We start from the raw sequence: 251410 nt of genomic DNA, 5'->3' as shown, positions 1-251410 counted from the left end.
TTAAGTTACTAGAGTCCACAGATATCTACAATGTAAATGCGCCACCCACCTTGAGATATAAGTTCTAAGGTCTCAAGTATAGTTACAACGGCTGCCCCACCCTTAAAACCAAACGCATTACTGCTTCACGGCAGAAATAGACAGGGTGATGGTACCTACCCGTGCGGACTCACAAGAGAACCTACCACCAGTAATAAAATTACTATTACTACTACGTACTACTGTATTCTATTGAAGTTCAAGAGGAATCCACAGCAGTTGACAAGGGCTTGACTATGTCCCTGTTATAGCTGACGTCCATGACCAATAGAAATTGAGCTAATAGAAGATTTTTAATAATAACACTAATTATGTTTGTGTTCCATTAACTCCCGAAATAATAAACCCTAATTAGTTTGACATGCATAGCGCGCGAATTTAGTTTTCACCTAAGATGTTTTCCCAATTATCGGCTTGTTTGCGGTACAACCCAATCAATTTGGTTTATAATTATGCATCTACAACCAATATACTCTTCAGCTTTGCACGCTTATTAAAACAGATACTATGATTGGCACTGTTATTAACGTATTTACGAAGCTTGAATGTCAAAAGCCAAGAATAATTATAATTGGACGTTGTTATATCATCGGAAAATATTTTTAATAAGTCACGCTAGGCACGATTATGTAAATAACACGCACGGACACAATTTTATTCTGTGCGCGGAGACCAGCACAAAAACAAACGCTAAAATCAGTCGTCGCAAGAGAAGGCACGATTATATTGAAATTACGGCATAGATAAAAATTCTGCCAACCAAAAATACATCCACTCAACCATATTATAATTCTCATAGCAATATCTCTTAACAGCATCACTTGTATTTGACCTTATAAATTTTGTCATTTGCGCCTTCCTGATTGTAATGGCGCTTGTGTTAAAAGCATTTACGAATGGTCACGACCATTTGACTATACGATTAAGCATCTCAGTCGTGGCCTTTTCGTGAATCGGGCTGGCGTCTTTAGTTTTCAGAAAACGGTGGATCTATTAAAAGGAATAATGTAGCGCTTTTATCTCCCTACCTTCTGCTAGTAACCTCAAGGAGTCATACTAGCTAGACCGACCGTGTGTGGAGCTTATGGGCTCAGCCTGGGAGACCCATAGACACAGCCCACTGAGTTTATTGCCGGATTTTCTCAGTGGGTCGCGATTCCGATCCTGTGGTAGATTCTGCGAAGCACTGCTCTTTCTAGGGCTAGTGTCAGCAAATTCAGGTTGAGTCCGTGAGCTCACCTACCCGATCGGGCGTAGCTGAAATAGCCTTTTAGGCTACCAGCGAATTAGTGGGGAAAAAATAGAATTAAAAAAAACCTGGGAGATTTTACTCGCATTGGCCTTAACAAGAGCAGTGCTTCGTTGAATCTACCACCGAATCAGAATCGTGACTCGCTGAGAAGTTCCGACGAGGAACTCTGTGGGCTTTTGTAGTGCTCTGAATACCAGACTTTTTATATTAGCATATTTAGCTACTGCGTAAGGATATCGTGAGCCTGATTAAAATTAACTATATTTTGGTTTCCGGTATGCAATACCTGGTATCAGTTCAGATCTGAATTCTGATTTATGGTTTATTCGATGGTTTCTATTGGCTAGTATTGACGAGCTCATGGTGTTGTTTTTATTTGACGGATACTGGCGCTAATGGACATTACCGCCGCTGTCCAGTTTCATCTATGTTATTGTCGTAGGTTGTAAGAAGATTCTAATTAATATTCAAGTGCAAGGAATTCGCTTCGCAGTAAAAATATTGCCATTGCCAAATTCGTTTACATTGTTTTTTTTGTCTTTTTTTTTTGCTTAGATGGTTGGATGATCTTACAGCCCACCGTAGATATCTACAACGTAAATGCGCCACCCACCTTCAGATATAAGTTCTAAGGTCTCAAGTATAGTTACAACGGCTGCCCTAGCCTTCAAACCGAAACGCATTACTGCTTCACGGTAGAAATAGGCAGGGTGGTGGTACCACACCCGCGCGGACACATAAGAGGTCCTACCACCAGTTAGTTAACATAAACGGTGTCCAATAAAATATCTTGCCTAATATCAACTATGACAGTGGTCAAAACGTTCCAACGGCGATCATTATCAGTTTTTGTCTTCAGTCAAATGACCCGTTTCATCACGGTAACTGAATATTCGCCATTTTTATCCGTAGCTTATATTTTTTTATTAGTACGTCTAATTAGATACAAACTATATTCTTTAATTAGCTTTAGGTCTGAATAATCTTGCAACCTTCATGCTTCTTTTTTTTCGGTTATAATATTCCGTACTGAGGTTCAGTGTATTGTGACTTATCTGGTTTTTCTTTGCGTGACGTTCTTCACAATACGATTAGTAATATTGTGGTTGTATTGTTTAAAGTAAAGCTATAATATTTATGTCTATTTTAACATTGCAACTTTGCCCACTAGAGCAGATTTAATTCTGAGACTTTTTGGCGGGAACACGAGGAGTGAAGTTGTGTGATTTGTTTTATTTTGTCTATTTAGTGTTTCTTCAGGTTTAAATGTGTAATAACGGTGGTTTATTAATTTCTGATTTGATTTGATTTCTCGGAATCCTCCAAAATGTCCACTGAAAAAATCTCAGTAAATGACCACCATTTTACTGAGATTATAATATATCATCCCATATCATCTCATCTCATTTCATTTCATTTCGTCCCAGTTGATTAATGTCTCAAATAAATCATGTTTATTTTATTTCACTCCATATTATCATTTTTCATAAAAATAAGAATATAAATTAAAATAAGACATGACTTAAAGGCTTTAATTTTACAGTACAACGGCTACCGCATCTTTTGAAACGAATCGCATTATTGCTTCACGGCAGAAATAGGCAGGGTGGTGCTACCTACCCGCGCGAGCTCACAAGGCTCCAAGTGCTACCATCAATAAAGCTGTTCATATTTATTTATTTATTTATTTGGGAAACAAACAGTACAATACAAACATATAATATTTAAAAAAATATAGCTAAAACAATAACCAAAAATGTTTCCACAATCAAAATCACATATAAGTAGAGAGTGAACAAGAAGAGAAATTTAGAAAATTACAAAAAAACAAAAGCAACACAATACGCACATATTATTTTATACATCAACTATACTACTTATCGGGCAAATCACCTTATAAAAGTTTTAAAATAGCTTTTCTATATGCTACAAGTGACAAGCAAAAAGAGTTAGAAGCATATTTCGTTCGAGCTGTGGACATGTGGAAAGTCTGTTTAGAACGCGCGGAAATACGACTACATTTAAATGAAATTTTGGAAAGAAGATAGCTAGAATCAATCTCGTTATTTATTATTTTATATAAAAACATTTGATCCCTCAGTAGCCTACGATCGACTAGAGAGACAAATTCTGTCGGTTCTGGAGAGTTAAAGCGACGACAATGGTATAAAAGATGCTTAAAAAACTTTTTTTGGACTCTTTCTAGTCGCTGAATATAAATATTATATTGGGGGTTCCATGTGACGGAGCCATATTCCAATATAGACCGTACAAAACTGTTGTACAACAGAATCAAAGTAGATGGTCTTTTAAAGTCTTTACCAACTCTAAGTATGAAGCCTAACATTCGAAAAGCCTTATTTACTATTTCATTAACATGAACATCAAAACTCAGACTGGAATCCAAATAAATACCCAAATCACGAACAACTGTGGTGCGTACCAAAGTTTGACCATTAATAGAATAGTCATACAAGATATTCGATCTTCCACGTGAGAATGTTATAATAGTACACTTGTTAGTATTCACTGTGAGTAAGTTATTTTGACAGTAAACAAACAAGTTGTTCAAATCATCCTGTAATTCCAAACCGTCATTTAAGGACTTTATAACTTTATATACTTTTTTGTCATCGGCGTATATAATGAATTTGGATTTCTTGAAAACATTTGAAACGTCATTGACATATATATTAAATAACATAGGACCGAGATGAGAGCCCTGAGGAACTCCCGAGGGAACCGGTGCAAATGAAGAACAAAAACCATTGAAAGTCACAGCCTGACTGCGATCTCTAACATAAGACTCAAGCCATCGCAGCAAATCACCGTGGACCCCAAGTCCATGCAATTTCTCAATCAAAATGTCAAAATTTATTCGATCGAACGCTTTGGAATAATCCGTGTACACCACATCAACCTGATGACCATCCTCCATGGAGTTCAATACATAATCCAAAAACTCACATAGGTTTGTCTCAGTAGATCTATGGCTTATAAAACCATGTTGTTGCTCTATAATATGAGGCCTAATCAATGGAAATAAAAAATCATAAACTATACGTTCAAACATCTTAGGGATGGCACAAATTTTAGAAATTGGTCTGTAGTTAGCTATATTATGTTTATCACCGCTCTTAAAGACTGGCACCACGAACGACCGCTTCCAAATACGGGGCATAACACCAGTTGATAATGAGAGATTAAAAAGAAGATGCAAAGGGTAACACGGCTGAGCGTAACATTGTCGCAAAAAAAACAGACGGAATACCATCCGGACCAGCACCCTTGGAAATATCAAGATTTTTCAAATATTGTTTGACTTTACCCACCGAAATAAAAAATGAAAAAATATCTACACAGTTAAGGTCGTAAGAGGCAGGGGTATAACTTAACGATGATGCTGACGGTGTATTGTTAGTTAAAAAGGCAGAACCAAAATGAACATTAAATAAATTACATATTTCAGAACCATCAGATGAGCACCTATCATTTAAGAACAATTCGTTAGGAAAATCCCCAGCCCTCCTCTTGGATTTAACAAATCTTCAAAATTGCTTACTGCACTTTAAGATATCATCCTCATACTTTGTTATGTGTCCATTGTAACAGCAATTTTTTAAGGCTTTTTGTCTTTCACGAAGAACAGAAAAACTTGAATAGTCGGCCAATACATTACCATTTCCTATAAAATTTTCTCTTTTCTTTAATCAACTTGATTAAAGCAGAGGAGTACCGGTAAGGGAAATTGGAGTTACCTTTTACGACCTTCACAGCCACATTATCAAAAATAATTTTGTCTAAGATTTAATGAAACTTGCCCACGGCCATGTCGACATCTAAATTCATAAAATATTGTTTCTAATCTATTTTAGAAAGTTCCTCGTTAATAATAGAGTAGTCAGTTTTATGGAATAGCAATATGGACCGGCTGGGAGAACGAAGGGGTCTCACGTCTAACCCCTGAATCTGAATGTCTAAAGCTGGATGATGATCATCCTCAGATACAAGAGGAAGGGACGAACGAATAACCTTATAAGCACAATTACTTATTACTAAATCTAAGCATCTTTTATTTATATTAGAAATCGAATTAAATTGTTTAAAAGTATTAAAAGCTAAAAAATTAGAAAGACCAAAGACAAGTGAGTCCCACCGATTACCATTCAAGAGTCTAGCAGGTCCACCAACACCGATCAGCTCCCAAGAAGCATTCCTTATATTGAAATCGCCGACGCACAAAAATTCGTCACCGGAATTGGTAATAATTGTGTCAGAAATATCCTCAAAAAAACTAATTTCATCTTCAAACTGAGAGGAACATTGAGGAAAATAGCAACAGTAAAGATGGAGTAGTTTACTAACATTATTATAACATTATAACATAACAATATCTGGAGATTAATTTCGCCACAAACTTCCAAAGTCCAAAATATTCACCACCATCCCTGACTTAGACATAGATTGAAGTTTAAAGGCTAGATGAGCGGGGATTTTTAAAATTGAGCGTAAAACTGTTTCGTGCTAGGAATGGAATTGTGGGGCCTACCTTTTGAGACCTATTTATTGGCTTTCTAGAAAATCGTGGAAATCATTCTCGGATTAAGCTAAGCACGTGTGGCGGGTAGCCATCACACAACACAAGATATTTGACAGATGCCTGAATCTCGCTTACGACGTTTTCAAGATGAGCTTGTATATACACAAGTTTTTTTTTATTGCCCTTGTAGGCAGACGAGCATACGGCCCACCTGATGGTAAGTGGTTACCGTCGCCCATGGACTTCAGCAATGCCAAGGGCAGAGCCAAGCCGCTGTCTACCAGTTCACAGTTCCAAACAACAACATTTGGAGCGTCGATCTATTGCGCAATATCACCCGCTCGGTGGAAGATCTCTGATTTAGTTTAAAACAATTAGCGTGACGGCTTGAATAGGCAAATCAATAAAACGTTCCGGTTGAAGTATAGGTCGTAAATAATTGAGACTTCCGTAATGTCTCAAGGTATTAGGAGGCCCTTGTAATTGTGCCAATAAGGGTGTTAGTATAATCGATACAAATTTCAGGTTCTCACTAACGTGAGTATCAGTGGTAATGTGAGGAAGTCTGGTCATTGTCCTCGTCGAACTCGTCGATTGCAACGAGCGAACTAACCCATAGACCCAGCCCACTGAGTTACTCGCCGGATCTTCCAAGTGGGTCCTGATTCCGATCCGGTGGTAGGTTCGGCGAGCACTGTTCTTGCTAGTTCTAGTGTTAGCAAATTCTCTCAGGTCGAGCCCGTGAGCTCACCTACCCGTCCGGGCGTAACTGGAATAGTCACGAAGGTACCAGCGAATATGTAGGGGAAACAAAATGTATGAAGAGGGGGTGTCCTAAAAGAGGATGCAACATGTGTAAGAGGAGATGAACGAGGGAAGGGTGTGAGTGCAGAGACATATGATAGGTCTGAATGGAAAAAGAGACTGCGACACCCCCAGATCCTGTGGGATAAGGAATAAGACCAAGGTGGGTCTCCCATAAAATAGTGTTCTTAAATTATCAGGTAATAACACGGGAATTTTGTCATGTGTTCCGGCTTCATGGGTGGCATGTTATACAATTGAGAAACTGACCTTACAGGGCAAGGAAGGTGGTGGCCATCACGTTGTGATAATTATAGATTGCGGCAGTTCCTTGATACAAGGTTCACAAATTGATGCTGCAAGTTATGCTTGATATCTTACCTCAATCTACTCCAAATTCGCAAATAAAACAAAACCTTTTCTTTATCTTTTTCATACAAATTTCCGTAACCTTCTTTCTTTTTGAGCTAATGTTTGGTTTCAGAGATAATCAACTCGCGTGGGGTGGCTATGGAGTTTGAAATATTTCATTAAAACGTGTGTAACAAATTTCAAGTTCCGACATCTTGTAACAGATTTATCTGATTATCATGTTGCGTAATCTTGTAATTTAACATTGATAGAATTAAACATGTGTTCATAAACACGTCACATTTCGGAAGTAAACTAAATCATTGGGTAAATAAAACGTATAGCATTGACAAGTTTTAATCAGGAAACAAAAATAGGCTTCTATATTATTATTTTTTTTTTTTGTCGTTACGAATATATTACGTTAAAGGAAGTGTAATATTTGATGAACTTCGATTTTTGTTGAATATAAGACCGTAGAGGATTGTCTGTTTGGGGTCACGGACAGCGAAATAAATCGAACCTGCAAGTTAGTTGTAGGTCGGATCTGTGAGAGAACTGTGTCTATAGTAGTGTGGTACAGGACTAGAGGCTAGATGTAGGTCGGATCTGTGTCTGTTTGTGTACGAGAAGTGCTCGGGATCAGTACAGAGCTGCAGAGGACTGTGTCTATAGTAGTGTAGTATAGGACTAGAGGCTAGATGTAGGCCGGATCTATGTCTGTTTGTGTACGAGAAGTGCTCGGGATCAGTACAGAGCTGCAGAGGACTGTGTCTGTAGTAGTGTAGTATAGAACTAGCGGCTAGATATAGGTCGGATCTGTGTCTGTTTGTGTACGAGAAGAGCTCGGGATCAGTACAGAGCTGCATAGGATTGTGTCTATAGTAGTTTAGTATAGGACTAGAGGCTAGATTTAGATCGGATCTGTGTCTGTTTGTGTACGAGAAGAGTTCGGGATCAGTACAGAGCTGCAGAGGTCTGTGTTTATAGTAGTGTAGTATAGGACTAGAGGTTAGATGTAGGCCGGATCTATGTCTGTTTGTGTACGAGAAGTGCTCGGGATCAGTACAGAGCTGCAGAGGACTGTGTCTATAGTAGTGTAGTATAGGACTAGAGGCTAGATGTAGGCCGGATCTATGTCTGTTTGTGTACGAGAAGTGCTCGGGATCAGTACAGAGCTGCAGAGGACTGTGTCTGTAGTAGTGTAGTATAGAACTAGAGGCTAGATGTAGGTCGGATCTATGTCAATTTGTGTACGAGAAGAGCTCGGGATCAGTACAGAGCTGCATAGGACTGTGTCTATAGTAGTTTAGTATAGGACTAGAGGCTAGATTTAGATCGGATCTGTGTCTGTTTGTGTACGAGAAGAGTTCGGGATCAGTACAGAGCTGCAGAGGTCTGTGTTTATAGTAGTGTAGTATAGGACTAGAGGTTAGATGTAGGCCGGATCTATGTCTGTTTGTGTACGAGAAGTGCTCGGGATCAGTACAGAGCTGCAGAGGACTGTGTCTATAGTAGTGTAGTATAGGACTAGAGGCTAGATGTAGGCCGGATCTATGTCTGTTTGTGTACGAGAAGTGCTCAGGATCAGTACAGAGCTGCAGAGGACTGTGTCTGTAGTAGTGTAATATAGAACTAGAGGCTAGATGTAGGACGGATCTATGTCAATTTGTGTACGAGAAGAGCTCGGGATCAGTACAGAGCTGCATAGGATTGTGTCTATAGTAGTTTAGTATAGGACTAGAGGCTAGATTTAGATCGGATCTGTGTCTGTTTGTGTACGAGAAGAGTTCGGGATCAGTACAGAGCTGCAGAGGTCTGTGTTTATAGTAGTGTAGTATAGGACTAGAGGTTAGATGTAGGCCGGATCTATGTCTGTTTGTGTACGAGAAGTGCTCGGGATCAGTACAGAGCTGCAGAGGACTGTGTCTATAGTAGTGTAGTATAGGACTAGAGGCTAGATGTAGGTCGGATCTGTGTCTGTTTGTGTACGAGAAGAGCTCGGGATCAGTACAGAGCTGCAGAGGTCTGTGTTTATAGTAGTGTAGTATAGGACTAGAGGCTAGATTTAGGCCGGATCTGTGTCTGTTTGTGTACGAGAAGTGCTCGGGATCAGTACAGAGCTGCAGAGGACTGTGTCTATAGTAGTGTAGTATAGGACTAGAGGCTAGATGTAGGTCGGATCTGTGTCTGTTTGTGTACGAGAAGAGCTCGGGATCAGTACAGAGCTGCAGAAGACTGTGTCTATAGTAGTGTAGTATAGGACTAGAGGCTAGATGCAGGTCGGATCTGTGTCTGTTTGTGTACGAGAAGAGCTCGGGATCAGTACAGAGCTGCAGAAGACTGTGTCTATAGTAGTGTAGTATAGGACTAGAGGCTAGATGTAGGCCGGATCTATGTCTGTTTGTGTACGAGAAGTGCTCGGGATCAGCGCAGAGCTGCAGAGGACTGTGTCTATAGTAGTGTAGTATAGGACTAGAGGCTAGATGTAGGTCGGATCTATGTCTGTTTGTGTACGAGAAGTGCTCGGGATCAGCGCAGAGCTGCAGAGGACTGTGTCTATAGTAGTGTAGTATAGGACTAGAGGCTAGATGTAGGCCGGATCTATGTCTGTTTGTGTACGAGAAGTGCTCGGGATCAGCGCAGAGCTGCAGAGGACTGTGTCTATAGTAGTGTAGTATAGGACTAGAGGCTAGATGTAGGTCGGATCTGTGTCTGTTTGTGTACGAGAAGTGCTCGGGATCAGCGCAGAGCTACAGAGGACTGTGTCTATAGTAGTGTAGTATAGGACTAGAGGCTAGATGTAGGTCGGATCTGTGTCTGTTTGTGTACGAGAAGAGCTCGGGATCAGTACAGAGCTGCAGAGGACTGTGTCTATAGTAGTGTAGTATAGGACTAGAGGCTAGATGTAGGTCGGATCTGTGTCTGTTTGTGTACGAGAAGTGCTCGGGATCAGCGCAGAGCTGCAGAGGACTGTGTCTATAGTAGTGTAGTATAGGACTAGAGGCTAGACGTAGGTCGGATCTGTGTCTGTTTGTGTACGAGAAGAGCTCGGGATCAGTACAGAGCTGCAGAGGACTGTGTCTGTAGTAGTGTAGTAATATATAATACTTTTATATACGAGTATATATTGGGGTTAAATAAATAAACGCAGAATCAATTTATTTATCCAATATCTCTAATAACAAAATTAAAATTACATAGTGCGTCTTTGAATTTTTAAATCATGTCACTATATATGTATATATAAATGATTAAAAAAAACTGGTTAATGTTAATGTAATTTATCGACGAGAATAAATACCGAAACACAACTGACATGCAAATGATTTTTTTTTCTTTATGAGAAGTGAACGTAAGATTGCAATAGCGATTGAGGTCAAATAATCTTACTTATTATTTGTCGTAATCTTTAATAAGACAATTAAGGACTATATTGTTGTTACAAATGTACATTTTTACAAAATAATACATGTAGTTTCAAACCGAATTAAGAATTTTGTCGTGATAACGTCTGATAAGTCGATGAACGTTGCCTGCACGCACGAAAAAGTGTCACGTTCCGCCTGAGCTTGAGCTTGCGAGCGAGAGCGCGGAACAAGCGATAGAGAGGCACGATCGGCCCAAGCGTTGCCTTGTGACATATTTATCTTTCTTCTCGCGTGACGTCAGAGCTAGCAGTTCGAATAGTCCTGCTACTGACGTTATCACGTAAAACTATCGTCCGTAAACCGACTTTAGAGACAACCGGCTGTTTTTTTATTCATTTATTTATTTGCCTTGGTACCACCGCTCAGGATATCAGAGCGAAGTTACAAAATTATTGTTTTGTCATCGGTTCTTGACGCGCGTGCGAATTGTTAAGTTAATTGGACGTCTTATAGTCGATAAAAATGACATTCAAAGACATCGTAACATAAATAAACATACATGTCAAGCTAATTCCAATAAAATGCCTACGAATATAGACGGAGCAAACGGTTCGTTTGACGACAAGTGGTCATCGTTGCTTATGGAAGCTAGTAAAGGGTGGTGAGGACTTCTTTTAAATCTTCCCTGAAGAAGGGCATGCGGCAGTGCTCTGTGTGCTTAGTGCGAGTTTTTTAACGTTCCCGATAGCGTAAAAGTTAGCTCATAGGTATTTGTATGGAATGGGATCGTTTACCTACTGCTTGTTGCCTTTAGGGGCGCTGTTCCAACTGCATAAAAAATTGAGTTGACTTTTACGCTATCGAAAACGTTAAAAAACTCTCACTAAGCACACTGATCGGAAATGTGGATGCCCTTACCTCAGCTTGGCGGACGAGAGGATCTCCAACCAAATAGACCTATGGCTAGATGTTATTCTGAACTCGTCATGTACCAGCCTATCTGTTGAATGACACTAATAGGTACTGCGACAATGTTCTGGTTTTCCATTAGCGAATGTTCTTTTTCCTTTAGGAGGTACATGGGATCTCATTTTGAGACACGAGCTTTAAACTCTCGTCTCGTCTGAATTTTTGAAGTGAGCTTCTTTAGGCGCGTTGGGAGCAAAATTTAACTCGCGACAGATTCGTTACGGATAGAGAGAAAAGATACAGTTTAGGAAGAGCGAGAGTGAGAAAATAGAGCGTCTCGCGAATCACTGGACCGTGGAGTGAGGGAGTGAACAAAACGAGCTAGGTCCTTTCTTTTACACACAGCGTACCCTATTATAAAAGAGAAATTTGATTTAAGGATTACGTTTGTTTAAGGAATCACTTACTTTTTTTTATTTTTTTATTCTTTATTACAGCCATACAAAAGATAGATTTATAAATACCATATAAATATATTTATATATTACATAGACAACTTGTGAGGGCCCTATCTACCAGCGGGGTACCCTTTTTTTTCCACAGGAGAAAATCGCCGGATCCCCACCCGCACGGCAGGTGGGTATGTGGGAGTCGAACCTCACTAAAAACTCCTGCCGCTCACAGACGGCGCCCTACCCCGGACCGGGCGGGGAACCCAGCCGGGTACCCTAGGACTACAACAACAACAACAACAACAGCAGCCATACATTAAGCATTAGGTTAAGTCGGCTCATTGTTACTTTAAGGAATCACAAATCAGCGAACCTCATAATTATCAAATCGACTCACGAACTTAATATCTCCATAAATATTTAATGAAATCGTTTTCTAATCTATCATGAAATACTTTACCAACTAGGAAGAGCTATTTGACTTAAATTTAAAAATAATATTACATTTAAATGAACATATCGTCTCGCTTCCGGGAATAAAATAAGCAAAAACAAGTTTCTGTTTTATAGTCTAGATATTTTGTTATTAAAGATAAGTATTTTTAAATACTAATTATATTTTATAATAATTTTAATACAATTTTTCGCGTTAATGTATAAATCTACAGTGGTTTTTATGGATGTTCCGTTATAAATACTGAACCGTGCATACAATTGACTTGAAACTTGGTATCCATGTAGAAAATACATGTTCTTAATGGATAGACCAATATTTATATGAGTGTTAGACTCTCTATACTAGTTGCGGAGGCGTTAATGATGAGAATCTTTGTGGGGGTGAGAAATAACAATGTTAATTTTAAATGCACACCGAAGCGGACGAGTACAGCTAGTTATATTATATTACTACAGTGTCTGAAGTTGTCTTTGTACAGTATGTGTTGCCAATGGTGGCATATGGCAGTGAAATATGGTCGTTCACAATGAGTCTTATCAAATGATTCAACGTCACCCAAAGAGAACCAAAAAAAAATTTATTTTTTATTGCTTAGTTGGGTGGACAAGTTCACGGCCCACCTGGTGTTAAGTGGTTACCGGAGCTCATAGACATCTCCAACATAAAATGTCGCCATCCACCTTGAGACATGAGTTCTAAGGTCTCAGTATAGTTACAACGGCTGCATCACCCTTCAAACCGAAACGCACTACTGCTTCGCGGTAAAAATAGGCAGGACTGTGGTACCTACTCGTGTGGATTCACAAGAGGTCCTACCACCAGTAATTACGGAAATTATAATTTTGCGGGTTTGGTTTTTATTACACAATGTTATTCCTTCACCGTCGAAGTAAATCGTGGACATTTGTTAAGTACCTACATATTTGGTACCTGTCGGCGGGATTCGAAATCCGATGCCTCGTTACTTATGCACCGGACGTCTTATGTTTAGACCACGACGACTTCGTTTTGTCGCAATAAAAACAAAATAAAAAAAGCAATAAAAAAAAATACTACTTATATTTGTATGTATTTAATGCACAGATGAGTAAATGGCGCTATCCACCTTCAGACGTAAGGTTGAACTATCAATTGTTTTTCCCAGCGGTTGTCCCACCCTTTAAACCGTTAACACGTAACTTGGTACGCAGCAAAAATGGCCAATTATTTTTCGGAGCCCTTGCATTAGACACCTTTAGCTCTAACACTAGGAGTAGGGACCCCGGTAACCGTATTCGTCGTACTCGGCAAAGAGGTTGACGTGCAACCTAACCTAAACATCAGTCCGGTGAATTTCTCGCCGGATCTTCACAGCGGGTCGCGATTCCGATCCGGCGGTAGACTCATTCGCGAAGCAGCTACTCTTGAGTTGTTAGGGCTCCTTTGGATGCGCTCGGGTAGCTGTTAGCAAATCCCACCCCTCTAGGCTGAGCCCTTGCTCGCCCACCTGCCCTGGTAAAACTGGAAAGTCCTCCGGGCCACCAGTGATCTCTAAAACCTGAAAAAAATATATTTTTCGGGGCGTTAATTTATTTTTATTACACGTATAATAATACCATATTGATTTTAATTAGTCTGTCTTAAAAGTGGTTGCTTATTGCATGAACCCACGCGAATAAGCACGGGAAGTTCAGTCAGCAAGCTACTGTACTGCGTAGCTGGAAACCTTCTAAAAATAACTTATCGGAACGAATTCAGGGTCAATTCCTGATGTTAAACAGTGGTCCAGCTTCAGAGGGTGATTGGGAGTAATCAATGAAATACCAGTTGTTCTATCCCATGCCATTAAATTACGTTCATCTGTGGTTTTCCGACACCAGACTTTTTTATTGCTTAGTAGGGTGGACGAGCTCACGGCCCACTTGATGTTAAGCGGTTACCGAAGCCAGTAGACATCTACAACGTAAATTCCGCCACCTACCTTGAGATAATAATTCTAAGGCCTGAGACTATAGGCAACGGCCTGGCAACGGTAGGCATCGGCTTGGCTCTGTCCCTGGCGTTGCTGACGTCCATGGGCGACTGTATCCACTCACCATCAGGTGGGCCGCATGCTAGTCCGCTTAGAAGGGCAATAAAAAAGAAGATCTAGAATGTTTCTAATACTAACACCAATAGATTAGCTCGAAGAAAATCTTCAAATAAAAAATATCATTACAAAAAAAAAAATTCTTCAGCTATTTGAATGGAGCGAACTTAATTAATTAAGGTTATATTTTGTATGCTTATATTTTGTAAAATAGCTAAAATTATTATGTAAATATTTCTATTTTTATTTAGGTTTGTTTATTATATTATAGTAAGTTGTATTATATTATGTCCTGTATCTGATGGTTAAATTCAATAAAGATACATAATTAATTGATGTTCAATTAAAAACATCGTATTGTTGATGCTGATACCAAATAAAACGGACCTTTAATTACAACGATAAATGTCGCTAAACCAAATAGCCTTACACTCCTTGATATATAGATAATAAATACCCGGACTCAGAGCAGGCAGACCTATTCATTTGCCCGATATGGGAATCGAACCCACGACCCTCGGTTCCCTAGTCGAGACCGTTAATACCACTGCACCACCGAATCAGTCTGAATCAGTTCTCTGTTTAATTAATTCTCATTTTTTCCTAATGAAGTGCGCTATTAATTATATTTTTCTAAATATTTCTGTCCTCTTATGCTAATATATAATTTGTTCTCATATATGTTTATTTCCGTGTTGATTTTTAAATGATATTATAATTAGATTTGTATTGTCGGAAAATTTTAATTTTTACAACATTCTCTTCAGCTGTGCACCTTATATTACTCCATATAATAACTCAATAAAACCCTACCAAATTGCACATTAGCTTATAACTAGTAAAATCTACTTACATCGCTACAATTTGCAAGTTGGCTTACAAGACTGCATTGTAACTAATTAAACCAGACCTCCTCAACTCATTTGGGTCCTTTGGAAGTAAAGGTCCGCCGCAGTTGGATAATAGTTACAAGTACGATTGTGTTCAATGATATAACGTGTAAAGATTGTGCACAGTACCGATGCTATGCGATGCTAAGCTTCGTTTTTTTTTTGTGAGCTATTGAAGCGAATTTTGTTGTCGTTACGTTTTTAAACTCGAAAACGAAACTAGAAAGAGACAAACATATATAATGAGTTCCCATCTACGTTCTTTCCCGAGGCCTGTTCGAGTATTTAACTGGGAAGTGGCTTGGCTCTGCCCCTGGCATTGCTGAGGTCCATGGGCGACGGTTACCACTCACAGTCAAATGGGCCATATGTTGATCTGCTAACAAGGATAATAAAAAAGAAAGGAAAATGATTGGTATTTATATGGTGGTATTCGGGTATTTGTGGATTATGGCAGATTTTCAGTTGCTTTCCCTATCCATTCATGGCAATAGCGTAATATATTATGTGTTTCATGGTGGATTTCAATATACTGTATGTCACAAAATGGGCCGATTTCGTCATTATTTCTTGACATAGTGGGCCTATAGTGAGTAATCGTGCAAAAAGATTGCACAGCACGAAACAATGACAGTTCCAAGATGTCTTCACTCTTCCTAAGTCAGTCAACCACCCATGTAAGCAATAAAAAAAAAAAAATGTGTTTCGATTCCACTGGAGCAACACTTCATGACAGGGCCCTGAAACTGCGATACTTTAAGACAAATATTCTTTTGTATGGAAACTAGGGACATCTTGTAGTGGATGCCCCTAAACTTATAAGCTGTGAAAGTTAAGGCATTTAATTATTGTACAACTAAACACAGAAAATAATAAAATAATAAAGCAAATAAAGCAAGCAAAGGCTCATTCAGGAGGGGTGGGATTTGCTAACCGCTGCCCGAGCCCCTCTAAAGGAAATCTGATAACTCAAGAGCAGCTGCTTCGAGAATAAATCTCTACATTACACTTTACACTAAAATAAAATCCAGTCTAAGCATGATGGTCACGATCCACAGCAGTGAGGAAACGACGCGATCAGGAGACTTACCCATTTATTTACCCGCTACCCATTACTTATGATGTCGCTAGGATTCATTGTTTTGTTTTTCGAGGATTTCGCGAAAATCTTCCTTTGCGCGACCCGATGCGCAGCTTAGCTTAGCTTAGCCGAGCCGCTGTGCTACAGTCCTAGGGGTAAGCGTTGTTTAAAAAGCAAGGTTATTGGTTCCGCTGTTCAGTCGGGTAGGCGCACGCGGCGCGTTTGCCGTTAACATTAGATTAATAAACAAGTATTTTAATTCATTTATAGTACTTGTGTGCTGATTCGATTTTTTTAAATCTAAATAGCGAATCAAATGTGAATTAGTGACAGCTTCAGTTTTCGTACATAGAATTCGACGAAAAGGAAATTGCAGTGAGTATTCCAGTATATTTTAAACACGCGAACAAAGATTGCGGTTAAAAATAATCCGATTATTATATTATGACTATCTGTACCCGTCCGCTTCGATGGGCATTTAAAATTAACATCATTATATCTCACCCCCACAAAGATTCACATCATTAACGCCCCCGCAACTGGTGTAGGGTGTCCAACACTCATATAAATATTAGCCTATCCATTCAGTACATGTATTTTCTACATGGATACCAAGTTTCAAGTCAATCGGACGCACGGTTCAATAGTTATAACGGAACATCCGTAAAAACCACTGTAGATTTATATATTAGTATAGATTTAATTAAAGTCTGTCTATCTATCTATTCATTAACGCGGGACCACATCTTGTGTGGTTTCCCAAGAAAGCCTCATGAGGCTTCGACTAGCATTGAGGATTATCGACTCAAGGAAAAGGAGCATCTATTCAGGATTAAGGACTCGATTAGTTAAATTAATTCAAGGCGACATTGACTAATCCGTTTGTTTATATACAAAATAAATAAAGCATTTCAATCGGTGGAATGGAAGCAAGAATCAACTGTGTGGACGAGACTATTGTCTTAAACAATTACACGTTTATATCTAAGCCCTTGATGGTTTTAATAAGGCGATTACGAAATTAATTAGCCGGCATTGCCTAATGTCATACCGTATATTATACGTAAGAATTATGTATGTACTAAAATTGTCTAAAATAGATATCTTCTTCTTAGTCGCGTACTTCTTTGCTGAAGGTCGTGTCCCTGAAAGCCCTTCGTGGCTCTTTGTACCATCAGCTTCCATTTCCTTCGGTTTTCGGCTTCTCTCAGGGGCGGTCGCAACACAATCCAGTGAGCGCAGTTACTTTTTTTTTTGCGCCACCCACCTTAAGATATAAGTTCTAAGGTCTCAGGTATAGTTGCAACGGCTACCCCACCCTTCAAACCGAAACACATGACTGCTTCACGGCAGAAATAGGCAGGGTGATGGTACCTACCCGCGCGGACTCTCAAGAGGTCCTACCACCAGTGATTACGCAAATTATAATTTTGCGGGTTTGATTTTTATTACACGATGCTATTCCTTCACCGTGGAAGTCAATCGGATGTTTCGCGGCAGATTTAGTTTTTGGAGACTACCCGCGTGGGTACTCATAATAGCGAGCGCCACTGAATCCCACTACGTCAGTATAACATTCAGAGTATATTGGTATATTGCCGCCAGTACTCTGATCAATTTCTTAATCAAGAGAAGAAGATATGAATGTCATGCTAATAGATAGCCTCATCTTTGATATATGACCAGTGGCGGAAGGAAGTTTACAAGTCCTCACATGCTGATATCACTATCGACATCGGGGCCGTCACAATTTCTGAGTTTCCGAAATCGGCCTGAAACTTCAATTTTCAATCTTTATATCACACTAGCGGCCCGCTCGGGTCTTTAACAAAATTTTCAACGATATTTGACGTTTTATTTTTTAAAATAAAAGAACACTTATTGCGGCACAACTATAATAGTCAGACATATGCTGTCATATCATTTTTTGTAAATAATAATGTGTTCTACAAAGTCGTAGTACATTATTTTATTCTGTCATCAACAGTTTTCGCAGGGCATGCGATGTAAAGAGATTTTAGGTAATTTTTTTACACCTTGGGTTACATTATTGGAGTTTTAGTAAGAATCCCTAATTTAAAAAAAAAAGATTATATAGCCTATGTCACTCGGGAATAGTGTAGCTTCCAAACAGTGAAAGAATTTTTCAAATCGGTTCAGTAGTTTCGGAGCCTATCCAATACAAAAAAAAAAGTATAGACAATACAGGAGATCTGTTTCTACAACAAAAAACAAATATCGAACTGTGACAAATCATCTTTAAAATTATACGTATTACGGTATGCAGCGGCTTAGCTCTGCCCCTTTCATTGTTGAAATCTATGGGCGACGGTAACCACTCGCCATGAAGTGGGCCGTCTGCCTACAAGGTCAATAAAAACAATATTAATACGGACGTTTAAGAACTCTATAGTTTCTCTTAGATTTTTTTTTGTTGTTTTAATTAAATGATAATTATTAATGAAATTACCGTGAATAAAACTCGTGCAGACATTCGAGTGACGAATACGTTTCTTTGCTCTCTGCGAGTGTTTAATATACTTTAATTAATATGTTGTTTATTAAAACAAATAAAAATAAAACAATTTATTGCTCTGTAAAGAATTAATTATTTTATCAAACGAATGATTTGCAAACACAACTTGTAGAAGCTATTGTTTTTAAAACCACGTTGTTGTTTTGAATGTACATGCAGTTTTTCTAATAATAGAATGAACATAGTGTTTTTTAAGGGATTTTATGACCTGGTAACTAAGACCTTTAGGTCATGTCTTATTTTAATTTATATTCTTATTTTTATGAAAAATGATAATATGGAGTGAAATGAAATGAAATGAGATGATATGGGATGAAAATCTGCGTAAAATGGTGGTCATTTACTGAGATATTTTCAGTGGACTTTTAGGAGGATACCGAGAAGTTACGTCCAACGGCTTTGTTTCATTTTCCCACATTTGTGCACTTTCACAGATAATAAACAGTTAATAAACCACCGTGGTAGGACCTCTTGTGAGTCCGCGCGGGTAGGTACCACCATCCTTCCTATTTCTCCCGTGAAGCAGTAATGCGTTTCGGTTTAAAGGATGGGGCAGCCGTTGTAACTATACTTGAGACCTTAGAACTTATAACTCATTTACATTGTAGATGGCAATAGATTTGTTGGGCATGTCATTTTTTACACGACGCTATTCCTTGATCATGTCGGTCTCTAAAGAAATGTTCACTTTCTTACTGGTGCCAGGACCTCTTGTGAGTCCGCACGGGTAGGTACCACCGCCCTGCGTATTTCTGCCGTGAAGCTGTTGTAGCTATACGAGACCTTAGAACTCATATCTCAATATACGTGGCGGCATTTACGTTGTAGATGTCTATGGGCTCCGGTAACCACTTAACACTGGTTGGGCCGTGAGCTCGTCCACCCACTTAGGCAATAAAAATAAAATAATAAATAAAACCTGACCTACCCTGGAGCCATTTTTTGAAGAGATTTACGCCATATGCGATTCGTTAAAATGGTTTTCTGTTTTTGGCATTGCAATGATCAGTGTTGGACTTAGAACGCATATACATTGAAGGTAATCTTGTCTACCGCAAAATGATCGTGCGTTGAAGTTTGATGGTCATAGATCTTGTTTAATCTGACCACATATTTCAAGGTGCTTGTATTTATAATGTATCTAAACATGACGCGTACGTACCTTTGATTTATCTGGACAATATCTTCGGTAAGGCTAAACTTAATACCAACATTTTAAAAAAGAAAACTAAGTTCTTCTAGCGATGGTAGGACCTACCCGTGCGTGCTTACGATGTGGCTTACTACCAGTAATTCTCACAGATCGTTTGGAAACTCTGGGTCTGAGGAGGGACTTCGCTTCTCTCTGCATTTTGTACCGTATGTTCCATGGGGAGTGCTCTGAGGAATTATTTGAGATGATTCCATCATCTCGTTTTCACTATCGCACCGCCCGCCACCGGAGTAGATTTTATCCATACTACCTGGAGCCATCATCCACAGGGCGTTTCCAGAGATATTTTTTGCCACGTACCATCCGGCTTTGGAATGAGTTCCCCTTCACCGTGTTTCCCGAGCGCCATGACTTGTCCTTCTTCAAACGAGGCTTGTGAGGGTACTCAACGGTATGCAGCGGCTCGGCTCTGCCCCTAGCATTGTTGGAGTCCATGGGCGTCGGCAACCACTCACCATCAGGTGGGCCGTATGCTCGTTTGCCTACAAGGACAATAAAAATAAAATAAAGAACCAACCATTCGCGGTAGATATGTTGCCTACATGGTGTTTTGCATCCATTGTCAAATCAGGTCCTACGCTTCGCTGGTATAATATTCGCAAAAATCTGTAACCCGTTCTCAACCATATCACCGTTTAAGGCTCACAACCACACAGCGATATCCATTAATGAATGTTGAATTAACATTACTGGATTATTTTATCGCGCCCCAACCTGTGTGCTTAGTGCGAGTTTTTAACTTCTCGATCGCGTTAAAGTTAACTCAAATTTGTATGAAGTTGGAACAGCGCCCCTATCGACAAACGAAGGGAAGCTATTTCAACTCTGTGTGTCTCGGCAAAAAGCCAACTTTTTGTTGAGAATAAATCACATCTGATGATCATTGCCCTCCAGCTAGCTTTTGTTACATTAGCAAGCATCATTAAACTGCTGGTCAATGCACCAATGACATGTGTATGTAACATAGTTTTTTCGTCCTGTCATTTTTTTTATTTTTTATTTTTATTGCTTAGATGTGTGGACGAGCTCACAGCCCACCTGGTGTTAAGTGGTTACTGGAGCCCATAGACATCTACAACGTAAATGCGCCACACATCTTGAGATATAGTTCTAAGGTCTCAGTATAGTCAAAACGGCTGTCCCACCCTTCAAACCGAAACGCATTACTGCTTCACGGCAGAAATAGGCGGGGCGGTGGTACCTACCCGTGCGGACTCACAAGAGGTCCTACCACCAGTAATTACGCAAATTATAATTTTGCGGGTTTAATTTTTATTGCACGATGTTATTCCTTCACCGTGGAAGTCAATCGTGAACATTTGTTAAGTACGTATTTCATTAGAAAAATTGGTACCTGCCTGCGGGATTCGAACACCGGTGCATCGCTCGATACGAATGCACCGGACGTCTTATCCTTTAGGCCACGACGACTTACGACTTACTTGTCACCTTAAGTGTGTGTAAAAGGCAATAACTAAGGGATTTAATGTAGTGTGTAATCTGCAGCTGAGATTTTTTATAGCATTAAGTAATATAATTAAGTAATGACACGGCTTAAAATATATTTGTAAATCAACAATTATTTTGTGCAGTTGCAATTTTGTAAATGCAGTTTTGATAATTAAATATTTCATCATTTTCGTTGTTTTCGATTTGAAAGTTCTTTAATTACCTAATTAATGTATCCTTAATGTCGAAAAACTTAAGCGTGTACTCAATCAAAGGTAGCTTCCAAATGAGATTTTTTATTTTTTTTTATTTTTAGAAAATGGATTGACCTTATTTATGGAAATTATTTTAAATATAGACTATGATGTGATATGATGCGTAAAGGGGAGATGCATTTGACTAGGAGATGTATGGAAATGGTAGTGCAAGGTAGGGCGGGAAGAGGTCAATCGAAGAAGACATGGATGAAGTTTGTGAATGACGATATGAGAGAGAGAGGAGTAAGTGTTGAGATGATGGCTGATAGAAGAGAATGGAATAGAAAAAATCGCTGTGCAGACCCCACCAAGAATGTTTTTTATTTTAATCTATTAGATTAGGTACTAGCTTCGGTCGCGTGGTCAAGGGAAAATATCAGTACAGTTTCCCGAAGGAATGAGATGTTTTTTTCGGATCTCTCTTGACCTTATAAATAAAAAAAAGCGTTTCTTCAGCTGTACGATTCCGATCCCGTGTTAGATTCAGCGAAGCACTGTTCTTGCTAGGGCTAGTGTTAGCAAATTCTCTCCGATTAAGCCCGCGAGCTCACCTATCCGTCCGGGTGTATCTGGAATAAGCTCTTAGGTCCACCAATAACTGCTGTTGTTCTTAGGGTACCCCGCCGATACAAAGAGCCCTCACAAATTGTCTCCAATTCAATACTTAGGAAGGAAAAAATTATCAAAAGAATCAAAAGTATTTTATTTATTTATTGGTTAAATGGGTGGACGAGTGCACGGCCCACTTGGTTTTAAGTGGTTACTGGGGCTCATAACATTTACAACGTAAATGCGCCAACCACCTTGAGATATAAGTTCTAAGGTCTCAAGTATAGTTACAACGGCTGCCCCGCCCTTCAAACCGAAACGCATTACTGCTTCACGGCAGAAATAGGCGGGCTCATGATACCTACCCGCGCGGACTCACAAGAGGTCCTTCCACCAGTAAATAAGAGGTCCTACCACCATCCATTTTACCATCATTTTACTTAGGCTTAAAATGACCTTAGAATCACACCAGTCCTGTCTATTAAATCACGACTCTGTGTTTTTGTTATTCTAGAATTAAATATGAATTGCATTAATTTCGCAACGCCAACCTTGTATTACTGTGTACATAAAACTCGATCAAACAGTTCATTCATGCAATTAATCAAATTATTTAGACCGACGCGGTTAAGGTGACCACAAGTTTTGGTATGTAAAGATTTTTATTTGAAGTTTCATTCTTTGTAGTGATTTGATCATTGGGGTTGATGAGCGTAGGAAGTACACAAGGTGGACTTGTCTAACCAATTCTCCGGTTGCAATCAGGACAGGAGCGGTCGTGGTGGCGAGGCTTAGGGAAGGTCTACCTCCAGTAATGGGTTCTGTGGGTTGAAAGACAGAATAAGACAATTTTTTTTTAATTCACCGAAAATAGCTTTGAAAATGAATACATTAGAAATCTGTATATCATGTATAACGAAAAGTAATATAATGTTTTATGACGTCACCGCGTGCGAAAGAGATAGCTAGATGTCCTTCCTACGCACTCGTTCTTTAATACGTCATTCTCTAATTAATTCATAGTATGGGTAATCTTCTTTTTCTTCTTACCTTTCATATTATGTGGAGTTGGCTCGGCATGTCCACTTATCTTTGTGATGTCCACGGACTCTGGAAACAAGCTTTGAGCGCTCCGACCAGCTCCCCATATTTCATTGTTATTTCAAACGTACTAACTAACGGTTTTAACGGTAGGCAGCGGCTTGGCTCTGCCTCTAGCATTGCTGAAGTCCATGGGTGACGGTAACCACTCACCATCAGGTGGGCCGTATGCTCGTCTGCGTACAAGGGTAATAAAAAAAAACCCTGAAACTACTCAAACTTCATGGATTTATAAACGCATTAATAAAATATTGTGGTCACAGTAATCAAAAACCTGAGACAAATTTGCGCGATTATCGCTTCAAAGATCAGAGCGTTTAGTGTTACTTTTGTAGAGCCAAACAAAAACTGGCTGACCCTCGGGAATCGAGCGATATTCGCACACTCACAATTAGTCCATATCACATTGAAAACTGGAGTCCTTTCCCAATGCCATTGAACTCGACTCTCAGCCCTTCACACTGACTGGTCATTGTTCTCTGCAAGGCAATCGAGGTTGTTTTCCGTCCTATAGAAAGCTGCCTTCGCTCAGGCCCTTGGTAATACCAGGAGCGGTAGCGAAGGGCTTTTGTAGGCAAAGCTTTGTTCGTGTAACGTTATCCCTTCTTCCCTTCCCCTTCTTCCCTATCCCTTATCCCTTCATTATGGCAAGGTGATGGAAGATCCAAACTGGAACTGATCCAACAGTGTTCAGCAATGCCCTTAAGCACTTTCGTCCTGTTAACGAACTCATTTGAGATATAGTTAAATTTTTTATTTTTTATTTTTATTGCCTATATGTGTGGACAAGCTCACAGCCCAACTGTTTTTAAATGGTTACTGGAGCCCATAAACATATACAACTTAATGCGCCACCCATCTTGAGATATGAGTTCTAAGGTCTTAGTATAGTTACAACGGCTGCCCCACCCTTCAAGCCGAAACGCATTACTGCTTTACGGTAGAATAGGCAGTGTGGTGGTACCTACCCGTGCGGACTCACAAGAAGTCTTACCACCAGTAATTACGCGAATTATAATTTGGCGAGTTTGATTTTTATTACACGATGTTATTCCTTTACCGTGGAAGTCAAGCATGAACATTTGTTGAGTACGTATTTCATTAGAAAAATTGGTACCCGCCTGCGGGATTCGAACACCGGTGCATCGCTCAACACGAATGCACCGGACGTCTTATCCTTTAGGCCACGACGACTTCAGATTGTATTTGTGCTTAAGGTCGACGCGTGCAGGTTCCTTATTGGTTCTGAAACAAGTGGACCGACTTTGATAAGATTCCTAAGTAAAATTACTAGACGATGACCGACCGTCCGACCGATGACCGTATTTCAGCCATCTGCTGAAATAGCTTTTTTTTTCCTACCTAAGCTGACAACCTTGAGAGGCTATATCAGCGGAACCTTATCTAGTAGGTGATCTCACGGGGCTCAAACCTAACGACGTTGCTAACACGAACCCTAGCAAAAGCCGTGCTTCGCAGAATCTACCACCGGATCGGAAACGCGACCCACTGAGAAGATCCGGCGAGAAACTCATGTGTCTGAGGGTTAATTTACTCGTCGAGCTCTTCGTCGCAAGCGACGGGTTTCACGAGAACGGTGACCGAAAATAGCTTTAGTGTTATTTTGTCTTTAAGGCAGTTAGTTGAAATTATGAAAAATATTATTATTCTTCGCCAATAGATGTCGGGAAGAGTCAGAGTTGATTATCAATAAATTTGATTATTGAAAACACGAATAAAACAACATTTTCTGAAAATAAATCGTAGCTAGATCGATTTATCGCCCCCGGAATCCCCTGTATACTAAATTTTATGAAAATCGTTGGAGCGGTTTCCGAGATTCAGATTAGATATATATAAATATACAAGAATTGCTCGATTAAAGGTATAAGATATAAGATAAGATATTAATCTAGCGTGTGTCCAGATTGGTAGCGATTTGATCTAAGTAAGGCCAAAAAGGCGAGCTGAATCTGACTAGTCTGATTTAAACCACATGCCTTAAATTTCAAACAACCGTAGTAGGTACCTATATTTGTTAGAGACTAAAGACACGCCCTCGCTTCGTTTCGGAAACATTAAATTTTATTATTGATTATTTACGACATCACATTAAAAACCTCAAAAATAACAGTATTTCACCACTATTTAATGGATGTTATTATACATATTATTATAATCAGGAGGACAGGAGTGAATGGAAGAACATAGTCCTAACAAAAGTGCTCCGTAAAGGTCACGACCCTCAGCACTGAGGAATACGACTCAGACAGGTGTTTGGTAAAAGTTAATTGTTTTTCAATATACTAACCTTGAAAGTTGGCATAAAATTTTCTTGAATAGCTTTTGTAGCTCCAAATGACGTCATTTGAAAGCGTAAATGCGCCACCCACGAGGAAATCGCCGGACTTCCGCCCTTTTCTGGGGATACTGGGCGGGGTATGTCAGAGTCGAACTGACTAAAACCTCCTGTCGCTCAACAACCAACGTCCAAACCTCGCATGACACAGAACTCATGACAAGGCAAAGGGGGGAAAGTGAAGCGTTTAGTGCGGAGCACATCTCTCCCATCACCCTCCCCCTCGGGACGTCGGACGTCGCGCCACGACCACCAGTCCTCTCGGTCGGCAGACTGTCCGAAGCTCGCCTAGATATAATTAAATAACCCACCTTAAGATATAAGTTCTAAGGTCTAAGTATAGTTACAACGGCTGCCCCACCCTTCAAACTGACACGCATTACTGTTACACGGCAGAAATAGGTGCGGCGGGGGTACCTACCCGCGCGGACACATAACACGTCCTAACACGAGTAAGTCATGATAAGGTCAATATGATAATAATGGTTAAAACGAAGACAGCAAGGTAAAAAAAATCTCATTACAACATCACGTTACATTCTAATGCGGTGTATGAATACTAAGTACATTACGAAATGAATGTTAGAACAAGATCAAGGAACGCGGTTAGATCGGTTGAACAACGACTAACAGAGAACCTATTGATTCTGTTATAAAGGAAAACCGGCTGATGAAATAATACGCGAGACTTTGGATTGACTCGATAAAAGGATTTAGTACAATATTATTTATAGCTTTTGCCCGCGACTTCGTCCGCCTGGAATAATTCACAAATAATGCTTTATTTTAGAACAAATTTGGTTAGCATAAAAAACGTTATAGTGAGCTAACCTTAACATATAGACATATAGACCAAAACCAGCCAGATACAAATAGTATAGCCAAAGAGATTTTAATATAAGTTCATACATACTATAATGCGAAAAGACTTTTTCCCCAACCTATTAAATATTTACGTATACTAGCTGACCCGGCAAACTTTGTTTTGCCATATAAATTATTTCTAGGAAAAATAAATAACCTAGATATCGCCTGCAGCGCGATCTGCCGGGCTGATTTGTGAATCTAAACCATCCAGGGCGCCACCCAAACGCATATAAAAAAAATCATTCAAATCGGTCCAGCCGTTTAGGAGAAGTTCAGTGACAAACACACGCACAGAACAAATCTATACTAGCTGACCCAGCAGACTTCGTAGCGCCTCAATCGATAAATAAAAGACCTAAACTTTTGTGTAAAATAAACTTAAAACAAACAAAAGGAATCCATCCGACAGGGGACACATTAAAGGAAAAACAAAATTGTTATTTTTATTTAATTCTGAGTATTTTCATATTTATCTACCTTTTAAACCAGAAGGTTTAAAATTAACCGAATCGTTCCAGCCGCTCTCGAGTTTTAGCGAGACTAACGAACAGCAATTAATTTTTATATATAAAGATATAGATATAAATCTACAGTGTTTTTATTTATTTATTGGGCACACAAATACACAATACAAGCTAAAAATATACATAAAAATACAAGTAAAAAGAAATTTGGCTTGCAACATAAGCTATTATTATTTTACGGATGTTCCGTTATAACTACTGAACCACGCATCCACGATTGGCTTGAAACTTGGTATCCATGTAGAAAATACATGTACTTAATGGATAGGCTAATATTTATATGAGTGTTGGACTCCCTAATAATAGTGGCAATAAATAATAATGTTAATTTTAAATGCCCAGCGAAGCGGGTGAGTACAGCTAATATATATATATATATAAAGATAGATAATGAATGATCAGGCGAAGAGTAAGCAAACCTGTTCATCAGAGAATGTTGACTCGATGTGAAAATCGAACCCGCGACTCATGGCGCAACAGTAAGGGCCGCTAACTACTCCACCGAGTCAGTTAAAGAGATAGGGATTGTGCATTAGGATATTACAAGTTTGGTTAGTCCATTTGTTAAATTCTTTCTAGTTCCATAATTATTTGATAACGTTCCTTCTAAAAATATTTTTCGTTTGTTTCAGATAAATTTATCATTCGAAAAGATTATGCACAGATTTTTTTAGAAATGGCACCCCAAGAACGTACCCCTTATGTGGCCGAAGAAGAGAGCCATCCGGACTCATCGAAGGACTTGCAAAACGTCAATTTGGGCGGGAGTTACGTTAACAGCGCCTATCAAAATGACAGTTCCGATAATGTTGCCATGCCGAAAAACGCAGAGAGTGTTGCCAACAATAACAACAACGAAAAACCGAAGAAGGAAACGGATTTCGATGACCTATTGCCGCACGTCGGAGAATTTGGACTGTACCAGAAGATTCTGTTCCTGCTCATGATCCCTTTTGCGTTTTTCGTTGCCTTCGTTTATTTCTCGCAAATATTCATGACCCTAACGCCGGAGCAACACTGGTGCTGGGTACCTGAGCTGGCAAACCTAACAGCGGAAGAACGGTATGTATTTAACATAACGAGGGATGAAATGCTATTCGGCTTAAGCGACATTTTTGCAACTTTACAGGAGAGCCATTTAAAGTCGTGGCCTAAAGGATAAGACGTCCGGTGCATTCGTATCTAGCGATGTACCGGTGTTCGAATCCCGCAGGCGGGTACCAATTTTTCTAATGAAATACGTACTTATCAAATGTTCACGACTGACTTCCACGGTGAAGGAATAACATCGTGTAATAAAAATCAAACTCGCAAAAATTATAATTTGCGTAATTACTGGTGGTAGGACCTCTTGTAAGTCCGCATGGGTAGGCACCACCACCCTGCCTATTTCTGCCGTGAAGCAGTAATGCGTTTCGGTTTGAAGGGCGGGGCAGCCGTTGTAACTATACTGAGACCTTAGAACTTATATCTCAAGGTGGGTGGCGCATTTACGCTGTAGATGTCTATGGGCTCCAGTAAGAGCCTGTGCGCTCGTCCACCCATCTAAGCAATAAAAAAAAAAATTTACATATCGAGGGGTGCTTTTCGGCTTGAGCGACATTTTTGCAACTTTACAGCAGAGCCATTTAAAATTTAAAATTTGTAAACAAAATCTTAACAGCAAATAACTCTTTCAGCTATTCGAATGGAGTAAGCTTAATTGAAGTTCAATTAAAAACATTGAACTGTTGATGATAAGACCAAATAAAACGAACTTTTAATTAATAAAGATAAATGTCGCGTAAACCAAATAGGCTTTCATCTTCTTCCCAATATAATTCTGGATGTTTTTTTGTGAGCAGGAATTTTAAATGCGGAACAATTCTAGATGCGCAACTTAAGCCGTCATGAAAAAAAAACCCACCTTTTTTGTTAATGCTTGTTAAAAATAGCGGGCCAAGATCGCGCGGTCTAGCAATCCTAAAATTAAATACCTTTATACATTATGTTAGAAGCACGCATGCATACGACGAAAATTTAAAATAGACCAAACGAACAACAAAGAATTAAGAACTTTTAAATAACAAGGTCGAAATAATATTATGTTGTAATTTATGTAATTACCGCAAAAAATCTTTTAGTTTCGATTAGGAATGCTTCCGTGATCGCGATCTGCGTATAAATTAATTCCATGTTAATATACTCGAGGGGAGACCACGTATTGGCAAGCGCGGTGTGGGACGACCACCCATCATCCGATGGATAGACGACCTGCTGAAAATCGCTGGGTCGCGTCAAATGCAGGACGGATCGGCCGCACTAAATATCAGTTAGAGAGGCCTATGTTCAACAGTGGACAGGCTGATATGATGATGATGATAATGCTATTAGGGTTGTGGCGCGAGTGTAAAAATTTTAAAATAGGTAACGAATTTTTTTTATTTTTTTTTTTATTGCTTGGTTGGACGAGCTCACAAGTCGTCCTACCACCAGTAATTACGCAAATTATAATTTTGCGGGTTTCATATTTATTATACGATGTTATTTCTTCACAGTGCAAGTTAGTCGTGAACATTTGTTATGTACGTATTTTATTAGAAAATATTATGGGATTCGGACACCGTTGCATCGCTTGATACGAATGCACCGGACGTCTTATCCTTTAGGCCACGACGATTTCAAAAGTCTTTAAAGATTTCAAAAGTACTTCTTGTGTGTGTGTTTTTTTTGCCTATGCTGATAGCCTTGAAAGGCTAGTTCAGCTTCGCCCTAACATGTGGGTGAGCTCACGGGGTTCATACCGGAAGTGTAGCTAACGCCTAGCAAGAGCAGTGCTTCGCAGAATCTACCACCGGATCGGAAACGCGACCCACTGAGAAGAACCGGCGAGAAACTCAGTGGGCTGCGTCGATGGGTTAATTCACTCGTCGAGCCCTTGCAAGCGTCGGGTTCGGCAAGGACGGTGACCGGTGCTTGTGGTACCTAAAAGCACCGTTAATGGATCGGGAGTATCCGTAATGACGTGTTTTGGGCGACGTCGACTATTTACCATTCGGTCTACAGGATCGGGTATTTAATTTTCAGCGGCCACGACAAGAGGGTTCTCATGTCGTGCCGCCTTCTCAAAGTGGCGCAATGATGCCGACTGTAGATACTTACTGACTAAGTAACATTCAAAACTAATCTAGGTCTAATTTGTTGATTTTCGTGTAATTAACTCCCTTCGACTTCATATATTCCATTCACGTTATAATTAGCCAGATTTAATTTTCTAATATCTTGTCCTATGACAGGCGTGTTTTAAGCATTTTTTTTTTTGTAGCTACACGGTCGCCGTGCGTTGCAGTTAAAAAGATCATATCTCTGGTGTTGTTTCCGCGTTCCTTACACTGTTTTGACTGTTATGCACGTGTTTGATTCTTAATTATTGTCTGATGCGTGTAACATGTTCCACGGGAAGGTTTCCGAAGAATTATGTATGATTCTTTTTTTTTTGGAACGAAGTTCCTTATGGGACGATGCGGAGGGGTACCCTAACTGGGAAAAAACGTCCGTAACATAAGATTTTTATTAGTAATGCACACAGTGTACGACTTAACTTTGTAATAACGTACAAAAAATAACATATTTTTTATCATTCATTGACCATTGACATTTTTTTTTTATTGAAGGATTACTGGTGGCCCGGAGGCCTTTCCAATTTCACCAGGACAGGTGGGCGAGCAAAGGCAAATGCTACCCGAGCGCCTCCGAAGGAGACCTAACAGCTCAAGAGTAGCTGCTTCGCGAATGAATCTACTACCGGATCGGAATCGCGACCCGCTAAGAAGATCCGGCGAGAAACTCAGCGAGCTAATTCATGGGTTAGGTTGCACGGCGAACTCTTTGTCGAGTTCGACGAGTACGGTTACCGAGGTCCCTAAGCCTGCTCCTAGTGTTAGAGTCTAATGCAAAGGTTATTGGATCTGATGGATCCGTAAGGACGTGTCTAGGGTGTCGACGGTGACTGGCTCCTTCGTGATCAGGATTCGGGGAGTAGTCAGCGGCGGCAACGATAAGGCGATTATTATGACGCATAGCCTTATCGAAGTACCGTTCCGACGCTGACTTCATGTATTTCTGTATAGATTCGAGGCCCAGGTCGTCGTGTAGGTCAACGTTCCTCACGAACCACGGAGCTCCGACGGCTAACCTGCAAAAGCGGGATTGTAGAGATTGGAGGGTGTCTATGTGTGTGCGGGCCGCATGAGCGAACACCACACTCGCGTAAGTCATGACGGGCCTTATGCAAGTTTTGTAAAGTGTCACCTTGTTCCGAAGGGACATTTTACTCCGCTTACAGATCATGGGGTAGAGTCTACCGAGAATAAACGCGGCACGATCACGGACTGATTTTATATGCGGGCGGAATGTCATCGATGCATCCAGGGTAACGCCCAGGTACTTCCTGGCCCAGGGTATGGATTGTCTAAAGAGAGTAATCGGGGGTGTGAGATTCCTCCTCCTAATACTTCGAACTTCGTTCCTACCCGGTGTCCCACGACACCACACATCTTTTTTATTGCTTACATGGGTAGACGAGCCCACAGCGCACCTGGTGTTAAGTGGTTACTGGAGCCCATAGACATCTACAACGTAAATGCGCCACCCGCCTTGAGATATAAGTTCTAAGGTCTCAGTATAGTTACACCAGCTGCACCGCCCTTCAAACCGAAACGCATTGCTTCACGGCAGAAATAGGCGGGGCGGTGGTACCTACCCGTGCGGACTCACAAGAGGTCCCACCACCAGATCCTGTCACGTATTTCTACCATAGCATCGTTTAATTGAATATTCCTAATGTTTATTCCCGAGCGTGTTCAAGAGATAACTTTTAGGTTCCTTTTGTGTTTTAAAAGTCTCGGCTCAAAGGATAACCGAAGGGTTAGATGGGTTTTTTTAATTGCCTCTGTAGGCAGACGAACATACGGCCCACCTGATGGTGAGTGGTTAGCGTCGCCTATGGACACCAGCAATGCCATGGGCAAAGCCAAGCCGCTGTCTAAGTAAATTATTTACGAAGTTTCTATGTATGTTTCACATATTTTGTTTGTTTCGTTGTTTTTAAAATATTTTTAAACTTTACTGTTATCAAAATGATACTAAAGCGATATAAGAAATAAAAGCGCGTTCTTGTTGATCAATCATTATTTTTGTTGGACGGGATAGCGTAAAATGAAATAATAATTGTAAATAGACAGAATAATAGAGATAAACCAATGAATATACACTAAAAACAATAATCATCGAAATCTGTTAGCGTGATATTGAGTTATTGAGTTATTCATCTATATTTTGTCGCGCACGTACTTAATGCAAATTTAAGATTTATATGGTTTTCTTATGGATACCATTATTAGAACTGGATATTATTAGAAATGGGACCGCACGGGAATCCTCAGCTTTCTATTAAAAAAAATGAATCATCAAAATCGATTCACCCAATCAAAAGCTATGAGGTAACAAAAAAAAAAAATACAGTCGAATTGAACTCCTCCTCCTTTTTTGAATTCGGTTAAAAAAACTGCCGCGGTAAAGCTATTGCATAGCATTTTTTATCAACTTATGCAATTATAATCAAACAATGATAATTTAATATTATAACAATAATAAAACAAGACCACGCTATATTAAACATTAATAAAAGCAAAACTTTAACTGTCCCCTTCACACTCATAAGCTAGACCGCGCGAGAGAGAGATAGGCAGACTTTTCATGATGCGTATGCAGTGTGACGTCACGCCACGCGCTAATTCACAAACACTACACAAGCGCAACGTGTGAATGTGTTGAACGCGAGCTACATGGTAGGCGGAGTGAGGGGTGTAAGGTTTTTTTCGTTACGGAATTTCATGATTCGGTCGCCGCGCTCAAGGCCCGCGATAAAATCTATGCAATAACTTAATAATACAATGGCGTATGTACATCTTCTTAATGCTGACGTAATGGGATTAACCGATCGGTTTTTGCAGCATCCGAATTCTGCATAACCTTTTTTATCAATTGACCGTATCTATACAGCACGATTCTTTCGTGACAGTTTTGAGAAATAACATCGGTCGTACGATTCGAAATGCGGTTAGGGAAATTCCGGCTAAGAAAACTTCTTGGATGATGATTATAGAAAAAGTGGGGTTTCACGGACACCCGATCAGAATGAAGTTCATTCTGCTATATACCTTCTTTTGTGTTCGTGATTTAGTAGAAAAATAATGACTCAGTGTAAAATAATTAAACGAATCATCTTTTTAAATTAATACGTGAAGCAAAAACTTTGTACCCCTTTTTACGAAAATTGCGCCGTCGTAGGAGTATAAAATTTCCCACACTTATAGAGAATATAGAGAAGGAGTGCAGAAAGTAAATATTTTTTTTAAAAATTAAGCATTTAAAATACATCACTACATAGTATAAAATAAAGTCGCTTTCTCTGTCCCTATATCTATCTGTCCCTATGTATGCTTAAATCTTTAAAACTACGCAACGGATTTTGATGAGGTTTTTTTTAATAGATAGAGTGATTGAAGAGGAAGGTTTATATGTATAATAACATCCATGAAATAGTAGAGAAATCAACAATAAATTACAGTTTCCGAAGTGAAGCGAGGGCGGGTCGCTAGTTAAATCAATAAAATAAAAAAACATTACACACACTACTTACCATGTATTTGAAACAAACGCACAGATTTATAAACTTAAGCCAAAAAACGCTTAAACCAAATAGCTTTTCACCACTCGACGGGCTATTCTAGATTCACCGAGCTAGTAGGTGAGCTCACGTGGCTCAAACCGGGAGTGTTATTAACACTGGCCCTAGCAAGAGCAGCGCTTCGCAGAATCTACCGCCGGATCGGAAACGCGACTCACTGAGAAGATCCGGCGAGAAACTCAGTGGACTGTGTCTATGGGTTAATTTACTCGTCGAGCCTTTCGTCGCAAGTGACGGGTTCGACGAGAACCATGACCAGTGCTTGAAGTACCTAAAAGCACCGTTAATGGATCGGGAGGATCCGTAATGACGTGCTTAGGGCGAGGTCGACTGTTTACCATTCGGTCCACAGGATCGGGTAAGAAGACCGCCTTGAGAAATGAGTTAGGCATTAGTTTTTAAAATTAAACGGCTGCCCCACCCTTCAATGCCTCACAGTAGAATTAGGCAAATTAACTCAAACTCCCTTACTTAATATATACAATAAACACCAGATAAAGCAGTGTTCACACAAAAACTAAGGTTAACACACTCTCCGACCTTTGCACTTAAGGTCGGTTTACAATGCAGAGGTCAAATAATTCGTGCTCAACTAGATACCAAGGTCATTCCGGCGAGTTACAATTAAAAAAAAAAGTATTTCCGGTTATTTTTCTACACGAGATCTTGGCTTGGCGCGTTATTGGCGTTAGATAAGGGCTTAGTCTGGTAATTCACCAGAAAAGGATCCGAAGTAAGGTTTAATGGCTTAAAGGAGAGCAATATGTGCCATTCGACATTTGTGGATAATATATTACTGCTTTCAAGTATATTGACAAAATTTTATCTATTGCTTTGGAAGGCAGTTAAAACGCCCATTTAATGAGTGATCACTGTGGCTCATGGACATCAGCAATACCAAGGGCAAGTCTTTGTATGTCTAAGTACTCTAAACAAACTGTGTTTGAAGAATGGCATAAGCCTTTAAAAAAACAAAAAGAGATAGGTACTTCCAAAATCGTGTGGTAGGTGGAAGTAATGTCGGCAGATGCACAGCCGCCCAATCTTAGCCCCAATGGGGGCTAAAGCAATTCCTCAGCGCATATAGATCGAAATCGCGATCGAATTTTAGTGGGTGAACGCATTTCTGAACGCCGCCATGTAAAGCAAACTCCGTACTCCACTGAGGCCGTTGACCCTCCGCGACAGCCGATTTATAATTGTGTTCCATTGCGTGTAATACAAACATCGAGATGTTATCATATCACGTTTTTTTTTTTTTTATTGTTTACATTGGTGGACGAGCTCACAGCCCACCTGGTGTTAAGTGGTTACGAACCTCTTGAGTCCGCACGGATAGGTATCACCGCCCTGCCTATTTCTGCCGTGAAGCAGTAACGGCGCATTTACGTTGTAGATGTCCATGGGCTCCAGTAACCACTTAACACCAGGTGGGCTGTAAGCTCGTTCACCCATCTAAGCAATAAAAAAATTTATAATATATAAACTTAACAGTACATAGACCTGGTACATTCACCCGCCTATTCATTAATGTTTCTAATGCTACATCAGTGTGAAACGGCCCTAAGATTGGTACGTGCCAATCCTTGCCCTGACCCCGTGGTAACGAGCCGTGCGAACAGACTTAAATGCTATTAGAATTTCGGTTAAGTAAGACAGTTGTATTCTGAATAATGCGACACTGACGCGGCGCGGAATCAGCGCCTACGATTACAAATTCTCGACCTTAGAACTCATATTTCAAGGTGGGTGGCGGAATTTACGTTGTAGATGTCTATGGACTCCGGTAACCATTTAACACCAGGTGGCCTGTGAGCTCGTCCACCCATCTATGCAATAAAAATAAAATAAAATAAACTAGGTTTAAAATGAGAAAATAACCAACAAATTTGGTTGCCCTGGAAATAAATATTAAAGTAACACACACATCGAGGGGTGAAAGGTTATTTTGTTTAAGCGACACTAGCGACTCGCCCTCGCTTCGCTTCGGAAACTGTAATTTATTATTGATTTCTCCACTATTTAATGGATGTTATTATACTTAAAAACCTTTCTCTTCAATCACTCTATCTATTAAAAAAAACCGCATCAAAATCCGTTGCGTAGTTTTAAAGATTTAAGCATACATTGGGACAAACAGATATAGGGATAGAGAATATGTAGTGATTTATGCGACTTTACAGGAGAGCCATTTAGAATTAAAAAAATTGGAAAAAATATTCGAAAACAAGAAAACTTCTTCAGCTATTTCAATGCTTAATTTAAGCTCCTTTCTAAAAAGAACCGAAACCAGAAGGAAATGAATAGATTTTTATTTGGAAGCCTGGTCTTTCTCATGTGGTCCCATTAAATTTTTATCAGGATCTGACCAGTTATTTTTGCGAATACCTTAGCTCCTTTCGTTAACAAAATGAAATGTACGAAAAAAAAAACAATTCAATACTCAATCGTCGCCTCGTGAGCGAAGAAAAAAATACAAAAAATAACACAATAATCATTTGTGTACAACAATGAGTTTTTAAGATGTCGTGACAAACGAACTAAAGTGGTTATAGCTCTCTGCGCAGTTCCGAGTCCATGAAAAAGCAATAAAGAATTACTACAATATATTTTTTACTGGTGGTTTGACCTCATGTGAGTCCGCACGGGTAGGTACCACCACCCCGCCTATTTCTGTCGTGAAGCAGTAATATGTTTCGGCATTGAAGGGTGGGGCAGCTGTTGTAGCTATATTGAGACCTTAGAACTTACATCTCAAGGTGGATGGCGCATTTGCGTTGTAAATGTCTATGGGCTCCAGTAACCACTTAACACCAGGTGGGCTGTGAGCTCGACCACCCATCTAACCAATAAATTAAAAAAAAACGATTTGATTTAAGAAAGAGATCAATGTATATCTTGATGTATGTACGTGTACAATGTCTGATGTTGAGATGGAATATCTTTAGAGGATTCTGTTGTATAATTGTTGAGGGTATATTTACAGTAATTAATAAACAGTTGTCAACGGTACTCTGAAGTTTCAATACACAATAATAATGGCCCAGAATTACACAAGTATATCTTTTTCCGTGATCATTTTTAAAGATTTTAGGTTGTATTAGAAACAATTCCATTCCTAGTTTCGTATTCTTTCTGCCTCAATGCCTATGGGACCGAAGGGTTGCGATTCCCAAAGGCCCAGCTCCGCCTTCGATATTCTGAGCTATAATTCAAAAGAATCTTCTTTTGAATCCATAAGTCCCAAAATAATTCTCCTTGTTTCAGGCGAGCGTTGGCGATACCGCCCAAAACGGACGGCCCATTCGCCCATGACAGGTGCCACATGTTCTCAACCGACTGGGCTAAAGCTTTGGCTGAAGGCAGAACGACACCAGATGATGAATGGCAAATAGTTCCATGCGATAAAGGCTGGGAGTACAACAAGAGCGATGTTCCTTACGACACAATCGCTTCACAGGTGAGATTTTATGGTGGCAACATAACTTGCTATAAATTAATAGACGGGCTCTCGGCTCAGTTGATGTGTCATCGGTGCCCATAGGCATCAACAATCTAAATGTCGCAACCAACCTTGAGACAAGAGCTCTAAGTCTCAGTTCTACTGAACAATAGCTGCCCTACCCTTTAAACCGAAACGCATTATTGTTTCACTGCAGATTTAGACACCACTGTGGCCTCGCAAGGCAGTTCACCACTGGTATATAGTCCCATATAATATGGGACATGGAAATCCTGCCCCGGCGTTCGAACCAAAGCGCATAACAGCTTAGGGGCAGAAGAATAAGCAGGGTCATAGTACACACTCGTGTGTTCTCACAATACTAGACACCAGTATCTAAATTGTTATGCTAGGATCCGTGACTCAGGAAGCAGCCGTTTTAATTATTATTGGTGTACCGGAACATCTGACTTCAGGAACTACTTGATGAAATTATGATGCTGGAGTGAACGAATACCTCCTACTCCTCGCGTCATTTTCCTCATTACTGAGGGTCGTGACTCCCCCGCTGCATCAGTTTCTCCCGTACGATTTCCCTCCATCTGCTGCGATCCTTAGCTTCATGAAGGGCAGAATACGAATACCAGTGCTCCAATATAGCTAGCCACTTCAGGACATTCGGCATAGCTTGGTATTTGTGGAACAGCTGTATTGAAAGTTTAAAGTGGTCTAAATTCTCTTTCTCCCCTTTCAGCTGGACTGGGTGTGCGAGAAAGACAATCTGGCGGCCACTGCCCAGGCTATCTTCTTCTGTGGTGCCATCGTGGGCGGACTTGTGTTCGGGTGGATTGCGGATAAATATGGAAGAATACCAGCTTTAGTTGGTAAGCGATTGGCTAGTTGGCACATCAGACACGAATTTACTTCAATTGAAATATGAAATGGTTGGTAAAATGATTATTGACTGACATGTCGATGCTAAATGTAATAAGTCATTTAGTAATGAACATTAATCGACACGTATAGTAAAATAGTTGAGTAGGGTGTGTCTGTGTATTGAAGAAGAGTAATAAAAATAGGAATAGATATCTAAAGAATAATGGACAAAATATATCGGAAATTTGAAACTTATTTCTGTTTGTTTGCGCCCGTCTCCAGAACTATGCCTAACGAATTATCGTGTTTACAAAGGTTTACAAAGGTAGACAGGGACTTTTACTGGTGGTAGGACCACTTGTGAGTCCACACGGGTAGGTTGGTGGCGCATTTACGTCATAGATGTCTATGGGCTCCAGTAACAATTTAACAACCAGGTGGGCTGTGAGCTCGTCCACCCTTCTAAGCAATAAAAATAAAAATAATAATAGTAATAAACCAATTATCATTACAGGCACGAATTTGATTGGGTTCGTCGCCGGCGTTGCGACTGCCTTCTGCAACAGCTTCTGGTCGTTCGCGCTGTGCCGGTTCCTGGTGGGGCTGGCCTTCGACAACTGCTTCACCATGATGTACATCTTAGGTATGTGTTTAATTGGCACTAGTCTTTATTTCCATTACGTCACCGACCCAAGAAAGAATAGACGCTTCTCAAAATCGCTTCCTGAGTTCGGAGGGTAATATAACTTTATTAATAGGTTAATGGCGTTATGCGGCTTAAAAAGTATCGTGCCCAATTATTCTGGTGTCGCAGTTAAAACCACATTCTTTCTCTCGATTTAGGAGATCACTGTTTCTACTGGTATGTGTTTATTCAAAGACGGACTTTTGTGAGGTTTATCAGGTATCATGCGTACTGTAAAGAAGTCCCAATATTGTTACAAAAAGACCTGGTACTAGCTGAGAGTCCCTCAAAAAATTATCCCGCAGTCAACTTGCTAAACATCGTGGACAGAACCGAATCTTAACTAGTATTTGCCTCAGTCATCCGTGAACATCCGTGACCATGAAAACTTTATTTGAAGCGTCGGAAGTAATGTAATGAAAATAATAAACGCGAAACTATTACCGTTTCCTCTGAGACGCTTTTTATCACATCTATTATATTGACTGACTCGATGGTGCGGTAGTTAGCGGCTCTAACTGTTGTGCCGAGGGTTGTGGGTTCGATTCCCACATCGGACAAACATTCGTGTGATGTACAGGTTTTTTTACTCTCTATCTGGATAATTATCTTCTTTATATTTAAAACTAGCTTTTGCTCGCGACTCCGTCCGCGTGGAATAGTTAGTATTTAAACCCCTATTTTGAAACATTCTTTATTGGTGCTCCGCTTGTATTGGACTTAGCGTGATGTTATATATATAGCCTGTATACTTTCTCAATAAATGGGCTATCTAACACTAAAAGAATTTTTCAAATCGGACCAGTAATTCCTGAGATTAGCGCGTTCAAACAAACAAACTCTTCAGCTTTATAATATTAGTATAGATTGTATAGTACGTGCGTATGTATGTCACTGAACTCCTCCTAAATGGCTGGACCGGTTTGAATTATTTTTTTGGTATGCATTCGGGTGGCAATCTGGATAGTCTAGATTCACAAATCAGCATGGCAGATGGCGCTGTAGTCGGTATCTGGGCTATTTATCTATACTGCAACTAAACAGCTATAGACATCAACCCAGCGAAAAGTACTGCGGTGCTATTTCAGAGGGGAAGCTCCACACGGATTTCCTCCCGTATTAGAAGGAGGAATCTCACACCCCCGATTACTCTCTTTAGTCAATCCATACCCTGGGCCAGGAAGGTCAAGTACCTGGGCGTTACCCTGGATGCATCGATGACATTCCGCCCGCATATAAAATCAGTCCGTGACCGTGCCGCGTTTATTCTCGGTAGACTCTACCCCATGATCTGTAAGCGGAGTAAAATGTCCCTTCGGAACAAGGTGACACTTTACAAAACTTGCATAAGGCCCGTCATGACTTACGCGAGTGTGGTGTTCGCTCACGCGGCCCGCACACACATAGACACCCTTCAATCTCTACAATCCCGCTTTTGCAGGTTAGCCGTCGGAGCTCCGTGGTTCGTGAGGAACGTTGACCTACACGACGACCTGGGCCTCGAATCTATCCAGAAATACATGAAGTCAGCGTCGGAACGGTACTTCGATAAGGCTATGCGTCATGATAATCGCCTTATCGTAGCCGCCGCTGACTACTCCCCGAATCCTGATCATGTAGGAGCCAGTCACGGTCGACGCCCTAGACACGTCCTTACGGATCCCTCAGATCCAATAACCTTTGCACTAGACGCCTTCAGCTCTAGGAGCAGGCTTAGGGACCTCGGTAACCGTACTCGTCGAACTCGACAAAGAGTTCGCCGTGCAACCTAACCCATGAATCAGCTCGCTGAGTTTCTCGCCGGATCTTCTCAGCGGGTCGCGATTCCGATCCGGTAGTAGATTCATTCGCGAAGCAGCTGCTCTTGAGCTGTTAGGTCTCCTTCGGAGGCGCTCGGGTAGCTGTTAGCAAATCCCACCCCTCCTGGCTGAGCCTTTGCTCGCCCACCTGTCCTGGTGAAACTGGAAAGGCCTCCGGGCCACCAGTAATCCTTCAATCATAAAAAAAAAAAAAAAACAAAAAACTAAACAGCTGGATCGACTTGAATAAATTTTTGCAGGACAACGTTTGGTGGGTCATCTAGTTATCTATCTATACTAATATACCTAGTCAGGTCATAAGTATTGTCACACAGTAAAAACTTTTCTTTTAGAATGCTGCCCATAAAAAAGTTTATTGAATTCGAATTTCGAATTGTTCATGAAAATAAAAATATATACTTTTAGAATTTTTACTCATTTTTAAATATGGAGTGGACGCTTAAAGAAGACCGTGTTGCAGTTTTTGCGTTGCATCGTTGCGGTTACGCGCCAATTCAAATTTTTAACATACTGAAAAATTTGAATATAACCAAAAGATTCGTTTATCGTACCATCAAACGATATAATGAAGACTCTAGTGTAGATGACAGGTCAAGAAGTGGTCGCCCTCGGTCTGTTAGGACTCCAGCAGTGATAAAAGCTGTGAAGGCGCGAATTCAAAGAAATCCCAAACGTAAGCAGAAACTGTTGGCCCTTCAGATGGGGTTAAGCAGAACCACGGTGAAAAGGGTGTTAAATGAAGACTTAGGGCTTCGGGCATATCGAAGAAAAACAGGACATCGTTTGAATGCTCGTCTAATGGACCTGAGACTGAAGAGATGCCGCGCTTTGTTGAAGCGGTACGCGGGAAAAAAAAATCGGGAAATTCTTTTTTCGGATGAAAAAATTTTTACTGTAGAAGAGAGCTACAACAAACAAAATGATAAGGTGTACGCACACAGTAGTGAAGAAGCGAGCAACCGTATTCCGCGTGTCCAACGAGGTCATTTTCCATCCTCGCTCATGGTATGGTTGGGAGTTTCTTATTGGGGCTTAACAGAGGTACATTTTTGTGAGAAAGGTGTAAAAACGAATGCAGTTGTGTATCAAAATACAGTCCTGACGAACCTTGTGGAGCCTGTTTCTCATACCATGTTCAATAACAGGCACTGGGTATTCCAATAAGATTCAGCGCCAACTCATAGAGCGAAGAGCACACAAGACTGGCTGGCGGCGCGTGAAATCGACTTCATCCGGCACGAAGACTGGCCCTCCTCCAGTCCAGATTTGAATCCGTTAGATTACAGGATATGGCAACACTTAGAGGAAAAGGCGTGCTCAAAGCCTCATCCCAATTTGGAGTCACTCAAGACATCCTTGATTAAGGCAGCCGCCGATATTGACATGGACCTCGTTCGTGCTGCGATAGACGGCTGGCCGCGCAGATTGAAGGCCTGTATTCAAAATCACGGAAGTCATTTTGAATAAACTTTAGTGTCATAAGAATCTATATTTTGTTAAGTTCATTTTGGTATATGAATGGTTACATAATGAATTAACTTGTTTCAATTATTTTACATTAAACATGTGACAGAATTTATGACCTGACTAGGTATAAATGTACCGTGGTTTTTACGGATGTTCCGTTATAACTACTGAACAATGCATCCGATTGACTTGAAACATGGTATCCATGTCGAAAATATATGTACTTAATGGATAGGCTAATATTTCTATGAGTGTTGGACTCCCTACACCAGTTGCGGGGGCGTTAATAATGAGAATCTTTGTGGGGGTGAGAAATAATAATGTTAATTTTAAATGCCCAGCGAAGCGGACGGGTACAGCTAGTATATATATATATTTAAGCGTATATTATTATAAGTATGTTTATGAGTCTCCGGCACACAGGGAATCGTGAATTGGGGCCCTATAACTGTGCGTTTTTTCCCAGTTTAGTTTAGTATTACTGGTGGTAGGACCTCTTGTGAGTCCCCGCGGGTAGGTACCACCGCCCTGCCTATTTCTGCCGTGAAGCAGTAATGCGTTTCGGTTTGAAAGGTGAAGCAGCCGTTGTAACTATACTTAAGACCTTGGAACTTATATCTCAAGGTGGGTGGCGCATTGACGTTGTAGATGTTTATGGGCTTCAGTAACCACTTAATACCAGGTGGGCTGTGAGCTCGTCTAATCATCTAAGCAATAAAAAAAATCACATTGAAATTTGACGAACCCTGTTCTCTTTGATTTCGTTTTTTTTTTTTTTTTTTTTTTTTTTTTCAGAAAAAATCCATAAAATAATAATAATACAATAGTCAGCACACAAACAGTTCAACAATACAAATAGAAAATGAACAATATACTAATTCAATTAATTAAATATACAAAGGAAATGAATTAGAAACACATAATTATATCAATACAGTAGTAACCACTCTATGTCAATATTAGCTATTAGCTATCATTATGTCAATCAGTCAATTAATTTGGAGAAAAAATAAAATAAAAAGCAAATCATACACATTTCATAATGAAGAGTAAAATAATAATAAGGATATGTCAGTCTTGTCCGGTAATTATACACATCCATTTATGTTGGATCGGACAATCAGCGCGAGAAGCAATCATCCCGAGGATGCCATTACTACTGTCATGCATTGCTTCAGAAGATATAAGCTTTGTTTTATTTGTAATGTAACTTGTATTGTAGCAAGTGCTATTAACCTTCGGACTAAGAGGTCGGAGTTTCATTTGTGTCATGATGAAGTCTGTCATAGCAGCCTAATGTTTCAGGCAAAAGGTCATTGGTCATTCTCACGCTTACGAATTAGTGATAAAGGTTTTAGATTAGCTGCTATTGTTACGTGAGAGATCCGCGGCGGCTTCGGTCAAGGCGTCTTGCTCTTTATTATAAATCATGGAAAAAAATCTGTTCATTGATGATGCACGAATTCGTTACAAATTACGTTTTGTGGAGAGCACCTAAAGGTGGACAGCAGGTTGGCTCTGTCCATGACGTTGCTGATGTCCATGGGCGACGGTAACCACTCCCTATCAGGTGGGTGCTCGTCTGCCTATAAAGCAATATAAAAGATACACAGTCTGTAGTGAAAGACATCAATTACGCACGAACGATTTGTGTTGTTATTATTTTCATTGCTTAGATGACTGGACAACGGCCCACCTGGTATTAAGTGGCTATTGGAGCCCATAGACATCCACAACATAAATGCCACCACCCACCTTGAGATGTAAGTTCCAAGCTCTCAGTATAGTTACAACGGCTGCCCCGCCCTTCAAACCGAAACGCATTGTTGCTTCACGGCTGAAATAGGCGGGGTGGTGGTACCTACCCGCGTGGTCTCACAAGAGGTCTTACCACCAGTAAATTACTGTACAGAGGCTAAAATCCCGAATATCCGGGTCGGATCGGTACGTAAGGTACTCGTGAATGTGGCTTAAGAATGTTTTTCCCCGGAAATATTTGAAGCTGTCCACCAACTTCGAACCCTGTATTGAAGATTGACACTCTTCTTGTAAATTTACCTAAATCAGAAGAAGTACAACTTATCAATAAAAACAATCTCTTTCAGATTTTCATCGAAATAGCCATTGATTTACCAGAGCTCATAGACATCACATGTTAATGGGGCTATCTTGAGACGCCGAGCTTTTTTACTGGTGATAGGACGTCTTGTGAGCCCGCACGGGTAATTACCACCGCTCTGCCTATTTTTGCCGGGAAGCAGTCATGCCAATTATTTCTCTAAGCGAGTGACCCGTTAACCACTTAACACCACGTGGGCTCTGAGCTTATCCACCGTCTAAAAAACCAGGTGTCGGCTCTTATTGGACCTGTATAATTGTGAAATGGCTGTTCTATCCATCAAACATGGTGGAATGGCGACAACCTTGTGAACCTACTATACGTTACACCACAATCCAAACTTCTGAATTCAGTTCTAGAGTACGTCGGCCCAAAATGGAGGACGTTTGTGGCCAACATGTCCATAGCGTTGTTCTTCACTTTGGCTGCTTCTCTGCTACCCTGGATCGCGCTGTGGGCAGACGACTGGCGGACATTTGCACTGGTCACATCTGCACCTTTCATCATTGCTATTGCAACACCCTGGCTCGTCCCGGAAAGCGCAAGGTAAATTTTCCTGCCATTGGCTGATCTCAGCCGGGAATAAATGGTAATCCGTATGCACGAGTGGGTGCTATAGACATTGATAATCACGTCTTTACGAATCCGTCAAATCCAATAACCCTTGCATTAGACGCCTTTAGCTCTAACACTAGAAGCAGGGTTAGGGATTCCGGTAACCGTATTTTTTGAACTTGGCAAAGAGCAGAGAAGACGTGCAACTTAACTTAATCTTCAGCCTGCTGAGTTTCTCGTCGGATCTTCTCAGCGGGTCGCGATTCCTATCCGGTAGGAGATGAATTCGCAAAGCACTTACTCTTGAGTTGTAAGGTCTCCTTTGGAAGCGCTCGGGTAGATGTTTGAAAATCTCATTCCTTCTGGCTGAGCCCTTACTCGCCCACTTGTCCTTTTGAAACTGGAAAGGCCTCCGGGTCATCAGTAACGCCTCAATCATAAAAAAAACATTGATAAATCGCGGGTTGTAACTATCGCTGTATTTCTCGATATTATCCTCTGACTCTGTAACCCTGAAGATCGCCAAATATACATTTATTGGCCTGAAAGCACATCTTTCCAAGGAAAGAAGAAGGCGTTCTGGTTTTGGGTCTAGACAAGTGTTTCGTGTGGATAGTTGCTGGGAGCCTTATAGCCAATTCCGAACAATAGCTATAACGTTCTTTGAAATACGCATTGAGCCAGTTTCGATTCCAAACAGAGCATTTTGATTAACATTCACATCGATGGGTTACCACCTCCCTTTCTATTCCTTTTTCGAAGCCTCAATACGTTCCAATTTAAAGGCTTTCAGTCTTCAAAATTTCACAAACATCGAGTTTAAAAAATGGCAATCCAGTGTTGTTCTCCACGGAATCTGTTGCCACTTGGTTTATTAAATGCCTATAAACGCGATTTTTCAGATGGCTGGTCTCACAAGGAAAAATAAACAAAGCCTTGTTTATAATGAAGAAATTCGAAAGGATCAACAAGACTAAAATACCTGAGAAGGTCCTAAGTGAATTCACGGTAGGTAGACAAATTTGTACTATGTGTATGTATCCTGATGGCATTTTGCAATAGTTCATTAATATTGTTTCGGGAATGTCGCCACTTACTTTGGAATATGAGGTCCAACTCCCCCATCCCCTTCTCATAGTGTCGATAATCTACTACGACTATCTTAAGCTAATTGAATCTATTATCGGCTTCGTAGATAGCATCATAACCTTGAGGTGTTGGGGTTAGAATGCATCTGGTCCGACCAGCACATTGTACTTCTGTCTCTGGGCCTTCTTCCGCATTCCTCGCCTGTGTCCTGTTCTGAATTGATCTACATTGATCTGATTTCTAAATTGATCGTATCTAGATTTCTAAATTGATCGTACCTGTTCTAAATTGTCGCCTAACTTTGGCAAGGTGCTTAAAAACTCGAACCTCCTTCGCGTGCATTTGGTGCTAAGGTATAGATCCTAAATATGTATAGATATTAGCTTTTAGGGATAGGGGAATGTACAGAAAAATGCTACTAGGATTACGATCAATGGTGGAAAAGTAATTTATATAGCCTTCGAAAAAATTTCATGACTCACCTCATGTAAGTAGTTATCGCCATGAGTAATGCGTTGGCCTTTTTTAGTGCTTTGGATACTGATGAAACTTTGAAGAAGGGCACGTCATATTTCTCAAGAAAATACTGTTGAAAATTCTAGTAGACTTGTGACTAGTGAAATCTTTGGAAACATGCTAAGCCCAATATTTCCCGTCAATTATGATGACCTCTGCTCTGGTGGCAGATAGAGTGATGGTACCTTAGAATCTTCCCCAGTAGTTCAGAGTCAGATCAGCCACACCCGCTAACCTATGTCTTACTTAAGCATCGCCATAAAAGTGCATTGACACAACCATCTCCTTCTAGGAATCATCAATAAAAGCCATCAAGGAATCAGAATCTCAGTCAAAGACCTATTCCGTCTTGGACCTGTTCAGGACGCCGCGATTGCGAAGGAACTCGATCTTGCTCATCGTTATATGGATGGCCATTTCCTTGGTCTTCGACGGTCACGTGAGGAACGTAGGTTCTCTGGGCTTGGACATATTTCTGACGTTCACAATAGCTTCGGCCACCGAACTACCGGCTGATACGTTTTTGACGGCGGTGCTTGACAGGTGAGCAACTAATTTGTTCGCAACCCTAGAAACGATGACCATAAATAATAAATGCGACATTAATTCATGAAAGTAGCTTTAATTACGAAAGAAATAAAGTAGAAGAAGAAAGCTACGAATGGAGAGGAGGAAATCGAATGCTGTATATTTTTTTATTGCTTAGATGGGTGGACGAGTTCATAGCCCACCTAGTGTTAAGTGGTTACTGAAACCCATAGAAATCTACAACGTAAATGCGATCTAAGCTCTAAGGTCTCAAGTATAGTAACAACGGCTGCCCCACCCTTCAAACCGAAACGCATTACTGCTTCACGGCAGAAATAGGCGGGTTGGTGATACTTACCCGTGCGGTCTCACAAGAGATCCTAGCACCATAAATAAGATTATTATTAAAGCAATTGGAGATATGAGTGGATGAAGGGGTTTTAAGTACTAATTTTAAGATTTTTTAGTTTTTACATTGAATTAAGGTGCTATGTGCCTATAAACCATGTTAGACCTTAAAACCCCGGGCTTAAAGGATATTTCTAGAAATTTCATGTAATAAAGGAGTTATGTACGAAGAAAATGTATAAGTAACAAAAGTTTGTTGCCGGTTTTCTCAAAATTAACAAATTGTATCATATCCTCTTCATCCACTCACCTTTTCAATTCACATGGTCTCTTATAAATTCCTCTCCACCATATCCTTTCAGATGGGGCAGGAGATGGTTGGCATGTGGTTCTATGGTGGTCAGCGGAGTTTTCAGTCTCCTCGCCACAGCAGTTCCCGTTGGTGAGTGAAAGATTCTATTCTAAAAAGGATCAAGCTCTCTAAGCTCGCTTGTATTAAACATAACACTAGGGCTTCCTATTTATTAATTATTATTATTATTTATATATTGCTTAAATGGGTGGACGAGCTCACAGCCCACCTGATGTTAAGTGGTTACTGGAGCCCATAGACGTCTACAACGTAAATCCCACCACCCATCTTGAGATATGTGTTCTAAGGTCTCAGTATAGTTACAACGGCTGCCCCACCCTTCAAACCGAAACGCATTACTGCTTCACGGCCTAAATAGGCAGGGCGGTGGTACCTATCCGTGCGGACTCACAAGAGGTTCTACTAACAGTTATTTAGCAAATTATAATTTTTCGGGTTTGATTTCCTTATCACAATAATGCGAATTTATTTATTCCCTGATACAAGATTCAAGGAACGTCAAGCTAAACAATCACAACTCATCATGTATCAGCTGATATCATGATGTATTTGGGTTAAATAACGCGTGATGAAGGATACAGGCGATTGGTCAAATTAAGACGGCAGTTCTAATATTAAGGACTTTTCCGATCCATGTAGTGTCTTTTAATAGCTTAGAGCTTAGAAAAATACGTAAAACTATAATAGTAATAATAATATAGAAAACTAGAAATATTAATTACTAGCGACCCGCCCTCGCTTCGCTTCGGAAACATTAAAACACACATGAATCCAAAAAAATAAAATAAAAAATAAAATAAAAAAAGTAGCCTATGTTCATCAGAGACAATATCGGCTTCTAATGGAAAAAGAATTTTTCAAATCGGTCCAGTAGTTCGGAGCCTATTCGAAACAAACAAACAAAGAAATCTTTCCTCTTTATAATATTAGTATAGAAAAATGTTTTTTAACGTAGTGATCCTGATATAAGCATTAGATCATAGTATTATAGTAATTGTAAATAGACATGCTTTAACAAAAACCGACTTCAAATAGAAAAAGAATGATATTCAAAAACAAATAATATACACTAAAAACAATAATCATCGAAATCGGTTGGCGTGATATTGAGTTATTGAGTTATTCATCTATATTTTGTCGCGCACGTACTTAATGCAAATTTAAGACTTATATGTTTTTTTCATGGATACCATTATCAGAACTGGACTGGGATCACACGGGAAGCGTCAGCTTTCTAATAAAAAAAAGAATGATCAAAATCGATTCACCCAGTCAAAAGCTATGAGGTAACAAACATAAAAAAACATACAGTCGAATTGAGAACCTCCTCCGTTTTGAGGTCGGTAAAAAATTAATTGTTATGTCGTCATAGGTCCTTGAAGTGTGCGAATTTTCTAGTTGATTGGACTTGTTGGAGTATGTCCAAATTACGTTTAAAAATCTGGCACATAGATATATAGATATAGGACGAGCTAATAAAAGCGGGTTAAAAATCAAATCACCTTTCATTCTGTATTCCTTTGATAGGAGGTCCATCGGCATCTCTGGCCATCTTGGGCCGATTCGCCGTGAACATCTCATACAATATTGGCCTTCAGTACGCGGCTGAGCTGCTGCCCACGGTCGTTAGAGCCCAGGGCGTCGCTCTCATCCACATCATGGGCTACGTTGCGTCAATTCTGGCCCCGTTTGTGGTTTATTTGGTGAGTTTTAATCAAGAAGTCTTTCAAAATAACAGACCTTAATCAATCTTCCGAATTTAATTATCTTGGTTACCGCCATGATAATTACCTTATCGTTGCCGCCGCTGTATACTCCCCAACTCCTGATTACGGAGGAGCTACTGGTGGTTCTACTGGTGGTAGGACGTCTTGTGAGTCCGCACGGGTAGGTACCATCACCCTGCCTATTTCTGCCGTGAAGCAGTAATGTAAGCGTTTCGGTTTGAATGGGAGGGCAGCCGTTGTAACTATACTGAGAACTTAGAACTTATATCTCAAGGTTGGTGGCGGCATTTACGTTGTAGATCTCTATGGGCTCTGGTAACCATTTAACACCAGGTGGGCTGTGAGCTCGTCCACTCATCAAAGCAATAAAAAATAAAAAAGGAGCCAATCACCGTTGTCTCAACACGTCCTTACGGATCCATCAGATCCAATAATCTTTGCATTAGACGCCTTCAGTTCTAATACTAGGAGCAGGCTTAGGGATCCCGGTAGCCGTACTCGTCGAACTTGACAAAGAGTTCTTACTACGGTCCACCGGGTTAAAAATTATCCCGAATTGAATTAGGTACCGATTCTTTAAATTATCATTTATAACTAGTCAGGTCATAAATTCTGTCACATGTTTAATGTAAAATAATTGAAACAAGTTTATTCATTATGTAACCATTCATATATCAAAATGAACTTAACAAAACATAGATTCTTATGACACTAAAGCTTATTCAAAATGACCTCCGTGATTTTGAATACAGGCCTTCAATCTGCGCGGCCAGTCGTCTATCGTAGCACGAACGAGGTCCATGTCAATATCGGCGGCTGCCTTAATCAAGGATGTCTTGAGTGACTCCAAATTGGGATGAGGCTTTGAGCACGCCTTTTCCTCCAAGTGTTGCCATATCTTGTAATCTAACGGATTCAAATCTGGACTGGAGAAGGGCCTGTCTTCGTGCCGGATGAAGTCGATTTCACGCGCCGCCAGCCAGTCTTGTGTGCTCTTCGCTCTATGAGCTGGCGCCGAATCTTGTTGGAATACCCAGTGCCTGTTATTGAACATGGTATGAGAAACAGGTTCCACAAGGTTCGTCAGGACTGTATTTTGATATACAACTGCATTCGTTTTTACACCTTTCTCACAAAAATGTACCTCTGTTAAGCCCCAATAAGAAACTCCCAACCATACCATGAGCGAGGATGGAAAATGACCTCGTTGGACACGCGGAATACGGTTGCTTGCTTCTTCACTACTGTGTGCGTACACCTTATCATTTTGTTTGTTGTAGCTCTCTTCTACGGTAAAATTTTTTTCATCCGAAAAAAGAATTTCCCGATATTTTTTTCCCGCGTACCGCTTCAACAAAGCGCGGCATCTCTTCAATCTCAGGTCTATTAGACGAGCATTCAAACGATGTCCTGTTTTTCTTTGATATGCCCGAAGCCCTAGTCTTCATTTAACACTCTTTTCACCGTGGTTCTGCTTAACCCCATCTGAAGGGCCAACAGTTTCTGCTTACGTTTGGGATTTCTTTGAATTCGCGCCTTCACAGCTTTTATCACTGCTGGAGTCCTAACAGACCGAGGGCGTCCACTTCTTGATCTGTCATCTACACTAGAGTCTTCATTGTATCGTTTGATGGTACGATAAACGAATCTTTTGCTTATGTTCAAATTTTTCAGTATGTTAAAAATTTGAATTGGCGCGTAACCGCAACGATGCAACGCAATAACTGCAACACGGTCTTCTTTAAGCGTCCACTCCATATTTAAAAATGAGTAAAATTCTAAAAGTATACATCTTTATTTTCATGAACAATTCGAAATTCGAATTCAATAAACTTTTTTGTGGCCAGCATTCTAAAAGAAAAGTTTTTACTGTGTGACAATACTTATGACCTGACTGGGTATTTTGATTCTGATTTTTAGTTGATTCCTCTCCTAGATTTCGGTGAAACAACAGCAACAGATAAAATTATAAACAAATGACATGACAATTTAACGAATAAAGCCATTAAGAATGGCCTTAAATTAATCATTTTTGTTTTAAAATTACAGGCTAACATCTCACCGGATTTACCGCTGTTGATCTTGGGTGCCCTCGGCGTGGTGGGCGGCATGTTGTGCCTTTTCCTACCGGAGACTATGGACACGGAGATGCCCCAGACCCTGCAAGACGGAGAAGACTTCGGCAAGGACCAGCAGTTCTGGGACAATCCTTGCTTCCCTAGGTATGAGCGTTTGACTATAAGATATACCTAATCATGATAATTAGCAAAGCATGTTTAATTATTTATTTATTACGTATATAATAGACAAACTTGACCTTGTCCTTCTTCAAACGAGGCTTGTCGAGAGTATTAAGCGGTAGGCAGCGGCTTGGCTCTGCCCCTGGCATTGCTGAAGTCCATGGGCGACGGTAAACACTCACCATCAGGTGGGCCATGTGCTCGTCTGCATACAAGGGCAATAAAAAAATTGTATTGAGTGGCTACCAGGGTCTATTGAATTTCGCCACCAAACTTGAGACTTGAGTTGGAAATCTCAATTAAATTGCATAATAGCTGTCACAAACCTTCAAACCAAAACGTATGACTATTGCACGGTAGAAATTGGTAAGATTTTGGTATCTACCTGTGCGGACTTACAATACTCCATATCTCTATAAATAAATAATAACTTCGTTAAAAACATGTGAAATTCTTCAGAAAATCAAAATCCGACGACCTGCAGGAGCAATATCGGAAGAGACCTTCAGTTTCTCCGATTCGAGAGGAAACAAAGGACTTCATCAGGGCGATGCCGAGTGCTATAAGCTCTAGAGCTTCAATACGAGCTTCCGTCAGAGCTTCGACCAGAGGATCGACGAGAAGACGTAACGAAAGTCAAAACGTAGTCTGATGCATTTGTCAAAGAGCAGCGTGGATAAAAATTCTCAATTCGTAGCTGAATATTTAAAAAAATCTTCAGTTCAGTAGTGTCTCCGAAGAAAAGCCATTAAGCAATGCACGGCCATGTTCCAAGTCCAAGATGTCACGGGTAGACTGAACCAGAGACCCGTCTATATGTCAAGATCTATGGCTTGCAAGCTTGCAAGACTCTTAAGATACTAACGTTCGTTTGAATAATATTAAGTTCACCGCAAATCGAAAAAAGGGAAACGCTAATGGCTAAAACTGAATTCAGTTGTAAACAGTAAAATTCCATGTGATACTTTATACGCAACATTTTTGGCTTATCATAAATATTGGCGTAATAATGAACTCCAGTTACAGATTGGGATAAATGCTCTAAAGCGTGCGTTATCTGTGATTTTAAAGTTACCATTGCGGATGTGAAGCCGGCTTTATCTGGGGAATTCTTGTAGGATTTGTAGAATATAGAGACATTTATAGAATTAACCATTTTGCTTAAACGTTTGTGCATCACTGCGTAGCTAGAATGTTACGGAATGATGCTGTATAAATCCAATTGTAAACTCTTCAAGTTTAAGGGCGCTTTTACCTCCAAATTCAGTATAACACGTTTGTGCATCACTGCGTAGCTAGAATGTCGCGAAATGCTGCATAGGCGCAACTGCAAACTCTTGAAGCTTGAGGTCACTTTAACTTCAAATTGAAAATGTAATTGGATTTCTTCAATTCATAGCATCAGGTGTATTTCAGAAACATCCTGACCAGAGCCAAACATCGATCCGGTCTTAATTAACTAAAATCAGAACTGTATATAGTCGGTGTAGCTCTGTAGTAATGATAGAACACAAATTGAACAAAGGAATATATAAGGCATATGAATGTATTCCCGCTTTGACTTTCTAAATAGTTTAATGACACAATTTTTAAATAACTCTCATTCTGTATATCAATTTCTCTTTCTGTCCTAAATTCCATAGCATTAGAACTCGTGTTTGAAATATCCCGAATCAGCGCGCCAAGAGTGCTTCTAGAAGGTTCGCTTGTTCGAAGCTTTAGGCAACTTAACAAGCTGCCCGTTTGCCTGAAGCTAAACAACGCGATTCACTATTTATTTCTTCGTTAACTTCTTTGTCTTCTTCATTTACATCTTCCGTCTTTGTTATAAGGTTCAAATTTATTTCAATATTGCTACTTAAAGTCTCGCGTGTTACCTACTTCGCTTTTCGTGGGTCATCTGCCCATTTAACCCTTTGACTGCCATATAGGTATATGTCATATAGGATCAGAGCCCTACGCGGTGCCCTGAAGAGTTTATTTTAATTTCTGCGTAATATCTATTAGATTCTGGGAAAGATGATTCCGAAGGTACTGAGAATCAATCTATATATAGATCTAAAACATACATTAACAAACAAAAGAAGGTAAAATTAGGCAATAGCATAGGAACAGATATCGCGTAGTCACTTCAGTGCGCCGCGTGGGGCATCGGTGACCTAAATGGCAGTTGATGTGTTAAAACTCCTCTTACAGATTATTCTAGATTATCATGACACCTTAGTCGTCCGTGGCGACCAAAAATGTGTTTATAACATCTGGAATATTAACTTAAATCTACTAAAGGCTAGATTAAGTCGTAAAAATAGTATTTACGTCTTCAACTCGCTGAGAACGAACTAAATACTATCGAGGAGTGAAAGGATATTCGGTTTGAGCGACAATTTTGAAACTTTACAGAAGAGCTATTTAGACTTTCAAATTTGGAAAAAATATCATAACAAAAACAAACTACTTCAGCCATTAGAATGGGGTAAACTTAATCAAATTCAATTAAAAACATCGAATCGTTGATGCTGATACCATACCCATAGGCACAGCCCACTGAATTCCTCGCCAGATCTTCTCAGTGGGTCGCGTTTCCGATCCGGTGATAGATTCTGGAAAGCACTGCTCTTGCTAGGGCCAGTTTAAGCAACACTCCGGTTTGAGCCCCGTGAGCTCACCTACACGTTAGCGTGAAACTGAAATAGCCTTTCAAGGCTATCAGCATAGCTAGGGAAAAAAGCGATACCAAATAAAACGCAACTTTAATTACAAAGAAACATTTCGCGTATTAATCGAAATATCGCTTAAATCAAATGTCTTTTCACTCTTCGATTATAACTAGAGGTCCCGCAGTAGTCGAAATTCGACTATAATAATTAATTGGAATTATAAGTTTGTACACTATTGTGATTGTATTTTATACTTCTATAATCACAAATTTCGCAAGGCTACACTATAAAAAATATTAACAAAGACAAACAATATTTAATCTATTCTCAATTTGACGACAGACGTCAAGAACAAAAGTTTGACAATAAATAGTATGCATGCGTGTGTTCGTCAAATACATGGTATGTAGTGTGTGTAATGTTTTCTTTATTGATTTAATGTATGTTTTATGCATTATTTAAAAAAAAAATTAGCATTGTGCACTTCTTCTCTATATTCTCTATAAGTGTGGAAAATTTCATACTCCTCCGTCCGCGCAATTTTCGTAAAAAGGGATACAAAGTTTTTGCTTCACGTATTAATATATAGATTCTCGTATTTGATATAGTAACATTGTATTATTTCTGATGTTACGATGTCCCTGTTAGCGTGGCACGCTTAATGCTTCGTTCGTATTCATCTATCTCCCGTCTGTGATTCGTTTATTTCTTTTCCCCTTTAGCTTAATATGTATGTAGTTCATAACTTTTTGTTTTTTTTCGTGATTTCTTAACAGTATTGTGTTTTTGTTTTGTGTTTTTTTTTTGTAAATGATTGTGTTGCCATTTTGATTTTAACGTGCAAATGTTTTGAATGTTGTCCCCTGAAGAGAAAAAGTTCTGTGATATATTATTTAATTATGAAATAAATGTGATTATTTAATTGTATTGATGTTTTTTTATTTTATCTTAAAAGCATTTTCTGTCGGTATTTATGTGTTCGTTGCTCGCTTTTGTATATATTACTGAAGCGGTATGTCAGCGGTGTATCTTATGGTAGCATCAGAACGCTACTTCGACAAAGCGGCGCGAGACGATAGTGCTGTTATCGTGGCCATCGCCAATTACCTAACCGGCCCAAACAGGGCAACGCAAAGGCGCTCTCGCCCGAAACATGTCTACGGTACTTTTAGGCTCTTCATCTTGAGATTTGAAGTCTCAAATTGTGTTGAGGCCGGCAATTATATGGCGGCCGGCTCACGAAAAACCCAACCATGTCTCGTTTTTATTACACGATGTTATTATTATATCGTACTTGTTTAATTAGGAAAAATGTTACCAGCCTCCATCGTTTGAATTTCGGCATATTTCTCGCGAATACAGCGGGCTTGTTGTCGCTTATGCCACGGGCACTTTCAAAGCGCCTTCATTGGCGCTCTTCAAAAAATATTTATCACCGTTGACGATCCTAATTAAATCGGTTTTGATAACATTTATTATACATATACGTGTGTTTTAAAGTAAATATTTGGGGGTATTTATATCGTACCGCTGCTAAGGCCAAACAAACATTATAAAAACTGGTTGAAGCCAGTTATCATCATTTTATTGTTCAAATAGAGCATAATGCGATAATTTATAACAATTATATTATTCAAATCTCCGTTTTAAGTGCTTGAAGGTTAACCATATTTTATTAATATTTATTTAAAACGAAGTGATGTAATGTGTCTAGCTTTTGCATCATTTAATATATTTTTTTATTTGTAAACCCATTAAAACCGGAATCAAAATATCACCATAATAGAATTAATATTTGTGTTATATATAGATGATGCTATTATCATTTTTTTATTGCTTACATGGGTGTACGAGCTCACAGCTCACCTCATGTTAAATGGTTACTGGAGCCCACGGACATCTGCAACGTAAATGCGCAACCCACCTTGAGATATAAGTTCTAATACCGATCACTCACATTCGCACGAATACGCAAGCCCGCAAGTGTAGGACGACATTTGCAAATGATTATTCAAAGTTTCCGCTGCATTCGCGGTTTTCCAAGCTGTGTCGGTTTTTTAATGAAAATCAAAGCGCGCGAACCGCGATCATTTGTGTAGTCTCCCACATATTCGTGTAACCAGTTGCGCCCACGATTGCGAAGGTAACGAACGTTTCGCCATTTGCATAGTTCGTGACGTCTACTGTGTAGCGTACCTTCATCATGGATTGGAACAACACCAAGGTGATGGAGTTCATTGAACTCCTGCAAAATGAATCGACCATATGAGACCTTCAAAAGAAATCCCATAAAAACAGAATGGACGTTAATGACGCCTGGGAAAGAATTAAAAACTCTCTTTCTCTTCAATGTTCTGTTGGCGAATTCAAAAAGAAGAGAAATTCGTGAAACATTCGTAAACTGAGTACCGAACCCATTTGCACAGCCGCTAAATTTGCGAATGAATGTCTGACGGCCCTTCTGAGTGGCCGGCATAAGATCTCAGTATAGCTACGATTGACGCCTTCAGCTCTAACACTAGGAGCAGGCTTAAGGACCTCGGTAACCGTACTCGTCGAACTCGACAAAGAGTTCGCCGTGCAACCTAACCCATGAATCAGCTCGCTGAGTTTCTCGCCGGATCTTCTCTGCGGGTCGCGATTCCGATCCGGTAGTAGATTCATTCGCGAAGCAGCTACTCTTGAGCTGTTAGTTCTCCTTCGGAGGCGCTCGTGTAGCTGTTAGCAAATCCCACCCCTCCTGGCTGAGCCTTTGCTCGCCCACCTGTCCTGGTGAAACTGGAAAGACCTCCGGGCCACCAGTAATCCTTCAATCATAAAAAAAAGTATAGTCACAAGCGATTTTATTACCATTATTTAGGCATATACATATTTTAAAACAAAACCAGTGTACTGTGAACCACAAATTTGTGACAAATTATTATGATTTTCTATCAACAGACTATAACGATTTGGGCAAATGTGCTAATGGATTCTTGTTATTGGGGGCTTGGAAGAAATGACTAGGCGAAGATCTTTCCCCGGGCGGTTCTAGCAGCTCGATTCCAATACTTTTTTTGACGTCCAAATGTTACAGGCCGATTTTTTCATTCAAGCTAATGCCTTTAGGGCGATGGAGATATTTGTCAGATATCTTCTAGTCATTGTATCCGTTGCAGAAGTTGCGGCAAGACTGCGGGGATCTCCCGGGGGTCCGATCCGCGCCCGCAAGAGGTCCTTACCATCAGATGGCAACAATAAATTCCAAATTACTCCTTATCTAACATAGACATACGGTATAATCAGTTAATGACAATATAAACAATCGCTATAAGTGGAACTTGGTATTCTGATAAGATTCTTTATAACAAAGTTTGGATTAAATCCACTTAAATTATGCCTTATTACAATTTAGATTTAACGCGCTCCTATTTTTTTCTTAGTCCTTACAGCCAAAGGCCTTACTTAATCTTAGCCTGGTCTGCGGTGTCTCTCCAGACTAGGGAGTCTCCATAAAGGTATCCACGGCTTTATCTTTCCAGTTTTTGACACCAATTCCTTTGAAGTTCTACTCTACGCCATTTAACACGCTTCTTGCGTGTAACTAACAATAAACTTGAATTAAAAATAGTGTAAGAAACAATGATTTTATTGTAAAAAAGCGTGCCACGCCCACTCGCGTCACCCGCCCTGGTGAAACTGGAAAGGCTTCCGGGCCACAAGTAGTCCTTCTAACATAAACAAAAAAAACTAGATTCATCGGGCGAGTAAGTTAACTCACGGGGCTCTAACCTGGGTTGTTGCTAACACGAGCCCTAGCAAGAGCAGTGCTTCGCAGAATCTACCACCGGATCGGAAACGCGACTCGCTGAAAATAACCGGCGAGAAACTCAGTGGGCTGTGTCTGAGGGCGACAATCAATTGGCGATCATTTTCAATGAGGTGTTTAAGCTGCCGGTCCCAAGCCTGGATGAAATCTTTAAATCCCCTGGTCCCAAGACTTTAAATCACGCTGAATGTCGGGTGGCGGTTAATTGGCCGGACGCAAATAAAACTTCAGCGGCCTCGAAGAACTAAATCTCTTCCAAAAGCACTGCCGTGGAAAGACGCGGGATCCCACCATGTGTATTTTCCCAAGAAAGCCTCATGAAGCCACGACCCTCAGTATTAAGGATTATCGACAGACAACGAAGATGCACATCTCTTTCGAATAGTAGTGTAGAAGGCAATCTATGCTAAATATAAATAAAAAAACAACAGAGCAATATGTAAGCAATCTGAGCGACCAGTTAAAGTCGGTCTCTTTCAACTATAATGACTTCGATGAGTCTGTATTGTGAAGAATTTCAGTTGACTCGGATCGTAGACCATAGAACTATTAGAGGCGGTAACGATTTTTTTTTAAAACGACCATGTTTAGGTACATCGTAAATGCGCCACCAACCTTGAAATATAAGTTCTAAGGTCTCAGTATAGTTACAACGGCCGCCCCACCCTTCAAACCGAAACGCATTACTGCTTCACGGCAGAAATAGGCAGGGCGGTGGTACCTACCCGTGCGGACTCACAACAGGTCCTACCACCAGTAAAAAAACGCTTTAACTTTAACTGTCGCTTTAACTAACTAGCCTTTCTCGTGTCGATAAAATGATTGGCACCTCTAAACGCTCCTAAGCCACTGAATTATGTGAAGTCAGAACCGATGACGGCATCCCATTAACTCTGACAGACAGGCCTTGTTATTAGACCCTTATAAATTGAATTGCATCTATATTAGACCGTCGCTTACCGATACTATTGTTCGATCAATTTCAATCTACTAACGTTAGGACCTCTTGGGAGTCCGCACGGGTAGGTACCACCACCCTGCCTATTTCCGCCGTGAAGCAGTAACGCGTTTCGGTTTGAAGGGTGGGGTAGCCGTTGTAACTATACTGAGACCTTAGAACTCATATCTCAAGGTGGGTGGCGCATTTACGTTGTAGATGTCTATGGGCTCCAGTAACCACTTAACACCAGGTGGGCTGTGAGCTCGTCCATCCATCTAAGCAATAAAAAATAAATAAATAAAAGTTAGACCTTTAGGTGTTGGTTTGGTAATGGTCAATAATGGGCGTTATCGGACGTGAGATAATTAAATAACGCCACTTGTTAATCGGAGCGTTTATTCGCGGCTGAACTTTTTTTTTTATTGCTTAGATAGGTGGACGAGGTCACAGCCCACCTGGTGTTAAGTGGTTACTGAAACCCATAAATAGAAATCTACAACGTAAATGCGCCACCCACCTTGAGATATTAGTTTTAAGGTCTCAGTATAATTACAACGGTTGCCACACCCTTCAAACCGAAAGACATTACTGCTTCACGGCAGAACTAGACAGGGTGGTGGTACTTAGGTAACCGTGCAGACCCATAAGACGTCTTACCGCCAGTAATTACATAATCATAATTTTGTGGATTTGATTTTTTTAATTTTTTTATTGCTTAGATGTGTGGACGAGCTCACAGCCCACCTGGTGTTAAGTGGTTACTGGAGCCCATAGACATCTACAACGTAAATGCGCCACCCACATTGAGATATTAGTTTTAGGGTCTCAGTATAATTACAACGGTTGCCACACCCTTCAAACCGAAACGCATTACTGCTTCACGGCAGAACTAGGCAGGGTGGTGGCACTTAACCGTCCGTGCAGACCCATAAGACGTCTTACCGCCAGTAATTACATATCATAATTTTGTGGGTTTGATTTTTATTACAGGTTGTTACAACATAAAAATAATAATATCAGTCAACAAGTAGATTTAAATAGGCAGTCGTATCGCTAGAAGCGATCCCTCCAGATAACCGATACTTCCGCGAAGGGGTATTTAAACGGATAACTTCATAAAACTTTTTTATAAAAAACACATACAGAGATATCTGTGTTTACAGACCGACGCTTGTGTGTTCTTGTTACGCACTTGTTACGTCATGATGCTGAAAATTATATTAATTACCGCGTTTACAGTTCATTCGATGACACAAGCCTTCGGAAAATCGTGTTTGAAGCACGTTGCAGCGCTGACAGAGATAATAAAATTTTACTTTCGTCTATCATTTTGAAGTATAGTGTTTTGTAAAAGAAGAAAAAAAAGCGGAGATAGTCGGTGAGTTTTATGTGAGAATTAAAAGGGAATGCCCACTCTGCATAGTATGCTGGGCCCAAAAATGGACAGCAAATATTACTATAAAAATGGACTGTTTCAAATTCTTAAATGTATTGGATATTTAAAATATATATTGAAATTGACGCCACTGTTATAAAAATAAAATAAAAACAAAAAAATCGTTTTGATTGATCGGTATCCATAATCGAATGTAGCTGTGATCCTTAACTCCTGAGCCAAAGTCGTCGTTGAAGGGAGGATAAAATCCAGAAAACAAAGCCAGTAAAATAAATCGAAGAAAAATCAAAAACAAAAAAAGCATACCTAACGAAAAATAAATTACATTAAAATGATATATCGATTGTTTTTTTAAATAACCAATAATTGATTTATTTTTCTTAATCTTTTTTTACGAGTACACAATATTTTTGTTTTTTTTTTTTGTTTTTGTTGTATTTAAATAACAATACCAGTAGAGTCTAATAGGTATGGCTTTGATGCTATTTTATGTGCTTATAATCGATTAAAACCGATTGATTAAAGATAATACTTGAAATTTTGTATTTATATACTTAAAATATTTACTTAATACTTAAAATATTTTGATGTTGGCAATATTTTACCCGCAAAAATCAAAAACCTTGTTTTTTCAATAGAGTTACTTTTTCTAAACTACTTATTGTAAACTGTAGTGGCGCTCATGTTGAAAGAAGTAAATGCATATTTATTTATGCCAAAATTAATGCATTGAGTATTTTTTCTATAATCTATTGTTCACTTTGGGCTTGAAATGGGCATTCCCCTTTGTGCGTTTGCCGTTGATTGGCTGGTCTGCTGGGGTCACGAGGTCATGAACCAGCTGTCATAATTGAGAATTAGGCCTCTTGAAGCCGGCGGCTTATCGTCAATATCCTCATTGTAATCAGCTACACCGCTAATTTGACGGTAAGTAGTCGCGTTACCCGTGGACTTCACCAATACCAAGTGAAGCGAAGCTGTCGTAAGCCGAGCCGTCGTTTACTGGATATCTTGTGAGTCCGCACGGGTAGGTACCACAACCCTGCCTATTTCTGCCGTGAAGCAGTAATACGTTTCGGTTTGAAGGGTGGGGTAGCCGTTGTAACTACACTGAGACCTTAGAACTATTGTCTATTGGCTCCAGTAACCACTTAATACCGGATGGGCTGTGAGCTCGTCCACACATTTAAGCTATAAAAAAAAACTTAGTTTAAACAGAAAAAAAGATTTGATGTGTGTTTCTAATTTAAAAAAAATAAAATTGTAAAAAAGTGTGGGGTGTTTTTCAGGATATCAAAATAACCCTTCTACTCATATCTGTTCATAAAATATTTATAACTACTGATCCTATGCACCCCATGCTTTTTTTACAATAAAATAATTTTTCTTACACTATTTTTAATTTAAATTTATTAAAATTTATTTTATATTTTTTAGTTGGCTTTTCTATAAAAGCGTATTTTGTTAGTTTTTTAAACAATTATTTATTTTAAATTTTTTAGTTTTTTTTTTTATTTCTTTTTTCTTTTTTTTTTTTTGGAGACATACTTCTCACGGCAATTATTAATATTGTTTTTAACATATTCAGTTAATTAACAAAAAGTCAAATCAAATTTTTTAGTTCAATTTCAATTCTCTAAAAAAATGTTTTTTATCAATTTTTTTTTAAATATTGAATTGTCATTGGTCCTTAATAAGTATACCAAATTTCGAGTTAATCCGACGTTTTGAAGGGGTTCAAAATCATGTTCAAAGATTCCGTTACTAACATACGTACGTCTGTATCTAATAAAAGCGTATTAAAACAGTTAAAATATTTAATGTATAATAATATATACTTCATGCTGAGCATATGTGTAATGTAAGCCGGGAATGTCCCTACGATTCAATGTATTAGGATTATTTAAATATTTTCTTCGATTTTCGTTAGCCACAATTAAAGCTGCTTTTTTTTTTTTTATTACACTTCATGTAAAATTTACATTGGCGGACTTAATACCTAAGGCATTCTCTGCCAGTCAACCAAAGATAGTGCCGAGTAAATAATGGTAGGTGCATTGAAATTTATATAAAGCTAGCCGTACTCGCCCGATTCGCTGGGCATTTTAAATTAACATTATTATCAGGGAGTCCCACACTCATAAATTTTTATTTTATTTCTTAGGTGGGTGGACGAGCTCACAGCCCACCTGGTGTTAAGTGGTTACCGGAGCCCATAGACATCTACAACGTAAATGCGCCACCCACCTTAAGATATAAGTTATAAGGTCTCAGTATAGTAACAACGACTGCCCCACCCTTCAAAGCGAAATACATTACTGCTTCACGGTGGAAATGGGCAGGGTGGTGGTAACTACCCGCGCGGACTCTCAAGAGGTCCTACCACCAGTAATTACGCAAATTATAATTTTGCGGGTTTAATTTTTATTACACGATGTTATTCCTTCACCGTGAAAGTCAATCGTGAGAATGTGTTATTCCTTACCTATGCAGATAGCCTTGAGAGGCTATTTCAGCTTCGCCTTGACGTGTAGGTGAGCTCATGCGGCTCAAACCGGGAGTGTTGCTAACATTGGCTCTACCGAGAGCAGCGCTTCGCAGAATCTACCACCGGATCGGAAACGCGACCCACTGAGAAGATCCGGCGAGAAACTCAGTGTGTTACAAATAAAACAATACAGTCACTTTGTCTTTTGTACGTTTTCAACCAATTATCATGAACGTGTTCACGATCCAAATTGTTTAGCAGTTAGCGGAAAACTTAACAACACGAATATCGCCACTTGCCTTGAGTTTTGTTGTCTTTGTCTCAGGATAAATTATCACGCATATTATTATTATTAATTAAATTTAAAATTTAAATATAAAAAAACATTTTTTTATTATCTAATATAAAAAACAGTTTGTTTACACATACACGTTACAATAGACGTAATTATAAAACCCCGTTTAATTAGCTTAACGTCGTGAATTACGTCACTAGTAAGTAAATGAATATTTGGCGCCCAACTGAGTCACTGTCTAAAATAGAGATGAAATTTTTGGAAAACGAGTCACTTGATAATTATATTAGTGTTTTTGTAGATGACTAGAGATCCCGCAGTAGTCGAAATTCGACTATAATTAATTGGAATTGTAAGTTTGTACACTATTATGATTGTATTTTATACTTCTTTAATCACAAATTTTGCCAACACACTATAAAAAACTACACTATAAACACAAAAAAAATTATTAACAAAGACAAACAATATTTAATCTATTCTCAATTTGACAACAGACGTCAAGAACAAAAGTTTGACAATAAATAGTATGCATGCGTGTGTGCGTAAAATACATGGTATGTAGTGTGCTTAATGTTTTCTTTATTGATTTAATGTATCTTTTATGCATTATTTTAAAAAAATATTAGCATTTTGCAATTCTTCTCTATATTTTCTATAAGTGTGGAAAATGTCATACTTCTCCGTCCGCGCAATTTTCGTAAAAAGGGATAAAAAGTTTTTGCTTCACGTATTAATATATAGATACTACCATGTAACGTCACGTTTACAAGTTCCGAGAAATAACGTTGATGAAGCCTATTTTTTACCGCCTCATCACCTTTCTATTTTTTATATTAATTAATGAATCTATGCTCATTATTGAAATGCTTATATCTTACTGGTGGCAGTACCTTTTGTGAGTCCGCGCGGGTAGGTACCACCGGCCTGCCTATTTCTGCCGTGAAACAGTAATGCGTTTCGGTTTGAGGGATGGGGCAGCCGTCGTAACTATACTTGAGACCTTAGAACTTATATCTCAAGGTGGGTGGCGCATTTACGTTGTAGATGTCTATGGGCTTCAGTAACCATTTAACACCAGTTGGGCTGTGAGCTCGTCTACCCATCTAAGCAATAAAAAAAGAAACAATCTCACATCCCCGCGAGCCCATTTAAAGGAAGGTCCACCTTCAATGTAAATCATTTGTAAACCCATTAAGTTTCTCGCCGGATCTTCTCAGTGGATCGCGATTCGGATCCGGTGGTAGATTCTGCGAAGCACTGCTCTTGCTAGGGCTGGCATTAGCAAATTCGCTAAGTTTGTGCCCGTGAGCACACCTATACGTCCGGACGTAGCTGGAATCGCCCCTTAAGTTCCGGCGAATAGGCAGGGAAAAATAATCTATTGTACACTGTTGTCTTCTAACTAATAATGCTTAACATACACAATACAGACTGTAATTGCTTTGAGATTCTTGACCATAGAATCATTACCCGTGGCCTAATAGGCAAGTAGCGAACACCAATTAAATATTCAAGTAATTGCCTTACAAACAACTTCCGTGTGTTCTGACTGCATCGTCTAATGCCGGCCACTCACATGCACGCAGCATGTGAAGGGCCGTCATACAATCATTCGCAAACTTAGCGGCTGTGCAAATGGGTTCGGAACTCAATTTGCGAACCCGTTTGCGCTTCCTCCTACACTTGTTTACGAATGTCTCACGAATTTCTCCTCTTTTTTAATTCGTCAATAGAACATTGAAGAGAAAAAGAGTTTTGAATTCTTTCCCAGACACAGCCATGCTGTTTTTATGGGATTTCTTTTGATGAAGATACGCTACACAGTAGACGTCACGATCTATAAAATTAGCGAAACGTCCGTTGCCTTCGCAATCCTGGGCGCAACTGGTCACACGAATGTGTGGGAGACTACGCGAAGGATCGCGGTTCGCGCGCTTTGATGTCTGTTAAAAAACTGAGACAGCTTGGAAAACCACGAATGCAGCGAAAACTTTGCATAATCATTTGCAAATGTTGTCCTACACTTGCGGGTTTGCGTATTCTTGCGAATGTGAGTGACCGGGGTAATAATATGAAAGACTAGCCACCCGCCCTCGCTTCGCTTCGGAAACATTAAATTCTATTATTGATAGGCGAAGCCCGCCATGCTGCGCGCAGTACGACAATAGCTGCGGGTGACACTGCGGGGCTAAGCTAGTCTAAAAAAGTAGCCCAAGTTACTCCTTATATCATCAGCTACCTATTAGTGAAAGTCTCATCAAAATCGGTTTATCCGTTGTAGAGATTAGCCGGAACAAACAGACAGACAGAGTAAAATTGTAAAAAATGTTATTTTAGTGTATGTACTGTATATACTTAGTCTGGCCGATATGCACGCTAAAATTCACGAAAATCGGTCGAGCCGTTTCGGAGGAGTTAAATCACGCACACTGTGAGACGAGAATTTTATATATTAGATAAACTTAGACATGAAATCAGTATACTTAGTCTGGTCATAAATACTGCTACAAAGGAAAACAAAAAAAATTATATGGCAAATGACATTTATTACTTTTACAGTGTGTTAGTTTAATACATAAATATAAAACAGTTTAAAGTATAAAAAACTTATTCGAAGTAGTCTCCATTGGCTGCAATACAGTCCTTTAAACGTTGAGGCCAGTTATCAATAGAAGCACGCACTCTTTCCATGAGAAAAATTTCCACTGCCAATCGTACGGATTGTTTTAGGGACTCCAAATTATCATTGCGCTTAGAGCAAGCCGTACTCTCTAAAACTGACAATAAATCATAATCTAGCGGATTAAGATCGGGACTAGACGACGGCCAGTCTTCAGCTCTGATGAAGTCCGAAACGTTCGTTTCCAACCAAGACTGCGGATACCGAGCTTTATGACCTGGCGCCGAGTCTTGCTGGAAGGACCATTCTTGATTATAGAACATGGTGTTGTTAAGGGGCTTCACTACCTTCTCAAGAATGGTATCTTGATACACTTTTGCCGATGTTTTGATACCTTTTTCACAAAAGTATGGCTCAGTCACTCCTTCATAGCTAATACCCCACCAAACCATCACTGAAGTCGGATAGTGCCCACGTTGCACTCTGTCGACTAATTGGGAAGCTTCCTTAGAGCTTTGAGCATAAATACGGTCATTTTGTTTGTTAAAATGTTGCTCAATTGTAAAAATTTTCTCATCCGTAAACAAAATTTTTCTATGACCTCCCTTTGCGTATCGCTTCAGTAGTTGTTTCAGTAGATAAAATCTTTTGCTTTCGGACAGGATTTCTTCGAATTCTTTCCCTTACTGCTTTTCGTACGAACACTACGTGGACGGCCAGATCTTTTTCTGTCACAAACGGAGGAGGTCTCATTGCACCTATAATTAGCCCGGTACACAAACATTTTACTAATACCAAGCGTATGGAGAGTTTTAAAAATTGCATTTGGCTCCATACCTACTTTGTGTAATGCAATCACATACAGTGATTCGGTTCTCTTTAACACCCCACTCCATTTTAATATCGCAAAATATTGTACAATGTATTGGCGCCAAAATGAGAAACCTCAATGAGCAATCATATAAAAATGACAGATTCCAAATTCAAATGTAATATTTTGTTTATTTTTAATTGTAACAGTATTTATGGCCAGACTAAGTATATTCATATGCATGTAGTAAAAAGCGTTTATTTCAATACTACAAACAGACACTAATTTTATTTATATGTATATATGTATAGATGAATTATTAATTCTTACGATTTTGCATCGTCATTTGGAATTCAATAATAGTGAAGGGTTATTATTACATTGACGTCCGTAAACTCCGAACTTTATATCTGATAGGTGACTTATTATAATTAATTTACGTAAATAAAAGGTAATGCCTGGGGTCGGCACAACATGTTTTCTCCTTCCATACTCTTCTACCATATACCATTTCTTCGCTCACTCCCCTCTTACCCATATCTGACTGGGAGAAGGGCAGGATAATGATGATGAATGATGAAAAGGTAATGCCTGGACGATAAAACTATTTCCTACGATTTTTGCGAATCGTAGATATGATCTAAACTGTGACCTCTCGTGAGTCCGCACGGGTAGGTACACCCAACCTATTTCTGCCGTGAAGCAGTAATGCGTTTCGGTTTGAAGGCTGGGGCAGCCGTTGTAGCTATACTGAGACCTTACAACTCATATCTCAACGTGGGAGGCGGCATTTACGTTGTAGATGTCCATGGGCTCCGGTAACCACTTAACACAAGGTGGGCTGTGAGCTCGTCCATCCGTCTATGCAATAAATAAAAAGGTACCTATAATTAAATGAAAATGCCATCGCAGAGATAAAAATAATGGTGTCAATATAAACAGTTCATATCAACAAATATAAATCAAAACGTTATACTCTGCTCTTAAAATATTACCGTAACCTTATTTATTCGTAGACCGTAACTAAGACAATTGTTGTCAATGCCAAAATAAGAACGAAGAAAATCGGGCGTGTAAAATCAATAGAATCTAATTTTGTTTTGTAAATTCCTTTCAACTGTACATCTATGAGTGAATTTAAAAAATTCATTGAATTATACAATGGACGCTGAGACCGTATCAAATCTATTTGGTCATACCAAACAACGCTGACCAGACTATGATTAGGCTATCGACACATAACCGCCACAAGACGTGGGGATATTTATATTAAATGGCAGCTACCTTGGACAAAGAATTAGTGTAGCTATTCAAAGGGGGAACGCTGCCAGTCTCTGCGGAACCTTGTCTAAAGGGACTCCTTTTAATAATATATTTTAGTTATTAAATTATTATTATTATGGATTTTTTTTTCTCAGCTAATGCTGGTAAATGTGAACCTAGCACGGGCTTACGCCAAGTGAGTTGGTTCATTGTGTAGTGTTGTAGGGGTTTGAGTAGTGGATTTAAGGGAATTGTCGCACTATGGAACAGGTGTCGACTGTTACAGATTTTTGTAAAGCGATGTAGGAATATTTATTAAGATCAAGTTCTGAGAGCGATGTGTGTAATGATTTTGGAATGAGCCCGATGCGGTGGATGAAATTATTATGGGTATAATTTTAACGGTGCGTTGATTTTTGTGTGTTGACATTTGTAGTTTTAGGTTCATTCTTAGTGTTGATTACATAATTGTATAATTTATATAATATAATGAAATGGATATTGTTTCAGACTTCATCTTAGAAATTTGTGTGGCGAGAAATCAAAACGGAAAAAGTGTCTTATAAGGCAAGAGCCCTTTTCGAGAATGGGATCACGTGAGAGGAACGTCGAGGGCACGGAGCAGCCGCCCCGTGACCCTGCCAACGACTTGGAAATGGTCGAGCGAAAAGGTAAGTTGACCTTAACCTATAAAATACCGATTTTTTCGGCTTCGCGAATAGTAGACGCAATTAATATAAAGACCGCCGAGGACACGAAGATGTGGAGAAGAATAGAGCATCGAGCGATCAACACTTCAAGCTAGACACGGCCTTCAGCAATGAGGAGACCCATTAAGGAGAGAGAGAGACGCAATTACAGCTACTTTTACGGCCTAATGTCGCGTTTTATGTAATTTAGGGACTAAAATTTAATTTTCATTGGCTTGACACGCTTTCTGCGACACTGATGAATGAAATAAGCATAACAGTGACATAGTATTAAATATTGGCATAAATATGGCATATTAAATATTGATAATAAAATTCGCGTTTGCACTGGAAAAGTAGCTTTAATTATTAATGCCAGTATGGCATTGTCTGTATAGATAGATAGAGATACACGAAGAGACATATCAGGCGATGAGAGAAGAGTCATTAAACCAGAGACGATCTTCAGAAGTCAAGATGCCGATTCGTAAGAATATTACCCATACAATCGCTATTGTAACATTTGACTAGATGATCAGGTTCCTACCCCATCAATAGATATGGCCTTCCTCAGTATGGTCGAAACTTAATTGAAAATTCATTTAAGCTTTGATATCGAAGTAAGATACACCTTGAAAGTTAAGATAAACTTAACTACTGGTTTCAAAAGTAGACACAATCTGGAGATGAATAAGAACTACATTATATTGAACGAAGTATCGTCTAGTACACAGTGATTGGTTTTGTAATACACCTTGTTGTGGGCGGTCAACCTCTAAGGTTTTATATCCAACCAAATACGTCAGACTTCACAGACGTCGGAACTTTTGGAAGTCGTCGTGGCCTAAAGGATAAGACGTCCGGTGTATTCGTATGTAGGGATGCACCAGTGCTCGAATCCCGCAGGCGGGTACCAATTTTTCTAATGAAATACGTACTTAACAAACGTTCACGATTGACTTCCACGGTGAAGGAATAACATCATGTAATAAAAATCGAACCCGCAAAATTATAATTAGCGTAATCACTGGTGGTAGGACCTCTTGTGAGTTCGCACGGGTAGGTACCACCACCCTGCCTATATCTGCCGTGAAGCAGTAATGCGTTTCGGTTTGAAGGGTGGGGTAGCCGCTGTAACTACACTGAGACCTTAGAACTTATATCTCAAGGTAGGTGGCGCATTTACAGTGTAGATGTCTATGGGCTCCAGTAACCACTTAACACCAGGTGAGCTGTGAGCTCGTCCACCCATCTAAGCAATAAAAAAAAAACGCCGGTAGCTTTCAACTTTACTTGTGGCAGAGCGTCTTGTGAGTCCTCACGGGTAGATAGATACCACTGCTTAACATCCGGTTGGCCATGGACTCTTATCTAAGCAATTAACCCCATGTCTCAGAACGCCAGTAACGAACAGACCAGTGTCTTGCCACTGTTGACTAGTCCATGACTTCTATTTCCTCATACATCAACGTCTAATCGGTCTTATCTACCTAAATTTGATATATATATATATATATATGTTACGGTTAAAGTAGCGACAGGAGGTTTTAGTCGGTTCGACTCCGACATGCCCCGCCCTCCATCCCCAGTGGAGGGTGGGAGTCCGGTGATTTCCTCCTGAGCAAAAAAAAAAGCGGTAAAAGTAGATATTGCGGCAAATGTACACATTTTCCGGTAAATGTGCACATTTGCCACCTCGCTTGGGAAACGTCCATTCAACTGACATTAACAATTTCAAAGAAGGGAAATTGTACATTGAATTCACAATGACCATATTGTTTTGGTAAATGTGAGCATGGCATACAAAATACGAAATCACAAATGCTAGTAATGTGGTGCGCATGCGCCCCTACCTAACCTAACCTAACCTAACCTACGACATATTACATAATATGCAAAGAAAAGTATATTTTGTTTGTCATTTACATTTTTTAATTAAAACAATTATCGTTATTAAAAACTTTTGTATTTTGTTTATTTAAATAAATATTTTTTTTAACTGCATCAACATTATTAATTTATTTCTATTTACTGTAGCTTTTCTTAAAACCTGAAGGTAAAAGTACACATTTACCAAAACGTGAAGACATGAGTACACATTGGCCGGAAAATATATATTATAAACTATATTATTATACAATATAAATCATATTCAGTACACATATACCTAACTTTTTGACAAATGTGCATATTTACGGTAAAAATGTACATTTCCCAAGAGTGTACATTTACCGTAACATATACTTAAACAGCCTATTCGTCCCTCCATTGTGTAAACAACATTACTTAAATGATGAATGTGTGACTTCCTAGAAAAGCTCACCCCATTACTGTCCTTGCGTCGTATGACTTCTACGGGATTCACTAAAAAACAAACTGCAACTATCTTTGAGTATTATACCAGTATTTTATAATCGATATCTGGCGATACTTGTGTAATTAGGTGGCATTACGTGATGATAAGACCAAGCTACCTATTTGTGCCGTAAAGATATCGTACCGAGCTTTAAGGGTGGGGCCCTAAGCTATTGTGCAATCGAATAAGTTACTTAAACTTTACGCCTCAAATGGGCACTACATGTGCGGTGGCATTTAGATCTTATATGTGCTTTGGAAAGTGGTCCAGAGCTTGCCTAATTCTGTACAGCAATAAGTGAGTAAAATAGAGGTATCTTCCAGAAAACGGTGTTAATCGCCACAGATTGAAGGACCTTGATGACCTTCTGCCGTACATGGGAGAGTTTGGCTGGTACCAGCGCATGCTGTTCTTGTTGATGATACCTTACGCGTTCTTCTTCGCGTTCGTCTACTTCGGGCAGATATTCATGGCCATTGCTCCGGAGGAGCACTGGTGCTCTGTGCCGGAATTAGCGAACTTGAGCGTGATTGAACGGTAAGCTGTTTGAACCTTTAAGTTATGATTTGGTTGAACAATGGGTATCATGTAACGCTTGATGGATTTTGATGATTACCCTTGTAGGCAGACGAGCATACGGCCCACCTGATGGTAGGTGGTTATCGTCGCCCATGGACTTATGCAATGCTAGGTTCAGAGCCAAACCTCTGCAACCATTAATTACTCTCCACAAGTATTGTTTGAAGAAGGACATGTCATGGCCGTCAAGAAAAACCGTAGAGAGGAGCTCCTACCAAAGCCGGATGGCACGTGGCAAAAACGATATCTGGAAACGCATTGTGGATGAACGCAGTGATTCTAGATAGTATGGATGAACTTTACTCCGGTGGCGGGCGCTGCGATAGTAAAAAAGGAGATGATGGGATCATCTCAAACAATTCTAGTTTTGTTTTCTATATAAGATTAGTTTCCTGATTCGGGGATACGTTTTATTCGTGTTATGAATTGTTAAAACGATCGTTGACTAGGAAGGATTACTAACTAGCTCAGTTTGACGACAAGCACAAGGCCCACGTGTTGGTGAGTAATTACTATAACTCATGGATGTTAAGCATCGCAATGAGCACTTCCCGTAAAACTCGTTTTTTTTTTAATTTATTGCTTAGATGGGTGGACGAGATTACAGCTTACCTGGTGTTAAGTGGTTACTGAAGCCCATAGCCATCTGCAACGTCAATGCCGCCACCCACCTTGAAATATGAGGTCTAAGGTCTTAGTATAGTTATAACGGCTGCCCCACTCTTCAAACCGAAACGCATTTCTGCTTCACGGCAGAAATAGGCAGGTTGGTGGTACCTACCCGTGCGGACTCACAAAAGGTCACACCACCAGTAATGAAAATGAATATGTCGTAAGATGGGTGGCGCATTTACGTCGTAGATGTCTATGGACTCCAGTAACCACTTACACCAGGTGGTTTGTGAGCTCATCCACTCATCTAAGCAATAAAAAAAAGGATGTAAGTGCTATACTGACTGACTGAGTTTTGAAATGTGCTGAATTCAATTAAACACTTTTTTCAGTCGTCATCTGTCAATACCGATGTTAAACAATAAATATTCAAAATGCGAAGTGTACGATGTAGACTGGTCGAAGTTGTTACAAGATGGCGTCCTTGAGCCGAACCCAAAATGGCCGACCAAGAAATGTCAAAATAAATGGGAGTTTAATTACACTGATGTTCCTTATGAAACAATTGCAACGCAGGTAGATATATTTAAAAAAAAATTGAGTCTAATCTATATATTAATACGTAAAGCAAAAACTTTGTACCTCTTTTTAAGAAAACTACGCGGACGAAGGACTATGAAATTTCCCCACACCTATAGAGAATATAGAGAAGGAGTACAGAATGCTATTTTTTTTAAAATAATGCATAGAAAAATCATTAAACCATTAAAAAAAATCAATACACTCACTATCATGTAATTGACAAACGCACGCGTGCATACTATTTGTTTATTGTCAAACTTTTCTTATTGCTTATAGTCTGGTCAAATTGAGAATAGATTAACTATAGTTTGTCTTTATAAATATTTGTCTAAAGTGTAGTCTTGGCGTAATCTGTGACTATAGAAGTATAATCGTTTTTTTAAGACTTTTTGGCGGGAACGCGAGGAGTGAAGTTGTGTGATTTGTTTTATTTTGTCTATTTAGTGTTTCTTCAGGTTTAAATGTGTAATAACGGTGGTTTATTAACTGTTTAATATCTGTGAAAGTGCACAAATGTGGGAAAATGAAACAAAGCCGCTGGGCGCAACTTCTCGGGATCCTCCAAAAAGTCCACTGAAAAAAATCTTAGTAAATGACCACCATTTTACTAAGATTATATTTCATTCCATATCATCTCATTTCATTTAATTTCATCCCAGTTGATTGGCGTCTCAAATTAATCATTTTCATTTCATTTCACTCCATATTATCATTTTTCATAAAAATAAGAATATAAATTAAAATAAGACAAGACTTAAAGGTCTTAGTTACCAGGTCATAAAATCACTTAAAAAAAAAAAACATTTTTTAAAATAGAATCATAACAGTGTAGAAACTTATAATTTCAATTAATTCGAATTTCGACTACCGGGGGACCACTAGTTATATTAAATGTACCGTAAAATGGGGCGATTAGGGACAAATTCCAACTTTATGAGCAATTTTAAGGTAGTTGTTGATGTATATAATGCTATATCAGGATCAAAATGATTGAGTCTTGGGGGCATCTTTGTTATCTAATTTAAAATTATGCAACTAGCATTCCAGTTTAAGCAAAAAATGCAAAAATAGGTATAATCCCTATTTACCCGAAAATTGCGGTTAATTGGGACGAAATGAGAAATTTCCTAGGGTTGGCACTACTATTATTTTTATATATAGTTTTAATTTATTTATTTATTTAGTTGCACCAACAAAGTGATCATCAATAAAAAAAATTGAAAAACTGACAAAAGTACATGGCAGACATCACCTCAATTATAGGTGCAATCGACAGTGCTGATATTTCTATCTGGGTTAAGAGATTAGGTGTGTCGGTTATTCCATGGATTAATCAGATGAATACCCCCACTCTGAACAAATATTAAATATTTTATTATGTATTACTTAGACATTTTTGTCCACCTTGAGATTTTATTGATCTTGTTACATGTCTCTGCAAAATCGACTTACTTATATTAAATTGCTTATCTATTTCAAATAAAGACTTATTCCCAATTTCGCTTCGAATAAAACAGATTTTTACCAACAAATTTAAAAAATATTGTTATAACTACATAGACAACCCTACAAACCTGTACCTATTTATACTTAGGTCGTTTCCATTTCACGTATTTTCATCCCAATTGACCCCTTTTTCGTTGTTATTTGTACCTAAGACGTCCCCAATATCCCCAAAAACAACAGATTTTTACATGTATTTTTATTTAATCAAATACATTAAAACCAATAACAACTGAGACTTACCTTTAATATATATGCTGGTTCAAACACTAAATAACGGTTATAAATCATAGTCGTCTTCTATTATTATCAAATAAATAAAAGAGAGCAAAGTTTCTAGCACTAAAATAATGACCACCACAGGAAGTTAATTTGAAACGCGATTTTTTATAAGTTAGCAGCTATTTTCATGCATATTCAGAGTTGTTTTGTGAACTTTCAACATTCTACTATTAAACTACAAAAAATGGAAGATTTTGCAACGAATATAAAACTTATATTGAGCGTCGAAAGATTTTCCCGGTTTTTTCCCGATTCGCCTGTCAATCCCTAATCGCCCCATTTTACCGGTATGCATTATTACTTATAATCTATTTAATATTATATAGAATGTCATCGTTATGATCCTGCCCTTCTCCCAGTCACCTGGGGTCGGCGCAACGTGGTTTCTCCTCCATACTCCTCTATCATATACCATTTGTCGAAAACGGCGTTCCAAGGTACCTACCTAGCTTTGATGAAAAAACAGTATAAAAATAATATTTTACCAAAGTTATGGTATTTCAAATATATTATGTTTAAAGTATAATTTGGACATTTATATCTACAAATATGCAAATTGTATGTTATTATTAGAAATATATATACCTATATAAACATAACGCATATGTAAGAAAATTAATTACAGTATATGGCACAGAAGATACTAATGCATTAAATTTCAAGCATAGTTGAAATGAACATAGAAAAAATGTTTCTGGCATTCGTTCGGAAAAAGATGCCGAAGCTTTATTTTGAAAGCTAGGCGGTTAGTGGCCATTCTAATTATAAGAAGAAATGAAATTCAAAGCTGAATAGAATAAGCTAGAAAATATTAACGGAAAAAAACTAGAGTCGTGCGCACCACATTGAAGGATGAAATAATGTAATTAATAATTGAATAAAAGATAAATATGTATATCTCTTTCCTTTCTTACAGCAAGGGTGGGTGTGTGAAAAGGACAACTATGCCGCCACAGCTCAGTCGGTGTTTTTCTGTGGGGCCATACTCGGTGGATTTATCTTTGGTTGGATTGCTGATAAATATGGTCGCGTACCTGCTCTAGTGGGTAAGTTTCAGAGGAAATGTAGGTTGCGTTTACTCAAGTTTCCTTATTTCACCATCGGGTGGGCCGTATGCTCGTCTGAATACAAGGGTAATAAAAAAAATAATTTCACTGCACGAGCCCCTCCCAAGGAGACCTCTTAGCTCCAAGGCAGCTGCTTCTCGAATGCATTTACTACCGCATCAAAATCGCTACCCGCTAAGAAGATCAAGCCAGAAACTTAACGAGCTAATGCATAGATTAGGTTTAACGTCGAACCCGTCAAAGCGGTACCATTGTGCTCAGTGCTAGTTTTTTAACGTTCTCGATAGAGTAAAAGTTAACTCAAATTTATGTGCAGTTGGAACAGCGCCCCTAGCGGCAAACGTAGGCAAACGTTCCAACTCCATATAAATTTGTGTTAACTTTTACGCTATCGAGTACGTTAAAAAACTCTCACTAAGCACATAGGTGAGGGTTTGACACCTGGCGGGTTCCTATGCCCGCTTCTAGTGTCCGAGCTACAAGCTATTAGTTGTACTAATGGATCAGGTGGATCTTTAAGGCACAGTCGTCATTTAAGGCCTTAGTGGTATGAGACAAGAGGTAATACGAGCGATGAATCGTTCATTGGACGTGGTATCGTCGATTACGGCCACCGCCGCCATATTTATTTCTCGATTGTGACGCGAATTCTATCTCCAGATCTATGAATAGAGTTTGGTGCTAGCTATACTTTGCTTTGCTGATGACTTGAAATGCATGGTAACTGGTCTTAGCACTATTTGCAGTCAGATAAACGCAGAATCGCGATACTAACTTAGCGAATTAGCGAACTCTAAATACACCTTATCGCTAATATAACTTAAGCATAATTCACTGATAATCACTTTTCAGGTACTAATGTAGCCGGATTTATTGGCGGAATCGGAACTGTATTTTCAAATAGTTTTTTATCATTCTGCCTCTGCCGATTCATTGTGGGCTTGGCCTATGACAATTGCTTTATTATCATGTATATCGTTGGTGAGTTTTTACTGTATTTCCCTAATCCATAATCAAAGAGCTTAAATGTCATTGTTTGCAATGAAAGAGTGAATTAAATGACACAAATTCTTTTAACGGCTGTAGCATAGAGTAGGAACACTGAAGTTCTCCCCTTGAGTATCACCGTAGACGTATAAAGAAATGGTCGGAGAATGGGCACAGCCTTCTTTTAGAATAATACCAGCATCTTGTATCATTTAAATTCTGGCAGATTACATAAACGTTGACCGCCTTATGCGGCTTAAAAAGTCCCATGCGCGACTGTACCCTGATGCGGGAATCAAAATGTTATGGACATATTCATAAACGGATTTTCGTGAGACCTATCAGATCTCACACGCACTGTGAATAAGTGCTATTTTCGATTCGGTCTTTTCGAGTCCAATTGCCTCGTACGGACTAGCTGAATGTCCCACAGAAATGGTACGATAATCAACGTGTTAACTGGCATTCTACCTGGGTACTCTTGCAGCTAAATAGTCATGACTTACCGTTTGAAAGGTGGAACAACATCATTAAACAATCCAATCAAGACTATGAGCTCATTTGAAAAGGCAATTAAGTTGTATAATGCGCTGTGGACCCACTTTACATCAGGCGTCTAAGTTCCTCCACCATCTACGAATCCAAAATGCCATACTTCGATAATCCAAGTCAGAAAAAGGCATTACTGTTCCGATATCTCACGTATGATATATCAGGAATCTCCAACTTATTTAACAATAAGGTCTCGTTTTTTTCAGTACTGGAGTATGTTGGCCTCAAATGGAGGACCTTCGTGGCGAATATGTCCATAGGAATATACTTCACGTTTGCAGCGTGCCTCCTACCCTGGATAGCTTTAGCGGTCGCGGACTGGAAGATTTATACGTTGATCATTAGCGTGCCTTTGGCTTTAGCCGTATTCACTGGCTGCGTCGTACCAGAGAGCGCTAGGTAAATCTACTTTTTATACTATGTAGTATACTGTAGTATATTGTAGTGTACTTTACGCTATGTCGTGACGTTAATTTAATAATTTCAATTCGGGGCAAGTAAACCGGCGGTTCCATTTTGAGGTTCGAGCCGCTTCGTGTATTTTCAAAAAGTGTGTATGTGTGTATGTAAGTGTGAGTGTGTGTGTGTGTGTGTGTGTGTGTGTGTGTGAGAGAGAGAGAGAGAGAGACTCTAGTCGGTTCCGATACGAAACATCACCGTTGTCCCTACAAACAATACCGCTTTCATTCGCGAAGCAACTATCCTTGATTCGTTGGGTCTTCTTCGGAGGCGCTCGGGTAACTGTTAGCAAATCCCTTCCTTTCTGGCAGGGCCTATGCTCGCCCGCTTGTTCTGGTGAAGCTGGGCCACCATTTATCCTTCATTCCACAACAAAAAACAATTCCACTAATGTGACTCGTCGCTACGTCAAGGCGTTTCTTTAACCATAAAAATCAATTGTTTCTCTTATAGCACTACAATTTCGGCTACGCCTCCTCTCCTAATTGCCTCGATAATCCTCAATGCTGAGAGTCGTGGCTTTATAAGGCTTTCTTGGGAAAATACACACGGTGAGGTCCCGCGGTCGTCATCTAAAGCAGTGCTTTTCAAAGACATTTAGTTCTTAGAGGCCGCTGAAGCTTTATTTGGGTCCGGCTAATTAACCGCCGCCATACATTCGGGTTTGACTGTTTTACGGTGAAAAAATCGAAATTCAACTCAACCCACCTGTTTTCTAATCCAGGCTTGGAACCGGCGTCGGCATTGTTATATGCCCATATCACTTAAAGACCAAACCTGTTTCAGGTGGTTGATATCGCAAGGGCGGATCGATGAAGCTCTGAAAATAATGATGAGGTGCGCGAAGGTCAACGGTAATGCACTACCAGAGGACATTATCAGAGAATTTCACGTACGTATTGTGTTCTTGAAGAGAAGGGAGGCTGGTCATGTGGTCAAAAGACCTGGGGTATGAAAGCAGAGGGTGGTGTGAGGAGGGACCGTCGTTATTCTTGCTACAGCACGATATTTTTGAACCGTGGATATCACGTTTTCCTCACAAAACAATTAGTAATTTCCTACAGGATCCGACTCTCAGCATTCTCATTTTGCTCGATACGAGCACACGCGTCCTATTCTTGAAGACGGGAACACAAATAGTACAACTTAGTATAGTATAGCTTCAAAACAAAAAAGGAATCATCGAAATCGCTTCACGATAAGCAACAGATTGACTCTGTCCCTAGCATTGCTTATGTCCATGGGCGACGGCTACTATTCAGCATCAGGCGGGCCGTATACTCATCTAAGCAATAAAAAAAAGCAGAAAAAGGCACAAAATCGAAAATTCATTCTAAATTCTCACCTTTTTTTTTTGAATTTTTCTAATGAAATACGTGCTCAACAAATGTTCACGATTGACTTCCACGCTGAATATATAACATCGTGTAATAAAAACCAAACCCGCAAAATTATAATTTGCGTAATCACTGGTGGTAGGACCTCTTGGGAGTCCATACGGGTAGGTACCACCACCCCGCCTATTTCCGCCGTGAAGCAGTAATGCGTTTCGGTTCGAAGGGTGGGGTAGCCGTTGATATTGAGACCTTAGAACTTATATCTCAAGGTGGGTGGCGCATTTACGTTGTAAATGTCTATGGGCTCCAGTAACCACTTAACACCAGGTGGGCTGTGAGCTCGTCCACCCATGTAAGCAATAAAAAAAATAAAAAGAAGTCGGTCGAAAAGTAACACGGTGAAGGCGGTACAGCGCCGACACCACGATGTCGTAGTGTGAATTTATTCGAATAACATTGCGTGTCCGTTTGCTGAACGGAATTCACAGGAAACCGCAACAGAAATAGCAAAAGCCGAACAAGAATGCAAGAACTACAGCGTGATAGATCTATTCAAGACTCCTCGATTACGAAAGCACAGCATTCTTCTAGTGTTCATATGGATTCTAATAGCCATGACATTTGATGGACACGTCAGGAATGTGGGGGCTCTGGGCCTGGATATGTTCCTGACCTTCACTGTGGCTACGGCGACCGAGTTCCCTGCCGATGCTTTGCTTACCCTGATCTTGGATGTGTGAGTATACGAATCGCTTGAGTAGGCAATCTCATAACCAGCCCAATTTTGACCGAAGAAAATGTTTTATAACAACCACAATGGCTTCATCACGTGTTAAATTGGAAACCTCTATAGCTCTGCGGTATAAATAGACAGGGTCGTTGAAGTCCCCCGTGCGGGACAGTCTGCCTTTTCAACTAAAACGTCCTTTGGGTCTATCAAAATCGTCATCATATTAGGCCTTACAGCCCATGGTGGGCTTTAGCCTGGTCTAGTATGTCACTTCAGACTGCTCTGTTCAGGCTGCTTTGAGGTTCTGCTCAACGCCATTTAACTATTGAAGCTTGGACCTGCCACGACTTCTGTGGCCCTCTGGTTTGACATTCTGGTCTCCTCCATTCGATCTACTACTCATCGTAGGCGTCCATTTTTTATAGTTTTTATGATATTAAGATCTTTGTAAGCTGTAAACAACTCGTGGTTAAAGTTCGTCCTCTACATATCGTTTTCCTGCAAAGCATCGAATACCCGTCTTAGGACCTTACGCTTGAACACAAGTAGACGGTTCTCATCCTTTTTGCTTAGTACCCATCTCTCTGAGCCCTAAGTAAGAATGGGTCTCAGTAAGGTTTTATAAAGAAGAACTTTGATATTTCGTGAGAGAATTTTGGAACAGAAACATTTAGCCAGGCCTGAGTAGCATGTATTCGCCGACAATATTCTTTTAACTATTTCTGCTGTTATGTCATTATTATTTGTTAACAGAGAACCAGTCTATGTCAATCGAAAAATTACTTTACCTACTAAAAAGTTACTTTTTTTGTTGCATAAATGGGTGGACGAGCTCAAGTCGCCCCTGGTGTTAAGTGGTTACCGGAGTCCATAGATATCTGCAACGCAAATACCGTCACCCACCTCGAGACTTGAGTTTTAAGGTCTCGGTTTTGAAAATACAACGACTGACCCATCCTTTAAGCCGAAAGACAGTACTGCTTCACGGCAGAAATAGGCAAGGCTGTGGTACCTATCCGTGCGAGCTCACAAGACGTCCTACTATCAGTAAGCTGCTTGTTTAGTTGTTAGACTAATTAACATTTTGAAATACCTTTCCAGCTTGGGACGACGGTGGCTGGCCTTTAGTACAATGGTTTCCGGCGGAATATTCAGCTTACTAGCCACAGCCGTTCCAATAGGTACAATTATATTATTATAATCCAATTAACATGTATGTGTAATTAAGGGCTTATTATGGGTTTGTGGATTCTGCACTCGACACAATTTGTGTTCCGGATTCCGCTGGCGAGGTTCATTCCTTAGAAGCCAGCTGGATAATTATTGACTCCCAACATAAAAATAACATTTGTACGCACATGGCTTATGCTGCAAGTCAGATTTTGTTTGTTATCACTTGTGTTTGTGCTATGTATTTTTTAGCTCGTGATGTGTGGTGTGTGCCTAATAAATAAAATAAATTAATAAAAATAAATAAATAGCATTGCATCATACTTATTGTTGTATGCCAAAACATATTATTATCCCAATATTGCTTACGAAAAGATTGCCCTGAAAAATTGCAACCCGCAAAACAAAATCTGCAAGCAAATCGTGTTGGTTAATCTCAATTACAATATGAATTCGTTAATGGCTTCTGCACGTGTTTGTCCTCAGGAATCGGCGCGGTAAATAGTGGAGACATACCACTTAGGTTTTTTTTTCCTACCTAAGCTGATAGCCTTGAGAGGCTATTTCAGCGTAACCTTAACCAGTAGGTGAGCTCACGGGGCTCAAACCGGAGTGTTGCTAACACTGGCCCTAGCAAGAGCAGTGCTTCGCAGAATCTACCACCGGAAACGCGACCCACTGAGAAGATAACATACATAATATTTATAGATACAAATACTCGTACTCAAATAAATACATGTACATAAATATATAGATATACATTTATGACCGATTCGTTCCCTTAAAATTTTTGATTTCGGAAAACGTATCGCTACCTTATAATATTTAATGTTAATGAATGATGAATGAATGATTGATTTTATTTCAGACAACAACAAGTCCATAAGTATACATAGCATCATTAAAACACACCTAAAATTACCAAGAAAAATAAAATAAAAAATAATTATTAATTACTATCAGTTGAATAAATTTAAATATTCCATTCAACTGATACTTACTTCGAATCAACCATTAATATTATTATATTATTTTTATTTAATAATAATTATGAATTGCATTTGATAACTCGACACACTTGTCTTCGACATATAGGTATATTCGGTTATCTATTGTATCTTCTTTGGCCGCGCACACCAGAAGTGCTCACATGTACAAATTTACAATATTTAAAATATTTTTTATAACCTTTTTATCTGGATCTTGTGGTCCCCCGGTAATCGAAATTCGACTATAATTAATTGAAATTATAAGTCTGTACACTATTATTATACAATTTTCAGACTATTTATTATACTTATATAATCACAGATTTCGCCAGGATTGCACTTTAGACAAATATTTATAAATACAAACAATATTCAATCTAGTCTCAATCTGACCACAGACTAAGCAATAAGAAAAATTGGACAATAAACAAATAGCTTAGATTCGTGAGTGTGTCTCCAATACATAGTAGTGTATTTAATGTTTTTTTTTTATTAATTCAATGTATTTTTTATGCATAATTTAAAAATATATTAACATTCTGCACTCCTTCTCCATATTTCGGTAGGCAGCGGCTTGGCTCTGCTCCTGGCATTGTCCATGGGCGACGGTAACCACTCACCATCAGGTGGGCCGTATGCTCGTCTGTCTACAAGGGCAATAGAAAATATATATATATATATTCTCTATAAGTGTGGGAAATTTCATACTCCTCCGTCCGCGCGATTTTTGTAAAAAGGGTACAATAATTTTGCTTCACGTATTAATCTATAGATACCTTTATGTCTCCAGGAATACAATCAGCCTCGCTAGCCATCGTCGGACGATTTGCGGTCAACATATCCTACAATATAGGGATGCAGTATGCAGCCGAGATTCTGCCCACCGTCGTGAGAGCTCAAGGTTTAGCTATGATACACACCACTGGATATTTTGCAACAATACTGGTGCCGTACATCGTATATTTGGTGAGACTATTTGTTCGTAGACAAGCTGTTCAATCGCGTCAACGTATTTTCATATCGGCATACAAACGCGAAGAATTCGCGCCATTAAAATTGTTACGCGCTAGGGTTCATAGCCAAAGCGACATCCCTAGATTTATCGAGAGCATTCTAGGCAAGTCGTGTAGCTTCCGATATCTGACAATAGATGGCGTTATACTTCACGAGCGTTCTATTCTTTAACGGCCGTCTGGTGTAGTGGTAAGTGACATGGTCACTACACAAGGGGGTCGCGGGTTCGAATCCCGCCAAGGGAAGATATTTGTATGATAAATATAAATGTCTTTTCCAGGGTTATGGATGTCTATTAAATATATGTATGTGTATAATAAAAATCTTACATTTATATCCGCTATCTGGTACCTGTAACACAAGTTCTTTACGAACTTATCACGGGACCAGTTAACGTGGCGTGATTGTTTTAAAAAAAAAATATAATAAAATAATAATAAATAATATATAATAAATTCTATTCCCTTTGATATTAGTGTCTGCTATTCGACGATAGATGGCGTTACTCTTACCGGCGTAACAAAATTTTCTTTATAATAATTATTATTAAAGATGCATTTTATTTGGTATCAGCATCCACAACTCTTTTTTTTTTTATTGTGGAAGCTTGTTTCGTTTTGTTCTAACAATTTTTTTTAAATATTATTACCTATATATTTTTGGTTTGTACCGTTGGTTTCCCAAATAAATAAATGAATAATTTAGATTACTTTTACGGTTTTATCTCCGGTTTATTATTGTCATTATATTTATACGGTATTCGAAATGTCCATACCAATAGGTTTGAAGGGTGGGGCAGCCGTTGTAACTATACTTGAGACCTTGGAACTTATATCTCAAGGTGGGCGGCTTTAAGTCGTAGATGTCTATGGGCTCCAGTAACCACTTAACACCAAGTGGGCTGTGAGCTCGTCCACCCATCTAAGCAATAGCAAAAATCTAAGCAAAAAAAAGGCTAATGTTAACAATAAAACAAGTTTGAATTACTTCTCTCACTTGCTATTGATATGTGATAATTAAAAATAATTAACGTCGCTTTCAGGCAACTATTGCGACCGAAATACCCCTTCTTATATTAGGCGCTCTGGGTATAATTGGTGGAATTTTATGCCTCTTTCTACCGGAATCGATGGGCAAAGAAATGCCTCAAACTCTTCAGGATGGAGAGGAGTACGGGTTGGATCAGAAGTTCTGGGATTTTCCTTGCTGCACCAGGTGGGTTTCCTAAGACTCGGGTCTGCTATCATAGCTTTCATTTGGCTCGCCAAGCGATCACAAAGACGCAAAAGAAACTTATGAAATTATGCCCACAAAAGCCCTCCACGAGTTAACTTTATCGAAGATCCTTAGCTTAAAGTCAAGCTTTAAAAAAATATGATATTATTTACTATTAACTTATGCATGTGATGTGTGGAGATATAAGTGTTTTTCTTTTCTTTCAGGATCAAAACCCACTTTTAAATAGAAATTCTTAACGACGTTTTATTCTCAACTGAAGCAAATTTTGGACATATTTTCCAAAAATGTTATTTTATACCGAAATATACGAAAATATTGTTATTTAGATCGTTAAAACAGCAATTTTATATCAATGTAATCTGATCTTAAGCAATTTTCGCATTAAAACAATAAACTTTGAAATGTTTTTTTCTTTAATACTGTTTAATACTTTCTTTAATACCTTCTGTCGTAATTTAAGAGTATTCAATTAGTCCGTAAATAATCTGGAATCCAAGTGATAATATAATATTGTATTATAATTAAGGCCGTCAGCGCAAAAGTGGCCTATGCTTACCATAGTTATTATGGAGCAATGAGGTTTAAGTTTTCATGAATTTGAATTTTAAAAAACAATACGCGCAAAAATAATGTTTACAAAGCCATCTGCTATCTATGGGTGAAACTATGGATATACCGGTTTTGCATCAAAATTGAATGAGGCTATTTCAGCTTCTTCTTGACATATAAGTGAGCTCACGGGGCTCAAACTGGGAGTTTTGCTAACACTGGCCCCCGAAAGAGCAGTGGTTCGCAGAATCTACCACCGGATCGGAAACGTGACCCACTGAGAAGATCCGGCGAGAAACTCAGTGGGCTGTGTGTATTGGTTAATTTACTCGTCGAGCCCTTCGTCGCAAGCGATGGGTTCGGCGAGGACGGTGATCGGTGCTTGTGGTACCGAAAGCACCGTTAATGGATCGGGGTAGGACGTCTTGTGAGTCCACACAGGTAGGTACCACCACCGCGCCTATTTCTGCCTTGAAGTTTCGTGTTTCGTTTTGATTTCGGTTTGAAGGGTGGGGAAAATTATTATTTTTTTTATTTTCTTAAATTGGAACATGTAATACTTTGTTATGAAAACTAAATTTAAACAAACACAAGTACACAATAATACAAAATAGAAACAAAAAAAGAATCATTAAAAAAAAGTTACGAAAATCAAATATTTTTTATTTTTTTTATTTTACACATTTATTTATTTAGCAACTTAGAATGTTCACTGTGTCATTGAACAGACTCATAGAGCACACGCGATTTTAAAACTAGATTAAAACACTAATAATAATTTAATTTACTTTATTTCATACTTAAATTATACTTTTAAATAATTACATAATAATATTTAGTTCAGATTACTTTTACGATTTTTATTTCGCCTTTCAATATTGTCATTATATTCCTTCGAATACGGCTTGAGTGGTCGCTGACGACAAAGATTTTACGTATTTGTCGACATTTTAATTATTGTTGTAACTGCTACCACAAACTAAGTTAGCACTCATCTCTTATTGCTGTAAGGGACCTAAATAATACAAATTTAATTTAATTAATACAAGTCCCACAGAACATAACACATTATTACACATAATTATTGATTTCTTTGTTATAACTGTAATGTTTTAGTTTTTATTTAATCGTAATTCAAATTCCAATTTTCAGTCTCTTCAATAAATTATTATGAAATCTGAAAAAAAAAAAAATTGATTATAAAATATGGTTACACAATTAACTGTTTCAAGATTTATAATTTTATTATCCGTTTATTATAATATTTTTATCTTGTTCGTTTATTGGGTCAAACAAATGTATTATAATAATAATAATAATAAATACCTTACAAAAAACTTTAAACTTAAATAAAAATACAAAAATCAATGTTAAATTCCTAGCAAAATAATTTAAAATGGTTATTTATTTATAAATTGTTTTGATTTATTAAAAACTTTATAAGTGCGCAAGCTAAGATGTGTCAGTTCAGATTGATACCAAATACCTATAATCAAACTTCACTATAGTCGGTATTCCGACGCTCCGCACTTTATACGCCATTAATGGCGAGTCGATCTATCGACGGTTTGCGCTCAACCCTATACATACCTTTTCACATATTGCCTCCTATTAGCTTGAATGCCAAAAGTCACGGGATCCATTTCGACTCTTGAATTACTTTCAAGTCCTGGCATTATATCTGAAAACCCCTCACTTTCCTTCGAAGACACTGAAAAAGTTTCAACAATAGATACTCAACATTTCAATACAGCACCGTAGAAGAAGTTAAACGCTGCCGCCTTCAGATCATACCGCTCTTGTGACGTTAAGTGGTTATCGTAAACCCAACTTGAGACGTAAGTTCTAAGTCGTAGTTCAAACAGTCATACCACATCTATACTAATGTTATAAAGCTGATGAGTTTGTTTGTTTGTTTGTTTGAATGCCCTAACCTCAGGAACTACTGTTCCGATTTGAAAAATTCTTTCAGTGTTAGATAGTCCGTTTATTGAGGAAGGCTATAGACTATTTAACATCACGGTAAGACCAATACAAGTGGAGTACCAATAAAGAATGTTTCAAAATAGGGGTTTAACTAGCTCTTTAACATTCTATAATTCAAAAATATTTCACTTTCTATATAAAGGAAGTGGGGGGGGGTAAATTTTAGCGTTATGCCCAAGATACTATTCCACGCGGATGGAGTCGCAGGCAAAAGCTAGTTGTCTAATATAATAATTGTAACGATGCTCTTAAAACACTGAATATGTGGATATTATATTATATATCCTCAGTCCATGGTCTTCTGCTGGGCAGACCACTGTCCTCTAGGCCTCTCGCCTCACCCAAGTCATTGCTCCATCTGGCCTCCATTGAAGACCTTTTCTGCTCCAGCAGTGTCTGCTATTATAAGCGATACAATAATCAGGATATGCTATTGTTAAATACCTATTTGACTGGTGTGAACACTGCCATCGAAGTAGACGTTTCCTTCGAGATCCGGCTTCAGATCTACAAAATGAATATGTTTTTTTTATTGCTTAGATGGGTGGACGAGCTCACAGCCCAGCTGGTGTTGAGTTATTACTGGAACCCATAGACATCTACAACGTAAATGCGCCACCCACTTTGAGATATGAGTTCTAAGGTCTCAGTATAGTTACAACCACGGAATAGATAAATAACCTTATTTATCTGTTCCGTGGTTACAACGGCTGCCCCGCCCTTCAAACCGAAACGCATTACTGCTTCACGGCAGAAATAGGCAGGGCGGTGGTACCTACCCGTGCGGAATCACAAGACGTCCTACCACCAGTAATCACGCAAATTATAATTATGCAGATTTGTTTTTTTATTACACGATGTTATTCCTTCACCGTGGAAGTCAATCGTAAACATTTGTTGAGTACGTATTTCATTAGAAAGATCGGTACCCGCCTGCGGGATTCGAACACCGGTGCATCGCTACATATGAATACACCGGAGGTCTCATCCTTTAGGCCACGACGACTTCAAACAACGACTGAGAAGAGCTACATATTCCGGCGCCCTAATAACAGAAATCGACATAATTACTTCAGTGCGCCGCGTAGGTCACCGGTGACCTACATAGTATTCACAGAGTTAAACTACAATTTAAAGAATTTTAAAAACATTATCCCGCGAAACACCCTACCGGTTAGTTATAAGAAAACACGCTGTGACGTGTAACGGACGTGACGTCAGCTGTCATGCCCTGCCGCCAGCCAAGCCGCCAAGCCATATTAACACGCCCCCTTCCGCCACAGCCAACGCCACCGCCGCCAGCCAAAGCCAACGAAGGGGGGACAGTGTTAATAAAACAAGCCGTGCCAGCCATTTCTACCTGCTTTCTGCATTCTCGCACAAATAAAAGAACTTGTCGTTACGCTGCTGGTTTTTATTGTCACATCATTTGCAACAATCAGAAGTGGGATAAAGAAATGAAACAACGTCATATACACGCTCAGATCTCTCGGTCTTCTGACAAGTTTGAAGAAGATGAAGCTCCTATTCCACTGGCGAGGAACGTGTTGAAAAATTGCTTCAGAAGGAGGTCCACAAGGCGATACTTGAGCTACAGGATGAAGAACCTGAAACAATCAAATCAAAGGTACTTCGACGTCGTCGAACCAAGAGCGCCTGCTGCCCTGTCCTTCCATCATTCTGGTTCACGTAGAGGGAAACTAAAAGAGCAGCAACGTGGTTACTCCACTGCGGCACTACGAGCTTCACGGCGCTTCACGAGATTCACGGCTACGAGCTTCCTTCTCCCTGCCTGCGACGCTGCTGAACGGCGAAGACAGCTACATCAAAGACATCAACATGGGCTCGGAGACCATCCTGTGGCCGCCGGGCGAGGTCCTGCCGAGGGCCAACAGCTGCGAGGAGCCACAGCCAAACAGCCAGGTGTGTTGCATTTCTACTTGCCCTAGCCATGCCATTACAAATATTTCGAGATTTGTGGGTAGAAATAAAAAAAATTAAAAGGAGCCATTAAATATTAGGAGTCATTCAGATTTAAAAAAATACAGTATAAGCATTGCTTTGCTACGAATACACATGATTTAGGTATTGCCAATTTAGTTCAAATGCAAATTAAGCTTACTAGTGATCAGCCCGTGTATCGCCACTTTTAGACATCGGCATTATAAAATAATCTGAATCTAGTCATGCTTCACCAGTGGTCTTATTAAGAAAAAGAACGGCGACAGTAGGCTATGCGTTGAATATCGTGCGTTAAACGCTATGGTAAAATATAAAAGTATCCACCGAACAGTACTGCACGAGTTTAGATTTAGCCCAGGGCTACCATCAATTGAGCATTGTGCCAGACACACAACTGCTTTCATTACACCGCAAGGTCATTATTTCTAGTACACTAGAATTCCTTTTGGTTTAGCAAATGCGCCATCTGTATTCATGCGTTTCTTCTTTATCTCCACCTTATTCCACTAGGTGGGGTGGTTAAATGCGTTTAATTAATAAAATAATTGAGTCTGTGGGTAGAAAAGAAATGAGTAAAAATAAATGTAGGTCAAATCGAGATACTAGCAATTTTAAACGATTTACCTCTACCCTCGGTTGATATAAAATCAGGTTCAATAGTTATTGAGAAAGTACTTGGGAAATTTTATGGTGGAGACTTCAAATTAAATATGAGTAAATGCTCATTCTTGGAGAAACAAGTCACTTGTTTAGGTCATAAAATATCTTCAGACGGTATACAGCCGGGTGCAACAAAAATTGACGGCCGTTTCGCAGTTTCCTGTGCCAAATAATGCTCATAGTGTGCGACAGTTTATTGGTTATATGTTACTTGCGCGTCCATTAACTGAGTTAAGAAAAAAAAAAAAAGATAAATCATGGGTGTGGGGCCGTGAACATAACGCGAATTTCGAACAACTGAAAAACAGTTTATGTTCCAAACCTATGCTAGCTCTGTATAATCCTATGCTTCTTACAGAAATACAAACCGATGCGTGTAACTTAGGAATTTCTTGTATACTATTACAAAAACAAACTGACAACTCACTGCGGCCTGTTATGTATTTTAGCCGGGTTACTAGGAAGGAAGAGTGTGTATCATAGTTAAGAGCTCAAAACCTGGCGGTCGTACAATCGCTACGTAGGTTCCGTGTTTATGAAGTAGGTAAGCATGATATAATAGAAACTGATTGTACTGTGGTTTGTGCTACGCTTACCAAACGCGGCATTATACCACGCATGGCGCGATGGTGAGTTTTGAAAGAAGATTATGACATTAGTGTTGAGTATAGACCTGGTGAACGTATGGAACATTTGTAGACGCGCTTAATAGGCATCCTGTTGACATGATGAACGTAAATTATCTTAAAGTTACTAATTGATTCTGTACTGTGCAATGTCAGGACGAAAAGCTTAGTTCGATTATAAAGCAATCTATACTAGCATTATAAAGCTGAAGAGTTTGTTTGAACGCGCTAATCTCAAGAACTGCTGGTCCGATTTGAAAAATTCTTTCAGTGTTAAATAACCCATTTATTGAAAGGTTATAGGCTATATAAAAGGCTATAGGCTATATAACGCTAAGACCGCTAAGACCATCATTGTGTCACGCTAAGGCCAATACAAGCGAAGTACCAGTAAATAATGTTTCAAAATCGGGTTATTTTCCCTTTTAAGAGCTTCCGGTGCCTGCGCTGCAGAAGCGGTTAAAGTTTCGCTAAAATAATGTGACAGAATTGTTCCCCTTTAAAAAAAAATGTCCGCGATAGCATATATCTATATGTTAAGGTTGGCTCACTATAACGTTTTTTTATGCTAACCAAATTTGTTCTAAAATAAAGCATTATTTGTGAACTATATTCCACGCGGACGAAGTCGCGCTGATGTTAAAGATAATTATGAACTAGTTCGAAATTTTTTTAAGGGAAATAGACTCGCAGTCCCTTCGGCTAAATGGAAAATTGTACAAATGCACTATGACGACATTTGTCACGTGGATCTAAATCATCGTTTAGCTTTGATTAAAAGCCAATATTGGTTTCTTAAAATGACACGCTTTATTAGGAAATACGTGGCAGCATGTCTTTATTGTACACATGAGAAGGATAACTATGTTAAAAAAAAGAAGACTGTCTATATCCGATCTCTAAACCATCTGATACTATGCGCATGGTACAAAAAGATAACATGATGCCCTTCTGTAGGACATCTAAAGGGCACCAACCAGTACATGATCGTAATGAAAGATGCGTTGTCTAAATTTGTGATAGCTGAACTAACGCGTACTGTAAATTCAATCGGGACCATTCGTGCATTGAAAAATATATTAATAGGGTTTGTCCAGATATCCGAATTACGTGGTGACAGACTACGGGAAAGCTTTTACGAGTAGGTACTTTAAAAAAAATATATCAGAAGATAAACAGTTTAGGCATACGTTAAACGGTATTGCTTGTCCGCGCGCTAATTGGCCAGGTTGAACAAACTAAACATATAATTTTATGTGTTGCGGGCAACTGATCCTAGTGAAACTTCAAATAATTTAAACTCCGTCATTTGAGGCACAAATAACACAATTAAAAGTAACAGCGGCTACAAGCCTTGTGATTTAATCTTTACGCGCTCTGGTAGGTCAATATGTGATGTTTTCTTGGTCGCGAACCAGAAACTGTTGACGCACGGCGTAAGATAGCTGCAGCTAGGATAAAACAAGCGAGTACAATAATGACACACAACATTAATATAAAAAAAGCTCATGTTTATAAGAAAAGGCATATTTGTATCGTAGAGACAGGCGCCAACTGGTTAGTAGCGCCGCTAGGATTAATACCAAATTAGACGATTTGTACTCAGGTCCGTATGTAGTAACTAAAGTAGTAGGTAACAATTGGTATCGAATTAGAAGTATATCTAAAAGGTTTACGAAGTTATAAAAACTTCACTGGCCTGGTATCAACAGATTCATTAAGGCCCTATAAAAGTATAACCCATGTGTCTGATAGCGCTAGTAGTTCCGATGAGCAGGTCGAAACTGAAGACCTTATTGATTTATTTGAGAACTAAATGTTTTTGTGTGTTCCCCATTGCGGGAGCAATTGTTGCAGGATGGCCGAATGTAACGGACGTGACGTCAGCTGTCATGCCCTGCCGCCAGCCAAGCCGCCAAGCCATATTAACACGCCCCCTTCCGCCACAGCCAACGCCACCGCCGCCAGCCAAAGCCAACGAAGGGGGGATAGTGTTAATAAAACAAGCCGTGCCAGCCATTTCTACCTGCTTTCTGCATTCTCGCACAAATAAAAGAACTTGTCGTTACGCTGCTGGTTTTTATTGTCACATCATTTGCAACAGACGGGAAGATTCCGACATGAGAACAATAAAAATATAAAGGTCAGCTCACCGTATTTCTTTAAATTCGATTCCAATTCTTCGTTATCTGAAAAAATATTAAAATGATAACTTTAAATACGTAATATAAATAGCCTTCACCCTTCGATTTATTGCAGAATGCTTTCCATGATTCTCAAAAATCACAAATCCATGTAAATTGCCGTCGTTAGCAGATTTTTTGTGATTGGACAAAAAACTCTGGTAAACACTTAGCACCAGATGAGCCGTGAGCCCGTTCAGCCAACTGAACGAGCAATGAATGTAGTTTAAACGGGCCTTAACACCAAACCGAAGTAATAACTTCATACTACCCCTTTAATCTAAGGTAGATATCATTCTACCTTAACTGATGTTCATACCTGTCGGAATAAGGGTGAATCTTAATGAAATTTTTGTCAGAGCCATGAAACTTGTATGGAAACTGTCGACATCTTGTAGTGGATGCCCCTAAACTTATATATTGTTAAAGTTAAAGCATTTAATTATTGTGTAACTAAACACAGAAAATACCAAAATTAATAAATCTTACAAGTTTTTATTTGTTATAGACAAATTGATTAAATTTTATCAATTTGTGGTTTCTGAAAATTTACAAAATCCTTCATTAAAAATAAAATATAGGTTAGTTAGGTAATATGTCACTGCCATCTACAGGAGCAATGAGAAACTAATCGAAGCGAAGCCATCTAGTGGCCGATGCCCGTAAACATTTTTGTCGAGTGCTTGAGTTGCTTATCTATAACTAATTTATGTGTATTATTTATTTATTTATTACACTTCATGCAAAATTTACATTGGCGGACTTAATGCCTAAGGCATTCTCTACCAGTCAACCAAATTTATCGATGATGTATCGTAATCGCTCCTTGACGCGTGCGCGAATTGTCAAGTTAATCAGATATCTCGGTCGTTGATAAAGACCGGTTGGTCGGTGATAAAGACCATCAAAGATTCCATTACATACAAACAAACATACATACACCGATCTAATAGAGGTGTCTTAAAAAGCAATTGGCTTGCGTAGCTCTGGTACTAAAACAGCCTACATATGCATATTATTAGATCCTTTGACGCTAGTGCTGTCACCGTCTTCCGAAATGGTTTCTCCTTAAATATTTGATATGTGATTGAACCCTAAAAGAGTTTCTTGGGCCACTCATAGGAGAAGCATCGCGAGAACTCACCTACTGGTGGTAGGACCTCTTGTGAGTCCGCGCGGGTATGTACCACCACCCTGTCTATTTCTGCCGTGAAGCAGTAATGCGTTTCGGTTTGAAGGGTGGGGCAGCCGTTGTAACTAGGTATACTGAGATCTTAGAACTTATATCTCAAGGTGGGTGGCGCATTTACGGTTGTAGATGTCTATGGGCTCCAGTAACCACTTAACACCAGTTGGACTGTGAGCTCGTCCAACCTTCTAAGCAATAAAAAAAAGGAATTCGTATAAGGAATTTGTTTTTGGTGCCGCTCAAAATAGCTGGTAGGAACTGGTTGCGAAAGTTAAGAGATCGAAAGGAATGGAGGGCATCTGAAGAGATCATCATTGAGAGGACACGGGTTGAAGAAGATAACATAAGAAGACTTACCTGGAAAATTTTGCATTTGCGTAGGAGGCGTCTGGGTGGTTTCCATCAAGCGTTTTGTAGTGGAAGTCGTCTCTGTGCGAATTAAATGCGAATTTTAAAATTTTCATACGTCGGTTGACGCGAGAATGAGACGGTTATAGGTATAAAAAATTAGATAGCGAACCCTAGAGCACAATTAAATAAAAAAATATATAATAGTTTAAAAAAAACTAACAAAATACGCTTTTATACAGTATCCAACTAAAAAATAGAAAATTAATTTTAATAAATTTGAATTAAAAATAGTGTAAGAAAAATTGATTTTACTGTAAAAAAAAGCGGGGGGTGCATGGCATCAGTAGTTAAGTTAAGGCATAAATGTTTTATGAACAGATATGAAGAGAAGAGTTATTTTGATAATATCCTGAAAAGCATATGTCGCATATTAAGCAGACATTTCGCTTATACCAAATAGCTTTTCACCTCTCCATAATTATGTATAGGTATATTAATACGTGAAGCAAAAACTTTGTACCCCTTTTTACAAAAATTGCCCAGACGGAGAACCATGAAATTTCCCACACTTATAGAAAATATAGAGAAGGTGTGCAGAATGTTATTTTTTGTATAATTATAGTCGAATTTCGACTACTGGGTGACCTCTAGTATATAATAACTAAATAAATAAACAAAAATTGGTATGTGCCGGCGGGATTCGAACACTGGGAGATTCGCACAGTTAGACAAGCACAGCGTCTAAGCCTTTAGGCCACGCCGACTTCAAGCACATGACAAACAAACTAACCTGCAACTGTGCTTGGGAAATCCTTTGCAACGCGACCAGATTTATCATTACTTCTATCGATTTTAATGGCATTTTCTTTCGCGGTCGACTTAACGGGCCCGATCAGGACTTTCGTATCTGCAATGAAGTTTATTTTAAAGCTCTAGTTTGATAAACAAGCCATTTCATCTATAGTCCATTCAGCGTCCGTATGCAATCATTACACTAGCGTCCTCCAGTAAGCGTCCTCACAAATGTAATAGTGTGCTTAGTGCGAGTTTTTTATTTTCTCGATCGCGTAAAAGCTAACTCAAATATGTATGTAGTTGGAACAGCGTCCTTAGCGGCAAACGAAGGGAAGCTTTACGTGACCGAGCCGTTAAAGAACTCGCACTAAGCTATTGGCAATTTCAATGAGAAATTGCCAAGACCTGCGCCTTCTAAGATCCACTGCGCCCACACCCTGCGTCATAGGAAAAGGCGCCTCTGCAGTCGAGTACTCTTGATGGTGGTGGTATTCGTAGTTTATGGATATCAATAATACCAGGAGAACAGTCAAGTGGCTATGGATTCTATTAACTTTTCAAAGATCTAAACAAGAATATGTCGTGGGGTAGGAAAAATTTTTGTCCGCTGAAGTAACTGACTTAGAGTGATAAATGTTAAAGAATCCAGAATTTTACACATCGTGACATCATCACCATTGATGTCCGAGAGAGAGATTCTCTTTTCCTCTTTATTTTACTGAAGACAAATCTTTGGAAAATGAATTTCCATTATCCAATTTCCATTATCGGATGCATTTTCAATAGGTCTGTGGTAGGACCTTTGTAATAGTATCCAATGTGGATTTTATTTGTCTTTGATTTGTTTGTATATTAAATTATTTGATTGTATTAAACTAATTAAAAAAGAGTGCTTACGTTGCAGTCTCAATCTATTAACAAACTCGAGATAAATCTCAATTTACAACTTATGCAAATGTTTCGAAAAAAAAAGGTTTACCGATATGCTGAAGTCTCCTTAATACTTTTTCTATGCACCATTTCAGGCTAATTTCATCACCGTTCTGTCCAATTTTATTACAGAATTCCGTTGCCAAATTAACGAATGGAGCTTTTGCGAGCTTCGCCATTTTAATGACACCGTTTTTAGGTCCCTGAATCCACCTCTTATCGCGTACGACTTCACTTTGCTTTACGGGCAGTAAGATTGTTGATAAATCATTATTCCTTTTAGTTTTGTTCTGCCTTACATCTCTATCTAGTGTCGCAGCTAGAATTTTTGTCTTCATGATATTATCTATGAAAGTATTGTTGAAGTAGTATTTGTATACAAGTTCGTCTATTGGGTTGTGTTTTTCTTTTATTAGGAAATCGTCTGTGTTAATTATCTTACGAAACGCTGGTATGTTTAGTAAATTGATTTTTACTATATCGACTTTTGCGGTTGTCGATTCGTTAGTGGTATTTGCATTATTTGTATTGATCGGAGTTATAGTTGGCTTCTTGCTGTCCACGATCAATTGTTTAGCTTTCAGTAATATTCTAGCAAAGTTGTTTTGCCTCTGTGATATTTCTGCTTGGGTTTTAGCTATGTTATTCTGTTTCGTGGTAATTTTTTCGTTTTGCGCTAATATTAACTTTTGTAACGAATAGAACTGTTTTTGTTGGGTTAAAAACTTCGTTTGGTGTTCGGCGAATTCGACTAGCTTATTTTTTATTTCTCGGGCTCTGGTTTCGTGATCGGCATCCTTCTTCGATTGATTCGTTTCGAAATTCTTTAATTTTTCATTGAATTTCGTCAAATAAGTGAACTTTGTATCGAATTCACGAAACTTATTGGTTATATCTTCGACGTTTTTCAAAAAATCATCGTTCAAGTTGTTCAGTTTTTGGTGAATAATTTTGATATCGTTGTGCTGTTTCATAATCTTTTTGAAAGTCTTAGTCAACATTGATATGACTTTAACCAGACCCTTTTCGGTAAATTTGGGTTTTTCCTTCGGAATAACACTGTATCTATCATTTTTAGTTATAGGTGCATTTTGTATCCAACTCCCATCTGTTTCGTAAGCGTACTTATTGTACTCACCTCTGGGATTCACGTCACCATTATTCTCGAACAAATCATTACTGCTCTTAATTACATAATCATTATCTTCGCGTTTTTTAGGACTTTTATTATCAACATCAACTTTAGCATCACTATTCTCCTTTTTATTATCAGATTGATTATTATTAGTGCTGTTCAATGTTTTTATATTAAGATCTCCTAGTTTATTGTTATCGTTGAGTAACAAAGCCACTTCATGTGGATATTCTTTAAATATAGAGTTAGGTTTCAGGTCGGAAATGAACATGGATTCTACAACAACAGATTTGTCTTCAGAGTTTTTCTTTGTGCGACAATCTTTTTTATTAACGCAATCTTTTAAACTCTTTCTAGGATGTCGTTTTCGTAAATCTGTAAAGTTAAAATGAATTTATAAAAGTTAGTTCTAAATTATCAACTCTTCTTCTTTTTCTCCGCCTTATCCCACTAGGTGGGGTCAGCACAGGTAATTTTATCTTCCATTCTCTTCTAACAGACGCCATTTCAACACTCACTCCTCTCTCTCTCATATCGTCATTCACAAAATCCATCCATGTCTTCTTCGGTCGACCCCCCTCTACCTTACACTACCATTTCCATACATCTCCTAGTCATAAAAATTCTAAATTATCAACTGTGACTCCTAATAAATCTCCCAGGCTGTTTGCCGTTGCTCATTTGTGAAAATAAACTAGTCTACATAGCTCCACTTCCAAAATGACTCCAATTTAATTTTAATTGATCATTGGCAACAAATTTCGTCATTGGTTCTGTTAGAAAATGTTCTGAAGAAGAACGACTAGACATATAGAAAATAAGTACATTCTGGATACGCTCCACTTTAGGCAATTAAAGTTTTTTTAATGTTGAAAAAGCGCATATTATGAAAGTTGTTGTCTTAAGCAGTTGATGAAAGTCTGTTCAAAAAAGTAGACGAACTAGCTGAATTTGGGGCTTAAAATAGATGATGAATCATTTAGGATCGTGACAATATATTACAGATAATATGGATAGGGTTTAACGTGCTTATAATTTCACCCCAACAAAACGGAAAATCAATTTCCATTAAAAAAAATTACATTTTAATTTCTATGGAATAATGACTACATATCAAGGGTTAGATATAAAGGCTATTTGGTTTAAGCGACATTTTGCAACTTTGCAGGAGAGCCATTTCAAGATGAAGCATTTGGAAATTAATATGGATTTGGAATTTGGATATTAATACCAAATAAAACGGACCTTTAATTACGAATAGAAGTGTCTCTTAAACAAAATAGCCTTTCACCTATAGATTTAAAGACGCTTGTAGTATTTTCTTCAACATTAGTGAGTCCTAGACATAATCAAAACTATTTTTACGGCTTAATCTCGTTTTTTTTACCGTCATCCTATTGTTTCCGATATTTCGAAGAATACTTTACACTGTTATATTTACTAGTGGTAGGACCTATTTACTAGTGAAGCAGTAATGGGTTTCGGTTTGAAGGGTGGGGCAGCCGTTGTACCTTAGAACTCATATCTCAAGGTGGATGGCGACATTTACGCTTTAGACGTCTATGGGCTCCGATGACCACTCAACACCGGGTGGGCTGTGAGCTCATCCACCCATCAAAGCCAAAAAAAAAGGATTTATCGTCCAATTCCACTTACATTCTGGCGATCGCTTTGTCCTTTCAATGTAAGTCGTGAAGAACGGTATATCCTGCATAGAATTCTGATTAAACGCGTCAAAATCGAGGTGCTCCGCGTCATTCTCCAACGAATTCGGTCGAAAAATGAAGTCGGTCAGGCTCGCTTTACCGTACAGATTTCGGTCAAAGTCCTTCCTCATCCAGACTCCTTTGTTCACTACGTTATTCCTCTCCAGTTTCGGTTTCAAATAATTCGGTTCGGCTTGGAGGTAATGCGCCGTAACTTTGTCGATTACCAACAACGCTGTCAATAGTAAAACCCGTGCGGACATCACTAAAGCTGTGACATTTCAATCGTGAACGCGAATCGAGAAATGAATGGAATCCAGCGGTTTCCGTCTTTTAGTGTTGTGCTTTATTTGTAAACAAAAAGTTGATTGCTTTAGTGCTGTTGTTAATGATTTTTGTTATTTTATCGATTCATTTATTTGGAGAGTATTTCTCATTCTATGAATGTGTTTGTTCACCACTGAAGTCAAACTTCGATTATACATAACTAACTAGAACAATGCATTGAAAAAAAAAACGGTGCGCGTGCAACTTGATACACGTGAATGAAGTGAAACTTCTTTTTCGATGTGTTGTAGTATTTTGATTTTCTTCATTTTTCATCCTTAAATCAGATTGCTTTTTTAATAGGGAATGCTGTGTATAAGAGATGCGACATCTTCAACAATTATATTGTATATATTTTAAATTATAAATAGGAAAATAAACATATCGATGCTTGAAAGGCAAACGTGACTAAGCGACAATAACTGCTTTGTACATAAATGATAAGCAATAACCATCTTCGATGCGCAAAAACAATATATTTCTAGGTTTATTAAAATCATTTCAATCCTACAGCTAGATTCGTTAAAATAGAATTTTTTTCAGGTATTTCTCAGGTATATTTTAAATCGATTTCAACTTTAAATTAGTCTACTGTAAAGTTCACGCATTGTCGCTTAGTCACGTTTGCCTTTCAAGCAACGATATACATATTTTTAAATACTTCATTAAAGTATTGGACTCTACTCGTTGCTAAAGCTCGCGCTGGCCTGTAACAGGTATAATACGCACATGCGTTCGAGTGCCACGCATTAACTCTCGCTACGCTCTTGCTATTCCATGGTAGCGGTAAACGTTTAACGCAACCTTGTTGGAAGTCGCATTAGAAGTTTCACTTCAGTAATGCGCATGTAGATTTTGAAGTCTTGCTGTGGAAAAAGGAAATTTACTTTGTTGGGTACATGGAGCGGGAGAATACAGGATCGGGCTGAAGAAGATAAGGCTTAGAGACTGCCTGAGTGCTTTTGAAAGAGGTCTGAAAGCTCAAGTACTGCTGCGTCGCGAGTACACCTCTAAATGGATTTGCGAGCACCTGAGAAAATCAAGTTGTAACTGATACTGAGACCTTAGAACTCATATCTCAAAGTTGGTGGTGGATTTTACGTTCTAGATGTCTATGGGTTCCAGTAACCATTGTAGAAAACTCAGCGGGCAGCTATTGTACGTCGCCTGTCGTATGTTGATGGTCATCATAGTCCGTTACTCTTGGCAGAACAGTGGTGGTCATGTGGAATCCTGGTTCTTTATAGCCTTGAAAGCTGCTCTCCGTAGCTATCGAACTGAGGCTGGGCGCACGCACTCGTTAAATGGGGTTTTGGTAAAGATTTTCAATTGATCAGTCCAGCGCATGGGGCCTGTTAATATTTTTTTTTATTGTGTAGGGCGAACGAGCTCACAGCCCACCTGTGTTACCTAACACCTGATGTTAAGCGGCTACCGGAGCCCATTAATATCTACAACGCAAATGCGCCACTCACCATGAGATATAAGTTCTAAGGTCTCAAATATAGTTACAACGGCTGCCCCACCCTTCAAACCGAAATGCATTACTGCTTCACAGCAGGAATAGGCAGGGTGGTGGTACCTACCCGTGCGGACTCGCAAGAGGTCCTACCACCAGTAATTACGCAAATTATAATTTTGCGGGTTTGATTTTATTACATGATGTTATTCCTTCACCGTGGAAGTCAATCGTGAACAACTGTTAAGTACGTATTCGATTAGAAAAATTGGTACCCGCCGCGGGATTCGAACACCGTTGCATCGCTAGATAAGATTGCACCGGACGTCTTATCCTTTAGGCCACGACGACTTCAAAAATTATATTTATGAAAATTACACATAATATAGACTGGTGAGTTCCTAATAAAAAAAGTGTATTGTATCGATAATTACAGTTAAAGCGATTCGCATCACTACATTGTTTACGTTGGGCGTCGCGTCGTGTCGATAGAAATGTTGTTTTTAAAATTTGTTTTTTATCCGTTTTGCTATTTTTATTTATCGACAGAGTTTTTTTTTTGAGTGCTTCCAAAAAGAAGCGTTGTTTAGAAAATATGGATTTTTTTCGAGTTTTATCACGATTTAGAGACTGGCTGAGGTGAGCGTGTTACTTCAATTTTAATTTAACGAAGTTTGATATAGTTTGTTAATTAATTATTAAATAATATAATTCTATTAAATGACGAGTCGTCATGTCCTAATAATAAATACACCGGGTACATATCGACGCGAGAAAGCGCAAACGTCGTAACTTGCATATTGGGCAATATCACTCTTGACGTGACAACGTCTTAAAAACCGATGAACATCGGCTGCACGCACGAAAAAGTGTCACGTTCCGTCTGAGCCCGAGCGTGCGAGCGAGAGCACGGAACAAGCGATAGAGAGGCACGATCGGCCCAAGCGTTGGCTTGTGACACATTTATCTCTCTTCTCGCGTAACGTCAGAGCTAGCATTCGAATAATTCTGCTATTGAGGTTAACACTTATACTACTTATATCTACTGGTGGAAGGACCTCTTGTGAGTCTGCACGGATAGGTACCGCCACACTGTCTATTTCTGCCATGAAGCAGTAATGCGTTTGGGTTTGAAGGGTGGGGCAGCCGTTGTAACTATACTGAGGCCTTAGAACTTGTTCTCAAAGTGGGTGGCGCATTTACGTTGTAGATGTCTATGGGCTCCAGTAACCACTTAACACCATGTGAGCTGTGAGCTCGTCCACCCATCTAAGCAATAAAAAAAATAAAGCTATTGTCCGTAAATCGACTTTACAGACAACCAATTAGTTTTGACCACATTCACAAGAATGTGATAAAAAGTAATTACAAATCTACAAATAACTACTAAAAAATATCGCTTCGAATGTTCTCGATTCGTGTGCTATGCATGCGTAACACATAAATAATAAATAAATAAATAATAAATAAATATTTACTAACAATCACGCCACGTTAACTGGTCCCGTGCTAAGTTCGTAAAGAACTTGTGTTACAGGTACCAGATAACGGAAATAAATGTAAGATTTTTATTATACACATACATATATTTAATATACATCCATAACCTTGGAAAAGACATATTTATATTTATCATACAAATATCTTCCCTTGGCGGGATTCGAACCCGCGACCCCCTTGTGTAGTGACCATGTCACTTACCACTATACCAGACCGACGTAAATGTAATATTTATCTGAGGCTAACACTCCTGGAATCAAACACGGATTCCATGGCTCCACACAAGCACCTACATAATTCATTAAAACTATTCGATTTTAGACAAAAACATCCTCCTGTATATAACACCGATGGCACGATGCGACCAAGACAGCTTATTCTACAGGGTGCTCTGCGTGAGTTTGTTGCTGTTGACTTTGACGTTTGTTGTCATTTTGACAAATGTCTTCGTCGATATCGACGGACTGGTGGGAAGGAAAAAAGGTCAGTCGATTTTTGGTAAGGCGTTATATAAACAATCACGGGTAGGTAGGTACCATCTTGAGACGAACCAGTCTTGGGTTTCGCTTTAAAGAATAACACTAGCCGTTAAAGTATATTGTTCCGTGCTGTGGTTCGGGATAAATAAATGTTCCACCAAAGTACAACTAAAAACCGTATTCAACACTTAAAACACTCAACAAACACTAAAATTCTCAATTCACTTTTTCCGCTTCGCTTCAGGTGATCCGTTCGCTGTTTCGCTTCGAGTAGTTCCGATTACTAACTGACTGCATGCCATCTCTGCAACGCTTTTATAGTCGAGACGAAATCCCTTCTTTTTTTTTTTTTTCCTACCTATGCTGATAGCCTTGAGAGGCTATTTCAGCGTACCCTAGCTTGTGTAGGTGAGCTCGCGGGGCTCAAACCGGAGAATTGCTAACACCGCCCTAGCAAGAGCAGTGCTTCGCAGAATCTACCACCGGATCGGAAGCGCGACCCACTGAGAAGATCCGGCGAGAAACTCAGTGGGCTGTGTCTGTGGGTTAATTCGCTCGTCGAGCCCTTCGTCGCAAGCGACGGGTTCGGCGAGGACGGTGACCGGTGCTTGTATTGCCTAAAAGCACCGTTAATGGATCAGGAGGATCCGTGATGACGTGCTTTGGGCGACGTCGACGGTTTACCAAACGGTCTACAGGATCGGGTATGTAGTTTCCGGCGGCCACGACAAGAGGGTTCTCATGTCGTGCCGCCTTCTCAAAGTGGCGCAGCGATGCCGACTGTAGATACTTACTGACGGGGTCGAGCTCCAGATCATCGTGGAGGTCCACGTTCCTCTGGAACCATGGTGCTCCGACGGCTATCCTGCAGAATCGGGATTGTATAACCTGAAGGGGTTTCAAGTTGGTGCGGGCCGCGTGAGCGAACACTACGCTTGCATACGTCATGACGGGGCGTATGCAAGTTTTGTAGAGGGTTACCTTGTTACGGAGGGACAGTTTGCTTCGTCTACAAAGCATTGGGTAGAGTCGTCCTAGTATAAACGCGGCGCGATCGCGTACCGTTTTTACGTGGGGACGGAATGTCATCCCTCTGTCGAGGGTGACGCCTAGGTATTTGACCTTCGGGGCCCACGGTATGGGCTGGTCAAAGAGAGTGATGGGGCTAACGGCGGAGGTGTTTACGCGCCTATTGGGGAGTGGGGTGCTCGAAGTGGTATTCGGAGGGCGACCCCTTTTGAATAGCACCGCTGTGCTTTTCGTGGGGTTAATTTCTATTCGCCACTTCCGGAACCACTGTCCCATGGTGGTTACTGCGGTCTGGAGTCGCCGATGAAGCAACGACATCTTCCTACACGAGTAGTAGATAGCCGTGTCATCGGCGAAGAGCGCTAGATGGGTCTCCGGAGACCGGGGTATATCGTTGATATACAAACTAAATAGTAACGGGGAGAGTGCGGAGCCTTGCGGGACTCCGGCAGTCAGATGACGGGGACGAGAACGAGTTCCCTCTACTCGATATCGAAACGAACGGTTCGACAAGAAGTCTCGTATGATGAGCACGAGTCTGTCTGGCACTCCCATGTTGTACAGTTTGTAGATCAAACCGTTGTGCCAGACTTTGTCGAACGCCTTCGCTACATCGAAGAAGAGGGCGCCGGTCGGGATTTGTTTACGCCTATTTAGCCCTATTAAGATGTGCTCCGTGAGGCGGTGCACTTGTTGTACGCACGAGTGTTTGGCGCGGAATCCAAACTGCTCGTCTGTTAGAATTTTATTCGCGGTAACGAAGTCACGAAATCCCTAGAATCGTCGAGAATATTTCACAAAAGTCGAGTATTGTGTGTTTCCGCTATCTGACAATAGATGGCATTGTACTTCTCGAGCGTTCTAGATGTTACTAGATCCTTTGATATTCGTTTGACTATTCGACGACAGATGGCGTTACTCTTACCGGTGTAACAATACTAATGACAACGGCCTCAGCTTTAAATACGGAGCAATAGCGATATTGCCGTCTATATTATAGGCAAAAAAAGGGGGAAAAAATGTGCGTCTAAGAACGCCCAACAGAAGCGATAATTTAAACTAATCTAACTAACTAATATGAACTAAGTTGAACTATTTAATATTGAAATTGTTTAACTTGAGAAAAGGCAGGAATTAAAATGTAATGGGAATTGTAATTGTAACATAAATTTTAAAAATATATATAAATATGTAATTAGGCGTTACAAATGCTTAAAGTATCGCTGCCGTGTGCGAGAGAGAAAGGGAAGCCAGACAGACTGGCGCCGTAACGCGTTACGTAACGAAACGGTTCACCCTCCCGTTAGAAGTTAGATAAACGTAACAGGTATACTACGCGCATGCGTTTGAGTGTCACGCATTCACTCTCGCTCTGTCTCTTTCTATTCCATGGAGCGTTCAACGTTTAACCCAACTTTGTTGAAAGTCGCATTAGAAGGTTCACTTCAAGAAACCTTCATTAACAACCTTAATTTATATTATTTAGGTGCATATTAATAATGTAATTTTTTTAAACATTTGACATCGGCAAAGATTGTTTTGCTTTCGCATAGGCCTCCAATCCAGTCTATAAGAAGCTATCACTTCAAAAATTGTGTTTTTTGTTCACTTTTGTAGTTATAAATCATAGTACATAAATAAGTTAAAAAATAAATTAAGATAACAATACTACAATTTATACTAATATACTTTTCAATACATAATCTCTCTTTTTTACTAAAACTTTATTCGATCTTTTCCAAAAATACACTTTTTTTTTTCGTTAGGTCTCTTTAAAATTCTAGAGGTGCAATTAAGCTCTGTCAAACATATGAAGTTTTCAAATGTTTTCAGAAAATGAAAGAGTCAGCAGTATTGTTCAGGATTACGATGATACTAAGTCAATTTCTACCACGACCAGTCCTGCTGAAGATATAGACTACAATATGTATGATGATATCGACAGAACCAAGAGGTCTCTAGGTGAGATTTTTTTTTAATTGCCCTTGTAGGCAGACGAGCATATGGCCCACCTGATGGCAAGTGGTTAGTTTATGGACGTCAGCAATGCCAGGGACAGAGCTAAGCCCCTGCCTACCATTAAGTAATATTTTCCGCAAAGCTCGTATGAAGAAGGACATGTTATTTTTTTCCCTATGCTGATAGCCTTGAGAGGCTATTTCGGCGTTACGTTAACGTGTAAGTGAGCTCTCGGGGCTCAGACCTGCGACGTTGCTAACACTGGCCCTAGCAAGAGCAGTGCTTCGCAGAATCTACCACCGGTTCGTAAACGCGACCCACTGAGAAGATCCGGCGAGAAACTCAGTGGGCTGTGTCTGAGGGTTAATTTACTCGCCGAGCCCTTCGTTGCAAGCAACGGGTTCGACGAGGACGGTGACCGGTGCTTGAGGTACCTAAAAGCACCGTTAATGGATCGGGAGGATCCGTAATGACGTGTTTGGGGAGGACATGTCATAGTGCTCAGGAAACTCCGTGTAGGGGAGCTCATTCCAAAGCCGGATGGTACGTGGCAGAAAAGATCTTTGTAAACGCACTATCGATAAATACAGCGGTTCCAGATAATATGGATGAACTCTGCTCCGGTGGCGGGAAGTGTATACTCCAAAATCTTATCTCTTTGACTAGAAACAGTAAATTTTATGCGGGATTGGCCTGAAACAACACATTTGAAGTCAATTTGAATATTGAAAGTGAATATTGCGCACATTGCTTATGTTGCAAGCCAGTTTTTTTTACTTGTTATTATTTTTTGTGAATCTTTTTAGTTTGTAATGTATATTGTGTGCCTAATATATAAATAAAATAAAATTAAAATTAAAATAAAATACTAGGATTTTTATTTTTTTCGGTCTGTTGAACACAATTATTACAATCATAGATTATACACTTAATATATTTGAGAATTACAATCATTTCACTGAAATTTTTCCTATCGACTCTTTGAGAATCACAGATAACGCATCGTTGCGAGTAGCGACAGAAAATAGAAACTGCTAACGAGGTTTAAGCTAAAACAATCTAAAAATAAAAATATATAAACTATTCCGTATAATATTATAGAAATATTTTTCGAGTCTCTGAAATAGTAAGAATCACAAACTTCTTTTTCTTCCTACGTTTAAAAAAATATACATAAACCTATAATAGTTGATGTAAAGACATGCTATGTAGATATAATTATTCGCTCGCTTTCGGTATTACTACTGTCCATGGACATCAGCAATGCCAGGAGCAGAGTCATTTACCATCTCGCATATACTCGTGAGAATTAAAATTAAAATGCTTGAATTTATCACCTGCCAGTTTCAGAAACGGAAAATCTACGATTTCAAATAAGGAATCCTAAAATGAAGGACGCTATTACAAGAAGATTGGCGGCTTTGTTGAATGAATTAGACCCTGAAGATGTTACTGAACGTACCAAAGAGAGAGTCAATGAAACCGACGCTATTGAGACAATTAGAGGTAACCCGAAACAAATCAAATCAAATCAAATCACGTCACAATTTTGTATTAAGCGATAGGCAGCGGCCTGACTCTGCCCCTGGCATTGCTGAAGGCCACGGGCGACGGTAACCATCAGGTGGGTTGTATGCTCCGCTGCCTACAAGGGCAATAAAAAACAAAACAATCAAACGTCAAAATTCGAATAACAATTAATCTTAAATTGGAAGATTTTTATTGCCCTTGTAGCGACAAGCGTAGGGCCCATCTGACGTTTAGCGGATACCGTCGCCCATTAACGTCAGCAATGCCAGGGGCAGAGCCAATCCTCTGCCTACCGTTAGCCCTCTCTGATAATCTTATCTTATATCTTATCATAATTTATCTATATATATAAAAATAAATGAATTGCTGTTCGTTAGTCTCACTAAAACTCGAGAACGGCTGGACCGATTTGGCTAATTTTGGTCTTGAATTATTTGTGGAAGTCCAGAGAAGGTTTAAAAGGTAGATAAATATGAAAATGCTCGGAATGAAATAAAAATAACAATTTTGTTTTTCCTTTGATGTGTCCCCCTGTCAGACGGATTCCTTTTGTTTGTTTTAAGTTTATTTTATACAAAAGTTTAGGTCTTTTATTTATCGATTGAGGCACTACAAAGTCTACCGGGTTAGCTAGTTGTTAATAGATAATATTCTTTCAGAAAATCAACGCAAGGAACAGGTCGAGATTCAAAACAAATTTGAGATTGACAAAGAGAATATGCTACACTTAGCCGTACATAATGTCCTACTGAACGGGTTTCTGAAGCACAAGGATCTGAATGAAGTGTTTCAGGAAATACGTGACGTGATGAGTAAAATGGCACAAGTCGGCGTTTATGGTAATTTATTATTATTATTATTTTTATTGCTTAGATGGCTGGACGAGCTCACAGTCCACCTGGTGTTAAGTGGTTACTGGAGCCCATAGAAATTTACAACTTAAATGCGCCACCCACCTTGAGACATGAGTTCTAAGGTCTCAGTATAGTTACAACGGCTGCCTACCCTTCAAACCGAAACGCATTACTGCTTCACCGCAGAAATAGGCAGGGCGGTGGTACCTACCCGCGCGGCCTCACAAGAGGTCCTACCACCAGTAAATTTATTAATGATCGCTTAAAGTTTCAGTATTTTTGAAAGCTCATACAAATAAATATAATGGTATCTGTCATCAAACAGCAGAAACGAATATCAAAAGAACTAGTAATATCGAGAACGCTCGAGAAGTGTAACGCCATCTATTATCAAATAACGGAAACACATATCGAAACGACTAGTACTGCCGGGAATGTTCTCGATAATTGTAGACTTGTCGTGTCGACTGTAAAAGGGTTGCAGAGATGATATGAAGGCAGGCCCTAAGCACGTTATTACGGATCCTCCCGATCCATTAATGGTGCTTTAGGTACCTCAAGCACTGGTCACCGTCCTCGCCGAACCCGTCGCTTGCGACGAAGGGTTCGACGAGTAAATTAACCCATAGACACGGCCCACTGAGTTTCTCGCCGGATCTTCTCAGTGGGTCGCGTTTCCGATCCGGTGGTAGATTCTGCGAAGCACTGCTCTCGCTAAGGCTAGTGTTAGCAAATTCTCTCAGGTTGAGCTCGTGAGCTCACTTACCCGTACGGGTGTAGCTGGACTAGCCCCCTAGGCTACCAGCGAATAAGTAGCAAAAACAAATTTGCACACCCAACTATTATGTCTAACTAAGAAAAGAGACATTAAACCTTGAAACTATTTTTAATTGGATAGCCGACCTGCGAAATTCGAAGGAGAAGAATACAAAAAGATTTTTGTTACAGATAGAGACGGCACAAAATCGCGTAACCCGAATGATAATTTTAATGTGTCGCCTATACAAGACGTTTCAAGGTATGAAGAGAAAGAAATCCTAAATGAAATGATGAACTGTAAAGATTTGAAAAAGGACGTATCTGATCAACTGGAGTTTGACGGTAGACGTAAAACTGAGAAAGGTAATAAGTTTTTTTGATATTTTTAGGGCGCTGACGGTTCGAAGTCCAGAACTACTTACTTGATGTTATTTATGCCAATTACCAGAGCTCATAGACATCAGGTCGTCTCCACCTTCAGATATGTGGTCGAAGTCTACTTCTATAGATGCATGCTTAATGATCTCATTTGATCAATCCCACTGCGAGGCTCCCAGTGCTTTTGTCTCAATCTATTTTAGGTGATGTCTCGACCTATAAAAAGTACGGGATAAAAGTACACTTAGGTCCTCAAATGTGGTTTTGGAATTTCTAGAATTATTCAATTTTCTTTTTGGAGTCATATTCCTTGGGATGACGGTGATTAACTTGGCGGAGTGGTCAGGGATGTTATGTTTTTAGTGACTAGTATTTGGATAACAAAATATCAACAGAGAACGTCTTGTGATTTTCATAATATCTTCTCATGTTTCCAGAGATCTTTTTTGCCACGTACCATTTGGCTTTGGTATAAGCTCACCTAAGCGGTATTTCCCGAGCACTATGACATGTTCTTCTTCAAACGAGGCTTATGGAGAGTACTTAACGGTAGGCAGCAGTTTGGCTCTACCCCTGGCATTGCTGAAGTCCATGGGCGACGGTAACCACTCACCATCAGGTGGGCTACTAGGGCAATAAAAAAAAGATCTCCTTGGTACAGGGTCTTTTTCGGCCACCAAACTACAAGGCTAGGAAGGTCTGCTTTTCTGTAGGTAACTCGTTTGAATTCTCATCCACTTCCTTCGATACAAGACTGCACTAAGTGTAGAGGGCACTGAGAAATCTTACTTATTTCAAACCCTCGTAAAATTTATCAATCAAGGAAAAACTTGAATGAAATACGTCAAATTAGAAATAAGTTCGCAATTGAATATTTAATTAACAGCAATGGTGCAAGCTTTAAATATAAGTCGTTAAAGCAACATAACGTATTGGAGGAAGAGTGTAATAACGAATTTATTAATCGACTCAAAAAAGGTGGAGGTTCTCAATTCGACTGTATGTTTTTTTATGTGTTTGTTACCTCATAACTTATGACTGGGTAAATCGATTTTGATGATTCTTTTTTATTAGAAAGCTGACGCTTCCCGTGTGGTCCCATTTCCCATTTAGTACAGTTCTAATAATGGTATCCATGAGAAATCATATAAGTCTTAAATTTGCATTAAGTACGTACGCGACAAATAGAGGAATAACTCAATATCACGCCAACCGATTTCGATGATTATTGAATTTAGTGTGTATATCTTCTACTCTCTATCTATTTGAAGTCTGTTTCTATTAAAGCATGTCTATTTACAATTATAATCGTTTTCAGACCCCAAGATGCTGATAAAGACAGTTATAGACATAACGTCCTTAGGAAACAATAAATTGAAGAATCACAGCGATGCGTAAGTGTATTGTTTCTTTTTTTATTTTGAGGGATGCATGATCTCACGTGCCACCCGGTGTCGAGTGTTTTTAGGAGACCACAGACAACAACCTCGGAAATGCTGTCATCCACCTCGCAACGCGTTACTGCTTCGTGACAGAAATAGCAGAGTGGTGGTACCAATCCGTGCAGGCTGACAAGACGCTTTTGAAGTCGTCGTGGCCTAAAGGATAATAAGATGTCCGATACGATTGGTATGTAGCGTTGCAACTGTGTTCGAATCTCGCAGGCGGGTACCAATGTTTCTAATGAAATACATACTTAAGATATCTTCACTATTGACTTCCACGGTGAAGGAATAATATCGTATAATGAAAATCAAACCCGCAAAATTATAATTTGCGTAATTACTGGTGGTAGGACCTCTTGTGAGTCCGCACGGGTAGGTACCACCACTCCGCCTATTTCTGCCGTGAAGCAGTAATGCGTTTCGATTTGAAGGATGGGGCAGCCGTTGTACCTTAAAACTCATATCTCAAGGTGGATAACGGCATTTACGCTGTAGATCTCTATGGGCTCCAGTAGCCACTTAACACCAGGTGGGCTGTGAGCTCGTCCACACATCTAAACAATAAAAATACATAGAAAGACGCTTTCAGTAATTACGCATTTATGAAACAACTTTATTTCTTTATTGTGGAAGGTATTAGTGAAATAGAAAAATTGGTGACTGCCCGCGGGATTCGAACACCGGTACAGTCGCATCGCTTGATATGAATGCAACGTCCGTCTTATCCTTTAGGCCGCGAAGGCTACAACAATAAATTGTTAGGTCAATACTATTCCGTGGTCTTTAGGTGTGAAGCTTAATTCTCTTATTGATGATACCTTTGATGCCGAACACCGTTATAAATATTATAATATGACGGAGAGACGCTGGTGCCATCAGAGGTCCGCTTTGTTCGAGCAGTCGACTGTTTTGTTCGTCGTTGAGTTGGTCTTCGTGTCCCTTACGGGGGCACAGATCGGGCCTCGGCGCAATCCCTCTGCCCGGGCTTAGACTCCCTGCCTAACGAGACAGGGGTGCAGAATGTTTCAAATAGGGGCTTAAATAGCTCCTTAACCTTCTATAATTCAAAAATATTATCACTTTCTACGTAAATGTAGTGGGGGGGTAAAATTTAGCGTTATGCCCAAGTAACTATTCCACGCAGACGGAGTCACGGGAAAAAGCTAGTTACATATATGTATGCGCGCGATATTTTTAATCTTAATCCATTTCAAATAATAAAAACAATATTGGTATTTAAAAGACAACAAAATTAAAGGAATATTTTCATCCCTGTTTTTTTCACTCTTACAGAAATTCCAGAGAAAACATCAAAGGCTCAGTTAAAATGATTTATAACGGAAAATCGGTTCGATTCATTAACTCTGACAGCAACAATGACAGCAAAGAGCGGACAACGGCTAATCCGATAAACGAACATCTGAGATTACGCGAGTTTGACGTGAAATCAAAAGACGTGAACATGGCTAGGCTTTTGAATGAATATTTAGAGGAGCGATTAAGAAACAAAGACGATAAAATTACACTCAATAGCAACAGAAGATCGAAAAGAAGCATCAGAATTAGGTACACCGACAATTCCAAAAGTAAACCGAGTAATCATTCGTCAATGGACGACAGCAACAACGACTTATACGTCGAAATAGAAACTGATTTAAATAGCAATGACGTTAAAGGCAAGCGGAAACGGAAATTGATTAAAGACTTGATAAAAAGAATACAGATGGCGATACATTCGAACTCGATAGATTCGGATGACAATGAAAAGAAAAATCGAAACATTTGAACGTTAAAAAGCGCGTCCAAAATCCTTTGGTACACAAAAACAAAGTGACGCGTAGTAAACCGGACCCTAAGAAGGCTGTGCACAGAAAACTGGATCCGCTTAATAAAGCTATTCCGAATAATGAGGAATCTCCGTACATTCACGACAGATCGGGCGAATCATGGAAAAATAAATATACAGGCCCGAGATTTTTAACCGGATCCAAAGCTATAAATTCGCAGAGTTAAACGAAGTCGAAATAGATTATAATAAAGTATTAAACTTTAACGGGATCCCGCAAAGATTGCAGAAGCCTCTAACGACAGGATCTAGCGCTGAATTTGCCGGTTCCTTCTTTGATGTCGGCAAACTCAAGTTCATAATCAAAGAATTAGACGGAAGCGGCCTGGCCGTTGGTTTTAACCAGTATGTTGATGAAGCACCAGATCCCGAAACCATGAAGGTTTTCACTGGTATGGAGAGCATGCTGGAAAGCTATCACGAAAACGAAGGCGACCCACAAGAAAAAAATGATGAAGGGCATTTGGAAGAGGAGGTAAAAGACCACGCTATACAACGTAGATCTGTCAAGAGTAAAACTTTAAAAAGCGATTATCATTCAAACGAATACAAAGTGATTTTCGAGCCAAATTTCTTGCAGTTTAATACGTATCACGACGTTTACAACCAGGGCAACAGAGAAATTAAAGAGACAAAACAAAAACCTCGGCTCTTGGACGAAAGTATTTTCGAGAGAAATTTGAATCCAGCCCAGATATTCGGCCTGTCCAGATTATTCGACAGAAGGAAGCGATCGGTGAACGTTAAAAAAATATCTAATCTAAAAAATAAAGTCAAACTGAGCAGATTTTTGAATACAAGATCTAATAAAAAAAAGATTTACATTAACAAGAAAAGGAATAAGAGAGATGTCAGCAAAATAAGAGTCATAGCTGGCGATCCATTCGCTTCTTCTAGATATTCGGATGAAAATATATTTGTGGTTTCCGATGAGAATCTTTTTGCTGACAGAGCACTGATAAGAGATTCCGAGAGACGTAACAACGACCAGCTAATTCAAGAGCATTATGATCTACTGACTCCACTCGCATACGAAGCATCTTCGAATCCCTACGTTAAGCTATTCGAAGGGATATCAAGACAGAACGCCTTAATGTCTAAATACCCCCACATTTTTCTTGAAGACAACAACAAATCTAAAGAGAGAAAAGACATTATTGTCAATCCGTTCCTAAACAAATTCTTTAGCCGGAGATCTGATAGAGAAAGTGATGCTACTACAAAACCAGTGCATAATGTTAATTTGAATACCCAAGACACGGATAAGCAGAATTACAAAGTTAGCGTTAAGATAATGCCGAAAAACGCGACAGATCTCAACCCTGGATTCAAGGAAATCCACACTAGCATCAATAAAAGCTTTCACAAGAACGGCCTCTTATTTTCATCGTTGGTTAACGTGACGGAAATCTCCAAAGTTATTGCGATAAACAATACAAAAAACAACTCTTTCGTAGATCAACATTCCGCTCAAAATGATGCATCGAGACGTAGCTTCAAAGGCGTAAAAGAAGAAGGAACTAAAGATGATTTCATTGATTTAACATTACCTTTTGATTCTCGGAAAACAATGAGAGTGCGTAAAGACGAGTTCGCGAAGCTAATGGCAGCGTCTCTGGTTAAATTGCAGGAGGAGAAAAGTCTTGTGACGTCAGAAGCGACAACTACTGTAACATCTACACGCAGGCCATCAAAATAAGCAACGCTCCAAAGAAAGGGAACAGCGAATTTTTGACAGGGGAAATTATTAAGAAGATCGATAGAAACACAGGTTTATTACAGACGTTCCTAGAAAAGTATTGGATAAATTCGAAAACCTGCCCAAAGTATTGCGAACAGACGTCAACCCTAGACGATATGAATTGGAAGAGTTCCAGAGAGCTCCCGAATTATTTACTAGAGAATTACCGAAGATCGAAGTGAGCATAACAGTCATGTCCTGCCATTCGTTTATGCCTACCAACAGCCTTACTTCGCATCCAATAAAGCTCAAATAATGTGGCAAATGTCCTTTACCATGGTCACATACACACTAACACCATTAATGGAAGGCAGACCGTCTTCTGTAATGGCAGAGAAGTCAACGCTAAAAACACTGGCAATAACAGCGTCAAGAGACAAATAAACCAACCAAATTCTTTATAGACGATCTAGAAAATGATGGTATGAAGTATAAAGTTTCCGAGCAGAAAACAACACAGTTTCCTATTTCGCTTAATGCGACTAACGTTTCGTAATGACGTTCACGAATAACTAACTCTGTAATTAAAATGGCGTTCAATTAAAAAATGATATTTTACTTACATTGTAATTTTAATTGATGAAACACTAGTGGGAAGACACGTTGACTCCCAAACAAAGCTCAAAGTTACCCTGAATTATTACTGGATACATTATTAAAAAAAAGCCCTTTATCCCATGCAATTACTTTTTTTTGGGTAATTATGTTATATGTATGAACCCCTCTCAGGTAAAGGCCTCTTCCACAGATTTCCAGTTTGTTTGTCTCTGGCGACATAAATACAGTGTGGTCCAGCAACTTTTCTAATGTCGTCCTCCCAACGCGGGTCTACCGACACGCCGCTTGCCCTGTGGACCGTCCCATGCAGTTACTTTAGATGTCCATCTCCCATCCCCGAGTCGTGCCACTGGCCAGCCCACTTAAATTTCAATCTTTGAGCATATTTGATAACGTCCACTGTTTTGGTTAAGCTTCTTAGCTTCGTATGAAGGATTCTGTGTGATTTTCCGGATACATTAATCCTATTATTTTTTTTTCGTTATATTCACTACTACTTTCCACTAGATGGAGTTATTGAGCTATGAACTAATACCGTAATCGAACGAGAGGTGGCTCTCTCAGCAACTAAGCGCGGCCGTCACAATATCATGAGACATTCCATAATTTACTCATTCGAGGAAACGTTTGAAACTGGTATTTCCTCGCCATATTTCCTGTACATGTCGTCAGAGAGCTGCTAAGTGGTTTTATTTTAAATGGCGAACATTTGGTTGCTTAGTCACGACTCGAACTGCCAACGACCTTGGCCCTTAACTTAAAGTTTGAAGTCGTCGTAGCTTAAAAGACGCCCTGTGCTCCAATCCTGAATATAGGCACTAATTTTTGGGGGAGCGTCAAAGAGGAACTAACAGTATCTTCAGGTCTGGCATTTTTGTGACTAGGGTTTTCATTTCACGCTAAGAGGATTCTATGTGTTACCCCCGGGTAGGGGTTCCCACCAGGCCGGGGGACCTATGGCGTATTGCTAGCCCTGTTACCCTATAAATTATGACACTAGTCAGCATATTCCTTGATACGAATAAGCCATGGCTTCATTTAATTACCGAAATTCGGTTTGTGGGAAAGGGACTGTGAATGGTTCCTATTCAATGCAGTCCCCACTCGAAATCTTTCAAAGCCACAAAAATTCACATAAAGTATTCCGTAATTCATCGTTATCGTCTAGACCAAGCAATTTTGTGTTATCATTGCATATTGCTTCGTAAAGTAAGCTAACCGCAATTTAAGTCATCCTAGTTTTGACCGCAACAACAAAAGCCACTGTCGATCATTTATGACATCAGAGTGACGATTCAACTACGCGTCATCTGTAGTTAATTCGCAATTCATCAAATTTGAACCAACAATTTGCGCACTTAATATTGAAATTACTTTTTTTTGGGAAGTGATAATGCTGTATTCCTGTTGGCCCTAAGACCTATCCAGCTTCATCAGAGGCGAACACGGGCTCAGCTAGAAGGGTGTGATTCGCTAAAATTCATGACCAAATGCCGGTTAAGAATCGCGACCATTGAGGAGAGCTGGCTAGGAACTCAGCGGGTGAAATAAGAAGTAATTACTGATGGTAGGACCTCTTGTGAGTCCACACGGACCGGCACCACCACCCTGTCTATTTCTGCCGTGAAGCAGTAATGCGTTTCGGTTTGGAGGGTGGGGCAGCCGTTGTTACTATATTGAGACCTAAAACTTAAATTTCAAGATGGGTGACGCATTTACGTTGTAGATGTCTATGGGCTCCAGTAACCACTTAACACCAGGTGGGCTGAAGCAATAAGGTAATCCCACAGACTTTTGGCAATTCTTCTCAATACCATAGTTCACAATTCCAATTTGGTGTTACAGCAACGATGACCAGTGGGTCCGATGATCCGGGAAATGAGAAGATTCGGCGAGAAACTCCACTGAGTGTTACGGATCCCCCCGACCCATTAACGGTGCTTTTAGGTACCACAAGCACGGTCAATAATCGTCGTCGAACCCGTCGCTTGCGACGAAAGGCTCGACGAGCGAATTAACCCACAGACACAGCCCACTGAGTTTCTCGCCGGATTTTCTCAGTGGGTCACGATTCCGATCCGGTAGTAGATTCAGCGAAACACTACTCTTGGTAGGGCTAGTGTTAGCAAATTATCTTAGGTTGAGCCCCTGATCTCACCTACTGGTCCGCGCTAATTGGAATAGCCCTTAGGCTACCAACGATTAAGTAGGAAAATAAGAATAAATTTAGAAGGAACATTATTTATTTGTCCATGCATACATGTTTAATTTTTTGCTAACTGTTGGCTTATTATACTTTTAAGTAAGTATATTTGTATGTAACTAAATGATATGGTGATTTAGTATTACATGTTTATAGTAGGTAATACTTCATGTATTTATTAATTTTATTCATTAGTTAACGATAGGCTTTAAGTATTGTTATTGATAGAACTATTTGATTATTGTTGATATTGTATTAACGCAACATAGCAGCTGTCTCTTTTTCTGATCTTCCCTGATGAAAATGAAAAAAGTGCTCATTGAGTTTTCTCATTTCGGCGCCAATACATTGTACAATATTTTGCGATATTAAATGGAGTGGGGTGATAAAGAGAACCGAATCGCTGTGATTGCATTACACAAAGTAGGTATGGAGCCAAACGCCAATTTTTAAAACTCTCCATACGCTTGGTATTAGTAAAATGTTTGTGTACCGGGCTATTAATAGGCGCAATGAGACCTCCTCTGTTTGTGATAGAAAAAGATCTGGCCGTCCACGTAGTGTTCGTAAGAAAAAAGTGGTCAAAGCAGTAAGGGAAAGAATTCGAAGAAATCCTGTCCGAAAGCAAAAGATTTTATCTCGGGAGATGAAGATAGAACCTAGAACATGTCGCGTATTTTAAAGATGACTTAGGACTTGCAGTCTATAAGAGACGTATGATAATTTCTTAACTGATAATTTAAAGAGAATAGGGTGGGTAAAATCGAAAAAACTACTGAAGCGGTACGCAAAGGGAGGTCATAGAAATTTTTGTTTACGGATGAGAATTTTTTTACAATTGAGCAACATTTTAACAAACAAAATGACCGTATTTATGCTCAAAGCTCTAAGGAACTGCCAATTAGTCGACAGAGTGCAACGTGGGGACTATCCGACTTCAGTGATGGTTTTGGTGGGGTATTAGCTATGAAGGAGTGACTGAGCCATACTTTTGTGAAAAGGTATCAAAACATCGGCACAAGTGTATCAAGATACCATTCTTGAGGAGGTAGTGAAGCCCTTAACAACACCATGTTCAATAATCAAGAATGGTCCTTCCAGCGAGACTCGGCGCCAGGTCATAAGCTCGGTCTACGCGTCTTGGTTGGAAACGAATGTTTCGGACTTCATCAGAGCTGAAGACTGGCCGTCGTCTAGTCCCGATCTTAATCCGCTGGATTATGATTTATGGTCAGTTTTAGAGAGTACGGCTTGCTCTAAACGCCATAATATTTGGAGTCCCTAAAACGATCCGTACGATTGGCCAGTGAAAATTTCCCATGGAAGAGTGCGTGCTTCTATTGATAACTGGCCTCAACGTTTAAAGGACTGTATTACAGCCAATGGAGACCACTTCGAATAGCCTTTTTATACTTTAAATTGTTTTATATTTATGTATTAAACTAACACACTGTAAAAGTAATAAATGTTATTTATCAATAGATTTTTTTTTTCTTTTGTCTCCGTATTTATGGCAAGACTAGGTAATTAAAATCTATACATATAAATAAAATTAGAGTGTCTGTTTGTAATATTGAAATAACCACTTTTTACTACATGCATATTATATACGGTACATACACCAAAATAACATTTTTTACAATTTTTCTCTGTCTGTCTGTTTGTTCCGGCTAATCTCTGGAACGGCTGGACCGATTTTGATGAGACTTTCACTAATAGATAGCTGATGATATAAGAAGTAACTTAGGCTACGCCCGCGGCCTCACCGCAGTTATTGTCGTACCGCGCGCAACATGGCGGGCTTCGCCTATCAATAATGAATTTAATGTTTCCGAAGCGAAGCGAGGGCGGGTCGCTAGTATTAATATATATTATTATACATGAGCACACGTAAACGTTCCACTACGAATCCGTTTATATAATGTAAACTCAACGCCCACTACACGTACTAAACCGGAAAAGCCAGTTTCGCGACATAAATAGATTTAAAAAAAAAACGAAAAACCAAAAAAATACAACGGAAATTTATTGACGTCATAAAAAATACGCAGAACCGTTTGTTTAACAGCTTAGACGAAATCGCGGTTTATTAATTCATATTTATGTAGATATGAGTGAAAACCGGTCGCTTCTTGGCGGCACGACTTGACAACCCTTTTGTCGTAGCCGCTGGAAGTTACATACCCGATCCTGTAGACCGAATGGTAAATAGTCGACGTCGTCCAAAGCACGTCTTACGGATCCTCCCGACCCATTAACGGTGCTTTTAGGTACCACAAGCACCGGTCAATAATCGTCGTCAAACCTGTCGCTTGCGACGAAGGGCTCGACGAGCGAATTAACTCACAGTCACAGCCCACTGAGTTTCTCGCCGGATTTTCTCAGTGGGTCGCGTTTCCGATCTGGTGGTAGATCCTGCGAATCACGGCTCTTGCTAGGGCCAGTGCTAGCATCACTCCGGTTTGAGCCCCGTGAGCTCACCTACACGTTAGGATGAAGCTGAAACAGCCTCTCAAGGCTATCAGCATAGGTAGAAAAAAAAAGGAGTTTGCTCTTGCGCCGGAGGTCGTGACTTTGATTCCCGCGTAGACAAACATTCGTGTGACGACCAATTTTGTTTTGACTCTGTCTGGGTGTTCATTATCTATATATGTACATATATATAAGTATCTATGTATGTATGTCAGTCTCTGGTACCCATAACGCTGGAAATCCTAATTTCGGGCCGGATAACCGAGCGCGATTTGTTCTCAGCTAATATTATAAAAAGGACGCTAATTATCCGTTAAGGATATCACAGAACGGACATAAAAAAAAACTATGTACATATAAAACCAGTTCCTGCGATTTTATGACTCGAATAACTTTGACAAACACTGTTAAAACGTCATACTTAAGGTCTAGTTTGAAGCGTAGTAGAATTGCGAAGAGTATTAACCTATATATTAATACGTGAAGCAAAAACTTTGTATCCCTTTTACGAAAATTGCGCGGACGGAGGAGTATGAAATTTTCCACACTTATAGAGAATATAGAGAAGGAATGCACAATGCTAATATTTTTTTAAATAATGCATAAAAGATACATTAAATCAATAAAGAAAACATTACACACACTACATACCATGTATTTGACGCACACACGCATGCATACTATTCATTGTCAAACTTTTGTTCTTGACGTCTGTTGTCAAATTGAGAATAGATTAAATATTGTTTGTCTTTGTTAATATTTTTATAGTGTAGTCTTGGCGAAAATTTTAATTATAGAAGTATAAAATACAATCATAATAGTGTACAAACTTACAATTCCATTAATTATAGTCGAATTTCGACTACTACGGGACCTCTAGTTTTATTAATACCATGAGAACTTAGGACGTGTTCAGGAACAACTTCAACGATAAAAGGAAGAAGATCACGGTTTGTTGTTCTATTGGTTAGATGGGAGAGGGAGAAACTTAGTGGGCATTGTCCATGGGTTAATTTACTCGTCGGGCCCTTCGTCGCAAGCGACGGGTTCGGCGAGGACGGTGGCCGGTGGTTGAGGTACCTAAGAGCAACGTTAATGGATCGAGAGGATCCGCAATGACGTGTTGCTAGCTACTACGCCATCGAGTCAATCTAAGTCTAACGCAAGGTTACATAAACTTTTCGATACTATTTCTGGTGGCATTAAGCCGCGGTCTGTGGGCTCAGGAAAAGGTTTGAGCCCCCTGAGCTCACCTACTCGTCCGCAGAATCTAGCATGAGCCCACGAGGTTACTAGAATAGGTAGGGAAAAAAAGCATCTCCAGATAAACCAAGAACCCTTCTGGCGGTTGAATGACTGTAAAAAACCTTATACCATTACGATTTAAGATAAGATCTTCTTAATATACGAAGTCGGAGCGTCAATTATATTTTACGTCTCTTAATTCTTACGAATCTATTAATAAAACAGTAATTTTTTTTTATATGATTCACTAACACATCAAAAGCTTGTTACCTATGTGCATGATATTAATTTACGTGTAGTTCATATATAAAAATGAAACTGTAATAAGCAAACAAAGCGTTATATCGAGGGGTGAAAGGCTGTTTGCCTTAAACGACACTTCGTTTAATACGCGACGTTTATATTTGTAACTAGCGACTCGCCCTCGCTTCGCTTCGGAAACATTAAATTTTATTATTGATAGCTGAGTCCCGCGATGTTACCTGCGATCATTGTTGTACCGCGGGTGACGCCGCGGGCGAAGCTAGTCTAAAAAAAGTAGCCAAAGTAGCTATCAGTGAGTCTCGTCAAAATCGGTCCAGCCGTTCCAGAGATTAGCCGGAACAAACAGACAGACAGACAGATAGACAGACAGACAAAAATTGTAAAAAATTCTATTTTGGTGTATGTACCGTATATATATTCATATGCATGTAGTAAAAAGCGGTTATTTCAATATTACAAACAGACACTCCAATTTTATTTATATGTATAAATTAGCACCAACAGTTCGATGTTTGCAATTGAACTTCAATTAAGTTTACTCCATTCAAATAACTGATGATAACAATGGTATGGTAATTAGTGTTAATAACTTTAAATTTTAAAATATGGGAAATACGAACTATACCGAAGGGTGAAAGGCGATTTGGTATAAGCGACATTTTTGGAACTCTACAGGAGAGAAATTTAATGTTTAAACTTTTGGAAAAATATTTCATAACAAAAAAACTCCTTCAGCTTTGAATGGAGCTTAATTAAAACCATCAAATTGTTGACGCTAATACCAAATAAAACGGACCTTTAATTACGCGCGATAAATGTCTTGTATTTGAACTGGTGGTAGGACTTCTTGTGAGTCCGCGATATAAGATATAAGTTCTAAGGTCTCAAGTATAGTTACAACAGCTGCCCACCCTTCAAACCGAAATGAATGACTGCTTCACGGCAGACTTACAAGAGGTCCTACCACCAGTAAAAACTTCTTCGTTTTCTACTAATTTCCTTGTTGTAGCTTAGCAAAATGAAGTCTCTTGAATTGGCGAATAGAAATAAGCGTGATGGTCCCGGTCAAAGGTTTATATTCTCGTCGTGGACAGGTGATTGGATGGTAGCGTGTGTGGATGTAGCGTTCATCAGAGAACAGCCAGGTCATGATGATGCGAGCTTCGTACAACATGCCTTCAATAAATTTAATCAGAAAAGCGTTATCTAATCGAAGTTTCCGAATCTATTTTATAATGAGTGAAACGGTTGTAAAACAATCAGCGCGCTCGAATAAATATAATTACAGAGGATGCTCTATTATACCTTACCGGTGGTAGGACGGCTTGTGAGTCCGCACGGGTAGGTACCACCGCCCTGCCTATTTCTGCCGTGAAGCAGTAATGCGTTTCGGTCTGAAGGGCCGGGCAGCCGTTGTAACTATACTGAGATCTTAGAACTTATATCTCAAGGTGGGTGGCGCATTTACATAGTAGATGTCTATGGGCTCCAGTAACCACTTAACATCAGGTGGGCTGTGAGCTCGGCCAACCATATAAGCAATAAAAAAAAAAGTCACGTATTAAGAGAAAAGTCACTTAAACCAAATAGATTTGCACCCCTCGGATATATATTTGAAGAATCAAAGATGTAAAAACATTCTTAACTAAAAACGTGCGTATTATTGACTAGCGCCCCGTTCCGGCTCCGCTCGGGTCTTTAACAAAAATTTCAACGATATTTAACGTTGTTTTATTTTTTTAAATAAAAGAACACTTATTGCGGCATAAATATAAAAATTAGACATATGCTGTCGCGACACTTTTTGTAAATAATAATGTGCTCTACAAAGTCATAGTACATTATTTTATTTTATCATCAATAGTTTTCGCCGGGCACGCGATGTAAAGTATATTTTAGGTAATTTTTTTACACCTTGGATTACATTATTGGTGTTTTAGTAAGGATCCCAAATTTTTTTTTTTTTCTCGGGCGGGCGGGCCGGCCGAACCTCCTACGAGGTCCCCGCGCTAGGGGCGCGCGGGGTATGTGAGACTCAACGATCTGCAGGTGTTGAGAGCAGATCGCGGGCCCAAGGATTTTAGGGCCCACCCACTAAACGACTCCCCTGCACTCTTACACCCGACGTCCGATCTCCGTCCGGGGTCAGAACCCGTTCAGAGTAGGGGGTTCCCGCGGTCAACACTACAACCAGACACGCGGCGCCACCCCGAGGACGCCCGACCGACGGGTCGTCGAGGCGATAGTCGACGACCAACGACGTCGGTCTCCGCGGTACGGCGGCCCTACCAGGCCGCCCGGGCGGTGCCGCTGGTGTTCCGGGATACCCCGCTGGGCCAGAACCAGCCTGCCGGGTCGGAACGCGATACACCGCCGACCGGGTTGCTCTTCAACAGTATGTTCGGCGACGACAGCGACGACGAAAATGCGGACCGCATCGCAGTCCGCAGCCGCCGACGCGCCGTCCCGTCCTCCTGGTGCCAGCGCGCTAGAGTGACGGTAGCGTGCGGCGCAGCCTCAACCCCCTTAGGTCGCCCCGTGACCATCACCGGGAGGAGACTGCCTCCTCATAGGGGCTGGAGCTGGACAAACGCCCTCCTCCGACCCCGGCTCGACGGCGGCGGCACGGCGCCGAGAGGGAAGAAGAGCTCTCCCTCTCCCGTTCCGCCGCCTCCTTCTGCGAGATGGTGGACTCGCAGAAGTCGAGCATCGCCTGCCAGGACTCGTCGCTGCCGAGCATCGTAGCCACGACGGTCGGAAGCGACAAGTCCGGTCCTATTTTTGCAACGAGGACGCGGCGCTGCTCCGCGAAAGCGGGCAGTACGCGAGCGTGTGCTCCGCCGTGTCCTCGTTGCAGCCACTGCAGTGGTGGCACTTCGGCGTCGGCTCCCTCCGGGCGACGAGGTGCAGGTAGCGACCGAAACAGCCGTGTCCCGTGAGCACCTGCGTCGCTCGGAAGGTGAGACGTCCTCGGTCGCGATTCACCCAGTCCGAGAGGACCGGGCGGATCGCCTCGACGGTCCGTCGCCCGTAGGCGGGGTCCGCCAGGCGGCGAGACCACGCCTCGAGCACGGCACGCCGAGATTGAAGCTTCCGCGCTCGAACTTCCGCCGCGCCGGACGCGGCTCCCCCCTGGAGCGGAGATCGCATCGCCACGCGTAATCCGCAGCGAGCGCCTCCGCTTCCAGGTCCCAGGGAGGCGTCCCAGCTAGCACGCACGCCGCCTCGAACGAGACGGTGCGGTATCCACGAACCGCCCTGACCGCAATCGCGCGCTGCGGACGTCGCAACGCCGCAACGTTGTCGCGGGTCAGGGCGTGACACCACACGGGAGCCCCGTACAGTGCCATCGACCGCACCACCCCCGTGTAGAGGCGGCGCACCACCACGTCAGGCCCCCCGACGTTCGGCAACAGCCGACTCAGCGAGCCGGCGGCCGCCATCAGTCGGGGACCTAATCTCTCAAAGTGAGCGCGGAAGCTCCAACGAAAGTCCAGTACGAGACCGAGGTACCGCAACCCGGTCGCCTCGATCTCGACGCGAACGCCTCCGATCACGAGGTGGGCCCCCTGAGGCGGAACAAGCTAACAACCTAACCTAACCTAACAGTGAAATAATTTTTCAAATCAATTCAGTAGTTTCGGAGCCTATTCGATACAAACAAACAAACAAATCTTTCCTCTTTATAATATTAGATATATATAAATAATATAATAATAAAATAATAAAAATCATTTATTGCCTTTCACAACAAATAAAATTAAATGAAATACAAATAAAAGAAAAGAAAAAAAAAGAGAAAAAGGCAAAAGGAGGTGACTCGGCTATTGCTGTTCAAGGTTGATAAATCGAACAGCGCTGATTTTCAATCACCCCCGTTTCCTTTGGTTCTTTGCGGGAATTAAGGCTAGGTATGTGTGTCCAGACTTAGAATATGGTATAAATTAGTAAAATTAGTAAATTATAAAAATTTAAGAAAAAAACAAAACAAAAATCAAATTAATCAAATTAAATGGTGAACCAAATACAAAACTTAATAAGCACACAGTAATAACAACCTATGGGCAGCCTACAACGAAACAACAAATAAAATAAAATAAAATAAAGCCCGATAATACTATTACTAATACTGGCAAGCAGCATAACATTTACACTTGTACATTAAAAAAAAAAACTTTAATAAAAGGAAATTTTCACAAGCAAGGATTAAACTAATTACTATAAATACTATAAATTAAATTATTTTTTGTAGTCCAAAAGAAATGATTTTAAACGATTCATAAAGCCATGCTTTGTTACAATGTGACGAATAGGTGGTGGGAGATCATTCCAGCAATGCGTAGCTGCGTATTTAAACGCTCCCCGAAAAGCAGCTGTTCTATGTGTGTCTAAATGTGATACCCAATCGGCCGAAGTAGCGTGTCCTCCCGACAATCAATGAAGTGGTTTATTAAAATGCTTACTTGCCTACAACACGTATTTTTTACAGGAAAAACTTCAAAAAATCGAAACAAATTTATAGGGAAAAAAAACCCGTGTGGCGCTCGGGGACTGCCGCGGTAAAGCTATTGCATAGCATTTTTTATCAACCTATGCAATTATAATCAGGCAATAATAATTTAATATTAAAACATAATGAAATAAGACCACGCTATATATAAAACATTAACAAAAGCAAAACCATAACTGTCCCCTTCACACTCATAAGCTAGACCGCGCGAGGGAGAGATGGGCAGACTTTTCATGATGCGCATGCAGTGCGACGTCACGCTGCGCGCTTATTCACAAACACTACACAAGCGCAACGTGTGAATGTGTTTGAACGCGAGCTACATGGTAGGCGGAGTGGGGGTGTTAGGTTTTATTTTCGTTACGGAATTTTCTTGATTCGGGTCGCCGCGCTCAAAGCCCGCAATAAAAGCTATGCAATAGCTTAAAATTTTGATACACATTTTGAGAGCTCCGACATCCTCGAATGTTCGAACGTAAAAGCTTAAGACGGATATGATAAGGATATGAAATAATGGAAAACGCTATAACTACGGGTTTGTATGATATTTACAAGGATCTTAATATCACAAAAACTATAAAATTTTCACGCCCACGATGGGCAGGACATGCAGTTCGAATGGAGAACGCCAAGAAAACTGCTCTGTGGCAAACCAGAGGGCCGCAGATGCTGTGGCAGGCCAAATCCAGTTAGATGGCGTAGAGCACGACCTCAAAGTTATCGGTATCAAGAACTGGAAGGAGAAAGCCCTAAACAGAGCAAGCAGTCTGGAGAGACATACCTGGCCAAGGTCCACCCTGGGCTGTAAGGCCTAAGATGATAATAATGAATGAATGATTGAATGAATGAATGATTTATTTTATTTCCAACAGCAATAATGCATTATGTGTATATAGTATCATTGAACATACTTTAAAATTACTAAAACAAATGACAGCCACAAAACCGGGGAAGACAGTGATAGTGATGCATTGTGATATTGTAATATCGAGACGTGAAAGCTTATTTGGCTTAACAGAAATTTTTGCAACTACACAGGAGATCCATTTAAAGTTTAAATAAGCATTTGGAAAAATTATCACAACAAAAAACTTCTTTAACTATTCAAAGAATACGGTAAACTTAATTGAAGATCAATTAAAAACATCGAACTATTGATGCTGATACCAAATAAAACGGACCTTTAATTACAAAGATAAATGTCGAAATGTCGCTTAAGCCAAATAACATTTCACGCCTCGACACATATTTTAAGCAAACACATTTAAAAATTCCACTAGGGTTGAACAGGGAGGACAGAAGTTTAGTTTTACACGTCATTTCGGATCCTCCCAATCCACTAACAGTGCTTTTAGGTACCCCAAGCACCGGTCATCGTCCTCGTCGAACCCGTCGCTCGCGACGAAGGGTTAGGCGAGCAAATTAACCCATAGACACAGTCCACTGAGTTTCTCGCCAGATCTTCTCAGTGGATCGCGTTTCCGATCCGGTGGTAGATTCTGTGAAGCGCTGCTCTTGCTAGGGCCAGTGTTAGCAACGCCTCTGGGTTTGAACCCCGTGAGCTCACCTATTCGTTAGAGATGATATATATACATCTGATATATATACATATGATGATATATATATATATATACATAGAAATCGTCGTGGCCTAAAGGATAAGACGTGCGGTGCATTCGTATCTAGCGATGCACCGGTGTTCGAATCCCGCAGGCGGGTACCAATTTTTCTAATGAAATACGTACTTAACAAATGTTCACGATTGATTTCCACGGTGAAGGAAATAACATCGTGTAATAAAAATCAAACCCGCAAAATTATAATTTGCGTAATTACTGGTGGTAGGACCTCTTGGGAGTCCGCACGGGTAGGTACCACCGCCCCGCCTATTTCTGCCGTGAAGCAGTAATGCGTTTCGGTTTGAAGGGTGGGGCAGCCGTTGTAACTATACTGAGACCTTAGAACTTATATCTCAAGGTGTGTGGCGCATTTTACGCTGTATATGTCTATGGGCTCCAGTAACCACTTAACACCAGGTGGGCTGTGAGCTCGTCCACAAATCTAAGCAATAAATAAAAAAAAAATATACCCTGTTATATAGCCTCTCAAGGTGCCTTAGGTAGGAAAAAAAGAAGTTGAACTGTTTCTCCATAGCTAATATCCAATGCAGACAGCAGCTATCACCCCCCAACCCTCCTTCGTGTCCCCCGACAAGATTACCTAGTCTCAATACTTCCGACTTGAATGACGCTGGCGAATCAGTGAAAAGATATATTAGAAAGCCCGATGAGGGATTTCCCACCGCGATCATTGAAGAGGTAAAATTTTAGTAAACAATAAATGTAGGTCTACACTTTACCGGACGGTTAGTCAGTTGCGCGTCTTGCAACGGAGAGGACGCGTTTAGCTGCACTAAATACTATTATAAATAATTAAATAAATAGTAACAATTTAAATTAAAAGTAACGTTAAAATCGAATAGAATTATCTAGTAATTCAAAAATTTTATAGCGTTCTTTTATTGAAATTCGATATTTGAAAGCCGACGCTTTAGTTACCTTTTTTTTTTTCTTCGAAATCGCGTGTTCGGATTCGATTTTTGAAAAGTGCAGTTCTTTTTTTTTTCTCGTCAGTGATGAAGGGTCAAAGCAAACGTTTCGTTAGCCATAAAGGCAAGGCTTACGATATAGGCGTTAAGAAGAAACAGGATGTGGGAATCGGGTTCTTGGATCTGGTGAGTACCTACTAATACTGCTATTATTATTATTAATGCTACTATTATTATTACTTGTAATTATTAAAAAAAAACTATTAGGGCATCTTATGAGTCCGCACGGGTAGGTTTTTTTATTGCTTTGATGGGTGGTCGAGCTCACAGCCCAGCTGGTGTTAGTGGTTATTGGAGCCTATAGACATCTACAACGTAAATGCGCCACCCACCTTGAGATTTAAGTTCTAAGGTCTCAGTATAGTTACAACGGCTGCCCCACCCTTCAAGCCGAAACGCATTACTGCTTCACGGCAGAAATAGGCAGGGTGGTGGTACCTACCCGTGCGGACTCACAAGACATCCTACCACCAGTAACAGATATCATAACAAAAAAAACTTCTTCAGCTATTCGAATGGAATAAACTTAATTGAAGTTCAATTAGTAACATCTAACTGTTGATGCTAATACCAAAATAAAACGGAACTTAAATTACAAAGATAAATGTCGCGTGACAAGCGAAATGTCGCTGAACCAAATAGCATTTCACCCTTCGTTAAACAACATTAATACAGCGTGCTTATTTTGAGTTTTTTAACGTTCTCGATCGCGTAAAAGTTAACTCAAATCTGTATGGACTTGGAACAGCGCCCCTAGCGGTATACGTAGGCGAACGTTCGAACTCCATCCAAGTTTGAGTTAACTTTTACGCGATCGAGAACGTTAAAAACTCGCACTAAGCACACTAAAAGATTTACGTGTAATACATTTCGCATACATACATGCCTAAATTCTAATTGCTATATGGTCTATGACGAGTGGAGAGAGACCCATGCTACATATTAAAATGCCCAATTTCATTAAAATCAATAAAACAGAATGTCGAATATAAAAAGCTCAGTATAGTTAAAATCAATCATATAATCTCTATTCTGATATTATTATTTATTTATTTTTCCCTACCTCTGCTGACAGCCTTGACAGGCTATTTCAGCTTCGCCCTAACATGTAGGTCGCGGGGCTCAAACCGGGAGTGTTGCTAAGACTGGCCCTAGCTAGAGCAGTGCTTCGCAGAATATACCACCGGATCGGAAACGCGACCCACTGAGAAGATCCGGCGAGAAACTCAGTGGGCTGTGTCTATGGATTAATTCGCTCGTCAAGCCCTTCGTCGCAAGCGACGGGTTCGGCGAGGACGACGACCGGTGCTTGAGGTACCTAAAAGCACCGTTAGTGGATCGAGAGGATCCGTAATGACGTGTTTTGGGCGACGTCAACCTGATATTATGATGATTAAGAGACGCTATTTCAGTGCCGCTGTCATGATATCCGTGGAATCTTGAATCGCATAGCGCGAGTCGTAAACTAATCATTTATTTCGATCGAAAATTTCAAAACAAACACACCCAGACTTCGAGCAAATATTTGATTAGAAACTAACCGAACGGAATTCGGACATTGGTATCACAGTCATCACTAGCCTCAAATGGGGCCAATCTCAATTGCCTCACACCTCATCTGATCTACCTCGTTGGTTGGCTGTGATAGCCGAAACAGCGGTACGACCTCGCGAGGTCCTTATTAGGCCTCTTTCAATGTAAATTTCAATGAATCCACACTTTTATCCTCACGATAAAACCGCGGAGCATATTTCCAATATTTATTGACATAAATCAGCATATTATGTCAAATTTTATAACTGATTTTGATACAAGGAAAATCTTTAAGATACTACGTTAGGAACCTGCTGTATACCTAAATGTATAATCATTTCGTATTTTTTATTATTCTAGTTTACATTTACGAAAGAGATTAATTACATAATGTCTTCAAATATTGAAAAAAAAATTGCCCCTCATAAGGAATGTCGATAAAACTAAAAACTTATAACTCAGAATTCTAGTATTCAAATTTGACTTTTGAAAGAAAGAACGTTTTTGAAAGAGCGATTTTGGTATCGACATGTGATGGGTAGAGAGAAGATGCATGTGACTAGGAGATGTATGGAAATGGTAGTACAAGGTAGAAGAAGACATGTATGGAGTGTGTGAATAACGATATGAAAAAAAGAGAGGAGTGAGTGTTGAGATGACGGCTGATAGAAGAGAATGGAAGAGATAAATTAGCTGTGCCGACCCCACCTAGTGAGATAAGGTGGAGAAAACAAGAAGAAATTTGAATTTTGCAATTTTTTCAAATTAAAAATATTAGTAGTAAAATTATTAAAAAATATTTAAAATATTATCTTTATTACTACTCACTATTGTGACTATATACTCATTATACAATTGAACAATTAAGATAATTATCAAACTCAAACACTATTTGAACAATCTACAGTAAATACACAATTAAAGTTCTTACTGATTCCATTCAATTTTATTTGTAAAGATAAATATAACAGTAATGTTGCAGAATACGTCACCTGTATAGGTATGTATATCCAAGGTATTACGCATGTCGGTGACGCGAACTCACAAGATTTCACCCATCCAAAAAGTGATTAACACGGCTACAGAAGTTTCCACTTCAAAAATATGATATAGCTTTAAAATATCCTACACGATGGCGGACTGTAAGTTCGAATTACAATATAAGCTCTTGATTTGACACTTTGACACTTTATTTGACTTTGTACCAAAGAGAGTCCACACTAAAACCTTTCGAAGTGTATGTATAAGCTTACGTCGACTTTTATGTATATAGAATTTTTGAATTGCACGCCAGCCGCTAAATAGTTTTGTTGAAACAGAGCAATAGATTATTAATAATATTTTCTTAGGCTTTCGCGAGATGTAGACATAATTAAAGCTATTTATTTATACGCTAAAGTCCATCGCTTTTTTGTCATCAGTAAACCGCTTAGTATTCAAATTTTCGGAAATAATATGATGAGATCAAAGAAATACAAGATTAAGCCACAACAGTACTTTTAATTCAAGCAATAGATTACTTAAACGTTTTGCTAACATCTTGATTGCGTTATGCAGCTTAAAAGCCCCATGCGCGACTATTACCTGCTATGTTATGGGTATATTCATAAACGGACTTTTGTGAAGCCTATCACGTATTTTGCGCATCACATAGAAGTCCAATCTTGCCTCAAAAAAGTTCATACGCGCTGGCTAAAAGTTCCTCAAAAATTATCCCGCAGTCAGCGTGTTAAAATTAAATTACCAAGAAACTGGCAACGACAATATGGCCAATAGTCAAGTTAACCCGAAAACTAGGGGTACGCTCCAATAAATTCCAAAGCTCCTGAATCTTTAACCTGAACATTAAGAATATCATTACCATTATAATGAAATTTCAAAAAGACCCCATTGATTGAACACATCCAATGTCGAAGTTCGCTAAAATGGATTTTTTTAGCGAAACGGTTAATATTGTGATAAATATAGTTGAGACAAAAAATGTAGATCATGAATCGTCTACGAAAAACGTTCTTACACTTTTTCCTCTAAGATTCACAATTTTTGAGAAAAAAATAGATTGAGAAAAAATGAGAATTAAAGTTGTATTCCTTTTAATTTGAACAGGTTTCCACGTCGCTCTCAATGTGTTTTAGAGTATATATATATATATATTTATTGTTAACATTTGAAATCTCGCTATGAAAGTAAAATCAACATATTATTAGTTATAGAGAAAATAGTATTGATAGTCAGTTATCATTTGAAGAAAGAAAAAATGCTTTAAAAAATTCATTTAAATGTAGATAACGGAACAATTAAACTGCGATTAAATTTGAATTATGGTGGTAATGTAATTGTCAATTCCAAAAAACCGACACAGTTAACATTTATTTGTTTTGTTAAAAGTAAACACGAGTGCATGCGAATGTTGAGATGGACGTGTGGAGTGACAAGAATGGAAAGGTAAAGAATGAGTATATCAGAAGAAGTGTGAAAGTAGCCCCGGTAATCTACAAATTAAAGAGCGGAGGGTTAGCGTGGTATGGACATGTGATGCGTAGAGAGGAGATGCATGTGACTAGGAGATGTATGGAAATGGTAATGCAAGATAGAGGGGGAAAAGGTCGACCGAAGAAGACATGGATGAAGTGTGTGAATGACGACATGAGAGAGGGGGGAGTGAGTGTTGAGATGACGGCTGATAGAAGAGAATGAAAGAGAAAAATTAGCTGTGCCGACCCCACCTAGTGGGATAAGGTGGAGAAGAAGAAGAGGAGAAGAGTAAACACGAGGTTTTGAATCAAGCTGCAGTGAAGAAACATCTGGAAGCCACGAATCGGAGCCTGGAAGCTGGGGTAGCGATCAGTCAGATTGATCCATTAGTGTATGTTTGAAGATATAAATTGTAATATTCTGGAATCACTGACTTATTTCGAAGAAGAAGTGATCAGACCGTGGTTAGGCCTACTGGAGAGAGAGAGAGAGCTCATAAATGACGTGGAAACATGTAAATTTTACATGGAACGCACAACTTTAGTAAATTTTAATATTCGCTTTTTTTTCCAAAAACGATCATTCTTAGTGGAAAATCTGCAAGAATATTATTTGTGGATTGAAAAAAATTTTAATGTTAATTTTTGTGAATATAACGTAATGTTAATTTGTATTTGTTTATTGAGAAAATTCTAGCACGAACTACAATTTTTTGTCTAATCTAATTTTTGTCTGTCTGTTTTTCTTTCTGTCATTAAGTTTTATTTTATTTGATAATTATGTATTTCTTATCTATACATTTTGTATGTATGTATAGGTACATACATACAAAATGTATTTAGTTTCGGCAATGAAATTATAAATTAGTGTTTATTTTTACTCATGTCTACTATAGTTCTTTAAATTATCGCCATGTATTAACTTTATCACAGATACGCACTTCTTGAACCTTTGACTTCATCAACTGAGGGTGAACTGGAAGAGAATGTCTGCATGGCGTTAAGTTCGCATTTGTACAAAATTTTTGGGCAATAAACAATTTTCAATCAATCAATCAAGTTTTGAAGTCGTTAGAAATAGACAGGGGTTGTGCTCCTTAAATTACTGCCATCCATGATCCTATATAGGTAATTTACCTAGCTGCGCGGACTCACATGAGGTCCTGCCACCAGTAATTACGCAAATTATAATTTTGCGGGTTTGACTTTTATAACACGATGTCCTTCACCGTGGAAGTCAATCGTGAACATTTGTTGAGTACGTATTTCATTAGAAAAATTGGTACCCGCCTGGGATTCGAACACCGGTGCATCACTCAACACGAATGCACCGGACGTCTTATCTTTTAGGCCACGGCGACTTCAAAATAGCTATGTACCTAAATATATTTTTTTCAAAATTAATTTCATTTTGATATCGATTTTCGATACTCGACTCGACTCGACGACTATACAGTCGTTAAGTGGACGATACCGATCAATGAAGTGGGGACTTTTTCTTCTTGGGAAACTTCATGGGTTTGACCTGTCAAGTTTATCTATATATTAATACGTGAAGCAAAAACTTTGTATCCCTTTTTACAAAAATTGCGCGGACGCAGGAGTATGAAATTTTCCACTCTTATAGAGAATATAGAGAAGAAGTGCACAATACTAATAATATATTTTTTTAAATAATGCATAAAAGATACATTAAATCAATAAAGAAAACATTACACACACTACATACCATGTATTTGACGCACACACGCATGCATACTACTTATTGTCAAACTTTTGTTCTTGACGTCTGTTGTCAAATTGAGATTAAATATTGTTTGTGTTAGTATTTTTTATAGTGTAGTCTTAGCGAAATTTGTGATTATAGAAGTATAAAATACAATCATAATAGTGTACAAACTTACAATTCCAATTGATTATAGTCGAATTTCGACTACTGCTGGTCCCCTAGTCATTCTAAATTCGACAGTGCGTAATCAGAGTGCCTTAAAATATCGTGATCTGTTTCGCAGCAAGGAGAAGGCCGGATCGAGTGACAGCGTGGCCTTCGAACAAAACTTCACCAAAAAAAAATAACCAATCGTTTGACAAAACTCAAACACGTCCGGGTTAGAGAACTACAATAGTATCATGAAACGTATCAGATTGTGTCTCGCAAACCTTGCATGCTTTCGAATTAATAGAAGAATTCACTTCCGAATTCGGCCTTTTTAGAGGTTAAGAAAAAGGAAATGCGGGTTGGTTTCGTGAAAATTATTTGCGAAACATTAATTTGTAATCGATTCTGCCCGATAATGTAATTTTAAATTAATATTTCCTGTCGCGCTCCACGTGACAGTGCACTAGTCTAGGGCACCCTTTTCCTTATGTTTTCCCGAACGTGATTCTTTCTGCTTTTTATTTATTTATTGTTTAGATGGGTAGTCGAGCTCACAGCCCAGCTGATGTTAAGTGGTTACTGGATATGTCTCCCACGAGGTAGGCCGACGATCTACTAAAAGTCGCGGGAACTAGCTTAATTTAGGCTACGCAGGACTGCTTATTGTGATGAACCTTGAGGGAATCACCCATAGGCACAGCCCACTGAGTTTCTCGTCGGATCTTCTCAGTGGATCGCGTTTCCGATCCGGTGGTAGATCCTACGAATCACTGCTCTTGCAAGGGCCAGTGCTAGCAACACTCCGGCTTGAGCCCCGTGAGCGAAGCTGAAATAGCCTCTCAAGGCTATCAGCATAGGTAGGAAAAAAAAAAGAAAAAAAAAGAGGAAAGCCCTTTTCCAGCAGGGACATACGGGGCTGAAATATATATTATATATATATATATATAGCTAAAATAATTATTTATCTGAATTTATGACAAATAGGAAGTTCATTAAGAATGATTGAATTTATAACGACATCATTTTCACAGCATTTTCACACAGTAAAAAATAAATTCTTTGTAAGTTCTTTAGTTAATTGATCTTCCTTATTGTTTGACAAGAGAAACATCTTAAGAGACCGTTTCAAGGAGTTACAAAAATAAATGAATGTATGTTATAAATAGTACGTTTATAAGTAGAAAAATAACAAACAAACTTAATTGGCAAATTGTAAAATTAGCAATTATTTTTCTGGGAGGTTAGCGACAAAGGAAAGATCTTCCACCGAACGAGTGATATTGCTCGGTAGACCGACGCTCCGAATGTTGTTCGAAACTTGTATGTAAAGAAATACCTATAAAATAATGTCTAGGTTTCCTTTATGTTTGAATTATGGAGCGGTTTTTCAAATGTCATTGTATGTTGACTTGATTAAGTCAAAAGGCGGCAGCAGCTATAAAAGATTGGCAAAACAACATTATATTTTTTACGGAATTCAAGTGGTCAAAATATTAAATAAATAATTTAGTTTGGTTATATAAAGAATGATCGACAAATAAACTTTTTTTTTAATGTCGTTTATTTGTTTTACAGACCAACACATATTATAGTTTAATTTGTCATCAGTAAAACTACTAGAGATTATTTTTTTCCCATCTATGCTGACGGTCTAGAGAGACTATATCAGCGTAACCCTAGTGGGTGAGCTTACGGGGTTCAAACCTGACGATGTTGCTAACACGAACCCTAGCAATAGCCGTGCTTCGCAGAATCTACCACCGGATCGGAAACGCGACCCACTGAGGATATCCGACGAGAAACTCAGTTGGCTCTAGAGAAGAAATAGACTTATTGTCTTTTAAGTATATATGCAAGCTCATCTTGAAAATATCGTTAGCGAGATTCAGGCATCTATCAAATATCTTATGTAGTATGATAGCTACCGCCCACAATTTTTATATATTTTTATCTTATCTAATGTCTTGTTTTTGTCTTCTTCTTGTTCAATGAAGTCGTCGTGGCCTAAAGGATAAAACGTCGGATGCATTCATATCTAGTGATGCACCGGTGTTCGAATCCCGCAAGCGGGTACCAATCGTTCTGATGAAATACGTACTTAACAATTGTTCACGATTGACTTCCGCGGCGAGGGAATAACATCGTGTAATAAAAATCAAACCCGCATAATTTTAATTTGCGTAATTACTGGTGGTAGCACGTCTTGTGAGTCCACCCGGGTAGATACCACCACCCTGCCTACCCGTGTGGTGTGGACCCACAAGGCACTAACATCCGTACTTTTGTTTATATAAGTTTATCTTTATCATGTCAATAGAAGAAATAAGAGTCTACATCAAATTTGCAAAAACGTGTTTTCGATTGTAGATTTTAATATTTTAATAGTCACGTGTTGAACCATGATTAGTTTTACCACATTAAAAACCTGTATCGGGTGTATTAGATACAAGCTGATAGTAAGTTAATAATGGTGTTTCATTGAGAAAAAAATAAATTTGTTTGAACTTCGTTTGAGCGGGAAAAAAAATTAACGTTGCGTATCAAAAAAAAAAAAGCGTGAATTTATAAAGTTTTGTTAGTATATTCCTTTGAATACTGTATAAACAATATATTTATGTAAGCATATGTATATGTGTCTGTGTATATGTTACTGGCAATCTGTATAGTACGGTATTCTATACAATATCTAGGCAATGTATAGAATACCTAAAACTTTAAGGTAATATATGAAATATTTTTCATTTTATACTTTGCCTAGGCATTCTATACAATACCGAATGCGCTGACGGCAATCTGTGTAAAAGACGATAGCAAGGAATGTATGTATGTATGTATTTATGTATGTACCTCCCGCCATCGGAGCAGAGTTCATCCATATTATCTGGAACCGCTGCGTTCATCGACAGTGCGTTTCCAAAGATCTTTTTTGCCACGTACCATCCGGCTTTGGAATGAACTCCCCTCCACGGTGTTTTCCGAGCGCTATGACATGTCCTTCTTCAAACGAGGCTTGCGGAGAGTACTTTATGGTAGGCAGTGGTTTGGCTCTGCCCCTGGCATTGCTGACGTCCATGAGCGACGGTGACCACTTACCATCAGGTGGGCCGTATGCTCGTCTGCCTACAAAGGCAATAAAAAAATAAAAAATGTATTACATTTATTCATAAAAAGTTACACTAAAAGTAAACTTTAAAAAACTTTAACTTTAAAACATTTTTAAACTTTAAACTTTACTGGCAGTAAACGCGTTGCGACTTGTTTGCATATCCATATTATAATTGCGTTGCGTGCAATATCTACAACTTTGCGAACTGTTCCAGCAAAAACAAAAAGAAATAAAAAAGGGATTGTCGTCAAACCTATTATTTCATCTGACTTTAATTCTCGCTGTCAAGTAGATTTGGTTGACTATCAGTCTCATCCAGACCGAGAATATAAATTTGTAATGGTCTATCAGAATCACCTCACGAATTTTGAGATATTATGGGCACTAGATGATGACCGGTTTTTTTTTGATAACGCCATATTGTTGTTTTCTTAAAACGGTTAGTTGCCCTCAATTAAGAAAAATAGTATTATTATTCGCCAATAGATGTCGGGAAGAGTTGATTATTGAAAACACAAATAAAACAACATTTTCTGAAAATAAATCGTAGCTAGATCGATTTATTGCCCCCGAAATCCCCTGTATACTAAATTTTATGAAAATCGTTGGAGCCGTTTCCGAGAGTCAGATTATATAAGTATATATTAATATACAAGAATTGTTCGTTTAAAGATATAAGATTGAAAACGAAACGCGCAAAGGAAGTAGCTTAATAGTGAATCTTAATAAAGTTGATTTGAAGCAAATCTAATGTTATTTTTGTCTCTCATTTTATACCCATCTACTTACTTACATAACATTGATAAATACAGGCCCAAATATAAGTTATTTTACACATAGCCGGTGGACCAGTAGGTACTCTGGTGGTAGGACGTCTTGTGGGTCCGCACAGGTAGGTTCCACCACCCTGCTTATTTCTGCCGTGAAGAAGTAATGCATTTCGGTTTAAAGGGTGGGGCAGCCGTTATAACTATACTGAGACCTTAGAACTTATATCTCAAGGTGGGTGGCGCACTTACGTTGTAGATGTCTATGGGCTCCAGTAAGCACTTAATATCAGGCTGTGAGCTCGTCCACCCATCTATGCAATAAAATAAAATTAAAAAATGACCAGCAGGACAATTGTGTTAGAGTTCAAATTAATACTACAACTTCATATTTGAACTTAGTACAGACTTCAGCTTTTTCAAAGGCTAACAAAATGTGGTGGTAGCCATCACAGAACACAAGAAGATATTTGACAGATACATGAATCTCACTTACGACATTTTCAATATGAGCTTAATTAAGGTTAATCTCTATTTGTAATCGTCCTATACCTCTAAGAAAGAAATAGTTCAATAATATTATAATTTTTTAATATTCTTATATTATATCACAAATTGGTTGACAGCTGACGTTCTCAATTGGCAATCGTCGACGGAAAATAAAACAATAAAAAAAAACATGTTACCCAACAAACAAAAAGTTTCGTCTGCAAGTCGGAGTTGCGACATCGTGTATATAGCCTAGAGATGGGTCGTGCTAGGTAAATCAGATACTAGGTCCACCTGTTCCTAATCTGAAGAAATACCTAATCCAAATACCTAATCCAAATACCTAATCCACATAATCTTCCTAATTTCATTCACAAACAATATCTTACTTAGCAAGCAATCTCAATCTGCCTATTCCTATTCTCGAGTTCTGAGTTCGTTATTAGGATTTGATTAATGTCATCGTTGGATAACTATTTGAATGATTAGGATTAGGCATTTAGGGATTGTGAGAAACGTTGCAACGTGTAAATTAGTGAGATAGCGAACGAACAGGTGGGAGCCTATGCTGAACATTCGATTTTATGTTTTAAGAATACGAAGATTAGGTGGATGGATATACACATTGAGAAAATGGGATTAGGTGCAGCCTAGTAATCTCAATACCTAATACTCGGGCGGTTCTGATAAATCTGACTCATCTCCAATACAGCTATCCCACGGCGTTCGATCATTCGCAAAGTGACTCAACCAGTCTGGAGCCCTGAACTTGGACGCTTAGAACCGGTCCGGCCAGTTCAATGTTAAAACGACTTATCGACGTACGTACGAAGCACGCATTCTGCTTACCAGATTTTCCGTGCGTGAACACGAAAACTGTATAGTATTGTTTATTTCTTTACTCATCCATTGGTCTCGGTGCTTTTAGGCCCCTCAAGCACCAGAGTTCGACGAGCGAACTAGCCCATAGACACAGCCCACTGAGTTTATCACCGGATCTTCTCAGCGTGGTCTTCTCTCTCGGTCGCGATTCCACTGGTAAATTCTGCGAAGCACTGCTATTGCTAGGGCTAGTGTTAGGAAATTCTCTCAGGTTGAGTACGTGAGCTCACCTACCGAGAACGGCTGGACCGATTTGGCTAATTTTGGTCTTGAATTATTTCTGGAAGTCCAGAGAAGGTTTAAAAGGTAGATAAATATGAAAACGCTCGGAATTAATTTAAAATTACAATTTTGTTTTTCCTTTGATGTGTCCCCCGTCGGACGGATTCCTTTTGTTTCTTTTCAGTTCATTTTATACAAAAGTTTAGGTATATTATTTATCGATTGAGGCACTACGAAGTCTGCCGGGTCAGCTAGTTTATAATATTTTTTTATAAAACACCGTTGCATCGCAAGAGACGAATGCGCCGGACGTCTTATCCTTTAGGCCACGACGACGACAAGCTGTTAGCCATATAATTCCCAACAAAACAACTTAGTAGCTTACGATGCAATTTATTAATACCATTATATTGCTTTTGACGTTTTGAACACTGAGTTTCTCGCCGAATCTTCTCAGCGGGTCGCGATTCGGCTGGTAGATTCTGCGAAGCAATGCTCTTGCTAGGGCTAGTGTTAGCAAATTCTCTCAGGTTGAGCCCGTGAGCACACTTATATATATTATTATAAACCACCGGGTGATTTGTATATATGTTTGTACGTAAATACACGGACCAGCAAACACAATGTCGTATTTATTACAGCATAATATATTATCTGAAGTATTGATATTACATATTTGAATTGTAGACAGCTCGAAGCAGTCGAATTGTGAGCTCGCACAGATAGGTACCACCACTCTGCCTAAATCTGCCATGAAGCAGTAATTCGTTTCGGTTTGAAGGGTAGGGCAGCCGTTGTAACTATAATTGAGACCTTAGAACTTATATCTCAAGGTGGGTGGCGCATTTACGTTGTAGATGTCTATGGGCTCCAGTAACCACTTAACACAAGGTAGGCTGTGAGTTCGTCCATCCATTTAAGCAATAAAAAAAAAGAATAATGCGTCGGTTTGAAGGGTGTTTTATAAAGCAGATATGTCTCAATGTAGGTCACGGTATTTACTTCATGCACGTCTCCTAGCTCCGGTAATCACTTAATACCAGAAACCCATGAGGTCGTTGTCATATAGGCAATAAATAAATTAAAAAATCTGAATTAAATATTTCAATCTTGATTCATTAATCAATAGACGGACATACAAGAAACTCGCATTTAAATTATACCGATTGTATTTTACCGTATTTATAGTATATGTATATATGTATAAGTAGTTATATATTCAGAATTACTTTGAATGTTAAAGTACATGATGTAACCTTTTGCGAATTTACGTCTTCGCGAATTTGTCTGATGCGTTTGGTTATTTTTTCGCAAAAAAAAAAAACAGGTTTGGTTTTTGTATCAGGACAAAGACTGCCGTTTAGGAATCCTTTATAACTGTTTGAGAGTTCGGCCAACCCGGTTTGAAGAAAGATATCTTCCACCGAGCGAGTGAAATTGCTTGGTAGACCAACAGTCCAGATGTTGTTATTACTAACTTGTATTTAAGCAAGTTTCCCGCCGACACAGCCCACTGAGTATCTCGCCGGATCTTCTCAGTGGGTTGCGATCGGGTGGTAGATTCAGCGAAGCACTGCTCTTGCTAGGGCCAGTGTTAACGAATTCCCTCTAGGTTAGTGTTAGTTCGGCCAACCCGGTTTGAAGGTTAACGAGAAAGAGAAGATCTTCCACCGAACGAGTGAAATTGCTCGGTAGACCGACAGTCCAAATGTTATTACTAACTTGTATTTAAGCAAGTTTCCCGCCGACACTGCCCACTGAGTTTCCCGCCGGATCTTCTCAGTGGGTCGCGATTCGGTGGTAGATTCAGCGAAGCACTGCTCTTGCTAGGGCCAGTGCTAGCGAATTCTCTCTAGGCTAGTGTTAGTAGGCAGGTAGGATAGTAGATAGCGGCTTGGCTCTGCTCCTGGCATTGCTGACGTTCATGAGCGACGGTGATCACTTTCTATCAAGTAGGCAGTATGCTCGTCTGCCTACAAAGGCAATAATAAAAAAATAGCAACGTCTTGCAGGCTAACCCCGTGAGCTCACGGCGAAGTCAGTACCGGGTATATCTCTTTTAGCGATAAGACCGCCAATGTACTGTACCTGTCTGCTGACTGTTTTTGAACGTGAATTGTGTTTTGGTGTGCAATAAAATGTATTCTCTCTTTCTTTCTAAGTATACAGCTATCTTGAAAGTCTTAAGAAGCCATTCCAATGAGGAAACCTTTAAGTTGCAAACATTGTATTATTCTCCAAGTCCACGTCAACAATAAGATTGTTTAATTTGTTTAAAATTAAATGATCTAATTAGTTTTAAATGATATTTTTACACGAGAAAGTACACTATACAAGGTGTTGCGTCGGAGATATATATTGGAAATGAAATCACCGAGAGTCCGAATAATACTACCCTATATTTGATAGACACTTAGTTTGTATATGTTTACAGTAAGCAGGTTAACATAGAATATAAGGAATGTTTCATACATCACAGGATTTTAACTTTTGCATCTCCGCTAGAGTTTTCTAAGAAGAGAAATACGTACACGATTTATATAGTTGTCCTGTTTGTTTGACACGTGATCGAAGCAGCTTCGAAAGCAAGCATTGTTAATGTGTTACAATAAGCATTTAAAAAGTACGTATTTCATTAGAAAAATTGGAACCCGTCTGCGGGATTCGAACACCGTTGCATCGCTATATACAAATGCACCGGACGTCTTATCCTTTAGGCCATGACGACTTCAAAATTCTATTTGAGTAGCTCTATTTTCTGAATTCTCCTGAAATCCACATACGGAGACGAATGCCTTAAATGTTTTAAGACGCGTCTAGTTTAACTGTATCTAAGTAATCTTGTTAAAGTAACGCTAACCGACTATAAGACATTAAGATTAAAATAATTAGCATACGTATCGACGACCGATGATGATACAATAATTTAATTTTGCTTAAACTTTAAGATCTTCGAAGTAATCTTGGCTTAAAGGATAAAACGTTCGGTGCATTCGTATCTAGCGATGCACCAGTGTTCAAATCCCGCTGGCAGGTACTAATTTTTCTAATGAAATATGTACTTAACAAATGTGAACATTGACTTCCACGGTGAAGGAATAACATCGTGTAATAAAAATCAAATTTGCAAAACTATAATTTGCGTAATTACTGGTCGTAGGACCTCTTGTGAGTCCGCACGGGTAGGTACCACCACCCTGCCTATTTCTGCCGTGAAGCAACAATGCGTTTCGGTTTTAAGGGCGGGACAGCAGTTGTACTGTAAAAACTGAAACCTTAAAACTCGCGTCTGAAGATGGGTGGCGACATTTACGTTGTAGATGTCTATGTGGGTCCACCATCTAAGCAAATCCTGACCAAGAGTTAACACGGCTTATTATTAAATCGTATTTTTTTAGACACCAAAGTATATTTTACACCGAAAACTGTGTCAAACGTGCGTGTCGGGTCGCGTTAACGCCAAATAAAATTAATCTATATTCTATAGCAATTGAATAATGCAAAACGATTCTTAGTTAGATACGCACAACGACTATTTTAATATGTGCCATAGGCCTCTATTATTTATCGCGTGTGGAAAATCAATTATTTAATATTCAAATAAGCAATCACTAAGATTTTTACGGCTCATTATCTTGATAAATAAACTTGAATCATATACATATTTTTAGTAAACTTTTTTTTATTGCTTAGATGGGTGAACGAGCTCAGAGTCCACCAGGTGTTAAGTGGTCACTGGAACCCAGAGGCTTCTACAACGTAAATGCGCCATCCACCTTGAGATATGAGTTCTAAGGTCTCAGTATAGTTACAACGGCTGCCCCGCCCTTCAAACCGAAACCCATTGCTGCTTCATGGCAGAAATAGGCAGGGTGGCGGTACTTACCCGTGCGGACTCACTAGAGAACCTACCATCAGTGAGAACTATATCATTTGAAAAATTTTCCTGAGTCATGAGCCGTCCGCTGTTTCATTTACAGCACGTGTGATGATAAGTCGCCGCTGCTATGCTTTGATAACGTCAATGGCAGGATACTTTGAGAATACACCTAAGAGACCACCGCAATCATTGGACTTTTCTGCATCTTACCTCAAAATAGTTGCAAGAAAGTAGCCCCGGTAATTAACGAACTAAAGAGCGGACAGGTAGCGTGGTATGGACATGTGATGCGTAGAGAGAAGATGTATGTGACTAGGAGATGTATGGAAATGGTAGTGCAAGGTAGAGGGGGAAGAGGTCGACCGAAGATGACATGGATGGTGTGAATGACGATATGAGAGAGAGAGGAGTGGTGAGTGTTAAGATGACGCCTGATAGAAGAGAATGGAATAGAAAAATTCGCTGTGCCGACCACACCTAGTGGGATAAGGTGGAGACAAAGAAGACAGTTGCTCTCACGTTGCTCTGTAAATGTCCTACTGTGACCGCATGCTACCATACTCATGAGTTTATCTATCCTAGTTGTAACGCGATGTTTTTCACTCGTGATCTTTTATCAGATTGCCGATGCTGCATTGGAGGTTTCTCCATCAGTCACGCGTGACGTTTTACAACAAATTGACGGTTTTCCTGAGTCAAACTGGCTGGGTTTTTCAAACGATGCTTTAATTAATATCACATCAATACGTAATTTGATTTGATACCTAAAAACCTAATTAACAGTTTATAACGCTAGGAATGTTTTTTTTTTATTGCTTAGATGGGTGGACGAGCTCATAGCCCACCTGTTGTTAAGTGGTTACTGGAGTTCATAGACATCTATGACGTAAATGTGCCATACACCTTGAGATATAAGTTATAAGGCCTCAATATAATTGCCCCATATAAGTTCTAAGGTCTCAGTATAGTTACAGCGGCTGCCCCATCCTTCAAACCGAAACGCATTACTGCTTCACGGCAGAAATAGACAGGGTGTGGTACCTACCTGTGTGGACTCACAAGACGTCCTACCACCCGTAATTACGCAAATTAATGTTATGCGGGTTTGATTTTTATTACACGATGTTATTCCTTTACCGCGGAAGTCAATCGTGAACAATTGTTAGGTACGTATTTCATTAGAAAAATTGGTACCCGCCTGCGGGATTTGAACACCGTTACATCGCTAGATACGAATGCACCGGACGTCTTATCCTTTAAGCCACGACGACTACAGAATTCATATTTCAGACCGAGCCAGTTTTAGTCCGAGCATCACTATTTTCTTGTCAATTATCATACTATACAAATTTAATTTACGATAATTAACTGATAACAAATAAAATAACTATTGTTCTCTTCTTAACACATTTCCTTGTTTGTTTAAAATACTATTATTATCTCACACTAATCACAAAGCGCGAATATTTAATTAAAATAACAAATCTTGTAAAATACTAGAAGAGGCTGACGTTAATTTGTTATTCAGAATCATATACGATAAATTTTCGCGGGATAAGAGTTGCTTGTCTCTTTTTTTCGCTACCTATTTGCTGGTAGCCTAAGGGGCCATTCTAGCGTCGTGTAGACATTTTTGCTGGTGGTAGGACCTCTTGTGAGTACGCACGGGTAGGTACCACCACCCCGCCTATTTCTGCCGAGAAGCAGTAATGCGTTTCGGTTTGAACGGTGGGGCAGCCGTTGTAACTGAGACCTTAGAACTCATATCTCAAGGTGGGTGGCGCATTCACGTTGTTGATGTGTATGGGCTCCAGTAACCACTTAACACCAACTGGGCTGTGAGCTCGTCCACCCATCTAAGCAATAAATAAAAAATAAAAAAGGTAGGTGAGCTCACAGGCTCTACCTGAGAGAATTTGCTAACACTAGCACTAGCAAGAGCAGTGCTTCGCTGAATCTACCACCGGATCGGAATCGCGACCCACTGAGAAGATCCGGCGAGAAACTCAGTAGACTGTGTCTATGAGTTCGCATGTCGAACTCTCCATCATAGTCGGCAATTTCGACGAGGAAAACTAAATAACGTAATATAACTAAACGCTAAGAATATAATACGTAGTTGTAGAAGAAATATTACGTATGATACGAAAATAATTGCAGAAAGTATTCTGCGCTTGAGCGAATAAATGCGCTTTCAAAAACTAGCCAAGCTGAAAGTGGCACCTGTGACAGAGAAGTTGAGAAGTGCACGCTTGGGATGGTATGGACATGTGATGAGACGAAAGGAAAATGAGATTGGTAAGAGAGTTTTAACTTTTTTTTTATGATTGAAGGATTACTGGTGGCCCGGAGGCCTTTCCAGTTTCACCAGGACAGGTGGGCGAGCAAAGGCTCAGCCAGGAGGGGTGGGATTTGCTAACAGCTACCCGAGCGCCTCCGAAGGAGACCTAACAGCTCAAGAGCAGCTGCTTCGCGAATTAATCTATTACCGGATCGGAATCGCGACCCGCTGAGAAGATCCGGCGAGAAACTCAGCGAGCTGATTCATGGGTTAGGTTGCACGGCGAACTCTTTGTCGAGTTCGACGAGTAGGTACGGTTACCGGGGTCCCTAAGCCTGCTCCTAGTGTTAGAGCTGAAGGCGTCTAATGCAAAGGTTATTGGATATGATGGATCCGTAAGGACGTGTCTAGGGCGTCGACGGTGACTGGCTCTTGCGTGATCAGGATTCGGGGAGTAGTCAGCGGCGGCAACGATAAGGCGATTATCATGACGCATAGCCCTATCGAAGTACCGTTCCGACGCTGACTTCATGTATTTCTAGATAGATTCGAGGCCCAGGTCGTCGTGTACCGCATTCGACTTCGCCGACTTCGGCGATGCGAGACTTTACGTCGCGTTGTAGGGCACGCATTCGAATACGATTTTCCGCGGTAGGATACCTGTCGTAGGCGCGTATCGAGGCGTTCTTAGCTCTAAGGAGTTCCCTAATATCATCGGACAATTTTAAGCGGTGAAGGAAGTCCTCCGCTACAACTTGTTTCGAGAGTTTTAACTATGAATGTGGAAGGATAAGAAGAAATGGATGGATTGCGTGAAAGACGATATGGGTAAGAGGGGAGTGAGCGAAGTAATGGTATATGATAGAGGAGTATGGAAGGAGAAAACATGTCGCGCCGACCCCAGGCGACTGGAAGGAGAGCAGGAGAATGATGATAATTTCAGCCATGCTATACTTAGAACTGAATCCACGAATTAAACCGATCATCGTTCTCGTCGAACCCGTAAATTAATCCACAGACACAGTCCACTGAGTTTCTCGCCGGGTCATCTCAGTGGGTCGGGTTTCCGATCCAACGGTAGATTCTGCGAAGCACGGCTCTTGCTAGGGTTTGTGTTAGCAACATCGTCAGGTTTGAGCCCCGTGAGCTCACCTACTAGCCCGACGACGCTGACATGGTCTTTCTAGACCATCAGCTTAGGTAGAAAAAAAACGAACTTAGTGAAATTAAAAACTTAAAAATTCTTAATATTTCTTAAAAATTCCTAAAAAAATTAAAAATTCTTAATATTTTCATCGTTTCTCACGCCTTGCGGGCGTTATAAAAATAGCTCTGGGGGTTTGTCGACGTACCACTTACTACGACGGTGCAGTAGCTACCGGCTCTAACTCATGCACCAAGGGTCGTTGGTTCGATACCCACACCGTGCAAACATTCGTGTGACAAACAAACTTGTTTGCTCCTTATTTACATTTAAGCGTATAAGTATGTATGTCAGTCTCTGATACCCATAACAAAGGGGAATCCTAATTTGGGGCTGGATGACCATGCGTGATTTGTTCCCAGCTATTACTTAAAAGTAATAAGATGTGAGAAATAAGAGTAACAGTTTTTTGAATTTGACGTAAAAAAAAACCAGGAAAATTAAACACTTTTAGACACAACATCAATCTGATTTAATAACGATTGCATATTTTAGTTGATTTCAAATTCTTCGGTAGGTATTTTCCTGATTCCATAAAAACGAATACCAATTTTTATTTCAAACAAAATCTCGATAGAAGCCAAGCGATGTCGTCTGTGATTCATAAATGTATATCACACAAACAGGAAAATTCTCGTTTGGCCCGTGTTTTTCCTTGTATGTACATAAGGCAAGATTCCGAGTGCAGATCAGCGTCAGCAATGTCTAATATTGTCCATTTGCTGACGTATAAGCGAATTCCAATTCGAAGGAGCGAATGTGTCAACAATGAAATGTCTTCTAAACCATAGATATACTGAATAACGCCATCCAATTTGTAATGTGGCTTCGTAATGTCACATTTTTAATTACAATTTATTAGAAGAAGAAAAAAGACCGCAAAATATTTGAATACCTTTGTATTTTATTCAATCTTTTTGTTTTTTTTTTGTTTTTTATTGCTTACCGCTATTGCTACCGGGTTCTGGACATCGGAATCCGTATGCATGATGCAAGCTCAACCGAACATAAACCAAAGATTAATAGATAAAATTTTTGTGACGGGAAATGTCGTTGCAAGAACCATAAACCAATTAACACTGTAGATACAAACCTACACGTGGTTTTTGTCGTTAGTTGACTCATTCATATTAAATTGATTTTAAAACCGCATTCACAAGGTATTCAATTTTGAATGACAATCTAAAAAAAATAATTGTTTTGCCCTCGTTGACATACGAGCATGCGGCCCACCTGATGGTGAATAGTTACCGTCGCCCATGGATTTCAGCAATGTTAGGGGCCGAGCCAAGCCGCTGCCTACCGTTAATTACTCTCCACAAGCCTCGTTTGAAGAAGGATATGTCATAGTCTTCGGAAAACACCGTGGCGGGAAGCTCATTCCAAAGCGGGATGGTACGTGGCAAAAATTACCTCTGGAAACTGTGGAAACACTGGATGAACGCAGTGGCTCCCGGTAGTGTGGATGAGCTCCGCTCCGATGACGGGTGGTGCGTTGGTAAAAACGAGATGATGGAATCATCTCAAATAATTCATCATCTTTTTTTTCTTTTTCCTATGCTGATAGCCTTGAGAGGCTATCTCAGCTTACCCTAGCGTGTGTAGGTGAGCTCACGGGGCTCAAGCCGGAGAGTTGCTAACACTGACCCTAGCAAGAGCAGTGCTTCGCAGAATCTACCACCGGATCGGAAACGCAACCCACTGAGAAGATCCGGCGAGAAACTCAGTGGGTTGTGTCTGTGGGTTAATTCGCTCGTCGAGCCCTTCGTCGCAAGCGACGGGTTCGACGAGGACGGTGACCGGTGCTTGTGGTATCTAAAAGCACCGTTAATGGATCGATTCATCATCACAATGCACTGTCGAACTTTAATTGTCACAGTGGTGCGAAAACTTGGGTAAAACCAACAACCCATGTACCAGCGGAGCTCGCTGCTACTACTACTACTTCTACTACTCACACTCGTCAGAAGTTAAGTAAAATTATTGTACCGTTATGGGTCTTTGACGCGTGAGCGAATTGTCAAGTTAATAGGACGTCTTGAAGTCCAGGAAAATGACATTCAAAGATCCCTTTACACGTACCAAATTTCTCCTCCTTGCATCGATAATCCTCAATACTGTGCGTCGTGGCTTTATGAGGCTTTCTTGGGAAAATACACATGGTGGGATCCCGCGTCCCCGCTAGCAGTGTTAGTGAGAAAGAGATTTAGTTCTTCGAGATCGCTGAAGCCTAATATTAAAAAAAAAGACAAACAATATTTATTCTATTCTCAATTTAACCGCAGACTATAAGCAATAAGAAAAATTTGACAATAAACAAATAGTATGCATGCGTGTGCGTGTCAAATCCTTGGTATTATGTGTAATGTTTTTTTTTAATTTATTTAATATATTTTTCATGCATAATTAAAAAAAAATATTAACATTCTGCACTCCTTCTCTATATTCTCTATAACCGTGGAAATTGCCGTCTGCGCAATTATCGTCAAAAGGGGAAAAAAAAATTGCTTCACGTATTAATATATAGATATTACCAGTGCAATCCGTTTCGCCATTTACTCGCATATCTGTCAACCACTTTATACTCCACAATAAGCTCTGCGAAGCGCACGGTCAGTGCCCTTAGGTTCCAACAAAGCGGTCAAACTTGTTCATCACTTAGGGCCGCCATGCATGCGCGATTTTATTAACATCACCTTCACGAAACACCTAGGTGTATTCCTGAACCAATGATCATATTTTTCATAACGATAGTAAGTCGTGGAGGTTTCCGGAAATCTTATTGTCCTAGATAGTGCCTTTTTTTTACTTAGATGGATGGAAGAGCTCACAGCTCACCTGGAATTAAATGGTTACTGGAGTCCATAGACATCTACGACGTAAATGCGCCACCCACCTTGAGATATAAGTTCTAAGGTCTCAAGTATAGTTACAACGGCTGCCCCAGCCTTCAAACCGATATGCATTACTGCTTCGCGGCAGAAATAGGCAGGGTAGTAGTACCTACTCGCGCGGACTCACAAGAGGTCCTACCACCAGTAAAAAACTCAGGCAGAATAATTAGTCAGCGACAGAATAATTAAACGTCCCATATTAAACTCAGGTTAAGAATTCAAGCTCTTCATCTGCTGTATATCTAGATATTTTTCTGGATACGCTGGAATACGCTGGATATTTTTCCAATAACACTCATAAAAAAATCCAAAAAGATTGCCTTATGCACTAATGCCCTTATCTTTAAATACTGACAACCTACCTTGAAACTAGCGGAAAATAACATTCGCAAAAAAAGCAACGTTTTAATTATTTATTCAAACAAGCAATGTAATGTTTACATCGCTCGCAGACGTGCCCTGCTACACGAGGTTATTGAACCCGACTATCCGTTCAATAATACATTGCCTGCAGAAAGATAGATATTTTTATTTCTTATTTCAATCCCCGTTTTAGGAGTTTTCCCAACACCGTATTACTTAGCACATTATAAATTTAAATATAAATCAACTTAAAAACGTATGTATTTTTGTTTGTCCTATACGCGATCCTAAGCCGTTCATCCAATTGTGATGAAACGTCTTTGGTAGTCCAGTTGGTACTCCAGAGATGGTTTCTGCCATAGTACCATCAGTCTCCAACAGTTAGAGTACGGAGTTTTACCAAACAGCTGTTTCCCGTATCCTTACTCTCACTAATGGTAAGGACGTCGTGTGAGTACCACCATGAAGTTGAGAGTCGCTAATTTGTTTGAATGTACAAAAAAAAAACCGCAGTAAAACTTCCGTCGCCCGCTTATGTAAGATCAATCTTGTTCAACCTTAACATAGGTGATATTTGCGAAACAAGGAAAGAACGATTTAAAACAGGGGAAAGTCCTTACAGTATTTCTGATGCGAACATATTATTACGTACGTATGTGCGTCCGTTAACCTATGAATTGTGGTAAAAAACTTCCAGTTATGGCTTCAGATATGTTACGGTAAATTTCGACGTCACCCAAAACACGTCATTACGGATCCTCCCGATCCCGATACCACAAGCACCGGTGACTGTCCTCGTCGCGAATTAACCCATAGACACAGCCCACTGAGTTTCTCGCGAATCTGCTCAGGGGGTCGCGTTTCCGATCCGTCGGTAAGTTCCGCGAAGCTCTGCTCTTGCTAGGGCTAGTATTAGCAAATTCTCTCAGGTTGAGCCCGTAGCTGGAATAGCCCATTAGGCTACCAGCGAATAGGTAAGGACAAAAGGGGTGCATCAGCGACGACGAACGCTCGCAATCAGACGAGCCGTATGCCGTACTAATATAGACAACTAGCCGTACTCGCCCGCTTCGCTGGGCATTCAAAATTAACATTATTATTTATTGTCATTATTATTAGGGAGTCCAACACTCGTATAAATATTAGCCTATCCATTAAGCACATGTATTTTCTACATGGATACCAAGTTTCAAGTCAACCGGATGCATGGTTCATCAGTAGTTATAACGGAACATCCGTAAAAACCACTGCAGATTTTAATATTAGTATAGATAAAAGTGCAACGCAGAACTCAACGCTGACAAATCTGACGAATTCAAACTATTTTCAAGAAAATTGACGGATATCATAAAGTTCGCCTGTATGACAATTATATGTGAATATTAGTAGACTTAGAATGGTGTGTACACGTGAATGTCTTCTTGAGAAGTTAAATGCTTTGACTCCTCAAGTCTTTGTCTTCAAGAAGAATATGTTACAGCACAGCGAAAACAACAAGAAAACAAAGTTTAAATGCATGTTGGTACGTCACAATTGAGAATCGATTCCATAAAACACATCAATTATACCCGGTAAAAGAGAAAAAAACACGCAACCTCATTAACTCAAAGACATATTAATTAGACAATTAAAACTATTTTTAGCATTAAGTACAATATAAATAACAAACTGTGAAGTATTCTGAACGTCCGAAACAATGTAATTACAAAAAAAAGAACGCGATATTAAAGCATAGTATTAGTTTTTATTATATCTCTAACTCGAAGCCAACTGCGAAGAAAATACTACCAGAGGCGAAAGGCTATTGGATTTGGTTTAAGTGTCATTTTTGCAACTTTACATGAGAGCCATTTATAATTTAAAATTTAGAAGAAAATATCATATAAAAAAACTTCTACAGCTAATCAATTGACATAAACTTAATAGAAGTTCAATTAAAAACATCGAACTGTTGATGCCAATACAAATAAAACGCGCCATTAATTAAAAAGATAAATATCGCTAAGTGAAACGTCTTTCATACCAAATAGCCCCCTCGACTAGATTTCTCAACCTATATTTACAATCATACTAGTCTGAAAGTACGTATCAAACAAACATAAAAGAAAGAATTTTCCAAATCGGCTTGTCTATCTATCTATTTATCTATATATATAAAAATGAATTGCTCTTCGTTAGTCTCGCTAAAACTCGAAAACGGCTGGACTGATTTGGCTAATTTTGGTCTTGAATTATTTGTGGAAGTCCAGAGAAGGTTTAAAAGGTAGATAAATATGAAAATGCTCAGAATTAAATAAAAATAACAATTTTGTTTTTGCTTTGATGTGTCCCCCGTCGGACGGATTCCTTTTGATTGTTTTAAGTTTATCAAAAGTTTAGGTCTTTTATTTATAGATTGAGGCACCACGAAGTTTGCCGGGTCAGCTAGTAAACTATAAAAATCAGATGCGACAAACATAGACCAAATTCAATCGAGCTAACGACTAAAATACTTTGTTTTTTATAAATGGCCTAATCAAAAGACCTAGATCAAACGGTATATCGCTGGTTCCAAGAGACCCGGACTCCATTCTGACAAAAATCGGTCCAAACTTGATCCAAAGCAGTCAAAGGCAAATTTCCGAAAACACGGCTGGTTCTGTGGCGTGCCAAACTGGATTGATTAGCTTTAGAGAAACTTCGGAAGGCTTAGCATCCGATAGGCCGTAAACCAAAATTCTCGATCACGGCTATTATAATCTAAGACGATTCCATTAAAACAATTAAACAAGAACTAAAGAAATCATTGCTATTGTCTGGAAAGATATTTCTCGGTACTGTGTCGTGATCAACCTTATTTCCTTTATTCAAGGATTATATCAATGCTATTACAGAATTCATTACTCGAATATTACCGATCAATGCCTTTTTGAGTCTCACGAAGAGGTGCCTTAAGCGAAGAATGTTTTAAAGGTTTATTGTTTCTATTGTCTACCAAGCAATGTCACCCGCTCGGTGGAAGATCTTCCCTCCGTCGTTAAACCTTCCAAACTTTAATATACCTAAATAAAATTATATTATACATTAATTACAATAACAATTACAAATAACAAGTCGGTTTCTGGAAGGGATGTTACATATTATATTTTTAGTCCGACAATAATATTTAGATGCAATATTTGAAAATTTAAAAAAAAAGACGCCAAAGTCGTGTTTCAGTGAAAAATGCACAGATAATATAAAAAATTTGGATATGCGTTTCATTTCACGCTGTGAAGAGCATTAACGTCACAGTTAACATTCTGTGCACAATTTCGTATTTACCCCACACGTACCACAAACATACTCCCTGGTCGTCTTCAATAAAAAAAGGTTAAATTTCACGATACTTTGCATCGTAATGCATTAGAGCCGCGCCGATCTAAGCATTAAGAACATGTATATATTATTTAAAACCTATTTACTTCCTACATGGTTGATGCGTAAAACTGCATTTTAAATCACATCTAAGATTCATATTGGCGTAAGGAAGTTATCGAGCCACTGTCTATTTCAATATCTATTGACAAACGATATACCTATAAAATCCACGAATTCTAACGCAAATCCAAGAATAATAAAAGTTTAAATATAACCTCTCTGTTCATTTCGCTTAAGTTTATATTTCTATGAACACGTTAGGCGCATACAGCTGTTTCAATATTAGCAACTCGCACAATAAGTTTCCTATAGACAGAACAGTTTAGCAGTAATTATTTATAGGAACAATATTAGTTGGCATTTAGCAAGGGCGTGGGAGAAATACTCCTAAGACGACTGTCTAACTGTAAACTATGCTATGTCGGAGTTTGTGTAGCCGGGCGATTTCGCTAACTGAAATCTCTTCTATCTCTCTCTCTCGACAGCAGAATTTCATCACCAAATCGATTGGTATGTTTGGACGAATGGTGCTTTGAAAGGAAATTTGGATCGCCGCAATGCTCATAGGAAGAAACTCAAATCTAGAAGCATTATGGTTCTCAATATTCATCTACTTAGATTATCTCTCACATACTGGCGTCTTGTTACCCCCGCTCTGGAAGGTACCACCACTCTGCCTATTTCTGCCATGAAGCAGTAATGCGTTTCCGTTTGAAAGGTGGAACAGCCGTTGTACTGTTAAAAGAGACCTTAGAACTTATGTCTCAAGCTTCTCTCAAGGTGGTCGTAATAGAGAATCCGGTGAGCGCGGTTACCTGATTCGACCAACGGCTTGGCGGCCCGCCAGGGGTCTTTTCCTTTCTACCACGCTCTCTAGATGGCTGGAATTCTATCTGTGAAACCAGCCTTCGGGGCCATTGGAAATCAAAAAAGCTCACAGCAAGCACTAGAGCAGCATGAAAAACAAGCTAAAGCCAGCGACATTGACAGATCAGTCGAACCGATCGTGTGAACTCACCTTGTTCAATCTAGTCTTTGTTTTACAATTAGCCAATTAATTGCAAGTCTGAATTCTTAATGTAGTTTTTTTTTAAACGGTACCTCGTGCGGTAACTCTGTAGATACGGCAGCGAAAACCCTGAACAATGTTAATATACTGTTAATCAAAGCAAATTACCTAGCCTAGGAAACGGGAATTTCTTAGAATGTTCGCTATTAGTGCAAAATGATTATAAAGAGCCAATAGATATCAGAAATAGGCAGGGTCGTATGAACTAAATATCTTTGGGCCTGTGGTTTTCTTCAAATATCTACCACCACTAAGACCCCACGGCCGTAGACGCGGACACCCCGTATGAGGTTCGGCTCCCTGCCCAAAAATAAATAGTGGTAACAACTGATAAGGCGACCTGCCTTGTGAGTTCTTCCTGGTGGGCATCTTACATCGGTACACGTAATCTGGTGGACTTGTTCTTATCCCTTATTTTACCGGCATACAAGACTATTCCTAGCAAAAGGCTACTCAATGTTGAACTTGATTCTATCACAGCTCTGCCTATTAACGCGTAGCTTCAATCAAAATGTGTCCGTTTAAGTAGGCATACGAGCGCTTTAAGTGGTCATGATATTACTGACTCGCAGTTTCACGCACTGAAAAGAATCGGCTAGTTATTATATTGTGTTTTAGCGACACGTAGACATGACTTAAACGTTTAAAATACTGTACACTTTTCATTGTCACACACAACTGAGGCGTTTATTCATAGACCTTGAATATTGCGCTAATAAATAAAGAATCACCCGCGATTTTTTTAAATCGGTACCTACTATTAATATGACTTGGACAAAAAGAAACGGGTCTGTATTACGGAGAATTGGCAAAACGATCTGTCGGCACTATCGCCACGCTTTTGTCATCGCATGGTCTTTGACTGTATAATAATAAGCCTTTATTGCCGATTTACTTACTAATTACTAACTTAATAAAATCAAGTATTCCGTTCGGCGTTCGGTGTGGTTTTCAAAACACCTTGTCTCTCGACAAAGGCCTCCTCTAAAGATTGCCAATATTCTCTATTTTTGGCCATTCGACTCCAATGCGGACCGGCTACACTCTTTATTTCATCTTCCCAACGTTTTGGCTGCCTTCTTTTTCTTTGACCGTACACACTGATATTTATCTATTGGCATGTTAATAACCGTCTAATTTCGGTTTTCCACAGTGGCGCTACGCGACAACAACCGAACGACTGGTCACGTTCCTTGGGGTGCTTCTGTCTTTCTGCTGCTCGTGTGGCCTAGTGGCGGCCGTCGTCATCTATGGCGAGCTGACATCGCTGTTCGTTCAGAGGAACAATGCTGCTCCTACCACTCCTCACGGTCACATCCTTGGTTTGTTCGGCGGAGGCAGAGTATTGTAAGTTTTTTTTTTATTGCTTAGTTTTGGTGGGCACGTTCTCAGCCCACCTGGTGTTAAGTGGTTACTAGAACCCATAGACGTATACAACGTAAATGCTGCCGCCCACCTTGAGCCATGAGTTCTAAGGTCTCAGTATAGTTACAACGGCTGCCCTACCCTTCGAACCGAAACGCATTACTTCTTCATGGCAGGGTGAAGGCAGGACGGTGGTACCTACCCGTGCGGACTCACAAGAGGTCCTACCACCAGTATTAGTTAAGGTATTGCTTCGGTGAAGAATTTCGCCCCTTTACCGCACCATTAAGTTTGATGCACGATATTGTATTCACGATTCAAATCGAACTTTATTACAGGCCTGGCGGGAATCGTTCCCTTCATATGGACGCTTTAGTGGAAGACTCCAGGGCGTTTGGATTGGCCAGCGTGGTGATCATGATAATGCAGATGACGACTGCCGCGTTTGCCGTCATCACTGCGAACTGGGCTGCTACTAGAATGGTAATGCATATTGACAAATGGAGAATTTGGACAACGAAATTAGAGCGTTTGGGTTTCCAGATAAAATATGGCAGAGATTTCCGTAACAATTGAACAGTTAAAAACGTTTCTGTCTTAGGTTTCATCTAGAAATAGTTTAATTAAACCGATTCTTTTTGGTACCTATCAATAATGATAAAGAAATATAAATTTACTATTAAATAGAACAAAAGAATTTTATTAATAAGCAGGGCAATTAAGGGATCTAAATGCAGTTGAACAATAATTTTAATAAATTATGTTACACTGTGCAATTAAGGAAAGAAAATACTTGGTGATTCTTTGACTTTTCCTCGCCGCTTGATTTTATAGATCACCACTGAAATAGAACTTAACATTACCTCAGGATTTAAGCTATTCCAAAGACTTATTAGAAGACGATGAAAAAACTGTCACCGGATCTGAAAATAAAGACGTAAATTCATTACACCCTTCTCCCGTTTCGGGTACTTCATGCCTTATCTATTAAACAGCTTTTTATTTATCTATATATTAATACGTGAAGAAAAAACTTTGTATCCCTTTTTACGAAAATTGCGCTGACGGAGGAGTATGAAATTTTCCACACTTATAGAGAATATAGAGAAGAAGTGCACAATGCTAATATTTTTTTTAAATAATGCATAAAAGATACATTAAATCAATAAAGAAAACATTACACACACTACATACCATGTATTTGACGCACACACGCATGCATACTATTTATTGTCAAACTTTTGTTCTTGACGTCTGTGGTCAAATTGAGAATAGATTAAATATTGTTTGTCTTTATTAATATTTTTTTATAGTGTAGCCTTGGCGAAATTTGTGATTATAGAAGTATAAAATACAATCATGATAGTGTACAAACTTACAATTCCAATTAATTATAGTCGAATTTCGACTACTGCGGGACCTCTAGTTTATTTAGTTACACCAAAAAAGTGATTATCAATATTAAACATTGACAGATTCACAATAAAGTATATGACAGATGTCACCTCAATTATACATGCATTCGACAGTGCAATAGTTGACGACATCTTGAATTAGGTCACTAAGTAACAATTTTTTTTATATCTATTAGAAAAAAAAACATGACTAGTCCAACCATAAGTTCTGTTACAAATAAAAATGCATTTTTTTGAAATTAAGTAACGTTTTATTAAAATTTATATCTACATATTTCTTAAAGTCTCAATAAAAAAATAACAAAAATTCGGTTCAAAATGGCCACCTTTGGTTTTTATACAGGCCTTTAATCTGCTTGGCCGCGAATCTATGGATTTTCGCACTGTTTCCAAAGGAAATTTCGCCACTGCTTGCTCTAAATATATTTTAAAAGACTCAATGTAGCCGTGTCACTTAGAGCAAGCCATGTCCTCTAAAGCTGATTATAATTTGAAGTAAATAATTATAACTTGATCATATTAACTAAACTATCGATTGGTTTGTAGGTAACAAGATTACGTCTTCGGATCCTGCGGTCGGTATTAAGTCAAGAGATAGCATTTTTCGATACAAACACTACAATGAATTTCGCGTCGACGTTGACAGAGTGAGTACAGTCATACATTCAGTACGATATTGTGTATTGTTTTATTGCTTAGATCGATAGAGGAGCTCACAGCGAAGATGGCTACCGGAGTCCATGACAATCAACGACCTAAAAACCGCATTCCACCTTGAGATATGAGTTCTAAGTCTCAGTTTTACAGTACAGCGGCTGTCGCGCCTTTCAAACCGAAACGCATTACTGCTTCGTGGCAGAAATAGGCAGGGTGGTACCTATCAGTGCGGACTCACAAAACCTCCTACCACTAGTACCTACACTGAAATTGATCAAGCACTAGTCTCCTTACGCGACGGTCTCCTATAAATGCAATTCGATTTGTAACAGTCTAATAATACGGGCTCTAAGAGTGCTGTCAAACGTGGATCAATGAAACACCAATGCTGTCAGTACTAGACATTCGACTCCTGGATTTTTTGGTGGTGTTCTCATCCTCTTTATCTCCAAACAGTGTTCGTACTGATTGTGTAATAGCGTTAAAGGACCTTGCAAAAGTCTGGGTCACACGCGACAGACTTGTGTGCTTAATGCGAGTTTTTTTAACATTCTCGATAGCGTAAAAGTTAACTCAAATGTGTATGGAGTTGGAATGTTCGCCTACGTTTGCCGCTAGGGGCGCTGTTCCAACCGTTAACTTCTACGCTATCGAGAGCGTTAAACTCGCACTAAGCACACTGGATGTCCATTCTTGTCTTTCCGATCGCATTTAAGTACGTTTTTTCCAGTACCGAAATGCCCGGTACCAGAATACCATGATTAACACCGACGTTGTTTTTCACAATAAACAATACAATGAACCAGTATATTATGCAACTAGCGACCCGCTCTCGCTTCGCTTCGGAAACATTAAAACACACTTGAAACCAAAAAAATAAAATAAAAAAAAGTAGCCTATGTTCATCAGGGACAACGTCGGCTTCTAATGGCAAAAGAATTTTTCAAATCGGTCCAGTAGTTTCGGAGCCTATTCGAAACAAACAAACAAACAAATCTTTCCTCGTTATAATATTATATATTATTATTTCTAGCGACCCGCCCTCGCTTCGCTTCGGAAACATTAAAACACACATGACACCAAAAAAAAAAAAAATTAAAAAAAGTAGCTTAAGTTCATCAGGGACAATGTCGGCTTCTAATGGAAAAAGAATTTTTCAAATCGGTCCAGTAGTTTCGGAGCCTATTCGAAACAAACAAACAAACAAATCTTTCCTCTTTATAATATTAGTATAGATAGTATAGATATCATTATGAGGATTAAAAACTGCCTAATCACAGCTGGTTTGGTTAGCAAAAAAATGCATTATGTAATTTTGTTTGACTCTAAAATAATTGTGTATTATAATATTGTTTTGTTTGGGGTTTTTTTTCTCATACGGTTACGTGCGAATTTAAGTGAAAACAATTTGCTGACCGCAATTCATGTGGTCGACGTGTTAATTTATTTAGTGAGTTTAAAGGTATGTTTTTTGTGTTGATGGATGAACAGAAAGAGACCAGTTGTTTCGGAATCCAGCTCATTGGCTTTTCAATGGCAATGCGTCGCTTTTTTACCAGACTCTGCTAAATATTAACGAAATGACCCAAATTTCTGGATACTTCCGGCTTGGACTGTTTGCTTAATGCGAGTTTTTTAACGTTCTCGATAGCGTAAAAGTTAACTCAAATATGTATGGAATTAGACGTTTGCGTACGTTTCCCGCTAGGAACACTATTGACAAAAGCCTAGAAATTTCAGCAATGTCGAAATCGGTTCATGACTTGCCCAGTCATGACTACAGTTAAGCTTTTTTGGAGATAAACAGAAGGTTGCCTGTTCAAATCACGTTGGGCATCATCAGTTTTCCTCCATCGGGTAGATGAGATTGCTTGGTACACCAACTTCCGGAATTTTATTCTTCGGTACTTGTATATATGCAAACATATTGTTACGCTGCTGGGGCTCGGAATAAATAAAACTTTCAACTTTCACCGTAGTACAAATTAAAACTGTATTTAACACTTAACGAACACTTTACAATAATTCGCAATTCACTTCTCCCGCTTCTCCCGTTTTGCTTCGAGTAGAACCGATTACTAACTGCCTTCACGTCATCTCTGCAACGCTTTTATTGTCGAGACGACAAGTCTACAATTGCCGAGAATATTCTCGTCAGGACCAGTCGTTTCGATGTGTGTTTCCGCTATTTGATAATAGATGGCGTTACACTTTTCGAGCGCTCTCGATATTACTAGTTATTTTGATATCCGTTCCTGCTATTTGACGACAGATGGCTCTTACTGGCGTAACAATATCTTGACAATATCGTTGGAGCTTTTCGGGTATTTGTCAAATATCTTGTATTCTACGATAGATATGCTCAGGATAGGAATTAAAGGTTTGATTTCTCACAGGGACATGGAGAAGCTACAAGCGGGAGTGGGGGAGCATGTCGTGATGACGACATACTTAGCCGGGACGGTTGTGTGTGGCTCAGCTCTATCTCTATCATACGGCTGGGAGCTGACATTAGCTGGCCTCTCTGTGGTTCCTGTTGCTATCCTTGTCGCAACAGTTGTTGCTAAGGTAATGAGTTTATAGTATACTGCCTTAATAAAAAATACCACTTTACAATTATATACCTTGATTTAATAGGCATAAGATCGGATACTGCTTCAAAGCCAAAAAATTATAAGTTAAATATCGTTCTAATTTAGCCCTTTTTTAATTAAATCATCCTGTTCCATTATTTTGTGAACTTCTTAGCTGATTTAGGGTTGATAGAACGTGTTATTATAATGCGTGTAATCAAATGCAAATCTACTAAAAAATAAATTTAAGAGACTTATTCAAATAATCTGACTACAAAAACCTACAAACCTTACACAATATATGTAGTTGGGACTTCCACTTTCCTTCTTAAAATGCGTGGCGGAAATTTACGTAATTATGTCTATGTATATTTTTCCACAGTACCAAACTAAATGTTCGACCAATGAGGTGGTGGCGTACGGAGTTGCCGGAAGAATAGTCGAGGAGGTATTGTCTGCTATTAGGACAGTAAGGGCTTATGGTGGAGAGGAACTTGAAGTTAAAAGGTATGAATTTGACAGTTACAGCGTCACTTTTGTTGGCCATTAACGAAGCATCAATGAATTTGGTTGCAAATTAAACGCTTGGAAGTTGGATTAAACTTGTTTTCGTAACGATTTGAAACAATAATAATAACTGGGAACGAATCACGCACGGTCATCTGGCCCTAATTAAGGATTTTCTTTGTTATGTACCAGCGGCTGACAAACATACTTAAATGCGTTTGAATATATATATATATAGATAGCAAACACCCAGCCAAAGAGCAAACATATCTATTTATCACACAATGCTTGCCCGATGTGGGAATCGAACCCACGACCCTCGACGTGACAGTCAGGTCCGCTAACCGCACTACCGAGTCAGTGACATCTATACTAATATGTAAATCTACAGTGGTTTTTACGGGTGCTCTGTTATAACTACTGAACCGTGCATCCGATTGACTTGAAACTTGTATCCATGTAGAAAATACATGTACTTAATAGATAGGCAAATATTGTATGAGTGTTGAACTCCCTAAACCAGTTGCGGGGGCGTTAATGATGAGAATCTTTGTGGGAGTGAGAAATAATAATGTTAATTTTAAATGCCCAGCGAAGCGGACGGGTACAGTTAGTACACAATAAAAATGTTACTTGATTATGTAAAGCTTATTGAGAGCTCACAGGGCTTTAAATCTTGAAGATCTTCAAACTTTCATCGCAGGTACTCGGAAGCTCTAAAGCCAGCGGCCTCACACGCTCGTCGTCGTGGTCTCTGGGCTGGGGCGGGTTCAGGTCTGGGCTGGCTGCTCACCTACAGTCTAAACGCTATAGTCCTGGCTTACGGAACAGCTTTATGCGTCAGAGACTCGGATCTACCCCCAGAAGAACAGGATTACCATCCTGGCATCATGGTTACTGTAAGTAGACTTCATTTTACCACCGACAAAGTTCGTAGATTAAGATAACCAGTGTACTCGTATCGAGCGATGCTGCTGTGCCAATTTTTGAATCCTGCAGGCAAGTTGGAATCTTTCTGCAAGTCGGGATGTTTCTAATTTACTTATGTTCACAAAAGACTGGTTTTAAAAAACTGATGTTACGCTACTGACGTTATCACGTAAAACTATCGTCCCTAAACCGACTTCAATTAATTTTCTAATTTTTTTTTTCTTCAGATTCTGTTCTGCACTTTCGTGGCGGCGCAGAACATAGCGATGTGCAACCCTCATCTGGAGATATTCGCGACGGCGCGTGGAGCTGCCAAATCTCTATTCAAGCTAATCGAGAGGAAGTCCAATATCGACGCACTGGAGAACGTAGGAGTTAAGCCGGAGAGCTTCAGAGGCGATATCCAGTTCGAGAATCTGTACTTCAATTACCCTTCGAGACCCGACGTGAAGGTAAATTCGATGGCAAATGAAGCACCTTTTCTATTATTGATGGTTGAACCGGGTTACTTTTCTGAAATGTCTTCATATACAGCGTCAAAAGAGATAAATTCACATATAACGGAAATACAATCACTTTGATAAAACGAGGTCTCAATTAACCTAAGTCGTAATATTAACATTATAGACGATTCATCTCTGTATTTTGTACCATATGTTCCATGGGGAGTGCTCTGAGGAATTGTTTGAGATGATACCGTCATCTCGTTTTTACCATCGCACCGCCCGCCACCGGAGTATAGTTCATCCACACTACCTGGAGCCACTGTGTTCATCCACAGTGCGCTCCCTGAGATCTTTTTTGCCACGTACCATCCGGCTTTGGAATTAGCTCCCCTCCACGGTGTTCCGAGCGCTTGTCCATGTCCTGTCCTTCTTCAAACGAGGCTTGTAGAGAGTACTTAACGGTTAACGGTACGCAGTGGCTTGGCTCTGCCTCTGGCATTGCTGAAGTCCATGGGCGACGATAACTACCATCAGCTGGGCCGTATGCTCGTCTGCCTACACGGGCCAATAAAAAAAGGTTCATAAGACACCCACCCTACCAAAATAATCAGCACGTAGTAAAAATTACAACTAAAACAGGTCCTAAGGGGGCTGACCCTCAAGATATCAGCGGGGGAGACAGTGGCCCTGGTCGGATCCTCGGGCTGCGGCAAGTCGACGCTGCTGCAACTCCTGCAGAGGATGTACGAGCCTGAAACTGGACGAGTAGTTGTTGATGGCCATCCCCTAAACAGACTTCATCTGCACCATTTCAGGAAGAGCATAGGTAAGTCAGATTTGGTTAACTATTGATACTGTTCCAATCTATCTTAGATTGCAAGACAAGTAGACCTGGCGTCAGATGGTTACAGTCATTCATCTTATAGCAACATGTTTAAGATAACGAATAAAATATTGTTTCTATAATTTTTTCGCGATAGAGCCTTTTTGCAACGTAATTATTTCCAAACTGAATTAAAATGAGAAATGGCAGCCTGAAACTGATAATTAACTTGTAAAAACTTGTTCTGATGTATCGAAATGATGATGTTGAAACGTATTTCATGCTAACTCACAACTGCCATCAATAACTGGACAAATCTATAAAGTTTTAGTGCATTGCATGAGAGAATGTTTTTTTTTTTTGAACCTATAAAGTCTAGAAACGCAAATCACTATGATAAATAATATCCACAAAACCTTTGCTTGATTGGGCATTAGTCATTTAAATTCTCAAATTTGCTTTCTGCTATCAGGCGTGGTCGGCCAAGAACCGGTGCTCTTCTGCGGAACGATCAGAGAGAACATCACTTTCGGGATGGACGACGTCACAGAGGAACAGATGATCGAGGCAGCCAAAACTGCGCACGCGCATCAATTCATCACCAAACTCGCCAATGTAAGTACGAATGTGCTTATAAGCTCTAAGAGTTCTCGGTATAACATGATCGCATCTAATTCCGTGTCATGCAAGCTGATTTAGAGGTATTGACTAGGGAATGGGTTCCCCCAGTACTCCAGCATAAAGCTGTATCGTAAGGTCGTTGGGATTGAGCTTCAGTATGCTTCAATTACACCAGCATAATGCGGTAAGCTGTATAGTAAGTCCGGCTCTGTACCAGATTCTTGCCCATGGACGGCCGCGAACCCTGTTCAAAAGGTGGAACAGGGCACAGTGGGCGACGGAATCAACATTGTGATGTCTTGTCTTTAAGCTGCGATAATAACTCACCACCAGGATCCTGTTCACCTACATACGCAAATAAATACACCAATCTATGCACTAGCTGAGCTAGTTGTTTTTTTTATCTGCTTTTTTATGAAAATGTCTTGTATTATTGGCAATTTGGTTTCGAATCGTTTTAAACTTTTGCGATTATCTGCATTATACTATTATTTGACGGGTTCTTACCACGATTTTTACATTTCACGAGTTCCAGTGACTGTTAGGCATCGAATTCCAGTGGGAATACACCAATAAACTGACTAGAATAAGGCCAAATAAATGTGTCCACTCCAATATCCCTCAGTATTCAGTCTACCTGTGCTTGTAATAGGCCCAAACAAAGTATGACCATGGCACTTACAACACGCCCAAGTTCAGAAAATTCGTCAGCATCATCATCATCAGCCCGTATCTCTCCACTGCTGGACGTAGGCCTCTCCCATTATGGTGATAGGAGAGATGTGCTCTGCACTGAACGCTTCACTTTCCCCCCTTTGCCTTTTCATGAGTTCTGTCTCATGCGAGGTTTGGAGGTTGGTTGTTGAGCGACCGGAGGTTTGAATCGGTTCGACTCTGACATGCTCCGCCCGCCATCCCCAGTGAAGGGTGGAAGTCCGGCGATTTCCTCCTAACCAAAAAAAATGGCTTCTCCCATAATCCGCCACAATGAACGGTCCCCGCCTTCCAAATCCAATATTCTCCAGCATATCGCCGCAAGTCCTCGGTCCACCGGTCAGGAGGATCAGGCGAGGAATTCGTGTAAGGTGATAATAATGATACCAACCCGGTCATCGTTCTCGCCGAACCCGTCGCTTGTGACGAAGGGCTCGGCGAGTAAATTAACCCACAGACACAGCCCACTGAGTTTCTCGCCGGATCTTCTCAGTGAGTCGCGTTTCCGATCCATTGGTAGATTCTGCGAAACACGGCTCTTGCTAGGGTTCGTGTTAGCAACGTCTTCAGGTTTGAGCCCCGTGAGCTCACCTACTAGCTCTGTGAATCTAGGATAACTCCTCGAGGTTACTATAAAAGGTAGGAAAAAAAAAGTTACCAACTTCTTAAATAATAATGTATTTAAGGTTCTCCTAAGTAACGGATCGATTTTGCATCAATAACCAAATCCTTTACTCCAGGGCTATGACACCATGCTGGGAGAGCGTGGCGCTGCCCTATCTGGTGGACAGAAGCAGAGAATCGCGATAGCACGTGCCATAGTCAGACGTCCCGCTGTCTTGCTATTGGACGAGCCGACTTCTGCGCTAGACCCTGCTGCTGAGAAACAGGTAGGAACACGATCAGGGAGATTGATGGCGAATGTGATTTGATGTTGCTATTGGAGGATTGGAATATTGCAATAATTGTTACGTTATAAAACTCATTGTAAAAATTAATATTAAAAAAAAATCTAATATTAAAAAAAAATTAGAAAAAAAAATGCCCGCTGAGTTTCTTGCCAGTTCTTCTCAGGACGGAGGCTAGTTTTTGTGAATTGGCGGTAGTTCTTTTTGACGTTCAACAAGTATGTACTTTCATTTATGTTGAATTTTTTTTTTATTTGATTTGATTTGATTTGGAGCCATTTTGACTAAATAACCACCCTAACTGGGCTGCCAGTAATAGACATTCACTTTAACCATCAAAAAGTTTGCGTGTAAGCACTGTTACGCGCTGGGGTTCGGGATAAATAAATGTTCCACCAAAGTACAACTTAAAACTGTATTCAACACTTAGAACACTTAAAACACTTAACAAACAATTCTCAATTCACTTCTTACGCTTCGCTTCAGGTGATCCGTTCGCTGTTTCGCTTCGAGTAGTTCCGATTACTAACTGACTGCGTGCCATCTCTAGATGGCGTTACTCTTACCGGCATTACAGTACGTGTAGGGACACGTAAGCGCTTACGCATGCAGTTATTGCATTACACTGCACCAGTTGCCCGGCGCCGGTCTTTATGTAAACACATGTACCATCTTACGGAATAAACGGTGTTTTCATTACTGTGTATTAGTTCTTTATTACTGAAGTCACAATTGGTAACAACATTTACAGTAGTGATCCAAAACTTACGCTTAAGCGCTTACGTGTCCCTACAGTACGTTAGCGCATCGCCGAACCGAAAGGGTTGAGAACCACTGTATTAGCCACTTGTATTCTGATTGGTTGTTGTTTTTTGCAGGTCCAAGCAGCCCTGGACGCAGCTAGTAAAGGACGCACCACCCTCGTAGTCTCGCACAGGTACAGATGAATTCATTTTTAACAACAACAATAAACCGGCTTAGGTGAAATCAGGCCACGATTAGCCTAAAAGATAACAATGTGTACTTATAACAAGCGATACAACTGTACCGGTGTTCGAATCCCGCAGGCACCTACAATTTTTTTTTTTGTTTTTCCAAGAAATATCAAAATTAGCATAAACGTGTACAAAACTGCCTAATATGTAAGAATTGGTATTAAAAATCAAACTGCTAACGCTTATAAGTTATTTGTTTAGGGCACTGACGATTCTTGATTACAAAAGTTCACAAATTACAGACTATCGACCATTGCAAATGCTTCAAAGATCGTCTACATCGAACAAGGGTCCGTGTTGGAGCAGGGAACTCACGCGGAACTGCTAGAGAAAAAAGGGAATTACTGGAAATTGCTCAACGAAGATCTGACTAGCAAGTACGTTAACTTTTTCAAGCTAATTTACAAAATGAGGAGGTTCACAATTCGATTTTTTTTTATTGTCGTGTACCTTAAAACTTCTCTTTAGGTTAAACGATTTGGATAGGTACCGCCACCCCGCCTATTTCTGCCGTGAAGCAGTAATGCGTTTCGTTTTGAAGGGTGGGGTAGCCGTTGTAACGATACTTGAGACCTTAGAACTTATATCTCAAGATCTCGTCCATCCATCTAAGCCATAAAAAAGCTCTGTCTCTAATATGTTCGCAGAAAGAGCTTGAACCTTGGAACTTGATTACAAAAGACTAACAATATCGTAACTTAGGGGTTTGATCTAAACCATTTACTGGTTTCCAGGAGCATAGCAGCCACGCTATCAGCGGCCGGAAACGATGATGACGACGAGGTGCTAGAGACTGTTGAAGAATGTCGTTTCCGAAGGTCCTTCAGCAGACAATCGATGCATCGAGGTAATATTTATTATTTAACGTCATCTTTTATTTCTATAAATGGATGGATGGTGTGAGTCCATAGCCTAGCTATTGCTAATTGTTTGCTCACACCACTCCATACAACTTTGAAGCATGAGGTTGATGTCTCATCCGGAGTAATCAAAGAAAATATAAATTTTTAGAACACGCTATACATAGTTCATCACCTATAATAAGTATATGATCATAATTGAATATTTATAGAATCTATGAATCGGAACCACTTCGTGCGGGGCAGTCGCCGATTGAGGTCTGTCTCATCGGCTCATCTGCCGGTCAACGCTGTGCCCGATCTCCTCAACTACGTGGTAAGCAAGTTCACGGGCTTAATTTAATAAATCTTGCAAATATCGTGAGGGTTTTCTTTTAACTAGATTAAGCTTTATGCTCAGCTTTTCCAAGGGAGCAGATGAGCTCACAGCCCAACTCCTGGTATTAAGGTATTACAGCCTATACGTCGCAACTCGCTTTGACAAGGGATCCAAGTCCTAATGACACAACAGCTGAACCACTCTTCAAATTAGAACATGTTTGTGGCTGATGGTACTCACCATCCAATCGTGGTAGACTGGTACAATACTAAGAGAACGTTGCTGCGTATTCTTTGGTAATTCCTTTAATCGCCTCATGGAACCATTGAGACTATATTGGGTGGAGATACTCTAGACGCCACAGCATATAATCAATTAAAACTTGCAAGTTTTGTTAATCTTCTTTTTCATTCGCAACACTGAACATTCTCGATAGACATCTTCATTCGTCATCATCATCATTCTCCTGCCCTTCTCCCAGTCACCTGCGGTCGGCGCAACATGTTTTCTCCTTCCATACTCCTCTATCATATTTCATTTCTTCGCTCACTCCCCTCTTAGCCATATCGTCTTTCACGCAATCCATCAATTTCTTCTTAGGTCTACCTCTTCTTCTATATCTTTCCACATTTATAGTTAACATTCTCTTACCAACCTCATTTTCATTTCGTTTCATCACATGTCCATACCACCCCAAACGCGCACTTCTCAGCATCTCTGTCACAGTTGCCACTTTCAGACTTCCCCTAACATATTAATTCCGTATTCTATCCATTCTCATTACTCCACACATCCGTCGCAACATTCGCATCTCTGCTGCATGCGATCGTCAATCGACAGGTATCCTTCATTAGCTTTCTGTATTCAAGGAACCGGAAGAGACGGAAGACGAATCAGTCCCAGAGGTGTCCAGCTTGGCGCTGATGAAGCTGAACGCTCCGGAGTGGCCGCTGCTGATGGGCGGTGGCGTCGCCTCATTCTTGGTCGGTTCAACGATGCCGATATTCGCTTTGCTCTTCTCCAAATTATACGGGGTGAGTATTTTGCATTAGTACCTAACTAATTCGAAGCATAGAGGTTCTATCTCTTCTCGTTGATTTTTAGTATGGACACCTTCTTCATGCGACATCATTATTGCCATCGTTAAATTTATATCTTGAATCATTGTATTTTATGTATTTTAATATACTCAATTACTCACGGCCCACCTGGTGTTAAGTGGTTACTGGAGCCCATAGACATCGACGTAAATGTGCCACCCACCTCGAGATATAAGTTCTAAGGTCTCAAGTATAGTTACAACGGCTACCCCACCCTTTAAACCGAAACGCATTACTGCTTCACGCTAGAAATAGGCAGGGCGATGGTGCCTACCCGCGCGGACTCACAAGAGGTCCTCTCTTCTTCGTCGCTTTCTTCATTGCTAAAGGTCGTGTCCCTGAAACTTGACCGTTGCCTGTCTCGTGAGCTGTTTCCATCTCGTCCGGTCCTCAGCTGCTCGAATGACGGTTGCGACTGGCAACCCAGTTAGAGCGGTTACTTGATCACACCAACGGCTAGGTAATCGGCCGCGGGGTCTCTTTCCTTCTACTTTACCCGTCACAATCACTTTGTCCAAGTTATCTGACTGTCGGCGGGCAATATGACCGAAGTAGCTGAGGATCCTCTGGTAACCGATTGTTGAGGGCCTGACTCGGATGCGAAGCTAATCCAGGATAGATTTATTTGTCCTCTTGGCCGTCCACGGTATTGGGAGCATTCGTCTCCAGCACCAAGAGGTCCTACCACCAGTAATATGTCCATATGGATTCGTACCCTGTCTATATTGTGGGTTAGGATGGGATTTTATTGCAAATTGGATCTAATTTTCTTTTGAGAGTTTGGAACTTAACATGACGTGTTGGTGTGTGACGCATGACGGACCAATCCGACCGCGCTTTTCGCACATTAGGACATTCGTTTTCGCTTCGAGAACGTTCTCTTTGCACATGCGCGTCTGACTGTAACCCTTCTCCCGTAGATGTTCGCCTCTGATGACACGGACGCGATCCTCGAGCAGTCGCAGCTGTATGCGGGACTCTTCGCCGGAGTCGCGGCCGCCTGCGGGATCGTCAACTTCCTCCAGGCGTGGCTCCTGAGCAAGGCCGGCTCCAAGCTCACCGACAGACTGAGAGAGCACAGTTTCAGGAACTATTTGAAACAGGTACTTTAGATGTTAGATGTTTCCCTAAGAGAAGTTGGTATTGATGGACCTTTTCTATTGTTTAGATGGGTGACAAGCTCACAGCTTACCTGGTGTTAAGTGGTTGATGAAGCCCATATACATCTACAACGTAAATGCCGACATCCACCTTGAGATATAAGTTCTAAGGTCCCAGTATAGTTACAACAAACCGAAACGCATTACTGCTTCACGGCAGAAATAGACAGGGTGGTGGTACCTACCCATGCGGACTCACAAGAGGTTATACCACCAGTAATAAACTTTCTGGCACGTAAACAGTGATGATGTAGGATCCTCTGAGAGATGTTGCTTCGTTTTCAGGAGCAAGGCTGGTTTGACGAGCAAGCTAACGCTGTCGGGGCTCTCTGCGCTAGACTCTCCTCCGACTGCGCCGCTGTGCAAGGAGCCACAGGTAATGCCGACATCACCACTTCAGCTGCGAATCATCTTTTTTTTTATTGCTTAGATGGGTGGACGAGCTCACAGCCCACCTGGTGTTAAGTGGTTACTGGAGCCCATAGACATTTACAACTTAAATGCGCCACCCACCATGAGATATAAGTTGTAAGGTCTCAGTATAGTTACAACAGCTGCCCCCACCCTTCAAGCCGAAACGCATTACTGCTTCACGGCAGAAATAGGCGCGGTGGTGGTACCTACCCGTGTGGACTCACATGAGGTCCTACCACCAGTAAACAAGTGTTCACAAACTTCTTTTCCAGGTACCAAATTGGGGACGGTGCTCCAAGGCGTGAGCACGATGGTGATCGGTGTCGGACTGGCAATGGCATATTCGTGGAAGATGACTTTAGTTAGCCTGACAAGCGTTCCTTGTGTGAGTACTCATTACAAACTGGAATTGAGAGTCTTCGGCATACAGCGGCTTGGCCCACGACATTGCCGATGATAATAAGCAGCAATGACAAATAATCCTCCTTCTCCTCCTTACGTCGATAATCCTCAATACTAAGGATCATGGCCTCGAAGGGCGTCCACGCTGGTACTCATCAACTTGGCTTTGCTCTCGGCATTCCCATTGACAAATAATCCTCCTTATCCACCTTGCGTGGGTAATCATCTATACTGAGGGTTGTGACCACATTTAATTACTTACTCCTGGATTATCCTGCGCCACTCCTGCTTATCCTCGGCTGTGTGGATAGCAACGTGGACAGAAGTGTCGATATTATTAGCGTATCTGATCCGACCAGCGGTTTAGGCTTCTGCCTTTGGGCCTTCTTCCGTATACCTCGCTTGTTACCAGCAGCTTCTCGAATACAACAAATAACAAATGGCGACACTTTCCAAAATAATTCCATAGGTCCTAATTTGTTTTTAAGCAATCGCAGTTCTAATATGTTGACAAGGAGATGTATGGAAATGGTAGTGCAAGGTAGAGGGGGAAGAGGTCGACCGAAGGAGACATGGATAGAGTGTGTGAATGACGATATGAGAGAGAGAGAGGAGTGAGTGTTGAGATGACGGCTGATAGAAGTACTATTTCAGCGTAACCTTAATTAGTAGGTGAGCTCACGGGGCTCAAATCTGACGACGTTGCTAACACGAACCCTAGCAAGAGCCGTGCTTCGCAGAATCACCGTTAGTGGATCGGGAGGATCCGAAATGACATGGAGCGATCACGACGAATGCGGCTCCTTAAATAGACAGTATTGCTACTGGGTATTTTAATTTAGTTCTACTAATAATCAAACAATGTCGTCTATTAAACACAATACAGGTCATGGGCGCCATCTATCTCGAAGGCTACGTGAACAAACGCACCGAAGAGAAACAGAAGAAAGCGATAGAGCACGCTTCACGCGTAGCCACTGAAGCAGTACTGAACGTGCGCACCGTACAGAGCCTGGGTGAGTACTGATTAATTTTAACATTAGACTCGGTGTTGCCGTAGTAAATAATTAAAAAGTTACCGAATTTTGAGAAGTATGATTTCGAGAATATTCCACAGTTGAATAACTTTTTTTCTTATTTGTTACAAACGGGTTTAATGCCTCGCATCCCATCTAGTGTTGTGTGGTTTTTATTCTGAGTGTCAATTTAATCGGGTCAAAGTGAGTATTTGGCTTAGTCTCTTGCAGGCAACGGTCGTAAATATGCATAATATTATATCGAATGATGAAAGGCTATTTGGTTTAAGCGACATTTCGCTTATTCGCTTAATACGCGATATTTACCTTTGTAATTAAAGGTCCATTTGATTTGGTATTAGTTTCAACGGTTCGATTTTTTTTATTTTTTTTTTTTTTAATTTTTTTTTTATTATTTATTTATTTATTCAATTACGTTCACCCCATTGAAATAGCTGAAGAAGTTATTTCTTATAATATGTTTTTTCAAATGTTTAAATGTTTTAATTGGCCCTCCTGTAAAGTTGCAAAAAGTCGCGTAAAGCCTTTCACCCCTCGAACTATACTAGTTTCCGACTACTACACATCAATCATATCATCTAGTATTTAATCATTAATAGTCTACGTTTGTTCTTGTGCAATGAAGCAATGTGTTTCGGGCTATTGACTTAAAGCATTGCATATATTGATTGATATGACACGGTGAAGGAATAACATCGTGTAGTTAATAAAAATCAAACCCGCAAAATTATAATTTGCGTAATTACTGGCGGTAGAACCTCTTGTGAGTCCGCACGGGTAGGAAGCAGTAATGTGTTTCGGTTTGAAGGGCGGGGCAGCCGTTGTAACCATACTAGGTCTATCTCAAGGTGGATGGTGGCATTTACGTTGTAGATGTCCATGGGTTCCAGTAACCACTTAACAGGTGGGCTGCGAGCTCGTCCACCCATAATTCAAGTTAATTAAGATTAGTTTTTAGTTTTCTTAATGGAGTCCGTTTGTCTGGTAGGTGTGGAGCTGACAGTCTTGGAGAAGTACGAACGCGCGCTGATGGGGGGTGGCAGTAGAGGGGGGAGTGGCGCAATGCGGGGCGCGGTGTACGGGGCGTGTCTGTGCGCACCTACGCTCGGTTACGCCGTGTCGTTAGCCTACGGAGGCTATCTCATCGCAACCGAAGGCCTGCACTATGAATACGCTATTCTGTGAGACTTATTCTTTAGTGTTACCAATTAAAAACCTTTTAATATCGTGTAGTGGAGTAGGACGACTTGTGAGTCCGCGCGAGTAGGTACCACCAACCTGCCTATTTCTGCCGTGAAGCGGTAATGCTTTTCGGTTTGAAGGAAGCCGTTGTAACTATACTGAGACCTTAGAACTTATATCTCAAGATGGCGGCATCCACGATGTTGTTGTCCATGTACTATGGTTTATTTTTTCCTACCCATTCTAGTGACCTTGACGTGTCATGCTAGATTCATCAAACGAGTAGGTAAGCTCACGGGGCTCAAACCTGACGTCGTTGCTAACACGGACCCTACCAAGAGCAGTGCTTCGCGGAATCTACCACCGGATCGGAAACGCGATCCACTCAGACGACCCGACGAGAAAATCCGTGGGCTGTGTCTGAAAGAAAACCGTGCCTAAATAGTTAAATTAATAACCATTTAATTCTTAGGGTGTCCGAGGCGCTGATCTACGGAGCGTGGATGCTGGCTGAAGCGCTCTCATTCGCGCCAAACTTCGCCGCCGCCAAGCGCTCTGGGGCCAGGATCATTAATGCCCTAGCGAGGGAACCGAAGATCGTAACTGAACCAACAGCGAAGGATGAACCGGCATGGGTAAGTTACGTGGGATCAGTGTGCTTAGTGCAAGCTTTTTAACGTTCTCGATAGCGTAAAAGTTAACTCAAATTTGTATGGAGTTGGAACGTTTGTCTACGTTTGCCGCTAGGGGCGCTGTTTCAAATGCATACTAGTTAACTTTTACGCTATCGAGAACGTTAGAAAGCACACAGATCGGCTCATCTAATGGTCAGTGACCCGGATCAGAGTTAGTAGCTTGAATGGCAAATTTGATATTTCGTTTTTCTCGAAAATGAGGAAGGGACGATTGCCTCGATATAGTTGACTTGGATATAATTTTTAGGAGACTTTATTTTCTAAGGGACTTTATTTTCTAAAATCCTTTGTTAACTGAAAAAAAAATTAAAATAAATTCAGCGTTAAAAGGGTTAAAAGAGCAAAACGAATTACGAAACGACTTTTTTCTTGCCGAACGCCCGCCCTTGTAATACACGTTATAAGTATAAAAAAAAAAAAAAAAATGGCTTGGATTGGTGGACGAGCTCACAGCCTACCTGGTGTTGTGTTAAGTGATTACTGGAGCCCATAGACATCTACAACGTAAATGCCGCCACCCATCTTGAGATATGAGTTCTGAGGTCTCAGTTTAGTTACAACGGCTGCCCCACCCTTCAAACCGAAACGCATTACTGCTTCACGGCAAAAATAGGCAGGTTGGTGATACCTACCCGTGCGGACTCACAAGAGGTCCTACCACCAGTAAGATACCATTAACAATACCAACCTTACCATTAACAAACTTGTTCCAGACCGCGAAGGGAGAGGTTAACTTCTCAGATTTACACTTCAACTATCCAACTCGACCTTCAGTGCCGGTCCTGCGAGGCCTGAACCTTCAGCTCAAGGCCGGGCGCACTGTAGCGCTCGTCGGGGCCAGCGGCTGCGGGAAATCCACTCTGATGCACCTTATCATGAGGAGCTATGACCCTACTAAAGGCAAAGTTGTGAGTACAAGCCGTTACGTTACGTTATTTAAACCTGCCTTCGTTTTCTATCCCGCTCGCACGCAATTGTTTGCTGTGACGTTGGAAAGAGAGGGAAGTCGGATTAACGACTACCCGCGCTTTTTGCTTTTTTTCTATCAAGCAATTTTCGCTCCAGATTCTTGCGTTTTGTTATTGCACTTGTATTTGTTTTTTGTAGCTGATAAGAAGATTAATTAGTATGTAATTTTTACTGTAAAGCAAATAGGTATGTCAGCTTAATATAGAATCATAGGAAATAAACCTTTGTTTGTTCGTTTACAAAAAATCAGATTGGTGACAGTGCATACAGAATGCGTTAGAGAATTAAACAGTATTGCGCGAACTTGCTTACCACGTAGTTAAGGAGATCGGGAACAGCGGTGACCGGCAGATGGGCTGAAGCGACAATTAACTCGAGGTGGGCCGTAAACACGTCCGCCCATTTAAGCTAAAAAAAATATCTATATATCGGCAGGTGAAAGGATATTTAGATTAAGCGAAGCATTTGCAACTTTGCAGGAGAGCAATAGAAAGTTTAAAATTTGAACTAATTAATACAACATAAAAAAACTTCTTCGGCTATTTGAATGGAGTAAACATAATTGAAGCTCAATTAAAAACATCGAATTCTTGATGCTAATACAAAATAAAACGGACCTTTCATTACAAAAATAAATGTAGCTTATTAAACGAAATGACGCTTAAAGCAAAGTAAATAAAAGCAAATTATTAAATTAAAATAATTAAAGCAAATAAATAGGCCTTTCACCCCTCGATATGCAATCCGGAATCCGAAATGGCTAAGTCAGTTTATAAAATAGTTTAGGTGGGCCTTTAAAGGCGATAACAGTCTCCTTTGTTTCTTTATATATAATTATTTTGTTACTCTCTTTTGTTGCACAATGGAGTGGCATATTCACTAGGTGAATAATCTCCTTAAATAAAGAAAAAACAAAAACCTCTCGATATAACGGAATCTTTGAGTGTCATTTTAGCCGACTTTAAGACATTCGATTAACTTGAAAATGTGTACACCCATCAAGAGCTGATGACGGTACAATTATTTCATTGATTTATCTTTACATATATTGACGAGATAAACGATTGAAGGTAGGATTAAAAAAATCACACATAGGTTTTTATATTTTCGACTTAAACACCTGGTGCTTAGATTGTGTATTTGTTGACAGGAACTAGACGGGAGAGATATAAAGCGCGATCTTTCGCTGCCCAGTCTAAGATCGAACCTGGGACTCGTGCAACAAGAACCAGCGCTTTTCGAACGATCAATCAGGTAATTAATTCATTAAGCAGACGCGACCTTCCTAAGGGTTCTGTCCCAGCGTTCAATAAGGTAATTGACTCAATAAACAACTCCAAATTCGCAAGGTTTTTTTGCTTTGATAGGTGGACGAGCTCACGGCCCACCTGGTGTTAAGTGGTTACCGGAGCCCATCGACATCCACAACGTAAATGCGGCCACTCACCTTGAGATATGAGTTCGAAGGTCTCAGTATAGTTACGACGGCTGGCCCGCCCTTCAAACCGAAACGCATTACTGCTTCACGGCAGAAATAGGCAGGGCGGTGCTACCTACCCGTGGGGACTCACAAGACGGCCTACCACCAGTATAGATGGCAAACAGTTAAATGACATTCTCCGGGTTTTGGAACGTATGTTCTTAACTTAGACAACTAAGCGATGTATATATGACCCGTAATCGAATTGTGTTTTTTTTAACACATGCTTTAATTACCTTAGTATATTTTTTTGTACGTAACAGAATCTTTGAACCTCATTCTCACTGAATTGAAGACATCCTATCAACTTGAAAATTTGTAACAACTAGATAACTAAAAATATATGAAAGTAATTGTTTGAAGGAACAATCTCTATATATAAAAATGAATTGCTGTTCGTTAGTCTCGCTAAAACTCGAGAACGGCTGAACCGATTTGGCTAATTTTGGTCTTGAATTATTTGTGGAAGTCCAGAGAAGGTTTAAAAGGTAGATAAACATGAAAATGCTCGGAATTAAATAAAAATAACAATTTTGTTTTTCCTTTGATGTGTCCCCCGTCGGTCTTTTATTTATCGATTGAGGCACTACGAAGTCTGCCGGGTCAGCTAGTAAATTATAAAAAAAAAAACAACCAATACACATAGCTTCGCCCCCATTTTCGAACTCGTCATCTCCAACGAAGAGTTCGACGTGCGAACTACCCTATAGACATAACCCACTGAGTTGTCGCCAGATCTTCGCTCAGTGGGTCGCGTTTCCGATCCGTTAGTAAATTCAACGAAGCACTGCTTTTGCTAGGGCCAGTGTTAGCAATTCTCTCAGGTTGAGCCCGTGAGGTCACCTACCGGTCCGCGTGAAGTTGGAATAGCACCTTAGGCTACCAAAGATTAGGTAGGATAAAAAAAAACAAAATTGTTTCGCCCCTCGCGCTCTCGTCAAAAAGATCAAATTAACCTTTATTAACTTGTTTTTTTTTTAAGGGAAAATATTGCATATGGAGACAATTCACGGGATGTGACCTTGGAAGAGATTATAGATGCTGCGAAACAAGCGAACGTACACGGCTTTGTGGCGGGCTTACCTTTGGTGAGCATAAGCATATTTTCTAATAAATTTAACGTGGTGCATCTTCGACATCAAAATTGCCGGATTGAAATTTAGCGAACCAGTTCTGGTGCTGGCGTACTGTCAACACACCTTTTCCATATACATCGATCAATTTCTTTTTGGCTTGAACAGCATTTTTACCCTTTCTGTAGTAAAACAGTAAGATATGTTGAAAATGCTGCTTATCACTCTCCATATTTAAAAGGGCACCAACCAAAAACTACTAGCGTAGAATTAACTGGATTTTTTCACACGCAAGCCTTGCTATATGAGCTCTCAAAGCATATAAAAATTATACGGCTTAAATGTCAAGTTGGGTGCAAAAAAATTCAAATCCTCTGTCGGGAAACAATGAAATTACTTTCCGAACAACCTATTATTTATACATATATAAAAATACATGTGGGTGAAATGAAAAAGTTTCATGTCAGTTGGGCGATCTAATAAACACGCGCTTTTTAATTTAGGGCTACGAAACGAAGCTGGGACAAGGCGGAGCTGCTCTGTCCGGGGGACAGAAGCAGAGGATCGCAATCGCAAGGGCCTTGGTACGAAACCCGAGGGTTCTGCTACTGGACGAAGCCACATCAGCCTTGGATGCTTCCAGTGAAAAGGTCGGTAAAAGTAATTACTTACATTTTTTTTTATTGCTTAGATGGGGGGACGAGCTCACAGCCCACCTGGTGTTAAGTGGTTACTGGAGCCCATGGACATCTACAACGTGAATGCGCCACCCACTTTGAGATACAAGTTCTAAGATCTCAGTATAGTTACAACGGCTGCCCCACCCTTCAAACCGAAACGCATTACTGCTACACGGCAGAAATAGGCAGGGCGGTGGTACCTACCCGTGCGGACTCACAAGACGCCCTACCACCAGTAATTACGCAAATTATAATTTTGCGGATTTCGATTTTCATTACACGATGTTATTCTTTCGCTGTGAAAGTCAATCGTGATTCGAACGCCGATGCATCGCTACATACGAATGCACCGGACTTCTTATCCTTTAGGCCACGAAGACTTCATTTGCCGTACCGTCATTCGGGCATTCCCGGTTTTATTAGGGGGGATGACGGCTGTACAGTTGTTCAGTTTTGCTAAAATTGTGACTTCAATCTCACGTGCGTAGTGTATCGACTAACCAAAAATTGATGATTTTAAAGCCGAAGTTATAGTTTTGTGGCTGGAAACACGATTATATGTATTAAATGATATTAGTTATGTCTGTGATCTATACAAGATGCTCTGTTCTTCTCAAACAAAACGAGTTACTCTATATCATTACCCGCTACACTTCGTTCCACAAAAGTTGCCGGATATTGTTTCTGAAATATTCTAATTTAATGAGCATGTTGAGCACTGTGAATCCAAACCAGCCTTTAAGTTTGGTAGTTTTAACATAATTTTTTTTTATTTTATAATAATTATTATTTTTATTTTATTCCGAAATTGTAGTTATTGCTATTATGAAGTTATTATTTATATTTAATTTTGATATTCTATATGAAATTTTATTGTTAATGAATGTAATATGGATGCAAATCTGAAGTAAATGAAAAAAAATATTAAAAAAATATATTAGTAATGGGATAATTCAGATTGTATTATTTGTTACAGGTGGTGCAAAGCGCTCTGGAAGTCGCCGCTAAAGATCGAACCACAATTATAATAGCTCATCGACTAGCTACGATCAGACATGCACACACGATATGCGTGGTCGAGAACGGTGAGTAAACTAAAGAGCGAGATGGATTACTCACTGAGTTTGTCACCGGATCTTCTCAGTGGGTCGCAAATTCGATCCGGTGGTAAATTCAGCGAAGCACTGCTCTTGCTACCCTAGCAGTGTTAGCGAATTATCTCAGGTTGAGCCCGTGAGCTCACCTACTCGTGCGAAACTGGAGTAGCTCTTTATGCTACCAGCGAATAAGTAGGGAAATAAAAGAGAAAGAGTTGGGTAGAGATTCTTTGAGTACCGCATGGTGTGAGTTCGCGGCTCATCTGTGGTTTTTTTATGGTCGGCCATTGTTCAGGCAAAGAGAACGAAACTTATTCAACGTACCCATACAGCCGAAACTTATTCAACGAAATGAACTGGTATTCGATGAAGTGAGACAAAATAGCACACCTTAGGTGTTAGATGAGATTAAGTCAAATCTCTAAGGAAATGTTTTAAAGGACAATGCCCAAAAGTGGGCCAACTTTATGTCAAACTATTTGTACTTGAAAAACTATGCCTTATTTTTTCACGTTGTTTAGTTTATGTATCAAAATTTCTTTCAACCTGGCATTGTTTTCCAAAAAAATAAATTACTTAATTGATAACATCCCAAAACTATCCATGCCATAGTTTTTAAATTCGCCAATAGGCAAAGGGCTTAGCCCATACAGCCTTATAGCAAACATATATGCTGTCAAACGAAAGAGTTGTTTGTGACTTGAACAACAAATTAAAAAAAATAGCCAATGCTTATAATTCACAGGCTTCTTAGTTTATTTTTGTTCAATTCAATATTTATTGTAATAATAATTATTACTTAAAACCATGAATTATTTAATATTTTTAGATATTGATGATTCCATTAGTAAAAATATCAATGGCCTACCATTACTCTATTCTTATTATATATGATCAGAGAGTTTTGGCAGCAACCCGAGTGAAGCGTCACTTGAATTTTTATTTTAATGTTTTTTTAACAGTTTATTGTGTAATTTGTATTATTTGTATTTGTAATATTGTGTATAAAAGGTCTGTGTAAGCTCATGCTCAGTCAATGTGGTATTCGTCGAGTTGACGTCAAAACTCCCAAAAAGCAATAAAAAGAGATACACCGGCTTTTTATTGACATAAAAAATATATAACTTCGACAGACTAGGCTGTATAGGCTACGCTCTTTGCCTGCTTATTGGTGAATTTAAAAACAACAACAACAATATCGTTGCCGGCTTCCGGATTTTCATTTCATTTTATTATTATTATGAGGATATAATAATAATAAAATGTACGTAAAGGCTTATTTCTAGCAACATTAACCACAATTAACTTATTTAATACTGTAAATAATTATGAGAGCGATTATTGATTTCGAAGAAAACAATTAACAACTTAATTTTAGCTGCAGAAAAAAACAGATTTCTCTTAAACCTGGGTGAGAATATAAAAATCGTTTTCTGAATATGAAACGATATTTCTTTGTCTATCAAATTAAGTTAAAACCATCATGACAGGACAACTTTTTTTAGGGGCCCAAACGCCCATATAAAATGGGCATTGTCCTTTACGGAGAGTCTATAGGATTGATTTGATTTACCCCAGAAGCCACGTCTATCGATATTGTTTTTATTTAACTACACTTGTGCACATTCACAGATGCTAAGCCTTAAAAAGCATTAAAATCTAAAAAACACTGAATTAAAATATTAAAATAACTCACAAAGTTGACACTTCACGTTCCCGCCAAAAAGTCTGTCACCACAGATCCTGTTACGTAAAACCCGTTGCTTCAGACATAAAGTTAATCTTACTTATTTTAATTGGCTACTACAACACTTATTAAACTTCAACCTCGTATCAAGTTCCTATAGTATAAACATTCAAGTATGTGGGCTTTGATAAATAACACAACTACACAATGAAAAAAAAAAAAAAAAAAAAATGTCGACTCATTATTTTATTTTTTATAGGATTTTATGACCTGGTAACGAAGACCTTTAGGTCATGTCTTATTTTAATTTATGTTCTTATTTTTATGAAAAATGATAATATGGAGTGAAATAAAATGAAATGAAAATGGTTCATTTAAGACATTAATCAACTGGGATGAAATTAAATGAAATGAGATGAGATGATATGGAACGAAATATAATCTCAGTAAAATGGTGGTCATTTACTGAGATTTTTTCAGTGGATTTTTTGGAGGATCCCGTGAAGCTACTTTCAGCAGCTTTGTTTCATTTTCCGACATTTGTGCACTTTCACAGATATTAAACAGTAATAAACCACCGTTATTACACATTTAAACCTGAAGAAACACTAAATCGACAAAATAAAACAAATCACACAATTTTACTCCTCGCGTTCCCGCCAAAAAGTCCGTCAACTTATTACTAACATAGCTACCATAGAGCATAAAGATATTTAAATACACGCGTATGCTAAACTACTTACACGTGAGACTAGTCGATATTTAAACATATTATTTTGTTCTACACAGGAGTCATAGCCGAAAGCGGATCACATGACGAGCTGGTCCGAAAACGTGGACTTTACTGGGAATTATTGCAGCAGCAAGGACCCTCGGAAGCGAAAGCGTGACATTGACTGTCATAAATAGATTTAAATAGAATATTGTTGTAATAACAATGCTGTTATAGTTGAATCTACATTTGGAAAAGTATATAGCAGTAACACATCAATTTATTAAATCCGATATCCTTAAAACTTGCTCATCATAATATTGTTTTCACTGCACTTTCACAGATATTAAACAGTTAATAAACCACCGTTATTACACATTTAAACTTGAAGAAACACTAAATAGTCAAAATAAAACAAATCACACAACTTCACTCCTCGCGTTCCCGCCAAAAAGTCGGTATTATTAAAAAGAAAAAATTTAACCTAAAAACGAATTTAAAAGTCATCAAGTTTTTTTCTATTTGGCTACGAAAATATTGTGATATCTATAACTTATAACGCTAACAATGAGAATCAAAGTGACTTCGCTACTGTCTCATAGTTTTATTAACTCTATTTTTTTTAATGAGACATTTTAGGTTATATTCATTCTATTCTTGCCATAGTTTAAATTTTTAATGAATAATTTTAAACTGTAACCTTAAAAATTTATAAATTTATTACTTTCATACTTATCCTTAGGATCCTATTTAGCTTTAAAATTAGTATTAAATTCGGAAATTAATTAACTGTACACTAGTAATTTTAATATAAGTACATCGACAACTGTGATTTTTTTTCTAGATAAATTAAGTACATTTAAGTTATAGGTTAAATACTAGGTTAATATGGTCGGTATTATGCGCATCAGAATTAGTCTGATATCGTATCTTGCTTGAGTCTATTCTCGAGTGTTAATATTTCGCATCTTAATATTATTTTAATGGCATTGTTAAAAACACTGACGAATTTTTAATGGCGGCGTTTGGATCACTTGCTGATCTAAAACGCTAATATGGATAAATATTAGGTTGTGACATTAATGAATTGAGACATTTGACATTTGATATTGAGACATGAGACATTCATTTTCTATAAACTATTTTAATAAATCTCAAAAATCTTATCGCCTTTGTAATTTATCACTGCGTAGCAGGAAATGTTTTAATTCAATTTTATTAATAAAAATGGACATAAAAAAAACACTTATTTTATTTTAGATACGTTCTACAATCCTTCTCGGCTCATAAGTTACGAACTTTAAATAGGCTTTGGTATTATTCGTGCTGGATCGGTACAAGAGTCAACTTCGGACCTTACTTCCGGCAGCGTAGTTTAAAGTGTGCACTTGTGCTTAGTGCGAGTTCTTTAACGTTCTCGATAGCGTAAAAGTTAACTGAAATTTGTACGCAGTTGGAACAGCGCTTCTAGCGGCAAACGTAGGCAAACTTTCCAACTCCATACAAATTTGGGTTAACTTTTACGCTATCGAGAACGTTAAAAAACTCGCATTCATATCGAGGTGATACAGGTCACATATCGAGTGTAGAAGTGAGGGAAAACTCCCTTACACAGGGGTACAAATTAAAACTGTCTAAAAACTATGAGCAGCAAACTAGGAACTCAAAAGCTCAAGTGGTGTGATATTAGTTTAGCAGTTATTTTTTATATATTTTTTTTATTGCTTAGATGGGTGGACTAGCTCACGGCCCACCTGGTTTTAAGTGGTTACCGAAGCCCATAGACATCTACAACGAAAACGGACCTCGAGACATGCGTACTTAGGTCTCAGTTTTTACAGTACAACGGCTGTCCCGCCCTTCAAACTAGGAGTGGGTAATATCGGTTTTGCCGCGTATCGAATCGTATCTATATATCGAGGATCAATATCGGATATTGAATCTATATATTTTCTGAATCTATATATTGATGGATGCTAGTAGATTTTCTCGATTCATGATATTTGAGATTTGAAACGATACGCTGATATAATATCGTAGTAGATATAGATTTAAGTCAACGTTATACGGTTGGTTTTCTGATATCAATTTATAATATGATCTTAAAGTAATAAAAAGAACATGAAAATAAAAATATCAAAAAAACTTTCCTTCATGCTTTTACCAGGCTTAGGACTGGCTACATTATTTTCAGTTTTTAGTATTTTGTGTCTTAATTTAAAATTACAAAATATACCAAAAGAGTGTAGATTTCAAAAGTTTAATACGAACACAATAAATAAACTCAATTATTTGGATTCAACTAAAAATAGAAAAATGTGTACTTTAAAAAGCAAACACAAAAAACTTTTAAGTATTTATAAACACTTGTCCAAAAATTCAAATTCAAGGTCAAAGCGCGTGAAATTAAATTCAACGATGCAAATAGGCTATACTGCATTCAAGTTAGGGTCGAAAGTTGAAACTTCTTTCCTTAATTGTATCCTGCTGATACGCTAAGAATAATCTACAGACATATGGACTTAAATATAAGGTTTACAATTGTATGGATAATGCCTGTTTCTGTTTCATTCATCACATGATATCCCTATCGTGCGCTCACTCACTCTGGCCGATTCGATACGAACCAAACGAATATTGTTGATATTAACGAATCGGTACGATATGCCGATGCGCATCACATCGAGCAATATCGTGTATCGGCTGATATCGAAATATAGATTTCGATTCACGAATCGGTCCGATATGGCGATGCGCATCACATCGAGCAATATCGTGTATCGGCTGATATCGATATATAGATTTCGTGCGGGGCGATATCGGATTCAACGGTATTGCTGCAATATATAGATATTGAATCTATATACGATTTATATCACCCACTCCTACTTCAAACCGAAACGCATTACTGCTTCACGGCAGTATTCTATCAGCCCGCAGACGCCCACTGCTGGACATAGGCCTCCCCCAAGCCTCGCCACAAAGACCGGTCCTGCGCTGCTTGCATCCTGGTTGTTAGTTCATCTTGTGGGAAACCTACCCACGCTACGGCTTTCAGTACGCGGTCGTCACTCAAGAACTTTTCGGCCCCAATGGCCATCCGTTTTACGAGCAATTTACCACAATATGTACAACAATGGCAGTTGTAAACGCAATTAACTGCAGGCGGTTTAAAGAAAAAAAAAAAAACGGCGCCATCTTTGAAAATGTTACACGCGCTACAATGGCGCCGCTCTAATTGAAGTGTCCTATATACGTGTGACGAAAATGTGACGAACATCCGTGATGGAAAAAGCCGTATTAATGCAAATCAGACTTCAATCTCGTTTTACGGGGAGGACTAATAAGGATTAAATGGTGGAACCTGTTGGAAATTATTATAAATTTAATAAATAAAATGAAATAATTATGTTTTAAAATATTTTAATATCTTATCTAAATAATTAACTCGCTAAAAACGATGGAATGAATCTTGGCTTGAGACATATTCAGATATACAATACCGGATTCCTTCGTCAGTGCTGCAGTGACGTCATTTGTAGCTAAAACTGTTATAGGAATACTTAGTATTACCTCTTTGGTTGTAAAACTATTTTTGTATTTTATGATAAGGTTACAATAAGTCAAAATATAGCATTTTTAGAAAAGAATAGTTCTTTTTTTAGAATGGTAAAAAGAAATATGCTTTTCATTTCAATTTGATAGGAACATCGCAAACTTGTAACAAAAACATAAGAGTTGATTGTAGAACATAAGCGGAGGCAACGATTAGCCACTAATGACGTCACGCATTACGTAATCAAACACCAGCACGTTCCGTTTGTCGTGGATAAAAAGTTACAACTATTAGGTTTCGAAGTTATTATTATTATATTATTTGTATCTTATGATTTATATTTCACAAAAATAGTTCAAATTAAAAGCTACTTCAGTTTATGGGACGGTTTTTATTTATTTATTACATAAAAATAAAGTATTTTACAGTCCGTTCGACTTTATAACGAGTAATACGAAGTAAGGTAAGGCATTTTCTTTCGTTGTCTGTTTTAAAAAAAAAAAATTAAAACATATTTTGTTCTACACTTTGAAATTAGATTAGATTTAACGAAGTCGTCACGTAACGAAAAAGCGTTATGCTCAGGGCTTTCGACTTAATAATAGCACAAATGTAACCTTTTTATTAAAAACAAGAATACACATACTGTTACCCCGATAAGAATAAGGCCATCTATCGCCGAATAGCCGAACGAATTTCGAAGGATCTATTAACATCTAGAGCGCTCGAGGAGTACACCGCTATCTATTGTCAGATAGCTGAAACACACGTCGAAGGTACTCGACTTGTTATGAATGTTGGCAAGTTAGAATGTGGAATTCGGTTCGAGATGTCGTCCTTAACTAATAATTTACTTGTTATAAAATCGAGATTATTACAAATGTTAACCTATATGAATAGCGCATGTATTGTTACGCGCTGGGGTTCGAAATAAATAAATATTCCAGCAAAGTACAACTTGAAACTGTATTTATCACTTAGAACTCTCACAGAACACTTTAAAATCCTTAATTCACTTCTTCCGCTTCGCTTCAAGTGATCCGTGCGCTGTTTTGCTTCGAGTAGTTCCGATTACTGAGTATCTCGTGCCACCTCTGCATCGCTTTTATAGTCGAGACGACATCCCTTGATTTATCAAGAACATTCTGGGCAAGTCGAGTAGTTTCGTGTTTCCGCTGACAATAGATGGCATTGTACTTCTCGAGTTTTCTCAAAGTTACGAGTTTCTTTGATATTCGTTTCGGCTATTCGGCAATAGATGGCGTTAGTCTTAGCTGCGTAACATTATTACTTCATGGCAGCGTGCTAGAGTGCTGATAGCGCGCTTCGCAGCCTCAACCCCCTCAAGTCGCCCCATGACCTTCGGGACCTTCGGAACCTTCGGGTTCGGTAATCGTGCTAATCAATAAAACCTTTTTTTTTTAAACGTGTACTAAAAAAAATGTAACACACAATTGAATCTAAATCTTGAGGTAATAGTGTTTAAGGCCATTTTTCAATCATCAGCATTTAAAATAAAATTACATGCACTATATTATTATTATTTTTATTTCTATTACTTAAATATTCGTGGTCATGTTCGCAACGAGTTATCAGAGCTTTATAAGCTCGTTATAAGAATGTCAAAAAGTGTTACACATTGTTAAAACGCGCCTTAACGATCCGATAAAGTTAAAACCCCTTTACAAACGTTCTATAGACTTATTTTTGTGACATTTTTAAATATTGCATTGGACCATTAGTCAATAAAAAGCTAATGAAGGCCTCTTTATTTGTTTTAATACAATTTTGTAATATTCTTGTAACCGACTCACTTACTATGCCATGAGATTGTCTGAAAGAATTTCTTTCAAATTAACCTAGATAATTTGTACTACCAATCTTATAGTATCTAACATATTATATCTTTATATATAGGTTTTTAATATTAAAATTCAATTTTATAAATTTCAAATTCAAAAATAGGTATTGATTTATTAATATTTTAAAATTAACTAAGCTGACACAAAAAAAATATGACTCGAAGTTATTAAATTATTGACATGTATTCTTTGTGTTTTGTTCTTTTTAATTTTAAAAGAATTATTAATAAAAAATCTAACCTTCGGATACAAATTGAATCAGTTAATAAAATTGAATTTCCAGTGAAAAACCTATATATTTTAAGTTTATATATATTATGTACCATGTATGTGGGAAAATCGGTATTTGTTTTATTTGGTTTACACTGGTAAACCAGATTTGTTTTTCAATAAATGTCAATGTCAGTCATCGATTGAGAATAAGATGTAACAAGTGCTTTTCTTTTTTAATTAAAATTTTAAAGTTAAAATCCACTAGGTTTCGCCCTACAATCCCACATATATTTATTATATACTAGCTGTACCCGTCCGCTTCGCTGGGCATTTAAAATTAACATTATTATTTCTCACTCCCACAAAGATTCTCATCATTAACGCCCCCGCAACTGGTATAGGGAGTCCAACACTCATATAAATATTAGCCTATCCATTAAGTACATGTATTTTCTACATGGATACCAAGTTTCGAGTCTATCGGAAGCATGGTTCAGTAGTTATAATGGAACATCCGTAGAAACCACTGTAGATTTATTATATATTAGTATAGATATACTTGTTATTCCGGCGCTGGTGAAGACGCCCTTTCGCCATCTGATATGACAGCAAGTACGAGGGCTCGCGCGGGTAACGCAGCTAACATCATCGAAGCCCCGGATATCGCGCACTGCGATCTCCACGAAGCTGACAGGAAACAAAACGTTACTGTCAAACAACTGGACTTTTTAAAGTGACATCTTCAGCATCGTTGTGATTTGGAAGTCGATGAAACAAAAAAACGACAGTATAAAGAGACAGACACATAAATTCATAGGATATAACGTGGAAGAAAATGAGATGGGAAGTGTTATACCGTGTTTTTTTTAATACAGCGCCATCTATGAGATTTTTTTATTACTAACGTGTATGAAACCATTTGTATGTAATGAATCTTAATTTAGGATAATACGTGAAGTTAAGATATCAATTCACAGAGTCTAGCGCACTCTTCATACTATAAAACATGATGATTTTCAATTTTAAAATAACGACGACAAATTTTTACTTATTCTTAGGGTGGATTCGACCAAACTTAAATTTATACTCGAGTAACTATACGAGGAATAACCTATTCCATGATTTTAATCTCGAGTAAATCCATAGTTGTTTTTCCACGTATACTTGCGCTAGGAATAACAATACGCGAATAGCAGAGTGAATGGTGAACAAAAATAAAATCCGGCAAATAAATGTTGTTGTTCAACGGCATAGTGTAAGAGCATACAAATCGTCAACTCGATTTTGCCGTATTTTAGTGTGAAAAAGTAGCTGTTGTGTAAGATATCCAGCTGTCAAACGTATTATTTTTATTTGTTGTTTGTTTGAGGCAATTATCAAGTTTTGTCGTGTGGTTTTATCTTTTTTCGTTTAAACGTTGCATTATACAATGCCAGACCATTAATAATAATTTAGTGCATTGTGGTGACTTGAAATTAAAACAGAATAAATATTTATGAAATGACAGAAATCAGATGTTGGACTGACTGACGCCATTACTTTATTCTAGGAATAGCTCCGTTATTCCGTGCGAAACGGCGGTATAGTAACAATTCCCGAATAGGCCCACTATTCTTAGAATTGTAGATGGTAAAACGTAAAATTGATTTACTCTCGATTAACTGACGAGTTATTCTAAGAATAAGATTTACTCTTGTTTGGTCGAATCGACCCTTAGACATATAAGTTACTTGAATTTTAATTTTTGAAGGCTTCATTTGTGCCACGTGTGAATTGCACACATGTATTTTATCTAAATATAGATAGATATATGGAATGATAGTGAATTTTTATTTATTTTTAAATACTGGTTTTTTAAATACGGCAACATTTTACTTGACATTTGCTTAAAGCTGTCAGTGTTATGTAAAAGTCGAACCAATGTATGAATGCTGTAGGGATCTGAATTTTGGGTGACTTAAGTTAAGCATGAAAGAGAAGTGAATGTGGCAGAGATGCAAATGTTGAGATGGATGTGTGGAGTGACAAGAATGGACAAGATAAAGAATGAATATATCAAAGGAAGTGTCAAAGACCCGGTGATTGAAAAATTAAGGAGTGGACGTTATGCCATGCGCATTACTAATATTCGCTCACCAAACTCAATTGACTTAGACATCGAACACAAAGCGATCGTACGCGAATGCTCGCTGTCAATCAGTCCGCAGCGAGCGTACGCCCAGCAAGCTGTCGTACTTGTTAGCAGACATGTGAACACTAAAATTGAAAAGGTTTTTTTTATTGCTTAAAAATAAATCAATTGCGCGAAAATCACAGCCAAACATGGCCGAATTATACAAATTAATCATGAAATCAATTCGCATCGAACTCACCGAGCAGAATGATGGCGAATAAGTCGAAGACCTTCATGACGCCGCCCGCATTGTCGAAGTACTGACAGCACTCCACATATAAGAGAACGAGAGCATAGGTCCTCGCTTCGGTCACGCTGCGCTTCGTGGAACCGTGTCTTTTCGCGTGGTACAGACCTATAGCGTACGGCGCTACTGCCGATACGACCGTTACAAGCACCTTCGTTTCTGGCTTCGATGGGTGACCACACTGTAATGAAACTTAGTTGGACGTTTCGACATATTCCATAAGTATCGTAGAGTGTAATGGCTTCAGGTAATTGATACGGTTTGTCACTACAAATGCACCAGTTGAGTTCGATCTATTTTTATTGCCCATTTACGCAGATGCAAATACGATCCACCGGATGGATTGTAGTTACTATCGCTCATGGACCACAACAAAGTCGCTGCCTACCCCTTCGGGGTTTAGAAACGAACCGTTTTTTGTAAGGGATTTTATGACCTGGTAGCTAAGGCCTTTAGGCCATGTCTTATTTAAATTTATATTCTTATTTTTATGAAAAATGATAACATGAAGTGAAACGAAATCAAATGAAAATGATTAATTTGCGACATTAATCAACTGGGATGAAATTAAATGAAATGAGATGAGATGAGATGAGATGATATGGGATGAAATATAATCTCAGTAAAATGGTGGTCATTTACTGAGATTTTTTCAGTGGACTTTTTGGAAGATCCCGAGAAGCTACGTTCAGCGGCTTTGTTTCATTTTCCCACATTCGTGCACTTTCACAGATACTAAACAGTTAATAAACCACCGTTATTACACATTTAAACCTGAAGAAACACTAAATAGACAAAATAAAACCAATCACACAACTTCACTCCTCACGATCTCGCCAAAAAGTCCAGACGCGAACCGTTGAGCGAATCGATGTTGCCAACTCGTAGACCAGAGATTCCCTCCTAAGCGAAACAGGAAACGCTATAAGCTGAAAACGACGAGGCTTAACTCAACTCACCAGTATAAACAAAGACAGCGGTATCGCTACAAGCGACGCGACGTAGTTGAAAGCCACCACCGCGGCCGCAGCGTCGCTGTCGCTCAACGTGATCGACAACCACATGGTCGGAGCACCAACTGAGGAATACAACGCCCTGGAAGCCAACCAAAAACATCAAACTTTCCCACCCCTCGTGAGATATACGGGCGCTTGGAGAGCGATATTTCTTAGTTAATGCGAACGTTGGTGCAAATTACTAACCGATGTATTAAGGTCTGTTAGTAAAACATATATCTATATCAATTAGTACTACTTATATCTGCTCCGAAGTAGATGGCTTGTCACAACCGCTGCACATTGCAATGATTGACCTCTTGTCGTAGTCGTGTCTTGTCGTGGCGTTAACGTTTTCTTCATTCATAATTACCATAAAAAAAGTCTAGTATAAGCCGCGCCAATAAAGAAACGAATCTAAAATGGCGGCGGCGATCATGCGCTCTCACTCTAAACTATTGCTGTCTTTAGCCGCACACGACGCGTACTGCATGCAAAACAAATATCAGTTCCGACTTTGTTCTCACACTGTTTCGACGCGCTCTATTTTCTCTCAAATTCTGTTGTTATTTGTTGCATTTGTTCTTATTTCGTTGCTATTTTGTTGTTTTTCTTAAGTTATTGTTAAAGTACATTCTCATTTGTTTTTTTATATTTTTTTTAAAATGAACAACTTTTTCTTTCTATCTTTCTTTTTATTTGTTGACCCTACCATCAGTCAGTGCAGGTACATAGACGCCATTTTCGATTCGCTTCTTCATTGGCGCGGCTTATACCTTAGGTCGAAACTCACCCTTTAACTATACCGATGTCGGTCAGGTCTCTGATAGCCGACACGATGACCACATGTATACAAGGTATAACAATATGAGTGTGCACGCACGTTATTAGAATGACGGTGGTCGGTAATTTTATAGGTAGAACAGTCTGCCTTCCCGCCAAATAGTAGATGTATGAAAGGAGTAGATACGACGTATATTCCGTGTGGATAATACCTGTGAATAGATTTTATTTGGTTATATTATCAAAACATCTTACTGCTGCAGTGATGGATGTGACGTGCCTATTCTAATGATTTAATTTACAATGTGCAAAAGAATAACACTCAAAATATCCGGGTCTAAGACCTATCCTTTGATGTTTAACATCATAGCAAGTACTTTGGGGAATCAATTGAAATAATCTAGTCATCTCTTTTTTCCATTGTACCACCGGTACCCCGAGTAAAGTTCATCATTTCTACCCCCATAATGCGTTTCCAGATATAATTTTGGCATTTTCCAGACACATCGTCGCACCAGTTGGCTGTGTGGTGTTGGCTAGAGTAGCAAAAACCGATTCTATCGCGTGTATCGAATAAGGAGGCTAAGGAATTCCCTGGATAATTAACCTCCCCTTGGAGTACTTAACATCCCTGGAGAAGACCCCTGGTAGTAATGGAACATATTACAAGCCCACGCGGATAGGTAACGTTATCCTGCCAATTGCTGCCACATAGCAGTTTTGAGGATTGGACAATTGTTATACCCAAAGTTCCCCCTACTCAAGGTGCGTGACCACTTTCACTTCAGAAGTATGGTCCTGCATTAACCACTTTATACCAGTGTAAGCTCATATTTGTATGGAATGGGATCGTTTGCCTACGTTTGCCGCTAGGGGCGCTGTTCCAACTGCATACAAAATTGGGTTAACTTTTACGCTATCGAGAACGTTAAAAAACTCACACTAAGCACACGGGTCAGTTGTGTGCTCGTTCGTCCATATACGAAATCAAAAATAGTTTTAGCAAGTTCCCCGCATGAGCGCGCAATCGTAAGCAAAGACGGCTAACGCGATCGCAAAATGCATTCCATTGCGTGCGGTGCAAATAACATACCGAGGGGTGAAAGGCTATCTTTGTAATTAAAGGTCCGTTTTATTCGATATCAGTATCACAGCAATTCCTTTTTTTTTCTTTTTTTTTATAATTTGCATAATTACTGGTGGTAGAACCTCTTGTGAGTCTGCACGGGTAGGTACCACCACCCTGCCTATTTCTGCATTTCGGTTTGGGTTTGAAGGGTGGGGCAGCCGTTATAAGTATACTGAGACCTTAGAACTCATATTTCAATGTGGGTGGCAGCATTTGTAGATATCTACGTAACCAACAATCTATATAATAATAAAAAAATAATACTTTATATATGCCGAGAAAGAACTAGAAGCACATAATCTCAAGTCTAATTGACAAAGTTACTTGGTTATTGCCAGCAATTTTAGATGACAGCACACAGATCATCTGGTGATTAATGGTCACAGATTCCCACAGGCACTGGACATAACTGCCCACTAACTGGGCTTAGTGAATTAATTAATGATAATTTGAGTAAATTTCAGGACATGTTCCTGATAGATTTTCTCCATAGATTCCCGCCCAAAACTATTTCTATATCACATATTCTGGTTTCTGTTTAATATTGTAGGAATCTAGATGAGAGTTAAGCGGAGGCTAATTAAAATCTAAGTTCAGATAGTAAAGAATGACAGTAGCTTTGTAACAATATGATAATCAAAATTCAGACAAGCTTTTAATTTAACATGTGAATGAGATATGTATGCAATTTTCGTGTTTTATTTTCAATATTTTAAAAAACATTCAAAATCTATTTTTAATAAACCTTTTGTATTAATATAAAAATTTATTAAAATAAGCTTTATATAATACATGTAGAGTATTAATATAAAAATAAATGTAAAATTTCTTTAAAAGCATGTTCTACCTAGAATAGGTTAAACTGAATTGTAAAGATTCAATTACGTGATTTCATGGGGTGCACTGCGTTCTAGAATGATCTATAAGTGAACATGCGGTTTTGTTTGCCTCCTGATGCGCCTATCCCAGGTGTTAGAACCGCCAATGTTATCACAATAAATACGCCGATAACGAGCCATTTTTTCGTCAATTCTTTCCACAAATCCACACTGTATTCACTATTTTTCGATATAATAAACTTCTTTGGACTTCGGACGAGCTCTTTTGATACACTAACACCGGTAACAAAAGTCATTGTTTTTAAAATGCAGTTAGATTTTTTAAATGTAGTAAAATAAAATATTCGTTTTAGTTTTTTTTTATTACTTTAACATTATAACTTTGTATTTTAATAATAATTACATATAATGTGTGGTGGGCTTATTTTTTACTTTGTAATAATGTGGACGTGACGACAATCAATATATTTTGGTAAAGTTTCAAATAGAGCCGCGCATCTGCATTGCCGTAAAGCATTCTCATTATTTCTCATTGATTGTTGACATTTGACAGTTCAGTTTTTTTAAAAGATTTTATGACCTGGTAACTAAGACTCATAGGTCAACGCCTATTTTAATTTATATTCATATTTTTATGAAAAATGTTCATACGCAGTGAAATGGAATGAAGATGATTCATCTAAGACATTAATCAACTGAGATGAAATGAAATGAAATGAGATATGATGATATGGGATGAAATATAAGCTCAGTACAATGGTGGTTATTTACTGAGGCTTTTTCAGTGGACTTTTTGGAAGATCCCGAGAAGCAACGTCCAGCGGCTTTGATTCATTTTCCCACATTTCTGCACTTTCACAGATATTAAACAGTTAATAAGCCACCGTTATTACACATTTAAATCTGAAGAAACACTAAATAAACAAAATAAAACAAATCACACAACTTCAATCCTCGGATTCTCACCAAAAAGTCTAGAAACTGTCGTCGATTGGTACCTCAAAATATTAAATAACACTGAAATTTTTTTTTTATTTTTTATTGCTTAGCTGGGTGGACGAGCTCACAGCCCACCTGGTGTTAAGTGGTTACTTAAGCCAACTTAACTAAAAGCACGAAATATTTTCATAAAATGTGATTTAGAAAAAATAAATAGGGATATTACTTTTGTAAGGGCAACAATTCGTAAATAAATAAAGGGAGAAAACAATCAGCTTTTCATTACAAACACAAAATTCTCTACAATTTTACACAATGTAAATGTCTGGGAAACGCTATCCCTTTGCATGTCCGATAAAAAAAAACAAAATTTGACAATCAGCTGCAAATATTGTGTTTAATCTATGATCAGCTGAGTGGAAAAAAGCGAATAACAATTAGAATTTCTCTTATTTTCATTGAACTAACAAGTAGAAACGTCATCCTTATAATAGGCTGAAAAATGTTTCAAAATACAATAAGGCATATCAACGTTTTATCAAAAAGAAAACTTCCTATTTTGAGGTTAGTGCCTTGTAAATAACATCTTTTTTCATGCAATACTATAAATTGTTGTACTTGTTCATTCCATAAATGAAATACCTGCAGGATTGAACTTACTTGTGTTATCATAAAAATTAAATAATTTAAGCTCACCAACCAAAATTTTCAAATTTTCAATGTTGCCCAAAAACCACCAATTTTTACCAATATTCGTCCTATATAGCTCTCAATTTGGCACTCACAATAAACAAAAAAATATATATCTTAATTCGTATTTTAACTTAAACAAGACTCAAGTAGCAATGAGTAGCAAAATATATTATAAGTTATCCATATTAAAGTTGCAAGTCTCCGCTTACCTATTACACTTACAAATTATAACTAATCCACTGATCATCATAATTTTCTCGATTCACATTCCAAATGACACAAAAAGGACAATCACCACAACACTTCACTTCACTTTCATTCACTTCTTGTGAGTCCGCGCGGGTGGATAGCACCACCCTGCCCAGTTCTGCCGTGAAGCAGTAACGCGTTTCGGTTTGAAGGGTGGGGCAGCCGTTGTATCTATACTTGAGACCTTAGAACTTATATCTCAAGGTGGGTGGCGCATTTACGTTGTAGATGTCTATGGGCTCCAGTAACCACTTAACACCAGGTGGGCTGTGAGCTCGTCCACCCATCTAAGCAATAAAATAAAATAAAAAGGCAGCGGCTTGGCTCTGCCCTTGGCATTGCTGAAGTCCATGGGCGACGGTAACAACTCACCGTCGGGTGATTCGTCTGCCTACACGGGCAATAAAAAAATAAAATAAAAATAACATTACACCATGCCTAAAAGATAGAAAAAACAAACTGTCAGAGATAGCCCTCCTGACAAAAACGAAGGCAACCATGAAAAAAGACAAGTAGTGTATCGAAAAATTGTCATCAGTCAAGTTTTTCAATGGCCATTGTTACAAAGAATGCTTGCAATGGCCGACTTTTTACATATTTTACTTATTAAAAGACATGCATAGTACATAGCAGCACTAACATCCAAAACATCTGAATTGATAGGCAAAGTCTACGAAGCACAATTTCACGTAATATTACTTATAGGTTTGATGAATTTGCGAAAACTATTTTAGAAACAGGAAAGAAGCACAAATGTTCACAGCAGGTAAAGTCTGCTGCATTGAAATTTTTTCAAACACAATGTACCTTTTAATGGTTGTGCCATTGCTGTGATCCATTAACAATAGTGAGCAAAAGCAAAATTAGTAGTAGGAGCAAAATTATAAAAAATATATATAGCAATATATTATATTGCTGTGAATTAATATTGATATTGATAATAAATGTATACAGTTTTACACGTACCAAAGCAGCGTACGAAGGAGAGGGCAAGACAACTGTGAGAGTTCTGAACAACGAATATGACCTCGGACTAATGATTGACTCTTTTGCTACTGTAAGTTATTTTTAATATTTTAGACAACCGATCTTTGCGCCTGTTTAGATCTTTATAGTAACTTTTAAATAGAGATACAAATAAATTTTGAGAAATCAATTAAGATAGGAAGAGACTGAGATCACTCGAGAGAAATCTCAATCGTATTTATGTATCGATTAACCAAGCTGCTGCCTACTTGTGTAGCCGCACAATATGTCCTACCACGAGCTCATATAGTTTATATATATAAATATACCATATACAATTACAATAGCCAGCGGCTTTGCTCTGTCCCTGGCATAGCTGATGTCCATGAGCGACGGTAACCACTTTTTTTTCTACCTTAGCTGATAGCCTTGAGAGGCTATTTCAGCGTAACCGTAACTAGTAGGTGAGCTCACGGTGCTCAAACCTAACGACGTTGCTAACACGAACCCTAGCAAGAGCCGGGCTTCGCAGAATGTACCACCGGATCGGAAACGCGACCAACTGAGAAGATCCGGCGAGAAGCTCAGTGGGCTGTGTCTGTGGGTTAATTTACTCGTCGAGCCCTTCGTCGCAAGCGACGGATTCGACGAGAACGATGACTGGGGTAACCACTCACCATCAGTTGAACCGTATGCTTGTCTGCCAACAAAAGAAAAAAAGAAAAGAAAGAAATGCAAATTTATTTAAGCGTTTTATTTTCAGTATGGCTTCAAGTTAAACAACGGCATCACAGTTTTAGGACCTATGGCCATATTTCCAAGGTAAATTTTATTTAACATTATTGCAACATGTTTGACATACTATGATGATCTACCCTGCAAGAAAAACACTTAACTTAAATGTATGATGAGACTTTTACTACAATAATTGATTTATAAACGACACAAATTGCTTATAATTATTTAACATTTATTTATTTAATTAATTAGTTGTACCAACGAGATAACTAATTAAATGGCAGAATTTGTAGGTGGTAATATGGTAATGTCACCTCACCTATAGATACAAACTATGGTACAGTAGTTGACAATGTCTTGATATTAACAATGATGATATTTAGAATTTTACAATTAACGATACACACACACGAACACATGATACGGTTAACCTCAATAATAGAGCAGAGCATATTTTTACATACTTAATTCCCAGTAGGATCGAGGGTCTATTCCATTATCACTGGACCGGTAGATGAGCTCAAAGGGGCTCACCCTGAGAGAATTTGGCAACATCTGCCCTAGCTAGAGCAGGACAGAGCTATATTGTAGACTGTATTGTTTAGTATATTTTTGGTCTCATTAAGAGTTTTATCTCATGGCAAATTTTTTTTTTGTTTGTTCGGTGGACGAATTCACGGCCCACCTGGTGTTGAGTGGTTACCGGAACCCGTACGACGTAAATGCCGCCACCCACCTTGAAGTATGAGTTCTAAGGTCTCACTTGTAACAGTACAACGGCTACCCCGCCCTTCAAACCGAAACGCATTACTGCTTCATGGCAGAAATAGGCAGGGCGGTGGTACGTGCGGGCTCACAAGACGTCCTACCACCAGTAAAAATTAATAATCATTCGATTAATTATCGAACTCCGACCGCATACCAAATAGCAATGAAAATTCCACTTAAATGGCGTTGATGGTCATTTTTCCAGAACGGTATTATCTTGGCAAGTCGCAGATTCGGATGACGTCACCGAGGAGTCCCTGAAGCTGTTCAAACTGCTCGAGCCTAGAATCGATCTGCTCGTAAGTACGTTTGTGTTGTTGATGTCTACGGGCTCTCGGGGCCACTCAACACCGGGTTGACGTGAGCTATTTTTTTTTGCTATGCTAATAGACTTGGGAGGCTATTTCAGCTTCGCCTTACGTGTAGGTGAGCACTCCGGGCTCAAACCGGAGGTGTTGCTAACACTGGCCCTAGCAAGAGCAGTGCCTCGCAGAATCTACCACCGGATCGGAAACGCGACCCACTGAGAATATCCGGCGAGAAGCTCAGTGGGCCACACGTCGTGAGTTCGTCCAGGCATTTGAGCAATAGAAAAAAAAAGGATTGTGTGGTTTTATGAAACCACGGTAAAAGTGAAACTTTTTTTCAAATTATAGACATTTAACTCTGACAAACAACATTGACATTAAACACTGACAAAAACAAACAAAATAGCGTGGAACACTGGCACAAATGAGTAATAGTCTATACCCTACACGGTCAGCTGTTGCGAACTATAGGCGCCGCCATATTGGCTTTGACTGCTCTGACGAGCGCCTTTCATTTTATCCCTACTCCGCGGCCGACCGTCCCGCGACATGCAACGCACAGACGAAAAAGTTTGAAACGATGTAATAAAAATTTTACTTTAAATATCCTTTCAGATCTTAGGCTTGGATACGACGGATCGTTCGAAAATAGACAAAGCATTCAGGGCGGCCCGCGCGAACGAATTGAACATCGAAATCTTGGCAACAGAACATGCCTGTTCCACATTCAACTTCCTGAACGCAGAGGGCAGGTGAGTTGTCTAAGGACGCGTCTAAATTAGTCTATGGCTTACCATAGACTAACTTTTACACGCTAGCCCTTTTTTTTTATTGCTTAGATGGGTGGACGAGCTCACAGCCCACCTGGTGCTGAGTGGTTACTGGAGCCCATAAACATCTACGACGTAAATGCGCCACCCACCTTGAGATATAAGTTCTAAGGTCTCAAGTATAGTTACAACGGCTGCCCCGCCCTTCAAACCGAAACGCATTACTGTTTCACGGCAGAAATAGGCGGGTTGGTGGTACCTACCCGTGCGGACTCACAAGAGGTCCTACCACCAGTAAGGGATAAGGATCCTACCACCACCATATGACTTTTTTATGGTGCCTACCCGTAGCCTCTGGACCCTCTTGATTAGTGACCGAGCTTATGGGGCTCAGACATCGCTAACATTAGCCCTAACAAGAGCAGTGCTTCGTTCGATCTATCACCGGATCGAAATCGCGACCCATTTTGAAGATCCGGCCAGAAACTCATTTCAGGTTTAGACCAGATTAAATTCTAAATTCATTCATGTCTTCATTAAATTCTATGATCATTGGAGATGCGGTCTAATTTATATTTACAATAAATAAATAAAACAAACGTCCTGTTTTATAGACCTGTTGTTAAATGTGTAGTTACCAGAGACATGACAATGTAACTGCTTCTATGATAGGACATTAGATGTAATTCTCAATTGTATTCTAAGACTCCACCTTTAAATCGAAACGCTTGGCTGGGTCGTGATAGAAATAGGTAGGTTATTGATGCCGGGTTTCCAACGCGCCTTATCAGCAGTGGCTTTCCCAAGTAGGCCTCATGAGAAACAGACTGTGGCAACACTGAAGAGAAATTTTGTCAATGATATCGAGGACTGAATGGCTATATTTTTAATTTTCTAGAACTTTATTTTACAATTTTTGTCGGTTTGTTGCGGCTAATCTCTGTAACGGCTGGACCGATTTTGACGGGACTTTCACTGATAGGTAGCTGATGATATAAGGAGTAACTTAGGCTACCTTCTTTTTTTTAGACTAGCTTCACTCTGCGGCGTCACCCGCTGTACGATAATAACTGCGGGTAACATTGCGGAACTCAGCTAGTACTAAATAAAACGCATATTTAATTAAATAGATAAGTATCGCTTAAACCAAATACCCTTTCACCTGTCGATATGATTTTCTGTGTGTTTAGATCCGTGGCTGCTGCCCTGATACCACCGTTCAACGTCAACATGAACGAAGACGATATGCTTGAAGTGAAGATGCACTACAGTGATATATTCCAGAAAGGATTCTCGAAGCCTTCAGGGAAATAAAGAAAATCACTGGCAACACTGTGTAGTGTGTGTAAAAGTAGAGATTTTTGTCGGGAGCGCGCAAAGTGGTTTGCTGTTTTATTTAGTCAATTTAGAAGTCAGATTTGAACGTGTAATGGTCGATTATGGAATGTTTCCTCATTGAGAAAATTCTGGAGCATAGAGAAATTGTTAAAAACGCTTCTTTTGTCGAAAAATCTTGGGAAATATATACAAAAATTCCCGACATTTTACCGATGTATTTTTTCTTACTTATTAGTGTAAAAAATTGGTATATAAAATAAATTATTAACACAAATACAAAAGTTGCACTAAAAGTTATTTTTTTATGAAGTGACTTAACACATAAGGTGTGTTGCAAAGACCAGGAATGAAGTAACAATATTTTATATTAACTATGAAGGATAGAAGTAAACCTCCACCATCTCAGTATTTTAAAAAGTGTCCGCTGAAAGGGTACGAATTAAGATGACGCCACAGTAGCAAGTGGAAGGATTTTATAGCCAGCGCCATAACTTACCCCACTTCACTTCAACCCGGCACACTTTGCTCTGTTTAAAACTGCTATATTCATATCATTTCCACTTCCTACATTAGCGGTATTTCGCTGAGTCTTCCAAGGACTGGATGTTTACAGATGGACGCTTTTTCAATTGGTCCCCTATACAAGATGGCGCTCTTTACATCTACCCTCCATAATATTAAATGTGATAAGGGTTTTTCTGTAAGAAACCGCTCCGAGAGCGTCCCGCTGTATAATTGCTGGTCCATTTTTGTCACCGATATCTCGTTTTAGAGCTCATAGACGTCACACCGAGAAGCCTTTTTAAGGCTTTTTATGAATCTAGTGGTAGAGCGTGATTCACGGGTCCTATACACTCTGGTATACATATGATTATAACATAACTAAGTTATATTTAAAGCTGTTTTCGTTAATACTTATTTCCTCTGTTAACTAATTGTGTTTATGTAAATATTAGTTGAATAAAGACATTGAAGAAACCTTATTAATACGCTTTTATTAGCTTCAGACTTATGTATGTTTGTAACGGAATCTTTGAACATGATTTTGACCCTATTCAAAACGTCGGATTAACTCGAAATTTGGTATACTTATTAAGGGCCGATGACAATTCAATATTTAAAAAAAAATGCATAAAAAACAAATATCTATCGAGAACGTTAAAAAACTCGCACTAAACACACTGGCATTGCCGATGTCCACGGACAACGGAGATATTACTTATAGCCAAAAAAAAACAATGTAAATTGGCTGTTCAAATTATTATTTTATAATAGTAATATTAAAAACAAATCTATGGAGAATGGATAGAATACGGAATTAATATGTTAGAGGAAGTCTGAAAAGTGGCAACTGTGACAGAGAAGTTGAGAAGTGCGCGTTTGGGATGGTATGGACATGTGATGAGACGAAATGAGAATGAGGTTGGTAAGAGAGTTTAAACTATGAACGTGGAAGGCTTTAGAGGAAAAGGCAGACAAGAAGAAATGGATGGATTACGTGAAAGACTATATGTGTAAGAGGGGAATGAGCGAACAAATGGTATATGATAGAGGAGTCTTCTTCTTCTTCTCAATCGTGTCACTCTTGACAGAGTGGTCGTGATCGTCATGTAGTGTTGGAAGGGGCAGACTTGATGCGTCGCACGATGTCGCGCCATCTCTCCCTGCTCGAGGCTATTCTACTGCACTCATTTAGGGGACCTCCTACTCCAGTTTTAATTTGGTCGGTCCACCGCATTGGTGGCCTCCCGCGCGGTCTTGTACCATCAACGTTTCCCTGTACAACGAGGCGTTCTATGGACCGGTCATCTCGTCGCGAAACGTATCGTCGAGGAGTATCGATGGACAAACATGGTGCGCCGACCCCAGGTGACTGGGAGAAGGGCAGGAGAATGATGATGATGATGATTGAAAACAAACACTTCAAACAACACGTTAAATTTCTAATTTATTCACAATTAAAACTGATACAATAAATAAATTCTTGGTTTTTATCAACAATGTCCGACGCTGATGCTGCTTCAACTTCTCAATCAAACTGAGTAAAAAAAAAAATAATTTATATTATTATATGCTTAATACAATGCAACGTAAAAACATCATTAGATAATATTATAGCATTATATCATTATAGGGAGTTTCAACTAAGAATGTGCAAGTCAATGACCTTGATCTGTCAAAGTTCGATTAAAAAGTATGGACAGCAAAACAAATTTTTTATCTTTTATTTTAGTGATTTTTTTGCCTAATTATGAAGACTTTTTTTTATTGTTTAGATGTTTAGACGAGCTCACAGCCCACCTGGTGTTAAGTGGTTACTGGAATCCATAGACATCTTCAACGTAAATGCTGCCACCCACCTTGGAAATCCCCCCTTTTCTCCTATATTACCTCTTGGACTCCTTGGGTCGGGCGAGCCACCTTCTGTTTTTTTTTTCTCTACGTAAGTTGATAGCCTTGATATGCTATATCATACTGAACGAGTAGGTGAGCTCACGGGGCTCAAACCGGAGTGATGCTAACACTGGCCCTAGCAAGAGCCGTGCTTCGCAGAACCTACCACCGGATCGGAAACGCGACCCACTCAGAAGATCCGCCGAGAAACTCAGTGGGCTGTGTCTGTGGGTTAATTTACTCGACGAGAACGATGACCGGTGCTTGAGGTACCTAAAAGGGCCGTTAGCGGATCGGGAGGATCCGTGATGACGTGACCGCGTTCTGTGCCTCTTACCTCTCTACAAGAAGTGCACTCCGAGCCCGAACTGGAGGCCGTGCGCGGTGCAGTCGTTGGTCCGGGCCTTCAGCGGCGCGCAGTAGTTCAGCTCGAGCCGCGCCACGCTGCCCAGCCGCAGCGCGACGCCGGCGCCGCACGACACGCGCGCGGAATTCGCCCATTCCCAATTCGTTAAACCATTATCTGACGAGTTCAATTCAATTTCAAATTCAATTCATTCCAGTCCACGTGGTATTCTTAATGAAAAATAATAAATATTAGGCTGTTTGGTGAAACAAAATATAATTTTTAATAATTAATTTGATAGAATGTTTTTATAGTTGTAGATTCGTTTGTATTCTTGAAGTGGTTACTGGAGTCATAATGTTACGCATGTCAACAATTGTTTGAAACGGTATTCATGAGAATTCATGACTAAGCTACCCCCTCGCTACTCTACTATAAATATGAGTGACTACTGTCGCACGAAACATTCCGACTAGAGCAGCCGACCGAGGCGGAGCTCTCTGTTTTTATCCTCTATACTTGAGATGCAATAAATGGAATTGATTGGAAGTGTAAGTCTTAATTACTGGCTACGGGACCGCTCAATACGTCCGGTCGTCCGTCGCCGGACCGCACTCACCGGGCGCCGCCAGACAGCCGGCGTTCACGAAGAAATGCGACCGGAACAGGGACGAGATCCCGTTCTTGTTCCGAAGGAAGGGCAGCGGCGCGTACACGTGCGCACCCGCCGCCCAGTACACCTGCAAGCAGCCGCGCCGTCAGGACCAGCCTGGTGATACCAGGGTGACCTCTCCAACGGACAGGACCATAGATAATACACATAATGTGTTTCGGTTTGAAGGGCGTGGCAGCCGTTGTAACTATGCTTGAGACCTTAGAACTTATATCTCAAGGTGGATGGCGCATTTAGGTTCTGGATGTCTATGAGATCCAGTAACCACTTAACACCAGGTGGGCTGTGAGCTCGTCCACCCATCTAAGCAATAAAAAAAACATGATAAAATTTAATCAATTTGTCTTAAAACAAATAAAGTTAGTATTGTTTATTATTATTATTATTTTGTGTTTAGTTATACAATAATTAAGTGCCTTAACTTTAACAACATATAAGTTTAGGGGCATCCGCTACAAGATGTCGATAGTTCACATACAAAATAAAAATATTTGTCTTAAAGTATCACAGTTTCAGAGACCTAATCTTGGAATTTAAAGCCGTTTAAAGTTTGAAATTATGAAAAAATGTAGTAGTAAAACACTTCTTCAGCTATTTTAGTGCTGTAAACTTAATTGAAGTTCAATTAAAAATATCGAAATTTTGAATGCTAATTTTTTTAAACCTACCTATGCAGCCTTGAGAGGCTATTTCAGCGTTGCCTTAGCGTGTAGGTGAGCTCACGGGGCTCAAACTGGAGTGTTGCTAACACTGGCCACAGCAAGAGCAGTGGTTTGCAGAATCTACCACCGGATCGGAAACGCGACCCACTGAGAACATCCGGCGAGAAACTCAGTGGGCTGTGTCTGTGGGTTAATTTACTCGCCGAGCCCTTCGTCGCAAGCGACGGGTTCGGCGAGGACGGTGACCGGTGCTTGAGGCACATAAAATCACCGTTAATGGATCGAGAGGATCCGTAATGAAAATACTATTATAACAATACGAAATAAAACGCGCCTTTAATTACAAAGATAAACCAAATAGGGTATTTGCCTTTCACTCTTCGATATGATTTGAGACAAATACCTCATGTAGAAGTGGACGGTTGGTTCATTCATCACTGAGGACTACCTAGTCTCTCCAGGTATTATTATAAAACAGAATCTCCTTTAATTTAGCCAAGGAATGGTCTTTGGTTGCCTCCACTTGGACCCACCTTTCCACCAGTGGCCTGGCCGTCCGAGTGCGGCCCCACCCCTCGCTGCTGGAAACCTCTGAGCGTCGTGGGTCCACCGAGGAAGAAATGATCAGGTATCTCCGTCCCGAACATGTCGTGCAGAACCCCTGCGGCTCCGGAGAGCTGCAATACCTATATTAAAATTCAATTCTACCGTCAAATTCGTCGGATTGTATTTTTAAACTAAGCCGTAACGACATTGTAATACGATCTTAGAACATTCTTCGTGTACAGATATGAATTATTAATAATAAACTAGAGTTTTCGCTCAGTTTTCAAAATTCGACTATAATTATTTCGAATCATAAGTTTGAACAGTATTATGATTCTATTGTCAAAGACTATTATGCCTCTATAATTACAGATTTCGCCAAGACTACACTATAAATAAATAACTTTAAAGACAAATAATATTAATCTATTTTTTTAAGGGATTTTATGACCTGGTAACTAAGACCTTTAAGTCATGTCTTATTTTAATTTATATTCTTATTTTTATGAAAAATGATAATATGGAGTGAAATGCGGCTTTGAAACGCATTGATTTCAGGTGATTATCAGCTTTAAAAAATAACGATAGTTTAATTCTTAACTATCATTATTCTTCACCCAGTCAGCTGGGGTCGGCGCAACACGCTTCCTCCTTCCATACTCCTCTATCATACATCATAGCAACACTCTCTTACTATGTCCTCGATCAATTCGTAGTTCTGCTGCGCTTGGAGCTCGGTCTTGAGGTGGGCCACGCCCCCGCCCAGCCCGGCCAGCTCGCTGCTGAACTGCACCCACGAGCCCTGACTCGGGAAGATCGCGTCGTCCCGGTGGTCCACCGTCACAATGTGTCGCAATATCGACTTCATCTGAGGACCTGAGGGGCGAGGGCGAATGACGAAAAAATGTATAGAGTTTAAACAGCGCCCCTACCGTCCGTCCGTAAAAAGAACTAATTCGGCACGAATGAATTGCCTACCTAAGCTGATAGCCTTGAGAGGCTATTTCAGCGTAACCTTAGCTAGTAGGTGAGCTCACGGGGCTCAAACCTGACGACGTTGCTAACACTGACCCAAAAGCAAGAGCAGTGCTTCGCATAATCTACCACCGTATCGGAAACGCGACCCACTCAGAAGATCCGGCGAGAAACTCAGTGGGCATTGTCTGAGGGTTAATTTACTAGCCGAGCCCTTCGTCGAGCAAGCGACGGGTTCGACGAGGACGGTGACCGGTGCTTGACGTACCTAAAAGCACCGGTAATAGATCGGGAGGATCCGTAGTGACATGTTTTGAGCGACGTCAAAGGGGCGAGCGCGAATGACGAACAAAATTAAATGTATAGAATTTAAACAGCGCCCCTACCGTCCGTAAAAGGAACTAATCAGCACGAATGAATTCACTTACTTTCGTTTCGCAATCAAATCGTCACGTTCTCCAAATCTTTTTTATATTATTTTAAGTGGGCGGACGAGCTCACAGCCCACCTGGTGTTAAGTGGTTACTAGAGCCCATAGACATCTCTACAACTATGTGTCACCCACCTTGAAATACAAGGTCTCAGTATAGTTACAACGGCTGCCCCCCCCCCCCCCCCCATTCAAACCGATTACTGCTTCACGGCAGAAACAGGCAGGGCGGTGGTAACTAGTTATTAGAAGATAAGTTGGAGATATAAAAAAGGACAAAAAAACTATAAGCACTATAAAATCACAAAAAGTATTTTATTTAAAGCTGATAAGAAAATGCAATCGATGTCTCCACGTTTTACCACAGCAATAATTTTAGGTTACATTGACGAAATTAGTTTGGACTACGTAAACATGTGAGGTCTTGTATATTACTCTATCATTAATTACTCTAGTCATTAAATATCTCAATTTCCTAACCCAGCATACTTCAATCAGTGAACAACTGCTCAATCCATATCATACCCTGTGCCTTTGCTAGCGCCATTTTGGAGGATTTTTGAACTGTTATTTAGTGCTGAAAGTGGGACACTTTTTCAAGCTTCTCTCATATAAGACGGTTCTCCTTACCTCTACCCTCCATATTACCATCGTATCGATACATTACGATTTCGATAGATTTCCGAACTGAATGCCAATCACTTTTATATCACAAAATTATCAGCGTGCCCGTATAGCGGCGTCCGTGACAGTTGACGCTGCCCACGGACCGCACTCGAAACACTAACCGCTGCTCTCGCGGACTTTGAAACTGGTCGTCTTGCTGAGAGCCGCCGTCTCCCGCACCAGGCCCTCCCACTGAAGGTTGTGCTTTGTCTGAAAGGTATTCATTATGAGATGTTATTTCTTCAACGACAGTCAAATGGCGGTCATGTCAGGTAGTGCGGGTAGGCGTTATTTTTTTCTCTACCTATGCTGATAGCCTTGAGAGGCTATTTCAGCTTCGAGACCTTAGAACTCTTATCTCAAGGTGGGTGGCGGCATTTACGTTGTAGATGTCTACGGGCTCCGGTAACCACTTAACACCAGGTGGGATGTGAGCTCGTCCCCCCAACTACGCTATAAAAAAAGTACTAAGTGCTAAAAACACAACCAAAACTTCATATTTTACAAGTTTTACGTAAGGCGCGCAATGTAAATGAAAATTACCGGCAAACGGAGGTGGACGACCTGTGGGAATACCTCTTACATTACGGCACACCCAAGCAACTTCATAGACTAGAATTCGTTGCATTTTATGCTACACTCACCGTTGGCGAACTCTTGAAGGCCAAATCCATTAGCAGACCCCGATCGAGCAGCCGGTACCCCGACCAGGGATATTCGTGGGTCTGCTGATAAACTGACGCTGATACACTGGAATTCAAGGTTTGATTGAAGAGAAACACCAAAATATGGAACAGAGCGGTGCTTTTGGCACGTTGTGATGGACATACCAGTGGAGGTATAATAGCTATTAAGCTATATCTTTATATATATAAAAAGCTGTACCCGTCCGCTTCGCTGGGCATTTAAAATTAACATTAATATTTATCACCCCCCACAAAGAATCTCATCATTAACGCCCCCGCAACTGGTGTAGGGAGTCCAACGCTCATATTAATATTAGCCTATCCATTAAGTACACGTATTTTCTACATGGACACCAAGTTTCAAGTCAATCGGATGCATGGTTCAGTAGTTATAACGGAACGTCCGTAAAAACCACTATAGATTTATATATTACAATATAGATTATACAGTACGTGTGTATGTCACTGAACTCCTCCTAAACGGCTGGACCGATTTGTATGTTTTTTTTTGTATGCATTTGGGTGGTGCCCTGTATGGTTTAGATTCACAAATCAGCCCGGTAGATCGCGCTGCAGTCGGTATCTAGATATCTATAGTGCAACTAAACGGCTGATATGATTTTTTGTGTCTGCATTCACAGGACAACGTCTGTCGGGTTCGTTATATAGATATATAAAAGTTAATGTATGTATGTTCCTTACGGACTCCGAAGCGACTGGATCAATTTTCGAGAAGTTTTCAGGATACCTTAAGATTGGTAAAGGAGATGATTCTGTTCGGTAGTGATCCGACCAAAGAACAGCCAATAAAACGGCTCGGGGCTTGACTGACTGGTGGTAGAACGTGTTGAGTCCGCACGGGTAGGTACCACCGCCCTGTCTATTTCTGCCGTGAAGCAGTAATGCGTTTCGGTTTGAAGGGTGAAACAGCCGTTGTAAGTATACTGAGACCTTAGAACTTATATCTCCAGGTGGACTGTGAGCTCGTCCATCCATATAAGCCGTAAAAAAAGCAGAGCTTTACAACTTACATAGGCACGAGGGGTTTATGAGGATACGGTTTGGTAGCGGTGACATTGAAATTCGATGTGCTTCGATAGCCCATGCTGTATTCGGCTTGAAGCTTCTCCCCGCGGCCGGCGATGTTTGGCATTTTTACACCTTTAAAGAATATTTTTTTACCAGAAACAGACTACGCAATGCAATGCGAATTTCAGAAATCAGATGACGCAAGGTCAACGAACTTCATTTTAGATTACCGGTTCAGTATATACTTTATAGCATCATATTAGTAGACGAACGAAGGATCTCATACTGCTACTCCCAGGTAGATCCATATAGATTTATAGATATAAGGGAGACTGCACATTGGAGGATTTACAAAAAAAGACTACGGAATCCGATTTAGTTGTAAAGTAATAAAATATAACGGCGTTCACGTGGTCATATCTGTACCCTACGTCACCCACTTAACATCAGCTGCGCAGTAAACTAGTTCAATGAACTAGGGCAAAAGACAAAGATTGTGAACGAAGATCTACGTGAATTCAATTAAAACAAATTAACTTAAAAATATTTATGATAAATTTTATTTACCTAAAACCAAATTTCCCTCGTTCTCGCTGACTGTTGTGTTTATTCCACCGATGACGCGAGATAGCTCTTTAACTTGAAACGTTACCTGCGAATTGAATCAATTTCAACGCCATCTATACGCGAGCGGCGGAACCACGCAATCGCTATCCAACTACCTCCATTAGTGTCTAATTATCTTTTTTAATATGGCAATGTACTTCTTAAGCTGCAGTGTTGCCAGGGTTCACTTTAAATTGTTTGTTTGGATCATTTAAAGGTTCGTTGGATTCATTTAAAAACACAACTTTTTGGATTCTGATATTAGATTGCCAGTTTAAAGATTCAAATTAACAATTAATAATCGTCATTTTTTATAATCTCAGTACTTCCTCTGTAAAAGATTTGAATGTAGTCAAACGAGATAGGCGCTCAGCACACCACACGCAAAATAGAGCTGTGATTTTCACTAAACTAGCCATTTATTAATCTATTTTATGTATATTATTCAATGGCCAATTTAAATAAAATCAAAAAGCACACTGACTTGTGTACTTTCACTAATACTAAGTGCATAGAAAAACAACATCATTACACATTTTACATTATATTTGACCAAATATGAGCGTGGCATAATATTCAAACCTTAATAAAACTTACGAAGAGGACTCGATTATACCCATCTTTAATTTATAATTAATAAAATTTTTGAATATACCTCCAGTCCTTCGGGTGTGGATCCAGGTCCGGACGATACATCTATGAACACACCGATGTCACGAAAACAACCCATTGAATCGAGGGCGCGACGAACCTTCGAAACGGATTTAGTTTTAGTAAAGCTATGCAACAAAAAAAGGATTTCGCTGCATTTCTTCCGCTGAACCATTAAAGCCACTGGAAATTCAAATGTTTCTTAGACACTTACCTTGTGAGCTCTAACAATAACATCCTCAAAATCAGTTGCGTGAAATAGATCGTCGATAGTATTCTTTATAATGTCATCTTTTGTACGATTCAAACCATCAACGTGCACTCTATCAACACGAGCCTGGAAGCATAAGAAAATTATCGATGATTGAAAGGCAAAAGTGACTAAGCGACAATAACTGCTTTGTACATAAATGATTGGCAATAACCGATTTCGATGTGCAAAAAAAATATATTTCTAGGTCTATTAAAATCATTTCAATCCTACAGCTACTAGCTAGATTCTACTACAGCTGGATTCGTTAAAATAAATTTTGTTTTCAGGTATTTCAACTTTAAATTAGTCTACTGTAAAGTTGAGGCATTGTCGCTTAGTCACGTTTGCTTTTCAAGCGTCGTTATGTTCATTTTCAGGATACAAATTTATATTCCGCCTTCACTTAATAGATGGGTTGATGATGGACTAAAAATGACTTAGATAGCCAGAAAGCATAATACTCTCTTGAGAGAGGAATTACAGTAAGGGTGTTCTAGTCTTAGACGGACTGTCTAAAAGAGGTTATGCCAGAGAGGTTGTGACTGCAGATGTGATGGGCCTTAATAGAAAAAGAATACATGCAGCTACTACTCCACATACGAAGATAAGGAAATGAAGACTCTTCCAAGGCATAATTGAACTCAGCCAAGTTCAAAAGTTCAGCATTTATATTTTTTCAACAAAACTATGAGAATACTTTCTGCCACATATCCACTGCCCAAGTGCTGGTATTAAATCACATCATTATACATAATAATGTGCTCTCTAATTTAATAATCTAATAGTGGACATAATTAAAACTATTTTAAAAGTTTAATCTTGCATTGAAAATTTTTTTTATTACTTCTACCACTTCAAACTCTGTATGGATTTTGGGATAACCGGGGACTGTTCTCTGGTCATACGTCTTGTGTTCTCTGTCTTACATGATACAGAACTTACATAATTTTAATTCTGAAAGAAGTTTAGCATTGTTCCTGTTGTCAGCTGAATTCTGTGTAAAATTAAATAGTTAATATGTATGAAAGCGGGTCAACTTACTCTTACTCCATCTAATTTGATGGTGGGTTTTGGTATTGGTTCCTCGCCCATTTCGACTGGCTCTTCAAAAACAAACAGACCGCCGCCAGTGTCGCCAATATCGTGCTGGTTTGCCTATAATCATGTAGATTTTTTTCAATTCTACTATACGAATGGAACACAGGTCGGCATATCAAAGGAGATGCAAAAAAAGAGGTTAAACAGCAACTATATTAATATCATAATCCCTTTGCCATTATTCATAGTTCAGTGAAGCAAAATTATAGAACAAACCGTGGACTTATATGCGAATTTTTGAGTTCAGGTATAGCTTAAAAATCTTAGTTGTGATCATGTTTTGAAATAATGTTTAGGTAGGTACGAAAGTTCGTACAAATTTTTTGTTACTATATTGCCTTGAAGAGTAATAAAAATTATAGCTTACCTTCGCGTGGACAGTGCCCATTTTGGTTTTTTAATTGTTTTAAGTGTATTTAAAGGTTGATTATTAGTTGGATAAAAAGAATAATTTGGAATTTTAAATATTATTTTGAATTACATAAAATTCAGCTGTGACAGCTGACTTTGACATTGATTCTTTTTTATTTCTGGCAATTAGAAAAGAAATTATACCCATATTTACACCTAAATAAAAATAAGCATGGGGTACCTACTCAATTCAGACAGTTTCCTTTCTACTGCCCATGGACTTCAGCAATGCCAGCGGCAGAGCCAAGCCGCTGCCTACCGAAAATACATTAATACATTTATATATTGTGTAATGTATTTATATATAATAAATGTAATACATTTATATATACTAATACATGTCAGAGATTGTGGTATCAATTGGTTTGTTTGATTTTTTCACAATTTAACTTATTTCAGTTTACTCCCTGAATTATTTTTCATTTATTAACAATTCAGTATAGATGGATTCGTTAAATTTTAGAAAGTGAGAGAGAAAATGCGTAAAAGCCTCATTCTATTGAATATTTCACCTGTCTCCGCGTTTCAAACATTTTTTATCTCCCAAAAATTGCATAATGAGCAGCCGTGTCTTACTATAATTTTATTTACTTGTTGAGCTTGTTCGAGGTGCTTAAAATTTAAAATATATGTTAATATTTTAATTATCTTTACATTTAAATTGGTAGTAAGGACAGTAATAATGGAGAATTGAAACAAATTCACTGCATGTGGCTTATTAGGTTCTCCTATTTTTTTATTGAATTCAATTTTTAGTTAACATATTAATAAGAGATTCATTCTCAATCTAAATTTTAAAATTTACATATCATACGATTTCATTCCAAAATTAATTTAATTTCGATAATCTTTACACTTTTCATGTTGTCGATTTAGCTCTAACCTATAAATGCTTTGGATTTATAGAAATGGATACATTTGCCTGCTGAATCAAAAATTTGTTTTTTTTTTAAAGTTTGAATTAGGGCAAATTTTATTTTATATAAAACTAAAATAAACTAATAAAATTTGAAAATATACAGAATTCAAATTCATGCAACTCCTGACACCGTTGAATTGTTCTCTTCTTTCGTAACTGCAGAATTTTTATACTTATAAACTGAACTACAAAAAAAATTGGAAAGTGATATTCATTTGTTTATTAAACTTCGTTACATGCTTTTTAGCAGTGTAAAATAAAAAGAAGATGGATAATAAAGCCATCGTTAAATTCTGTAAAGAGGTAGGGTGTTGCGATATATGCTGCCTGCGTTATTTAGGGCTTAAGAACCCGGCAAATTACGAAAACTACAAAGAATACATACTTAAAGTAAGTATTTGCTTGGCGCGAATTGATCACTACTTTTGTTTTAAATTACGTCCATCATAAAAGCTTCTCAAAACCTTTTCTAAAATTCACTACGATGTACGTAGTAATAAATTATAAAAAAAATAACCAAATTTTTAGGTTATTTTTTTGCCATTAATACAGTAACCTGTGACTTCTTTATTTGCTCTCGATGAGTACCGTCAAGGTCACCGAGGGGCTATGTATCCACTTATGCCCCAGGTCCACTTTGCTTACTGAACATTTAAAGAATGACAAAAGTTTTTTGTTAACGTCATATCCATTCTTCAGTATATAGAAAGCGGTGAAAAAGTAGAAAATAATTCAGAAGAACAACAAATCACTAGCAATTCAGTAGACAATATAAATGGCAATACAGATGTCAATGGCTGTGATGATGAACCACCGAAAAAGAAAAAGAAGATATTGATATGCGTAAGCTGTTTAGGTATACTTCAAGAAGAGAATTGGTCTGAATGCTTTAATATGGTCAAAGAGACTTTGGAGAAAAAACGGTTAGTTAGTAACTAAGGATTTTCTTTTTTATGTCCTTAGGACAGTATAAAATCTGGTAATGGTAAATAATGGTAATCACCTGTCTAGTTACAGTTAGTATGCTAAAAGAGGCAGGAACTTAGCCGGGTGACAGCCCTGCTAAGTTTTTTATTGTATAACCTTCACAAATTAGTATCACCTTGATACTTGACGTCTAAGTCTAATAGCAATGTGTGAATATGTAAGTAGAGTTATTGAAGGTTTGATTTTAATTACCCTATGTTTTTTATAAAATCTTTGATTTATTTATTGCTTAGATGGGTGGACGAGTAGTCACAGTCCACCTGGTGTTAAGTGGTTACTGGAGCCCATAGACATCTATAACCACCTTGAGATATCAGTTCTAAGGTCTCAATATAGTTACAACCGCTGCCCCACCCTTCAAACCGGAACGCATTACTGCTTCAGGGCAGAAATAGGCGGGGTAGTGGTACCTATCTATGCGGACTCACAAGAGTTCGTACCACCAGTAATTACGCAAATTATAATTTAGCGGATTTGATTTTTATTACACGATGTTATTCCTTCACCGTGGAAGTTAATCGTGAACATTTGCTGAGTACCTACGTATTTCATTAGAAAAATTGGTACCCGCCTGCGGGATTCGAACAATGGTGTATCGCTCAAGACGAATGCACCAGACGTCTTATCCTTTAGACCACGACGACTTCAAACTCCTTCACTTCACCCTAAAACTTCTAGACTTCTTCACTCTAAGTAAAACACTTTATAAAAGATCAACCAAAATGCTTAAGCATGTTTTTTCTTATAAACATAATGTAACATTACTCTAAAAGGTATATACGTTTTTTTCAGTTACGAATGCTCAACTTTTGCATGTGCACTCTCTGCTCCGATCGCTACATTATTACGAGATAAAGCCATAATCCTACACCTGAGTGATGCCTTTAAAGATTATAAAGAAGGTAAGCTATCCATATTTTTATTAGCTTTGAGAGGCTACGTCAGCGTAACCGGGCGAGTAGGTGAACTCATGGGGCTCGAACCTAACGTTGTTGCTAACGCGAACCCTAACGAGAGCAGTGCTTCGCAGAATCTACCACCGGATTGGAAACGCAACCCACTGAAAAGATACGGCGAGAAACTCATGCTAGCAATTACTGGTGGTAAAACCTCTTGTGACTCCATACGGGCAGGTATCACCGCCCTGCCTATTTCTGCCGGGAAGCAGTAATGTGTTTCGGTTCAAAGGGTGGGGTAGCCGTTGTAACTATACTGAGACCTTAGAACTCATATCTCAAGGTGGGTGGCAGCATTTACATTGTAAAAATCCATGGGTTCCAGTAACCACTTAACACCAGGTGGGCTGTGAGCTGTAATAAAGAAAAAAGCATAAAAATGATCACAATCACATGGGTTTCTAAATTACCATTTGACTTGTTAGCATGAAACACAAGTGAAGCTATTGCTTATTTCAGATACCTTAACACCACTGAAGGAAGCATGGAAATGGACTTTTGGTGTCAAACTTGCAGCACAAATAGGTATGACACTAGATTCCGGAGCCATTTCACCGTTACTGATTACACTTAATATGGAGTATCCTGATGAACCACAGGTAGATGTTATGAACAACATTTTGAATATAAAAAGTTGATTTAGAACAAGGTTGGCTTTTCCTGAGCTTTCAAACCGGAATATGAAATTGATTTTAAGTTACGATGTTTATGCTAATGGCAGATCAATTATCTTGTAAACTTAACGGCCGACATTACTTGAAATTCCTTTTGCAGTAACACTTTTACAAAACTATATGTAGCAGGAGACTAACACAGAGCTGAGGTTGTCAAGATAAGCTTACATAGATGTATAAAAGTTCCAAACAAAAAAACTTGGACCGTCTGTTTACCGAGCAAGTTCACCCAATTAGTGAAAGATCTTGCCTGTGTCATTTCCTCCCAAACATTAATTGCTCTTCTCTGCCTAAAACAGGAACTAGAAATCTTAAAGCAATTATCACCATCGTTGTTCCAAGAGAGACAGAAGCAGAGAAGGAGGTTCACGGTTGAGTTTACCCGGCCATCAGTAGAACAGGCCATGGAGAAGATTAGTCTTGAGCAGTTGAAGGGTGTCGATAAGTGGAATAAAATTCCATCAGTGGACATTGAAGCTAAGTGTGTCAGTGCTATGTGCGTGCATGCCCCTTCTTATCTGGGGGGTAGGTAAGTAATCATTCAAGCCTATTTTCAAGTACAACTAGCATTGTTTCGAGAAAAAGTTGATCAGTGAAAACCAAATTAATATTTCTAAATAAGGATGTGCTGGGGTTCGGTAGAAATAAAAATTCTACTGAAGCACAGATTAAAACTATTTAATTTAAAACACTTAACGAACACTAAAATTCTCAATTCACTTCTTCCGCTTAACTTCAGGTACTCCGTTCGCTGTTTCACTTCAAGTAGAATCGATTACTAACTACCTTCGTGTCATCTCTGCAACGCTTTTATAATCAATACGATATCCCTAGAATTATTGAGAACATTCCTAACAGGTCGAGTAGTTTCGATTTGGGTTTCCGCTTATTGATAATAGATGGCGTTGTACTTCTCGAGCGTTCTCGATCTTACTGGTTCTTTTAATATTCGTTTCTGCTATTCGACGATACATGGCGTTGCTTTTACCGGCGTAACAGTACTAATAAACTTGCAGAAAACTATACACAATTCAAGGAAGTTTCAGTATTGATGACTCTCGCATGATATAATATTTGATATTATGCTACATCTAGTACAAATACAATTTGCATTTGCACTTTTAGCCTAGATCATTACCTATGAAGTTGCCATTTTAGAATACTAATTTACATATGGCTGGCAATACATTCTAAATTAAAATCTATTTAGTTGTATAATTTAGTAATTTAATTCTGTTTTCATATTCAGTCAGTGTAAATAAAGACATTATACGATTTTTCCTAAGACTCTGAGTGATAGTTTCTTTTACGAGAAAATCATATTAAGCTGATGTTTATTACAGGTATATAAAATTGAGCAGGGAGCTTCCGCAGACGCCCTGGCTGATCAAGGGCAAGAGGATGATGGAATCATCCGTCCAGGAGATCATATTCGAACCCATAGCTAAAGTATTTGAGTGAGTAACAAACATTTTACAATAACAAAAAAATATATATTAACATATGCTTTCTAAATGTGTAGCTAGGATAGTATAGGTATAGGATAGATTTTTATTATTAACATTATTTAATTTCATAAGTTTTTTTTACATAAATGGATCTATTTGTGTTAATTGCTCACCTGAGCCCTTAGAGACCACAATCACCATGTGAACACTGTCACCTTGAGATATGAGGTCAGTTGTACTATCATAATGACCAATTGCCTCAAGACATAATGGAAATGATAATAATATTGTGATATGTCTGTCCTAATTGATTCATACCCTAAGTGGGTAGGAAGATTCATTGTAATACTGTACAACCAACCACCAGTAAATATTGTGGATAGGAAGGATTTGAGAAGGAGAAGGTGGAACGTATTAGAATGAGTTGAAAGAATGTTGAAGATGTTCTGATGCTTAATTTCTTTGGTATCACAGCTTGACACCTGAAGACGTGGACCACAGATTGAAGTTCATGTCGGCCGGACGCGAGGACGTGGACGTGAGGTGTCTCGGTGATGGTAGACCCTTCGCTATCGAAGTAAGGTTTGTTTTTAATAGTCTACCAACAGTTAGTGTGGTCATGGGTAAAGTGAAAGAATTTGGTAGGATTGAGTGTAATCACTCTCTCTCTCTCTTACAGTTAATAGAAATGAAAAGTAGCCAATTATTAAAAAAAAACGAATTTATTAAATTATTAGTACATAAATTATTGTCATGTCATGGCTTCTCGATGCAAGTGGTAAAATTTACACACCCACACGCACGCACGCACGCATGCACACGCACGCATGCACACACACACAGTGAAAAGTGATAAAAACATGTATACTAAAGGACAATGCCCATTTTCTTAGAGCGTTTGGGCCCCTAAAAAAAGTTGTCGGGTCATGATGGTTTTAACTTAATTTGATAGACAAAGAAATATCGTTTCATATTCAGAAAACGATTTTTATATTCTCGCCCAGGCTTAAGAGAAATCTGTTTTTTTCTGCAGCTAAAATTAAGTTGTTAATTGTTTTCTTCGAAATCAATAATCGCTCTCATAATTATTTACAGTATTAAATAAGTTAATTGTGGTTAATGTTGCTAGAAATAAGCCCTTACGTACATTTTATTATTATTATATCCTCATAATAATAATTAAATGAAATAAAAATCCGGAAGCCGGCAACAATATTGTTGTTGTTGTTTTTAAATTCGCCAATAAGCAGGCAAAGAGCGTAGCCTATACAGCCTAGTCTGTCGTCGTTTTTTTTTTCAAAAAAAGCTGGTGTGTCTCTTTTTATTGCTTTTTGGGAGTTTTGACGTCAACTCGATAAATAGCAAGCACATTGAGTGAGCGTGAATTTCCGCAGACCTTTTATCTTGAAAAAGAAACAGTCACTGCTATGTTAGCCACAGTTTTATTCCAATGCCTCAATTTTAATACACAAAACAACACCCAATTTGTATATTATACATCACAATAAACTATTAAAAAACATTAAAATAAAACTTCAAGTGACGCTTCACTCGGATTGCTGCCAAAACTCTCAGATCATATATAATAAGAATAGAATAATGGTAGGCCTTTGAGATTTTTACTAATACAATCAATATCTAAAAATATTAAATAATTCATGGTTTTAAGTAATAATTATTATTACAATTTATAAATAGTGAATTGAACAAAAATAAACTAAAAAGTCTGTGAATTATAACCATTAGCTTTTTTTTTTTTATTTGTTGTTCAAGTCACAGACAACTCTTTCGTTTAGCAGCTTAAAGGTTTACTATAAGGCTTTATGGGCTAAGCCCTTTGCCTATTGGCGAGTTTAAAAACTATGGCACTCAGTTTTGGGATGTTATCAAATAAGTAGTTTATTTTTTTGTAAAACAATGCCAGGTTGAAAGAAATGTTGATACATAAACTAAACAAAGTGAAAAAATAAGGCATAGTTTTTCAAGTACAAATAGTTTTGACATAAAATTGGCCCACTTTTAGGAATTATCCTTTGCGACTCGAACAGGATAGCTCCAAAATGGTCACCGATTGTACCATGTTCCAGATCACAGACCCGAGAAGAGACCTCACCGGTGACGAGCTGAAGGGGGTCTGCGAGGAGATTTCGAAAGGTGGCCAAGTGATCGTTCAGAAACTAATGCATGTCTCCAGGTACTTTTTTTTCCTACCTAAGCTGATAGCCTTGAGAGGCTATGTCAGCGTAACCGGACGAGTAGGAGCTCGCGGGGCTCAAACTTGACGTTGTTGCTAACACGAACCCTATGAAGGGCAGTGCTTGGCAGAATCTACCACCGGATCGGAAACGCGACCCACTGAGAAGATCCGGCGAGAAACTCAGTGGGCTGTGTCTGTGGGTTAATTTACTCGTAGAGCCCTTTGTCGCAAGCGACGGTTTCGACCAGAACGATGACCGGTGCTTGAGGTACCTAAAAGCACCGTTAGTAGATCGGGAGGATCCGAAATGATGTGCGTATAACTGAACAGTTTACCTATCGAATGACGTAACAGCGGGTACATATCGCTGTCTCTCGCACGTCCCGATTGTAACGCTGTGACGTCACAACTCGCACGACTCGTCTTGATTTTTGTACGTTTTGCTGTCCCAGGAACGAGTTGTCGGAACTTAAAAAGGGGGAAGAGACGAAATGCAAGACTTACGAAGCTCTGTGCATAAAGCTCGGGAATGAGAACGCTGAAGCAAATATTGTGAGTTTTTTTGTTGTTATTAATACGCTTTTATTAGCTTCAAACGTATGTATGTTAGTGTGTATATTTGTAACGGAATCTTTGAACATAATTGAACTGGTGGTAGAACCTCTTGTCCGCACGGATAGGTACCACCACCCTGCTTATTTCTGCCGTGAAGCAGTAATGCGTTTCGATTTGAAGGGTGGGGCAGCCGTTGTAAATATACTGAGACCTTAGAACTTATATCTCAAGGTGGGTGGCGCATTTACGTTATAGATGACTATGAGCTCCAGTAACCAACTTAACACCAGGTGGGTCGTGAGCTCGTTCACCTATTTAAGCAATAACAAAAAACTTTTTTTTTACATACAATTGACGACACCCCCCCTTACCCCTTTACGCTGACATAGCCTCTCAAGGCTATTAGCTTAGGTAAGAAAAAAAGTAACAGAAATCGACATAATTACTTCCGTGCGTCGCGTAGGGCACCGGTGACCTACACGGCAGTCAAGGAGTTAATAGCGATCTCTGCTCTGTTCCAGCTGAATGGAAAAACGCCTGTCGCCGTCACCGAGGAGGACATCCAGAGGATAAACGAGTACAGGAACACTGAGGCTGGGGACGAGGCCAGGATCGTGGTGAAGCAGAGAACGCCGATCCGAGTGCTGCACAGGCGCCCGCTGCTCACCAGGACCCGGAGGATATATGACGTAGTGGCCAGGAGGGTGCCTGGTGAGCTACCCCCGATCTTGGACCAATTTTATTCAATTTATATTGTTTGATCAAGCCGTAGCTTGGAACAGTGGCTCTGGAGTTAAATTTGGAAGTGATATCTTCTTTAGCGCTTAGCGTAACGAAAAAATGACACTAAAAAGAGACAGACATATATAAGATTTGTCTGCGAGACGCGAAGTGGAATACAACAGTCATTAAACCACCGTTATTACTAGAGGTCGGAGTAGGTAGATTGATTTAAGGTCGTTGACGTCAAACGTAGAGGATAATATGGATATGCCTCCAAAATACCGGAACTTCATATTTGTAGTCATATTTGTTCCGGAATTTTGAAATTAGAATGAATCTGTGTTTAAGGTGAAAACCGTATTAATATAGAAATTTTACCTTCCAATAAAATTTGTATTATGTTTCCTAAGACGTCCGAAGTCCATTATGAGAGTACATCGTATGATTTCCACTGCAGGTCGCTAAATTTGACTACTTCCGTTTCCTAAGTCCCGCCTACAGCGCCCTCTATAACGTCTGGAACCGAACCAACAAGCAAAGACAAGCCGCCATATTTGTCATTGTTCGGCTCATAATGATGGATGTAGCCCCAGGAAGACATTATCTGGACTTCGGACGTCTTAGGAAACAATACAAATTTTATTGGAAGGTAAAATTTCTATATTATGCGTTCCGTTTGACGTCCGAAGTCCATTATGAGAGACTGTTTGTTATCTCCTGGTGGCTTGTATTTGAAATAAAATAATATTTATTTAAAAAGCAACAATGTGACTTATTATGTTTAATTAAGCAAAGCTTAAATTAAGCACATTATTACCCACTTAATTCAAATCGACCTAATAAGATTTAGGACGAAAATACTGAGAAAGATTTCTCAGAATTTATATCAGTGTTTGATGCATTAATGATAAGTTTTTGATAAAACTTTCTAAAAGTATGCTCACGTTGTCAGTTAGCTTTAGCTAAAATATCATTAATTTGGTAATTTCCTACACAGTTTAAAGTTTTCACCACCGCTCTACAGCTCCCAACTGAGGCCTGAATACCTGAGTCTCCTAAAAGACTTTTAGCCAACTACTAATCCTCGCTGCAGTAGCTGGCTTAGTGGAGCCTTTAGTTGCTAAGAATAGATTACTAATATTCCCACTGGTTTGCTGTGTCATATTCACTAGATTGCGTAGCCAGTATACTGCATCGATGATCGATTGGTCAGGAGCAGCCACGAATGTCCAACTGGACTGTTGGTGTGAAGATCAATTAGTTTTCGACCCAAATATCGGTTAATTTAGAAGGTGCAGGCTTTGTCAAGGAAATAGATTTCAGTATGTTTCACTGTCGGGCTCGAAGCTATTTTTATATCCGATATAGTTTCACAAACGGACGCTATATACCAGACTTATAAACTAGAATGGTCCGGTAGGAGAGACCATGAGATAAATACAGATAACAGAAATCTAGCTACATTTGCTAATTCGGATACACGAGAATTAATACATTTTCTTGACAAAACCTTACCCCTTATTCCAAATAGGGGCGTATGTTCTTATCGTAGACTCTCTCCAGCACGATAATAGTAAGTTTCTCTCCTGCCGATGTCCATGTCCCTGTCAGCGTGTCCCACCCAAAATGAGCCAAGCTTCCAGGTGTAGATTGCTGACTTAGCCTGGCAGTAGCATTGTCAGTGTCCACCAGACTGATGTTCAGATCTCTAAGCTTCTTGAGTCGCTTGAGGGCAGGTGATTTCAGGTCTGGCCTTCACGGGGGCTTCTTGCACTTGGGTACCACTAGTATGTACCGACCTGAGGTTGAGTTGAGGTGGTCCAGCACTCTGGATATCAGACTGAGCGGCGGAAACGGCCATGCTAGTCAGTAATGCCAAGATCTGCTGAACGCGTTGTAGAGGCAGGCGTTCGAGTTTTGCTTTGATGCGCCACCCACCTTGAGATATAACATCTAAGGTCTAAAGTACAGTTACAACGGCTGCCCCACCCTTCAAACAGAGACGCACTACTGCTTCAGAGCAAAATACCTACTCGCGCGGACTCACAAGAGGTCCTACCACGAGTTTCAATAAGTCTTGAGTAACATAGTTTGTTACCCATGAGCGGTCCGAGACGCGAACAAGTTCCCCACAGGCTGAATAGCCTAGCGGTTGCTTTTTCTGTGAGATACCACTCCAAGCCGCCGCGATTGCGTAAGAGGTGGTCGGCTTCAGAGTTGTACAGTCCCGGTAGGTGGTGAGGGAGAAGTACAACTTTGAGGTGGTCTATTAAGTTAAGCAATTTTCCAGTCAGATCTAGCAATTATCGTGACCGGGTTCCTCTCTCGTTCTTTATGTAGGAAAATTCTGTTCTGTTGTTTACAAGGGCTCCCCACTGAATGTCCGACGCGTCGGTGATGACGTGGTTCGTGGCCATTCTGTGTGGATAAATTGGTGTGCTCTGACTGACTTTCTCTAACCACCAATCTAGCTCTGTATGTACCTCGTCCGAATACTGCTTTGGTAAATGAGCATACCTCCTGAGCTTGTTGCTGTGGTACTGCAAGGACTCGGCCCAGCAACTTTCCCCGGTGGGTGATGAAAGTCGCAAAGTTGAGATATCCTAAGAGGCTTTGCGCCTGCTTTAGGTTCCAACCGCCGGCAGCAAATCGCACGAGCAAATTCTTGGGCAAGGACTTTGTTTTGGATTTGGTGTCCCATACGATTCCCAGAAAGTCTATCAAGCTCGTCAGTGTCATAACCGGTTGCTTAGATGGGTGGACGAGTTCACATCTTACCTGGTGTTAAGTGGTTACTGGAGGCCATATACATCTACAGCGTAAATGCCGCCACCCACCTTGAGATATGAGTTCTAAGGTCTCAGTATAGTTACTTGAGATTTCAACAAGTCTTTTGCCCTTGTAGGCAGACGAGCATACGGCCCACCTGAAGGTGAATAGTTACAGTCGCCCATGGACTTCAGCAACGCCAGGGGCAGAGCCAAGCCGCTGCCTACTACTTAATTCTCTCCACAAGCCTCGTTTGAAGAAGGACATGTCATAGCGCTCGGGAAACACCGTGGAGGGAGCTCATTCCATAGCCAGATGGTACGTGGCAAAAAAGACCTCTGGAAACGCACTGTCAATGAACGCAGCGGTTCCAGATAATATGGATAAGCTTTGCTCCGATGGCGGGAGGTGTTCTGCCCTGGTGTACAAGCAGATAACCACTAGTCGCAGACCCTTCTGGCGAAGTATTTCGGCTATTCAGTTTGTCACTGAAGCAAAAATCCGCGGTGGTGCAGCTAAGCCGAATGGCAGACATATCATCTGAAGTAGACGACCCGGATAACTGATCCCGAGAAACCTCATTGATAGATGATAATAGGCTTGGCTGAGATCCAGTTTGACATTCTAATCTGTTATAAAACTTAGGAACTAGTTGATGGTGGAAAAGGTGAAAACGACTGTTTCATGTACTTGTTCAATGCCTTGAGGTTGAAAATTGTTCGATTTTTTATTGGTCTTGGGAAGTATGAAAAGAGGAAATATGAAAGACGGTGTCGGGGGTGCGGGTTCTAAAACTCTATTGAATTAAATTTTGGATTTTGATTGACATCAAGTTATTATTAATTTCAATATTACGTTTGGTGGATCGAGTCCAGGTGTTTCGATATAGTCTTAGACATCCGCCTGAAAATGCTGTTGAGTAATTTATTTTTATTTCCTGATGAAAATCAGGAATTCCACTTTGTACTTGTTCCCCCCTCCCCCCGTTTTTCTTGCTGAGGAATTATTTGGATAACATCGCTCAGAATATCTGTTTTCGGCCTCTTTAGATGTATTGGAATGTGGCCTAGCTCGACATGGCTTTGCATTGGCAGTACAAGCAGAGGGTGCCGGCGATGCGAGCCGGATGCGAATAGCAGATGGTGCCGCTTTTGTAATTTATCAATACCACCATTTTCTGTATATATGCCAATAATAAGTTGGGGTTAAACATATAATCACAAGAAGAAGATATTTTCTCTATATCTTCCCTGATATATCTATCCTTTAATTTCTATATGAGGTATCTACGACGCTATCGTATAACCTCGGCTCGCTTACCGAAAATTATTTGAAGGATATCGTTAGAAACTTTTATAGGCGAAATCGTTACCGAATAGCGGTTTAAACTTTTCATAAATGGCGGAAGTATTAAGCTGAACATTCTCTGAATTTGACCAGTCGGCAAGGTTTTTTATGGCAGCATAATGCATTCGTTCTGTGCCAAAAGAGCATTAGATAACGCAGGAAAACATATATTATTTTTTTTTTGGACCTCTGAATACAGCACCTCGTTCCAAGTCGGCTAGTCAAATCTTTGCATATCTGGTTCTTTTATAGAAACGCTCAAACTTCAAAACCTACCCGCTTCTGGTAAAGGACGGTCTGGTGGCGGACGTAAAAACTATTCGTCGTTGTCTAATTTCGATTGGAAGTTGAAACCAGATCAGACATTATTATTATAAGATGTTGGTATTTGTAAGTGTAAAGGCGGGACCACTGGTGCACGACCAGCAATAGCATGATTCGAAGTTAAAATATTATTCACATGACTCACCCATTATTGCGACAGTAAGTCAAACCTTTTATTCAGATCTCGCGACCAGTCACTTTTTCGAAGTTTTCTTGCTGGTCCCTCGTCTTTATTTTCCGACGAACCCGAAGAAATATCCGAAGAAATCGAAGAACTATCCTCACTTAAATTTTACTTTGAAAAGGCGCGATAACCTAGTCACTCGTTGTAGAGCCTTGGAGGTTTCACGAAACGGAAGATAATCATAACACTTGTTTGAAACAAACTTTCTACTTCAAATCTCGAAAGTTGCTTATAACATTTTAAATTACTAACTTCTTAAAATATTAACGACTGCACGTGGGAAAAAACGACGCAACAATGACAAATATGGCGGCTTGTCTTTGCTTGTTGGTTCGGTTCCAGACGTTATAGAGGGCGCTGTAGGCGGGACTTAGGAAACGGAAGTAGTCAAATTTAGCGACCTGCAGTGGAAATCATACGATGTACTCTCATAATGGACTTCGGACGTCAAACGGAACACATAATAATAATAATCTACGCTACCAGTGCTAGCTATTGGTGAAAGAAATTAGTATTTTATTTTATACAAAAACATTGGAATAGTTACACCGTATTTTGTCCCTTCCTGTTGAATTAGAAATGACGCTTGTCAGTATGAGACAAACTTAGACAGGGCTGTTTGTTACTTTATCTCATACATATAGAAATTGTATCCGATGAGGATTAAAAATATTTTTTATCAATAAAAAAAAATAACCATTATGGATAAAATGGCAAGTATATAAAATCAATCTACTTACTCCGACCACTGGTTATTACACATTTAAACCCGAAGAAACACTAAATAGACAAAATAAAACAAATCACACAACTTCACTCCTCGCGTTCCCGTCAAAAAGTCCGGTTCCTAAGGTCTCAGTATAGTTCTACCCTCATTTTTTTTGTTTTCAGACTACCCGCAATTGTTCACCCTCACAATCCGCACGGAAGCGGGCACGTACGTGAAAGAGTGGTGCCACGGGGAGTTCGGTCGCACCACGCCGAGCCTCCGCGACGCCGCGGGCTTCCGGGCCGACATACTGGCGCTCGACGTCACTGCGGTGCTGCTCGACTGGCCGCGACCCCAATAAATGATTCGATGTACATTGCGGAGTTTTATTTGTCGAAATTATTTTGTTAGCCTCGTCTGTATTTTACCTTTTTTGTAGTAAAATTTTAAATCTTATCGAATTTCTTCATTAGATTCACTCATCTTGACAGTACGAAAAATAAATAAAAATCACACATTTTCCTAATTTGAATTTGGATTTGAAGAATATAAATTTAAACTTATTGATACCAAAACCACAATAGTATAGCCAAAGAGATTTTATTACAAATTCATACATACTATAATGCGAAAAGACTTTTTTCCCAACCTATTAAAACTCTTGTTTTTTTGTAAATATCAATAATCTAATTGTAGAATACAGTTTCGTATTTAATAATACTTTATGGCTTGATTGATTGTTTTAAATGAAACGGAAAGTGTACTTTGTTCTTTTCTAGACTAAAATTTTAATATAATTTATAATTTTTAAAAATGAATTTTATTAATTGATAGAATATATTTTTATAAGTCGTTCAAAGTACAAATAAAACTGATTTTCTTAAAATTTTTAGTTAAGCCGCTTGAATACGTTAGGTACGATATTATGTATATTTAAGGACATACATCTATACTAATATATAAATCTACAGTGGTTTCTACGGATGTTTCGTTATAATTACTGAACCATGCATCCGATTGCCTTGAAACTTGGTAACCATGTAGAAAATACATGTAGGTGGTACTTAATGGATACGTTAATATTTATATGAGTGTTGGACTCCCTACACCAGTTGCGGGGCGTTAATGATGAGAATCTTTGTGGGGGTGAGAAATAATAATGTTAATTTAAATGCTCAGCGAAGCGGACGGGTACAACTAGTATGTATATATAGGTATAATCGTTGCAGAAGGTTGCAATGTAATGTTGACCGACCGCCTTTTATAATTGCCATTGAAGATAGATCACGGTTCACCTGATGGTAAATACTCACTGAAGCTCATGGATACCAACAATGCCACGGAAACACCAGAAACAAGTTCATTCCAATGAATGACTCAGTGACGCGGTAGTCATCGCTGTTGACTATGGGGCCGAGTGTTGGGGGTTCGATTGATGATCTTGTGATGATTTATTTGCATTTTACCCGTACGGTGTTGAATATTTATACGTATATTTATTTGAACTTAAGCATTTAAATTCTTCTTTGTCTCCACCTTATCCCACTAGGTGGGGTCGGCATTGGGATTACAGTAGTGTTAACTATGTCTGCGAAGCTAAGCGAAGCTGGATGCGAAGCTGATCCAGGATAGATCGCATCCGAGTCAGGCTCTCAACAATCTGTTACCAGAGGATCCTCAGCTACTTCAGTCATATTGCCCGCCGACAGTCAGATAACTTGGACAAAGTGATTGTGACGGGCAAAGTAGAAGGAAAGAGACCCCGCGGCCGATTACCTAGCCGTTGGTGTGATCAAGTAACCGCTCTAACTGGGTTGCCAGTCGCAACCGCCATTCGAGCAGCTGAGGACCGGACGAGATGGAAACAGCTCACGAGACAGGCAACGGTCAAGTTTCAGGGACACGACCTTCAGCAATGAAGAAAGCGACGAAGAAGAAGAATAACTATGTCTGTGATTTTGCAGAACATTCCTAATATTTCGATATTGATTTTTGCTATTTGACGATTGGCGATTTTGCCACTTTAATAAAATAATAAGATACAGAGAAATCAAAATCGTGAAGTGGGATAGGCACTCCCAATTCTGTTAAATGTCAAAAAATTTAAAGTAATAATTATCTCAGAAATATAATATTTCACTTTTAAAGTACCTATGTAATTAGTTGAGCTAGTATTTGACCGTCGTCTGACCTAGAATTGTATCTGTATTAATAAAGCTATAATATCAAAACGATAAGACCGGACACCAGACTTATTTGCTCACGAGTAGGTACGTGATAAGCTAATTGCGTGCATATAGTAAATGTGTCAACGCGAGCATCCAAATAAATTATATTCATTAAAATTTTTAATTACAAATTTTATTTGGGCGGTAACGTTTTTAATTTCCCGCAAAATTTTGCGTTTTGTTGTTACTTATGTAGATGATAATTATTTCTACTGAAATTAAATACAGGGTGGCCCATAAGTCCTTTGAAAAGTAAAATTTGAATAAAACGAACAGGGCGCGCGTGAGCGGTGCAGGGGAAGCGGGGGGAGTAACTTCGGTTTCTGGGAATTTAGTCGCGATGGAGCGTTTTACCGGAGCGGACCGTGCGTTTTATGTGCGCGAGTTTTATAAAAACGACAATTCGGCAACCGTTGCGCGGCGTAAATTTCGAGAACACAAAGGTTTACACAACTTTGACGACACTCCAACTCTTCAAACGATTAAGAACTGGGTTGCTAAGTTCGAGGAGACCGGTTCGACGTTAGATAAACCGCGGTTGGGTCGCCCAAGGACGTCACGTACGGAACAAAACATAGACACAGTGACACAGTCTATTCGCGAAAATCCGACACAGTCAACTCGTAAGCGCGCCAGAGCATTAAACGTATCCAGGACATCGTTACAACGGATTTTGAAGAAAGATTTACATATGCACCCTTACAAAATTCAGTTGGTTCAAGAATTAAAGGAAACTGACGGTATTCAAAGACAAAATTATGCGAATGAAATGTTGAATCGGTTTACTTCCTTCAATAACATAATGTTCTCTGACGAGGCTCATTTCCATCTTAACGGGCATGTTAGTAAACAAAATTGTAGCTATTGGAGCCCCATCAATCCAAAACTTAAGCATCAGAAGCCCTTACATAGTCCGAAAGTGACTGTTTGGGCCGCTATGTCAGCCCATGGTATCCTAGGGCCTTACTTCTTTGAGGATGGCAGAGGGCGCGCAGTTACTGTTACGTCGGAGCGATATGTGGCTATGATCGAAGAGTTTTTCATACCAGAATTGCAAAACTTTTCAGGCTTTAATGCCAGGACGTGGTTTCAACAGGATGGGGCCACTTCTCACACCTCTAACACTGCTATGCCCGTTATCCGTCAACTTTTTCCTGGCAAAGTTATCTCTAAGAGAGGAGACATTTCCTGGCTTCCACGTAGTCCAGATCTGACCCCGATGGATTTTTTTTGTGGGGCTACCTTAAGGCTAAAGTATACGACACAAACCCGCGGTCAATTGAGGCCCTAAAAGAAAACATCCGCAGAGAAATGACAAGCATTTCAGCAGTGACGTGCCGCGCAGTCATCGACAATTTTAGACGTCGTTTGCAAGAGTGCCGTGATCGCAACGGATTACATTTATGAGATGTTATTTTCAAAAAATAATTCCCGTTTTTTAAGCTTTTTATGTAAATAAAAATTTAATTCATAATGTAATTAGTTTTATTTTAATAATTTTTTTTTCATATCAAAGGACTTATGGGCCACCCTGTATATATAATACTATTAAAAAATCTGTTAAAATAGTATCATTTTTTATAATGAAAAATAAAGTAATCAATAGAATTAAATGTCCAAATTTTTCAATACGAGATGCATACAGATTACTTATTAAACGTCACATTCAGGTAAATTAAAAGATTATTGAAAATCAGTTTATAATTACCATTTAAAAAATAAAGCTAAAATGTCTTATTTATTGGCCTTATAGGCAGACGAGCACACGGCCCAACTTATAGTGAGTGGTTACCGTGGCCCGTGGACGTCAGCTATGTTTTGATATGCTAACCACGCGAAGACCAACAAATACCAATAGATACCTAATGCAACATTGAAGACACTGAAAGCACCCAAACGAAAAGCAAACAGACTATTTCATTATAAGAATGTGTGTGTATTTGTAACTACTGCACCACCGAATCAGTCGAAATTAAAAAAACTATTAATTTTTATTTTTAATTGGATTTAGTTGTCGGAGCATCTTTGCTAGTTGAATTTTCAGCAGCGCCGGCGGCCTCCGGAGCAGACGTAGTTTCTCGAGTTCCACTGGCCGATCCCGATTCTGAAACTTCAAAGACGAACCGTCGTGTTGATGAATCTTTTGTTTTTATTGCGTACACGGGTCAACGAACTGACGGTATCAACACGTCATTACGGATCCTCCTGATCTATTAACGGTGCTTTTTAACCTCAAGTACCGGTCACCGTTCTCGTCGAACCTATCACTTGCGACGAAGGGCTCGACTTAACCCATAGACACAGCCCACTGAGTTTCTCGCCGGATCTTCTCAGTGGGTCGCGTTTCCGATCCGGTGGTAGATTCTGCGAAGCACTGCTCTTGCTGGGGCTAGCGTTAGCAACACTTCCGGTTTGAGCCCCGTTAGCTCACCTACACGTCAAGGAGAAGCTGAAATAGCTTCTCAAGGCTATCAGCATAGGTAGGAAAAAAGATAATGACGGAACCGATGTAAGTGCGAACACCCTCTTGTGATTTAAGGTATACCTATATCTCAATTGCATGGTGATCACGCGCATCATTATTTCCGCGAATTAGATTTTTATCACACGACGTTTTTCCTTCAGCGAGGAAGTAATTCGTGAACACGGGTTCGAACCGGATCGAACACCGAATCGAAATTGCGACCCCCTGATGAGATCAGGCGAGAGACTCAGCGGGCCGAGTGATTAAATCTGACAAACCATTGAAAGAATCAAAGTTAAAACCGTTGTCTTCCAATTTCGTAATTTCTAGTCTCAACCTACTGCATTTCTTCACTGATTTTCTCTAAGAAAAAAACTATTGTCTGGATGAGATAGCTTTTGACGATAACACCACCTTTTGCACAATTACTTAACTGATTTTCAACGTTAATAGAGGCCATTGGCGCAAAAGTGGCCTAAGCTTACCATAGTTAGTATGGAGATAATGAGCTTACCTTTACAATACTTCGTAATTAAAAAAATACGCGCTAAAATTATGCTTACAAAGTCCCCTGTTGTCTATGGATTGAAACTAGGGATAGGCCGATTTTGCATCAAAATTTATTATGTTTTAAATAAATTGCAATACTTATGCATGAATATGAATTGTGGGTTAGGCCACTTTTGCGCTGACAGTCTCAATTATGCCTGCAAGAAGCTATGCTTTCTCTCTCACACGTTTACTCAGAAACGCTATCTAAGTTATTTTTCCGGTGATGGAATAATATTACTTGACAGGACCACAGATTCACGGACCACACGGCACTGCAGTCATCTGTGTGCTTAGTGGAGTTTTTTAACGTTCTCGATAGCGTAAAAGTTAATCCAATTTTGTATGCAGTTGGAAAAACGCCCCTAGCGGCAAACGTAAGCAAACGATCCCATTCCATACAAATATGAGCTAACTTTTACGCTATCGAGAACGTTAAAAAACTCGCACTTGGCAAACTGGGTAATTAGTTGCTTGACCTAAAAGTGCATAATCCTTATATTAAACACAAACCTGTAGTAGCATTTTGTGCGTTGCTCGTTCCTGGTTTCGTGCTATGTTTGCCGGGGCAGGAACTGTTCATCGGCTTCCAATAACTAAAACAATACAGTGTGCTTAGTACGAGTCTTTTAACGTTTTCGATAGCGTAAAAGTTAACTCTAATTTGTATGGAGTCGGAACGTTTGCCTACGTTTGGCGCTAGAGACGCTGTTCCAACTACATACAAATTTGCGTTAACTTCTACGTTATCGAGAACGTTAAAAAACTCGTACACAGCAGCATTTTTTTATATTGATCACTCGAAATTAAGCCATTTATGTATTTTCGATTTCATAGAGGAGTGAAAGGCTGTTTGGTTTAAGTGACATCTCGCTTAATACGCGACGTTTATCTTTGTAATTAAAGATGCGTTTTATTAGGTAAATGCGTACTTTTTTTTTTTTCCACGGGAGAAAATCGCCGGATCCCCACCCGCACGGCAGGTGGGGTATGTGGGAGTCGAACCTCACTAAAAACTCCTGCCGCTCACAGCCGGCGCCCTAACCCGGACCGGGTGGGAACCCAGTCGGAGTTATTATTATTATTAATACTTTATTTCAGTTTTTTTTTTTTAAAACCATAACATTTTGTTAGTAGTAATTACTTATATCTATGTTAGTGACTTAAAAAATCTAACACATAACTCTCATTATATATATACATTTTATACCATTACATTTTTTATTTTATTTTTTTCTCCTTCCAAGTGCCTACTGCAAAGGCTATTGATCAGCAGTCCCTCGATCTTGCTCGATATGATTCTCAAAAGACTGTTGCCACTGTCACGAACTCGACGCAATAACGATGCACTTCTCTTCCGCATTATTGCAAAGAAGTCATCGGTGTGAGATGTCGCAAACATTGTGGATGCACTACAAAAGCGCGGCAGTGACAACATCATATTGAGACGGCGGGACAGGGTTTACGCAGAGCACATTACATCCATCCCGCCGTCCCCCAGACACCGGACCGGCGGCCGCCAGAAACATGACCGCCGGTTCCCTCGGTCGACGGGCCAAGAGCCCGATTGATAGCGCGCTACATCTAACAATTGTTCACGATTGACTTTCACGGTGAAGGAATAACATCGTGTAATAAAAATCAAACCCGCAAAATTATAATTTGCGTAATTACAGGTGGTTGGACCTCTTGTGAGTCCGCACAGGTAGGTACCACCGCCCCGCCTATTTCTGCCGTGAAGTAGTAATGTGTTTCAGTTTGAAAGGTGGGGCAGCCGTTGTAACTATACTGAGACCTTAGAACTTATATCTCAAGGTGTGGGGCGCATTTACGTTGTAGATGTCTATGGGTTCCAGTAACCACTTAACACCTGGTGGGCTGTGAGCTCGTCCACACATCTAGGCAATAAAAAAAAACCTAACGTCGGGGGTCCCCATCAGATAGTGCGCCGCCTATACATGGGGGTGGTGATGTCGATGGCACTCTGCGGCGCTCCCATTTTGTGCCGCGCCCTGACCCGCGAAAGCGGCGTGGTAAGGGCGATCCGTGGATACCGCACCGTCAATACGAGGCGGCGTGCCTGCTCACCCGGGCGTCACCCTGGACCTGGAGGCGGAAGCGCTCGCTGCCGACTACAGGTGGCGTAACGACCTCCGCTCTAGGGGGGAAGGGCGCCCTAGCAAAGGAGCGATTCAAGCGCAGAGGCTCCAATCTCAGCGGTCCGTGCTGGAGGCGTGGTCTCGTCGTTTGGCAGACCCGTCGGCCGGCTTCCGTACCGTCGAGGCGGTCCGCCCAGTTCTCGCGGACTGGGTGAACCACGACCGCGGACGTTTTACCTTCCGGCTGACGTAGATGCTTACCGGCCACAGTTGCTTCGGCCGGTACTTGCACAAGATGGCCGACAGGAAGATTAATTATAAAGTACCATTTTTTTTAATTTCATTTTGTTACTTTAATAAATTGTTCTAATAATAACATATTATTTCATAATGATAACGTATAATAACGTGTTATTTCATATCTAATATCTATCGCAAAAAATATTACCACTACTATAAAATGCACTAAGTACTTTTAAACGCGGCCCGCGAACGTATTTCGACGCTAAAGTTTGGCCCTCAACATGTCAAAGGTTGCCCATACCTGATTTAAGGCCGTCAGCGCAAAAGTGGCCTAAGCTTACCATAGTTAGTATGGAGACAATGAGGTTCGAACCTTTTGTAACCTTTACAATGCTGCGTAGACAAAAAAAATACGCGCTAAAATGATGTTTACAAAGGCATCTATGGATAAAACTAGAGATAGGCCGATTTTGCATTAAAATTTATTATGTTTTAAATACATTGCTATACATAAGCACGAATATGAATTGTGGGTTATGCCACTTTTGCGCTGACGGCCTCATTTAATACATAAAATATCAAATATTTATTCATAGTATTTGTACTCACATCGTAGATTTTGTGGTCTTCGGAGTAATTCTGCCCGCTTCCGCTCTAGCTTCTAGTATGTCTCTATCAATGAAGGAGGTTATTGATAAGAAAATGGTTTACGGTAGGCAGCGGCTTGGCTCTGCCCCTGGCATTGCTGTCATCCATGAGGTAACCACTCACCAGTAGGCAGGCAGTATGCTCTCGCTTGCCTACAAGGGCAAATAAAGGTCAAGATCAAGGTCAAGTAAAGGGCAATAAAGGGCAAGAAAAAAGAAATGCTGCCTTTTTTTCTTAGCTCGCTTAAAATAACGGGCGTATCACAATCACATCACAAGTACAACATAATTAATGTAAAAAACAGCATTCTATCATCATTCTCTTGCCCTTCTCCAGTCACCTGGGGTCGGCGCAACATGTTTTCTCCTTCCATACTCCTCTATCATGTACCATTTCATCGCTCACTCCCCTCTTACACATCTTTCATCCATCCATTTTTTTCTTAGGTCTACCTCTTCCTTTAAAGCCTTCCTTTCTCTAAACATAGCATTCTATCATTTGTTTCAAATTCTAGTAAAAAGGCGCCGCAAAAAACTAGTCAAACATGGAACTCATTACGTTAAGTACCTTAATAGTCTAACACTGATTTGAGCGCTCGGCAGCCTGGCTTCCACAGGGTTACTGACCACAATGACGTCATCGTCGCCAGGTATATCGTTGTACTGATCTGGCGCGCCCTGATAGTCCTCGTCCGTCTCCACTTCATAGTAAATGTCATTTTCTATTTGCTAAAAAAAACGTGCTCGAAATTATAAAATATAAAAAAATATATTATAAAATTGTCGCATCAAATAACTCTGCCATCAGCGCAGTCTTACCTTGTGCAAACTAGGAAAATATTTGTAGCTCTGATGCTTATCCATCATAAATCTTCGGGTTGGTCTCAAGACTCTACGTAGAGCCAATCTAACTGGTGCCGCTGCTTCGCTCTCCGTTATAAGGAGTAAAAGACGCATGACCGAATCTCTGTCCCACGCTGAAGAGTCCTTGTAGCCTGGCGGAGCTGGCTTCAGCTGTGCTGGAGCGAAATTAAATTTTGTAATTACTGGTGGTAGGACCTCTTGTGAGACCGCACGAGTAGGTACCACCACCATGCCTATTTCTGCCTGGAAGCAGTGTTTGAAGGGTGGGACGGCCGTTGTAACTATACTGAGACCTTAGAACATATCTCAAGGTGGGTAACGCATTTACGTTGTAGATTACTATGGGCTCCAGTAACCACTTAACACCAGGTGAGCTGTGAGCTCGTCCAACCATCTAAGCAATAAATAAATAAAAAATTTTGAGTGAAAAATGAAATGTATAAAACCTTTTGAAATCAATAATAGTTGGAACAAATCACGCGCGGTTATCCTGCCCAAAATTAGGATTACCTGTGTTATGGGTACCATAGACTGATAAACATGCTTATATGTTTAAATATATACGTATAAAGATAATAAAGACTTGGACAAAGAGCAAACAAACCTGTTCATCACATAATGTTTGCCCAATGTGGGAATAGAACTTACGACCTTCGTCGCAACAGCCACGGCCGCTAAGAACCCTTATAATAAACGCGTGTATGTAGATTAGGATTTCAGATCCCATGCTTTTTATAACACAAACAAGAAAGCTTATTTATGCTTCTATTATTCAATTATTATTTTGTTATGAATGAGGGACTACTGGTGGCCCGGAGGCCTTTCCAGCCTCCGGGTCATTTATACATATTTTTACGCCGGTAAGAGTAACGCCATCTATCGCCGAATAGTCGAACGAATATCGAAGGATCTAGTAGCGCCTAGAACGTCTAGAACGCTCGAGAAGTACAACGCTATCTATTGTCAGATAGCGGAAACAATACAATAGAGATGTGTGAAATATCCTCGATAATTCTAGGGATGTGGTATCGACAATGAAAGCGTTGCAGGGATGGCACGCAGTCAGTTAGTAATCGGAACTACATAAATTATATTGTATAAATTTTAATATTATTTTTAATTTAAATTTAAATTTAATTATTTTATTAATAAATTATATTGTATTGGTAAATTGAGAGTTTTAAAGTATTTGTTGAGTGTTTTAAGTGTTCTAAGTGTTGAATACAGTTTTTTAGTTATACTTTGGTGGAATTTTATGTATCCCGAACCCCAGCACGCAGCAGTATAAAGAGATATCATAATCATTAAAAGAAATAATTAAGTATTAAAGAGAAAGAAATAGATTGTAGAACAATATTATTTTATTCCCCTTATTTTTACTGACGATGCGGTGTTTTTTGAGCCCGCACGAGTAGATATCACCAACTACCTATTTCCGCAAAGCAATAATTTACGTTCAATGTGCTTATTGCGAGTTCCATAACGTTCTCGATAGAGTTTTTTAACCTTTGCCGCTATGGGTGTTATTCCAACTGCATACAAATTTGAGTTAACTTTTACGCTATCGAGAACGTTAAAAAACTCGCACTAAGCACACACATTTGATGGCTGGGATTGCAGTTGTACCATAGCATCTCATGTCTCAAGGTATTAGGCATGTCCATGGGCTTCAATAAACCCCCGCACACACAAACGCTTTTTTTTATTGCCCTTGTAGGCAGACGAGCATACAGCGCATACGGATCATATGGTGGTTACCGTCGCCCATAGACTTCAGCAATGCCAGGGGCAGAGTCAAGCCGCTGCCTACCGTAAAGTAACTATTCTTTCTAATTACCCACCTAATTAATAAAAAAACCTACCCTTAATTTCGACAGGGTTTGTCTGCAGAACGTCTTTGTAAAACTTGTTTTTGTGATACTCAATCACCCGATCTAACCATCCCATTTTGCGAATCTCTATAGAAGCCATTATTAATGATGCCCAAAACAAATTAATCTTTAATTTCTGTAAAGAAAACAACAAATTAATCAAAAGTATTATGTTTGGGTATTAAGTTTTTTTATTTGATACTTTTTTAAGCAAATTTACTCACTGTTAACAGCATATTTTTTATGTCGACATAAAAAGATCGATTAACACGAATCTTAATTAAGTTCTGTTAAAACAGTAAACGAATGAGTTATTGGAAAATCGTTAATAATAATTTAATATCGAATTGTCGTGAAATATTATTCATTAGTACGACTGTTTTATGACCCGTTCTCAATTAATTAGACAAGTGTATTGAAAATATTAATTGTTGCTCCCGTCAAAAAAGATAGTTCTTGATAGACCTCGGTCTGTTCCAGCTACTGTTACTACAGCATTCGTTTGTAGGGATTTCCTCATTATTTTCACGATTATTAGCACTTGTGCGCATTGCAACTTCGATTCAATGTGACAATATGGGCATGAACTTAAAATTTAAGTTTAAGTAAGTAAGAGAACATCTTTACTTGAATATTTCATATTAATATTCAAGCTAGGATGTTCTCAACAATGCTAGTGGCAGTAATTTTCCTCTCGGAAACACATGACAGAGGAACTAGTTAAGCCCCGAACACAAAATTTCTTTGGGGAAGATGCCGGTTCCGACAAAGGACTGTTATATGCTGGAGACTTCTCGGTATAAGATCGATAATAAGTTTAATTTTGAACATGGTAAAATTAAGTTATACTGTACTCACGTATAATATAAGCAATACCGTCAGTTCAAGAATAATATTGCAAGAACAAAACGTTTGATCAAATTGACGTTATCAAAGCTCGGTTGACGTTTGGTAAATAATTACATTTAGACCAACACTAACAAAAATTTGCAAAAACAGTTGTTTTCAATTATTAGCAATGTTCCAAAGATTATCTCACTCTAATATAGCAGTTTTGCTGTTGCAAGAGTGAAGCAGTCGCATTGAAATAAATTATACATGGCTTTCAATCAAAATTGTCACAAATAAAACTGGAATCTGGAACGCACAGTTTTAGTGGACGTGTCGACATCGAAAGACTTACCATAATTTTTTTTAAATTATAACTATCATTTTATAACAATGATTTAATAAAAGTAGACGCGAAATACTAAATTTATAAGAATAAAAAAAAATAGTAAGGAGTTTTTAATAGATAACGAAATATCGCCTTGAATTTAGACGAAATTATTGCTCGTATTTTATGTAAACAAAGAATAAATATACTTGAATTAAACAATGTCTGCAATTGCGTGAACAAAAGGGGCGTTAATGTTGTCTCATACGATTGCTTTAACAAAGTTTTTTACACTTAAAAGATTTAAAATGGTCGGTGTGAGTAGGGACGCGCCATTGGGTGTACAGTGCATACAGAAATTGTATATTAAACTATGTCCTAGACTGCAGATCAACAGATTGAGATGGTAAGTACCCTTGTAAATCCATGTAAATGATTATGACCGTGACATATTGAATAATTGCATTGAAACAAAAGGTTTTTGTTCACTAGCAGTTAACAGTAACTGTTTATTTTTTTCAAATATAATGAATAAATTGAATTGAACTTTAGAATTTTTTATATTTTTATTCCCATGATGTGTAGACCAACAGCCCTCTTGGTGTGAAGTGGTCACCGAAGCTCCTAAAATATATGGCACCACCTACGAGACGAGTTAATAAATCTGTTTTTTTTTTACAGTAAGTATATAATTTTTTTTACTGTATGGTGACTTTTTTCTGAGAATTATCTGGTTTTAGTTCTCTCCATGTCCTATGGGGAGTCCTATTAGAATTTTATGGAGATTATCAAGTCATTTCATTATACTAGCAGAATGTGTATTCCGAGCTATTGTCAAACTCTATTAAAGACTGCCGTGTTCAAAAAGATATAATTTACGGCACATACCATTTGCCACAAATATCACAATCATACCACATTCTTGTAGCTGACAAAAAGGAATGGGACCTTTATAGTAATCAATAATATTGTAAATACAATAAAGTAGTCAGCTTAGTAGGCTTGACCGCTTATGTTGAAGGGCGACGGTAATCATTCACCATCAGTAGGCCTAGACAGCAGTAAAAAAGTACTCTAACCTGACTCACAAATAAACATGTCTCATTTTTCTTTGAATAATTACATGACTACTGGCCATTCAGATAGTGTTCTTTTTATTGCCCGTGTAGGTAGACGATACGGCCCACTTGATGGTGAGTGGATACCTCGCCCATGGTCTTCAGCAATGCCAATGGCAGAGCCAAGCCGCTGCCTACTGAGTTAATGATGTGATCTAATAAATATTATTAATTTAGGTACTAATTATTGATTAATAAGGAACACAATAAACGGACTATTCTTCCCAAATTGTCTATTTTACCAAAGGAATATTGTGTTCCTGATGCGATTGTTTAGTCTGGTACAATTTTTATTACTATTTCGGTTTCAAGGTGCACCACTCTGAATCGCTTAACACTGGCTTACCTTGATCTCATTTGAGATAGAAAAAGAATAGATATTGAATTGGTATTTTTAATCACCTTGTTGGTTGTTTTCGTAGAGCTAGAGAGATAGATGTGCTTATGTAGCCCTGAATAGTTACCGGAACCTATAAACATCCATCATCACCTCTGTCTTGAGATATAAAAGCTGCTGTCCCACTCTTCAAGTTGGGACATATCTCTACGGTAGGCAGCAGCTTGGCTCTGCCCCTGGCATTACTGAAGTCCATGGGCGACAGTAACCATTCACCATCGAGTGGGCCGTACGCTTGTCTGCCTGCAAGGGCAATAACAAAACTTTATATAGTAAATAGGAACTTCAAACAGTGTTGGAAACTATGTAAACGACATATTCACATCTCCCTTATGTTTTTAGATGGGTGATGTAATAACCATTTCCTGCGATAGCCACTAGCCGGGCTAGCTGTGTGCTCGGTATAGCGCAAAATTATTATCTTGATACAAATCTATAAAAAGTATTTAAGTATGTAGACAAAGCAAATTACTCATATGATAAAAAAAGATGATAAAAATTAAAAGAATATGATGCATATCTGAGTGCTTACATGAAATAATGTTGAGTTAATGTAATTTTTTATAGCGATTATGATAGTCATTGTTTTAGAACTGACCGCCTACGAATCAATATTGTTTTAGACTCATCAATCCGTAAATTGCTTTAGGAGGTATATTGTAAGGTCTCGTCTGGTTGGGTTAAGGTTAACAAAAAAAAATCTTCAGCTATTTGAATGGAGTATACTTAATTAAAGTTCAATTAAGAACATCGAACCGTTGAGGCTAATACCAAATAAAACGCAACTTAATTACAAAGTTAAATTACGCTTAAACCAAATTGCCTTTCACCTCTCAATATGGTTTCCTAGCGACAGTATGGATATCCCTTGCCACCATCGCATCACTAGTCGGCAGTCCGCCTTCGAAGCTTGTATGCGTGTCCTCTAAAACTAAAAAAAGTTCTTCAAATATCACGAATATAACCTCGTTTTTCAGGTACCAAGTCAGCGTCCTAATACTGACCTACTTCACGTATATGACGTACCATTTGACGCGGAAACCTATATCTGTGGTCAAAAGCGTCCTCCATCAGAACTGCAGTAGTCTGACACCGCCCCCCGACGTGGACCCGACCGATGACCAATGGTGTAATTGGGCGCCGTTCAGTAAGTATTCTGATTGATGTTGAGGTTTGTAGCCTGGACATCCGGCTCGTGGAGACCGGGATCATCTGTTACCGGGAACCTCGAGACACGGGCTGGAAGTCTCTGTATAAAGGTGGACCCATTGTTCAAATTGCAAGGGTTCTTCGCGGTAGTAACGAGTAGGATGGTGGTACCTATCCGTGCGGGCCTTCATGACGCCCTACGACCAGTAAATGGCGTTTGGCGTCAACGTGTACTGATGAAATATTCAGGGAATACTGTCTGTTCTCCGGTGATTTCCTCACGACGACCACGGGAAAAATTGCTGGGTGTCGAGTTGGGCGGTGGTATTCTAGTCACTCGGTGGAGTGATGATCTATGCATGGTGGCAGGCAAATCCTGGACGAGAGAAGCCAAGGATCGTGCTCAGTGGCGTGCAATTGGAGAAGTCCAGCAGTAGACCGATATAGCTTGATGACGATGATGATTCTAGACATCATTCGAATTTAGGCCCTTAAGCAAATGGTAGACGGATTCTATAGTTATGAAAAATATCAAAACGAGCATCCTGTATAAACATAATTGGATGATGAATCCTTTACAGATACGACGGACGCGAACACGTTATTAGGAACATTGGATTCCGCCTTCCTGTTCACATACGCGGGCGCCATGTTTGTTTCCGGTAAGTTCTCGTTGAATTGAAAGCTGAAATGACTTTCAAATTAGTGCATCCTTTCAACCCTACGTGACAGAGCTTTAATTTTTATTGCATATATGGCTGAATAAGCACATTTGGTATTAAGTGGTCAAAGTAGGAGGCATGGTCGCTTCGTGGTATATCTATAAAATACAAGATCACCGGACGTCTTATCCTTGAGGCATGGCGACTTCAAGTTCGACTTATTTGTTTGTTGTTGAGACAAACTGTAGTGATATTTCGTGCTGTAATCCATCATGTCACACGTATTCGATCGTCAAATCTATTGATCTATCTACCGCCATATTTTCCCACGCGAGTCTAACTAGGTAACTAAATGTAAATAAGGTGGCATTGGTTAAGTACTGGTCTTGGAGGGTTCGAAAAAATCTCGAAGCGACCTTATCTCGGGCGAGTAAAACCATTCTTGCGTAACATTATAAAGGTCGGAATTTGCATCTACCAACGAAGAGCGGCAGAGATTTTGTACATTTTAATTGATCCTTGCGTAATGATTGGGACGGGAGCTTAGAGTCCTTACTGTAATCAATATCTCTTAATATCATTTACCATATCTAGACATTATGCCTTTTCCGACTCCCTTGTAACTAGATGGGGAACCTAAATATGAAACGTCAAATATTGAATCCTGGATCGATATTAAAATTTGTGGACGATTGTGTGTCGGTATGGCCGTGCATGCTTTAACCATTTGCGATTGCTTCACTTGCCTGTCCACGTTTCCAGGCATGATAGCCGAGAGAGTGGACCTACGCTATTTTCTCTCCCTGGGCATGCTCACGTCAGCCATATTTTGCTATCTGTTCGGCATCGGACGAACATACAGTATTCATAACATTTATTATTATTTAATCGTTCAGGTGAGTTTGAATTAGACAATTTCTTTAGATTTAAGGGAATAGTTGAAATTGAGTACTAGTTTGCGGATGTCGGATAAAGAGTATCTATTGCCTATTTCTGCCGTCAAACAGTATCTGGTTCCGTTTGGAGCCGAGGCAGCCGTGGTACTTAAAAACTGAGTTTAAAACTTGATGTCTCGTGGGGCCGTCAGCATTGACGTGGTTGACATTGATTGGCTCGGAAACCACTTCAAACAGGTAGACCGCGAGTTAGTCCTCTTATGTTAACGATTTAAAAAAATGCACTGAATTAACGTATACGAAAATCTGTCCATAATGAGTGCCTAGATTTGATGCTAGACAGAGAGCGCAAGAATAATTTAATGATAAAATTGTCGTGATCTGTCAATCGCTTTGCGGGAAAAATGTCATCTCCATAGAAATCTCACTGAATGCCCGTCTTAGTTCTCGATTTAAATATTCATTTGTTTTATTATAATCTTAGAGCATCGGTAAGCATAGTAAATGGATAACTACTTAGCTTATCGAAAATCATTAATTTCTATGGCCCAAATTTTTGTAGACGATATATTCTTTATCGCAGCAGACGTTCGTAGCGGTCCAAAGTAGACCTTCCCCTCTGGTATCAAGCTACCACTGGATAACTTAGAGCTTCCGCAGCTCCTTCTTCACCTCGTCTTTCCAACGGTCTTTCGATGCTCTTTCTTAAACACATTGAAAATTTCAATATTAAAACGAATCATTCTCTAGGGGCTCTGATATTAGTTGCATGTCTTTATAGGCACATAGTAACCCAACGAAAGATTATTATTATGTGAATAGTTGACATTTTTAAGGCTGGAGCCGGTATCGCCCAGACCACTGGCTGGCCGGGTACCGTTGCCACAGTAGGTAAATGGTTCGGGAATACAAAGAAAGGATTGATATTCGGCGTTTGGAACTCTCACACGTCGCTTGGTAACATTTTGGGTGAGTTAAATTTCTTATTAATTCTATTTTATATTACCGAAAACTTGAATATAGAATTTGGAAAAGCGAATTAAATAAATACATAAATATTAATCATGAATTTTACCGAAATGTCTCGAATGCTTACATAATTTCTTTGATTCAATTTTAATCTGTCAAAAACAGCGTATTTATATATGCTTGGATCAGTTGACGATGTTGGCTTATCCGGCTGACGATACAGTCCCATAATTAAATCCAAGGTTTTTTAATGAGTAACAATTCTGTTCAAAGCGTTTTAAAGCTCTACTCTTTTTTATTGTAACAGAGTAAGAATTGGTGTGAGATCGTTCTCATAGAAATAAGAATATTCAGGTAGTGGGAAGTTGGAGAAATGCCGAGGCTAAATCATTTTGGTACGCTTTTAAATTTTCTCTTGCCGCCATTCTCCTTGAGCTTAGAGATTCAAGTCAAAGACGTAACTTTATTATATCCAAGCTACTTGTTTACGTGATTATAAAATTGTATTGACATCACCTGTTTTTTGTCCAGGTACCCTCATGGCTGCCGAATATGTGGACAAAGACTGGAGCCTCTCATTCATATACCCTGGCCTCATGATGGGCGCGGTCGGCTTCGTGATCTGGCTGTTTCTCGTCCCGGAACCTAAATACGTGGGCCTGGTCCCTGGAGAACGGAATACTGTGAGTATCACATAAACATTGTAGTCACAACGAAGCCTTACCGGACTTCGCTAGTATTGAATAATGACGTCAATGTCGTCCGACATACAAAATAAGAAATGTCTTTGCGGGAAAGTTACCCAAAATCTTTAAATATTCAGTAAAACTTTACTTGTATCTGAGAACTTTGACAGCCAGCTTCAATTATTCATTGAATAAATAAGTAATCGGAGATAGGAACCAAATACTATAGATACTATACATTTAATAATATATATGTCGGAGAAGCCACAGTTATTAACACCATCGTCAGACATCGTAGGGGCAAATAGGGTGATCGAGCTTAGTAGACGAAACGTATGACAGTTCTTAGGATGGAGGCACCGCTCTTCAAGAAGGCTGGTTGGTAAGTGTGATGGCGTCTACGCGCCTCCATCGACTAGGCTCTGTCGTAGCACGAAGTTAGCCGAGTTCCGACGATACCGCAATCGTGTTGCCATCTCTCGGGAATGATTCTGCGTTTCGTTTAGCTATCAAACTAATGACCGTCTCCGACATATACATATGTACCCAGACAAAGAGCAAACAAGGATTGTCCACAAATGGTATCGCCTAGGAGTGGGAATCGATTCCGCGACTCTTGGTCCAGTAATCGGGGGCGTTAAATACTGCGCCACCGAATCAGCCCTTCTCCTCATTTATTGACATTTTATAACTTCGAAGATATTAGCTACTAGCTTTAGCTTAGCAGTATAATGTACAAAGTAATCCATTGAATATCTTCACAACAGCCCATCAGACAATGCACCAAGTCTGATGAAGAGGATGAAGCAGAAATCGTCAACCACGATGCTGAGCCGACCCAAGTTCTAGTCGGAGACCAGGTGAGTGAGCCCGTCTCAGATCCGTCGACTCGTGTATTCCATTCCCGCTGAGGACTACAAAAGAAACTGAAGGAATTGGAAGGAAGGAAGGAAATCCACGGTGAAGGAATAATTATAATTTGCATAATTACTGGTGGTAGAATCTCTTGTGAGTCCGCACGGGTAGGTGCTACCCTGCCTGCCTATTTCTGCCGTGAAGCAGTAATGCGTTTCGGTTTGAAAGGCGGGGCAGTCATTGTAACTATACTGAGATTTACGTACTGCGCACTTAGCACTAGGTGTGCTGTGAGCTCGCCCACCCATCTAAGCAATAAAAAAAACTTTTGTAGAGGGCTGAGTTTCTCACGTGACCCTCACAACTAGTTTTTGAGGCGGTCATCCTTGGTCTCAAGATATTGTGCCTTGAACTGGTGCTGCTATCTTTGAATCCGTATGGTTCAGACCATTGAATCCATTCCTCCATCCAAGGACTTCGAAAAGTGCAGCTGAAATAATTAAATTTCGAGATCATGCTTCAAGAGGGACTACATTATTTAGTGGTATGAAGTTTCAGCGAACACAGCTTTTATGAGTTGAGTTTCTACTGATAAAATATTTTTTACATATTTAATTTTTAATGCAGAGTAATTGAATTACTATATATTACTTAGTGCTAGTATATATTACTATAATCGTACTTTACTATGCGTTAAAGAATTATTCTAAAATTGTAAACAATAAAAATAAACGTCTTCCGCAGGGTGCAAGTTTAAGAAGTAACAGGTATTCGGCTAACACGCAACACGTGAGTATTGTAACGAACAAAAACCAATTAAATAACTCAATTGAATCGAGTGTAGCAAACCTACATTAATGTCATTCATTCTAAATCATTCACTAGGTCTTAAACCAGTCATAATTTTCATTCACAAAATTCGCTTCCATCGCTGTGCCTGTAAAAACCTTTGTACTTTCTATAAATATCAATAAACACCCAGTAATAGTGATAAAGTGTTTATATTTCACAAGAACCATAAAACCTACAGTCCACTCAGTTAGTTCAACATCAAACATCGAGTTAACCAATTATTCTACTCAATCGTCTTTCATTGCGGGCCGTGTGAAATATGCGTTAGAAATTTTTACTGGTGGTAGGATCTCTTGTGAGTCCGCGCGTGGTGGGTACCACCACCCTGCCTATTTCTGCCGTGAAGCAGTAATGCGTTTCGGTTTGAAGGGTGGGGCTGCCGTTGTAACTAACTTGAGACCTTAGAACTTATATCTCAAGATGGGTGGCGCATTTACGTTGTGGATGTCTATGGGCTCCAGTAACCACTTAACACCAGGTGGGCTGTGAGGTCGCCCACCCATTTAAGCAAAAAAAAATATTTTTAGAGTTAAAAGCCTAAGAACCGATCTGGTTTTATTTGTAATAGTTTTTTTAATAGATACATTGGTTCAAAAAGTCTAAGTTCAAATTATTACTCTATACGGTTATGGACACTGGCAAATCTACAGTACATCTACAGTTTTTTTTGTATTACCCTCGTCGGTAGATGAGCATACGGCCCGTTTAATGGTGGCTGGTTGCAGTCGCTAATGACAATGCCAGCGCAGCTCAGCTTCTGCCTACCGATGAGTATTCTCCACAAATTTCAAGAGATCTCGTAGCGATGCTCGTAGTCCGTACTACGGTCTGCATACGTCACAATGTCCGTAACAGGACGAGCCCACCGAGCACACCTCGCTGCTCCGCCGCCCCTCGCTCTCCGGGAGTAGCGCCGTGTCTCTGTCCAGGGCGCTCTCCATCCCAGGAGTAGTGGAGTTTTCTCTCTCGTTATTCTTCGCCAAACTAGTCAGCTATACGTTCTTGTATTGGCTGCCGTTGTACATAAAGACATCGAGTAAGTATCGATCGTGTTATTGTTTCGTTGGCACGTGCAATAGTGAGGTCTTTGATTGACTTGATCATGCGTGATATGATCTTATTATGGTTTACCTGGAGAAAAGGACCTTTTAAAAAAAATACCTCCATGTCTCGTAGATGTCGTGAAGCGACTAGGGTATTCCCCGTTAGGAGGATGAGCTACAGAGTTCTCAGCAAATTGTACTGGCGTACTGCGATGGGTGACCAGAATATACATATTAGTGGTGGAGGTACTGGAGCCGTATGGGTAGGTGCCACCATCCTGCCTATTTTTGCCGCAAAACATGGTTCTTCTAGATTAGTAACTTGTACTCAAGTATTTACAATGTTATGGAGCTTTTCATTTAATAAATAATCGAGCTCACAGCTCTCGCGGAACAAAGTGTTTAATATTAAATCTCCGTGGTGATGAGACCTGGTGCTGGCTCACAAGGTGCCCCCTGCCACCAGCCCCTGCGACTACTAAATGGTATCCATGCAAGTCTGCTGCAGAGTTCTGACTGTCTCGCTGATTATTCTCAGTAGAGTATCGTGGTGTATGTTCAAAAGGCTCAAGTCGGATATGCTTTTATCTATTGGATAAACCGATGACCTATTGAGGTTCGCCGGGATGCGTTGGAAGTAAGCAGCGCAGGGGGCGATCGTTGTGGCGAGGCTTGGGGGAGTCTTTTGTCCAGCAGTAGACGTCTATGGGATGATAGGAATAGAATGTTTTGATCTGGTACCCTATACACCCGGTCAAGAAGTCGACTGAAAAAATCGTATTCTGTTTGTTAGCTAACCTAACAGCCAAGCAATCTGGCAAGCTAAGCACAGTGTTCGACGTGGGCGGGGTCGTGGGCGCGATCCTGGCGGGGCTCGTGTCCGACTGCACGGGCTGTCCCGGAATCGTCTGCGTGGTTTTTTATATGCTCTGCGCGCCCTCGGTGAGCATTACGTTTTTATGGATAATTGGTGCTTAAGTTAACATGCTTAAGTTTGACAAACGCGTAAGGGGCGTCACACACGGCGAAGATAATATCATATTTTATCTTAACACACAATATCGCTTTGTATGAACTATCACACATCAAAAGGACGGACGGTTAGCGTGGTATGGGCATGTGATGCGTAGAGAGAAGATGCATGTGACTAGAGATGTAATGAAATGGTAGTGCAAGGTAGTGGGGGAAGAGGTCAACCGAAGAAGACATGGATGGAGTATGTGAATGACGATATGAGAGAGAGAGGAGTGAGTGTTGAGACGACGGCTGATAGAAGAGAACAGAAGAGAAAAATTAGCTGTGCCGACCCCACCTAGTGGGATAAGGTGGAGAAAAAGAAGAAGATGAACTATCACACATGGTTAAGATAATATATATTTTCATATTATAGTATCTTCTCCGTGTATGACGCCCTTGAGGTCGTCATGTTTTTTTTGCAGTGGTGTTCTGAAAGAAATCGCTTTGAACGATAAAATATAGCCTGTAGTTTATTTAGTATCGGTGTGAAATAATCTTCTACTTGTGTATTTATAAGAGAAAGATTTAGTGCTTTTTTATTGCTTTGTGATCTTTGGGAACTTGTACTCATTATTGACGGTTAGTGGTCACTGATGTCCGTTAAGTGTGATCAAATGCCACTGGTAATTTTTGTCCGATAGAGATTTGGATGTGTCCCCTTGCGTCACCGAAGCTCGGCTGACATTGGCGTGGACAATAGGAGGAATCCTAGTGAGGATCAGTTGTGGTTTAGAAGGTGTAGGGACATCCGCGCCGATGCTTCGCCATTGGTCCGGGGACTAGAGTAGGGTGTTCGCCCAGCTCTGGTCCCGATGATTCGGAGGGACCCAGGTGGCCGATGTAGTCGTTTGCTCCGACTAACCCCCGGTCAGGCATCCTTCGAGGACCAGATCTCGTGTCTAGTTGCAATGTTGACCCCAGTGGCTTTCCTACTTCTCATGGATTCTGTCTCAGGCGGGGATCGGATATTTTGGCGAGAGTGCAAAGTAGTTTAGCGAATGGCCACGACCGTGCCACTTAAGCGGAGCGTCCACTAAACATTCGGCTCTCAAACCAAAGCAAAAAAGCGTAAGTTGTATTTTTGTATGTCACAGCTCCTCGTTTACCAGACCTGGGGAGCCAGCTCGTATACACTGAACGTTTGGCTGTTGATATTAAGCGGTGTGCTCGTGAATGGTCCTTACGCGCTCATCACTACTGCCGTTAGCGCGGAGTTAGGTGAGCTGTCTTCCAATTTTCATATTTTTTATTTTGTTCCTACCTATGCTGATAGCCTTGAGAGGCTATTTCAGCTTTACCCTAGCGTCTAGGTGAGCTCTCTGGGCTCAAACCGGAGGTGTTGCTTCGCAGAATCTACCACCGGTTCGGAAACGCGACCCACTGAGAAGATCCGGCGAGAAACTAAGTGGGCTGTGTCTGTGGGTTAATTTACTCGTCGAGCCTTCGTCGCAAGCGACGGGTTCGGCGAGGACTTCCAATATACAAACGCGAATAATTTTTTTCTGCACTTCCTTAGAAAAAAATCTATGTCCGCTGTACCGAAAAGACATAGGTAGTTCTCGCCCTAAATAAACGGATAACAATATTCATTTGCAAAACCAAATAAAAATGTTTGTCGTTTTCATGAAACCGTAATGTAACGTGAAATCAGCTGGTATTGAGTTCGATGACCTCGCGCGTCGTTCGTTTTTCATTTTGTGTCACATTGCGCGCTGTACATACAAGGACTTTACTAAATACATTTCCGGATATAATTGTTATAATATTATCGTGTCTGGAAGCAGTTCCATCGTCATGTCTCGAGTTTCGGGAACTATGCGAAAATCTTACATGTCTAAAAGAAACATAAGTACTAAAATACTTGGCTGTGTCATTAACCTTATGGCAAGTTTTTTTATTTTATTGCCCTAGTAGGCATACGAGCGTACGGCCCACATGATGGTGAGTGGTTACCGACGCCCATGGACTTCAGCAATGCCAGGGCAGAGTCAAGCCGCTGCCTACCGTCCTCTTTTTTGATGTCGGTTAAAAATATATAAAAAAACGATTATAATTATATATGTATGTAGGTACACACAGCAGTCTGGCTGGTAATTCCCAGCTCTGGCGACGGTCACCGCCATTATTGACGGCACTGGGAGTGTTGGTGAGTGCTTTTTTGTGTTTGACATTACTGATTGACCAATAAGTTTGAAGTCGTCGTGGGCTAAAGGATAAGAGACGTCCGGTGCATTCGTATCTACCGATGCACCGGTGTTCGAATCCCGCAGGCGGGTACCGATTTTTCTAATGAATACGTACTTAAAAATGTTCACGATTGACTTCCACGGTGAAGGAATAACATAACGTAATTAAAATCAAACCCGCAAAATTATAATTTGCGTAATTACTGGTGGTAGGACCTCGCGTGAGTCCGCACGGGTAGGTACCACTACCCCGTCTATTCCTGCCGTGAAGCAGTAATGCGTTTCGGTTTGTAAAGTGGGGCAGCCGTCGTACTATACGGAGACCTTAGAACTCATATCTCAAGCTTGGTGTCGGCGTTTACGTTGTAGATGTCTATGGGCTCCGGTAAACACTTCACACCAAATGGGCTGTCCGCTCTTCCACTCATGCAATAAAATAATGATAATAATGAGACCTCATGTGTCATGGTGGCGTTCAGATGGGTCATGTGCTTCTCGATTTAAAATCAGGTGCGGCCATAGGGCCCATGCTGGCCGGCATCGTCTCCAGCTCGGGGTCGTGGTCCTACGTGTTCTACATGCTCATAGCGTGTAACTACATGGCGCTGTTCCTCTTATTAAGGTAATTAATGATGCTTCTTCTCGCTACCGAGGGTCGTGACCAGCCTTTCTCTTCAGATCTTTCTCCATCGGTGTCCGTCTCTGGTTGCGTGGAAGGCTGTGTGAAATGTGGAATCAAGAGCGATGCGGATCAATATGGCCGCTTTATTGTATCGAGGGGAGAAAGGTTATTTGGCTTAAGCGACATTTTTGCAAATTTTCTATTAGGTGGTATTCTAGATTCAAGCTATTAAGTGAGCTCACGGGGCTCAAACCGGGAGTGTTGCTAACTGGCCCTAGCAAGAGCAGTGCTTCGCAGAATCTACCACCGGATCGGAAACGCGACCCACTGAGAAGATCCGGCTAAAAACTCAGTGGGCTGGATTTTTGCTAATTTACAGGAGAGCCATTTAAAGTTTAAACATTTTGGAAAAAAAAATATCGTAACAAAACAAACTTCTTCGGCCATTTCAATGGAGTTAAACTTTATTGAAGTTCAATTAAAAACATTGTACTGTGTTGATGCTGATACCAAATAAAATGCTTCTTTGATTACAAAGATAAATGTCGCTGAAACCAAATAACCTTTCATGTCTCGATATAATTCTATCAAAATTTAGATATTAATAATAATAGTGATCAAAAATCAAACGAGGCTTGTGGAGCTACTTAACGGTAGGCAGCGGCTTGTCTCTGCCCCTGCCCCAACGTGGTGTGCTTTTCAGGATATTATCAAAATAACCCCCTTCTACTCATATCTGTTCATAAAATATTTATAACTACTGATACCATGCACCCCACGTTTTTTTTTACAATATCATCATTTTTTATTACACAATTTTTATTCAAATTTATTAAACTTTATTTTCTTTTTTTAGTTGGATTTTCTATAAATGCGTATTTTTTTTTTTTTTAAACTATTATTTAATTTGTGTCCGGTTTGTCTTCCTTAAACAGTTATGAGGTTTTTTTAATATGAAACCCTCAATTTAGTTCCTACTTTAAGGGTACGAGCCGTCACAACCCTTTTATGTATACCAAGGGCGTTAGGGCTATTTGGTTTAAGCTACATTTACCTTTGTAATCAGAAGTCCGTTTTATTTGGTATCAGTATCAACAGTACAATGTTTTTAATTGAACTTCAATTAAGTTTACCCCATTCGGTAAACAGCTGAAGAAGTTTTTTTGGTATGATTTTTTTTTCCAAAAATTTAAACTTAAAATGGCTCTCCTGTGAAGCTTCAAAAATGGCGCTTGAACCAAATAGCCTTCCTTTTGTATATACGAATTATTTAATAATTTTTTTTTACACAGGATAGCGAAATCGGAAATAGCCAAATTGAGACAGGAGAGACGCATAGCATCACCTCCTAGAGTCAGAATAGAATAATTTATAATATTATTTATAATTAAAATAATCAAAACGGTTTTTAACGAAATAAATAAAATATTAACGAAACGGACAAAGAGATTTGCACTGCCAAAATTCTGCCAACTGTGAGTTCGTGTAATGAATTAAAAAAAATATAAAAAACATCAGTTTTAAATACTTTAAATTCTGCAAAAAAAATCAATGTTAAATTGACAAACAAACACATTAAGATTTTAGAACTGTATCGTCACCGCAAAAGTGGCCCAAGCATACCTGAGCTTACAGTAAAAAGCTTACAGCTTATAGTAAGTATGGAGACAATGAGGTCTGAATTTACTTTCACACTGCCTCATAGGCTAAAACAAAACGCGCAAAAATAATGTTGACAGAGCCATCTGTTGTCTACGGGCGAAACTAGGGATAGGCCGGTTTTGCATCAAAATTTATTATGTTTTAAATAAATTGCAATATAGTAAAACCACAAATGTGAAAAAATGTAGGATAGGCCACTTTTGGGCTGACCTCATTTGTGGCGACAAACGCCTGAGTCTTGATAAGGTCGAAATATATGTACGTATGTTTTCAAAAAACGATGTACGCTGAATTCGACAAGTGAAGTGTGCATAAAGTATTTGTATTCCTAATTATATGTATAACTCAGACTAAGTGAGAATAGTAATTAAATTATTATAATAATACGATTAATTGAAATATTGAATTTCGATTATAGGTTCTTCTTGTCTATTCAAGTAAACAAATCTATAGATTTTCTTGATTGCGAACATAAGAATACATTTAATTAAATTTTTGAGCATCTTAACTGAGATTTTGAATTGTAATTCAAATAATTGAGAGTTTTAATTGGAAGTTCATTATTATCAATTAGTTATAATAATTCAATTAATTGAAATATTGAGTATGAGGTTCTTATCTTCATAATCATACAATCTATGGATTTTTTTGTTTGAGAACATAAATATACATTTAATTCAATTTTGAGCATTTTAATTGTGTTTTTATATTGTAATTCAATTAATTGTAATAGTGAGAGTTTTAATCGAATGCCTATTTTAATATAGTAAAAATTCTTAAATTAAAGAGTGGTTCATTTAATTCATTCAATCAACTGAAATTTTTTCAAACGAATTCATATCAAACATTTGAATTGGAATTATTTAAACGAGGTACAC

At 39.4% G+C, this 251410-nt stretch overlaps 12 protein-coding genes across 14 annotated transcripts; 8 read left to right on the top strand and 4 right to left on the bottom strand.

Annotated features, from left to right (window-relative positions):
* The first annotated feature begins 16407 nt into the window (after window positions 1-16407).
* On the top strand, window positions 16408-55168 carry LOC114246527 (organic cation transporter protein). The gene is made up of 12 exons (XM_028179080.2): window positions 16408-16589; window positions 27702-28131; window positions 37067-37259; window positions 37996-38125; window positions 38632-38760; window positions 44562-44754; window positions 45666-45771; window positions 46661-46911; window positions 47607-47686; window positions 49145-49320; window positions 51394-51566; window positions 52044-55168. The coding sequence occupies exons 2-12, from the start codon at window positions 27746-27748 to the stop codon at window positions 52234-52236; spliced, it is 2010 nt and encodes a 669-aa protein (XP_028034881.2). The 5' UTR covers window positions 16408-16589; window positions 27702-27745; the 3' UTR covers window positions 52237-55168.
* A 5064-nt stretch (window positions 55169-60232) lies between these two features.
* Window positions 60233-84414, top strand: LOC114246528 (carcinine transporter). The gene is made up of 13 exons (XM_089737775.1): window positions 60233-60367; window positions 68376-68536; window positions 71234-71447; window positions 72494-72677; window positions 75385-75514; window positions 76388-76516; window positions 77281-77473; window positions 78320-78425; window positions 79359-79606; window positions 80702-80781; window positions 82550-82725; window positions 83816-83988; window positions 84216-84414. Exons 2-13 carry the CDS (start codon window positions 68452-68454, stop codon window positions 84232-84234), a joined length of 1737 nt encoding a protein of 578 aa, XP_089593901.1. The 5' UTR covers window positions 60233-60367; window positions 68376-68451; the 3' UTR covers window positions 84235-84414.
* Window positions 84415-85333: 919 nt separating this feature from the next.
* LOC114246526 (uncharacterized) lies at window positions 85334-98549 on the bottom strand. Its single transcript, XM_028179079.2, has 8 exons — window positions 98035-98549; window positions 95293-96753; window positions 94309-94425; window positions 93525-93596; window positions 91949-91984; window positions 86992-87054; window positions 86152-86272; window positions 85334-85738 (listed from the first exon to the last, which is right to left on the bottom strand). Exons 1-8 carry the CDS (start codon window positions 98345-98347, stop codon window positions 85696-85698), a joined length of 2226 nt encoding a protein of 741 aa, XP_028034880.2. The 5' UTR covers window positions 98348-98549; the 3' UTR covers window positions 85334-85695.
* On the top strand, window positions 87751-91936 carry LOC149500227 (uncharacterized). The gene is made up of 2 exons (XM_089737637.1): window positions 87751-88470; window positions 91653-91936. Exons 1-2 carry the CDS (start codon window positions 87774-87776, stop codon window positions 91934-91936), a joined length of 981 nt encoding a protein of 326 aa, XP_089593763.1. The 5' UTR covers window positions 87751-87773.
* A 3171-nt stretch (window positions 98550-101720) lies between the features above and the next one.
* LOC149500226 (uncharacterized) lies at window positions 101721-113770 on the top strand. Its single transcript, XM_089737667.1, is given in 9 exon segments — window positions 101721-101853; window positions 104712-104840; window positions 106182-106343; window positions 107027-107206; window positions 108170-108343; window positions 109677-109752; window positions 111097-111578; window positions 111581-111802; window positions 111805-113770. Coding segments are annotated over 9 exon segments (3102 nt in total). The 3' UTR covers window positions 113349-113770.
* A 13234-nt stretch (window positions 113771-127004) lies between these two features.
* Window positions 127005-180914, top strand: LOC114246548 (multidrug resistance protein homolog 49). Its single transcript, XM_089737347.1, has 28 exons — window positions 127005-127376; window positions 154846-155039; window positions 155396-155540; window positions 157019-157119; window positions 159526-159697; window positions 160085-160209; window positions 160913-161108; window positions 161367-161591; window positions 162225-162411; window positions 162881-163023; window positions 164484-164633; window positions 165530-165588; window positions 165889-166023; window positions 166381-166493; window positions 166719-166822; window positions 167695-167859; window positions 168846-169028; window positions 169371-169461; window positions 169772-169884; window positions 170788-170917; window positions 171927-172119; window positions 172593-172755; window positions 173529-173723; window positions 174935-175038; window positions 176247-176352; window positions 176841-176987; window positions 177994-178102; window positions 180591-180914. The coding sequence occupies exons 1-28, from the start codon at window positions 127278-127280 to the stop codon at window positions 180689-180691; spliced, it is 3948 nt and encodes a 1315-aa protein (XP_089593473.1). The 5' UTR covers window positions 127005-127277; the 3' UTR covers window positions 180692-180914.
* On the bottom strand, window positions 155599-192831 carry LOC114246567 (sodium/bile acid cotransporter 7). Of its 3 annotated transcripts, XM_089737348.1 has the most exons (7): window positions 192420-192818; window positions 190353-190554; window positions 189524-189659; window positions 188517-188745; window positions 188281-188400; window positions 186704-186831; window positions 155599-155980 (listed from the first exon to the last, which is right to left on the bottom strand). In XM_089737348.1, exons 1-6 carry the CDS (start codon window positions 192604-192606, stop codon window positions 186707-186709), a joined length of 999 nt encoding a protein of 332 aa, XP_089593474.1. In that variant the 5' UTR covers window positions 192607-192818; the 3' UTR covers window positions 155599-155980; window positions 186704-186706. The 3 variants fall into 3 exon arrangements, with proteins under 3 accessions (XP_089593474.1, XP_028034949.2, XP_028034948.2); XM_028179148.2 differs by lacking the exon at window positions 155599-155980 and having other exon boundaries at window positions 183920-186831; window positions 192357-192831; XM_028179147.2 differs by lacking the exon at window positions 155599-155980 and having other exon boundaries at window positions 186248-186831.
* Window positions 192832-193622: 791 nt separating this feature from the next.
* Window positions 193623-200062, top strand: LOC114246550 (NADH dehydrogenase [ubiquinone] 1 alpha subcomplex assembly factor 3). Its single transcript, XM_028179125.2, has 6 exons — window positions 193623-193813; window positions 195146-195248; window positions 195921-195979; window positions 196869-196962; window positions 197587-197723; window positions 198932-200062. Exons 1-6 carry the CDS (start codon window positions 193752-193754, stop codon window positions 199053-199055), a joined length of 579 nt encoding a protein of 192 aa, XP_028034926.2. The 5' UTR covers window positions 193623-193751; the 3' UTR covers window positions 199056-200062.
* A 939-nt stretch (window positions 200063-201001) lies between these two features.
* LOC114246552 (sorting and assembly machinery component 50 homolog A) lies at window positions 201002-210631 on the bottom strand. Its single transcript, XM_089737346.1, has 13 exons — window positions 210462-210631; window positions 210038-210151; window positions 208958-209080; window positions 208748-208843; window positions 208054-208138; window positions 207489-207618; window positions 206416-206521; window positions 205894-205981; window positions 204395-204576; window positions 203688-203840; window positions 202439-202559; window positions 201811-201996; window positions 201002-201117 (listed from the first exon to the last, which is right to left on the bottom strand). Exons 1-12 carry the CDS (start codon window positions 210480-210482, stop codon window positions 201815-201817), a joined length of 1401 nt encoding a protein of 466 aa, XP_089593472.1. The 5' UTR covers window positions 210483-210631; the 3' UTR covers window positions 201002-201117; window positions 201811-201814.
* Window positions 210632-211415: 784 nt separating this feature from the next.
* Window positions 211416-224673, top strand: Pus10 (Pseudouridine synthase 10). Its single transcript, XM_028179130.2, has 11 exons — window positions 211416-211814; window positions 212124-212347; window positions 213204-213313; window positions 213827-213966; window positions 214341-214570; window positions 215385-215498; window positions 215964-216066; window positions 217577-217683; window positions 218139-218238; window positions 218763-218952; window positions 224480-224673. Exons 1-11 carry the CDS (start codon window positions 211692-211694, stop codon window positions 224656-224658), a joined length of 1620 nt encoding a protein of 539 aa, XP_028034931.2. The 5' UTR covers window positions 211416-211691; the 3' UTR covers window positions 224659-224673.
* A 3665-nt stretch (window positions 224674-228338) lies between these two features.
* LOC114246525 (uncharacterized) lies at window positions 228339-235390 on the bottom strand. The gene is made up of 6 exons (XM_028179078.2): window positions 235254-235390; window positions 233347-233546; window positions 233096-233256; window positions 232490-232552; window positions 230052-230134; window positions 228339-228635 (listed from the first exon to the last, which is right to left on the bottom strand). Exons 1-6 carry the CDS (start codon window positions 235360-235362, stop codon window positions 228523-228525), a joined length of 729 nt encoding a protein of 242 aa, XP_028034879.2. The 5' UTR covers window positions 235363-235390; the 3' UTR covers window positions 228339-228522.
* An 815-nt stretch (window positions 235391-236205) lies between these two features.
* Window positions 236206-250296, top strand: MFS16 (major facilitator superfamily transporter 16). The gene is given in 15 exon segments (XM_089737344.1): window positions 236206-236824; window positions 238911-239080; window positions 239664-239744; window positions 240507-240640; window positions 241477-241609; window positions 242141-242292; window positions 243063-243155; window positions 243895-243939; window positions 244858-245038; window positions 245839-245987; window positions 247157-247280; window positions 248132-248161; window positions 248164-248208; window positions 248759-248870; window positions 250163-250296. Coding segments are annotated over 15 exon segments (1677 nt in total). The 5' UTR covers window positions 236206-236672; the 3' UTR covers window positions 250239-250296.
* Window positions 250297-251410: the final 1114 nt, after the last annotated feature.

This window comes from Bombyx mandarina, chromosome 23 (genome assembly GCF_030267445.1).
Source record: "Bombyx mandarina strain Sakado chromosome 23, ASM3026744v2".
In the NCBI taxonomy this organism is placed as follows: domain Eukaryota; kingdom Metazoa; phylum Arthropoda; class Insecta; order Lepidoptera; family Bombycidae; genus Bombyx; species Bombyx mandarina.
The sequence above is the reverse complement of the archived record's forward strand: the minus strand, read 5'-3'. Positions and strand labels throughout refer to the sequence as shown.

Coding starts and splice junctions, on each gene's coding strand:
- LOC114246527 (XM_028179080.2), top strand. CDS start 27,746: ATGGCACCCCAAGAACGTACCCCTTATGTGGCCGAAGAAGAGAGCCAT. Junction 28,132..37,066: donor AACCTAACAGCGGAAGAACG/GTATGTATTTAA, acceptor TCCTTGTTTCAG/GCGAGCGTTGGCGATACCGC. Junction 45,772..46,660: donor AGGTCCTAAGTGAATTCACG/GTAGGTAGACAA, acceptor ATCTCCTTCTAG/GAATCATCAATAAAAGCCAT.
- LOC114246528 (XM_089737775.1), top strand. CDS start 68,452: ATGGGATCACGTGAGAGGAACGTCGAGGGCACGGAGCAGCCGCCCCGT. Junction 71,448..72,493: donor AACTTGAGCGTGATTGAACG/GTAAGCTGTTTG, acceptor CACTTTTTTCAG/TCGTCATCTGTCAATACCGA. Junction 75,515..76,387: donor TCGCGTACCTGCTCTAGTGG/GTAAGTTTCAGA, acceptor ATCACTTTTCAG/GTACTAATGTAGCCGGATTT.
- LOC149500227 (XM_089737637.1), top strand. CDS start 87,774: ATGCCCTGCCGCCAGCCAAGCCGCCAAGCCATATTAACACGCCCCCTT. Junction 88,471..91,652: donor AGCCACAGCCAAACAGCCAG/GTGTGTTGCATT, acceptor CAATTGTTGCAG/GATGGCCGAATGTAACGGAC.
- LOC114246526 (XM_028179079.2), bottom strand. CDS start 98,347: ATGTCCGCACGGGTTTTACTATTGACAGCGTTGTTGGTAATCGACAAA. Junction 87,055..91,948: donor ATCGAATTTAAAGAAATACG/GTGAGCTGACCT, acceptor TTCATTTTGTAG/ATCTGAAGCCGGATCTCGAA. Junction 86,273..86,991: donor TGTTCACACCAGTCAAATAG/GTATTTAACAAT, acceptor AAACTTTTTCAG/TGTCTTCGAAGGAAAGTGAG.
- LOC114246548 (XM_089737347.1), top strand. CDS start 127,278: ATGAAGGGTCAAAGCAAACGTTTCGTTAGCCATAAAGGCAAGGCTTAC. Junction 160,210..160,912: donor GAGGAACTTGAAGTTAAAAG/GTATGAATTTGA, acceptor CTTTCATCGCAG/GTACTCGGAAGCTCTAAAGC. Junction 162,412..162,880: donor CCATTTCAGGAAGAGCATAG/GTAAGTCAGATT, acceptor TTCTGCTATCAG/GCGTGGTCGGCCAAGAACCG.
- LOC114246567 (XM_089737348.1), bottom strand. CDS start 192,606: ATGACTTTTGTTACCGGTGTTAGTGTATCAAAAGAGCTCGTCCGAAGT. Junction 188,401..188,516: donor ATTCGCCATCATTCTGCTCG/GTGAGTTCGATG, acceptor TTTCAATTTTAG/TGTTCACATGTCTGCTAACA. Junction 186,832..188,280: donor GTCTAAGTCAATTGAGTTTG/GTGAGCGAATAT, acceptor GTTTCCTGTCAG/CTTCGTGGAGATCGCAGTGC.
- LOC114246550 (XM_028179125.2), top strand. CDS start 193,752: ATGTTTCAAAATACAATAAGGCATATCAACGTTTTATCAAAAAGAAAA. Junction 193,814..195,145: donor AGAAAACTTCCTATTTTGAG/GTTAGTGCCTTG, acceptor AAATGTATACAG/TTTTACACGTACCAAAGCAG. Junction 196,963..197,586: donor AGCCTAGAATCGATCTGCTC/GTAAGTACGTTT, acceptor ATATCCTTTCAG/ATCTTAGGCTTGGATACGAC.
- LOC114246552 (XM_089737346.1), bottom strand. CDS start 210,482: ATGGGCACTGTCCACGCGAAG. Junction 210,152..210,461: donor TGGGCACTGTCCACGCGAAG/GTAAGCTATAAT, acceptor ACATGATTATAG/GCAAACCAGCACGATATTGG. Junction 208,139..208,747: donor CCACACCCGAAGGACTGGAG/GTATATTCAAAA, acceptor TTCAATTCGCAG/GTAACGTTTCAAGTTAAAGA.
- Pus10 (XM_028179130.2), top strand. CDS start 211,692: ATGGATAATAAAGCCATCGTTAAATTCTGTAAAGAGGTAGGGTGTTGC. Junction 213,967..214,340: donor AGTATCCTGATGAACCACAG/GTAGATGTTATG, acceptor TGCCTAAAACAG/GAACTAGAAATCTTAAAGCA. Junction 215,499..215,963: donor CCCATAGCTAAAGTATTTGA/GTGAGTAACAAA, acceptor TTGGTATCACAG/CTTGACACCTGAAGACGTGG.
- LOC114246525 (XM_028179078.2), bottom strand. CDS start 235,362: ATGGCTTCTATAGAGATTCGCAAAATGGGATGGTTAGATCGGGTGATT. Junction 233,547..235,253: donor AAACCCTGTCGAAATTAAGG/GTAGGTTTTTTT, acceptor ATTTCGCTCCAG/CACAGCTGAAGCCAGCTCCG. Junction 233,257..233,346: donor ATTTTCCTAGTTTGCACAAG/GTAAGACTGCGC, acceptor CGTTTTTTTTAG/CAAATAGAAAATGACATTTA.